The 239,686-nt window shown below is 38.8% G+C and overlaps 8 protein-coding genes across 19 annotated transcripts in view; 6 read left to right on the forward strand and 2 right to left on the reverse strand.

Annotated features, from left to right (window-relative positions):
- Positions 1-12,441, forward strand: part of eml2 (EMAP like 2) — a 21,781-nt gene extending 9,340 nt beyond the window's left edge. For 5 of the 6 annotated variants that reach the window (XM_053647228.1, XM_053647225.1, XM_053647226.1 and 2 more), the window contains 18 exons: positions 2,961-2,989; positions 5,146-5,275; positions 5,525-5,674; positions 6,389-6,458; positions 6,684-6,794; positions 6,947-7,042; positions 7,442-7,576; positions 7,688-7,787; positions 8,674-8,828; positions 9,472-9,597; positions 9,703-9,834; positions 10,090-10,157; positions 10,375-10,463; positions 10,664-10,761; positions 10,857-10,944; positions 11,038-11,133; positions 11,486-11,616; positions 11,711-12,441. In XM_053647228.1, coding sequence (XP_053503203.1) covers positions 2,961-2,989; positions 5,146-5,275; positions 5,525-5,674; positions 6,389-6,458; positions 6,684-6,794; positions 6,947-7,042; positions 7,442-7,576; positions 7,688-7,787; positions 8,674-8,828; positions 9,472-9,597; positions 9,703-9,834; positions 10,090-10,157; positions 10,375-10,463; positions 10,664-10,761; positions 10,857-10,944; positions 11,038-11,133; positions 11,486-11,616; positions 11,711-11,836 — 1,930 coding nt within the window. In that variant the 3' untranslated portion in view covers positions 11,837-12,441. Of the gene's footprint in view, positions 1-525; positions 845-2,960; positions 2,990-5,145; positions 5,276-5,524; positions 5,675-6,388; positions 6,459-6,683; positions 6,795-6,946; positions 7,043-7,441; positions 7,577-7,687; positions 7,788-8,673; positions 8,829-9,471; positions 9,598-9,702; positions 9,835-10,089; positions 10,158-10,374; positions 10,464-10,663; positions 10,762-10,856; positions 10,945-11,037; positions 11,134-11,485; positions 11,617-11,710 lie in introns of those variants that run through there. The other variant, XM_053647231.1, reaches the window with a different exon arrangement.
- A 6,419-nt stretch (positions 12,442-18,860) lies between these two features.
- On the forward strand, positions 18,861-40,867 carry gpr4 (G protein-coupled receptor 4). Its single transcript, XM_053647487.1, has 2 exons — positions 18,861-19,042; positions 37,859-40,867. The coding sequence occupies exon 2, from the start codon at positions 38,292-38,294 to the stop codon at positions 39,468-39,470; it is 1,179 nt and encodes a 392-aa protein (XP_053503462.1). The 5' UTR covers positions 18,861-19,042; positions 37,859-38,291; the 3' UTR covers positions 39,471-40,867.
- A 7,251-nt stretch (positions 40,868-48,118) lies between these two features.
- polr1g (RNA polymerase I subunit G) lies at positions 48,119-53,794 on the forward strand. Its single transcript, XM_053647758.1, has 3 exons — positions 48,119-48,311; positions 48,445-48,574; positions 51,058-53,794. The coding sequence occupies exons 1-3, from the start codon at positions 48,263-48,265 to the stop codon at positions 51,743-51,745; spliced, it is 867 nt and encodes a 288-aa protein (XP_053503733.1). The 5' UTR covers positions 48,119-48,262; the 3' UTR covers positions 51,746-53,794.
- Positions 53,795-58,870: 5,076 nt separating this feature from the next.
- nova2 (NOVA alternative splicing regulator 2) lies at positions 58,871-111,577 on the reverse strand. Of its 2 annotated transcripts, XM_053646837.1 has the most exons (5): positions 111,369-111,577; positions 104,161-104,304; positions 82,513-82,679; positions 71,867-72,883; positions 58,871-60,801 (listed from the first exon to the last, which is right to left on the reverse strand). In XM_053646837.1, the coding sequence occupies exons 1-5, from the start codon at positions 111,523-111,525 to the stop codon at positions 60,700-60,702; spliced, it is 1,587 nt and encodes a 528-aa protein (XP_053502812.1). In that variant the 5' UTR covers positions 111,526-111,577; the 3' UTR covers positions 58,871-60,699. The 2 variants fall into 2 exon arrangements, with proteins under 2 accessions (XP_053502812.1, XP_053502813.1); XM_053646838.1 differs by lacking the exon at positions 58,871-60,801 and having other exon boundaries at positions 70,547-72,883.
- Positions 111,578-119,251: 7,674 nt separating this feature from the next.
- blmh (bleomycin hydrolase) lies at positions 119,252-146,627 on the forward strand. Its single transcript, XM_053646897.1, has 12 exons — positions 119,252-119,406; positions 123,618-123,815; positions 124,376-124,485; positions 125,652-125,793; positions 126,575-126,663; positions 128,087-128,179; positions 139,048-139,203; positions 139,301-139,459; positions 139,814-139,881; positions 140,031-140,148; positions 141,082-141,151; positions 146,351-146,627. The coding sequence occupies exons 1-12, from the start codon at positions 119,397-119,399 to the stop codon at positions 146,497-146,499; spliced, it is 1,362 nt and encodes a 453-aa protein (XP_053502872.1). The 5' UTR covers positions 119,252-119,396; the 3' UTR covers positions 146,500-146,627.
- Positions 146,628-146,664: 37 nt separating this feature from the next.
- On the forward strand, positions 146,665-165,051 carry slc6a4a (solute carrier family 6 member 4a). Of its 4 annotated transcripts, XM_053646894.1 has the most exons (15): positions 150,751-151,007; positions 153,401-153,499; positions 155,772-156,324; positions 157,065-157,199; positions 157,822-158,044; positions 158,600-158,738; positions 158,969-159,103; positions 159,227-159,330; positions 159,628-159,755; positions 159,967-160,079; positions 160,544-160,675; positions 160,836-160,935; positions 161,031-161,131; positions 162,150-162,317; positions 164,487-165,051. In XM_053646894.1, exons 3-15 carry the CDS (start codon positions 155,955-155,957, stop codon positions 164,565-164,567), a joined length of 1,929 nt encoding a protein of 642 aa, XP_053502869.1. In that variant the 5' UTR covers positions 150,751-151,007; positions 153,401-153,499; positions 155,772-155,954; the 3' UTR covers positions 164,568-165,051. The 4 variants fall into 4 exon arrangements, with proteins under 4 accessions (XP_053502871.1, XP_053502870.1, XP_053502869.1 ...); XM_053646896.1 differs by lacking the exons at positions 150,751-151,007; positions 153,401-153,499 and adding an exon at positions 146,665-147,053; XM_053646895.1 differs by lacking the exons at positions 150,751-151,007; positions 153,401-153,499 and adding an exon at positions 146,665-147,053 and having other exon boundaries at positions 155,775-156,324.
- Positions 165,052-176,382: 11,331 nt separating this feature from the next.
- ssh2a (slingshot protein phosphatase 2a) lies at positions 176,383-204,998 on the forward strand. 3 transcript variants are annotated; one of them, XM_053646626.1, is made up of 15 exons: positions 176,383-176,796; positions 180,043-180,086; positions 195,913-196,025; positions 196,439-196,503; positions 196,601-196,722; positions 196,820-196,888; positions 196,972-197,037; positions 197,186-197,380; positions 199,195-199,288; positions 199,485-199,613; positions 199,717-199,763; positions 199,860-200,006; positions 200,135-200,335; positions 201,601-202,456; positions 203,411-204,998. In XM_053646626.1, the coding sequence occupies exons 1-15, from the start codon at positions 176,734-176,736 to the stop codon at positions 204,560-204,562; spliced, it is 3,363 nt and encodes a 1,120-aa protein (XP_053502601.1). In that variant the 5' UTR covers positions 176,383-176,733; the 3' UTR covers positions 204,563-204,998. The 3 variants fall into 3 exon arrangements, with proteins under 3 accessions (XP_053502601.1, XP_053502600.1, XP_053502602.1); XM_053646625.1 differs by lacking the exons at positions 176,383-176,796; positions 180,043-180,086 and adding an exon at positions 188,933-190,808; XM_053646627.1 differs by lacking the exons at positions 176,383-176,796; positions 180,043-180,086 and adding an exon at positions 188,933-190,808 and having other exon boundaries at positions 203,546-204,998.
- Positions 204,999-209,970: 4,972 nt separating this feature from the next.
- Positions 209,971-237,376, reverse strand: ankrd13b (ankyrin repeat domain 13B). The gene is made up of 15 exons (XM_053646628.1): positions 236,788-237,376; positions 228,461-228,596; positions 227,704-227,828; positions 223,915-223,960; positions 219,139-219,282; positions 218,755-218,968; positions 216,698-216,764; positions 216,430-216,511; positions 216,244-216,308; positions 215,858-215,994; positions 215,418-215,575; positions 212,770-212,946; positions 212,370-212,533; positions 211,733-211,809; positions 209,971-210,214 (listed from the first exon to the last, which is right to left on the reverse strand). Exons 1-15 carry the CDS (start codon positions 236,893-236,895, stop codon positions 210,019-210,021), a joined length of 1,896 nt encoding a protein of 631 aa, XP_053502603.1. The 5' UTR covers positions 236,896-237,376; the 3' UTR covers positions 209,971-210,018.
- Positions 237,377-239,686: the final 2,310 nt, after the last annotated feature.

Raw genomic sequence — 239,686 nt, forward strand, 5'->3', positions numbered from 1 at the left:
TAGCTGTGACAAGAAGATTGCATACTCTTTTTTATATACAGTGCTATAAAAAGTACTTTTTGAAGTACTATATTGTTCTGTAGAAGTATGTTATACTTTTGTCAGAAAGGTAGTATCAAATATAGAAGGATATTTGTTACATTAATGTTAGCAAAATAAAACTGATGATAAAATTATAGTGCTGCATAAATTAACTTTGTTGGCTTTAGTATTATAATACTGACATATCTTCTTACACTTGTCTTCTCACAAGCTGTAACTTAATTATGCGTTTTAAACGTGTATCCTGGATACACTGGGGCAAGTTGTTTGGCTAAATCAGGATTAGTTACACAGTTTCTTATTATAAACATGTTTGCAGTCATTGTTCTGGTTTTATTTCACTTAGTTCCATGGTGGGGGGAAAAACAATGGTTTGGCTCTTGGTACCAGAAACCACAGGCAGTTGATCAAATTTCACAAGGTGTGTATGAGATAGGCAGCTAAAGAGTTAACTCTCACTAAACCAATACGCCAGGACACCTGCACATTGTTTGAGCAGTGAATAATCCAGCTGGATCATAGGGAAGCTCTGTGCAATCGTTTTTTGCCTGGCCAGCACCCTCTTTGAGAGTTACTCCCACCAACACAAAGTTCAGCATAGCACTGCACCGAATTAACAGAGGGTGTGTTTATGGGCGGTCATTCAGAAAGAGGAAGTGCACTGCTATTGGCTGGATAGAGTCATAGCCCAACACGGTTTAAGTTGTCTCACACCAGGAACTTGTCTGTTGCCCGTTGGTTTTCACGGTCCTGTTATCCGCATTACCACTCAAAAGAAAATTACTATGAAGAAATCATCCAGGTAAGCATTTTTTTTCTGTTTTGGTTTTGACATTTTCAAGGATTTCAACTTTACATTCTCTCCAAATTTTGGCAGATTTAGCAGATACACAAGCCAAAGTGGAGTGTTTTAATTTTGGTACTGTCTGTTAACATGGCTTAAAGTTATTGGAACATTACTGAAGTTACTGTTATTGGAAAGTGACTTAAATATACCCTTAAAATAAAAAGAAGCTGTACAAAGTCCATTGAACATTTTGAAAGAGTTACTCTTGCAGACTAACAGTGGCATAAATAAAAATGGCTTCATAATTCCTTGACCGTGTATTTGAGGGAGCCAATCTTTTAATATCTAGTTGTTATTCAGACACGGCTGTACGTCCTACAGTAACACGTTAAAACCAGGGATTGAACTGTTTGATTTTTCAGTTCATCTCTGAGTAAAGATGTGAGACTAAATATTAAGAGTGGCTTCCTCAAATTCACAGTTAGATAATTGTGCAGCCATTTTTGTTTATCTTCAGTCTGGAGCCACATATTCGCTTTGATTACCAGTTGACCTCTTTCCTCTGCTATATAAAAGTAGAACATTATGGGTTAAGATATGTTTTTAAGGCATTAAGCAAACTGTATATTGGCTATGAATGTGATATGTACGTACCAGTGAGTTACAGCTTTTAGTCTTGCTTCAGAAACCCAATGTTTTGTTTGTATTTGTAGGTAAATAAAATATTCCTAACATTTTTAGAAAACATTTTAGGAAATGCAGTGTTGAAGTTTCCACTTTGGTTCTAAAAGTCCTGCTTGTGGTTGTAAAGAGACTTCTGATGTAAACACACTTAATGATGTGAGTCACTGGGGGGAAAAAACCTCTGCATGTTACCATCTGGTATTATTTGTTTATTTGTAACGTCAGGCACATGCAGAAACCTTGTTGCATGCAATACACTGTGTGCAGTTCCTTCAGTGAACTGCTAGTATTGCATTCTGTGCAGATTGATCCTTCCCCACCCCCACATATCCACATGCATTAAGCATATTGATTTCCTCCAACACACCCAAGCTGATGGGAATTCTGCCAGAACAAATAAACCTCAAAATGGCTGAATAGAATCCTGCTCGCATCTTCTCTTTCAATGTTTTTGTGTCAGTAGCTTATCCCTGTTGGTTGATTAAAGTCAGTTTTTCTCTTTTATCTTCTTTGTACTGCAGACCACCTCTGTTCACTTAGGAAGCATATATGTCTCACATTTAATATTTTTAAAAAACTTTTCTTTCAATTTTACTCTATATTCAGATGGATTTACTTTACTGTATTGTAAGAGCGACGTTTTAGTCAGCAGCATGTCAAAATTGCTTGGGAAGAATACTGGCTTCAGGGCTGCCTGATTTGATTAAAGCCCTGCCTTAATTAAAGGTTTCCATGGAGTCCTAGACAGAATGGGCCTGCATTTAGAAAGGGCTGTAGTAAATCTACATTGTAAGACACTGCCAATAGCCACAGTCTACTTTATTTGCTGATTTCTTAAAATATATCTTAAATTTTTTAATGCATAATTTTATACTAAATACTTTATAGTTCTTCTAAAACTGAAAACAGTGGCTTCAAGTTCTTTTGCTGACTGCTGCTGTGGCTTGATTTTGATGCTAGCTGTTAGAAGTAGCCTGGCAATCAAACCAGCATTTAACTGCAGTTTTACTGACAAGGGGGAACAGACACTGGGACATTGCTTGTGAAGATGACTTCCTCTACACACGCACGCACAACCACACACTCACAACCACACACGCACACAGAGAGAAGCATGTTGGTACAGCAAGTATGGCCAGGGGTTCAATCCTACATACATTACCTTTTAAAAATAAGCAAAAAAAAAGAAGCTGTACAAAAACTTTCATATATTGATAATGATATGGGCTGTATGTATATTTTCTTTGTGTGTAATCAGCTGCTCACCACATCAGTGCATTAATGGTTACTAGTGGCTTAACAATAAAGTATGAGCTTAATAAAATATTCACGCTCCACATTTAATGATATTTAATGAAGCTGCTAGTAAGAAGTTGAATATACAATAAAATATCATTCATGATGTATAGCTAGCTAATGTTTTTTTTTTGCTTTTGTTGTCTTTCAGTAAATCCAAAGAGTGCACCCTCAATGCTGGTAAGTCTACAACCAGTAGGACTTTAATTCCACTTTGATGCTATACACTAGAAGTTGTCAGACTGGTTCTAGCCCCTACCGCTTTCATATATTGACACTGCTCTGTGAAACCACCACACAAATAATAGTGAGAATCAGATGCAGCTGCTTAACTAGCAGACAGTTATATGATGTTCAGTCAGCAAAGTAAGAAAAAAGGATTGTAGATGTCCTGTAATTAGGTGTGTGTGTGTGATATATACACATACACACACATTATATATAATGTGTGTGTATATATGTGTGTGTGTGTGTGTGTGTGTATAAAATAATATAATATATATATATACACACAGTATCTCACAAAAGTGAGTACATCCCTCACATTTTTGTAAATATTTGATTATACCTTTTCATGTGACAACACTGAAGAAATGACACTTTGCTACAGTATAGTGAGTGTACAGCTTGTGTAACAGTGTAAATTTGCTGTCCCATCAAAATAACTCAACACACAGCCATTAATGTCTAAACCGCTGGCGACAAAAGTGAGTACAACCCTAAGTGAAAATGTCCAAATTGGGCCCAATTAGCCATTTCCCCTCCCCGGTGTCATGTGACTTGTCAGTGTTACAAGGTCTCAGGTGTGAGTGGGGAGCAGGTGTGTTAAATTTGGTGTCATCGCTCTCACACTCCCTCATACTGGTCACTGGAAGTTCAACATGGCACTTCATGGCAAAGAACTCTGAGGATCTGAAAAAAAGAATTGTTGCTCTACATAAAGATGGTCTAGGCTATAAGAAGATTGCCAAGACACTGAGCTGCAGCACGGTGGCCAAGACCATACAGCAGTTTAACAGGACAGGTTCCACTCAGAACAGGCCTAGCCATGGTCGACCAAAGAAGTTGAGTGCACGTGCTCAGCGTCATATCCAGAGGTTGTCTTTTGGGAAATAGACGTATGAGTGCTGCCAGCATTGCTGCAGAGGTTGAAGGGGTGGGGGGGTCAGCCTGTCAGTGCTCAGACCATATGCCGCACACTGCATCAAATTGGTCTGCATGGCTGTCGTCCCAGAAGGAAGCCTCTTCTAAAGATGATGCACGAGAAAGCCCGCAATCAGTTTGCTGAAGACAAGCAGACTAAGAACGTGATAAGATAAACTTATTTGGGTTCAGATGGTGTCAAGCGTGTGTGGTGGCAACCAGGTGAGGAGTACAAAGACAAGTGTGTCTTGCCTACAGTCAAGCATGGTGATGTGAGTGTCATGTTCTGGGGCTGCATGAGTGCTGCCGGCGCTGGGGAGGTACAGTTAATTGAGGGAACCATGAATGCCAACGTGTACTGTGACATACTGAAGCAAAGCATGATCCCAGCATGTATTCCAGCAGGATAATGACCCCAAACACACCTCCAAGATGACCACTGCCTTGCTAAAGAAGCTGAGGGTGAAGGTGATGGACTGGCCAAGCATGTCTCCAGACCTAAACCCTATTGAGCATCTGTGGAGCATCCTCAAACGGAAGGTGGAGGAGCACAAGGTCTCGTACATCCACCAGCTCCGTGATGTCGTCATGGAGGAGTGGAAGAGTACTCCAGTGGCAACCTGTGAAGCTCTGGTGAACTCCATGCCCAAGAGGGTTAAGGCAGTGCTGGAAAATAATGGTGACCACACAAAATATTGACACTTTGGGCCCAATTTGGACATTTTCACTTAGGGGTGTACTCACTTTTGTTGCCAGTGGTTTAGACATTAATGGCTGTGTGTTGAGTTATTTTGACTGGACAGCAAATTTACACTGTTACACAAGCTGTACACTCGCTACTTTACATTATAGCAAAGTGTCATTTCTTCAGTGTTGTCACATGAAAAGATATAATCAAATATTTGCAAAAATGTGAGGGGTGTACTCACTTTTGTGAGATACTGTGTGTGTGTGTGTGTGTGTGTGTATGTATGTATGTGTATGTATGTGTGTATGTATGTATGTATGTATGTTATATAATATAATATACAATATGTCGTTAGCCAATTACAGTAAATTCTAATGAAATGAAAATGCTATAAAGAATTTTATATATTAAGGCCTACAGCAGTAGTCTACATAAATGTAAATGATTAAAGGAAAAAAAAAGTTAATCTGTTCACTTGAGCAGTTCTTTGCTCTCTATTGAACAGAGGATGGGTACGTGAGGATGTTCCTGCGTGGCCGGCCAGTTACCATGCACATTCCTGACCAGTTGAGAGAGAGCTACAGCCTTGACCAAAAGGCAGCACTGACAGACCGCAAGCTTAAACTTCAGTGGGTGTATCCTTGATATGTGGCTCATTACTTGTTACATATTAATATGCTGCCAAGTGTGCATAATGTAACTTCTTTTTTTTTTTTTTTTTTTTTTTTTTTTTTTAGGGTATTTTCAGCCTTTTTTATGCTCATCCTTTTTATTATATTTTTCAAATCGGCCACATTGATTAAACATCATTTTAGAAATGTTTTAATGCATGTAGTGTTCCTATGGTACACTTTTCATTTATGTTCCTTAATACAGTCTGTCAGTTATGGCTACAGGGGCAGAGACTGCCGCTGTAACCTCTACTTGTTGCCCACGGGAGAGATTGTCTACTTCAATGCTTCCGTTGTTGTGCTGTATAATGTGGAGGAGCAGCAGCAGAGACACTACCTGGGCCACAACGATGATGTAAAATGGTAAATATCTACAATAAATGCAGAGATTGGCCTTCATTGTACCAAAGGATACACTAAATATGTTTGATCATGGAACAGTTTTGTCAGTAAATCGCAATCTGTTACCAAACAAATCCACCTTCCATAGCCCATCCAAATTAACTGCTGCTGTTATCGCTGACAGTGCTGATATCTTGATCAAAATTGTAGATCATGTAAGCTCCACTTTTTAATCTACTTTTATCCATATACATGGAGGAAGGAAGTGAAAATGCCTTCGGATATAATTTGCATCCAAATGAGCCCTGTGCATTTTTCCCTTTTACTCATGACATCTTTCAGTAGGCTCCTATCTGTCAGATAAGTTAAATCAAACAATATCAGTGCTGTATTCAAATGGGCTTAGACAGAACATATGACTTCTATAATAAATATGTCTGTTGTACCTAGCAAAGTTGATAGCATTTATTTAATGCAAATGAGGTGGATATCTTGCTTTTTATTTATTTACTTCCTTTTTTTGTAGTTTAGATGTTTGAATCAAATTCAAAACTGTGCACATTTTAAGTATATTATGGATATCTCTCACTATTTTTATGTCCTTGAGCATTGATTGTTAGTGGGTTTGTCTCAAAGTTGAATGTTATAGCACATGCTTTTATCCTCCTGGAGATGGAGCTATATATATTAACAGCCTGTCTCCTGTCTGTGACCAACTCAATGTTCTCTTTGTAGCTTGGCCATCCATCCTGACATGGTCACCATAGCAACAGGACAAGTTGCTGGAACAGAGAAAGATGGCAAAGTAAGTTTTTTTTTTTTTTTTTTTTTTTTTTTTTTTTTTTTTTTTTTCCCCCCCCCAGAATTGTGGTGAGTAGGCTCATTGAAGGAACCATTTTCCTACTTACTGAAGAAAAATAAAACTTTAAGCCATGTTTAAATAAATTACACATCAATGCTTAATACAAATCTGTGTAAAATTTAGGTATGTGTATGCCACTAACTAGTTTTTCTTACTTTCTCTGATAAGCTGTTAGCTCCTCATGTTCGTGTCTGGGACTCTGTTAGTCTGAACACACTACATGTGATCGGGTCTGGTGTATTTGACCGTGCTGTCACCTGTGTGGCCTTCTCCAAATCAGTATGTTGAATTTACACTAGTTTTTCCCAGCTGTAAATCACTGTTTTAAATATGAATTGAATCATACATGTAAAGGTGCATTACAGATTGCGATTAGTAATTTGTTTATAAGTGCAAATGTGAATGAATTATGTATCTCTCTACAACCCCAGAATGGTGGTGCCCATCTGTGTGCAGTTGATGATGCAAATGACCACATCCTATCTGTGTGGGACTGGCAGAAAGAAAAGCAAATTGCCGAAGTGAAGGTGAGATGAGGATGATAAACTACAATGATGAGCATAGAGAACAATAAACCATCGCTTATTTAAAAATTCAAATCATACTGGTTTGACATTATGAAGTAAAAATGGGGGCACATGAGCTGTAATAAGTTGGCATAACTGTGAAATAATAAATATAAAGTGGAGGCTAATTTCCTGCACTAGGTCCTATGGATTGTAGTGATCATGGGGGAGCCATGTCATGCTTATTTGAGTAGAAACCAGTGCATGATGGCTGTTTGGCCTGTTTTATCTATGTAAACCAAATTTGATTTTAATTATGAGCCTGCATTTAGAAGGGAAAGGCCTTTAAAAATGATCAGTCTCCTGAATGGAAGCTCAAAATTGCCACAATGCATCCAGTGTTTGCTCTTTATGGTTCAGTGCTCAAATGATTCTGTGCTGGGAGCAGTCTTCCATCCCATGGAGGCCAACCTGATTGTCACCTGTGGGAAGTCTCATATCAATTTTTGGACTATAGAGGGGAGCACTCTAACTAAGCGCCAGGGACTGTTTGAGGTTTGTGAACTTCTCCGTATTTGATCGATATTACGGTTTCCTATCCTGTGTATGTTGCATCTGTTTTTAAGGAATTTCCATTAATTGACTTATTGATATATTTTTTTTCAGAAACATGAGAAACCCAAGTATGTGCTGTGTGTAACCTTTGCTGAAAATGGTGATGCAATAACAGGGGACTCCAGTGGAAACATCTATACTTGGGCTAAAGGTTGGGAAACCATTTTTGCATGCCAAAGGAATTTCTAACCCTGGCTTTAGTTGTGTTTGTTTGTTTATTTATTTATTTATATATATATATTTTTTCTCTTTTTTTAAATAAATGAAGCGCAGTGCACGTCCTTCAAAATGCTGTATGAAAAAACAAATAGAGTATTGTCAGTATTCTACAGTATTATTGAGAGAGACATCAAACAAAGTAAATACTAGGGGTGAATAATAAAACTTTAAACATCAAACAATGCAAACTGACATTCCGCATTAAAGTTCAATACATAAGTCACTACACATGGGTCATTGAAGTTCAAAATAAACTGTTAAAGTTACAGTGCAGGAGGGATAGAAGAACTCATAGCTTAGATGTCTCCTTTGGGCTGCAGGTACCAAAAGGCAGTGATGTGAAGAGGTGTTGGCTAAGATGTGTGTTTCCTTAGATCCTCTCACAATGTTTGGTGTAGTTTTAGGTGATGTTCATGATAACCCACCTCCTTCTGAAATACTTTGTAGTTTGATACTGTATAGTAGCCTGTAACGGTAGTGGTCAAACTGGACAATTGAAGATTAAAAAAAAAAAGTCTTAGATGAAGCTGTGTGTATTGTAGCCTCAGATTCCTGTTGTTGGTTAACAGGAGAGGAATCATTTTGTCCCTATATAATAGTTAGTGATCCTCTCAGTGGTAGATCTACTTTATCCGCCCCCCATTTAGGAGGTAAGCTTCTCTGTATGTTGGATCATGATCTTGAAAGAGAATGACCACGAAGTATTTCAGTTTATGCAAAAACAGGGCATATGCAAATCGTATTTGAATAACAAATACTGTTGGTGGAGAAGCTGCTTCTTCATGATCTTTCATTTGATGGTGGATTTTGACGGACAGGTGGTAATAGAATCAGCCAGGTGGTGGCAGGAGCTCATGAAGGCGGGATCTTCTCCCTATGTGTGCTGAAGGATGGCACACTGGTGTCAGGAGGAGGGAAGGATCGCAAGGTGGTGCTGTGGGATCATGAATACCACAAACAGAATGAGATGGTGGTAAGGCAAACTTAATGTGTATAGTTTATATCCAAAAGCCTCCATGTCCCAGAACTTCTTCGCTTAAATAATCATAGCTGTAGTCCTAAAATAGTTTAAATAAATAAATAAAGACAAATGTACTCCAGCTATTATTGTACATATATATATCTTATTTATAATAAGCAATCCCAAAATTTTGAGGAAAAACACCCAAAAGTGGCTGGAGAAGTAGTGAGTCCCAACTTTTTTGAGACGTGTTGCGGCCATCAAATTCAAAATTACTTTATTTTTCCTTAAAATGGTACATTTCCTAAGTTTAAATATTTGATATGTTTTCTATGTTCTATTGTGAATAAGGGTTTGATATTGGCAATCATTGCATTCTGTTTTTATTTACATTTTACACAGCATCCCAACTTTTTTGTAATTGGAGTTGTGCTACTTACGTCCTAAAGTATTCAATTTAACTTGAGCATGCATGCAAACCTTTTTTTTTGATTATTTCTTTTCCTCTCCATTTTTTCCTTCATGATATTTTAGATTCCATTTAGATTTTCATGAGCATGCATTCCATAATACACCTGGTTACTGTGGATATTCATTGGATTAGAGATTAAACTCATAAAAGACCGCAAAAGATGATATTTATGCTTTTATACAGGTTCCTGAGACTTTTGGGCCTGTTCGCACTTTGACTGAGGGAAAACAAGAGGAATTATTTGTGGGAACCACCAAAAATGCCATCCTGCAAGGCTCCTTCTCTGGTGCTCTCTCACCCATCGTTCAGGTTCAGTTGAAATATATACACAGAAGCAAATATTCGAATAATTGAGAAACATAGCATTATCCTTCCCCATACACTGTTTTCTGTATCTTAACGCTTGCCTGATAGGGTCACACAGATGAGTTGTGGGGACTGGACGTGCACCCCAGCACTAAACAGTTTGTGACATGTGGTCAAGACAAGCAGGTCTACCTGTGGGATGTTACCTCCCACCAACCTCTGTGGAACAAGACCATTGAGGTTTTATTCTTATACGAATAAATATATTCACTGAATCACTGCGATCTTTCCAGTACATCTGTGTTGTAGAGTAGATCTGTATTTGCTGGGCAGAAGAACTACTACAGTGTTTGTGATGCATGTGTATCTATATGAAAAGACATGATTCCTACTGGACCACTACCATGTGTTATCTTTGCATAAAGTGTATTGTCTCTGTTGCTGTTCCCTGCTATATTTATCATATCTTTGTTGTTGATGTCCCCTGACCTCCAGGACCCTGGTCGTTCTGCTGGCTTTCACTCTAGCGGCACTGTGCTTGCTGTGGGCACCATGACTGGAAGGTATGACTGCACATGAGGGTTTCATCATACAGCCAAAACAAGCACAATCATGAAGTGTTTCCTAAAAATTTTATATATATATATATATATATATATATATATATATATATATATATATATATATATATATATATATATAATAAATTTATTTATTTTTAAATAAACATCTGGTGTCAAAAGAGTCAGTATGAACAGTGTATCTTTGTTCATGCTATAGGTGGATGGTTTTGGACACTGAAACCAGGGATCTTATTTCTATGCACACAGATGGGAATGAAATCATCTCCACTGTCAAGTACTCTCCAGGTCTGCAATATTTAGTTAGTTAATAGTTAGCCCACACAACAATGAATGCTTAATACAGCATATGCATTGTGCATTGAATAAAAACAAAGCAATGAATATAAGCAAAGACCTCATACTGCATTTACACTGACAGTCAAAAGAATGTCTTCATGAGAAGGTCCAGTATGTTCTGTGTTCAAATCAAAGTTTCTCTCTCCTAGATGGAGCATACCTAGCTGTAGGATCTCATGATAACTTTATTTACATCTATGCTGTGACTGAGAATGGAAGAAAGTATAGTCGAGTTAGCAAATGCACCGTGAGTCATTATTTGAGTCATATTTGAAAAAATCCGCAGGATTCCTCCAGTTTTAATGCCAACCTGTACTCACTGCTGTATGTCTCTTCACTCAGGGGCATTCCAGCTATGTTACGCACCTAGACTGGTCCACCAACAGCCAATATATTGTCACAAACTCAGGAGATTATGAGATCTTATACTGTGAGTTGCTTTGTCAATCTGTGGTCTTCATATAGTAATACGTAATGTGGATTACATTTGATCTTCTACTTCTAATTAATCTCTGTCTAAAAGGGGAGGCCTCCAGTGGGAAACATATTACAAGCGCAGAGGTAGTACGCAACCTGGAATGGGCCACTTCGACTTGTGTGCTCGGATTCAGTGTGTTTGGTGAGTCAGATCACTCAATAATAAGACGTTATGATCCCCTTACATCAGTGGTTTCTCACATTTTTGGAAAACAGTATATACCAACTAGTAACTAAAATTAATTTTCTTATTGTTAGATTGCCTGTATTTGAAGAATTGCATGTTAACAAGGGTTAAAGTAGTTAGCTACTTTCCTATTCTTGTCTGGAGACTTTTCCTGAAAATTATTTAGAAGTGACCCTGTAAAACTGTCTTCATAAATGTATAATGTTGAGATTGCATTGTTAGGCCTTTTTTTTTAATTTAAAGAAACTGATTAATTTAAGACCCTTCCTGTATCATGAAAATATTTTCCTCTGTCTCATGTTGCTAGGCATCTGGCCAGACGGCGCTGATGGCACAGACATCAATGCTGTTTGCAGGTCAAATAACCGTGGTGTCCTGGCTTCGGGAGATGATTTCGGCAAAGTGCGTTTGTTCTCTAACCCCTGTTCTCAGCCAAGGGTAAGCTTCCTGCACTCATCTGTGCAAACACATTAACACGTGCTGTAGAAATGTAATTCGGTTTGTAAAATTTGCTTTCTTCCTTTGCTTTCAGGCACCTAGTCATGTATACGGTGGGCACAGCAGCCATGTAACCAATGTTGCCTTTCTCCATGATGACAGTCAGCTCATCTCTACTGGAGGGAAAGACACCAGCATTCTTCAGTGGGCACTTGTCTGATTATGCCTGTGCAACCCTGCTACTTATTTACTGTAGCTTCCTGCCCACCAGAGGGCAGCACTGCTGTGCCTACCCTGCATCCATAATGTCCTGTCAATCTTTAGTCTATTGTGTGTGTGGGGTGTGTGGGGTGTGTGGGGTGTGTGGGTGGGTGTGTAATGTTCACCTTAAGTGCTGGTCTGTGTCTGGGACCAGGTTTGGTTTCCTTTTCTTTTTTTTTTTTTTTTTTTTTCTTTTTTTTTCTTTTTTCTTTTTTTTTTTTTTTTAAAGCAACTACTTAAACAGGTAAAACTGGTGATAATATTCCAGGATCAGTCGTTCCCAGCAGCCCTTGGCCTAAACTGTATTGCGCACCCTGCTAATGCATGACTGAAGTGAGCTGTAGTGAAGCAGAAGAGGCATGACCTAACTGTTCAGCCATATATAAGCCTAGTAAGAAAGATTTGACCTCTTATAGAACCATTGTATATTATCCAGTTACTGAGTGGACGTGATTTGGAAACTACATGGTGATCAGTGGCAGTTAGTGCTTCATATTTATCTAGGAGTGAACCTAAGATGTGCTTTGCCTTCATTTTGTTAATAAAGTTTATACTGTACTCACATTACCTTACTTCTCTTAAAAAGTGACTTGTACATCTTTTGTAATCATCCTTCAGTTATTCAACTTTGTAATGCTGTTAGTAGAAACATTTTCAGGGATTTGAAGAGGAATGTGTAAGTGTAGTTTCCTCTATCAAATAGATGTATGGAAAACCTATTTCAAATGCAAAAAAAACCAAAAAAAAAAACAGTTTCAATAAAACTTTATGGCACAGTATGCAAGACACATTCTTTACATCCATAAATTTAAAGCTATAATCTATGATACAGATACTGTGCTATCTGTGTAACTTGGTCTCAGTCCACTTCTCCAGGACCATTGAGCAACATCTCTTATATTTACAGACAACATGTAAAGGCAGCCAGAATCATCATAAAGTAAGTCTGAACAACAAACATCCACCCTCAAATTTTCCAGTCAAATTTCCTTTCCTCCTGTTTTCATAAGGGTGCTCAAAATATTGTCCAAACAGGTGTGTATTCTGCTGGAATTTACAATAACAGACCTTATTACTTACACATTTTTGCATTTGCCACTCAAATCTTTTCAGTTATGTTCAATCAGAGAGCCATAAATAGGTTCATAAACTTCTCGGAGACTTGCAAAGGCTTCAGAATTCCCGTTTAACAAATGAGAAAGTTTGAAAATGTGAACATCTTCCTTTCTCTTGTTCTTTCACCTACACTCATTATTAAGTGGTTGCTAATGTGAGTGGGTACAAAATGTTATTGCTACAGGGGACAGAGGTGAGATTTCATCAAATTGCTTAATGGCTATTTTAGTGAGTATATTATACAATATGTATAGCTCATTCTTAGAACTCACCGGCATCTTCACTGTACTATAAAGGCCACAGCATTCATCTAGATCAAGAAACAATCTATACAAAGTGCTAAATAGCAGGTAGCTGCTGCAATGCTTTTAGTCTTCAAAGAAAAAAGCACATCTCCAATGATGGGTTGCTGAGCAACACTGCAGTGAATGTTGGTGTCTCGGAGCATCTGTGTGTGGGAACGCTAATCCTCTTTACAGTTTACAGACTGTAATCATGATACATGCTTTTTTTGGGGAAATAAACATTTTATATCTTTTTACAACAAAAATTTTAGAAATGAGATAGGATAGATGGTGCTTCCTAAACAGCTCCGTGGATCGGCCACTTTGTAAAGTGTTTAGAGCAAGATAAAAGGAAAACCTAATCTTAAAAATAGACCTGCTTTTAAACCACGCTACGGAAGAGCTGTAATAATTTTCCTGCCCAGCTTCCTTGCTTCGTCTGTTCGCTTCTCTTTGAAATCAAAATAGAATAAAGCTACAAACAGGCATGCACTTGGATATTCATTTTTGGTGATACATTGTTTTCATTTGCTCTTTGTGCATGTCTTTGTCTGAGATGAAATGGGGAGCAGCAAAGAAAGCAAATCTTTTTAAAAAAAAAAAACCTCTCCAGTTACCTTTCATGACAACATACCATTTTATTTTAGAATTATTTTCATGGGACACCAAATTCTTAAAACACTCAAATTTCTTGTGTGCTTCTCCTCTTGTATTGGGATTGCCCTGTGATTCAGTGGCAGTTGACATAAATGGAAAATAAAGCAATCATTTGTATAATGGACTCAAAGCAAAGTCCCCAGCCATGTTTCACTCGTCCACTGTAGTAAGCTCTATTTTGCTATAAAGATGGACCAAGATGGACCAAGATGTGCCTATGGGATGTGAGACATTAATTTCCTAGAGAAACATTTCTGGCAAATGGGTTGCAGTAGCTCTGAGTTAGTCATCAGTCAATTGTTAATTCAAAACCTAGGACCACCAGAGAGCCACTGTTGTTTAGATTGTGTCATCTCTAAATTATAGGTTAGATTGGATGAAAGTGTTTACCAATTTAATAATAATAAAAAAAGAAGCACAATGAAATTCTTTTTATTCACATATCCCAGATTGTTAGGAAGTTGTGGTCAGAGTGCAGGGTCAGCCATGATACAGCACCCATGGAGCAGAGAGGGTTAAGGTGGTATGCCCAACGGTAGCTTGGTGATGCTGCGGCTTGAACCCCTGACCTTCTGGTCAGCAACTCAGCACCTTAACCCACTTAAGCCATCACTGCCCCCAAGTGTAAATGTAAATGATTTTCCTATCTTTTGACTACCAAAAATGATGAGACGAAAATAGATTTGCCTTTTTTCTGTTTGCGTTGACCTCTGGATCAATCTTCTGGCAAAAAGGCAACTCTATCCCACCCTGGCATGTACATAAATTGTAAAGTCCTCCTCATATAAACATCTCAGGCACTTTATGGGACTGACATTGGTGCAGATAATGGCATAATTGGATTTTTCACTGACACTCTGGGGCAGAACACTGGTACTGATGGATATCACATTACCTGGGTTTATCAGGACTGAATTTCACTCTAAGGGGGTGAGTGAGTGCTGAGGATTCATTCCCAAATCAAGAATAAATTACCACATACGTAAAAAAAAAAAAAAAAGGAGAGTGGAACAGGAGCTGTCCACTGCAAAGCTGGTATGCCTTCCCTTTGTTTACCACAACTCTGGGTAAAATAGCAAATGGCAACAGAGAGTTGATATTTAAAAAATATTTTAAACTCATTCAGTTCTGGATAAATACTTTGGAATGTTTGGCATAGTGTAGATTCAGCCAATCTCTGATCGGTTAGTCTTGCTTAAATGTAATTTAATGTTTCCCTCAACCCTTTTCTGATCATTTGCTATTGAAATTTGAATAAGCATTCTCTGGAATATACACATATAAAAGATATAAGATAAATTGTTGTTATTATTGTTATCTAGAAGGAACAGTTGATTGTGCTAAAGGTGAATACTGAGCATGAGATGGCACTAGTGATGAGTCTGTGATTACCAGTGTGAACAGTAGGCTAACTCATCCCAGCCTGTCCCTCAATTTATCCCAGCCTGTGCCTCAATCAACCACAACCTCACTGTACAGCTCGGCTCAACCACACTAAAGCCAACCAGGATGGCCAGGAACCTTGGGGTGATTCTCGATGACAGCTTGACCTTTACAGACCACATCTCAACAACTGCACGGTCCTGTAGGCTCATCCTGTACAGCATCAAGAAAATCAGACCCTATCTCACCGAACAGGCTACACAGATACTAGTCCAGGCTCTTGTTATCTCAAAACTGCACTACTGCAACTCACTACCCTCGGGTCTCCCGGGCAGCTCCATCAAACCCCTTCAAATGATTCAAAATGCAGCAGCACGACTCGTCTTCAACCAGCCAAAGAGAACCCATGATATACCCCTCTTCATCTCCCTCCACTGGTTTCCTGTAACTGCCCGCATCAAATTCAAGGCCTTGATGCTCTCCTACAAGACCTTGCCTGGAACAGCACCACCTACCTCAACTCTCTCCTGAAGGCTTACGTTCCCTCATGCAATCTGCGATAAATTAGCGACTGACGCTTAGTAGTGCCTACTCAGCGTGGCTCAAGGTCCCTTTCAAGAACATTCAAACTAATTGTTCCTCAGTGGTGGAATGAACTTCCAACCTCAATCCGGACCGCACAATCTCTCACCATCTTCAAAAAACAGCTAAAGATCCACCTCTTCCGTGACCACCTAACCAACCCATTAAAAAAAAAATTATTACTCTGGCACTTACACCTCTACTCTGTGCACTTTGCTTCTTCTGGAACTCAATTAATGGATCTTATATGGTAGCACTGCTTGTATTGTTCTCTGCTTGATATATTGCTTTGCTTGTATTTTCTAATTTGTAAGTTGCTTTGGATAAAAGTGTCTGCTAAATGAATAAATGTAACTGCATTTTTAAAGGTTGAGCTGCTGCAGGACTTAACTAGAGGCCATGGGAACTTTTTTTGGTCGGTCACGTGGGTTGCGAGATGTTAAAGTTTTGAACTATTTATGACCAATAAATATTTTTGTAATGTTTAATTAATATTGTAGTATAATAACACCAAATTTGTGATATAAAAAATAAGGCTGATAGTTGATAAGCCTGGCTATTCTTATTATACATGGCAAGATATTTCACTGTATTGTATTCATGTCATAAATACTTCCTAACAAACATAAAAGTTCCTAACATATCCCCAATTCTAAGAAGGTCATAATATTATAATCCTTTTATTACTCCTGTTGCTTTGCATTAAAAGATATGGTGTAATCTTTTACTGATGTTTACTGAAAGAGATGCAGCAGTGCAATGAGAGGTTGGCATGATTTTATCTGACACTAATGGCCATTTAATCCCATGGGAGAATTATTTCACGACAGTTTTGTAAAACACTGACATAGGGGGATGGGACCATGTTGGTTCTTATAGTTACAAAGTGCTCTAAATGTGAGACTTGAATGCCAGGAAGAGGAAGAATTACAACCCAGTTTATGTGGATTTTGTGGATTTGGAGAAACCCTATGATTGCAGGAGTATGGGGTAGCTGGTTCAGGACTGCATAAGTATTCAGAAATCACATAATTAGTTGAATAATTAGTTGGATGTCCACCTGTGTGCAAAGTGTCACATGATCTCAATATAAATACACCTATTCCTAGAAATCCCCAGAGTTTGTTTGCTTTAAATATATCTTTGAACATTCTGCAGGGCATGATAACATAAATTAAAATATGGAAAGTATACGACACAATCACAGCTCTGCCTAGAGAGGGCTGTCCACCAAGACTTAGTGAAAGGGTAAGGTAGTCATTTGTCAGAGAAGAACCCAAAAGCAAGAATCTGAGGCTATCATGGGCACAGGCTCACCAAAACTGGACAGATGAAGATTAGACAAAAAAAAACCACCTGGTCTTTTTCCAGTCTTCAACTGTTCAGTTTTAGTCTGTGCCCATGATAGCTTCAGATTCTTGGTCTTAGCTTATTTAAATATTGATTGACTGAAGCCTCCAAGTAAATCTGTCTTGCATTACCTTAGATAAATACTTGCACATTAAACATAAGGCTGAACATGCTGGCCATCTGCTTGTTCATCTGTAAAGTAGTCTAATGTAGATATATTTGTGCTCTTTTTTTGTTAAGTGCATTCTGTATCATCTTCCTGATGATAAGAGGATATACTGGATATACAGTCCATACAGGGTTTTTTGTGATTGTTGCGGCCAAAAATTCTTGATTTTGCTGCGGCTTTTTAAAAAATGTGTGTTTTACTTGAATTGTCTAAATTGCAATTGCATGAAATTGTTTCACACGGTCTTTCGCAGTGATGTTTGTTGGTAAATGAGACCTTTTAGCTGTACTCATGTTCAACGCACGTGAATCGAAGAGGGCTTTAGCTGAATGTGCATTGTGATGATGTCACATGATGCGTCTTGGCCCAAATCTGCAGAAAACCTGTGGTAAAAAAATTGCAAGCTCATCCAAATATAAGTTTCCTTGATTTTGCGTTAATTTCTGTGATTGCAAAATTGCAGATTCCTGGATATACTGGTGGGTGAAATGGGTCATCCAAAATCTTCCTTGCCACACCAAGTGCATGTTGTGTGTTGTAAGCATATGAAGCCTAAATCAGCACTGATCTTTCCCCCCAGTGCATTTGACTTTGCTGAGCATATTCAAAATGTTCATGTTAGAGACTCTTCACAACACTGTATGCAGAAAGTAAGAACACTCAAAATAATAGTCTTTAAAAAAAAAAAAAGCACTAATATTGTTGTATCACTATTAAAATTAACCAGCATATGAATTTATTAGAGGTCACAGCAAGGTCACATGTCTGAAGTAGTTTTTCTTCAGTAGCTTCATTCATGTTTGAAGTATATTCTAAGGGCAGTTCTGGCATACAAATTAGTAACAAAGCACTAGACATATTGGTGGTGGAGGCATTCCCATCAGAGTTGCTGACAGCTAGTTCACTAGTTGTGCTTTAGTATACCTTGAATTAGCATAGATGAAAATGATGGCACATAAAATGTTTTTCAAAAATCCTTTACAAAACGTTTCTGTCAAATTATGCTTAAATTGCTGTGATTTGCAGTATTGTATTCACTACAAGTTGCGAAGCAAATTTGTTTTTCAATATTTTCAATATTTCAAATTTGTTTTTCAATTGTTTGGTACAGCCTACAGATTTTACAGTTTGCTAGCCACCATAAGATCAGTGCAACATTAGATGAGTGATCAGTTAAACAGCTGTTGGTGGGCAAGGTTTTTTGTATAAAAGTTAAGAAACGTTTATTTTCATTTTTTTAGGGTAAAGACTCTACAAAAAATGTCTAAAACCAAAAATAATAATAAACAATCACTAACGTAATTCCACACGTTTGAAACTTTTCTTTTTACTCTACCTTGCCTATTGGCTACATGTATAGAGTGAAGAGATGAGGAGGGAGACCGCACGCTTTGGCGCCATCATGTGAGGGCCATGATGCGCGCGCGAGGGAGGGAGGGAGGGACGACGTCACTGCTGTAGCTCTGTTTTGAACATCGCGTGCGCCACACTCGTTCTCTATTGCGCGCGCACGCGTTATCTCGCTGTCTTTCTTTGGGAAGTACAGAGGCACCGCGCTTAATGACAGGAAAACCAAGACTGTCCCACATATCCTCCCGAAACATCTATCGCAACATGAAAGAAAGTGAGTACTCAGTTTTATTTCCCAGTCTCCTTTCTCTTCAGACTTTGTTGGGGAGTGTTGAAGTTCAGAGCGTGGTTTTTAAGGCAGTCTGCAGTGAAATGCTTCCGCAGAAACACCTTCAGTCTCGTGCGGTGCGGTATAAAATACTAATAACGGTTTATACTAAAGTGTCCTGTCCTATTTTGTTGCACGCGTTCTAAACGTCATGTTTTAAACTGTTACCTCATGTAAAAGCTGTAACTTCATGTAGACTGTGATATGCTCCTCTCACTCACTGCTGATGTAGAAACATGACACATTCACACGGATACTCTTAAAACATTTTAAACACTCAAAGTCTTAAATACAAACATCCTCTCGACTTAAAATGCAATGTTCTGCAATGCAATGTTTGTTTTGTTGTTTCTTCAACCAGAATTCAACTTCTGAATGTATGTACAGGAGGATGTTACTACATTATGCACAATCTGATCACATCTTTGATTCCAAGCAAATCAAGATAATTAAGTATATTTCTGTCGTTGTTTCTTTATCATTTTATTGCAATTTTTTTTTTAAAGAAAAAAGAGAAATTTAGACTATTAAAGGCAGTGCACTGGAGTGAGATGATAACTATTAGAACAGGTAGTTGATGCTCCTTGTTAGCGAACACGTTATGTTAATGAAAGTCCAGACAGACCTCTTGATCTTTAATCTTTTAAGCAGAGAGTAAGCAATTGAAGCCTCCAGTTCAGATGTTCTGTCATGTAATGGATCGTTGACTTTTATTTTCATGACATCTTAGAAAATTGTCTCTGTGGTCCAGTGTGCTGGCTTGAACTTTTTGAGGAGAACAGCAATTTGAGTCAAGTCTGATTTACTACACATACCTGTCATGATCTCTCGCTTGGCTTTGTGAGAAAAGCCTTCAAGACGTTTAATCAATCCTTTGGAAGAAGCTGTAATTGCCCACTTGAGGATGGGAGATAAGAGTGAACATTAAAAGAGTGACGAGGAAAAGAGAGTAATGGCCTGGAGGACCAATGACATGTTTCAACCACTGCCACCCGCCTGCTTAATGACTGTGTTATGGCAAGCTAATGTCTGTTTTGTACACCAGGCTGTGTAAGGGAAACTCTTTACCGCAGCAGTATTGAGGCACTGTAAGGGATTTTTGTCAAACGTAACGGTAAGCTCACACCAGCTGATAATTTGTATTTTGATACATGAATGCACAGCCTGTTTTACTGCTCAGGGTACTCAGAAAGAATAATAATAATAATAATAATAAACAATCCTGAAATGTTGCTTTTCATTGCACTGTTATTGCCTAAATTAGGCCTCACTGATCTGGCGCCTATATTTATTACAGTTTGTTCCTTAAAGCGCTCAGTTTACTAATGACTCACATAACATTAACATAGATGACATGGAATAACATTTGATATCTAGTTCACACCACAGTAATATGTAAACACTACAGCCTCAGCAAAGCAGTTGTCGATTAGACAAATACAGCTGACATTCCAAATAGCTGGACAGGCAGCACACACTATAAATATTCCTCTCTTCTCTGTATTTTGTCTTGCTTAATACAATCACTCACAATTAATGATGTTAGAAGATAAAGCAGACTATTGTATTTCTCTCAATTTGCCTGTGTAACTCAACACCTTCTTTGCTGGAGCGTAATCTGTAATCTCTTCTGGGGCCCAGAAAAAGCTAAACCTTTTGTCATGATGGCATCTTTTGGAAAATGTGTAAAGAGCAGATTTAGTTTATTGCAGGTCACAATCAACTGGTCAGAATTTGTGGAAAACAGTCTACCATTATAAACTGTTGCTTGATTGGTTATTACAAAGTGTAAGGTTTCCTTCAGATTTTGATTTTGATTCAGAGTAGCTCTGGTACGAGAAGCACAGGAAATGCTGCACTTAAGAACAGGATTTCCTCGACAAGCAATTACAACAGGCAATGGTCTCTGCCCAGGTGTCAAAAAATACTTTCAGTCTGTGTGCTTAGACAGTTTAGTGTTTAGCTATCCTGCTCACTTAATAAAGTGTTTTGAAAGCCTTTTGTTTTCAGCTTTCTAAGAAAAGTTTATTCTATGTTGAAATATAAGAGCATTTGGATATCTGCTCTTTTCAAACTTGCACCTGTCCTGACATCTCTCACACTGACATGCTCAGTCTGTCCCTTCATCTCTCTCTCTCTCTCTCTCTCTCTCTCTGTCTGTCTGTGTCCCTCTCTCTCTCACACACGCACACATAATGTAAATGTCAACCATACAATGGCAAAGCCAAAATAGCTTTTTAAATGTTCACTGCTTTAATAGATTATTTTAAGAAATTGTGCCGGTTATAGTTTTTTTGATCTGTAATGAAAATATCAGATTTTTTTGTTTAAAACAACTATATTTGTGTTTATTCAAGCTTTACTCGTATGGTTTTCTGCAAACGTATTAAAAATTCACAGCATTTGCTGAAATTGTGTAAAAAGGAAACCCTGTCCATATGTGGTCATATTCACAGCTGTCATAAATTGTTCAATTAGTATAAAAGTAAGAAATTAATTTGCTAATTTGCAAGTCACATAAGAAGATATGCAAACTTTTTCATTGATGTCAAGCTTGTACAAGCTTGTACACTTCATAAGTATATGTGAATCACTTCCCAAACAGGAATTGCACATAACTGTATTGTTATCATTAAGCCTTGGGACAATTCCAGGACTTTGAATGTGTCATCTGGCCTCACAGTGATTCATATAAAATAAAAATTTCAATCCCCTCCAGCCCAACTCCAACAGTTTACTCACTAGTAACATTAAAGTTGCTTTAGGCAAAAGATTAGTCTTTTTTTTTTTCAAGATTAGGTCTCTAACCTTTAGGTAGATTAGACATTTGAATGATTCCTGGCCATTTTCACGTAACTCCGACCCCAGGATCTTCAGTAGTCTGTATAGTTTCTATAAAATGACTGACAGGAGGCGCATCCAAATACAAACCAGCATTCCAAATCATTTTCCAAATAGGTTTTTAGTACCTTTTGCTAGCCCCACAGCTTAATGCAAGGTTTATTATCATGTTCTACATATCTTCCATGGTTATTTGTACAACTGTGGAATAAAAACAAAATGATTATTGCACCTTTAACCATACAAATATGGGTCTGTTTATTCCTTTGTTAAAGCAGTGTGGTATGACTGGTTTTAAAATGTTCTTCTGAGAACTCCTCTTATATTTGATGGAGAAATAATAAAACTTCCTAAAAGGAGAACAGCAGAAAAGTGGGCCTTTTTGTGTTCACTTCTTTATTTTTCTGTGGTACGTTGACATTTGGATAGAATTCACCTATTATAGCCTGACCTTAACCTTCAATGAAACTTAACTCTAATCATGAACAAAACTATAAGGGGAAGCTTATTCTATACATTACTATAATCAAAGACACAGAAATTAGAACTTTATCTGCTTATCACAAGAAAATACACACACACACAAACAAAGACACAAATACACACATGCTAACATTATTATTGTACTATTATTGTATATTATAAGGTTACATCTTGACGAAAACCTTTCATAAGTTTCATGTGTTTCATTATGGCAATGTTTGACTCAGTGATATTGATCAGTGATATTGATCAGTGATATTGTGATCCTCTGTATCACACTGTGAATGACATTTCTGGACTATTTTTATTTCTCCTGAACATATGATGTCACCTCTTGCTTGAAATAATTTTTACCGTATGTGTCAGCACCTTGCTGTGTTTGTGACAGGAGACCGAGTGGCGTGACTGTGTGGTTCTCCAAATATGTATTCTAGAACTGAACTCCTGACATAACAGCGTGTCCCAGAAGTCCCCATACATAGGGGACTATGTTTGCCAGCACCAAGTTGGTTGTGCCTTCTTCAGTGGATGTTCGTGGACGTCCTCTTCTTGGTTGGTCCACAACACTTCCTGTCTTTTTGAATTTGTTAATAAGTTTGGCAACAGTGTCATGTGAAACGTGCTTGTTATGCACGTCCATTGCAACCTTGCGACAGCTTCCTGATCCAGCCATGAGAATGATTTCTATATGTTCTGATTTCAGTAGGCATTCTTACAGGCTATCTGAAAAATATATATAATATAAAATAAATACGAAAAATTTTGGAATACATTTTGCTAAAAATTGTTAATTTCCCCTATGTATGGAGACTTTTGGTATACCCTGTAGTTTGTCAGCTTTTCAAACTGGTAGCAAACATGTCTTGTTTCCTTCTTTGTGCACTCAGATCACTCACTCTACTGCACAGGTCTTCAGCATCCATTATAATGTTGAGACCTGTTCTGACCTCAGTGTATAGCTAAAGGGCTTGGCGTTAATGCCTATATACAGATAACAAGTGCTCATCTGCATTAAGCCTTGCCACTATAGCTACGGATTTGCATAGAAAATGCAGCGCTTTTATTGAAATCATTAATTCTCCCAGCAGGACGCTAGCCCTGGGCTTTGTAGACACTCTGCCGCCTCACCAATGAAGCATGAAACAAGCAGCCACATAAGTCAGTATTAAATATCTGACTTGTGTTAATGCCAAGAGACTGCGACAGGTTCTGGTCCTCTTGCAGTGAGTACCATCTGAACAGAGAGGACCAAGCACATACATTTTTTGTGCCAGCCTCACTTGACACCTTAAGCCTATAAAATCTGAACCAAACTCAGTTTTATTTTCCATATGTTACACAGACAAGGAATTTGTCTTGGTGGGTTTAAATGTAACACACTACACAGACAACAATTTAGCATTTGCAACTCCTTAAGGAGAATAAGGAATTGAACAAACATTAAACAAATAGGATAAATAATATTTTCTAACTGGGGAGAGTAATGTAATAGAGTTTAAAAGGAATTCTGTACAGTGGTGCTTGAAAGTTTAGAATTTTCTATATTTCTGTACAAATATGACCTAAAACATCTTCAGATTTTAAAATTAAGTCATTAAAGTAGACAATGAGATCCCAATTAACCAAACAAGACAAAAATATTATACTTGGTCATTTATTTATTGAGGAAAATGATCCAATATTACATATCTGTGAGTGGCAAAAGTATGTGGACCTTTGCTTTCAGTATCTGGTGTGACCCCCTTGTGCAGCAATAACTGCAACTAAACGTTTCTTGTAACTGCTTGGAGGTATTTTTTCATTGACTTGACCATTCCAAAACATTAACATTATTCTTCTTTAACCATTCTTTGATAGAACGACTTGTGTGCGTAGGGTGTTTGTCTTGCTGCATGACCCACTTTCTCTTGAGATTCAGTTCATGGACAGACATTTTCCTTTAGAATTCACTGGTATAATTCAGAATTCATTGTTCCATCATTGATGGCAAGTTGTCCAGGCCCAAACCCTGATACTACCACCACCATGTTTCATAGATGGAATAAGGACCTTATGCTGAAATGCAGTGTTTTCCTTTATCCAAACATAACACTTCTCATTTAAATCAAAAACTCTATTTTGGCCTCATCTATCCACAAAACATTTTTCCAATAGCCTTCTAGCTTATACACGTGATCTTTAGCAAACTGCAGACAGGCAGCAATGTTCTTTTTGGAGAGCAGTGCCTTTCTCCATGCAACCCTGCCATGCACACCATTGTTGTTCAGTGTTTTGCTGATGGTGGACTCATAAACATTAACATTAGCCAATGTGAGAGAGGAGTTTAGTTGCTTAGAAGCTACCCTGGGTTCCTTTGGGACCTTGTGGACTATTACATGTCTTGCTCTTGGAGTGATCCTTGTTGGTCCCCACTCCTGGGGAGGGTAACAATGGTTTTAAATTTCCTCCATTTGCACACAATCTGTCTGACTGTGGATTGGTGGAGTCCAAACTCTTTAAGATGGTTCTGTAACCTTTTCCAGTCTGATGAACATCAACAACTCTTTTTCTGAGGTCCTCAGAAATCTCTGTTGTCCGTGCCCTGATACACTTCCACAAACGTGTGTTGTGAAGATCAGACTTTGCTAGAGCCCTGTTCTTTAAGTAAAATAGGGAGCTCACTCACACATGATTATCATCCCATTGATTGAAAACACCTAAATACACCTTCAAATTAAACTGCTAATCCTAGAGGTTCACATACTTTTGCCACCCACATATGTGTAATATTGGGTCATTTTCCTCAATAAATGAATTACCAAGTATAATATTTTTGTCTCATTTGTTTAATTGTGTTCTCTTTCTCTACTTTTAGGACTTGTGTGAAAATCTGAAGATGTTTTAGGTCATATTTATGCAGAAATCTAGAAAATTCTAAACTTTCAAGCACCACTGTATATAAAGTTTGGCAGCTTGTCAATGACCATGGTCATCTTTTATATGCTATAATAAAGATTTCTAGATTTCTGTCTGAAAACAAGATGTCGCTTGAATGTCTGTACAGTTGTCTTGTAAACATATCTAAGTTTACAAGACATCTAAGTTCACCCTGCAGTGGGTTTACTTTTGGACACAGATATATTGCACTGTTCATTTGTGCATCATGAATTGTATGATGTTTAAATCTCCAGACCTGTGTACAGTGCAGAAGATAAAAGTTAAGGGCATCAAATGTTACTAGGTTAAAAGTTGCACATTGAGCAATTTCATAGACCATTTTAAACGCAGCTCAGCATAAGAATTTGCACAGTGTAGCACATAAAAGAGCTTGCATAATACTTGCTAAATTAAAATCTTTTAGTCTGTGTTATTTGGTTCTTCTTTTTCAGTAGCTCTTTTCTAATTTGTTAAGTGAGTACTGAAATCATTTACTGTGGGGGATTACTGTATACCATCACATGATTTGCTCTAAGAATAAAGTGTTTAGTTATAGTGAAATTGGACCCTTATTGTTATGTAGTGAATGTTCATACAGATAAAACCTTCACTATAATAATACAGCTCTGTTCCTCGTGGCCCAGTTTCAACATATTTGTGCCACAAGGCCTATAAATAATGCAAGGTGATACAAGGTGAAATCATTGTTAGGGTACTGTTGAGCTACTTGCACATGCATGTTGAGTAGGTTCCAGCCCAATTGAATTAGTTCCCTTCCAGTTGCTTAATATTATCATTTAAAAGCTTCTGCTCTTTGAGCAGATCAGTATCTGCATTAGCTTATTGGCAATAATGACAATTTGGACAAGTGAAAACACTCTACCATCCCCAGAACATAGTCAACACATTATATTAAAAGCAGTTGTGTATGTCCACTGGAGAATTATGGTAGTATTTGTCAAAGTTGTTGATGCAGCTATTATCTGTTTTGTTATGTGCTGAGTAACTGCACAGTAATTATGGTGCAAGAGCACTTCAGTTTGGTTTGGGATTACATTTGTGTTCTGTGACTATTTTTAAAACTCAGTTTTAACTGCACATCTCAGAATGAAGTTAATATATATTTGTGTAATAGAGCCCACACATTTTAAACCAGTAATGGGTAATGACTTACAATATGATTATGACTAGTATTACTAGCAGTAGTATGGGTGGTGTAAATAAAAAAAAATCTTTCCCTTTGTGACTTGCTTGACAAGACTGTGCCGTTATACAAAATCATCCACGCCTGGGTGGTATGACATGGCCTGACATGAAGCCAAAATGGATTCTTTTCATATAACAGCATGGCCCAAAGTATGTTATTCCTCTTATACCAGAGTGATTCAGCAACAATTAAAATGCTTAATTTATTAATGATTGACACGTCATGCTTTTTAATGATTTATAGTTACTTGAACATTTAATGTGGAATGTCTGCGAGGCAAGCTTAGTTCCTGTTATCCCTTATGTTATGGCACCTATAAACAGTTTTTTTCGTCGCCAGCCTTTCTTTTTTCTGTCCTCTTGAAGTTAATGATGACAAAAAAATGCAGCTTGTCATGCAACTGAGAAACCGGAAAGCTCATACTTCTCTGTCCTGAAGACTCTCTTTTGTGTCAGGAAACGTACTGACTGTTCCAAAGCGCTGACACGCAAAACTCCTTTGTTAAATGTAACTAAATGTCTCCTAACAGATAGCTTTTCAAAATCATTGATTATACACTTTTCATTTTAAACAACACAGCATTTTTTAAAAATCCATTTATTATAACCCTTAGGATTTTGTGGAGCTATACAAGTTCCTGTGCATGAGCTGTTCCTATAGGAATAATAATATAATAACATAATAACATGTGCTGTTGTGGAAAATTAATCAACATCTTCTGATTTGAGACTTGCTTCTAATGTGTCAGTTATGTTGTGGAATAACTTTTTTTACCTTACACAGGTAAATTTGTATTACAGTCAATCCTACTTCATTCTATAATGTTTCAAAATATGACAGGTATTTTTTCCTCAGAAATGTAATGGTAAAAGTGGAGCATTAATAGGTAGGTAAGATAATATAAATAAGAATAGGTTCTTGCTGAAAGGTTTTTGATAGAAAGGAAATTAGATGTGCTTGATGAGATTATTGAGGAGACCTTTCTATAAGGTCTGTGTCATGGAAATTGATCATGAAATGAGATGAGATGTATGGAATTGTTAAGGCCATCTATGATTTGACTGTTCTGTACTTCTACACTGGTGCTGATAGACTGACAGCCAAGTGAGATGCATACCTGTGATTATTATTACCCTGTCATGACCTGCTCTCAACACAGTGCAATAACAGTTATATGGAGAGGGACAGTCTTAAAATAGTCAACCAGACAATCAGAAAGTCATAGTCAAAAAAGTGTCTGAAAATGTCAAAATTACATGATTGACCGAAGAAATTAAGCCCATAATGCAAGCCTGAACTGAAACTAACTGCAGTAGAGCATTACCAAGACAGATATTCAGCATTTGGAGATGTCTTTGTGTTAAAATGATGCTTATATTCAGGTAGCTTATGTTTATTAATTATTTCATTATCTTACTAATTATTCACTTATTAGGGCAGGTAGTGTTGCCGTGTGTCCTGAGTTGGTTCGGGTTACTGTCTGTGTGGAGTTTCACATGTTCTTCTGAAGTCCACATGGCATTCCTCCATGTTCTATGGTTTCCTCCCATCTCTCAAAAACATGGCATGGCTGTTGTGACCTTAAAGTATGATACATCCATCCATCCATTTTCTATACTGCTAATCCTACACATGGTCATGGGGGAGCCTGGAGCTTATCCCAGTGAACTCCGGGCACAACTGGGGGAGGAAACCGGAGTACCCAGAGGAAACCCCCAAAACATGGGGTGAACATGCAAACTCCACACACAGGGTGGAGGTGGGATTCGAACCCCCAACACTACACTGCTGATAAATAAAAAGTCCAGTGTGAGCTTTATCTGATGGTGCTAATGTAAGCTGTTTTTCATGGGACAGTAGCTGCATAGGCTCATATACTTATCGGACTGTAACACTGCTCATGCTGAAATCCGATTAAAATTCCTGTCATAATTTGGGGGAGATGGATATATTACAGGTGCATCTGAAAAAATTAGAATATTGTGGAAAAGTTCGTTTTTTCCTCTAATTTAATTAAAAAAGTGGCTGACATAACCTGAGGCCCTTTAATGCTATGAAGCTGTTTTATAACTAGAATGCAAAAACTGAATGAAATATGTAGACTACCGGACCTGTTGCCTGAATTCCTGGGTGTTAGTAACTGGCTTTCTAAGTAATAGTGTCATTTGAATCAGATATATTTTGACTTTGTTTAATAGGTCATGTTCATGCAAATTATATTAAAAACATTTTCTCAAATGCAAATATAATGATAATTTTGGCCTGCCATTCTTGTCTGAGACGATCCCTTTTTTGCAGCTAGTTTCCTGGACATTCAGAGGGGAAGCTCTGAATGTATATTATGACGGTACATGAATACCAAACAAAAGTTTTTCTAGTATCTATATTTTTCTATTTTACACACATAAACAAGAAAAGTCTGAAGCACATTTTCACTCCTGAAAACTATACTCAGATGCAGATGGTCTGTTGGCTTTCTTAATACTGATTCTGCCCAGTGTACAGTGTGTTCCAGTAGCACAAATTACATGCAGATTGCACAGATCTTCAGATACTGTTTGCTAAAAATTCTGTACGTTGTCATTTGAACAAACTCTTTCTGATCGTAATATAATTCCAACAATATTGTGCTTTAGTTAATCACGTACATCTACTCAGCTTAAATCTAAAATGTCACACATATCACTGTTATTAAAAAATCCATGTTTTTTGACAGAATATTTGAAAACGTAATCTTGATCCTTGGCTCGTCCCTGTAGATCGTGAGTTAGCCTGTTATTGGTGTGCATGTGTTATAGAGAATACTTAAGTTTGTCCTTTTGTCCTTCATCTGTAAGCTATACATGAAAATAAACCTCAGATGACTTTCTTGCTGAAGGCCTGCCAGGCTGGGCAATAGTATTCCTGCACTAACGTATGAGGTTTGATAACGCCTAATGAACAAATGAATAATCAAGGGCTTTATTTAGACTGATCTCCTTGTTGATCTTTTTCCCCATCTCACTCTCTCTCTCTCTCTCTCTCTCTCTCTTTCTCTCTCTCTTTCTCTCTCTCTCTCTCACACTTACTCCCACTCCCTCCTCAGATGGAAGAGGAGAAGTCGATCTTTCAGCTCTCGTTGATTAAAAAGCCGGCTGTGTGTTTACTGTTGTGAGGCTGATGTGCGAACATGGGGTCTTTCCCACCAGGCTGAGGAACACAGGCTCAGAGGGCAGCGAGCATGCTGTGTCGTCAGGAAGTGGCATGTTTACGTTCATCATTTAGCATGTCTGAATGGGATGATCTACAGGGATGCCTGTCACAAACACAAAGTTGCTGATGGTCTAACACAATCCATCTGCCAGAATCTGAGCAAAATGTGTAATGGTTCAGTTGAACTATGTAAGAGACACTTTCAAATGGCTTCTGTAGGCCACTATAGATATTTCTGATATTGTAGTGCCATTCGGTTACATGGGTTTTTTTTCTCCACACAATATGAATAAAGCTTGTAATTGGATCAGTATAAGATAAAGTAATCATTATAGATGCGGTGATTAGTGAGTCCTATCTCTGTGTTGTTTTTTGCTGCAATCACTTTGTTTAATGATGATACATACAGGGCGCTTTATTCACAGTAGATCATAAGAATTAATTAGCAAGGCTGACATTTCTAATTCATGCAACATGACCTTTATCTGATTTAAATGAATTGATCGGAACTGTTCTTGGTAAATATGGTGTGTAAACATGCAACAATGTTGTTTGTTATCAGCAATATAGCTCAGTATGTCTCAATAATGGCTGCATTTTTTGATGAGCTTGATAAGTATGTGAGGAGTGCATGATCTTTTATTGAATCTTTTTTCTCAGCACCTAATTCCAGGCTTATTTTAAAGTTTATAGTAAGCAAATCGCTTTCACTGTAGACACTGTGGACTCTTTAATGGGTTGGTCTTTTAAAAGGTCCATAGTCCATTGTTTAATCCTACAAGTGAACTTGGTTGTTAAATCTGGAACTGGGTTATTAAAGCTGCCCCATGCTGTTAAATGCCAGTTTAAAAAAATTTACAGTAACTGTTTTACATACAGTGGATATAAAACGTCTACACACCCCGTATACAAATAAAGTGAAAAACAATAAAGGGGAAAATAAGAAAACTGAAAAACTTACATTAACCTAGCTGCATAAGTGTGCATACCTAACTAATACTTTGTTGAAGCATCTTTTGATTTTATTTCACTACTCTTACTTTTTGGTTAAGAGCCTATCAGCATGGAACATCTTGACCTGGCAATATTTTCCCAGTGTTTCTTGTAAAAACATCATCAAATTGTAAGGGCATCTCTTATGGGTCCGTGGTAGCTCAGTGGTTAAGATGTTGGGCCTCTGAGCTGAAGGTCGTGAGTTCAAATCCCAGCACTGCCCAGTTGCTACTTATGGGCCCTTGAGCAAGGCCCTTAAACCTCAAATGTTCAGTTGTGTAGATGAGATAAATGTAAGTTGCTCTGGAGAAGGATGTTGGTCTCAGATCTGGGCTCAGGCTAGGCCTTTTATAAACATTGATTTTCTTTTGGTTAAGCCATTTCTTCGTTGATTTGGATGTATGCTTTGGGTCATTGTTGTGCTGAATGGTTAAATTCCTTTTTCATCTTCAGCTTACTAGCAGATACCTGAATGTTTTGCACTAAAATCGATTGGTATTTGTAGACATTCATGATTCCTTCCACCTTGATAAACCTGCCTGAAAATATGAGAGATTGTTGTCACATGCAGAGAGTAATCAGTACTTGTCAGATTTTCCTGCAGCTCCCTGGTAAGATTTTGTCTTGTATTTTTGTAAATTTTGGTGGGATGTCCTGTGCTTGGTAATGTCATTTTGGTGCTCCATTTTCTCTAATCAGAATAATTTCATTGATGAAAGCTGTAGGATAATTATTTTTTAACATGAGATTGAAAGTGATTGGTTTGGTCTGAACACAGCCACATCCCCAATTGTAAAAGCATGTGCACACTTATGCAACCAGGTTACTATAATTTTTTTTTAAAAAAATTCTATTTTTCCCTAAAATGTTTCTGACTGTTTTGCACTTCATTTTTATACATTGTAATTTCACACTGAGGGTGGAAAAAGACCTGACATGATTAATCTTTTGTTGTTTTTTTTACTTCACAAAAACCTGCCATCTTAACAGGGGTGTGTAGACTTGTCATATCTATTGTACATAATTTTCACCGATCTGAGTCAAACCTTGGCATTGGTAGGCTGTGAATTTCAAGATAAATAAAAAATGTCAAAAATCACAGACTCCCTGTCTATGCCTTACAGATCCCACTTTGAGAACCTCTTTGCTAGACCATACACAGACATTTTCTCATTGCCTGTCAGCAAATACACAAAATCTCATTTGCTCGGTATTAAGTACTTCGCATAAAACTCACTAATATCTGGTGTTCTGTGAATATAGTGTTCAAAAAAGGTTTTTTTTTCACTGAAATTCAGGGCATAGAGGTGCGTGCACATGGAAATGTGAAGAGCCAATCAGATTACAACCTTGAGCAGATGCTATGCGTTACGTGTGAAGAGCGTCTGAGGCTGACATTACACCAAGCCAAGCTGTGCCTTCCATATTTCAGACACTTATATATTTCAGGATTTAAAAAAATAGCTATTTGCATGTAAAGTTTGAGTCATTCACATATTAATTTGCAGTTTAAATAAGATTACATTCACATTACCAGTTTGAAGTGACACAAATCCAAATGTTCTGTGTTAATGTAATACAGATCTGAATTTTTTCTGGATCTGGTCTTTTCAAATCAGACCTGGACTGTTGTTGTAGTTGGTCCTTGTTTGATTAAATGTCCAGTATGTAACCATGAGACACGAATGAGAAAGGTCTGATCAGAATTCATGTGGCATTTAGCCCAACATATAATATATGCACACATCACTGTTGTTGTTATCATCCAGTGTCTGCAATCAGTGAAAGGATGTGGAAATTTAGTTAATTACTTAATATTTGGAGAATCACTTTAAGCAGAATTGGAAGGAACCTATAGAAATCGAATAATGTAGTGAAACAGTTGACCAAGAAATCAACATGTCCATACATGGTGTTTCGGGGACAGGTGCATTCATATTGAAGACAGCTTTGGGTCACATTGAGTTACAAATGTTAACTGTCAAGATAGACCGATCTAATCTGAGTGAAAATCTGATAATATAGAACAAAAGGGTGGACATGCATAGAAAATAAAACTGAGAGATGGAACAGTGTATGGTAAGTCAATGGAAATGCATTGTGCGTGTGCTGGCTGTAAGATTCAGCAGAGCCTTTGTCTTAAGAGGTAAGCTAATCCTTTTTGGCAGCCTAGCAAACTGTGTTCTGGACAACATTTGTCAAGTTTGTAGGGCAGCTCCATATTTGTATCAATGTCCATAATCATTACTCATTTATCCCATACAGACAAGTGAGTATGTCTTTCAGAAGGCTACAGTGCTCACGCAGAGGATTCTTTGAATGCTTTGAGTATGTCTTGGGTTATTTTAAGTGCATCTTCACCAGTAGGTTGTGAATGAAGTAGGTACATGAAGTGTATCCATTCATTTTGGTCATGCAATGAGGGGAAATAGGTATTTGGACAATTTTGATTATTATACTTCCAGTGCAAATACATTTATCCTTCAAATTTACACAATACCTTTTCATTTTGTACTTATAAATATGAACAAAAAAGTATGTATTCATAGGCATAAATAATTTGATAGGGAAAAAGTATTGGAAAACCACAAATTAAATTGTGCCCTATTTCTCTTGGCAAATTAGCTTCAGTTGCCCAAGGTTACAAGGGTCTCTCTGATAGGCTTACAGTTTCAAAATCCTCCATAAATGTTTGAACGGGATTAAAGTCAGGAGATTGGCTCGGCCATGCAGTGCCTTCTTGAGTACGTTTCGCTGTATGTTTTCAGTTATGTTCTTCTTGAAACGTGCATTTTCTCCCCAGATTCAGTTTATTACCCGATGAGATTAAATTCTCCTGTAATCTGTCCTGGTACATTGCTCCATTCACGTTTTACGGTTCTGCTTTGTCTAAGTGCTTTTAGATGTGTGTCTCTGTGCTTCTTTTTTTAGCAGAGGGGTGTAGAAATGGAGGTGATTGTGGTGCAGTTAATTGCTTATTGTTCTCTGTGTAACTGTTGTTCCTGCTGTTTCAGGTCATCCTGCAACTCTTTTTGAGTGGCTATTGGCTTCTCTCTTACCTTCCATATCATTAGTCTGGGAGCACATTGTAAAGTCTTCTGTGGCCTACCTTCCCTGGCACAGTTAGTTGTGGGTTCATAAACTTTCCACATGCATATTATCAAACCAGTTGTACTGACAGGGTTATGTAAGGTCTTTGTAGTTTTTTTCCATTCGAGTGTTATTTAATAATGTTAGACACCTAAGAACTTTAGAAAGCTCCTTCACCTTCAGCCTGAATGTTATTTGCTACATGAAATCTTCTCAGTCAATGGCAACATCTTTTATAATGACACAAGTATTTTTGTTTTGTTTTGTTTGAAAGCACTTATATCCAGAACTTTATTTATATCTAGATTTATTTTTATGTAAACTTTACATGTGCAAATTTAAAGAATATATACACTGGAAGTATATATATTAAAAAGTGTCCAAACACTTATTTCCCTTCACTCTATATATTGGACTCTTGTTTGATCTCTGCCCTGTGTCAGTCTGTCTTTGTTTGCAATTCCAAGCATATTATGCTGCTGTGATCAGTTACTCCATTTTTGATGTGACTGTCAGGGTCCCTGTACAGTAGAGTTTGTTGCTGCAATGAGTGTCCTTCCTTGATGTTTTGCAGATTACCTACTGTTGAATGTCAGAAAAATTAGGAGCAAGTTAAATTAAATCTGAATCCAAGTAGCAATGAAAATTTTATTTCAGTATACATCAATATCTGTAGAGCACAACATATTTCAAAGGCAAACTCAGATGTAATGATTTAATGCAATGTGATCGTTACTGGCTCGGCACATACTGTATCTTTGATTATTTATGTCCAGTTGATTGTGAATTGTTACATACCCTTAAGACAAAATGAAGAAGACAAAGATACTAGAGTTATGCAGTATCAGAAAGGCAAAAAGATATTCATGGGGAAATGTTAATAGAAAAAAACCATGAACAGCAGGAACACTGAAGCTAACTCTGGTTTGTTAACAGAAGGTGCAGGACAGTCTTTATTTTGTTTTTGATTTAATTTAAACAATACTTGATATCAGTGATATCAGTTACAAAGCTCACATCTCATTTTCTGATTGTGGTATAATCATTCTCTAAAAACTTATATACCCACTCTTTGCGTTTAGAAATGCTCCTCACCTTTTTTGTATCGTCTGAACAGCTTTGGGATTCCCTCAGTGGTGCTATTCACCCTCCCCATTTTCCATGCCAGGTTGCTTCACCAGTCATTGCTAAGTCTGCTTGTGTCTCTTGTAACTCTGCCAGATGTCATACACGGCCTTCTTCAAATGAGGTCTGGAGTACAAGCCAGTCATGGTATTTTTTTGTTTGTTTGTTTGTTTTGTAGATAAATTACAAACATTTGCACTCAACTGTACTGTTCTCATCTGAAGGAATGTGTGAAGTGGGATACATTGTGTTGAACCTGTGTTTGCTATACTGATTAGAACCAGAGAGCTTTTCAGCAGTGATTGATTTGCGCATCCTCAAATTATACAAGCAATGATAATATCAAAGATTGAAAATGCACACAAACTGCATTTTACATTTTGGGTCTAAGGTTTTGTTCTGGGTCTGAGATTTTTTCGTCATTTGTTAAATGAAAACGCAATATTGTTGTTGGTTTTTTAAATCAAAAACCTACAGCATTAAACAGACAAGTTTAAAAAAACTTGTCATTTTTGTGTTTGCTGTTCTTGTTTGTCTGTATGTGCTGTAGTACTGTCAGGAGATGCCAAACTAGAATAATTAATAACAAGAATTAATAAGTCAGTCCTCAGCTGGTTTATTGGATCATTGAATATAAAAGAAATTCTTTTGACCAATCTTCTGTTTGTCCTAGTTTGAGTGGCATCTGGCATAAAAGCTTCTTAAGGACACATTGATACCAGGAAGCTAAGTCTTATTGCACATAGTGCTCACAAAGCAAAAGCTAACCTGTTGGTTTTGCTATTTTTGATATTACTGTTGATAAAATGGTTGCTGATAAGGTCTGCTGTTCGTCACATGACCATATTCCAACATTGTAATCTATAACATATAAGTAGTGCCTACTCAGCATGGCTCAAGGTCCCTTTCCAGAACCTTCAAACTAACTGTTCCTCAGTGGTGGAATGAAATTCCAACCTCAATCCGGACCACAGAATCTGTCACTATTAAAAAAAAAACAGCTAAAGATCCACCTCTTCCGTGAGCACTTAACTAACCCCTAAAATGCCAACCCACATTATTAAAAAAAAAAACCAACAACTTACTCTGGCTCTTACATCTCTACGTATGTGCACTTTGCTTCTCTAGAACTCAATTATAAATCTTGTATTGTAGCATTACTTGTATTGTTCTCTGCTTGCTATATCGCTTTCTTGGATTTCCTCATTTGTAAGTTGCTTTGTATAAAAGCATCTGCTAAATGAATAAATGTCAATGTAAATAACAGGCCTTTTCGGTGGAGCTGACTAAGAGAATGTGAACTTCTGTTGGTCATTTCATAATAATACACAGAATTTTAGTCAATGAAAAGCTAAACATGGTTTGTTGGTGATAACCAATCTTGTTTATGTGCATCTTTAAGATTAGTGAAAAATATGGATCATTATTTTGAAAATCATCCCTCCCCTCCACTGTAAGTCCTATATTTACACATTTACTATAAGTCGTAGTCTCTATATTTCGTGATAATTAATTAATACCACATTCTGAGCAGGGAAACAGTATACTGTTTAAAATGTTGTGGGCTGTTCTAAATCCCAAGTTTGACTAAATTTAAATCAAATGTAAAATATAAAACTCTGTTCTCATGGATATATAAAAATGTTAGCACATTTGCCTTGCACCACCAGGGTTGGGGATTCGATTCCCACCTCCGCCCTGTGTGCGCAGAGTTTGCATGTTCTCCCTGTGATTCGGGGTTTCCTCCGGGTACTCTAGTTTCCTCCCCCAGTCCAAAGACATGCGTTGTAGGCCGATCAGCTTTTCCAAATTGTCAATAGTGTGTGAGTGTGTGCACGATTGTGGAGTGGATTGGCACCCTGTCCAGGGTGTCCCCACCTCGTGCCCTGAGTCCCCTGGAATAGAGTCCAGGCTCCCTGCGACCCTGTGTCAGATAACTGGTACAGAAGATGGATGGATGGATGGTTTGTGTCAACAGATTCTCTCTTTCCTGGAAATCTTTCATTGTTTTGAGAAAGCTATGTAAACAGTATCATCAATATTACCAATTCCTTATCACACAATTATGTTAAAACAGTTATTGTTATAAACAAGTAGCATAATTAATCCTTGATTGTAAGCTTTAATTGAATTTTGGGAAATAGTCCAGTCTTTGTACTGAATATTTGCTATATTTGCATGAGTGATTAATGAATCGTCTCTGTCTCAGGCTTTTGTTAGTGAGTGTGTATGCACAAAAGGATGAGCCTGAGCTGGTTCTTGCATGCCATGTTTAACATTTGTTAATCTCCACAATTCATTTTATCACCTTTGCTCCACCATTGGTCATTTGAGCTTATGTCCCTAGGAAGATAATATAAACTGTCCCATGCAAACAGAGAACTTGACTTCCCTCCACATAGCATTGTTACAACACTGTACTTCAATAGCAACACTTCTGTCAACATTGCTTCTTATCTCTGGCAGTGCACAATGGCTAAAAGTGTTAGTGATAGTCCAGTACTAACGGGAAGAGGAAAATAATGTATTTGAAACATTATGTAGCTTTATATGTAAGATTGCTCTAAATACTCTAAATAAGAGTATTTTCAGCCTTTGACCATGTGGTCATCTTTATAGTGACTTTCATAAATATTAATAACTTACATAAAAGCTCCAAATCCACTGCTATCCCGCACTTGATAAAATGGATAATGAAGATAAATGAATTAAGTTTAGACACTAAATAGTGAGTGTTATGGGTTAATAATTATTATATCTGAGTTTAGTTTATATTGTCCGTCATACATTCTGCTATACTGCCATCAGGCTGATCCAGTTAAACCTAAACGTGACAGAAAGTGCATTTTGCCCTAATATTTTACCATTTGATTTTCAACCCTAACTTATCCAAACCTTTTCTTTTTGTTTTGCAGATGGTCACAGCTGATGGGGCCAAAGAAAATAAATCAGAAAGCAGTGTTCAGTGAAAGAAGAGAAGGAGACCATGCTATGAAGTCCAGCTGTTACGGGCCGCTGCAGGAGCACACCCTTTTTATGACCCATTTGAGCTCATCTTTCTTGTTCAATGATTAATAGCATTTCCAATGTTTAATACCATTGAGGCTGGTGATTCCAGAATTATTGTACGTTCGCTTTGGTCTCCTTTCAAAAATATTTATAACAAAGGTTTAACGGCCCGCCATGAAGTGTGATAGAGATGTGAAACCTTAAGCTCAACATGCTTGAGCATCATGGGCACAGGATTTGTGTTTGTGCCTCAATCACAAGCTGAAGATCTATGAAGAAGAACATTAAGGAATGTATCACAGAACTTCCTGTAGATTTGGATTGTAATGTTTTCTTTTCATGACAAAATATGACTTGATTTTGGACCTTAGACAGCGCAACTATATCTTGATTATGATATCAAGTCTCATAAAAGGTGAAGAGATGTGTAACGTCTCAGCTTCCTGTAATGTTGATTCAAACATCGATCAGTTCTTTCAGCCAGTACTATACATTATTGTTATCATCCTTGGCTTCCCAACAAACTGTATGGCTCTGTGGGCTGCCTACCTGCAGGTGAAGCAAAAAAATGAGCTGGGTATCTATTTGATCAACCTTTCTGTGGCTGACCTCCTTTATATAGCCACATTGCCACTTTGGATTGATTATTTCCTCCAACACGATAACTGGATCCATGGGCCAGGGGCTTGCAAGCTGTTCGGCTTCATTTTCTATACCAATATATATGTCAGCATTGCTTTCCTCTGCTGCATTTCTGTGGATCGTTATTTGGCAGTGGCTCATCCACTCAAGTTTGCCAAAGTGCGTCGGGTCAAAACAGCTGTTTTGGTCAGTGCCATAGTCTGGATTATGGAAGTTGTGGCCAACTCGGCACCACTCTTTCACGATGAACTGTTTGCAGCACGCTTCAACCGTACCTTCTGCTTTGAGAAGTATCCTATGCAAGACTGGGTGGCAGGGATGAACCTCTACCGCATCTTTCTGGGCTTCTTGGCTCCCTGGTGCTGCATGTTAGGAGCATACAAAGGAATCCTGAAAGCAGTGCGTGGCAATGTTTCCACTGAGCAGCAAGAGAAAGCTAAGATCAAGAGGCTAGCTCTTAGCCTCATCCTCATAGTGCTTCTTTGTTTTGGACCCTATCATATGCTCCTGCTGTGGCGCAGTGTGCTCTTTCTCATCAACCCCTGTGACTGTCGGGTGGAAGAGTATTTATTTACTGCCTACCACGTAGCCCTCGCTCTCACTAGCCTCAACTGTGTGGCAGATCCAATCCTCTACTGTTTTGTGAATGAAGGAGCTCGCAGCGATGTGAGCCGTGCCCTAGCCACCCTCATGGCAGCCTTTCACCGAGGACAAACCACAGACATGTTAATGGGGGGTTCCATCACTGTAGAAACACCCCTGGCCAGCAACAAACCAGATCTCTACGGAGAGGTCAAAACAAATTCCTATAAAAGTGAAATTGAAACTTTGAAAGAGGAGTGTCTTCAAATGACCAAACTTAGTGTTAAAAAGTGAAGCGATGCAGTATGTATGTAGGCATATGTATGTCAAGAGATCTTCAGGGACCCTGAGCCTCAAGTTTCCTTACAGTTTATGTCAACAATGTTGGCGTTTAAGTAAATTGTTAGTGTAAAACCCAGCTCTTTGAATGTTATACCACATGCCTTGTTTATTAACGTTTGGAAATTGTAATTTACAAATGACAAAGAGTTCCCTTCCAAAAATTATTTAACACCTTACTTACCCCTGCTAACTTATCAATTATAAACACATTCCTTTATTTATAGCTCATGCCACCTTGAAGCTCAAAGAAAGATCATGGCAGAGCTTTAGCTGTAACAAGTGTAAAACTTTTTGCAGTAAATTATTACTTCTTCCACGGTTAGACACAAGTTTTTAAGCATTAATTATATTTTTGAAACAGTTTATACTGCAAACACTAAAATGGTAGTGGCCTTTTGTGAGAAAAAAAGTGATTTATTGTTTCAGACAAAATGCAATTATCTTGAGATGATTCCATCTTAATCTTATCAATGAAATACACTGTAGTATATTCTTAAATCTGAAATTAGAAAATGGAGTCTCATGAAGATATGAATTCATGTTTTCTACCATTTATTCTTTGCTTTGAGACACAACATTTTAGTTTTTGAGTACTCATGTTACATATACACTATACCATTGCTTTGAAAGCATGTAAATTATATTTATTTAATTTAAAACTACTAATTTAACAATTGTTTCAGTTGTTCAGGTCCTTAGAATCCCCGTCAGTCTGAGAATCATGTGTATATGGTTAGAGTTATAATAAACCTTACAGTTTTAAAATGCAAATGATATATGAATATTATATAACATATTATATTTAATCATATATCTCTTCAAATGTTCCTTTTACAAAGTTCCGACCTATCAAACTTTTTGCTCTTTGAGTTTTTTTTTTTTCCTAATAATTTTAATGAGGTAAAACAGCATTCCAGAGAGGAGAATAAAATGTATGATCTATATACAGTATGACTGTCACAAGTACCTACATGTAATGCATCAGATGAGTCTTATTCGTTCTCGAGCTAAAAATGGTATTTATTGTGGATAAAGTTATAGTGAAAATAATATTTTAAGTTTTAATGAACAGTGGCAAAGCACTGCTTAACTGATGTTAAAAATTGGGATCAAGGTTTTGAATGTCAAGCTGTTTAGAGGGATTTTTTATTTTATTTTTAATTTTTTTTCCAGAAAAAAAGAACGTGTTTGAAGTTTGCAGTAACTGTTTTGAAAACGTGAATATTCCAAAAGCTAAAGCACCTGAGGAAATCAAGAAGTGTTATATTACCAAGGCTGGAGTATGTTAGACATTTGATGTTAATCTACATGTTATGTAGATGTTAAAATACATGTGTCACTCAGTTGTCTATTGTTTGTCTATTTTCAGTGACCCACAGACATTGGTAATGATAATGCATCCAAATAACAGACTTTGCACATGTTTACATTCCTGTTCAGATGAATTCTTGGAACTTTCCACCATAAATCATGAATGTCTTTTAAATCTTAGAGGTTTGCAACTGAACTGGGGGTGCCTGTTATGCCAAAATGGAATAAATTATGTCAGTTCAATCATTTCTTAGTTTGGTTTTGGCTTGACCTTATATGAAAAGGGCAAATAAGAGAGATGGTGCCATAAAGCACTGTGTATGTAGTGTGTTTTTCATATTTAAATGGTGGAAGTTCAGTTAAAATCCATAGCAAAATCCCCAGATTTGAATAAACACCTACAGAGTTGATATACTTGAGCAGGAAACAAATACGATCTATGAGAGTAAATACAACACTGGAACTTTTCCTGTGTACTATAGATTATAAATAGCTGCTAATGGGAACATTATGTCTTTATTTTCTGTCTCCTTATTTAAGGTTTTTAAGCTTGTGCACTCAGAGCAAAATCCCCAGTGCTGAAATAACACCTAGAGTGTTTATTTAACACTTTCAGTGTTCATTTGTGTACATTTGGACATATATCAGCACTGAAGGTGTTAACTCAACACTGGGGATTTTGCTGCAGCACGTCAGAATGGCTCACATCATTATGTGGTATTGATCTGTGCTGATCTTGAGGTGTCACCCTGAAGTAGTGTTTATCTGATCACCATTCTCCATGACACTTCTTCAATTTTCACTATTCATAGCAGTTCAGCCAGATCCAGGCTCTTAATCCATACACTGTGACTCCTGATCCATGTTTTCTTTGACATGGAGATGAGGAAGGTGGCCACCACTTCCCAATATAGTACATGGTAGTGTCAGATGTTAGTCACGGAGGACCACAGCACTGCAGGCTTTACCATTGTATCTCATTTAACACACCTGATTCAACACACCTAATGACCAAGGATTCGTGGGCTGAATTTAGTGTGTTAGAAGAAATAAATACTTATCTGTGAAGAGCTGTGGTCATTAGGGACATTCATGTATATGAATAAGTCATGCTAGTGACTGTAAGGGTTTATCATTAACTTTCTGCTCTAAAAATTTACAAATCGCATGTGTGATTTGCATAGGTTTTTTTTATTAACAACCTTTTCTTAGTTCGTCATGAAAATGTGTCTAATAATACATCATATTTTTTATCACTGAGCCATAAGTCTTAATATCTGACATAAACAAAAGCCAGTACTAACCAAGATACACCCACGGTGGTTAATCATTAAATGAGATTTACAGAAAGTTGCTACAGCCACCCTAGAATTACCTCTAATTTTACTAAAAGAGAGAAAGCTACGTTTACAGCTACATTTACATTTAAAGCTAGAGTCACATTTCCAAGAGCTTAATGTTTCCATTCCTCAATACATTTAGAGCTGTAGTCCTAAATCTTCCTAACTGAAGTTTTACTGATGGATTCTGGATTTGAAAATGCATCCAATTATAAAAATATATAATGGTAGAGTGATTATTAACTTGTATGCTGTTTATTATGATGATCTAAACTACACAAGTCTGTTTTTGGTTTCAGTGGTTTAAATGAATGATGCACTTAGCCAAAGAAAGGTATATAAATCATCCTGACATTTACTCTGGTCTGTTTATATACTCATATAATTCAGATAATACAGGGTATCCATGTGATTTTTTCCCCCACAATGCAACAGTCAACAGGATGGATCATTTTCCCACATCATTATAAGAAGAAAACAAAAGGAATAAAAACAGTTGATTATATTTTTGAGTTGGACAAGACTGTATGACATAGACGTGCTTATACACACAGCTGTTATGACTCATGTCCTTCTCACTGTATTTGTAATAATGCTGTAATCCGGAGAAAATTAATCACAGTGAAAATGTTTTCTTTTCCTTGTTTTGCTTCACAAGTCAAGAACCATAAATAGTCTCAGTGCATGCTGAACAATAGCTTAGGTGGTGTTTTGGGAAGCTATGCTGTTACTGTGGTAGACCTTCAGCCTGGATGTGATTGGCTAAACTTGGTCAGCGCTTCCTGTGGAACGATCAGTTTGGTAGCAACATACCACTTTCAGTAAGGAAGTGAAAATGAGCTAGCTAATATACACACACAATAACATATGAATATATATTAAGTAAGTTAAGTGAGGTGAAGCACTATGCAAGTGACAAGTGTATCTTTTATATTTGTGCTGTAGACACTGAATATAAATAAATATACTACTGAATATAAATAATATCCTAAATAATATACTACACATGCATACTCGGAATAAAATGGCAGCAGCACCTTGCAAACCTATTTGTACAAATCAGTAATTATAAAAAATAGTCGTTTATTTTATTTATTTATTTATTTGCAAAATATGTGTAATAATGTAGTTAGAAATATTTAATCCTAAAACAATTACGTTCTTCCCCACTATTTACCTACCCCACAATATAGAGGTAAAGGTTAGCCCATGCCATAAACTATACAACAAACTCGTATACTCACTGGCCATATTAATAGAAAAACCTGTACACCTGCTTGTTCTAAAACTTAAAATTTAAAAATCAAAAATTTTAAATGACATTTTATTTGTATAGTGCTTTTAACACTGACCATTGTCACAAACCAGCTTTAAAGAAATATATAAACATAATTAAATTATACATTTTAATTACAATTGATAAATGTAGCCCTAATATCCAATCAGCCAATCACGTGGCAGCAACGCATTGCATAAAATCATGCAGATACAGGCCAAGAGCTTCAGTTAATGTTCACATCAAACTTCAGTATGGGGAAAAATGTGATCTCAGTGACTTTGACAGTTACAGTGACATATGGTTGTTGGTATCAGACAGGCTGTATTTTTTTTCTTTTTTTCCATTCTGTCCAGAAGGACAGGATATCTTGGCAGATCTGAGCGCAGTGTGTGACATTGTTGAGACAAACATGAGAGACAGGAGACTCCCCTTTATTTCCATTTGATCTTATTTCTCTCTGGAAAAACTTAACAAGATACTTCCTATGAAAATCTTCTCTTTGGCATGGTTATATGGCTGTGTTTACATGCATTAACATACAGTAGCATAGAAAAATGAGAGGAATTGTTGGGGTTCGACACAATCCATTTACTTCTGAGGATTAAGATGGCACCCTAAGAAGATAATCTTTTTCATGGGAAAACATTTTTTGAACTAAAAAGTTCTTATGTTGGAAGTTTGTTATTATACTAGCATTATTAACGGCTTCCTGCTGATATCAGGGATCGTCTGGCTTCCTGCTGGTGTCTGCTGGAGGGCCAGTGTGAGACTTTAGGTCATTGAAATGCTGTGCTCCCGGCTGACTGGCCTTATGTAGGCCTAGTGTGACGAGGGATATCGTTGAATTTCCCATGTTCCTATTTCCTTTTGTGAATAATCTCAGAGTGCTCCGACACTCATGATGAGGCCTCATGCAAGATGAGCGCATACAACAGATTGGGCCAAACTAAGAACAGCCCTTTTATAACATCAATATGTCACATGTCCACGATGGATTAATGGTTAGCACGCTTGCCTCGCACCTCCAGGGCTGGGGGGTCGATTCCCGACTCCACCTTCTGCGTGTGGAGTTTGCATGTTCTCCCTGTGCTTCTGGGGGTTCCAACAAGTACTCCAGTTTCCTCCCCCAGTCCAGAGACTTCCGTTAGGCTGAATGGTGTTTCCAAATTGTCTGTATTATCTGAATGTGTGTGTGATTGTGCCCTGTGATGGGATGGCTGTGCCTTGTGCCCCGAGCTCCCTGGGATAGACTCCAGACTCCCCTCAACCCTGTGCAGGATACGCAGTGCAGAAAATGGATGTGTTTAACATTGTTATATTGCATATAACAGTTTCTAACAAGTCTCCCCCCACATTGAATTGTTCATGAATGTACACAAAATGTAAGCTGCTGAACAATATATATCAACTACTCATATATACATATGGATTTTTAAAAATGAACCATAAGCAATTTTTTCAACTTTAAACTTATCTGTAAATTGTAAACTTACAATCGGAAATACTAGATATATTTTACTATATTGAAAATATTAGCACTTGCTATAATGTCATTGTTTTGCAGTGCAGAAGCTCTTTTATCAGTTTATCAGGTACAACTATAGTGCATGCTGGAGATTCACTTTACAGGCATACAATTACTGACTGTTACATGGATGCACAATTTGTCAGACCGCATTCATTAGCTATAGTCTCTGATTGTACAGCTGCAGTCTTTGAAGAATTTTTTTTTTTTTTTTAAATCTAGAACCCTTAACAGGTATTTGTCACGAGAGGTAGGTGAAGACAGGTGCAAATGCAGTTTGAAGTTTTATTAAAGATGCTGGCAAACAAATCCAAAACAGTTTAAAAAAAATATGCTCCAAAAAACAGGCAAAAGGTCAGATGATCAACAAACATCAATACTGGGAAAAATCCAAAATTACAAACTCAAAGTAGAGCAAAGTCAAAACTAGATTAACAACACACAAAAATAAAGGCTTGGCAAATTCAGAAAAGATACAGTACACTAAGCATTACTTTGCAGTGTGAGTGTTGAACTGGAGTCCTTTGGTGCTTCTCAATACCCAAATTGATGCTTCCTCGTTTCCTCGCTTGCAAAATTCCATCACATCATCAAAGGACTTTTTGTTTGAGATTGTGGCAGATATAAAGGAGCAGGGGAATTTATACGTGCGTCAGGTTTTTTGGCAAGAAACACTTCTGCATAGGATACACCTGTGTGTCCGAGCTCCTCTGGAAGTTTCCTCGTTCCTCATTCAATTAGAGGATTGATATGTCCTTCAAGACGGTTGATGTCGATCAATTTCCGGGTCACGGGCTGGAGGACGGAGGAGCGAGGAAACAAGGAAGCATCAATTTCAGTATTGAGAAGCACCCAAGATATACTGTGCGGAGGTGATTGTGTTCAGTTGTGTGTGATTAGTAATCAGGAGACTGTGAGAGCACCAAAGTCCATAGTTGTTTGACAGCATTGACCTGACCACTCGCTCAGAAAGTTTGACCAATGCCACTTGTTCCCACAGTTATTATGTTTCCCAAATTATAAACAAACACATATAACCACAGCAACACTAACAAGGATAAAGCTTTTACTGAAGATGGTCCCATGGGATCCCAGTCCTGATGAACTTCTCAAACTCACTGTTTCAGTATTTAAAAGGACTCATCCAGAGAGAAGCCTCTAAGCAATGAACTGTTAAAGGGTACTTTCCCCCCAAGCTTGTTAAATAAAAAGATTCCATGTACACAGCTGACTATTCAGCTATTCATACTGAAGTATTATTATTAGTAGTAAGTAAATTAGTATGAATCATACTGTAATGACAGTAAATTGTATAAGAAAACGTAGTTTTAAGAGTAATGAATGTAATTGTGGAGTCACCAACAGGCCCATGGGAGTTTCAAGAGCTAAAAATCCTAACACTGCTCCTGTGCCTGCCACACTTATACTATCACCACACACACTAACACAATAGTGTCACTGATGTGCTGAGAATAATCTACCATTCAAATAATATCTGGTTAGCAGTTGCCCTATTGTGTCAGTAGATGGAGGCTGACGATTCATGCACCACATGGGCTACAGTTAGTAACTGTATTCTGATCTCGTGAACTTTAAAACTGCCTGCAGCTTCAGGGTAGTGCTACAAAACAGTTTACAGAGATAAATTCATATGAACAAAGCGTAGTACATTTATTTACCTAAAACACCAAGACAAATAAAATTTCAGATCCACCATGACCCTAACCAGAATAAAATCAGTTGAATGAATGAATGAATGAAACAATCTATATGTTATTTTACAATAATCTATATTATAGATTGTTTCATTCATTCTATTATGTTAAACATAGAAAACATTTTATTATCTATTGCTTAGACTGCTTACAGTTTACAAACAAATTTTTAAATAAACTGGAATACTTTTTTTTTTAAATAGAAAGAAATGTAATCATTTCCCTCATAATATTTGGTCAATTTGACTTGAACTTGAACTTTCATTTATCATTTGTTACCCTTCACATATGACCTACTTCCTCCTTCTGCAGAAATACTTGACACTGCCTGGAGGAAGCATCTGTAGTTGTGAACATGATCGTGACAAGAGGGGCAAGTTTTAGGGAGGTCCAGTCAAATATGCTGCATGGTGAGCTTTCCCACAGTGTCAAACCAGCCAGGAACTTGGGAAAATAAACACTGTGGAGTAATACACATGTTGCAGCAGAGTGATGTCTCTCCCTTTCTGCTATTTTACCAACCTGTGTCTGATCTTCCTTTGCAGTGACATCTAATTGGTTATATTCACAATAAATAAATCTAATGTGTGTATGGACATTACTGAGACATCACTGCCTAGATATTTCCTTTCCTGCAGCTCTTAGGAAGTAGTATAGTCATACTAGCTACGAACTGTAATATATAAACATTTAGAGGAATATCCATACATCCATTTTCTATACTGCCTATCCTTCAGTGTCACAGGGAACCTGGAACCTATCCCAGGGAGGGTCAGGCACAAGGTGGGGTACACCCTGGACAGAGTACCAATCCATCCCACTCACATACACATTAACACACCCATTCAAACACTACAGACACTTCGGACATGCCAATCAGCCTACCATGCATGTCTTTGGACAGGTGAGGAAATCGGAGTACCCAGAGGAAACCCCCGCAGCACAGGGAGAACATGCAAACTCCACACACACAGGAATCAAACCCTCAACCCGGGAGGTGTGAGGCGAACATGCTAACCACTAAGCCACCATACACCCATAATAATAAAAATAATATAATAATAATAATAAGAAGAAGAAGAAGAAGAACGGTGATTATTATTATTATTATTATTATTATTATTATTATTATTATTATTATTATTATTGATTACAAATAATATATGTGAAGGCCCCAACTGTCTAAAAAAATAGGTTTTCTGTATAGAAGCCTAAAACAAACCTTCATTAGTGCTCCCTCTAGTGGAGAAGATAGAAAATAAATAAAACACATACATGAAAAAAATAGCAAAGTTAACAAACAATGGTAATATATAATGCTTAAAAGCCATCAAATAAGAATTATTCAAACATATTAAATTAAAATTCAAGCAAAGCAAATAACCACTATTATACTTTTGTGTGTTTTTACTCGATTAGTTAGAGCACTGAGTGCTTCCGGTTCAAAGGTTGTTGTTCACGCCATGTGCTTCTTATACCTCGATGTTGTTACTTTTATGTCCAATTCAGTGAAGTGACAGATTATACCTTTCCTCTTTTTTCCTAATATATTGTAAGTGTACTGTAGATTCAGTATGTCGCATAACATATCTTCGTCCAGTGGACGGGAAAAGGATAATGGAGGTAAGTACTAGTCAGCCATCTGTCTTATAGTGTTTACCTTTAAGGATATTTCTTATTTAAAATCAGTACAGTGTTCAGTACTGAGTACAGTAAAAGGTTGCTGTCAGTGGTTTTCAGTCGCACTTCGTTGCAGTTTCTAGATTCGCGTGTCCTGCAGACTTTGTGCCTCTTCAGTACAGCTGCAGTGAGAAGTGTGTGTTGGAGAGAGGAGAAAACACGGAGCTGTGGCTCATTAAAGCTCCAGCTCGCTTCAACCCCAGCAGGTGAGGAAAGCAGACAGTATGCTTAAAATACACCAATGTAACTTTCTCCTCATGTCCTCTAGATAAGGAGTTCTCACACTGCATTCAGGGGATCTGTTTAAGGATGTTTAACTATTCAAATATTAAGCTCATTATTTGACTGTGTGCAGTGATATTTTGGCTATTTATTGGAGACATAGGGCATTCATGGATCTTTCAATTCACAGAACCAATTTTAAACTACTCATTAAAATTGCTGTTAAGCATTATTGACCTTTATTTATAGGCGTACACGTTTTTTAGTTGAAGTAATTGAAGTATGGCTAATAACTTTAAGAGCTCAGTTATGAATATAACAACATTGATGGTTGGTGATGATTTCCACCACTGTAACTGTAAGATTTTTTTTATTAAGGGAGGACCCGCTGGCTGTGCTCATTGAACCCCTGGGAGGCCCCAGAACCCTGTTTGAGAACCGTGGCTCTAGATGTACAGGTGCATCTCAAAAAATGTGAATATCGTGGAAAAGTTATCTTTTTTTGTGTAATTTCATTCAAAAAGTGGAACTTCCATATATTCTATATATTATTTTAAGCCTTTTTTGTTTTAATCTTGATGATTATGACTTACAGCTCATAAATAAAAAATCCAGTATCTCAAAATATTAGCGTAAAGAATTTATAATACAGAAATGTCGACATTCTGAAAAGTATGTTGATTTATGCACTCAGTACTTGGTCGGGGCTTTTATCCTTTTGCACGAGTTACTGCATCAATGTGACGTGGCATGGAGGCAATCAGTGACACTCTGTGGCACTGCTGAGGTGTTCTGGATGCCCAGGTTTCTTTGACAGCGGCCTTCAGCTCGTCTGTATTGTTGGGTCTGGTGTTTCTCATAGATTCTCTATGGGGTTCAGGCCAGGCGAGTTGGCTGGCAAATCAAGCACAGTAATACCATGCTCAGCAAACCGATTACTAGTAGTTTTGGCACTGTGGGCAGGTGCCAAGTCCTGCTGGAAAAGGAAATCAGCATCTCCATAAAGCTTGTCAGCAGATGGAAGCATGAAGTGCTCTAAAATCTCCTGGTAGATGCTGCATGGACTCTCGACTTGAGAAAACACAGTGGACCAACACCAGCAGATGACATGGCACCCCAAATCCTCACTGACTGTGGAAGCTTCACACTGGACTTCAAGCAACTTGGATTCTGTGCCTATCCACTCTTCCTCCAGACTCTGGGACCTTGATTTCCAAACGAAATGCAGCATTTACTTTCGTCTTCCCCATGATTGTGGTTGTGTGTACTGAACCAGACTGAGAGCTTAAAGGCTCAGGAAACCTTTGCAGGATTAGATCTCTTCTCAGGTCGACATTTCTATATTATAAATTCTTTATTCTAATATTTTGAGATACTGGACTTTTGATTTCCATGAGCTGCAAGCCGTAATCAAGATTAAAACAAAAAAAGGTTTGAAAGATTTCACTTTGTGTGTAATGAAACTAGAATATATGAAAGTTCCACTATTTTAATTAAATTACCGAAAATTTTTTACTTTTCGACGATATTTCACCATACATTTTTTTTTTAGATGCATCTGTATGGTGTTGTATATCATGATACTTGAAGAAGTTTTCAAGATGACATGTATTATGAAATATTTAGTATTTTGTAAGATTGCTAAAAATATTGTGGCTCATACTGAAATATATATATATATATATATATATATATATATATATATATATATATATATATATATATATATATATATATATAATATAAGCAAGCAAATTCTATTAGGAAATAGTGTTCTTAATAGTCATTTCAGTAAAGCATCTTTTACATTTAAATTTTTTTTTTCTTTTTCCCAAATTATGTGCAATTTTGTTCCACAGTGCTTATGCAAAACATGTATTTTTGCAGAATGCATCTTTTGATTTCTTCAGTCAAAGATGTGTCAAGCAAGTTTGTGTCCTTTCGGGGATGGGAATCTTTTTTTTTTTGTGTGTGTGTTTTTTGGATGGAAGATTTTGTGATTCTTCTTTATGTAGGTAAAGGATTGAGAGTGCAAGTAGCCAGAACAACATTCTGCCGTATTAACTGTATTGCTGTTCTAATGGCATATTACTGATATTTTGCTGCATTAACCAACGCAGTTCTAATGTCATGTTATCTGATCTTTTAAAACTCAGATAATATGCCATTGGAACTGCATTGGTAAGACATTCTCTTACGTCTGTCGTATCTTAAGCCCTTTTATTGTTAGTGTAATGGTTTGTGTTATGTATGTGCATGTTTTAAATTGCTACTGATGCAATTCAGCAACTGGACTACTAGAACAAATGTATCTTGAGTAAACAAGTACAGGGAATTGTAAATTATTGTCCATCATACATATGCTACAGATGCTGTAGAGAGGTTGAATATCTGGAATGAAAAAGGTTGCAGTTGATTGCTGTCTAAATGAATGCTTTTAAATGAGTTTGCTCTGTTTCCTTTTCAGTCTGGCAGATTTGAAAGTGTCCTTATCAGGCCTGGAGATGATCCAGTCTACTGATGCATCTCCTCAGGTCTACAGTGTTCTCTCAAGCTGCTCAGGCCCTACTGACCTCCATCTTTTCACCTCTAGTGATAAGCAAAACGCATGTCCCAGTGTTTCTGGCTTTGCTGGAATCCTCAATATCAGTGAAAGTTATGGGGACTGCAGTGCTAATCAGAGCCCTATTCCCATCCCAGCAGCCCCTGCTCCGTGCTTCCCACCCGGCCTGAAGCAGCGCTTCCAGCCCTTCGGCAGCTCTACACCTGCTCGCATGTTTCAGAGCACCACCTCGACCTCTCTTTTGCCACTACAGAAAGCAGAGCTGGAGTCTGAGGAGACTGAAGTCCAGAGTAAAAAGAAGAAGAAAAAGAAGAAAGAGAAGCACAGTAGACAGGAGCCCATGGCCCACATTAAGAAGGAAGAAATATATTATGAGTGTTGTGAGCTGCAAGTCCTGGAGCCAGTGGAGGAAGATGGGACAGCAGAGAGAAAGAAGAAAAAGAAGATTAAAAAAGAAAAGGAGTCACAGGATGAGTTTGCCATTGATGACAGTTTGATAACCAAAGAGGAACCAATGGACACGTCATATGGTGATCGTGAGAGCCCTGTGAAAAAGAAAAAGAAGAAGAAGAAGAAGGAACAAGATGAGTAAACATTCATTAAAGGTCATTATACACTCTATTAGGAACACACTTTTCCAGTCTTCAACTATCCAGTGTTTGTGAAACTGTCCCCACTGCAGCCTCAGCTTTCTGTTCTTGGCTGACAGAAGTGGAACCCGACGTGCTTTTCTGCTGTTGTAGCCCATCTGTCTCTAGGTTAGACGTGTTGTGCATTCTGAGATGCTTTCCTGCTCACCACATTTGTACAGAGTGGTTATGAGTGACTCTAGCCTTTCTATCAGCTCAAACCAGTCTAGCCATTCTCTGCTGACCTCTCTCATCAACAAAGTGTTTCCGTTTGCAGACCTGCCGCTTACTAGGATACTGTTTTTTGTTTTTTTTTTCTTTTTCCTTTATTGCGCCATTCTGTGCAATATTGTGAACATTACCCGAATCTGCTGGCCCGTATCTGCATGATATTCTGCACTGCACTACTGACACACGATTGGCTGATTAGATAATTGCATGAGTGAGTAGGTGTACGGGTGTTCCAAAAAAGTGCTTTAGTGAATGTTTATTTTGATGGTAACTATGGTGATTTTTAAACTTTTATGTCAGAAAAGTTGACTACAACAGTTAGTCATGTTACAACAAACTGTAGGCTGAAACACATAAATGAATTTATTGCATCCTTTTTGGCAAGGTGGCATAAACAAATACTGAAATGTCATGCAGAAGACAACATTTTTAATCGTAAATCATATTTTGCTAAAACGTTACTTGTTGAATTCAGTTGATCACAAATGTTTGCATACCCTTAAGACAAATTTGTGATCTTTTTTTTCCCTATATAGGAACTTCAGATTATATTACATAATACATGGCTTCGTTTGTTTGTTTTTTAACACAAAGATCCCACACTGTAGCTTTATGATATTAATAATAAAAAAATTACTATCAGTGCACTGTGATGTACAGTACAGTTCAAGGTGCTTTATTGCTGGACAAAACCACTTGGGTGGAATTTGGTTTCATACAGATCTGTGTAGGTGCAAATCATCAGTAAAATGAGGAACAGCACAAAACACATACAAAAAACATAATAAATTGCAAATATTACAATCTAAAAAATTTAGACTAAATATTCTTTATAATGTATATTCATTAATTCAAACTGTTCTTTAATAATGTATTTAACTACTGTATATCTTTATAACTAGCTCCAAACCTTTTTATTTCCTCTGAACAGCGTTTGTAATCTCTCAGATGTAATATTCACCCTTTCCACCTCCACCACCCACCCACGTTCTTCTACTAACTCTGATCTAACTGTGCTAGGTTGCTTGGCCAATCTTCACCCATCCTTTTTTTATTTTATTTTAATGTCCACTACATGTCCTACACTGTGTTTTTTGAATCAGGGTGAAACATCCAGCTTAGTGTGACCAGCTGCTAAACCACAATCTGAGCTGGACAAACTCGTAGACCATCTCTGCCAGCTGGTAAGTGCTGGTGGGAAGGAATCAGTTTCTGAATTACTGCTGCTATTATTACATTGTGCTAAACCTGTAAATTAAATCCCAGTTCAACATGTCATATTAGGCTATAATAATGCAATATCGAAAAAAAAGTACTTATTTCATGTAAATTCTCACATAACTAATATGTCCAGCTAACTGTTAATGATTACATGTCGCATCATATATCGAGAGGATTTTAATTGCATTTAGTATATTTATTGACACAACTTTGTTATTTAGCCGATTATGTAAGAGTGCTCATAGCAGCAGTCAAGGAAAGAGAAGGAACTGATGTGCAATATTGGATGATATGCTACATAACATCATTTGCTGATGTGGGAAGTAGCAGAGAGTCACAACCTTGATCTCCGGTGGTGCTGCATTAGTAGATAAGTTCACAGCTTCCCTCAATCACTCCACAATCACTGCAATACCCACGCATTCGTGACAAAACCATTTTAAAAGTTCATCGTCATTATTGTCAACACATTAACTAAATTGCCCCATTAAATGTCAACAGCGAGGAGCATGTCTTAGTGCTTTAGGAGGCCTTTAGGCCAGTGGTTTACAAACTTTTCACAGTCAGGGACCTCTTTTTATATATATATATATATATATATATATATATATATATATATATATATATATATATATATATATATTTATATATTTATATATATATATTTATATATATATTTATATATATATATATATATATATTTTTTTATATATATATATATATATATATATATAAATGCACAGACATCACAGTCACAACCCATGTGTGCAATAATATTCTGCCTATATATTGTATAATAGAGATTTTTATTCCTGTGTGACAGAACACATTGGGTCCAAGTTGACATTATTTAGATGCTGGCTTGTTTTTTAGTTATTAAGGTTTTGAACTAATTCAAGTGAAGTGACAGGCTATTATCTATTATAACTATATTTTAAATACAAAACTGGTCATGTGTTGTAAAAAAAAAAAAAAAAAAAAAAAAAGAATAAAAAAAAACACAAACTCACTGGCTCTGATTCCCAGACCCCTGGACCCCAGTTTGAGAAGCATTTAGCACATAAAAGCATTGTGAATTACTCTCAAACTGGAAATTAGGGTAAACATTTAAACTTATTTGCTGAAGCGTTTCTCATAAATCTCCCAGTTAGTAGCTACATTTACTCTTATTTTTTGTATGTGATTATAGCCCCAGTTCTTATGACAAATAATAGGGTCATAGCAAAACATCTTTTCAGTAAGGAATTCTGGTACTCCTGCAATTCAAGTTTTTTCCCCTGTATTTTGTAGATTATTGTAAAACAGAGGTACATCTACTAGAAACCATGGGGAATACGTTTGCACACAGGTCCATGTGAAAATCGCAGCCCACTGATGTGTGATATTGATCCAACATGCTCTCACGGTTGTAAATAGGCCATTTTTTTTGGCGGGGGGACATTTTAGGATAAGTTTCTAAGGTTAGGAGATGTATTCACCCACTACATTTTCTCATTACTTCATTCGTACGGTATCGTGGTATCTCTCTAGCTGGTTGGAATAACTACAGCTTGTGCAGGAGGTCAGGTTGTATTAGCAGGGATGGTGAGATGGCGCTGCAGTTGTGCAGTGCTCAGTGTGAGCGATAGGTGGCGATGTTGCTCACTTGCACAGCTTCCACCACTGGCGCTATACACTGGAGGATTTCTGAGTTCTGCACTGAGGTATGGCCATGTTTTCTAATGAGCATCGAGCATCTGATGCCTGCCGAGTTGAAACCTTCTCTAGTTATTCAAGCACAGCGGAATCAATTTCAGCACAACATAAATTTCAGCTCCATTCTTTCTTACTTTTCTGAGTGCACATGCAGATACTGTCTTGAAAAATGACCTGTAGTATGAACATCATCTCATGCTCACCTCTACATATCACAAGCTGAATTCTGAAGGAACTTTTAGAGCCAACTTCATTTGTTGTGCATATAGTAAAATTGTTGGTTGTCAGTATCTTTCCTAATCCTTTTGTCTTCTGACTGTATACCTGAAAACAATGGAAATGTTCAGTGTGGTACTGTTCTAAACAATTACACTCATTCTTATAGTATATTGCACATGTTTCCTTGTATTACTGTCATGTGCTGTCCTCATAGTATTCACTCATGTGGTGGCTGCTTTGGACACATACAGTACACACGTATGTCAGCGACTGTGGTTGAATGATGGAACAGGATGACCTGGACACCATGTGCGCACTGAGGCAACAGGATGCAGGGTTTATTCACCTCTGTTACTCTCCTGCCCAGCATTATGGATGTGATAAGTATTTTTATTTTTTTTTATTGTGTGGTGCCGCTGTACCATCAGTGTGATGAGATGCTGGAACAACGCTTACTGCCTGGCAGATAAATAATTGAATGCAGTCTGAAGTTTGGGAGCGACGTGTCCAGACTGCAGAGCAGACTCGAGCCCCTGCACCCCAACTGATGCAAACGATAATGTTTGGAGGGGTGTGTGTGTGTGTGTGTGTGATACATTTCTAATTTGTGCAGCGTCCATTCTCTCTCTCTCTCTCTCTCTCTCTCTCTCTCTCTCTCTCTCTCTCTCTCTCTCCTCCACCCCCTCTCTTTCACTGCAGCAATCTTTCCTTGCTGTATGCTGTAATGCTCTCACTCTTTCATTTCTCTCTCTCTCTCTCCTCTCTGTCTCTCTGTCTCTCTCTCTCTCTCCGGCCTGCGGCATTCAGGGGGGTGGATGGTGTGTTACCATGGCAACGCAGACTTGCCAAGGACCATGGAGTCGCATTCACCGATATGAGAAAGCGTTCCCTCATTAAAACATAAAAGAAACCACTTATTGTTTTTATTGTGAGCAAAGCAGCATTCTCACACGACCTTCCTTTTATGTTTCTACTCTTTATGGGATTATACGGTACATAATATGTTTGTGTAACTATATGAAGATGTGTGGAATGTGTGTGACTGCGTTTTTGTCAGATAAAACCTGAGAGTTTCCGTCATGTGGTATGGAGGCACTTTGGAGTGACGCACCAGTTGCTTAACTGTGTACTAATGGTTTGACTTCCTGTTTACTAGTTGCTGCATAATTTGAGCGAGGATAACAAACCTTTATTTATTCAGATTTCATACATGTCACATGTTTTGTGTGTTTCCTCCCAGCTAATTTCAACCAGAAATGAAGACTCTGTGACACACACATTGCAGATCACAGAGCTAAATTATGTTCTAGTTGAAGTGTGTGTGTGTTTGTGTGTCTCTGATGCTACTGTTGCTATGCGCTTACAGACAAGTCAATTCCAACATATGCTATGAAAGCGGCCCCTTTTCTGCTAGTTTCCATGACAACCGCAATGCCATATTTGCCCCATTGTTCCTTTGCCCACCTTTTTGTGTGTGACTTGAGGCTGAAGCTGTGCAGGGACGCTGTCTCTTATTCATCATCTTGCTCCGGTCACAAAGAATGCTCAAATATTACATTTTATTGTTGAAATTGAAATAGCAGCAAAGATTTGTAACACTCGGAGATTATACGAATTGTCTGAAATAAATTAAATCTGAAATACCAGTATGAATATCAACAGTTTAAATGAGCGCTTTAGTCATGGGCTGGAGGCATTTTTCAAAAAAAGCTGAAGTGTAATATAATGTAGAGTTGTCAGATGTATTAGCATATTTGTTGTTGTCAACATGCTTTGTGTTGTAAAATCATAAAATTTGCACAGTTCAGTTGGTGTGAAATGCTACGGGTGGGGTTGCTCTTAGAAAAAAGGTCCAATCTAGGACCCTTAATACTTCTCCCATTGTCTCTCTCATATAAATTTCTAATGAGATCTGGTTCCTTGATGTACCACTGTTTACAAAGGAGATTTTTATTTGTGAACAGAACGAAGAATCATGTTTCACAAAATCATTGTAAAATTAAGATCATCTTAACTGAAAGGAAGAGTGTGGCAGAGTGAGATGTTCACTCTATCATCTAATGATTCTTACTTCTGCAATGCTTTTAGGAACCTCAAAACATCCTAGACTGACTTTTGGTCATTTCTTTGTCTTGGTACTTGGGATGATGACACCAAGTCCACGTCTGGTTTTAATATAGCTACGTAACATGTTTGTGCTCCACATCCAGGCACTTCTCCAACAGTAAGCCTTCTAGCAGAGGCTCGTTTTGTTGGAGATCAGGGTTCAGTATGGTGGAGAAGAACTGCATGACCCATCGAGGTGGACCAACTCTGATTCTGCCAGGCCTGCTGTGTGCCATCTGCGTAAGGGTCACTCTCTCTCTATCTCTCTCTCACACACACACACACACACACACACACACACCTCTCCCTTTCGTCTCTCTCTGTTGCAGTGATGATGTCTTCATGTCCTTTTCATACTCTTGGGTGGACTAGATAATCGCTGAAGAGCTGGCAGAAAATGGGTCATTAAAAAAAAGTGCTTTTTATATCCTCCCTGTAACACTGTTGGATTTAACCTTCAGGTGTTAGTGGTTGCTAAAATTGTGGTGGAAAAGGGATGTAGGCTAATTAGATGTGGCACTGCTTCTTTTTGATTGAATAGAATTTCAATATATTCTTAATGAAGAGACTGGTTTAGAATCCAAGTCACATACTTGCAACATGTTAAAGCAACCTGATACTAAAATCACATCATATTAGGAGCAATTTTAAGGAGATTTTCATGTTGTCATTTTTGTGACTATCCATCAGATTTCATAAGATTTTATTATTTCATTTATTCAGAATAAATAGTTGCAATCAAACATCAAGGATATACAGTCATCGTGATTGCTTACATGCAACTGACTAGTGGACTATCAATGATTTGTGTAGCACTAGTACTGTTGACACACACATACACACACACACACAAACATTTTTTCAGATAATCTGGCTCCTTATTTCTGCACTGGGAGGATCTAGTAAGGGTCGTCTCTTCCCTCAGGACATCACACCCTACAAACTCTTCCTTCTATGGTCTTTCAAAAGGCTATGGTGGCGTTCCTCAGAAAGGTCATAACATGTCGGGAGTTTCTCCTGTGGTGCTACTAAAAAGATAGATGCCTCCCGTCAGTATTAAAGCAGTCCTCTCTGAGTCTCAGTACAGCAGCTGGGCAGTCGCTGGACGATGAGCGGGCAGGCGTGTTCTGCCTGAGAGCAGTCTGAATAGCCCACTGAGAGAGTCAAATCCCTCTCAAGTGCTTATCATTTGTAGGGTTATGAAGCTGTTGCTGGGCTGTTGAAGATTCCTATTAAATATGAGGCTATTTAGGGACTGAGTGCAGTCCTTGAGCTTGTTGATGTCTATATTCTGGTCTTCTGAATTAGCCCCTGATTGTTCCCATCCTCAGGATCAGCCCTGTGCACAGTTTCAGTATTAAGAAAAATAGTTCATAAGTGCAATTTATATGTATTTAATTATTGATTAATAACTATAAATTACTATTAAATATGTAGTTTTAGGTATTCTACATTTTCATCAGTTTACCATCTTATGTTGCCCTTTTTTTAACTCAGGTTTATGATTTTATGGTTAACTATATTATTTCATAGTTATATATTTAAAAAAAAATTATATAATGCTATTATTATTATTATTATTATTATTATTAGGATTAGGGGGGAAGGGGCAAAAACCTTCTTCCACTTATTTTTCTTCTTCTTCTTCTTCCGCTCTTGAGTCTGTGGCAGCCAGTAGAACGCTTGCGGGAAAGTTATAAAAATTTGGCACACAGATAGAGAACAGTCTGATGTGTTAAATTTGGAGTCTCTAACTCAATCCCTCTAGCGCCACTAACTGTCCAAAGTTGCACTCATGTTTATGTTAATAACTTTTGATCCGTGAGTCCTAGAAACAAAATTCCTTTGCTCAAGATGATTCAATTGCACCAAATGACGTCATTTTCCGTCATGAAAAATTTCCTGCCATTTTGAATTTTCTGAAAAACCTGAAACTTTTTCAAACTCTTCTAGGCCATTTGTCTGATTTGCATGAAATTTGCCTGCATCATCTAGAGATACTTACGACCAAAAATTATTCACAGAGTTTTGATAAACCATAGTGTTTTCGAATGACGTTTCAATGAATTCAACTAAGAGCATGCCAAAAGGGACATGAAGGTATATCTCTGTAATGCTGTAGCGTATTTATACCAAACTTATTATTTGTCAGAGGCATCATGATTTGAGGGTGTCTGCTCAGTTTATTTTTAGTTATTTTTAAAATATTGTTTTCTTATGATTGAAAATGTACTTTTTTAAAATCTCCTCATACACTGTTCATCGGATTCTAACGAAAAAATGTCACACAGCTTCTTTTGCTGCTCATGGTGCCGATAATTGGCTCGACCCTGGTATTGCTTTATTATTATTATTATTATTATTATTATTATTATAACAGTGCTTTATCTTACAAGCAGCAAACAAAATACAGATAAAGGGGGAGAATTTTTACTTTAGTTTTGGGAACAAAACTGGTGATGAAGGAGAGGAGAAGATTCTCAGCACAGTCACAGTGAGTCCTACTAGCACACAGTCTTTTCACACATTTCTATCACTGATCATAATTCTGCAGTGTAACTTGCTCACACAACATACTGGTGTACAAGCAGGACAGGAAGGGAAATTACAGATGGTGAATCTTCTTTGTCACTGTGATTCTAATTACAGCTTCATGCACCTACGCTTAAATCATTAATGTAAATCATTAATGTGGAAATAAAATGACATAATTTCCCAAGAAGTGCTTAATTTCTGACAGGATGCTGTAAAAATTTATTTATTAAAGCATATGCTCAAGAACAGAAAAAAAAAACAACTGCAGTAATGCAGAACATATCAGTACCATAAAATTGATAAAAAGAAATCACTGTACACGCTACAGTGTTTTAAAATCACAGTTTTGCATTGCAATTTCTAAATGTCCTTAATTTATTTCTTTATGTACATAGCATAAAACGTTCTTAAATTTTTTAAAAGTTGATTTTTTTTTTTTTACTCTGAATAAACACAAGTATAATTTGTCAGCTTCATTTGTTAGAAATATTACAACAGCAAGAAACCCCCAAACATATAAAACTATTACAACCACTTTCAGTGTTGACCTGTTATTAATGAAACTGGAGCATTGTTTCAGATCAGCTTAATGATTATTGATAAACAGCTATTTTGGTCATTTAGAAACAAATAGCGATATTCCTCAGTGTTGTGTTTGAAAACTGTAAATTTATAGAATCTAGATCACTTGTTAAACAAATGCTTGTCAAACAGTGGCATGTGTTGAAATTAGATGAAATGAGAAATCTGGGCCATTCAGGATCTCCTTACTTGTATATGCTGTGAGTGCGCCAGACCAGCTGCTCATCCATGGCACAAAGTTCACTTTGGTTGTTTAGATGTAGAGCTTGAGAAATGATCTAGACTGCATACCAACAATTATTGATGACTATTTAATAGTAAAAACATGTTACTCATAGTGATGAATCTTTGCTGGGAATGATGCTTGGAATCTTGGAAGCCGGGGGCCTTTTCTTTTCGCAGTTGTAGATTTAGGACAGTGTTTAAATTGCTAAAAAAAAACAAGTATTATTCAAGCACAGCAGTTCAATGAAATGTGTATAATTGCTGAGAGTAGTCAGTATTCTACAGTAGCTTCGATCACAGTTTTATTGGTACCGCTTGAGATAAAGACATCTTCATGCTGAGATGCCATACTATATTTTCCTTTAATAATCCTGTTGTTGCATTTTTAAAACTGTAGCTTGTGAAGCCTTCACTCTTATTGCTAACCAAGTAATCAAGGCTCTGTCCACGTTTATAGATAGACCATCAGTAACCAGTGCCTGATTTTAATCTCATCATACATAGTGTCAGTTAAAGCACTTAGTGATCTTTTAGTGATCGGCAAACCAGGTGGGCTACGAACGAACTTATTTAGTTGCATATACTGTAAAATGCTAGGAATGAAACGCATCCATGCACCTTTTTGGTCAATATGACAAGTTCAAAAAGTTGAGAGTTCTCAAGTTTAAAATGCCTTAACGAATTGTTCCTGTATTCATTTTCAGGTATTTTTGTATTTATTTAAGTGCATTTGTTTGAACGTTTCTTTGCTATTGCACATACCTACAAACATATTTGTAAGAAATAACACTCCAAGTTAAACTTGTGGATGATTTTAAAACAAATTCCATAATCCAAAAAGTATCCATGTAGTAACATATTTTTGAAAAATTATCTGTCTGTTTTGGAGTGCTAAAAATTTTTGTTTCATAACAAAACAGGGCTGTTTTATTACTACATTTATTTATCTTTGAAAAGTACAGATTTCTTTTTAACTAACACCTGGGTGATGAGGTTTACTGAGGGAAGCAAGAGGTGGAAAAAGAGCTTCTGTGAAAATGCTCTATCTTAAAATGCTGGATTAGAGACAGGAGATCTTTGTACATGTTCCACAGGCCTGATTTCCAGCACTGGGGATTTATGAAGGCTGAGAGCATAATCATGTCCCCTCTCACACCACCTCAGAGGGGAGGGCAGTGGGAAAGCTAGGTATGCTGTGCAACAGCTGGGCCCAGACGCTCTCAGATGAAGAATGAGAAGGAAGGGAAAGGCCGAGTAGGAGAAAGGAAATCAGTATAGCCTCAGGCTGGAAAAAGGTGCACAATTAGTAAGATTAGCTACATCGGAAACAATGGAGCACAAACTTGCCTCCATTTAGCTCTCTAATCTCAGCAGATAGATACTTAGAAATAACTTATTATTCTACATGATTGTAGATCATGTCGTCACATGACGTCTGACGTCACATGATTATAGATCCTTTCGAATTGTTATATACCTTGTAACATTTACTAGATGTACCATTTTGAATTGTTCTCTTTTACGACTTCTGAAAGTGCTGTAGGAATGCATCCTAACTTCCCAAGAATGTTATTTAATAATCAAACCACCTCTATATAGCGGGTAGAATAGACTTCAACCTATTATAACCTTTAAGAGCCCTTCTCTGAACACTGGAGGTACTTCTTTACTTCATGATTAGTTTTGTGAGACAGATTTTACATCATGCTGTGAATTTCCCTGGAGTCTCCACTGCAGATCAGTGTGTCAGAAACCAACATGAGGACATGGGTTAAGGTCACTGAGCGATGGCTATCAGAGCGATCAAACTGCATGTTGCCTTGGGAGACATGTCAGGGAAGTGATGGTGGCTTTTACTGACAGGATGGATTGGTGGACAAGAAGTGCGAGTGGATGGAAATGAGCAGGAAAACCACGTTATTGTTATTGCACAATATTTACCTTCTCAAATTTAATCCAAGTACTTTGTACATATTTGACCCAGAAATTAGGGAACCGAGCAGTTAGTAATGAGTATAGTGAAGGTAGTTTAGGAAGCAAACTGGCACAACATGCATCTGAACATTAGTCTCTCTCAAATCTCATGTGCATTATGTTACCTTAATCTCTTATATATTACAACCCAACATAGTCCTCAATCCTTTCGTCCATTCATAAAGACTGATTTCTTTGCTCTACAAAATGCTGATGCTAATTATCCAAGCTATACATTTTTTTTGTGCTCCCCACATCTATCCTCATTTCTCTCCATCTATTCCCACACTACCACATTTAAGGTCATATGGATTTTCTCATAAATTAACTTACCTCTCGTTCGGTTTTAGTACAGGACCGATAGTCCCTTATGCATCCTAGCTTAACAATCTATTCATGTTTCCCTGATAATAATATTATATTGTTTATTTTCACCTTCACCATGTACAAATACTGTATGAACAAAAGCTGCACAGTAACAATCACATTTTCTGATGTTCATCCAGTACCTTTCTTCAAATTAGGTGACAAACACTGACACCAATGGATTTTATTATTAGCAACTAAATGTAGCTCTAACTTTACACCGTAGCATCCATTCTAACATTTCAAAAACTTGACATTGCAAAAAACTAGAAACATGCAATGTTTTAAAGATGTGTCATTATCACATTACTCCATGTCACAAAGGAATAATCATTTAAAATGAAGTCATTTTGGATTTTTTTTTTCATTAGTAAAGAACTGCTTTTAATTTCTACACATTCTTTCAACAGCGTTGGTCTCGGTAAGGTTGTAAACATTACAGCATTTTGCTTTGCTCCTTTAGATGGGTGCATATCATTCTTATCATTCAAAGAATTGATACGCAAGCATTCTTTGGGCTCCTTAGAAAGCATGAGGGAGAGTTGGATTGTGATTCTGTCAAATCACAAAATAAGGTAGATCAAAGTAGACACCCTGAGAATCACTGCTCTGGATTTGACTTTCTTTTTTTGTAAATTACTTTTTCTTTTCCTTTTTTTTCTTCTTTTTTTTATTGTCAGGTTGGACCTGGCCCCGGCAGCCGATAAAGGATGGTGGCGAATTATGAGGGGAGGGAGGTTGACTGGCAACCACCTCCTCATGGGAACAGTGTTAAGGTGGATTTGGTCGAGTAATATGTTATCGATGAGAACATCACATGGTGTGAAGTGTGTGGCAGGGAATGACTTGGAGGGGAGAAGGTAGTGGTGGAGAGTGGTCGGGAAACGGGAGGTTATGGACGATCAAAATCAACTAGGCTCACAGGATGGGTTTCAGCTATAACATCAGCAGGTTCCATTGGTAAATGGAAACCCTACAGATTTTAGCTTTTGTGAACAGACAGAACATCCATCCATCCATCCAAGCCTGTCAGTCTCATCCATTCTCTCTCTCTCTCTCTCTCTCTCTCTCTCTCTCACACACACACACACACACACACAGTCATGCATCATGGTCCCTCCAAGACCGAGCACATGGTTTCAGGCACAAACTTGCAATGTGTTACTTGATGAGTTTGAGTGTAGTGGGAGGTGAAGAATAAGACAACAGAAGACAGGTGATGCTAAAATGAACATTTATAATGACTGTTGTTGCTGTCGGAAAAAATAAAACCTTAAAAAACGACTTAATATATATTAGCACTAAATTGCTGACTTCACTGGTAATCTACAAGTCAAGAAACACAACTCACTATTTTTACAAACACAATGCTACAATTACATTAAATATTCAATACTTTTCTTTAAGTCAGTTAATGAATGGTGTTAAAATAAACCACTAAAATACTAAAAACAAAACAGTAATTCATCTTTCCAGTCATTCCCCTTTTTTTTTTCTAGGTGTTGTCATTTATTAATAATGTAGTTTGAAAATAAATAAGTTCATGAAGGGTTATCAGAAAAGAAAGCTGGCAGCATAGAAACATTAGATGTGGAGCACGAAGCTCAGTTGTGACTCATGGAAATGGTCAATCTTTCATCCCTGCAGGGAAACAGGACACATGAAAACTCATGCTCCTATCAAACACATCTAATGGACACAGTTTACACTCGACACAGCTGATATGTACAGCTAGTATCAATTCAAACGTGAACCCTGGTCATTCACTGTAGAGTAACCGTTAGTAGCACAAAACATGTTGACTATGAGTTTTAAACGCAAGAAATGTTTTTGATATGGACTGATGTGAACAGTACTCGTTATGAGCTTGATATGCAAAGCAGTTTTCCTAGATGATAAACCACAAACTAGCTAGATGTGATACATGAGTGAAGCTTGAATCTTAGCAAGAATGTGACAGATAAATGGAAAAATCTGTAATTAAATTATTAAATGCACTCTTCCAAAGCAGCTGATATTATTAATGATTTGAAAGCGGTAATAAAATAATTTTTGCATATGCGTACATTTTTGAAATCTTTTCATTATTCTATGTAAACTGTCCCCTTTATAATGAGAATTATGGATGTTGCTTTATAGCATGCTTCATTAATCTCAAACTAATTTCTCTTTATGCCTATCCTATGCCACTTAAAGCGCTCCACAATACCGATTTTATGCTGCCAGCCCCATTCTGTTGAACGCTCTTCTGGTTACAGTTCAACAAATTCTGACAAAAATATTTACAATGAAAAGAGAAAATTAAGTTGTGGAGAAGCAATTGGGATCTTTTTTTTTTTTTTTTTAGATTTTTTTTGTTTTGTTTTTCTTTTGCTTTTATTCTTTATCTCTGAGAATTGTCCCCAGTGATGAGTTTAACAAAAAAAAAAAGAAAGAAAGAAATCCAATCATATCAACTATAATTGCACAGTCTCTAAAAGGTTTGGAGATGGAATGGAGATTTTAAGTCCAAACAGCTGATGAACACAGAAGGGAAGGAAGAAGGTCAATAAAGTTCATGAGGGGTGAAAAGTTCAAAGTTCAGAAGACAGAAGATGGCTGCGCAGCTGACGTTTACACTCCTCAGCTTTTTTTTCTGAGCATGTTTCTATGTTAAAGAAAAAAAGCTGTCATCGAAATGAATTTTTTGTTTGTTTGTTTTAATGTTTCCCATCGAAAAAACTCAAATGGAGAGACTTGGGGGTGAGGAGAGTGACAAGAGCTCCCAACATTATGGCACACAATCAGTGATGTCCTGGAGGTTGAAGAGATGGCAGAGAATTAGGAAAAGCAGTTTATGAGAGGTAGCCAGCCTTTTACCGTTTATTCCAGATCTCGCTTTTTACTGGTTGCATTTTTTTTTGGGGGGGGGGGAGGGGGTAATGTTGAGGCGTCATGACTGACATCATGTTATGGAGTAACATGCTGGCTTCATGGGTGCGTCCGATGGATGTCCAACATACAAGAGAACTCAAAACGTTTGGAATGGTACTGTTGTCATTTGGCACTCAGGAGAAAGTCTGGGAGGGTGTGAGGGAGAGGTTCAGCAGAAGTGTGGGTAGTGGTTGGAAAAAGGGGGGCAGTGAAAAGTGCAAAAGGGGGAAAGGGAGAGTAAACAGGATACATATGAATGACATTTTTGTTATACTTGGTCTAGGTTAGAGAGTGTCATACAAACAAAAACAGGTAAATTAAAAAGAGAGAAAAGAACAGTGATATGACAAATGTGTTCTAACGTTGCTGGTGCTTTGATGGTTACAAGCGTAAGAGTGACCCCAGGGTTTGTTTAGAGGGTCAGGTGGGGCCAGATTGGAGTTGGAAAAGTGCAATGCTCTAGCAATATGCCCGCATTAAAAGCAATGACCTTCTCAACATCGCATAAACCATAAATTTGCATTAAACTGTACTGCATGTGACAAAGCCGCCAAACTTAGTAACATGAGACAAAACATGAGCCTCATTTGTGCAAGAGCACCGACAGAGAAGTGCCACAACATGTTCACACATAAAGCTGCTCAAAGCATGTAGACAAAGAAAAGCCTCAGTCATACTCTTCAAAATGTCTTAATCAAAGTATGGCTGGATGCAGTGCAATGATTTGGTCAAATTATATATATATATATATATATATATATATATATATATATATATATATATATATATATATATATATATATGGACTTAATAGAGAAGTTTTGCACTCTTTGGAACATTTCTTTTTTTTTTGTTCAATTATTTAAAAAATCAATAAAGTGCATCTCCAATTTCTGTAAATTTGCGTAAGCTAGCTTGCTCGGATCATTGGAAAATTTTATATATTGCCAAACATATTTTTATGTTTGGCATTCTCTTTGTGGCACCTTGACAATAAACTCAAAATGCTCATATTGTATCATTTTACTAATGGAGATAGCCAGAGTTTAGCGGCTAGTCAGTTATATAAAACATTCACTTAGCAGAATAGCTTTTGGGGTTTGAAAGTCACAAAATCTGAACAGCAGAGACAGAGGGCTCAGGTGATACGTTTTCACAACTCATTCACTGTCATTTAGAATTTGGGCGAAAAAAAGGTTTGTAAAGTGCGTATCATCAAAATCATGGGTTTGAGCATAATGTGAGTTATAATGTGGCAAAAATATAAGAAAGCACTGGGCGTAATGTAGCCTAAAAGATGTTAGTATTGGCACACAATATACAAAAACACATCATGCTTTAAAAGTCATGATTGAAAGTGATATGCAAAGTTATGCAGTGGTGAGTACATTCAAGGACAAGACCTCAGTTTTAGTGAGAAAGAAAACAATAGTTTTAAACCCAATTTTAATTAGGTTGCTTTTGCTATCTTAAAAATCACAACCCCATCTGGACATTTTTTTTTTTCACTTAAAATATTGTTATACTTCAAAATTGCAAACAAAAAGAAATGCACAATGATTATGTATGAATGATTTCTGCAGATGGACAACAAAACTTCTCAGTTTAGTCTTCGCAGAACTAAAAGACAGGTCATGGTGTGTAAAATAAAACTCCAATGCTCTTAGTGTTGGCATGCAAAGATTTGTTCTCAAAATGAACGCACATTGCCCAATGTTTTCTCTTTTTTTGTATGATTTTCATTTCTTGTTTTTTTTTTTTAAATCCACACCTTACTTTTTGATATCATGCAATATAGACGTGCAAAAAAAGATAACATCTATTTTCACAAAATACATTTTCAGAACTAGAAAAGGCTGTATTAACAATGCTAATAACGTATTAAACTCATGCTAGCCTAAGTCTACGGCAGTCTTCTAGCCCCAGTGATGTAGCATTAATGGCCATATGGCACTATATGCATTTGTCAGGTGAGCAAGATGATTCCCTCAACACCCTTTCCTCTTGTATTAGTTCATGAGGGGCCCGAAAACCTTTTAACTTAATAACACTAACATCTATTTTGTTCCTACTAGTTTTAAAAACGGCCACTTTGCTAGTTATACCTTAACTGTGGTTTGTTTGGCACTTTTCACATTTTTTTTTTTTTACTTATAAAAGTAAGTCTGCTTGTAGCTAATGGTGTTTAAATCACACATTTACAGTTGCTGAATCTGTAATGATCTATTTTGGCACGTTCATGTATTCTGTTTAATATAGCAATTATCTTATCATTTAGCATTTATTACACCTCTTAGGACTAGCACACCTCGCTAAACGACTGACCAGATATGTTTATCTTAAATTTTAGTACGTCACTTATTCAATAGCAGCATCTTCACAACTTAAAAAATATTAAATATGCAAACCTACTCAACACCTAGGTAAATCGAAAGCTCCTACACAGACAGAATAAAAGACGAGACAGGACGACATGCTACTACGTATATTGCTTCCAGTACTGATCACATTTTATCTAGTTCCCCAGTTACTAACAACAGAAAAATGCAGATGCCCCCTCCCCCCTCCCCCCATAATATGCATTTTAAGTACTGAAATAAAGGAAAACAAAACACAAACAGGAAGCTGCTCCTAGGCACACTATGATGGCACCTGTTCTTAGTGTTCACATTAAAATTTCACAGTAATATCTTGCTTTTCTTAATGTTACTAAACAAATTTCTCTGTAACTAATGAATCCTCCTTATCCTCTTTTTTCCTGCAGAAAAAAAAAAGTCAGTGTCTGTGTAAGTGCGCTTGTGGGTGCATGTGTGTTTTGTGTGGTGTTCATGATGTGTGACATGAGTCTGGTGTGTTTGTACGCATGTATATAATTCTATGTGTGTGATGCATATGCACTCTAAAATGCGGAGGCACTCCAGTTTTCTCAACTTTCGCCGCTCTTTACTGGAAAATATGGCAGCCACAAATCATCATTGCCTTCAGTCATTTGGAAAACACATTGATGCTACTGTCTGCTGCAGCCGCTAACATAATTAGTAACTAGTGTCGTTAGTGTGTTTAACAAGATGCGAAACTATTTCCTTGTCAGCTGAAGCCATAGCTTCTCCTAAAGGCTTTATGCTAACTGCGTTTACCCCTAATCAGTAAAACCAACATGTCTTCCTACCACGGCGCTACACACAGTCTTTTTTTCAAAGCGTGGACCTGCATTGGAGTCTAGGGCAAGCATTTCCTCTCTACACAGCAACACCTAGGTCACATCTTCTCTTCAGTCGAGTCATTGTTTTGTGAAAGGGCAAGCAAACATGCACTTTAGCACCAGACATTGCCACCCATGGAGAGATGTGAGAGAAGGGGGTCTCTGGGTTGATGTGTCAAAATGGGAGGTGCACGGAAGTAAAGAGGGGTTGAGAAGAGGTGAGAAAAGGTTGATGGTGTTAGATGGGAATAAAGAAGTCTCCTTACCAATCGGTTCAGATTTACTCTCCCTGGCGTTCCAAATTGAGAAATTGAGAGGAAGACAATTATATATTTAGTCAGTGAAGAGAGAGCACACTGCTGTCTAGATTCTGCTCTGGGTCTCATATTTTTTGTTCTGCTTCTTTTTGTTCCTCCAGGCAATTGGTAAACGTGATCGGTCATTTTGAAATGTTTGAAAATCTCCTTTCAGATGAACTTCAATTACATTTTTTGGAATGAAACCACAACGACCATGGGTCATTTAAGCTCGACGTGGAATTTTCTTCCCATCATCAACATTAAATATGGGAGCAGGCACCATGAATGCTTGTGGTAGTTTAGAGGAAGGCTGGGAACTGTAAGTCTGATATAGTAGCAATATGATACCCAAAGAAACTGGTTCTTCATCATTAGTTAGATGTTTTCTGTGTGTAGCAAACCAGTCTGTCCTAAGCTATTTTCTTCTGACACCCTACACTTCTTGAAAAATTCCACCTTCTGATATGCTTTTTTGTTTGTTTGTTTTTTCTGACATAGAACCTTGATTTCTGGGCCTTCAAGCATGGCCTCCACACTTCACAGTGCATTAAGACGAAATTCAGTGTATTCTAAAAACAAAACTATGCATGTCTATTTAGCAGCACATAGGTAGTTCTGATGAGTACAGAGAGATTTTATAACTTCAAAAGACTTTCCAAAACTAATTGTACCCGCTGTATAGGACATGGATAGCTAATAACTCAACCCATAATCAAGTTGAACAAATCAGAAGACTGAAAATATGTTGTTGTTTTTTTTGTTTTTTAATATCCTTGCCACCATGAAATCGTAGTCATTAATAGGGCAATGGCTTAATAAATAGCATCTCTGTGCTCATCAGAACTAAAGTTTTGTTCATGTTTGTAGTTGTTCAGTAGTATTTGTCCACAGAGAGATATATTTCTGTTTGATATATGATACATCTACACAATTTGTCCATAGCCAGTGACAACTGACTTGAGCAGATGTCGTCACTTAGCTCGCTGAAATTAAATATATAATTGCACCACATTTTCTAATCAAGAAAAGAGGACATTTTTGAATATTCTATAGGATTTCAAGACATAAGGGATTTGATCTCATGATAAGTTTGTTCTTGTAATCAGTACACTCCCTTGAACTTGTGCAATATCCTACCCTTTATATATATATATATATATATATATATATATATATATATATATATAATATTATATTTGACGTGTATATATATGAATTGTCTAGTTTCACTGATTTGTCTACCCTTTAGTCAGATGTAGTTCCCTTTTTAATGTATGTGCCTATGTGAGTGTGTGTGCATGTGTGTGTTCCATGTATTAATTTTAACGTACAGTACATTATACCTGCTCCTATTCTCTCTGATGGTGCCGACGGTGCAGTTGTCACTGGACTTTAAATAAGACATATATTACACTGTGACATACTATTCAATTCACTTAAATAAAAAACTAAATCCAAAATATTGTCTTTACATTCATGTCAACCTGAATTCACAGATTAATAAAAAAATTTTTTTTTAAACACCTCAGTCCTTATGGGTGAAATTATATTAATAAATAATATCAATGGTGAGGATTTTTGTAATAAGAGTAGAACTACTACTACTACTAATAATAGTATTTAGATTAATACCAGACGCATATCACCAAATTGTCTGTTTGCTCTGGTACTAACTTGACCCAAGTAGGTGCATTATGCTTGGCCTGTGTCCCCAACCAGATCTACTAACTTCCCTTCTGCTAGCTAAATCTGTAATAGCATTGCATGGCATGCACCTGGTTTAAAGAGAACTCCAGGTTTTTAGCTAGTAGCTAGAAGGAGAGACCCTAATCAGCCTCCCCTCTCTCCCCCAATCCCAGCCTGCTTTGCAGGGATTGGGCTGGTTGGGACCTATGAGGACTTGGACAATGGGTAAGGTGGCATAGCGTACCACTGACCACATAGGGGAATCTGCCCTAAGTCTAAAACCCAAGCACTTGTTTACTGTCTCATCAGGCCCACATGTAAGGACAAAGGGGTAGGCAATTAAACTGAGGAGTTAAAAAAAAATAATAATCTTGTCAGCTAGGAAGGGACTGGCAATGGGTACAGGGCTGATTCCAGGTACGCTTAAGTCCAACTGCTTCACCCTGTTCTCCCCCAACCTTACCACCTGCTGGGAGCTGCAGCAAGCATGCCAGTCTGAAATACTATTCACCACTGTCCAGAAAAAAAAATAAACTCAAAAAAAGAAAAACTGAAAAAAGCTAAACCAAATTTTCAACCAATAAAAAATCCTGAAAGATGAAAACTTAAGAAATAAACCCATATATACATTTTACATGTTTTTTCTTGGTTTTCATATTTTTACTCATTCCTTTTCTTGCAAGGTGAACTATTTTCCTTCTTTTTTTTAATACTGAAATATGCACGTAGCACGTAGTAGATGATTTCCTTCGAAAATTTTGCCCTCCTTTTTCTTTCTCTGTATCTTTCCATCCATCCCCCACTCCTTCTTTCTCTCTGTTTTAGCCCACCTTCTGCGGATTGGTGGCCCTCACACCCTGCTCATATGTGATTCGCTGGCTGATGAGATACTGGGCTGCCTGTGTTGCAGCAGGTGATCCCGTGATGGTGACTTTTCGGTTCCTAGTGCCAGGAACAAACTCTCCCTTTTTCGAGATCTGGATTCGGGCTCCCGTCAGTTCCTGGTACTCCACGAGCGTCTTGCCACCTTTGCCCAAGATAGCTCCCACCAAGTTCTCAGGTACGGCGATCTCCACTACATCCTTTGCACCCTCAGCCAGCTTCTCGGTGGCCAATAATGAACTCGCTACTAGTGGGGAAGCTGCGCTCAGGTACCCATTGGTAGCCCCGGTGGCAGCGGCCAGTGAGCCCAGTGTAAATCCTCCCAGGCCGGTGGCAGGGTGGCCGGCACTGGTGGAAGCGTCGTTGGCATAGGAGGCCAGCAGGTTGGCCGCTGCAGCAGCAGCAGGGTTTGCACTGGCTGCCACAGCTGCTAGGACCCCTGAGGCAGCAGCTGGATTGAGCCCCAGACCCAGGGAATTGGTGTTATATCCGTAGCTAGCCAATGTGTTAAGAGCTGACGTGATGGCCAGGAGGTCATTTCCTGAGAAGCTGGACATGGCAGCAGCAGGAAAGGCACCCACCCCTGCCAGACTGGCCTGCCCCAAGAGGCTGGAGGCTGTGGCGGCAGCCGCAGCAGCTGCAGCGGGCATCACCTCTGCTGAGTTAGCATACGGTGAACCTGTTGGGTTGGAGTTGGCCACAGGGCCTGTGACATTGGAGTAGCTGATGTTAAGGCAGCTGCTGCTCTGTGGATCCTCCTGGATTTTCTGTACTATTATCTCCACAGCCTTGCGGTTCTGCTCAGGTTCCCCACTGATGGTTACAACACGCTCTTGCAGATTGATACCCTCTGGTTTTTGTGAGAGCTGCACCCATGCTCCTGACTGCTCCATAACTGCCTTCACCGTAGCACCACCTTTACCGATGATCAGCCCTGCTGTGCTGTTGGGTACAATCAGCTTGGCCTGGAGAACACAAGCACAGAAAGAAGAGCAGAGAGGAACATCAACACACTGATCACGTGATTAACTTCAGCTACACCAAACCAGTGTATTGAATTGACAATAAGATAAACACCATTTCTTCTCTGATACTTATCCTTTTGAATTTAATCTAGTGATTGATTATGTTCAACTGTGTGGGACTATGTTGGCCTGACACTCTTTGGCTCATGTCTGTACTGATGAATTGCCTGTCTAAAAAACTGACAGAGGAAGTATAAACATTGGTTGCCATGGCGTTGTGAGTTTGAAATGCAATGTTTAATGTTCATTTGGGTACACAAAGTTCTCTCTGCATATTGATCTTATTAAAACAGGGTTCATTCTGCTAGAGAAAAACATTCAGGCATTTTTAATCACTTAGGAAATGATGTCAGAAATGGTGAAACGGTTATGGCTATGTTTGTGCTCATGTTGGAAGAGCTACAAGCAGAATTCCCTATTATGTAGCAGATGTCCCCTACCATCATTTTCAAACAGTCCCCTTAGCATGAGATACAGTTCAATGAGGACAAACATACATATAGAAAAGGTGGTAGTTACATTAGGCAAAGAACAGAGAAGGAAAAAGACATATGAAATGCCTTTAGGTTCACAAAACACATTGTGCTATTTAGGTTTTTACAGAAAAGAGAACCTAACGAGTTTTACATTAAAATCCTTAAAACGAAACTAAGATTATTACATGGCATAAAAAGTATTAAGTGAGTGAGTGAGCCAGGCATGTGGGTTTTTTGTCCTCATGCTTTCTGCACTGTGAATCACTGGGTAAAAAGAGGCTCCTCGTGAAAAGCATCGACTCCCAGGGGTCAGTGTTTCCATGGCAACTCGACTCCAGCATTCAAGGGGCGACTGAAAGGGAGTCGGAACAGTGCATAGCAACCAATCACCCTTTTCTACACATGGAAACAGACACACCACACCTGCGCACACATAAACACCATTAAAACGCGTTCTGCTTCATTTAAGAAATATTTCTGGAGACACAGGCATACACACTTACAATGTAATACTTAAGTGTTACATCATGGTCCCAAACACTCAAAAAAAAAATGCCTCTTCTATTGTTTTGAGGATGTAGAAGAAGATGGAGGGTGTGTTTACTCGTTAATTTATTCACAACCAGAATCTGTTTAAGTAATGCCTATGCTTTTAATACAAACCTATGGGCTTTAAGCTTAAATTTGTATAGAACATATATGACGTATAACATATAGAATAGACTAACCACCCATACAAAGATGGTTTGTACGTCTGCCAGTTAATTAGTTCCATTTCATACAATAAAACCACCAGGTTGATTTACACAATTCTGAATTCAGCGTATTTGCACACCGTCATAATGACAGATAGAGAGAGGAAAATACTTAAAAAACAGATGGGAGGAGCAGGCTAACAGACCTGAGAAGGAGGAATATGTGTGTGTGTGTGTGTGTGTGTGTGTGTGTGTGTGTGTGTGTGTATCTGTGTGAACAAAGTGAATAGTAAAAGAGTGAGGAAAAAGGGGTGGTGATTGGCTCAGTCTTGCACTTGTTTCTTTTGTTTCGTTCCCTTTTCACTTTATGCACCATGCTGCAGTACGCTGCCTGCAGACGCGGCACTCCAGAGACTGCTGCGCTCCACTGCCACGGCTTTATCTAAAGTACATTTACATAGAAATTGAAGGCAGGAGCTAACAGTCAATTTCTCACCTTAAATGAAAAAGCAGAATTGTGTTAAATTGGTGGAATGTGCTTTTTTTAAGTATTTTTTTAACAAATACAATTTTTTTATGCAATAGAAATCGAGTCACATTGTGCAAGGCATGAAAGCCACTTTTACCCATGAGCACTGTTAAAATATATTGTACACATTTATTGTACAATAGTCACGTACCAAACATGACGTACTTACATAGTCCTGTTACATTTGTCATTCTTATATATTACATATATGAAAATTTGCTAACAAACTGCCAGTAAAAGAGAAAAAGTGAACCAGTGAATCTGTGAAAAGGAGAATTTGATTATACTTTTATTTTATAGCTTGATGCATCAATTATTTAAACTTTTTTTTTTAATACTAACACTATTTAACGAGGAGGGAAAAATTTACATTTTACACTTGAAATGAAATTTCAGCATCAAATCATCTGCTTCCAATTAAAGTTTGTAACTGTTCTAAAAAAATCTTTTTAAGATGTTTTCAAAAAAAGATCACGGTACTGGCGAGATCTCAGAAAAGTGTACTGTGACAATGATATTTACCAGCCCTATTTCATTTTTTAAAATCGCATTTCGCATTTAATGAAAGGTTGGCTCACGGGTTAACGCAAGCTGATTGTGCTGAAAGAATCGAGCACAAAGCTGAGAAAAATCTCCCGACCCTCCCTCCTGTTATATTAAAGTGAGGGAGGGGGGAAAAAAAATCAGGGAACGGATAAGAAATAGACAGCATGAAAGAGACTGAGGGAAGAGGGAGGGTGTGTGAGTGTGTGAGACAAAAAGAAAGAGAGCATGTATGTGTATGTTTGAAAATGAGCAAGATCTGCTCCTGGAACTCCATCCATATGGAACCTTTAATGAACTGTGAGCATGTGTGGCGTTTGCAGGGGGTTGTGGGTAATGGGCAATAAAATGCAGCTCAGTCGTAAAGGATCTGTGCATTTCTAAGTGCTATTTCAAAGCCACACTTTTTTTTGCTACATCTCTGCCTCGCAAAATAAATTAAATGAGTGCAGAGCCTGAGCCCAGCACAAATTCAACAAAGGAAAAGCCTTCTTTCTGCTGAGCTTTCGCTGAAGCTGCAAATGAGCCCCCCTGAGCCTGTACAATGGCACATCTAAAGACGCTATCCAACAGGCCACATTGACACATGCAGCATTGTGTACAAACCCTCTGGAAACACTTCACACCACTGCTCAAGTAAGCACAAGACCTAAATGTGCATCTATTTTCTAATAGCATTGTGACGAAACCTGAATCCCTCTCTGAGCTCTCTCTGAAACACACAGTGGGATGAGAATTTGGACAGGGCCTTTAAGGGCCTGCCCAACCCTCCAAGGAAAACAGCAACTGTTCCCCTCCACCACACACACACACACACACACACTGTCTGTCTCTGTATCCCAGAGTGATGTGTGACTCCACAACTGAAGCTGTTTGCACTTTGAAGTCTTAAGCGCTTGACTCTAGGATAATCGCCTGTCTCCTGATCCCAGGCTTAATCGCCCATCCCTGTGCTGCATCTGTGTGCCCTGACCACTGGCATTAATGCAGAAAAAAGCACAACATAACCTGCAGCTGGTTAAAAATAACACCTTGTCCTTTTTCTCACCTTCTCATTGAAGGTTGGTCGAAGCTGCACTTCTCCAGTAAGGGTCCAGAACCACATTCACAGTCCTCATGCTTTTGGGTCGAAAAAGATGCAAATAGCTGCTGACTTTCGCTGTCGTTTTTTATTCAGAATGAAGTGAGGAGTTTGCTCTAGCCTGGAGGATTACTCTCGCCTGTCATTTCCATCCCTCCTCCTGTCACACTAAGCTTTTTGTTTAACCTTTTCTTTCCTTTCACATCAACCTCTGTTTAGATGCCACACGTGAAGAGGAGCAGAGGGGGGAAATTATTGGACCATAAATATTATACATTAAGAGGACGTGATTAGGACCCGCTGAGTCACCTGATCATCCTGCATTATTCAGTTATGTGCTGGAAATGTATCATGGTTAAATGAAACCTAAATTATCATATCCCTTTCATACCTCCAGCAGATCTCTGTCATCAAAGGTCCAAAAATAGTTTGGCCTATAATAACTCCAAATCAAGAGCAAATCCACCTCCTGCCACACCCACAATGGCTCACATTCTGTTCTCTAGGGGTGCGCAGTCTGATCTAAAAACAATATTGCATTATTAAATCTCTGGAATTATCACAGTGTATTCCTGGCTTGACACAAACTGTGCTGACTCTATACAAGATTAAAGCTAGTTTATGAATTTAATTTGATTTTATTTAAGTTTACTCATTGATGAATTGCTTATTGACAGTAAAAGGTTCTCTTTTCAAGTCAGTTCCAAGTGAAATGAGTGCAATATCACAGCCAACAGATACGAGAGACTGACTTAATAAATAATAATTTCTCTTTAGCCATGATAGGCATGATAATTTATGCAATGTATGACTTGTTCTTTATTTATTATTAGAAGCCTATAATAAAAGACATTAAAAGAATTGAATATAGAACAGTTACTTGCACCACACTTACTGAATTCAGTAGAAATAGAATAATAATAAAAATCTGACAAACTAATGCATCACTTGTGCTTGAAAGGAGATGAACAAAAGACTGAAAATACAGAGACAGATTGGTTCAGATTGGTAATACAATACCAGTCAAAGGTTTGGACACACCTACTGTCTGTTGTTGATATGAAATATGAAAACTATGAAATAACACACGTTGACCCATGTAATGACCAAAAAGTTCAATTATATATTTAATCAATATTTCATCTAAGGATTTAAAGAACCCTTAATCAAGCTTTGCATATATCTGCCATTCTCACCTGGCTTTTGCAACAACGTATGCAAGTTTCCTCACGTTCTTCTAAATAAAAAGGTGGGATATAAAAAAATTTTCTTCTGTAAATGAATTCACATATTTATTTGTGAATATATTCATATTCTCAATACAAACTTTCTTTCAGATTAAAATATCTTTACAATCCAGAAAAACATGGATTCATTCATGTGTCAAACCTTTGACTGGTGCTGCATTTGTTACTAAAGTTCAAATGAATGATTTATCGACTGAACAAGCTTCAGGGAACTAAAAGTTGGTATTAGTAAAACTATATTTACCAAAATATAAACGTAAATAACTTTCTTGAAGTAGTACGTTATCACACAATCTGTTCCATGCAGACATCCACACTACAAAACACATAAAAGGCATTCTTTATACATGTATCTTTTATAAGAGTTTGATTTATTATTCATTTTTCTAGCATTTTGGACAGCTCGCATCGTACATTCATCAAAGAATTCTGCAACTTGCCTCTCCAGGGGTCAGAGATGATCAGAAGGTGTGATGAGACAGAATGTATATGCAACTCTGACACTGATTAATGAGACATGCAGATTCCTAGGCACTGCTGTATCACGGTTGTTCTAATGTCTACATACACAGTGTGGCCCAGAACTAACAGAATTAAAAGATTTCATATTTAAGCAGAAAAAAATGATCAGCAATGTTTGTGCAGTATATAATATTTAGTTCAAAACAAAACAGATGTAATAGAGACAAGCTGTTTGTTTGAAAATGTTTGCTTATTTCGGTTTTCTTTGGTGCAAACTGTCCTGAAAAAATAAGTAAGGAATAAATAACTAATGAAAGAAATTAATAATAATAATAATAATAATAATAATAATAATAATTATTATTATTATTATTATTATTATACAGTATATAGTATATATTCAACATATTGATACAGCCATAATGACTAAAGCCTCCCACGAATTACAAAAATGGAAATATTTGAATATTCAATTTTCAGTATTATGTTTTATTTTTATGTATTATGTTTATATTTTTAGTATAAACTATTTTCCCATCATAGAGTAAAATACTGTTAGTTGAAACATGCATAAAATTATCAGGCTGACAGCAGCGTCAATCAGAGCCACATGAGCGCTTTCTACAAATGCATCGCCAACTCTTTCCCCAAAACGACCTACATCTAACTCCACACACACAAACACACACACATAGACTCTGACAGCCAACTTGTAATTCCTTCCTCCAAGAAGAGATCTGAGCCCAACATTTGGGGGATGCACTTCCTTGTCTGACAACCAGTGTTGTGTAACGCTTTCCCTCTGCTCTGGCTACTCTCCAAATTGGATCGATACTTGACAGAAAAATAGAGTGACCTTTTTTGCAGTGGGTTGATGGATTTGAAGGTTAAAAATGGAATAAATTATTTCTGGCTACCTTCAGCCACAGCAATCTCCACCGCACACACACCCCTGCCTCCCCATGGACCAGACAGGGAAAAGGATAGGCGGGTAGTGTCAGACACAAGTTGCTTTTTTTTCATTTCCAACGTTATAGCAATTTCCCTGATGTCGCTTTTAATTTAGCAGACGAGTATGGCACACTGCTGTTTTTATGTGTGTGTGTGTGTGTGTGTGTGTGTGTGTGTGTGTGTGTGTGTTCGCTCCAATGAGAACTCTTATTAGATTCAAGATGCAAGATAATTAAATAGGCTAGTGTTTGGTGGAATCTAGAGGGAAATGGTGGTTTAAGTAGCAAATAGCAACACCACTGAAGTCAATCCCCAACCATCAGTATCAATCCAATGTTGAGACATTAATACAGTGGGGATTATGTATATTTCTGATATATATAACATTTATTAAAATGACCATACTGGCCTGTTCTTGTTACAATCACTACACTTTTTAGTATTTCAAATTGAAATACAAATTCAATGTACTGATATTTAAGGTGTTCTGAAACTGATGTCTGATTAGATATTCATGCTATAAGATATATAGTAATAGAACTTCTCCCTCCTGAAAACATTCACAAACTGTTCAAATCATGCCATAGGTCCTTGAGCATTGAATATTATTGCATTTCTTAAAACTAAACGAGTTTTAAGAAGAAATTGTCCTGTCTTGTGAGAAAAAATAAGAATTTTCCACAAATGCTCCCCCAGGGAGTGCAATCAGAACTGACTTAGAAGCATGGAGACTCCTGATTTCCTGTGCATTTATAGGCCACTTCCTGTAGGGAGCAGGCGACAACAGGATGTGGGAAGCAGGTGTTGCATTAGTGAGGAAGAGGTCAAAGGAAACTCGGCCTCCACCAAGGAACCACTGGCGGGTGAGAGTAAATGGCAGAGGGAAAATGGGAGTAGAACTCTGGGCTGCATTTAAATTGTCATGAATGCAGCCGATTTCCTTTCCTTAAAATCGCTTCCTTTACCTTGTCTGAAAACGACATTCAAAGAAAACAGGAGAAGAGATTGTCCACTTTCATTTGCAAACTGAAATATGTATTAGACTGGGGGGGGGAAATGATGACTTCAAAAGCCTTCTCTATTCTATTCAACAATGTTTACAGACTTTTATAAAGTATGAAAAGGTAATAAATTAACAGACATCGACAAACTTCTAAAACAGGTATCACAAAGATTTATCCCATGTTTCATAATATAAACAAACCATGTGACTCAAAATCCTCTTGTATATTGTAAAAGGTTGTGTCCTATGCATATATACAATTATCACTGAAAACATCACTGACAGGTCTTGGGTCTAAAGTGTTCACATTGTGCAAATGTTCAATTTTATATGTTTAAACTTTCTAAGTACTTACATGAAAAGCTTATTATGGGAGCATTATTAATGAGTTCAGTGTGTAATATCACAAAATCAGCTCAGGCTCAACAGCTTTATCCTGGTCCAGTAAGCCACTAATTCGAACTTTTAACCACAGAACCTGCATGCTAAGTTAACCTAGCTGATGTAAGTTAGGAAAAAATAGTAATCAGAATAATGATATATGTTTGACTGTTAAATAAATTGCTGAGAATATGACACTGCAAACTGAGCGTCAGATACAGAAATCCGACTTGTTTTTTACCCGAGACAAATGTGAGGTACTTCAGGAGCAACTACGTAGCAGCCCTGCTAACTTAACTAATGTCAGTGATTAACAAAATTGTATATTTTGACAGTCTTTGGTTTATTTGGACAGGTTTAGCTATAAATTGCTGAGAATGTGGAAATATACGTTGAGGCTCACATACTGAAATCCATTGTGTCTACCTGTGAGAACTGCTAGCTAGTTTAGTGGCAATTAGCTAGCAGGCTAGAGAATTCGAAGTGATATGAAAGCATTTCCAAACTGCAGAATAAAGTATATTTATATATTGTCACATTTTGATTTAGTGAGAATAATGAGAGAAAATGTGCAGCAATGCTCATATGTTTATCTTTTTTTTTTTTTTTTTTTTACATTTTTCAATAATGTTAAACATTCCATCTTAAATAAAGTAATACTGACACTTTGCTGTGTCTTAAATGCATCAGTAACCTTTTAGTATGATTTTGATGATCATCAGATTATGATCACCAAAATGATTTAGCATTTAGGAAATATCATGATCTGTCATGTGTCATATCACATCCATAGTATGTTCGCACTGTGCATGCTGTTGTGTTGGCACGAGGAGGCGGTCCTGTCACAGTATTAGCTTTAAATGAAGTTTGGTGTTAGCTGTCCTCATGCCCTACCACCATTTGGCTGCAAGATTAGTGGCTGTCGATCCTTTCAGGAGGCTGGCAGCTGTTGTTTAACATGGCTTCACATCTTATCTTACATCCCTCGGTCAGTGTGCCCCCTGGGGCCTGCAGTAATGAGACACATGCCACGACAGCCGTGCTTCTGACAATATGTGCAGAAAAAAAGGTAACACAGAAACTGGATCAAACAGCGTTATTGTTGCTGGTCCACCCCCACCGTCTGGCAGTCAAAGCACCAGTTTGCAAATGTGTTCAGTATTATTTATCACAGTAATGCCCATTTGATCGTTTATCCTATCATATAAATCAATGGTAGCAACATTGTGTAATGCTGTGCATGGTTATATTATGAAGCTGTAAAACCGAATGTGCATACAAATACACGGTGTGCCCTCTTATGGCTGCTGTGTGGCTGTGTGAGGAGAAGAAGAGACAGTAGAGTCGCCATCGCACCAGTGCAGAGGTTTGTTGCCTGTCTGATAACTCCTGTAAATGATACGCATTAATAAATAGAACGACAACTACGCAGAAACAGACAGCCTACATCCCCCCGCCCTCCCTTTTCACCCATGAATCCAGGTTATGGCTCTGCAGAGACTGCAACACAAGTATAAAAAACACAGCGGTGTTAGCGAGGCGCTCAGGAGAGAATTACGGTTGTGGGAATAAGCATATCGCTGTTTTAAATTATGCATAAATAGTGACCCTGCTCTCTTTCGCCTGAGGTCAGTTTCATAAAGAGAAAGAGAAATAAGCAAGTGCAATCAGTGCTGAAAACAATGCAGTGGTCTACAGGATCGATGGTGCATAATCGAGAAGTTGACTAGTGGTAATAATTGCTTAAACAGCTGGAACACAATCAATGATGTGTATAATCGAGCCATGCGATCGCAATCTTTGTGCATTTGTTTGTAATACAAAAGGCCATTCTGACCGGTTCATTTTATAACTGAGTACATCAAGCTTTACAATGTGAGTTAATGCGATCAAAATGTCGCTCCTGATTTTCTTCCATGTGTTTACGAGATGATTACAAGACTTTATTGGCAGATGTTAGCAGGTCTATGGTCATCCCAATTAGAACTTCTAAATCAAATACATCTGAATCCTGAAATGAGCACAAGGAAACTTTATTCAGGATAACATGCTACACGATGCCTAATAGCTTCAAGGTTTTTTTTTATTTTGAGGCTGTCTATCCTGTGCTGCACTGAGCTCTTCTGAGATGCAAAAGAAACAGGAAGAGGAAGTGTCAGTGTCATGGGCAGGGAGCATGACCTGAGGATGCAACGCCTCACCTGTTTGATGCGGTCTGGGTTGACCGTGGTCTGTGGCTGAAGTATGCTGACTGGCTCTGTTTTGGCGGCGCTCTGAGGCATCTCCCGGACCTTCTCGGCTATGAAATCATGGACACTGTTAAGGGCCTCCACAGTGCCCTGGATCAGACACACTCGCTCAGTCGTTCCTGCCAAAGACAGAGAATGAGGGATGCATTTTTTAATTAAACCAATTAATGACACAGAATTCCATCCAATCTGTAAAAAAAAAAAAAAAAAGAAAGCAAAAAAAAAAAGATAGTCATGGGAAATTTTCTATGGAAATTACATTATGGCTCCTAATACTTTCAGTCCTCCAATTCCAAAGTTTCACAACTCGTCCAGAGTTGCTATTACACTGCAATAAAATGTATCCTGCCATGAATTATCATTCAGTAAGCCTGTTAGTCAGCAATAACAGGAATACTTTCCAAATGGCAACGATTTACTGGTGTTCAGCATGTTCTTGGTCTTAATGGCTTTTGGAGTTGTATGCACAGTGATGTAGCGTATTTTCAATTACTACACGCTTTCACAATCAACCTTAGCAGAGAAATCTACTTAAGGTTACACGTCATGAATTTTCCCATATTTGTGGCATAACCAGCATAGGACAGGTTATCAAATAGGCTTAGAAAAAGAAATCTATTGTCTGGCACTGTGCAAATCCAGGCACGCAATTAGATATGATTTATAGTTCCCTGTTAGTGACTAAATATCTAGAGTTAAGACATGTGCACATGTACATACTATGTATCGGTGTACATGCACACTAGACTTCTGAAAGCAGCTGCATTAACAGTGCTACTATTTTAGGCAGTCACAGATGGTCTTCCATTAGATAGATGCCCAAGTTTCCAAGTTTAATTAATTCTGGTCTGATATCAGCTCTCAACATGTTTTAATGGTCAGCAGGAGTGTGTCACCAGTGGAATGCAAACAGTGTACATGCCTTGTTTCAGTGAAAACTCCAGGCCTCTGGTTGCATTTCAAAATGAAGGGTTTACATGAGAGGATAACGAAGTGTCACCCATGCTTCAAAAGCAGCCAAGGATGTGGGCGTTAGATTCCAAAAACACAACAATGAACACTAAAGACATGAGTGTGTGTGTGATATCTTGAGAGAGAGAGAGAGAGAGAGAGAGAGAGAGAGAGAGAGAGAGTGAATTAGAGTGAGGGACAAAAACCCATAAACTAATCCTCAGCCAGAAACTCTCTAGGCCTCTGGGAGGGTGGGATGCAAATGGGCCCTTATCAGCACTGTGCAGTTAGGGCTTCCGACTTCCTCTAGCCTACCATTGTTTTTTTTGTTTTTTTGCAGTGAATGTGATTGGGTCGGGGTCCCACCTTGCTAGATGGTGCACTACTATAAATAAACCCAACTGAAGGAATATCACACTCATGGTTCATGTTCATAAAAAAAGAGAAAAGAAAGCTTTGCTAAGCCCCTGACAGCTGGTGGCCCAAGAGTAATCTGGGACAGACCAATCAGGGAGGCAGATTACTGAAGCAGAGACCACTATTGTTTTGACAGCAAGTTGAGAAGGGGTATGCTGGAAAGTGACACCATGTCAGAAACAGCCATAGACACATCACAGCCAAACACAGCGAAACTTCTTAGTTTGTTAAACGTTAACATAAATGTGCTATCATAGTTAGCATGTTTATATTCTATTTAATGTTGATGTGTTGACAGCCTGATATAAAAGGACTTGGCAGGCTGGGTGAGTGTGTTAGATGGCACTGAGGGGCATGAGAAGGTCAGCGGGGATCTTCCATCTCTACAGAAGTGCCACATTGTGGCAAAGATTGGATTTCTATTCCACACAGTGCACTATTGCACTATGAATTGTGGGAAAAGCCCTGTCTCTACAGTTATCCATCCATATTGCTGAATCTATCAGCAATGTGCTCTGGACAGTGTGCAAAAGCCATCCAGATGGATCTCAGCTGTAAAATTTGAATACAGATACAAGTCCTGTGGGTGACAGTGTGGACTTTTGGCTCAGCTTTGTACTCCCCATTCATCAAGATGTACCTTCCAGGAGTAGAGACAGTCCAACATATTCATCTACAACCCCATCTGATATACATCAGCATGTGTGGAACTCTCACATAAGGAAATATCATCTGCTTCAGGCACAGTATGAAAAAAGGCCTAGAAAAAGGTATTGACCAGTTCATGGGTTTTATACAGTCAGCTAGGGAATGCCACCGTGGCTGTATGGTAAATTGTTTTAGTGGATTTGTTAATTGAGTGAGTCATACATTCCTATCTTGCAGGGTCTATGTGGACCGCCACTTCACTATTCCTGCAACTGGGAACATTTTATAACAAATATTGTTAGAATAACTGAACACTCATTATAATTAATCAAAATTCTAAAGTGTTCTTGACAAAATGAGATGCATCTTAGAGGACTGAGATACAGCAGGCCAAAGAGCTTGTGAATCATTATGATATTGGATATTTATTGCACCCATTTAAGGTGGGGCCAGTGACTGTTAAGTACATACAATTAATATTGTAATAGTTGAGGAAGTTCTCCTTAAATTCACATAGCTCTCAATAAAATATCACCATAGATGGAAAAACCCTGGTCTCTGTACTGCCATGGGCTCTGTAAATGGAGGGGGTGGGGGGACTAATGATGTGGACCACTAACATTCAACCAGGGAGGACATGAAGGTATCTCTGAGGTTTTTGAATGGCAAAACAACAAAATGTCTGCCTTATTGACTGGATATTGCGAGCTTGAATCCCGACAAAGACCATGTCCCGACCAAGACCATGTCACGGACACCCATGAGCTCATGTAAAAGGAAACATGTTCAGTTGCCCTGAGAGGTTGCATCAGCAGTAGTTCAGAAAGCTGAAGTGGATAACATCATGTGTCTCCAAGGATGGCCATACTGGCCTTCACAATCGGTAGCAGTGATACTAACTAATAAGTGAGAAATTGGTACTGCTAAGTTGGCAGAAAATGGTGTAAAATCGAAATGAATATAAGGTAATCATGTTACCTGTAAAACTGAAATGCCCCTTGTATTGACATTCATGCATTCTAACCTAGGCATGTGTTTTAGAAGCAGACTTTTGGAGGGAACACTAAGGGTATGGCTGAATTCATTAGAATTTTTTTTAGTTTAAAAACAGCTAACTTCAGCTCAATTTCATAAAAATCACTGACTATAACTTTACAGGGCACTATTCATGCAGCATGCTAGGACTCGGAGAATGAGAATATTCAAATGGAAACAGGACAGTCAAGAATCACTGTAGTACTTCTAGATGAGATGAGATCAATTAGTCATAATAAATTCCCACAGTGACTCATTGGCTCTGTTGCTAACACCATGCTCTCCTTTGCACAGTGTGCTCCTAAAAGTCTGTCCTTAGAGACAGAAGACAACTGTCATTCGAAAAGTGCTGATCACTACACATCCCAATTCAGTGGAGGAAGCAGGAAGATGGATCGATCAGTGGCTTGACAGGGCACTGAAACCACAGATATAACCACAGAAAACTCAATAACCAATTACACTGCCATGTGCAGCATAACAGATGAGAGCAACTGTTGGAACCAAGGGAAGAGCTGTCTGTATCTGAAGATACACAGTCAATGGTGTGTCCAGGAAACATGATACGTAATCGCCTCCTTCAGCGTCTTCCAACTGAGGCCCACAGGCCCTATGGAGCATAGGACCCTGCCCTTGGACAAGTTTGCAGATGTTTCCTGGCTTTGCATTCGAATCAGACATGAGAAAGTTGCAGGAGGTACTGTGAAAGAGGAGGGGCCTGAAAAAAACAACAACCAATTACCCTTCCCCTTGTATGTTCCTGTCTGCCCAACACAAGCCAGTTGATTGTAGTTACTAACCAGATGGGTCCTGTAAGAGACGGCCACTGAAAACAGGGACGTGCATGTGTGATGCAGTTTGGTTGTTTTGGAGGGGGGAGGTCGGGGCGGTCCAGGCCCTATGACATAGCTCCATCACCACGGCAACTGGCAAACCCCCTGAAAATATTGTGGGGCAGCTGCAGATGATGTAATGTGTTATTATTCAAAGTAGAGAGGCAGCATGCAAGGCAGTGACAGCGAGGCAGCATTGCATGTGCTTATGTCATTATGTTAAAGAAGTTTGCAAATGGTTTCCACGCAAATCACTTTATGTCTTTGAAACTGATCATGTAGTTAATGTGTCAGTTGACTTTTGTGCTCCCCTGTGAATGCAAACGCTTCAGCTGACTAGACTGGACTGCAGACTTTCATTTAGGAGAGAGGAAAAAGGATTCTCTGAACTTTACTTTGTTCCTGTGTTCGTTTGTGCAGCACAGCTTTTCCTGCCCCATGCAACAGACAAGGAGAACGGTGCAGGAAGGATAAGAAAGTCTCCAAAGAATAACAAAAGCCTTGGAAGAAAGGGTGAATTCCTATTCAGTGATGTCAGTTTTATTGAGAGTTTCATGTCCCTACCTCCCCATGACTTCTCTCTTCAGTTTAACCTAATCCTGAACCCCCCACAACAGCTTGCCCCCCTCCCACACACAACCTACATGTCGACATGGGGCCCATGGTAGGAAACAGCTGGAGAATCATAACTGTGTAACTGCCTTCATCTTCACTCACAAGCATGCTCTTTCTCTCATCCATTCAAAACCTGACTTCACACTCTGCTGGGAGGTTTGAAGATAGACAGAGCAAGGTCAGAAGGAGACAAGAATGCCATGAAAAGTACAACAAAAAATATTAAGAGATTCATGTAATGGTTAAAATACGTGTAATGGTTAAAAAGACCAAAAAAAAAAAAAAAACAAGAAAAAGAAAAATCTTTTCGTAAAAAAAAGAAAGGAAAGGGGTCTTTCCACTGCCTCACACATGCTTCATTATATGGCCAGTTATCCTGGTAGCCTGGTCCATACATGGCACTTTCAAAAATAACAGTCATAAAATATACAATCTGAATTTACTACTAAAGTGTGAGCGAACACATGGCACGTGAGGGACGTTTCCCCTCATGTAACCGTGTAAATTTGGGAGTGTTTAGGTGACTCATTGCCTGATGAGGAAGTGACTTAAAAAGTGCCGAGACCAGATGGGAGTGTTTTGCACATTTAAGAAGGAGGGAGTCTAGGAAGTAAATCTGCTGCTATGGTGGATGTCAAAGTCATACAGGGTTTCTCTTTTCTGTTCAACTTGTGTACCTTTTGTGCACATTACAACCAGACAGTGCCGTAGAGCATAGTATGGTTGTAATATAATAAAGAACTTGCTGTACCTGGGTTGAGTGTCTGTGTCCATTTCTAATGCATAATTCTCTGCAGGTTGTGGGGTGGTGGCATGACTGCAGGCATTGCTATGCCGACTGTAAATAAATCTGGACTATTCTGCACATACGTGAATTTGACAGTAGACTGTTACTCAACTGCAGCAAAAAAACCTATTTAGCCATATTAAGGATAATGCATTAATTTAAAAATTCTTTCGTTTAGTTTAGTTTAGAAATGCTTCTTAACTTGTGACTTGGATTTACATAGTTAGTGTTTTTGCAGATTTTTGCAGGTTTTCTTTCTGGACGTCAATGTTACCTCTACAGCCATTAAAGTCCCTATTATTTCCCATGTGTCACTAGTGTTAGCAGTAAACACAAACAGTAGCAGTAACAACAACAACAGAACTTAGTACTTAATAGAAATGCTATCAGACACTGCTGAAAATTGGCATGCTGTACTGGGCTTTTTCTTTTCTTTTCTCAAATGATGACTGTGGACCAAATATCTCTTCAGAAAGAAGGGGAGCCAAATTCAGCATGAGTACTGCTTTATGGTACGGCAAACTTGGCTAAGGAAATAACGACATAATGCTGGATCACTGGTTTGTACTGTCCAGTGGGAAGAGCTATCATTTATTTCAGAATAGCTCCAGAGAATGTTTGATAGAGAGTACGCTGAATATTTTGAATATCAGTTGTGTATTAATGTTCACATGTGCTATATCTGTCACGAGTCGCGAGGGAGCAGAGATAGGACGGGTGCAAGTGCCGGATGAACAGTTGTTTATTAGAAAGAGAGACAGGCAGACAAATCCAAAACGTGATCCAAAACGTAATCCACAAACATGCAAGAGGTCAGGCGATTGGCAAACAGGCATACATGGGGCAAGGCAGGAATCTAGGTCGATAAACAAAACAAGAAACGAACTATGACGAGGGACTGGAAGCGGATAATCCAGTGCGAACTAACTCTAAACATGGACCGTGACTATGAATACGCTACGAACTAAACTAACTCTAAAGTATTAATCTTCCGCCCTGTGTGCTGGGAGGCGCACGGTATATATGCGGACATAATCAGCGTCTAAACTGCTAGCAGCTGAGAGCAATACAGACCCACGTTAAATCCCAGCCAATGACAGAACAGGGAGGAGACATGACAGAAACATAAACAAAACACACGTGTCCAGATGTCACTACGGTCAACAACGGGAAAGCAGGTGCTCGCGCATTCGCGCTTAGAGCGCGCTGCTTCAAGGGGGAATCGTGACAGAACCCCCCCCCCCCCCCAAAGGCACTCCTCCCGGAGTGCCATGAGTCATCCCATTTAATTGGCGGACCCGGCCCCCTGGACTGAATGTCCCAGGCAAAGTCAGGAGACTGTTCTTGGCGGCGCAGTGAAGCGGAGCGACGTCCTTAGTGTAGCAGGGTAACAGAGCACTGTACTCGGCAGAGCAGGGAAGCAGGGCGACGTCCTTGTCGGAGCATGAAAGCGGAGCGACGTCCCCAGCTGAACTGAAAGGCAGAGCGAAGTCCCCTGTAAGGCCAGGGAGAGGAGCGTGGGTCTCCGTGCGGCCAGGGAGAGGAGCGTGGGTCTCCGTGCGGCCAGGGAGAGGAGCGTGGGTCTCCTCGAAGCAGAAGGGGGGAACGATATTTGCCATGGAGCAGGAATGCTGAGCGACGACCTCAGCTGAACAGGAAGACTGAGCGACGTCCACAGCTGAACAGGGAGGCTGAGAGACGACCTCAGCTGAACAGGGAGGCTGAGCGATGTCCACAGCTGAACAGGGAGGCTGAGCGACGTCCTCAGCTGAACAGGGAGGCTGAGCGACGACCTCAGCTGAACAGGGAGGCTGAGGCTCTGAGGTCACCAGGTGAACCTTGGGCATGGGCGGAGCTTGGGTGGCCGTGTCAGTAGACTCGGGCATGAGCAGAACTTGGCGGTGCGTGTCAGCAGACTGTGGCGTGAGCAGAACTTGGCTGTGCGTGTCAGCAGACTGTGGCGTGAGCAGAACTTGGCTGTGCGTGTCAGCAGACTGGGGCGTGAGCAGAGCTTGGCTGGGCGTGTCAGCAGACTGGGGCGTGAGCAGAGCTTGGTCAACTGAATCAGCAGGCTTGAACGTAAGCTCAGGGACGTGAGACTTGACTTGGACCTCAGGGACGTGAGGCTTGACTCGGACCTCAGGGACGTGAGGCTTGACTTGGACCTCAGGGACGTGAGGCTTGACTTGGACCTCAGGGACGTGAGGCTGGACTTGGACCTCAGGGACGTGAGGCTGGGCTTGGACCTCAGGGACGTGAGGCTTGGCTTGGACCTCAGGGACGTGAGGCTGGACTTGGACTTGGACCTTAGGGACTTAAGACTTGACTGGGACTTGGACCTTAGGGACTTAAGACTTGACTTGGATTTCAGGGACTGGAGACTTGACCTGGATCTCAGGGCCTGGAGGCTTGACCTGGATCTCAGGGACTGGAGGCTTGACTTGGATCTCAGGGACTGGAGGCTTGACTTGGATCTCAGGGACTGGAGGCTTGACTTGGATCTCAGGGACTGGAGGCTTGACTTGGATCTCAGGGACTTGAGAGTTGACTTGGATCTCAGGGACTTGAGACTTGACTTGGATCTCAGGGACTTGAGACTTGACTTGGATTTCAGAGTTGAGCTCTGCATGAAGTTGCCTGTAGTAGTAGGTAAATGGCAGGGCAGGTTCGCCTGCCAGACTTACCCCCCTGAGAAGTTGTTCTAGCTCGTCCTTCGCCTCCGGACTCCCGAATCGCACCATGAATTCCCCCACAAACTGTTCTACACTGTCCAGGTTCCTACAGTGCTTATCCAGTTTGAGCTGCACACATTGACGGGCCGGTCCAAAGAACCGGGACCACATGAATCGGTGCCATTGCTTCTCCTCTGGCTTAGGGTCTAACGGGCTGGCGAAATAGTATTGACAGTCTACCAGAAAATATTCAGGAGCACCGAAAAATCCGTCAAATGGATCAGGAAGCTCCATAAATGTCCATTGTGGGAAGTGGACGGAGTCCATAGCGGGGACGGTTGGCGTTGACTTCCGGGTTCTGCGTCTCCTCCGTTCTCCTGCTGCATCCATGTTTTGGCGGAAGATTCTGTCACGAATCATGACGGAGCAGAGATAGGACGGATGCAAGTGCCGGATGAACAGTTGTTTATTAGAAAGAGAGACAGGCAGACAAATCCAAAACGTGATCCAAAACGTAATCCACAAACATGCAAGAGGTCAGACGATTGGCAAACAGGCATACACGGGGCAAGGCAGGAATCTAGGTCGATAAACAAAACAAGAAACGAACTATGACAAGGGACTGGAAGCGGATAATCCAGCGCGAACTAACTCTAAACATGGACCGTGACTATGACTATGATCCAAACTAAACTAACTCTAAACATGGACCGTGACTATGAATACGCTACGAACTAAACTAACTCTAAAGTATTAATCATCCGCCCTGTGTGCTGGGAGGCGCGCGGTATATATGCGGACATAATCAGCGTCTAAACTGCTAGCAGCTGAGAGCAATACAGACCTACGTGAAATCCCAGCCAATGACAGAACAGGGAGGAGACATGACAGAAACATAAACAAAACACACGTGTCCAGATGTCACTACGGTCAACAACGGGAAAGCAGGTGCTCGCGCATTCGCGCTTAGAGTGCGCTGCTTCAAGGGGGAATCGTGACAATATCATGGAACGTAACTTTATTCATCAATTAATTATTTATTAAACTTTTTTTAAAGCACTACATACCAGTCCAGCATGAGACCTGAACCCCTATGAGCACATTTGCAACATTCAATATATCTGCAATGTCATCCATGAGATGTGTACTAATAAATATTTATATGTAAATATTAATAAGTCCCTGATTTATGACTATAATATATAATAATAATAATAATAATAATAATAATAACAACGACAATACTACTACTACTACTACTACTAATAATAATAATAATGTATAAATGGAACCTTCACTGCTACTTTGCAGTATTACATAGATAAGTTGTAAAATCCATAGATGCTTTAGTTTTCACTCCTTGTTAGACAGAGTGTTATTTCATAGCCAATAAACTTACATGTACTTGCAGGTTTACTTGCCCATATTTAGTTACCATAACCAATAAAAAAAATGTAGCCTACTGATTTTTTAGGGTTACAACTGAACACTTATCTGAGTATGGTGCACTGGGAATGACGAGGAACTGGGAATCTACAAATGCATGAACACACACGTTTGTTTTATGGACAACGAACGTACATTCCCTGGCCTATTTGCGTTCTCTGAAGATCTGTATGATAAATGCAGCTGGTGTGAATTCCTGGTCAGCACAGCTGATTCCGACAGTGACTGATGTCCTATCTGGCATTAGGCTGAGGAACAGAAGGAGGAGGAGCCATTGTCTGCTTCACTGTACTCCAGTACCCCATCCTAATCCACAGCGACCTAATTAAGATCCCTCCCTGCTCTGTATGAATAATGAAGCAGTCTGCCCAAGTTGTGGAGTGACAGAAAAGTGTGTGCGTGTGTGTGCAGGACGAAGGAAGGAACATGCTGAGACTCTCTCTTCACACTGCCTGTCTCCACAGCTGGGCTCCTCCTCCAGGGCCTTTAGATCCCTGCTAACACAGATCACACTCTGCACTTGTCTACTTCAACCTGGACCGATCTGGAAAAATACATCACTGTTTCCTCCGCAGGTGAATCAAGAAGCTTCTAAAATACATTTTTTTTTTTTAGAAAGAGAGAACATTGCTGTCTTATAAGCAGTAATTGGTGTCTAGTACAAAAACACACACATTTCCATTCAACAGCTATTATAATGTCGTCTTATGTTTCCTAAGTAAGGATTTCTGCAACCAGCAGTGCATGCAATTTGTTCCAAGAAGCCTATACTCATAATTTAGGCTGCCCAATTTGTACAAAATCTGAGGTAATTAGTATCCAAGTAGAGAGAGAGAGAGAGAGAGAGAGAGAGAGAGTCCAATAAATACTTTCTGCTAATAAAATTTTGCGTTTAGAGCACCAGTTAAAAGAAAAATCAGTGTCAAAAGCAGACCTACTGAAGAACATCTGGTAACCTACTTTGCTTATTTCTTCATAATGTACAATTAGGCCTTCAACTGGGAAAACCACCATTGTACCTTACTCAGAGCACCATATTTGGGACTCCTTTTCCTAATAATTATGCAGTTGCTAATTGCTTCCAAAAACAGCTACACTGCTAACATGATGCATGTGATGAGATTTCCTTTCAAAGCAATGAGATGAGCCATGCATTTGCTGATCATATAGACAGTAAAAAAAAAAAAAAGAGGAAATCTTTGTTTGTATTGTGATGGTAATGGATGGTGCACTGATTTGCACTTTTGAAATGGAAATGACTTCTCTCCTGGGTGAGTACAAGGCTAACATTCCTGCTTGTGTACATGATAAGATCCCTGCAGTGAAAGTATAGAAGGGGTGGGGGGAAGTACCACTATTCCCTCCCTTCTGCTGGATCTTGATGCTTTTCCCTCGCTGTCCTCAGCTTGTTGAGTGCATTTCCCAATGGTGGTGTTGGGTTCCACACAAGTGCTCCGAACCCAACACACACCTGTCCCTCCTCACCCACAGTCTGTCAAAGTTGTCTAAACACTGCCTGTCTGGGGGACAGCCAAACTCAATCATTGGCATGAGCTCTTCTACCTCCAAAGCAGGCTACATAACGGGGCCACTCTCTTCATGTGGAGTCCAGCATTTCGCGTTCTCTCTCCATCTCGGATCCGGACTTGCAGTGAGTCATACACACAAGGCTGGGAAAGGGAGCCAGACTGGCAGACAGAGCCAGTACAAAGCTCTGGCTCTTTATCACAACCTTCCAGCACCTCTAAACCCTGAGCCAGGTTTCCATTTACAGTCTGCTCTTTCATCAGCAAAGTCACTACTCCACGTGGTCTCCCTCTGTCTTCTCCTCCTGGATCAGTCCACTCTCAGTCCTGAAATCAACAGATGTGGTCCTTGGACCATTGGGACTGAGATCCTTGTGACTGACATGTGCGTGAGCCCTGAGGTTGCTCATTTTTGAGACCTGCATTACTCACCCCAGCTTTGCCTTCAACAGTGACCTTATCCATGGTGACTGGAGAATGCTTGCCGTTTTACATCATACACACAATCTGTTCCTTATTTTGTACAGCTGGAATTTCAGTGAGGCAATGAGGTTGTGGAGACAAGCAAGCACGACCAGAAGCCCAGGCTAAAGAGTCTCAGCCCTGTCCTGCTATTGGACTGAATATTGAGCGTGCAATAGTGCCTTATTACATGCATGAGAACCAAGCTCTTCCATGAACAGCATGCACACTGTATCAGTGCCTGGACCTACGCTGTGTAATGTGCTACTGGATAGTAGGACCTCAGCTGGGATGTAGGTGCAGTCATTATCCAGCCACAAAGAGCCGGAGGGCACCATCAGGGTGAAAGGTCTGTGCATTCACAGACAAAAACTGCAGAGATGCACAATACTTAACATTTGGACCACGCTCCCTCAGGCTGAGCTAGGAAAATGTATAGAAAAAAACCCTCATCAGCTCTGCCTGTCAAGAGCAGTTTTATTTACCGGCACTTGCCAAAATGCATACATTATCATCCTGGCTCTGAGCAGGAAGTGACAGGCTCAGGAGTTACAGCACTCCACTCGGAATGAGGAGCATCCCCATTAGTGACTGAACACAAGTGTTTCTTTCCTAACTCAGAGCATGAGTGTAGGAGTCTTTTCACAAGTGAAATTTGGCCTTTCTCCTCTTTCCTGAGATTTGGCATTGAGTACACTGAGCAAGCCAGACAGCAGAAGAAGACGGTAGCTTTTAGTGACAAAAGCGCTTCTGAAAAGCCAGCTTCTCCGGCTGCACCTGCCCTGTGTGGGAGAGGGAGGTGAATCTGTGGGTAAAGAGGACTGAAAGCTCCGATTGTGATGCCAGAGATGCACGTGTGGCCTGCTATCTTCATCTTCTGCAGCACTGGCTACAAAATCAGGAATAACAGCGGTCATTATCTAGTTGAGATGAGCATCCTAAACTAAAAGGCACCAGTATTTGTCTATATTTGTCTTTGTGCTCAACTTTATTGTTCACATGCTTGCATTTTGCTCTAAGAACCCTAGTTTGGCTGTGTTTGCTGGACATTTTCTGGGGGGCATTTGAATGAATCTGGTGAAGGCTGGGTAAGAAAATAGCAATTAGCAATCAGCAAAATAGCAATTAGCTGTCTCCTTTGTGTCTACAGCTTCACGTGTCTGAAAGGGCAGAGCCATATACTCTCATTAGAACAAAAGACGTGTAGGGATGTTGCTATGCTGTTATTCAATATGAACAAACATTTTAAGCCCAGGGCAAATATTTACTGTACATATACAGGGAATATGCACTCAGAAGTAGGAGAATGGGCTTTAAAGGCATCAAATCACAAGCCTGAAACGTCTGAACAAGCTTCATACTTATTACATCCTATGCTTAAGCTGCTTTGCTTATTTTTCCTCCTTTGCCTCTCCAGAAAAAACATATCAGTAAGACAAAAAGATGAAATGTCGATGGGCATTAACCCTCTCTAGTTCTCATGTAAGTGAAGTCCTGCTATCCTGACATGAACAACAGCTGTGTTACCCACTCTTGCTGCCACCCTTCACACTCACACCACCTCCAAGTCCAGAACTGGAGACAAAAAAGAAAAAAGAAAAATACAACATCCCTGGCAATTCTTATCCAAGGAATTGGTTTTTCATCAAAGCTGTTTCAGCAGTACAAGTCATTTCTTTCTCAGGCTTATACATAACCATATATAAACACAGACAACATTGACATTATTGTGGGGTCAAAGATAATTAGCATTAGCTGATGTGTTGCAATTAAGTGAAGCGCACAGCCTGCATGTTGAAGGTGACGTTCCGACAGCTGACAGCTTTCTCGCCCGAAAGAGAAATGAATCATTAGAGACTGATGGGCTAGAGGTAGGATATGGGGGATGTTTGTGGTTGTGGGCGTGGGTGTGTAAGAGAAAGGCACAGAGCGAGTGCGAGACAAGAGGGAGAGAGAGTTACGGGGTCATTGAGTGGGGATTAGAGAAATGAAGAGGGGGGTGAGAATGAGGAGCAGGAGGCAGCTGCGGAACTCAGTCTCTTTTAGGGAGCTCTGGGGGCACAGAGGGGGAGCTTTGTCCCTTATGCTAGGAGGCTGGGTCTGCTCCAAAAGAAACCCACCGCTTGCCCTCAATGCACCTCTTTGTCGCAACTCACCATGTTGGGTTTTAAAAAGAAAGGTGGCCCCCTGCAAGACACAATGCAGCTGTCCATTGTCCTGGACTGAAGTAGGAGGCTTTTCTCATTAAAAAACCCCTGAATGCCTCTAAACATGCTCTAAACCAAGATATAGCTATGAAATGATTATATATTCACAAACACATCATGCAATGGGAATGACTGCTACAGTACCCGAAAGAGCCTGAGTGTCACTGGAGTGAATGCGCAATCAGAGAAGGGCGCATGAGACCCCTGCATCCTGTGATTGCTAAGCAAGCACAGGCCAAAAAGGCCTGGCAAGCAGATGGCTTGATTAGCATAGCTGTATTTGATTTTCATCAAAGCTTGCAGTCATGTAATTATTCTGCCTTCAAAGAATAATGTCCGCGTAAAGGCCGCTGTTGTATGACCTGTCACACTGTGCCTAAAGCTTTCACATTGAAGCTTCTGTAATAGGTAGCTTTTTAGTAAAAAGCTATAATACTCTTGTGGCATGTTGGACAACTGATTTACAAATGTTAAACAAATAACACAAATGTTCGATATGCATTCAGCATGTGCCAATATAAAATTTCATATCATGCTAAATACCTTTACATAAACCTATATCACAGTTTACTTCTTAATATATTCAAGATGCATAATCAAAATGCTACTTATTGCTTATTACTCAGATTGCCAAAAAAACTTAAGATTGCCACTCTTGTGTAGTGGGTAGGAGTATGTTATAGTCTCCAGTGAGATAGATACAAGGAATGTTGTGATTAAATTTCTCCAAATTGAGGCATTTTTCCCTAGAAATGGGATCTGGTATTTTGATGTGTCCTCAATATTTTATGTGCCAAATATTATATATCATATAACCTTTTATCACTGCATGCTTCATATATAAATATATATGATATGAGAATATTTACATAATAGTTTAAAATACAGCGAGACATCCATTGCAGGCTCTTTACTCTCGTCCATATTTCAAAATGGAGGCAGCCCTGCTGCTCTATGAATGGCTTTGAAATAACAGGGCCTCTCTACGTGATCAGACTTCAGAATCACATATCCATCCTGAAGCCGAGTGACGCAGCCACACGCCTCTCTCCTCTCCAGACCAAGAGGACAGGAGAGAGATGGTGGACTTCTTGGGCGATCAGGATAGAAGGGGACCTCTCGCCTCTGGAGACGTCAGTTTAGTTCGCATCTCCGAGGCAACTGTGTGTGCATGCAAACAAAGCGCTTTTTGTGTGGGGGAAGGAGGGGCGTGTAAAGAAGGGCATGTAAAGAAGGGCCCCCACTCTGCAGCAAAAAAACCATGATGAGCCCACTTTTATAAGATCAGCCTCAGCACGTTATTATAGGATTGCCAGTCACTTCAGTCACCTCAGAGACAAATCCATTGTAGATTGTTGGCATGAATGTGAAGAACTAACTAGTGTTTGTCTTATAGATGCTTAAAAATTAATTTACTCAAATAGAATGTCCATGTTTCTGAGTAATATTTTCTCACCTGGATACCTAAAGCTGAATACAAATAGCATGATTCATTTGTACATTTAAATAGTAACAGTACTACATATAGAATTTACGAACTTTAGTGAATAATGTTTCAGTCATTCCTGCTACATAAACGATATAAAAAGAAGCAGAATAATAAAATGATACAAATTAATTAAACAGATCACCAAAATCACCACAGTTAATAAAGGACAAAATGAACCTAGAAAACATGGGTCATTTAATCAGCATCTTTTATTACAGCCAAGTTGCATTTAAACACATTTCACTAGGAACTATTGTATGTGATGGATAGTACATATGACAGCACTGGTGTGTGTTAGACTCATCAACAAGCACTTTTTAGTGAAAAGTAAACACATAATTTCCTAAATGTCAAGTCTCTGCTATCCTGAACATAGAGGGGGTTCGGACAGATTTACTGATGAGCTCATCAGAAACCGCAGAGAAAGAGAGAGGTGGGTGGCTTTCTCCTCTAGATGTAGTCACTCATGTCTGCTCAAATAGAGAGACGTAAATGTAACAGCTGACCTAGTCACATAACAACATAACAGAACTTTCTGTATCCCTTAACATGATTTTATATAATATCTTTTTGTTTTATTGAGCGTGCCATGTAGATAGCATGCTATGTAGTATGTAGTAATTACATGTATACATTCAAATTTTATTTTTCCTTGTGGAATCCCAACAGCAGGTTATTACTCTCACTTTCCATTGCTCACTCTCTCTGCGCCTGTCTGTCTCTCTTGCAGTCTCACACTCAGACACACACCTCCGAGGGCAGACGGGATTGCCCCTCCCCCAGTCTCGAGGACCTGTGCTGTCAGTAATGTCAAAGGCTCTATTGTCATTAAAAGTGGCCTTGCAATCTTTATTGTCCTGCACGGTTCAGGCCAATCATTGACCAATGAAACGACTGGATATTCAATCACTTCTGTCCTCCGTCTGTTATTCTTTCTTTCTCTCCCTACCTCTGCATCTTTGTCACAACAGACACAATAGACAGTCATGGGCAGTTCAGAAACTGATCCGTGATAAAAAACACTATATTAATTAATTAAAACCGAATTCCTCCTGGTATGTACAGGGTATGTTCATTTCAAACATTCACATGCGCGCTGGAATAGGATGATGTCTAAAACACGTGGCTCTTCGGTAACAATATGAACATAGCGCAGCTGGGCCAAACCATTGTCATGCATGCCACAAAGGAGGGATTGAGGCTCTCCTATTTTTTAACCTCCACACATAAAACTGACCCATAATCCAAGACCTCCTGCTGACTGTATCTCTCCATCCTCCCCCCTAAAGCAGGGCACAGGCGACATTATTCTGAGCCTCTCTGCATGTTATCTTTTGATGCCTGATCTAATGATGCCACCCTGTTTCATACCTAAGACCAGATAAGACAGGATTCATAAAATATCTGATCTATCTCATTACAAGTGAAACTAATTAGAGAAGCTAAATATTGCATTGTAGCTAAGGAAATTGGAAAGGCATCTACTACACAACAAAAATTAGAGAGGACCTAATGTTTTTCTTTCCTTAGATTTATTATGTGTTCGGAAAGTCAGTACAGAAGATGATTGTTAATATTGCAGGCGAAGGTCACCCTGTCAGCTGAGGATTCATTTGAAAGGAACTGTGGCGTGTGCTGCACCAAGGACGACAAGGACTGTGGTGTGAATTATCAAAATGACTTAGGCAGGGGACCAGCTGGATAAATGGGTAAGAGTGATGAAAAACCAAAGGAAAGACACAGGGAGTATATTGCTCTCTCTCTCTCTTGCTCTCTCTCTCTTTCTCTAGTGCATTTAGCCACAATCTCATTTCAAGAAGCAAGTGCTTTAGGACAGATCAATACTATTTGTATTGTGCGTGCATAAGGGAGGGTTTGAGCTGGTGGGCGAGAGTGTGGGAGGAGGCATTGCTCTAACTTTCCACAATTGATCCACTGTCTAAAATCTGCACCAATGTATTTATGGCAAGTCCCATCGTGGCTTTTCATTTTAATCGACTGAAAGGCTTTACATTTGGGCTGAAAAAGGACAGCACCCTTGAGACCTCAGGAGACAACAAAGTGGAGAAGAGACAGATGCAATGACCTTAACTAAGGACAGTGCATGCCATGTTAAGTCTGCGGTTCCACATTCATGCGAAGAGCTCTGGGTACACCACAAAACAAAACATCCTTCTTCAACAAGAATAATCCAGCAGTTTGAGAGGTGAGGGTGCTAGGACAGTATGACAGTCTTCATAATCACTGTCAGTATCTTGTCTCTAAAAAGAGTCTAATCTGCACCACTCTGTGTAAGGACTAGCTGAACATGGGGGTCTCAGGCACTGACTGGCACTGAGGGCATCACTGAGGCAGCGGCCAGCCTGTATAACGTCACATGGAAAAGAAAACAAAGCCACGGGAGACCAAGGGAATCTCGTTTATCCTCTAGACACTCGGCCAGGCCCCAGATGCTCCCTGACAAGCCTTCTCAGACAATGCGGCTTTTACACACTTGAATAACAATAACGCCAAGTGAATCAGACGCCTCTATATATGACAATATTTTTGGGAATTTCCGACAAAACTGATTATCAAGGCTCAAATGAGTTTCAATTGCTCCAATGAAAAATATGGCAAGCAATGTAAATGGTCTCATCATATTTTGAGTGTAAAATCTCATTAGCTGAGCTTTATTAGGCCTAATTTGGTTTGGCGTAGCTTAATATACTTGTTTAAGCACAAATCCCAAACTCCAAACTAAGGCTTTTCTACAGCGTATAGGGATTTAAGCATCTTCTTAGCCGATTCAGTCCGCTCTAGTCAGTGTTAATTATCCTACTAGTTACTGCAAGAACGATCCTTTTTAGAAACTGATAACATCTAATAATGATGATTCAGATCATTGTGCTGTCACGGATTAAATGACAGACAAAAGAGCCTCGAATCTCAGCAGTGTGCAAAAAGCTAAAAGCTAAACAACATCAAATGAACTAGGAACATTTCTGGGTAAAGCAGAGAAACAGAAAGGAAAAATACAGGCATCTATTATCCAGGCCAGATATGTAACGTTGTGGCTTTTCATCTTTCAGTCAAAAAGCTTTAGACCTAAGAAGATTACAGGAGAGAAATCAACAATGTCGATAATGCATGGGGGAGGGATGAGTGTGTGTGTGTGTGTATGCATGTGCATGAAGGGGGTGTGAGCGGTTGCCTGAGAATTAGCTACTGAAAACCACAATCATTGTGCAGGATTAAGACAAAGCTTTAATATCGCACCCTGCTCTGCTCTAAGGCACAGGAGCTGAATGCAGGATCAGTTGCCTGGATAGCCTAAAATAAAAATCAACCACTGCTCAGCACAGGATGAGGCTCAATTAATCTTCAAGAAATGTATGATGCAACATACATTTAATTTATTTCAGGCCATGTGTGTCAGTGGTTTTGATCAACACCCACTTTTGCATAACACTATCACATAAGAAAATGCTTAGTAATATATGCCAGTGTTCTGACCTAGATCAGCATATGGGTTGTAACATTACTGTGACAAGTACAATATTAAGTGTGTTGTATTTGTATTGTTATTGCTTTGTATTGTTGTTTAGTTCCAAAATGAAACCGCAAAACCGCTCAACAAAACTACAAGCCAAAAAAGTTTGGCTTGGGAGCTTAAATTTATATACCTGCTTTCACCAATGATTCCAGCAGCATCAGTGATAATAATGCTTGCAGACAACCACTGCATGTAGCTTGTGCTTTAGAGTTGCTGTGTGAGCTCAAGAATGACAGAAAGTGGAAAAAAACAAGCAAACTCAATGTACTAACCAATGCGAGCAATGGCCCAACAAATCCGAGATACTGCTGACAGATAAGAGCTCTCGCAGCCAGTGGTCTGGAAATGATTTGGGTGTCTGATAGGTGGTGCCTTTCTAAATTTACTGAATTAAATAAATCAAAGAAAATAAAAGCTGAGAACAAGTGTCTTGGAGGAATTTCTGTTATGTTACATAACTAGGAGGAATGAGGACTAGGAGGAATGGCGCCATGCTAGTACACACTATCATCACATAGTCTAAGAGCTAGTCAACTCCCACTCTGACCTGATATCAGTGGCAAAAGCAGCACACACCTGGGTATCCAGCATGAGTGAGGATCACTTCATTTTCCTGCCTCCCACACACTCACTCCTTCACTCACTGACTCATAATACTCACTCATTCGCCCACCTCGCTCTGTGTTTCCACGGATAAAAATCATGAGATTTTGTTGTCATAGAGTGCTGTAATTAAATACATTAATATTCAGACCAAGACTTTTTGGTACCTCATAATTTCTTTATTCTATTTCAATACTAATCTTTCTTAAATTGTATATGACATATTGTATATGGTTATACAGTATATTATAATAATTATTGTTTGCATCAAAAATATTAGAAAACAGTTCAGAATGGGGGGTTGCTTTACCATTTTACCATTGTACATTTTACTTACATGTTCAAGTGAAATGTCACATGAATTTCACATTAAATGTGAAAGCCTAATTAAATAAATATATTAGTAACTGATTAGTCAATTAATAACTGTGCATTTTATTTATGTCAACAAAATACACATAAAGAGATAATACCTCATAAATTGCTGTTCATTGTATTCTTGTATTCTTCATTAAACATGTTTAAACAAAAATAAATCATGCCAAGTACCATGAGAATTAAACTGAATTACACTTTATATATATATATATTTATTTATTTAAACATACATTACCAAAGAAATTAAGTGGTGTGTGAACAGGTAATTCAGGTAATTCAGGTAAAAACATATATATATACACATACATATATAATTATTATTATATACGATTCCATGCCCCTATATAATGTTTATATGAAATTGAAATTTGTATAGTGAAGTAAAATGTGAAAAAATACACACACACACACACACACACAAAAACACACACACACACACACACACACACACACACACACAAGGACTCAAATACATTTTCAGAAACAGTAGTTAATCAGTGGTTATTATTATTTAATAACACTAAATAAAGTAACAATAACCTAATGTTAATGCTCCCAGATAACTGCTGTATTCACTAGTTACTATATGCACCTATTAGTGTTTAATTAATGTCTAGCCTAATATGTGAACTCCTATAGTGCAGTGTTACCAAATTTGATTGTTGTAATGCTATGTTTATAAATTGTATATTGGCTATATGACATTGCTACTTTTTGGCCTCTGTAAGTTCAGGATGCATACTCTACAGGCAGAAAGTCACTGAAAATTATTAGTGTTGCTTCCTAGTAAACCTTATACAACCCTATATTCGGAGTGAAGGCATCTAATAAATCTTTTCTCCTGCAATAATGAATGCTGGCCAGTTGCGGACCAATACTGCTGTAGCCAGCTAATTGCCTCTGAATTAAATGCTGCTAGGGCACTTAGCCAAGATGAAGTAAGAAGAGAGTCTTTGGTGAAGGATAGTGGCCCTTCCGTTGAGAGGTTTCAAATCTGCCTGAATCAGGAATGCCGGACACTGCTCCTAAGCAAAAAAGCCTCCCCTCTACTCACAGCAGGTGGATCTTTTGATTTGTATCCAAGGAAAAGCTCATGCTCATTTCCATACAGATGCCCCCTTTACTGCAGAGGAAGCCCCCCCACTCCTCCGTCCTCCACCCCCCGCCACAACACAACACTCCATTCCAACAAACCAACACAGCACCATCACATCCATCTCTTTTGGAAAATGCTTCCCTATGCATCTCAATTTATCTCTCGATCTATCGTCCTGTAATTAATTAGCCATTTAAGCAGCGCCACTCTAAACACTGGAACAGCGCTCAATGATAACAAAGCCAGTGAAAGAGCATACAGCTTTTTGTAGGGAGGTGTCTTGGATCTGGCATATGCTATGTTCTTGTTGGTGTCTCAGGGAGAAAAGGACAGAGGTGCCCTGTTGGTCACAGCAACCATGGCAGGACAAGTGAGTAGCACAATGTTCTTTTAAGAAGGAGCCCAAAAGCCCCCCGCTACTCCTCACTTCCTTTTAGAAATATGCCTGATACCAATCCAAAACTGTATCTATTCATCGCATAAAAAGAACAGCGATATCCACTGATTATAATAACTGCTATACCAGGGTCCCAGGAATAAAAGATCACAACCTACATTCTGCAACTTTGTTCTCCTTCTTTACTACAGTCTGCATCCTTGCTTGTCTTGATCTGCCACGCTGTGCAACCTGAGCCTCGATAAAGGCCATGTGTGGTGGCTGCATGCCAAAGATTACGTCTTTCTCATATGATTTTCATTGAGGATGAAGCTGAGTGCCTCTTGAGAAGACCGCATTGTATCCTTTAGTTAAAATAACATTTATACATACAACAAAAACCATAGCCAAGAGGGTGATGACAGTGTGCTTTACCTAATATGCCACTACGTGTGGATGCTGAAATGGGAGACTGAAACTTTAAATGTATACTGATGGTGGACTGATACATTTGGGAGACTCACCTGGGTAGAAGTCTTTGGACTTGGACAGCTTGATGGTGGCACCTGTCTCTTTCTGGAGCTGTACAATGGTCTGGCCTCCCTTGCCAATAATAGAGCCTGCAGCATAGCTGGGAATCAGCACCTTCAAGAAGTACTCGCCTTCCTCTGCAAAAAAGAAAAAAACAAAATAAGGCTATGGAATCTGATTAGAACATTAAGTGGGATGCATGCCAAGTAATTTCTCTTCCATCACACATGTGATCATATATTGGTCTGGCAACTCATTTGGAAAAAAATCAGAACACAGGATCTTACTTTACTGAATACTTTCAGAAAAAAAACAACAGATGCTAGTTTCTACATATAGGATTTTCATTTAAAACCTTCACCTTATTATTCAGTTATTTAACATTAAGGGGTCTGGGGATTTTTCACCCATATAAAATGTAAATAAATCAGCTACAGAATTTAGAGGCATTAAAAAAACAAATTGTGAAGATAATTCATATGGCTGGTGGGTTCAACAACAGTGGCTCCACTAGTGTTCTGCCCAAAGTATAGTTATACTAGAACCAGTAGCTAGAACCAGCTAGCTAACTAGCCTGTAAATGTAACGGCCCAAATCATCCAACATAGCATAGTTAAATATTAAGACAATCTCTCAATATATAAAATAAATAGTATCTACTTTAACATAAGTTTAACATAAACTCCAGATACAACCAAAGCAACTTTCTGCATAAATCTCAGAAATTAAAATAAAATGTCCAAAAATGGGACTGTAAAGAACAATGGCAGCTTTCACAAAGGGGAAGGTTTTTGTATTTTTTTTTTATTTATTTAAACCTGGCCTTGTTTTTGGCACCAAACATCTCAAATGAAGTTTATACAAATCTGAACAAGCAGAAATTCTTGATTTGTTCAATTTCCTACAATTAAAATCTTAGACTGGGTTACAAAAGCTAACCCTGCCCTGCCAACAGCTAACCATGCTTAACTGTAATCTGGTCAGTTTCACACAAATGTAGCTGTGTTAATGTGCAAAACATTGGATCATGTTGGACCAAACAGCAATTCCTTACGCATTTATTTACACAGTATTTATTATTTATAATTCACAGCATGGAAAGAGCTTGGAGGCAAGTAGAGTCTTTACAGTCAGCGAGCAATTGTAAATAATATAAACTGTGAGAAATGAGGACATACAGTCCTTAAAAAGACTGCTACTGATGTGTGTAAGGCTTCTTATTCAGGTCAGTGGAGTCACTGTGTGCACATATTCAGTGCTCTGACTTTAATATGACATTGTATTCACCCACGAGGACACGCCTAATATCCAACCGCTATTAATCCATGCCGGCTCCCACAAGATGGGTGCATTAGATTGGACTGGAGTTCTGGAAAAGTTATTTATCTTTTGCAGTCATTCTTTGGGCAAGCTAAGCTACATAAGCTACCGGGCAAATACTGCTGCCAAAAAATAATAGTAGATAGTAAAAGTAAAATTAATTAACACGCACCACTGAAGAAACAGTGCGACATGCATGGTGTACTCGCATTTGTGAAAAAAAGGTCGCAAACGTATTATTGCCTAAGCATCACTGGCACCAGAAAGAGCCAGGTGGGACTATGTCAGTCTGATAAAAAAAAAGATGCTCAGACTCAGGAAGGTCAACAGCATGAATAGCTTGGGATGTAAGTGCGAATGGTGCTTGGATTAACATTAATAATTGGGTCGGTTTAACAGTCTCTTAATTATCTAATTGTCTTGTGGTAATCCTTTTAGCATCGCCAGGATGTCTACAGTATCAATATGTGTGAGAAGCTTACTCTGTGCAGATCTTAGATTAAAAAACAAACACACACGTTACTGTTTTGGGATTTAACCGAATCTAATCATAAGAACCGAATCTAATCTAAGCATTTCATCTGCAAAGATGAAAAAGAATGACGACAACTTAAATTAGACTTTTGCAATTCATAAGATCAAATTGCAGATCATAAGGACGATATTTGTTTCCCTGACCTGAGCCCCAGCATTGTTTCGAGATACCATGGCCTGACTCTACCCATAAATTAGCACAAGTACTTTTTTTTTTTTTTTGCAATGACCCAGATTTCCCAGAACTGAGATTGCCCTCTTTTTTATTTGGATGTATCTAAATTTAATCATCCCTAATTAATATGGCAGGTTTAATAAATAATGTGTATTCTGCATACTTAAGTGTTTTTGCCTCAGAAATATCTAACAAAGAAGACTATACCACATGCTTGGTTTACTCCTAATCTACTATGATTGAACATACTGATTTCCAACTTCATACTGACTATAGCTTGAAGATATGCTAAGAAACAAGGAATCACTATCTAACAAAACTAGAGCTAAAATGTAAACCAATACACCACATCATGCTGTTTTAAACTATTTCAAATGTCAGATTCTAATGATCCAAAACTCAACAACCAACTATAATTTAAAGCCTTTGTTTTTGTTTTTTTAATGTACATATTGATGAACCATTAAAATGATCTCATGGGAGTAGATATTAGAGAGACAAAGACCTGTCTCTCACATCTAATCAGTTGTTCTCATCTTATCTGCGCGGAAATGAATCTGGAAATATACTCTGAAAACAAATTCGTCTTAAAAATGGTCAGTGCTGTCATGGCCCAACAGTTTGCTCTTCTAACTCTAACCACTTGCTCTACTACAGAATTATACTGTACAATGCCTCACATTGCAAGCACTGAAATGTTTATTTCGATCTCAATTTCATTATCTTCTTATTGTAAAATCAACCAAGGTAAGAATTCATAATGCTTTTCTTAGTCAGTGTTTTAACAGGTGCTTTAGACCAAATGCAGCGGGCTGCTGGAAACAGAAGCCGGAGCACAGCACACTGCAGGTCAAAACAGAATGCCAGATCCCTCTCTGCTAAAACACTCAGACCAGCATTCCGCATCTCAGGATTTCCCTGGGTATTCCCAGGTAGTGTTTAATTTCTGGCAAATACAGAAAACCATTGGTCTGGATCTGTGTTGCTGCAGGCACTCCCTATTCTAAACCAACATCAGAGGGCAATGACTCTGCAGGCCAAGTTTTAACAGGAACAACGTTATTTCCTCTCACTTGTCTGCACAACCCAGCCTGGAAAATCTCATCATATTTCCTCCAGCTATAGTGTAACTGCAAGAAATGTTTCCAATCCAGCACTCCTATCTTGTGTTATAGAAAGAACACAAGATCATGAATGAGAACACTGCTGTAAATGATTGCACTTTTACTGACTGTGTATACACATATTTTTTTTAAAAAAGTGGATCACAATATACACCAAATGGGTATCAGGTAGAAACTGTCATGCATAAACAAAGTCACTGGTTGCTAGGAGGTCCAGAGAGACGGGACGCCCAGAATAGGTAGCATCAGCCTGGGGATTGAAGGTTCAAATCCTGGGATCTTGTGTCAGGAGCCGTGTGGGTCAACAAGCCAGGCTATGGCTAGAGAGCAATAGGGGCAAATATAGTTCCCATAAGCTGGATAACACATGATGACGACAAACCCTGGCTGCTATTACATACAGTATGTCATTCATATGTGTTATAACAACTGCTTGCGACATGTGTTACAATGTTATAAAATCATGAGGAATTAAGCCTTCGCATATTGATGCAAAGTCGCAGGATTTTGTAACAGGGCTGTCTCATAAACTGCCGGAGGTAAATATACACCAATATATTAGGCATTGCTCATTCTTTTAGCATAGAGTAAAGCAAGCATAAGGCGACTGTTTCTTTTCTGGCAGGAAGAATAGCCATAAAGACAGGACCGAATCTTATCCTTTTTTCGAGTCGCTCTTTTCATTGTTCTCATTCATATTCATCGAGCGCCCCATGCTCCATTCCGCTGCAGACAGGCAGAGCGAAACGGGTCTCTCCTCCAATCCCGTGCTGCCCTCTCAACAGTACGGCCCACCCAATGTCCCCCGCCCTTGCAGACATTTTTTTTTTTTATCTTTGACGCAGTGCTTTCAAATAAAGAGGAGGAGAAGAACAGCGCCCCCTTTACGTTAAAATCGTTCGGAGATCAATAGACAGACACGGCAGTGGTTTGGAAGGTAATCAATGGCCGCCACCGATGGAGAGATGGAAAAGGATGAGCGAGGACCAGAGCAGGAATTGGTAACGATGCAGAAGGTGCCGTAAGATAAGCTGTAAAAAAAAGAGCTAAATGTATGGTTTCCAAAACTGATAACTGCAGCAGCCATACCGCATGGTTAATCGTGGGGGGGGCTGGCCACAACGCAGCTGTATTAGGATCGCTGTACAGCTCTGTCAGTTGTGTTTGAATGGAGTGGGCCAGAGCGAGGAAACAGCTATTTGTCCTCCATGTAAACGTCTTAGGGGGTTGCTGAAAATCTTCAAACCCAGCTGGCAAATCATGTTTATGTAAGATCTCTTTTTGAGAGAGCTCCACGGCCTACTCTTTTACTAGCAGGAGACATCCCGTCCTTTCTTAAATGATGAGAAAGATGTAAGCTAGTACTTGAGTATGTGAAGTCAGAGGGAGCAGCACTGATGTATAAATCAATACCATGAAAAATGTCCCTTATAGACCATCTAACAATGCATTTCCTGTGTCAGGAGCTCTACCTTTCTTCCATCTTCCTAAGTGTCTCTCTCTGACAGGAACAGACACACACACACACACACACACACACACACACACACACACTTCCTCTGTCCCATTTTCCATAAGAGGGTCACTGTCCCCTCATGCTACTTCCCAAGGACACCTGCACCCCCTACAACAGTGTACAAGACATCTCCTGTGCCAGTGCTTTCATTTACGAAATCAACACATTCTACCTTATATATGGTGTTAGAGCTCAGGGCACAGCTTGTGGAAACTTATCTTCTGGCAAACAAATGACTCTCTGTTTTCTGCCAACTTTCTCTCACTATGCGTAAAAGGTTTTTACAGGCAACATATAAAATATAACACTAATTCACTATTTTCTGTAGGGAACCATGGGTTATTATTATTATTATTATTATTCTTATCAATATTTTGCCACAACACTATATTTCCATAGAACATGATACATATATAGAGAGATCCATTTTTATATTGGATATATTTTATAATGGAATTTTATAATAGTAAGAATTTTAAAAACAGCTAAAAGCACATAAGAAGTAATAACTTTAAGTAATAACCTATTTAATTTATTTGTAGTGAATACATTACATAACACTAAATTAAATAACATTACATTACAAATACATGAATTTCAAATGAGAGTACTATGCCGTGCTGTTACAAGAGCATGTCATTACTGGACACTAAAAAAGAAGCAGGTACCATTCTGTGTATAGCTGTATTATACAATAACAATGTACAATCCCTGATTAAATATGTTCAGTATTAAATTGTATAAACAGTACACACACTCTAAATAAGCACTTAAGCACTTAACTAAACCAAAACATGTATTTTCCTCAATTCTAAATCATGCTATATATCCTTGACCTTTTTGGTTCTGCCTTTCCTGAATTACTGTAACACTTGCAGTGCACAGAAATCCAAATGTATCATAAATGTTTGCATTGTTGAAAGATGGGAAATTGTAATATAAGAGATGTGTATAAGGCAAATTAATTTAACAATAGGGTCTGTTATTTACGTTTGTCTGGTACCAGGCAATCTAAAGTTACACAGTTGTAATATTTCCATTGATATCTTCATTCTACTGTTGTATTATCTAATCAGTATTAAATATGTTCATTTGACATAGTATTTTTGTTTCAGTATAATTAATTCCGTAACTATCAAATTATTAACTTCCTTTTTATTATTTTTTTATTTTTATTTTAAAAAAGCCTATATTAAGGATTTCTTGATATCCCCGATATCCTAATGTATAGACACATCTTATTGTGTATATCAGTAAATAATAATGTATACATCAGCTTGTTCTCATGTACATAACAACCTACCCCAATGTAAGCAATTGATTCTCCTCTTTAGTGGGATTTCAGTGGTGAGGTATTCTGAAGGATTATATGACTGTGCTGAACATTAAATAGATAATCCTTCTTACTGCTGCTGCCTTGCTCTTACCATCCTAACAGCCATTTCATTTGGCCAAATGGATGGTGTTTGTGTATAATTCCTCCCACGGGTGCAGCATGGGCTTTTTCCCCTCATTGCCAGTGCAGAAAACATTGATTTCTTCACATGTAAACATCAGGCAAGAGAACTAGGTGCAACAATGATTGCAGGGTTAGTGAGGAGTAAAAATGACTATGCTGTACTATGAATTAATCGTCTAGGCCTATGTAGTGATGGCGAGCGGAACTGGAAATGTCTGCACACACTGAGCGCGAGGCTGACACGTTAACGGGGTTGCCATGCCAATGGTTACGTCCAACACCGCAAATGGCCTACCACATACTATACCACCGCATCATAGCATGTCACATGATTATTACATGATAATTTAACATTCTGTAGTGTAATATTTTGACATACTGCTTTTTTTTAACATGGGGAAGTGTGTAGTTTGGCTGTAGGGACAATCCTGGTTGTTACCCCTCTGTTTTGTAATTATAGGCTATACTATAGACTACGCAATCATTTGTTGATATATTAATGATAATCATCACTTTGGCACAGTGGTTGGTCAAAAACATTATATCTAGCCTATAAGTCAAACATCCTGGAGCACAACATCGGTAAATAGGAAGCACAGGTTTATAAATGCAAGGTCATCTGCGGTGATGCCAAGGAGGATGCGCTGGTCGTTTCTCATTGTTCTTATAGCTTCAAAGGCATTCATTCGTTTCCTACCACTACTCAATACGCACATTCAGGTCGCTTATATATATATATATATACGCACACACAGTCCATGTGAAAGTGTGTTTGTTGATGCCTTTCCTTCACCCCCAGGCTTTACACTGCACAAACATCAAAGGCCGCTGTTATTAGAAAATGGACGCACTATGTTGTTATAGCCCATATTATCCGGGTAATATTTTTCATTGATTCAATCTCACAACACTGACGTTTTGAACGCATCCTTGAGATGGTGCGCGGATGATTATTATGTAAAAAAGCGGTTAATGAACCTGCCACTCGGCCACGGCTCTAAGCACGACGCGGTTAAAGCGGTGTGTAGCAGGGAAGGCCCGCTGCTTGTTTGTTTGTTGTCTTGTTGTCTTACCCCCCGTGTTGGTACGCTTGGTGCTGCTCGCCTCGGTCGGCGTCTCCAGCGGTCTCTTGCGGGAGTCCGGCGGGTCCGACTCCATGTGCGGTTGCTGATTGTGGTGGTGCGGATTGGAAAAAATGCCGTTTTGCTGCACTGCCCCTCCGGCCATCATTTTCTCACGGACGCCGATACTCCGCCGCGCTTCTCCGTCGCACGAAGCGTGTCGAAACCGGTCCTGTCCGCCAAAATCTCAGACTGGGATGAAATAAAATAAAAAAGCAGAGGTTTGAGCTGCGGGTGCGCCGATGTGAATCGTGTGCTTGGTTACAGATGCGCTGTAAGCTCGTGGAAACGCAGGCTGGTAGAGCGCACTGAGCCCTGCCTGCCTGCCTGCCTGCGGAACGATGCGCGACTGAACAAGGATTCACATTAACATTCAGGGAGCAGGTTGTTGTTCTGTTGATGAGGTTGTCCGGTGGAAACGGCGGATTCTTATTCCCTTTTATAACTTATCAAGCTTTGTCTTCTGTAACAGTGCTCTCCGCATGGATTGGAGAAAAGGATGCTTAGTCCCCAAAAATAGATTAGACAAGAAATGTGTCGAATAAATAATGAGAAAGGAAAGGAGGCAAAACAAAAAACGCTGCGTCTGAAGCGCTCCTTAGCTCTTGCATGAACGTAGCCTCGAGTGCTTTGGGGTTAGGAAGCCTATGTCAGTAAAGTCCGGAGAAGAGGAGGAGGAGAAGGAGGAGGAGGATGCGGTGTGTGCGGATACGGGCTTTGACGGAGATGCGTGCTTTTTTTCCGGATCGTGTGACTAAAAGATGCTGTGGTCTCGCGCTCACAGCATCTCTGAGCCTGCGTTGGTGAGCCGAGGGTCTCGTGACGTCACACCGCTCGCTGTCAAACGCGAACGCAAAGACCCGCCTCCGGGGATCTGCGATTGGAGGGTTTCGTTTTTGTCTGGCGAATAAGGTAAGGCGTAGGATAATAAGGAAGGAGGGGCGGGACAAGAGCGCGAGCGACGCTTTGAGGGCATGGGCATTAAAATTCCAGCACCACGACGCTTACTCTTCAACCAGTGCGATATAAGATTACAGTGGCGATCATGCTGGCAATAAATTTAGCAGTAAACGGATGAATAACCAAAACATAAATCTGCAGTGCTACTGCAAAATAGGCTGCTCACTAAAAGGGGAAGTCCTAGAATTAGCTAACTAGCTGACAGGGAATTAAAAACAGGATATCAAGACCCTTTTCCTTCCTAACGGAGTAATTACAAGAAATAACAAAGCGTTTTCATAGCCATAAATCAACTGTTTTAAAGGAGTAACCATTTGTTTGAGCACCTGCTCGTAATAAGGGCCAGCTGTTTAAAACCGAATTCAAATGGACTAAACTTTCCAGAGGTGTTTCAAGACAAACATTCTTGTTAAAATGTTGTTGCAGTTGATATACCGTATAATTATATAATTGTAGTATATTCACATACCATTTTTGCAAAAAACAACAACAACAACAACCCCCATAATCGTTCCAGTTTTGTATAACAAGGCATATAGATTTCCTTTTCATCAGTCTATCCAAGATTAGTTAACTTGACAAAATGTAATTATGTAATTTATAGAAATTACAGAAGTACTGTCATATATTAATGATAATATTATATCTGATAAAAAATCAACTTAATATTACAGCTGACATAGGAACTGTATTCACAATTTAGAAATGCTTTTACTTAATCCAAAATAGCTACACAGCATTTTATCTGACACTTATTATATCACATCTACTGTTATTATTATTAGTAGTAGTCCTAGTAGTTGTACTAGTATTGTTAGTGGTGTTATTATTACTAACCAGTATTTCTCTTCAAATAAACTGCTCTGAACATTAACTGCAAGCTGAGCACTGTCACATACTTTTCACAAGTATTCTACACACACACACACACACACACACACACACACACACACATTCATCCTTGTGTCTACACTTGTACAGTGGATGTAAAGAGGCTCGCATAGCTCTCTAGAATCTCAACAAGGTGACATTGCATCTGGCCATCTTCCACAATTTCACACTACTGGGAAAAAGTCAGTTCAGTGCCAATATATTTGGATGTAGTCTATCCCATTTAAAAACTGCTATGGGGAGGCTTTGCTGATGGCTTTGCCTATATTCCAAAATGAATTCTAAATCTGCAAATCATGAGTTCTTTCAGTATGAAACAATTATCAATCCAGGCTAATCAATCCATGTTTCTACAGAAGTGCGGGTAGAAGAGCTGATCATTCTGTAAAATCTCAGGTCTGGAGATCTCAGACTGGAAAACTTGAAAATGCACTGGTGTTAGCTTGCACACATGCATACCATAGACTCTCATTAAAGAGAGTAGCATGATATATAATAGAAGTCTAATGTCATAATAAGAAACATATGTTAATAAATATTTGAGACAGCTCTCAAGCTGTTGAAATCTTTATGATGTGAATATACACTACCAGTCAAAATTTTGAACATACAAAAATATACTTGAAATACTTAATTGTTGTTGAATGAATGAATGAATGAATGAATTGTTAGTGGTAGTGTATAACAAAATATTTTTCATAACAATCATGGAAGATGTGTTAAATAAGCAATTCAAAGAAATCAAGACGCAGCACTCTTGGTATGTATGTCATACATACCAAGAGCATTATATCTTTAGGATTAATAGAGCCACAGTAAAATCTAAATTGCCAGAAGGGAGTGCATTAGTTGTTTTTTTTTCTTTCCTTTTGCTGTGTAAATAATTGCAGAAACACTCCACACAACACCACATTAAAATGCTACTAGCTCTAGTCATTGTTGTCACTCTTGGTGACAGTCTATATATAACAACTGCATAACTGTTCCCTGTTTTAAGAAGTTTCTGGTTAATTATAGAAACTCTGCTGCCTGATGCCCAGGGCATTACTTACACCTGCCCCCACTTTCTTTCTCTAATACAATCATTATTTCATGCAGCCATATCACAATGTTACTCTTTACTTGCAGCCCTCGGCAGCTAAGAAGACACAGATGTTACACGTGTAATCATTTATTAATGAACACACAGGCCGCTCTTTTTAGCTTGTGAAAGATGCTGTAAAGTTCCAGCTTACATGGAGCATAGCATAAAATTTTCTGACCATGGAAAAACACTGCAAGGGAAGTGCCATAAATTTTATTCTTTTCTTTTCCCTATTCAGGTTATTTTATTACAGAATTTATTTTCAATTCATTTTATATAAAAAAATATAAACAATTAAACTGTTGTTCTGACAAAGCAGACTTTTTTAAACTGTGTTTCTTTACTAGTTTTTGTATTTCTGTTATCTGCGAATTTAGTTTTTACCACTACTATAACGATGCACCTTCCCTCAGGATCAATAAATTATGTATGTATGTATGTATGTATGTATGTATCTATCTATCTATCTATCTAAATAACTCTAGTCTGTTATGCACTAGCTGTATCTCCTATACACAATATCTGAGCTTCTCAGTAAACCATGGTACTCATCTGTTAATTCTAGACAGATGGCTGCGAGTGAAAGCCTCCATTCCTGCAATATGGATTTATGAGCTTTCATGCATACTGAAGTCCCCCCCTCCCTTTCTCTGTCACATTGGTGAAAGGAGAAAAGCTGGCGTGATATCTAGTCAGTGATGACTTTCTATGCACAAACCCATCCCCCATGCTGCAGACATTGTTTGCAGAGGGGACCCCATCTGCCCCCTCCTTCAGAAAAGCACCACCACTATTGTTAATGTGGCCCGTGGAGAGAACAGGGGGAGCTGGATGGATTAGGCAACATCTGGCATTAAATTCTAGGTTTATTTATTAGTAACAGCAATGCAGCCTGCAGTTTAAGAGACACACGGGTTACCTGAAAATGTCTCCATAATAAACAGGCTTTGTTTTGAATAATTATCAGGTTGTTGTTGTAATAAAAAATAACAGTCACAAAACCACAATAGGCATCACCCCAGGAATCCCCATTTCTGCCAAAACCACAATAGTGACTAGAGGATGATGGAGGTGTCAAGTATGCATTTATTACACTACTCTCTGAATAATTATAGCTTTGTAGGCTTGCTTATTCTTATAGCTTATAGCTTATAGGAATGCTTGTTACAATTCGATACCATACCATTCATTGTGAAGAATGAGTTATGCTAACCAGATTTTAGAAAGGAAAAATAAAAAAGAGATTACTGCATCACAAGACTTTCAGCTCCCAGCACTGGACTTACAAATAAAAGTCTCCATCTTGAGGCTGAATGTTGCAAACAAAGAATGGTAACCCAGATCCATATTCTCCATTAGAGGGCACTCCTGGCACAACCAAATGGAAGAAAGTAAAATATACAGTTTTCCAAAACATGTCCCAGAAAATATATCCCCTAGGACTGTAACCCCATGCAACACATATTTTCCAAATGCATTCCAAATGCAATGTCAAGGAAGTGGTTCTTACAGTATTCACAAACAAGAACCCTCGTCCACTCCACAGCTCCTCACACACCTCAGTCAGGTAATTAAGGACTTGGACCAGAGAACTGAACTGGGAATATCTATAACAGGCTAATAAAATATATATACACACATATATACAAACCTATGTAAACATATATCAACCTAACATGCTGAATAGATCTTATTTACACAATATCATAAGATGTATATAATACATCTAACATTTCATTTAGTTGTACACTCCTAAAATATAAATTATAAAACATAAATACAGAACACATGCACTGCTCGGTTCTGCGCATGACCGCTGTCTCTTGCGTTAAAAAGCACTTCCATGATTATTATCTTTTCACTGCCACAAGAGGGCAGTCACACACTGTGTAATTATGATTCTTACTAAACTGTTAATGAATACTCTTAATATTGTAACTCTCATTTAACCTGGCATGGGGTGCCAGAATCAAAAGCTGGGCCTTGTTTTTGATTCAATGCCTTCTGTACGGTTTTCTTTACGCACTTAGATCACATCCGACACACGCATACAGCTTATTTTTGTAATTAATAACGGACTCAAAAAGAGAGCAGTCTCATTTTTGTATTTCACATACATTTCTTGATATCTGTGTTTGCAAATACATATTGTAGAAATTGCAACAATTTAACATTTTATGCCCACAAGAAGACTTTGCAAAGTATCACTATCGATATCAGGATACTAGTCTTGGTATCATCTTCATATTATATTGAAAAGAAAATCAGTGGTGTTATCCGTTCCTGCCTAAAAGATGTTGATCTTTTGCTGTTGCAGCCCATTTGCTTCAGGGTTCAATATGTACATTATGAGATGCTTTTCTGCTCATCATGGTGGTAAAGAGTTGTATAGGTACTGTAGAATTCCATATTGAATGAGTCTGGTTACTTTTTCTTCAACAAGGTGTTTCTGCCCACAGAAATGATCCTCACTGGATTTTTCTTTTCTTTTTTTTTTTTGCTCACACCACTCTAGATACTGTTTCAATAACCATGCCAAGGTCAACGTCACTGAGATCACATTTTCCCCTAATATGGTGTTTGATTGTACATTAACTGAAGGTTTTAATGTATAAATGCATGGGTTTATGCATTGTGCTGCTGCCACATGACTGCCTGACTGACTAATTATTGCATGAATGATCAAGGGGAACTGGTGTTCCTATTAAAGTAGCCAATAAGTGTATCTGAAGAAGATACATATAAATCTGAAGAAGACTGTAGGGAGTAACTGCAATGTACTTATGTAATTAATGCAGATGTTGTTAAAAGTTAAGTAAAGTACCCAAAGCACAACAAACCTGCAGTGGATATAAAAAAGTCTACACACCCCTATAAAAATTGCAGGTTTTTATGATGTGAAAAATAAACCAAGATCAATCATGACAGATATTTTTTTTCCATTTTGAATGTGATTGTAGCAATCAAAAAAAAATAATTGAAAAACCCCTTAAATATTTACTTTGTTGAAGCACCTTTTGCTTGTAATTCAGTCTTTTTGTAAGTCTGCTTAGCACATCTTTTGCAATTTTATTTATACGTCTTTTGCCAATTTTATTCCACTCTTCCTTGCAGAAATGCTCCAGATCTATCAAATTTTGTGGGGATCTCCTGTGCACAATCCTCTTTCCACAGGTTTTCAATAGGATTTAGATCTGAACACTGATTGGGCCATTCCAAAATGGTGATTTTCTTCTGGAGTCATTCCTTTGTTGATATGGATTTGTACTTCATGCTTGAAGGTAAAAACTTTTCAGCTGTCTAACAGAGCTCCAGTCCCAGCTGAAGAGAAGCAACTCCATAGCACGATGCTGCCACAAACATGCTTCACAGTGTGTATGGTGTCTTGTTTTTGCGGCAATCATATCTTTTAGAGTTATGCCCAAAAAGATCCACCTTGGTCTCCTCAGATCACAATACATTTTGTCACAAGGTTTGGGGTAGTTGTATGTTTGTTTTGGCAAAATTTTGTTTTGCGTAGATGTTTCTTTTTTCATGAGAAAGGGCTTCCTTCTAGCTACTCTACCCTATAGCCCAAATATGTGAACAATACTAGAGATGGTTGTCATGTGCAGGGAATGACCAGTACTTGTCAGATATTCTTGCAGCTCCTTTAATGTTGCCACAGGTCTCTTGGCAACCTCCCTGATAAGATTTCATCTTGTTCTTTCATCAATTTTGGAGGTATGTCCTGTTCTGGGTTGTGGTGCCCCATAATATCAACTTCTTGATTATGACCTTCTCTATGTTCTATGGTACATCTAATGTTTTGCAAAATATACGCCTTTCCAGATCAATACATTTTAACAGTGAGATCCAAGAAGATGTCACGATCCTACAGACACAGCTGATCTTTATTTGGGGTTAATTAGAATCACATTACTGGTGACAGGTGTATAATAATTAGGTCAAATAACTGTAGTATAATTACTTCTGAAGATGAGTAATTGATATTTGAATATCACTGCTTCCTTCTGAGCACAGTCACATCCACTATTATAAAAGGGTGTGCATACTTATACAACCAGGTGATGGTAAGTTATTTCTTAGATGCTATTTAACAGTGGTGTGTAGACTGTTTATATCCATTGTATATTATAGCCCTTTGCACCATGAGCAGAATGAAGAATTTCAGCTTTCCTCTTGTGAGACACTTCTACAGTGATGGACGTAGCATTAATGATATCTGTTTTCATGGCTGGCTTTTGTTATGGGAGCATGGACTAAGAAAACATAATGAGCAAGAGCTTATGTACACTTCCAGAAATTTGGCACCGCATGGAATGAATGTCATGCTTGCTTAATTTTTGCTTTATATATGGTATATGTTGTGTTGTGTTGTGTTGTGTTGTGTTGTATTGTGTTGTATTCTATTGTGTTGTGCTGTATTGTATTGTGTTGTATTGCATTGTATTGTGTTGTATTCTATTGTGTTGTGCTGTATTGTGTTGTGTTGTATTTATTGTATTGTGTTGTATTGTATTGTATTGTGTTGTGTTGTGTTGTTTTGTACTGTGTGAAAATCCTGCCTTCTTAAGTGGGCCCCTGGTGACTTGGCGACTACTGAAATTGCTTATAGAAGTATTGTCCATATTTGTGTGTGAAATGATTCACCAAAACGTTTTTCATGTTGTCTGAACATGTTCTCTTTTTTTCTTTCTTTCATTGGTTCTGTATGTGTTTAAACTCCCAGTGAGACGTTGTTCATTAAAAGTAGTCCAAGCAAAACAAACACTAGAAGCGAAAAAGATGTTAGCAAGAAAAATATATCAGCACCCACATTTTAGAGACGATATTTAGCCATAAGTAATAAACATAATTCTGTTAAAAAATTACCTGCACATCTGTACGTAGGAGCCAGATGGTAGGAGTCCCTGACTGGAAGTCAATTTGCATTTCCTGTTTCCGGGATTCCGCGCTCGCTGACTGGCTGCCTGTCGGCGAATAAATTAAACAAAGGCGAAGAAAAACCCGCATAACCGGTAAAGAGTCTCCTACGAGCAAATATGGACCCTGGTATGTATGCATTGATATTTCATAAAAACTGCCTTATATGCTCTGTAAGGAGACTCTCTTCAGCTAGACAGACTTGTTTAGTAATGGGCAAGTCTGTAATAGTTAGCATAGCCGGCTAGCCTTTAAGCTAGTACAACCCAGTAGATAAAGCAGGGCTTAAAAATGTGAAATGTCGTTAGCTAACTATCTCAGTGTATACACTATTTTTTAATGATATAAATGATCTATTATTTCATTTCTGTAAATACATAGAGGACCCAATATGGAGGACAGGCTGTAAGTTTCGTTTCAAATGTATTAGCGAGGAAAACTTGAAGGAATGAATTAGTGTTGTTTCAGGCAGCGGTTTTAAAAAACAACAACATTCTCTTTCAGACTCTAATCTCTGCTGCTCACAACAACAACAACAACTTATCCACACATATATATGTGTGTAATTGATACCATTCAAACTCAGACAGTAATATACTGTGATGTTTATTCTCAGTTAGGAGCCATTAATACACATAATACTGAGCATAAAGGGCATATGAGGCTGTGAAGCTCTGCTGTGTTAAAAGTAAAAAGTTGCAAGTCACGGTTAACCTTTGGCCTTTTTTCCTTAGAAAAGCAATATGACCGTTGATTCCCGTTCCTGCTTTCAGTCAGCAATTTGTTAATGATTTTTATTATTAATAATAATAATTATGTTAATAATAATACAAATATTATAAAGAATAAATACATTTTTATTTATAAGTGTCTTTGAAGGTACCTAAGGACGTTACAGATACATCAAAGAACATACCACCATGTAATACTACTACTACTACTACTACTATTACTACTACTACTATTATTACTATTACTACTACTAATACTACTATTACTACTACTAATATTATTACTATTACTACTACTAATACTACTATCACTACTACTACTAATACTACTATTACTACTACTACTACTACTATTACTACTAGTAATATTATTACTATTACTACTATTACTAATATTACTACTAATACTACTACTACTACTATTACTATTAGTACTATTACTACTACTAATACTACTACTACTATTACTATCACTACTATTACTATTACTAATATTACTACTATTACTACTACTAATACTACTACTACTATTACTACTACTATTACTACTACTGCTACTACTAATATTACTACTATTACTACTACTAATAATAATAATCATAATAATAACAACAATAATAACAACAATAATAATAAATATAGCTGCAAGCAGCAATTATTGCAGTTAAAGCACTTTAGGGCCTGTGTAAAAAGATATTATAATATTGTGCAATCCTATAATCACATAAATCAGAGAAAAAGCAAGATAATTTTTAGAAATATCGGCTTTCATTAAAATTGTCTAATAGCTGCTGAATACCCGATTGGGCAATGTCGGCCATGTTTTTCATAATTACTGATAATGGGACTCCATAGAATCTTTCTGCACTGGTTTGGTTCCAATCGGATGAACGACCTAGGACTAGTTCACAAAAGTAGGTTTTGCAAAAATATCCAATATGGCCGAAAAATTGTCATGGCGGAACTGAAATCAGAAATTTACGTTTTGTTTGTCTTGACCCAAGGATTCCAACAACATAAGACATTTGAGTCTGTGACAAAATGTTCAAAAGTTATGGCCATTTTTGTACAATTATTTGTTTTGAATGCAGTGGCGCCACCGAGTGGCCGATCGGGATGAGACTTTACGCTGTTGTAGACAGGAGGAGTACTACCATCCCTTTCAAGTCTCTAGGCCTTATGGTTTGGGGTGCACGATCAGTTATAGGGCTGATAATAATAATAATAATAACTAGGTTTTTAAAATAATCTCAAATAGATAACGAACGACTTGATTGACAGCACTGGTCCTAGAGGCAAAGTTGTTCTTAATGAGGAGATCTAACATATGAGACAAAGAACATGTGTATGTCTGAAATGGATAATATACAATCTTTTACACCATTTATTCAGCCATTTTCATGTTTTATTTTACTATTGTAGCGCCACCAAGTGGACAAACTCTGTAATTTTGTCAAGTGACCTCAGACCTTACATAAGTATACCAAGTTTGGTGAAAATATCTCATGCCTTTTAAGAGTTATTACTACATAACTAATGTGACCAAGTCCACTACCATTACTTTTGGCATGCCGGCGACACGTAAAATCGACAGTTCGAAAAGAAACTTTTTTTTGCTAATTATTTACAAATAGACTCCACAGAATCTTGTAGCACTTGTTTCGTTGATATTGAGTAAAAAACCTACGACTAGTTTGAAATATTTACAGAACGGTTTGACGGACAACAATGGTTCTTAGGGCAAAGTTGTTTAAAATGAGAAGAGCTAACATTTGATATATATTACTTGTGTTTTTGGAAAACACTGCGTTATTTACAAACTTTAACACCTTAAAAAATCATGATAGCGCCATCTAGTGGCCGATTATTTTAAAACCTTACACAACCCTCTTAGACCAAGAGTCAAATAGGTCCACCAAGTTTCGCTCCGATCGACCATTGTTAACCTTGTCTAATAGCTGCTGAAAGCTGATTGGCCGATGGCGGCCATGTTTTTCAACATACTTGAATGTCCTCCAAGACAATTATGGCACCTGAAACAAAGACACTGCAAATTTTACAATTACAATAGGGTTTCAGACCTTCAGACCTGAACCCCTAATAATAATAACAACCACAATCATAATAAAATGAAAATAAAGGTAAACAAATAACATAAAAATCAAACTAAAGGAACGAGAACAGCATGTTTACATAACTGTGAGATGAAACAGATAACTAAACAGTACAAGGAACAATAAATACTTGCATATGAGTCATTGGGTGAGTGGAAAAACAAGGTAGAGGAGTTTATTTTAAGTCCTGTTTAAAAAGAAAACAGAAAGTTCAAGCATGGAGATGAATACAACGGATGTTCCATACTTTTGGGATGGTCACAATAAAAGCCCTGTCTCCTGTGATGCAAAGCTGAGAGAAAGGGACAGAAAGCAGATATAATAAGAAGCCTGAGAAATCCTATGTATATGATAAACCCTCACACTGCCTTACTAAATATTATGTCAAAATAGCTTCATTGGTTTCTACGTCGCTCAATAGGTCATTTATTTGTTGTTGTTACCGTGGCATGTTTGTCATCTAGAACCCGTGAGGTATTTTGGTTTTATTTTTACATCAGCACTATTTTCGGTGTCCCTTCAGCTTTAATTTGATCATTTTATTGTGATATATAAGCACTGAACCGCTATGCATGATTAAGCAATTTTACAGTGGCTCTTCAGATACAAAGGCAGCATAACAGCACCATATATTTTTTAATCATTGTAGACAAACTGATTGGGTACCTGGTACTGGAGTGACATTGGTGCGAAAGGCTAAACTGATATTATGTCTTTTGGTGATTTTGACAAAAATCACTACAGCTGTTTGATCATGTGAATGTTTCGATTCATTGAAAAACATGTGTCCATGATGCTTACAGCACATAAAACATGCACTGTTTGATAAGCACGCTCGGTTTTATATTATAAGCAGTGATCTCGGCACAGCAATGGTCATTATTGTGATAATGATCATTAATACAGATGCACAGATGCAATTCTTTTTTTTTCATTTCTAATACCGAGATCAGGACTGGTGTTTCATTAATGGTTTGTTCTCACCTCACAACTTTCGTTCCTGGGATAAGCCTCAGATCCACGGTGACACTGACCAAGTTAAAATGGTTATTGAAAGTTGAATAAATGAATGAAAGAGTGAATGAATGAATACTGAGATCGAAGCAGTGAATATCTGTCAGTAGCTCGTACTGATCCACTATGGACAGTTCACTTCAATTATAATTAAAATAAGATATAAAGGTGTTTCTGTGAGAATATATTTTGTGTCATTATTTCCTCCAAAGTAATGGTGTGCTTAAGATCGACATATTTATCCTAACTAAGCTGTTTTGATGAATCAAGACACTTACATGTACAGACAACTAGAATACACTTTGTCGTAATACTTCAGCGAATACACTGCCTTCCCAGTACTTCTTTATATGTTCATCTCTGATATCTATAGTCGGTGCATTATTGTTCAGGTTCTCAGGTTTACAGAAGGCTTATGCAATTAAAGGTGCTCTGTCCTCTAAATGGACATTGAATACATTTTCATTGTGTCTATCCACAGGCCTGAGTGGGGAGAAAGTATCTGGTTTTATTAAGCGTCTGCGTAGCGAGCCTCGATATCTGCTGGCCCAAAATGTGTCGACCTGCATTGACCCTCTAGAAGTGTGCCTGCACAGGCAGACAGTCCAAGACACAGTGCATATCTTCCAGCATGCCATCCCCGCCGAGGGCAAGCCTGTCACCAACCAGAAGAACTCAGGTAACCGAGCCCAAAGCAACATCACAGAACTGTACTGAGAGCTAGGCCATGACCAGCCAGGAAAAATTATTTTCCAACTCACTATAATACTGTTACGCACTATTAGAATTATTTATTTATTTTACTATACTTTTATTACAAAGAGAAGTAGTAATATGATCCTGTTCATATTCTTACAACCTAACTGGTCCTACAGTTGGCCTCTTATTGTATTTCTGTTTGATTCAATTTTAGATGTATAGTGCTTTTAACGTTATCACAAATCAGTTATACAGAAATCCAGTGGCCTCATTTATAAAGATAAGTGTAAAACAATCTTACTATGTGGATGTATTGTTGTTTCCAGAAAGTAGCTACAAGCTGTTTGTAAACTGTCCGTTTGCACGAGAAAATGTTTCTAAATCTTTTCTATGGCATTTCTCTGCACGTCATACTGTGTATGGTTGTGTATGTTACCAATAAAATTTGAACTTGAGATCGATACGTGATCAACTTTTTATAAATGACACTCCTGGTATAGACCCTAAATGAGCAAAGGAATTCTTTTTTATTTCTGTTAGGGAGATGTTGGATCTTCTCGTGCCTCAATGTCATGCGGCTTCCTTTTATGAAGAAGTATAATATAGAAGAGTTTGAGTTCAGTCAGTCCTATCTCTTTTTCTGGGATAAGGTAAGTCCACCATACTGTACTTTACTGGAAGGTTTACGGTTCTGTCATTTGCATTTGTACTGTAGAACTTTAACCTGAATAGAGTTAACCTGGAAGAGTACTATTACTTAATATTTCTATTACAAGCACTTCTGTTTCTATTACTGTTGTTCAAATCATTACTAATGTTGTTCATCACAGTTGCATTCAGTCAAAAGTCAATTTCATCTTTGGTGTATCTGCATAATCGAATGATATATTTGAATACATGAATATTTATAGCACGTATAATAAGCAGAGTATACAAAATAACAGCAAAAATCTAATTGTCTAATGTTACTAATCGAAATCCAGTAACTTCATACTAACATATAGGTTCAGTGTGAACATGTAATGAATCAGAGGCACAGACATGGAGCTTGTTTTAGCAAATTTACATACAAGAAGAACCAGGAAGCTCTGAACTGGATATGAAATTTTGGACAGGTGGACTGTGCAATTTGAGGTTATTACATAATTTCACATCAACACTTAAACACACACCAGACATGATTTTGTTCATTTCGGTGTGATTTATTTCTTTCAGTGTTTTGTTTATATGCACTTTTTTTGCTCTAGATGGAAACCTAACTATATTTATGCATTAAGCTTTAATTAAATCAAATCTGATCATTAATTTTGACTTATCTGAGTACTGAAAAAATACAAACCTGGCTATACACGTAAGTTCACATAACTACCTACAGGTGTGGTTGGAAAACGGTTCTGTTTTCTACACGATTTGGACATTAAACTCTGAAACAGTTTACTTCTCTCATTGCCTCATTGCTACAAACTGCATATGTGTTTCATGTAAAATAGATGTATATAAGAGTAAATTGTGGCATGTTCATATGACCGTGAACATGAGCTTGTATCAACACAACTAATGCTGATTTGTCAGTTGCTCTCAAATCATGACATGTTTTGATGACTGGATGTTGTATGACTGTTTTCTGAATAAGACACAGTTGGTCAGACATCATTGTGACCAACTAACTTTGAATGACTTTACTAAAAGTTTTTCCTCCGTTTTATGACAGCACTGTCCCATGGTCTTTCTCCCTAACCCTAACCCTTTCTTTCACCCTTTCTCTCTTCCTCTCTCTCTCTCTCTCTCTCTCACTCTTGTTGTCTGTGTTTCTCAGGTGGAACGCTGCTATTACTTCTTGCACAGCTGTGTGGAGACGGCCCAGAGGAATGAGCCAGTAGATGGCAGATTGGTCCAGTTTCTGCTCTCAAATCCCACCAATGATGGTGGACAGTGGGATATGCTGGTTAACCTTATTGGTCAGTTTGCATCACAAATATCCAGTCCCAAGTCTTTGTGTGTGTGTTTTTTATATTGTTCACTGAAACATGTTGCTACAAATTATATTCTTTTTAACAGTAATTCTGCATTGAAGCTTAGTCATACTTACTGGGTTTTGGGCATTATGGCGGTTAATCTATTGACAAGAGATGGAAGCGGATATTTAGAATAAATGATGTAGGGAATAAAAAGTTTCAGTGCTAGTTGTATTTAAACATAAACATCGCTGGAGAGGACTCTCATGCACTGTTTGGAACAATGAAAAAGCAAACATTTTCTCAATTTAACTGACTGACAAAAATATCATCACACATCACTATAATAAATTGATTACTGAAGGTGAATGAATGAACATTAAAACTTTCCATTACACTCTTTACGTACACTGAAGAAAAACAGCAATACACTTTGATGTTTTCTCTTTTTATTTCACCTTTTGCATGGCCATAGGTGAACACCAAAAAAAAGGCAAATGAGTCTGTGTTTCTGACATTTCAGAAATTAGTTTTAAAATTGTGAAACATTTTAATTGAAACCAGCTATTGACTTCATTCATGTCAGTGAATCATAAGGTTGCCAATTTGTTGCTGTCATATTCTCTAGGAATTGGCCAAATTTCTAATCTGTGTCTACATACTAAATTAGGAATGCAACATTTCTTTAAAATAAATGTGAAAATCTGTGAATGGACCCAATTGGTAAATGGAGTAGGGCAATACTTGAACAATATAGAATGATATTAATATTTGTCTTTTCCAGAAAAATATGGTGTTATCCCAAAGAAGTGCTTTCCTGAGTCTCACAGCTCTGAGGCCTCTCGAAGAATGAATGATGTCCTCAATCACAAGGTATACTGCTGTATATTTCCCACGTTTAGGTTGACATTTACGGATTGAGGATTTACTGGCCAGGCAGCTACATCTAGAGAGCACAGAACATTGTCCAACTGATTTGTCTAACTTATTTAATATTCTTTAAGCATGAATTTACACTAAAGTTTAATTCCAAGTGGTCTCTTCCATGTAAACGAATTGCTCCTGTATCAGCCTGTGTGTCAGTACTAGATCTCAGAGAGAAACCTGGCCATGATGCAAACTGCAAATGTGACTAGGCTTGTGTTCAGTTCACTTGTGTGCAGCGTTAACTTGACCTATAATAAGGAGTGGAAATTAATCAACTGCATGTGCTCTTGTTACAGTACCTGAGTACATAGTTCATTGTATTGTTGTTGGTTTTTTTTAGTAAAATTAAAATCAGTGCTTGAGTTTTTTTAATAAATAAAATATTCAACTGCATTTATTTTTGATCACTCTTGCACAGTAAAAATAATAATGCCTGTAATAATAAGCCTGCACGCCAGTTAAAAATGGTATGTTCAGTTTATAAATAATTCAAGTTTGAGACACAATTAGTTAACATTAGATGCGTCACTTTATTAGTCAAGTACTTTTTCACCAGATAAATCATTTATTCTTATATAAGTAATTTTATTAATGACTGCTGAATTATTACTACTACTAGCATTCAGTATGTTTTATACTCTTTCCACCACTGGCTATATACCATACTATAATGACTGTGAAGAAATATACCTCTGTTATTATAGTATAAATATGATTAACCAAAGGCTATGAGGCGCAAAGTCCACCTCTAGATTCCAATTGACACACCCAAATGATAGACATGAATTAAGCTGGAGTGCTGTTGTAGTGAATACAATATTCTGTATACCACCACTACAAGTGTGTTATTGCTTTTATACAACAGTTCTATACTCAAGAAGTTAACATTAAGTAACTGATACACTCAAATATTTTGTTTATTTTCTCAGTCAATGAAAATAGTCACCAAAATAGCCACAGCTGGATTGAGTGCTACATGTTGCCATGCAATGCACAGACTCACTGACAGTACAGTAACGGTTTCACTGTAATGAAGATGGCTAGAATTGGAAATTTATGTAGCAAACACAGACAAGTGGTGTGATACAAACAGTGAAACTGTTATATATATCAGCATGCTTGGAACATCATTTGTCCAATCAAGTCAGTGGACCAGAACAAACTGTTATATAAATTCCTTTTGCATGCTCACTACCTAGTATTATGCAATTCTGAAATGGCTATTGTTAATATTTCTCAGTGCATATTCTAGTCTAAAAATATGTAATTATTTCCTTTCAACTAATGTTAAGGAAATATTTCAGTTTTAGAGGTGCACTTTGCATTTTAATATTTGCATTTTAATATTTTTCTTTTCTTTTCTTTTAAGCTGAGAGAGTATTGTCTTAGGTTGAGGAACATGGTGGCCAGCAATGCCACCAAAGCAGAACTGACTGAAGCCATGGACACCATGATTGAGGAGGTCAGTGGGTTTGTTGAATGTACTAAACAATCTAAACAAATAAGGGAAGAAACCACTACGTCCTGCAGTCGGATGAGGGCGCCATAACACTAAACATGCCTGGTCACAGCCACAGTGTGCCTGATAGTTCAGAGACAAGGCTTTGGTCCTCTGTGGTTATTAGAACATTGCAGACAATAGTTCATAAATATGAAGAGGTGGTTCCAGGTTTATCAGCCAAGATTTCCTCCCTTTGCATACAATACTTTAGTGATGCTGTAATAGCACCATCAAATTTCACTTTTATGCTATATTACATGGCCTTAAAAATCTTAATTTGTCCAAAAACAACCTTTTACAAATTAATGATCTTAATAACTTTGATATGTATCAAATTGTCTTAGAATAATATAGCTTTAGGATAAATGACATGTTTAATGGTTCATAATAAATAGCATAACACATTAATTCTATAGTTTATGGATCTGGACATTGGGAATTAGCACACAAGCAATCTGTATAATCAAAATATTTATTATTACCAATTTATTACAAATCTTCCACTGCACATTTCCTGTGTTGGCTGTATATATGGTAAAATAGGCATAATGTAGTTTTAGTAGATGTCTGCTGTTTTTTCTTTTTTACTTTTCTTAAAATAAAACCTTATATTTTGACAGATATGATGACATTTCAGATATAAATCTAGCAAGCACGAAATCCTTGGAAAAGTATTCAACCCTCTTAAAAGTGATCAAATCCATCTGGATTACGAATGACACTTACACAGATTGTACCTGCCAGTATTTTTTTTATTGCAAACCAATATTTTCTTAAAGTAAATTTTATAAATGTCAAAATTCATTATTGGTCAGCAGACATCTTTAAAAAAAAATAAGAAAGAAAAATTCTGCTTGCATAAGTATTCAACCCCTTCATACTAGTACTTGGTAGAGCCACCTTTTACTGCTATAACAGCTTTAGGTCTGTTGGGTTAAATTCCTACCAGCTTTGCACACTGTTCGGGAGTGATTTTCTCCCATTCTTCCTGACAGATTTTCTTCAGGTTGGTTCTCACATTGTTTGCTGACTGCAATTTTCAAACAGATTCAAAAAGTGGACTTTCAAATCCCACCAAAAAGTGGGATTCAAATCTGGACTTTGACTTTAACCACTTGAGTTTCTTTGGCCTAGTATTTGGGACAATTTGTCTTGCTGAAAGATAAAGTTTCTCCTAAGCTTTAGATTCTGAGGATGAAAACTGTCTCCAGAGCATTATGCTGCCACCACCATAAGGGTTTGTGAACCCTTTCGAATTTTCTACATTTCTACATAAATATGATTTAACACATCATCCGTCATCCTAAAAGTACATAAAGAGAACCCACATAAACAAATGATACAAAAATATTAGATTTTCTCATTTATTTATTGAGGAAAATTATTCAATATTACATATCTGTGAGTGGCAAAAGTATGTGAACCTTTGCTTTCAGTATCTGGCGTGACTCCCTTAATTGTAACTAAATGTTTCTTGTAACTGTTGATCAGTCCTGCACTTTGGCTTGGAGGAATTTTAGCCCATTCCTCACTACAAAACAGCTTCAACTCTGGGATGTTAGTGGGTTTCCTCACATGAACTGCTTGCTTCAGGTCTTTCCACAACATTTCTATTGGATAAGGTGAGGACTTTGACTTGGTCATTCCAAAACATTACCTTTATTCTTCTTTAACCATTCTTTGGTAGAATGACTTGTGTGCTTAGGGTCGTTGTCTTGCTGCATGACCCATGTTCTCTTGAGATTCAGTTCATGAACAGATATCCTGAAATTTTCCTGTAGAATTCGCTGGTATACGTCAAAATTCATTGTTCCATCGATGATGGCAAGCCGCCCAGGCCCAGATGCAGCAAAACAGGCCCAAACCATGCATACCAGTATGTTGCACAGATGGGATAAGGTTCTTATGCTACAATGCACTGTTTTCCTTTCTCCAAACATAACCCTTCTCATTTAAACCTAAAATTCTATTTTGGTCTCATCCGTACACAAAACATTTTTCCAATAGCCTTCTGGCTTGTCCATGTGATCTTTAGCAAACTGCAGATGGGCAGCAATGTTCTTTTTGGAGAGCAGTGCCTTTCTCCTTGCAACCCTGCCATGCACACCATTGTTCAGTGTTCTCCTGATGTTGGACTCATAAACATTAACATTAGCCAATGTGAGAGAGGCCTTTAGTTGCTTAGAAGTCACCCTGGGTTCCTTTGTGACCTTGTGGACATGTCTTGCTCTTGGAGTGATCCTTGTTGGTCCCCACTCCTGGGGAGGATAACAATGGTCTTAAATTTCCTCCATTTGCACACAATCTGTCTAACTGTGCATTGGTGGAGTCCAAACTCTTTAGAGATGGTTTTGTAACCTTTTCCAGCCTGATGAACATCAACAACTCTTTTTTGTGAGGTCCTCAGAAATCTCTGATGTTTGTGCCATAATACACTTCCAAAAACATGTGTTGTGAAGATCAGACTCTAATAGATCCCTGCTCTTTAAATAAAACAGGATGCTCACTCACACTTGAATGTCATGCCATTGATTTAAAACACCTGACTCTAATTTCACCTTCAAATTAAACTGCTAATGCTAGAGGTTCCTATACTTTTGCCACTCACAGATATGTAATATTAGATAATTTTCCTCACTAAATAAATGACCAAGTATGATATTTTTTTATCTCATTTGTTTAATTGGGTTCTCTTTATCTACTTTTAGGACTTGTGTGAAAATCTGCCGATGTTTTAAATCATATTTATGTAGAAATGTAGAAAATTCTAAAGAGTTCACAAACCCTTATGGTGGTGTATGGTGGTGGCAGCATCATGCTCTGGAGACACGTTTCATCCTCAGAACCTGGGGCTTCAAAATCTGATGTTGTTTTAGGTCATATTTATGCAGATATATAGAAAATTCTAACTTTCAATCACCACTCTATTTCACTGCAGTGGTGCTTAGAAACTTGCCCAAAAACAGTATCTCGATTTTGAGTATCTTCACTGGGTCACTCTCATGCTTTTATGTTGCTCTTCTTGAACAATGATTTCTTTGTACCCACCTCAGTTATACAGAGGACTATCGGTTGGTTGGTTGGCCATAGGGATGTGACTGTGAGGAAATTTTCCCACCAGTTAATCGATGTGTGACAACACCGGTCATATCGGTATCACGGGGGGGGTTATGACGATTTAAAAGTCATAAGCGACTTTTAAATCGCTTATGAATGCCCGTGCGGTCGTGCACAATTTATTTTTCTTTCGCTTTCGAATTAGCGTCAATTCCAGGGCAGTAATTGCTTGAATGGTGGGTTCATTGTTATTCTTAATGAAAAGCACAACAACAACAAAACAGTACAATAACAAACTCGCTTACATTAAACAAAGAACTTTTGAAACCAAATCTTCTGCCATTGTCTTGTCAGTCAGCTTGCTTCACTCTCGTTACGTGCTAAATGAAATCTGATCTGTGCTGACTTATTCAGCTCATGCTGAATTGAGCAGACATGTTCAGTTTTTAATTGTAGCATCCGTTCTCTAACTGAACTAAATGATCGTTATTACTATAAAAAGCAATATGACAGTGGGGCGGTGCCGGAGTGGGCAAGTGATGTAACGAACACCGTGTAACACCGGGAACACCGACTATTGCGGTAAGCATAGTTGGCCACTGTAGTCTGTAACTCAGTGACTGTTGGCCTCACCGTGGCTTCTCTCACCAGCCTCAGTCTTGTTTTCTGCTTTTTTGAGTTTTGAGGGAAGGCCTTGTCTAGGTAGTGCTTAAGTGGTGTGATGCAGCTTCCACTTTACACACTGTTCCTAAGATATAAAATTCTATTATGTTAAATTTAACTTCCTTAGAATGCTCCTTAGCCTTCGCTTCCACTCCTTTACTTCAGACAGACAGTGTCTACAGTGACAGTTCAATTGAGGTGGTTGTTGTTGTTCAGAAAATGGGAGCTTTAATATTTCACAGGTGAAAGCCAATTATAAGTCCAAATATAACTATAAGTCCCTTGTGTCCTTGTTAAGACAGTATCTTTCATCTGGAGCTTCTGTAACCTGCGGGGTTGAACACCTCTGCAAGCATGATTTTTCAGATTTTGATTTTCTTTGAAATACTTACTGACCAATAATTAATTCTGACTTCACTGAAAATTCACTGTAAGAGAACATGAGTTATAAAACATGAGCAATAGAAATACTAACAGGACGAATATGTGTATTTAACATTATGTTGTTCAGACAAATCTGATCAAATCCAGGGGGGTGAATACTTTTGCTTAATACTTAAAGTGAATGGAGAATAGAAAATACTCTCGCTGTTTAAAATCTGTGCCTGTAAACAACCATGAAGCACATTGTATTGCACATTTATTAAAAACTTTTTTAACACACTTTTATGATGATCTCTGTGTACAGTAAGATGGTGCAATTCTGTATTTAAAAGACAATTTTAATAGTGTTTCTGTATCACCATTTCTAATGTGGTTTTAAATTACATTCAAAATGGCACCGGAAAGTCACACATTAATAGAACAGTGATGCTATAATATTATCTGGACTAATAAATCATGGATTCAGTAGTCCACACTCTTTCTCATCCATATGGCTACTTTATTGCCACACACAGTTTTAACAAGACTAGCCCACACCAGCCCACACTTAGGACTTCAGTTATCCAGTCATGATTATCATGCAATGTTTCTCAAAAAAAAATTAAAAGCTGTAAGTCATCTGTTATATGACTTATGTTTGGATTTTATAGCTGTGATATTGCTGTGTAAGTGTGTGAATGAGAGAGAAAATGAACCCGCACACCTCCATGGCTTGATGACAGAATGTTCCACAAACAAGACTTATCTTTCAGCGTCTGACACTGTGAAAAGGCAGTCTCACTGGCAGTATTATTATTATTACACCTGCACTGTTTGTGCAGAGCAAAGATGTCACACAGTCATGAGCAGCATCCCTTTGACAAACTTGGTAGAGCTGCTGCTATATTGAGATGCCTCTCACAAATAAAGTAAGCAGTGTTTTAACAGTACTTTGTCTACCAGCACTCCTCCTACCTGTGTCACGAGTATCCGATTATACTAGACTGTGTCACCTGGCCTATTTGTTCTTGACATGTTCCTATTTGTTGATTAGGTGATTGTTTGTCCACCTGGTGTGGGTTAGTATTGTTTAGCTGGTGTGCCCATAAAAGACCATTTGGAGCATGTGTGAAAGCGTGGGATCTGACTGATGAAAGATGCTGTCTTGGTTTGTTATGGTCTTGTGGCTGGAAATGCCACACATGAGAGCAAGCACAGGGTTGTATGATGAAAATAAGACTGGATCACTTGTTTACTGACCAAAAGCTTTCATAAGTTTTGTAGTCTTAGCGTCTTCATCCAGGCTTTGTGTTTTTTGTCATTCCACTAGGGCTGAACAATAACGTCTAAACTGATTATTTTTCATAATAATTTAATTATTGTCATTGTCATTTATTTAGCAAGTGACTATCATGATTAAATATTGATTGTTAATGATTGATTATTCAGCATGTTTAGGACTAAAATTGTTTGTTGTTTTAAACTTACAGGAAACTGATATTTCTTTCATACATGTGGATAAGCCATTGTTCCTTAGATGTATTAAATCCAAATAAGACTACTCTTAAGTCACATTAACTGAGTGTATCTTTTAAAAATGTAAATTAGACTAAGAGCAAATATGTAAATCTATCTCACCACAGAATGCAACCAAACCATTAAAATCTTTATGAAGAGTGCATAATGTAATACACAACAGTCAGTAAATCCTGGTTTCAAATGTTTTCCAGTTAGCTTTAGCTAAACTTACTAGTATTACAGTCGGTTTGAATTAATTTGCAAGTTAAAATGATAAAAATAATTCCTATGATGCAAAATGCATAAAATACTTTGCAGCCATATATTACAGTATATCTGTGCGATGGATATTTTATCCAGCAGTGTTTGGCTTTGTTTGAATTTGAAATAAAAATGACATCGTACACACATGCTGAAATTGCTAAAAGCCTGGTTGCTCTTTTGTAAACTGCAACTGTCTGCTTTCCCCAGTGTGTCTATTTACACATGTGAGTGTGTGTGTGAGATTACATGCAGATCAAAGCTGGTCAGCTCTGGTCCAGTTGAAATAATGTTTGTCAGACCTGGTTGCAGAGTTATGGGTTGATGTTGCACAGACTCCATGTGAGGAGCCTGAAAGGAAAGCTAAGTTCTTACTCAACATTACCCAACACAATTGTCTACCTGCTTCTCTGTACCATTTTTCCCCTGATACCTTCTATGCTGATATCCTTCAATCTGCACCTAGTTTTATCCAAATAGAAAACCACAGGAATCATTCATATGTATAATTTCACACATGCATTGATTACTTGATATTTTTCATGGAAAGGTCTATTTTGTCTGCTTCTGAGAGGAATTATTCAAACACTCAAACAACCATATTGGTCATCTAACAGTTGATTTAGAGGTATTTTCCATTCTCTGTGTTTTTTCACTTGTTTTTAAAGGACTTGAAATGAATATGTTCAGTTTGTTGGCCAGCATCCGTGGCAGGTCATTGTAATTAGATTTTGTGAAATTGTATGGACTTATGCCAGCCATGAAAAATAGGCTCATATGCTCTAAAATGTCCTAATTGGGCTGCATTTTTAATGTTCTGTTTACAGCATGAAATAAAAAATTCCAACAAGTCCATTTCTCACCCCTGTAGGCCTATCCTAATGCCATGTATCATCTGACAATGCTGTAAATCAGTTTGATTGTATGTTCAAATCACCCCTATAATGAGTGGAATGCACAACTCTTTAGAGGATTATTAACACATGGTATTGCATTGCATTGTACGCTGTTGGCCTATTTGCTTCCATCCAACTGAAGACATGTTTGGGCGGCAGAAGCAAACATACAAATGTGCGTGTAAGAGTGCCTGCAGTCGTTGAGGGAACAGAGAAGTATGACCTGAGAGATGGACCAGTATTTTCTGCACAATGTGAAATGGCTATAAAATCTGTACTGTAAGCTGTGAAAGCACACCACTCTCTGGTTTCCCCAACTAGGCCCCTTCGCTCCATGGGCATTGGGTTGATGATCAAGATGTTGCTTGAACTTGCAACATAATCATCATCAAAGCTGCTGACTGAAAAAGCTGGAAAGCTCAGATCTTCCGAGAATTTGTTTAAAGTCCTGTGCATTCCAGTGGTGGCCACCATGTAAAAACGGTGGGTGAAACACTCCAGTTATGCCTCTCCAGGAAGCAAACACCACTGTTGCTCTCCAAAAAAAGATACTATTTTTGTGAACAACTTCCAAATGCCACAATTAGCCCATAGTTAATGACTGCCTCAACAGGAGGAGAGACACTTGGACAGCCAGATATAGCCCCAGTTGAGTTTCGTAAGCACACATGAGTGCCCTCCTTCAATTAAAAATGGTGCACATTCAGGCCCCAGGCCACACGCTTAAGGTGTATTGGTCCCATCAAAAATAAGGGGCCTAAAACCCGATGTTAGCTGTGTGCACACTTTCTGCGCAGTTTAGGTTGTTGACCCATGCAGCTCTGGTACACATTGTGTGTCCAGGCAGTTCACATCTATCGATCTGAAGGACACATACTTTCACATTTGTATTTCTCCGCCAGAAATTATCTCAAGTTCTCATTTCAAGACCATATCTATGAAAATTTGCTTCAGCGTCCCATGGCCTTGTGTGGACATTCCAGTTCGGGAAATGGTCACGTCCTAGGCCTTGTTTTGAGGAATTATTTACTGAGGGTATTTGCACTGCAGAAAGTTGGTCATTGCTACACATTTTTCAAAGGTTTTATTAACTTGACGTGACTAAACCTCCCTTTAGTGCAGTGTGTCCTTACTGTAAGCTTGCAAACTTTCACACTTGGCATCAGTTTTTGGCCCTGTTTACACTAGTGACGTTAAATGGCGTTTTAAAATGAAAACGATCCTCGTTCACACTGGCGTTTCCGCTGTGTTTCAGAAACGATCTACGTCCAAACTACACGACTGAAAAATGCACGTCACATGATCATTCATACACACTGGGCATGTGTGTACAAGTGTAAACAGGAAGTTGGTTGCTACTCACCGGCAGGCACAACAATGAGCATGATGGCGAGGAAAAGCAAGGACGTCTTTTTTTAAACATCGGGTTTATTACTTTATAGTCATTCTATATTCCTTGTCATGTTTTTTCTTTATGAATATGGATCGAGGCTAGCATGTATGCTAGTGTGTACAAATCAAACTCAATACAAATTCAAATAATTCACTTTATTTGTAACATTAGGTCACATAAGCAGTCATACACTCGCTATGAAATAAACAATAAGGGATATTGTTTCTTTTTAATGTAGGCTGTTTTTTGCTGCTCTTAATGTGGGCTTATGGGTCAAGAAACCTCACTCGTTTCCCCTCGGTTTCATTGTCTGCTGTCCACTCTCCTTTTGTCTAACCCAAAACCGTTGTTCCGTGTAGGGCTTACGCCACTTGAAATTAGATTTGTAGCAGATTGCTCTAATCATAGTTCACCACTTGCGCATGTAGGCAGCTGCAGTATTATAAAATACAGAATTTAACTGCACAATGGCTGCTAAGAATGGCAACAAAGCCAGCAACGCTGGCGGTTCAGTCTCCGTGTTGTTGTGTATATGATCAAGGTAGCGTAATGGTCATATGGTAGGGGCTTGACTAATCAGGGAAGGATACGCAATGATCCAGAAGATCCCATCAGGCTGCGAATGTGGGCGAAGCCACGCCTTCGTTTTCAAAAGTCTTCGTTTTGGTCTGTTTACACTGAAACGCGAGACCGGAGTTTTCAAACTAAAACGGGGTCTTCTGCGTTTCCAAAAGTGTCCGTTTTCGAGGGTTGAAAATGCTGGAGTAGTGTAGACGACAGGCGTAACCGTAGCAAAAGTTATGCGTTTTAAAACGAAAACGCACTAGTGTTAACGGGGCCTTTGAGATGAGCTTTCCAGCTCTTCCCATAGTGACATACTGAAAACAAGTGCTTGAAAGAGAATTTTAGGTCACGACTGTATCCCCAGTTCTCTTATTATGAGGCTGGAGGATGTACCGTCTCCGTGGCGTAATCCTCACATTTGCCAACCAGGACAGCATGAGCGGTCATAACCTAAATATTACATTTTTGGTCCTACAAACAAATTCTGCTGCCTGTGGATTGTGCAGAAGGTGCTTGTGATCTCAGATAAAGCAGTAACTTGGACATGCTGGAAAGAAAAGCAGAAACTTGTGTGGCCTTGTCTGCCTGTGATCTTCCTCACGCCACCCACTTCGATTCTGTTTCTTCAAGCTCATCCTCTACAATGCTTCTTATTGTTGTGTCAGGAGGTAGTCACACCTTTAAATTAACCTGAACAGTTTCTAAAAACAATACACACAAACACTTGCCACTCTTGTTGGACAGACATAAATCTTGATCTCATAGCCAGAGGCTTAGCTTGCAATTTCACAAACATTAATTTTTATCTTTTTTTGTTGTTAATATTAGCCAAGTTAGCAGCACATAAACAGTAGGCTGTGTAGCCACCTCTGTGGTTAAATTAAACAGGAGACTTTTGATTTCATGGAGAGCTGCAATGTGGAATGGGGCATCTGTACTAAGCGATAAATGAGAACTTGTACAGTGGGCCTGATGAGCGGAAAAGCTTCTGGTAGGATGGCTAAATGAGATTTAGCGCTTCATGAGACATTAGTAAAGGATTCACTACAGACTTTGTGGAATCATCTTCCTTACCACTCAAGAGCCTCTCTGCTTTTCCTGCAGTATTATGACCACTCGGCCACAGGCAGGTGTTTCAATATTGACTCAGTGACTATGTTCTGATGTCAGTCAGGCCTCTGCCATTGTTCTGTACAAGAGCACATTTCAACGGGCAGGGAAATGGAAGAAGTCCGGGTGCCAGTGTTGTATTTGGATGGAGCCAGACATTTATCTAATCTGACAAGGAAGAGCAAGGGTGTGAGGAGGGGACCATGAGGTTGTTTGTGTACTTGGAGCATCTGGGTCCAACATTGGGTCAATAGTGAGAAAAAAGGGATGGGCACTGCTAGCATTTACCCTTCACCCAAGGGGACTGGACAGTGAAAACAAACTGAGAAACGTAATGGCTCACTTTATGGGAGAGGGCTGGAGTTTGAGGAATAGACATACAAGATGGGGTTCTTGTGAAAATGTCTCCATCTTTCTATTTCTGTCTTTTGAAAGCAGTGGGCTTGAATGGCCATGGCAAAGCTGACCCAGTGTCATTTCTTTTAGTTCTATTTTTCCATGTATTATGAGCATGGACTTCAGAAACAAAAATGACAGTTGGTGTAAAACATAAGGTGAAGGATATGCAGACGCATGCAAACCAACCTTTTAGCGCATGCTTGTGATCGTCACTGACGCACTCATACTCTCACATACCCTATTATGGATGAGTTATGCTCTGCTGTGAGGAAATAGACTATCAGTACATATAGTTCATGGCTTAGGCAGGGGAGGGAAGGAAATGCCAGAGATAACTGTTGGAGGCTGAATTACAAAAACAGTACTGAGAGAAACACAGGCGGCTTGAGACCAACTTGGAGAGTTGTAGCTATGATTTATATATTCCCAATCTGGCTCAAAAAGCACTTGTTAATGAACTCATGTTTTTCATTAGGATATCTGAGCGGGAAAAACATAAAATTCTGGAGAGTAATAGATGCAAGGACTGAAGATACAAATTCCAGATCTACAATGCACCATCTGAACTATATTTCAGACTCCTCTATTGTGTTTTTTGGGTGCAGGTTTTTCGAGTTGTTAGTGTGTGTTTGGGAAGTCCTCCGGACACTATCTGTTGGGAGTACAGGGACAAGGAGAAGACCTTCCACCGCATAGGGCCTTTGACCCCTAGGGAATTTTACATACAGCATGTCAAGCCTCTGTATAACCTTCAGGACAAGGTACAACCCTGAACAAGCTCCATTAAACATCCTTCCACATTTTGTTACTATCAGTAGTGTGAATTATTGGCTGTGATACCCCTTCTATTCTTTTCAGGTGTGCCTTGTGAATGACCCCAGGCCTCAGAATCCCTTTGGGAAGTTGTACAGCGTGGAATACTTGGGAAACATGGTGGCCGGACGCCGCACACGTTATAATAATCAACCCATTGAGCTCCTGAAGAGAGCTGCTGCTGATTCAATCAAGGAAGGAGAGGTACTGTGCATTCTCTCAATAACCTGTACTGCAACTGAGTATTGCTCCTGATTCAGATGATTCTTGGGATGAATAGTCAAACATTTATTATAACTTTACTTAGTTTAGGGAAATTGATAAGGAAAATCAAATGGCTATTTGATGATCCTGGCTTTAAACCAAGCAAAAATACCTGGACATTAGAGTGGGACCGCTGCACGATAAGACACACGTATAAACTGCCAAAAACACTGCCAGTGTTAACTATTAGACACCAACAGTATTTACTCCATGAGAATTTGTCCCCAGGTTAAATCTAATTGATGACCTCAGGTTTAAAGCAAAATAATTGTGTTCTCTTTTGATTTCTGGCAGGCTGTGTGGTTTGGCTGTGATGTAGGAAAGCATTTCCATGGCAAACTGGGCATCAATGACATGAATGTGTGAGTGTCATCAGTATTCCTGTTTATGAATGTGAGAAATGAGTGTGACTGTGAGAAAGTGTGTGTGGTATGACATCATAGGCTTATAAAAATTTCAAGTTACAGCTTCCTGAGGTGACTAGTGTTTTGTTTTGTATTTCGGTACATAGGTTTAACCACGAGCTGGTGTTCGGTGTATCAGTAAAGAACCTAAATAAGGCGGAGCGGCTGATCTTTGGCGATTCCCTGATGACCCATGCCATGGTGCTTACTGCAGTTACTGAAAAGGTATTGAACATACAAGGAACAACTTGAAGGGACTTCAGACAAAATTGACAACATGGCAAGGGAATGGAATACCGGCTTTAATGCCCAGGTGGTGACCAAGGTAGCATTATTCCTGTACCCTATAATATATATAAATGACACAAAATAAGAGACGCTACAAAATTACAGCACGATGAAATGGGGTGACTAGTAAAATGGAGTAATGCTACCCGGTGGGATAAAACCCTGCATATTTTAGTTAAGAGCCCTTTGCTCCTCTCTCTGTCTCTCTCTGTCCCCCTCTCTCTCTCTCTATCTCTTTCCCTCTCTCTCTCGCATGCTCTCACTCGCTTTCTGTCTTCTTCAGCATTTCCTTTCTATCCACTCTGTTTACCATTCTTTTAATCTCCAGTACTTGAAATTACTGTCAATTTCCCCTATAAATGACGACAGCTGTTTCCAGAGTTTCCACTCTCTCTCACTAATAGCTGGGTAAGGGTTGTGTTCCACAATTGCGCTCACAAAGGAGGCAAGTTTTGCTCTGGAAAAGCCTAAAGGAAAGAGTACTGTGAACCAGAGGGGCCTTATGCTCCAAGGTCCAGCATGAGCTAAGGGAGTTTTTGACAGTGAAATATATGATCCTCATAATGCTGTTCTTGCTAATAAATTGCTAATGTAGAACTAGAGCCAGGATAGTCACACAGCCCTTGGGACATTTTTGGTTACTTTATGATGTTCATTAACAACATTATACAATACAATCTACAATTTCAGTGTTTTCTGAGATTGCTTGTGCATTACTGGGACATTTGATCTAATTCGTATGTGTTGAATAATTTCTTGGATATAATTATTAGTAGAGTTCATACTTTTTAACATGAACTTGATTAAATATTGTAGGGTAATTTTTTTTTGTTGTTGTTTTTTAACCCTCCTCTCTTTCTCTCTTTTTAGGAAGAGAAGCAGGGATGCTACAAGAAGTGGAGAGTGGAGAATTCATGGGGTGATGATCGTGGGAATAAGGGTAAGGTTTCTCAGAGTGTAGTTAGTAAGCCTCGCACGCTACTCTGTATTATATACTCTGAAGATATTTTTATTTCCAGATGGGCTAATTTAATTTGCAAAAGGATTACATCCCAGAGCTCTCTTCCTTTTCTTTTTTTATGAGTTCATAATTGACTCTTGGCCGAGGAAATCTGTCTCATATGTGATTTATGTTTGATCCTGGAGCCATGACTCACTCTTCCAAGACACTCACTAGATTGTTGCCCTTGTACCCCTATTGTAGAACTCTAAGCACAATGTTAGTTTCTGTAACTTTCATGCCTCCATGAGTATCAAAAAGTATATATTTTTGCCATTACGTACTGCACATATACATTATAGTACTATATCTAAAAAGTAAAAAAAAAAAAAATAACAAAGTGTTATCTTAGTGGTACAGTTTACTTATATTTGTATACTATTGATATTTTGCTGTACTGGCTAAATTAGATTTTCTATACATTTTGTGCATGTTTTTGACCCCAGGTTACCCTCCATTTAGTCATATTGTCCCAATCATTATTTATTGAAAAGAATTGCAGTGTTCAAAATAATTAGTCACATTCTAATTACATGTGGGATTTTTTCATACAAAAAAATTCAATCATACTTGCATATAGGACTATTTTGTATTAAAAAACAAAACCAAAAAAATGCATATGCATTCACACTCACTTTCTCTTAATTTAATAAGCCCTGCATTCTTGCCCAGATTATGAAAGTTTTTTTATAGCTCAGTCATGCTTTGCAGATCTTTTGCCTTCAGACTCAATCATCATCTGTTTAAAAGTTCAAAGTTTGCTGAACCTTCATAGAATAATCTTCCATTATACTATAAACTCCTATGAATGCTGAAAATTTCTCCAGTTTAAAGTGCAGTAATGAGGTATTTCAAATGAATCATGGCTGTACATGAGTACATTTCCATTTGAATAAATCATGCCATTTTTGTGGCTTTGAAGCAATATTTGCTTGACAGAAGGGAGACATTGTTCAAGTCAAGTCAAGTGGTTTTGTTGGCCTTGGGAGAGAGAAAAATGTATGCTTGAGGTTAGATGGTCAGCGGCCCTCAAATTTGTCCTAACAGTCATTCCCCTCCAGAGATTAGACTGTAATGAGATATACTAAAGAGGGAGAATGGAGGAAAAAAAAACACATCCATCATTGATTATTTTAGCTTTTTGTGCTTTTAGGTGTTAAGCCAAATACGAAAAGCGGGAATATTGCTGACAGATTTTGACAATGTTTATAGTGCTATAAAGAGCTCAGTGGTAGTTGCAGAGGCTTCTACATTTTTTCCTTATTAATGGGGAATGATGAATATATATTTAAGTGTTCTTTCATTCCAGGTCATGGCCCATATGAACCATGTTATAGCTTTGTGTAATATTACTACAATATGTGCCGTTCAACAAAAGAGAAGAAACTGCAAGCCAGTTTGTGTGATCAACTTGCACATTTTGCTAGTTCCTGACAGATTTAGATAGGCTACTTAAGCAGATCTGTTATCCATTCCTCTGCAGTCATGCAGGAAAGATGGAAAGCAAGGTGGAATAGAGTGTAGCAGTGTGGAATAGAAATACACAGACATCCAGAGTGGCTGAAAACAGAACGCACACACAGAAATTAGGGAATTGTTTCCAACATCTACACGAGTTCTGTGTGATTAGTCACGTAAAATAAAAACGCACGTCTACTGCGTGGCAAGAACAGTTTCTCAGGGTGAAGTGTTTGTGTATGCGTGCGTGGCTGAAATGCTGCTGCTTTCTAATTCATCAGCATCAAGTGCCACCTCCTATTTTTGTCAAACTTCAACACTTTGATAATAATAATAATCTGAAGTTAACGCCTACTGTACATCATTACATGCTTGTGTGAATATGTCTAAGTGCTGTCTGGTGGCTTATCAGATAAGGGGAAGGGAAGATGTGTGAAAAGAAGTGTGGTAGATTGCGGATTTCTGAGGGAGAGGCTCCTTCCCTCTCAGCAAAACAATTGGGAAGGTGCTGATTGAGAGAAAAGGGATCACTGAGCTTTTGAACAGAACAACCACTTTTAACATTTGGCAACAAAAATGCAGTTCCTTGAAAATAATCAGCTTGTGTGTGAATCCCACAGAATTTTGTAAATATTAAAATTTTTAAGGGACCAGACGTAATTGGACAATTGGCTGCTTGGTTGTACCATTGCCAGATGTATCATTGTGTTAAGCTCTGCCAGATGTATCATTGTGTTAATCCTCTTATTATTATATCACTTGGCAGATAAAAGGTCTAGAGTTGAATTCAAGTGTGGCATTTGCATTTGGGATCTGTAATTATCGATATGAAGTCCAAAGAGCTGTGACTTCAAGTGAAGAAAGCCATCATTAGTCTGAAAAATCAAATCAAACCCATCAGAGGTCTGAAAAATCAAAACAAACACATCAGAGGGATAGCAAAAACAGTAGGTATTTGTCACATTCTTAAAAAGAAAATAATACACTGGTGAGCTCAGGAACACCAGAAAGCCCAGAAGGTCACAAACGGTTGGTGGATGACTGAATTCATTCCCTTGTGAAGAAAATCGACTTCACAACAGATTAAGAACACCCTTCAGAAGGCGTATCTGTGTCAACAATCAAGAGAAGACCTCACCAGAGTAAACACAGAGGATTTACCACAACATTGGTAAACAAAAGTGGAAGATCAGATTGGAGTTTGCCAAAAACAAAGCCCATGCAATTCTGGAAGAACATCCTGTGGACATATGAGACAGTGATCAACATGTACCAGAATGATGGGAAGAGAAATTTATGGAGAAGGAAAGGAACTGCTCATGATCTGAAGCATGTCGCCTCATCGTATGCCATGGGCATGTATGGGTGCCAATGGAACTGGCGCCCTTGTATTTATTGATGATATACCTGCCGACAAAAGTAGCAGGATGAATTCTAGAATGTATAGGGTTATAGTTTCTCCTTAGTTTCGCATATAAAAAGTGCTGCACTTCCTACACTATTCACCCAATTTGGGTGTGAATATACATTTACTCATTATTTCATTTCATCTTCTATATAATGTGTTAGATAGCTACAATACCATGTCCAACTGTTTATGGACTGTACATACAACATCAAAACATGTTCATATTTTTATGATGATATGCTCAAATGGCATAGAGATTCTTTAATTAAAGTGTGCTTTTGAATAGGGATGTGTTATCGAGAAATACTGAGAGTCCATGGCTTTACTATAATCAGTATGTGGATCTGGGACAAGCCACTGAATTGATCACAAATCACTTGCAAGATAGGGGTAGTTAGCATGGCTATAGATGAATGCACACCAAGTGTTTACAGGAAACTATCCATGTTTGGAAAGGTATCTGAACGACTTTTGGGTGAGCTCAATCCTGTGAATACTGAAGGTCAGGGAAGATGGAATCTTAATCTGAGACAGTACTTCTAAAAGACACACTCCTGTATTCATGTACATTCATAGGATCTCCCCCAGCATTCCAAGGCTGCAAAGCACTCCATGACAAAAGCACTCCATGCCCAGTTAGTATTGGAACTTTTTTGCTGCAATAAATAATATTATCATTTAAAAACTGTATTTTGTGTTTACTCAGGTTGACTTTGTTTTATCTTAGATTGTGTTTGCTTGTATTTTTCTCATTTGTAAGTCGCTTTGGATAAAAGTGTCTGCTAAGTGAATAAATGTAAATGTAAATGTGTTTTAATTTCTGAAACAATTTAGTATGAGATATACACAAAAACAGAAGTAAAAAAACTTGTGCCTTAATGCATAAATATTATATTAAAAAAAGCCTTTGCACGACTACAGTTTGCCAATGAGCATATAGGCAAAGACCAGACCTTTTGGAATAATGTGCTCTGGACAAATGAATCAAAGATAAAGCTGTTTGGCCGACATCAGACATGTTTGACGCAGACCAAAGACAGCTATTCAGGAGAAGCACCTCATACCAACTGTGAAGCATGGTGGTAGAAATGTTATGGTTTGGGGTTGCTTCACTGTCTCAGTGACTGGACAGCTTGCATTCATTGATTCAGCTGAGTTCTGCATCATATCAAAGAATGCTTGAAGATAATGTGAGACCATCTGTCCGAAAGTTGAAGTTGAACCGAAAGTGGACCTTTCAACAGGATAATGATCCTAAGCACACTAGCAAATCCACCAAGGAATGACTCAAAAAGAAGAAATGGAGGGTTATGGAATGGCCTAGTCAAAGCCCAGATTTGAATCCCAAAATGAAATATTGTGGGGGATTTGAAACAGGCAGTACATGCAAGAAAACACCCAAACATCTTGCAACTGAAAGAATATTTCATGGAAGAGTGGTCAAAAATTCCAGCAGGCATGGTGGATAATTATGCAAAATGCTGACAAGAAGTTATTTCTGCTAAAGGGGCAATACTACCTTCGGAGGCCAAGGGTGTACTTACTTTTTCCAAAGAGGAATATCACATCTATCTATATTTCTGTTGAATAAATGATTTAAAAATAAATCATTTGTTTAAGTATATCAGCTTCATTAATAGGCACTGTTTCAAAGAGGATCCTATGTTTGCTTGTCCAAATATGCCAAAAAAGCCAACCATTTCCATGGGGTGTATTTATTTTTTCACATGACTGTACATTTTAATGAAAGAATCTCCAGCTGTAGTGGACACTTAAGAACTCCACCTGCTATAACTTGCTTGGTCTGCTTTAAATTGTGTGCACATTAGAGCATAGCACAAATTAGCGAAATTGTGGTCAAGATTTTATTAACCGAGAACTCAAAATACGACATTGAGGCCATGAAATGCACACACTTGCAGTTTAGTATCTTATACCAAGATCTTTGCACCATTGCTTTAACCAGAAGCATGTTTTATTTGTGTGTAGATTTATTAAGTCCACTTTTTAATACACAGGTGTAGCAAGAAGTCTACAGGTTTATGGATGTTATTAAAACCTGAGCATGCTGTTTTCAATCCCCTAGTCTCCTCTTCTCTCTCTCTCTCTCTGTCTCTCTCTCACTCTCTCTCTCTTTCTCTCTCTCTCTCTCTCTGTTATTCTCTCTCTCTCTCTCTCTCACTCTCTCTCTCTCTCATTCTCTCTCTCTCTTGTTTGCTCTCTCTACTTTTTCTGTATCTGTACCTAATCCTAGCTTTGTATTTTTTCTCCAGGTTATCTGATCATGACGGACGAGTGGTTTTCAGAATACGTCTATGAAGTGGTGGTGGATAAGAGGTTTGTCTCCTCTGAGGTGCTGGAGGTCTTGCAGCAGGATCCGGTTATTCTCCCTGCCTGGGATCCAATGGGAGCACTGGCATAATAATGGATACTGAGCATGTCCAATCTGACCTCAGCCAGGTCTTTTTGACTCCACCTTTCTTGATGGTTTTTCCAAAAGAGCCTGTTCTAGATTAAAAAAATAATAATAAAATACTTTTTTTTCCTTTTTATTACTGGACGTCATTTGTTATCTCATTTCATTGGAATAATCCTTCTCATTAAAGCCAGATGTAGCAATGTGATGAATTGGATAATGCTCCAATGATGAAACAATCACTGCTAATTAATATGGAACAGCGTATAAAAGTAAGGCATATGTACCTGGGTTGGTGGATTGAGCATCTTTCCATAAAACATTCAGTGGAAAGCTGTAAATCATTAATTCGGACCTGTTTTAAAGTTTACAACGAAGCCTTCTGGCATAAATGTGTACTGCAGAACAATAGAAGCCATCTACCATCTACAAGAGTATAATCATGATGATTTGTATTATTTTTGTTTTGCTGCATGTGTTAGGGATGATCAGACTAAAGGGTGAAGGAGTAGTCTGGCGCAGAAAGGAAATTCTGCTGTGAAGGCCTTTCATCCACGAAGGTAATGCACTGATTTGTAGTGGAACAGTGTAACTATAAGCTGAAGGTATAGTTTTATTTTACTGCCAGGAGTGGTAGATCATTCCTACTTTCCTCACTGTACTGTTCAAAATCTGGAGCGTATGAAGATGTCACAGATCTCTACTGATCACATATGTCAGGGATCCAACATGTCCTGGGGAAATTTGCTGGGCATTTATAGTCTAGGTCATGGAAACACCTGGAAGATAAATAAAATGTCCTGGAACTACAACCCCAATTCTAAAAAAAGGTGGGACACTGTGTAAAATGTAAATAAAAACAGAATGTAATGATTTGCAAATCTCATAAACCCTTATGTTATTCACAATAGAACATAGAAAACATATCAAATTGTTTAAACTGAGGAAATGCACCATTTTAAGGAATAAATAAGGTCATTTTGAATTTGATGGCTGCAACACGTCTCAAAAAAGTTGGGACAGGGCAACAAAAGGCTGGAAAAGTAAGTGTTACTAAATCTGTATTGCATGCCCATGATCTCCAGGCCCTGAGGCGGCACTGCATTAAAAACAGGCATGATTCTGTAATGGAAATCGCTGCATGGGCTCAGAAACACCTCCACGTTTCAGCACTCTTGGAACACTGCTTGTCCAATCACATTAGTAGACTAGAACTAACTGTTGTACATAAAAATACACAGTATATAACATCCTATTATTCAGTCTACTTAAATGTATTTATATAATTTTTATTTTATCCAAAGAGTCCTGTTGAGATCTCTTTGCAAGGAGACCTTGCCAAGATGCCTCATTCTGATCCAATATGGATTTTTATGGGCTTAGGTGTCAGACTGTTCCTGTTTTTGTGGAATTCTTGAACTCCGAACTTCTACTTGGTGTCACATTTAATTGTTTTAGAACTGTTAAACAAAATTTAATATAAGAAAATCTAAGAGATGATTGCCACCTGGTCCTGTCTGAAAAAGCAGTTGCCCCCCTTAACACTTAAATTACTCAATAAACTAGGTTCAGTTAATAATAGGATAATTAGGTTCAGTTAGACTAGACACATGCAGGCAAGATTACTGCTAGCCATGTTGAATCTAAACATCTCTTAAATAGAACATTTACAGCAATGTGAAGTAAGCTAAAAGGTCTCAACAAGCAGCGAACTGTGCTGTGATATTTTTTTTTAATACAGAAGAAATGGAAGAGAAAGTTATTGAAATATATAATTCTGAAAAGGGTTACAAAGCCATTCCTAAGGCTCTGGGATGCTAGTGAACCACAGTGAGAGCCAAATTGGAACAGTGGTGAATTCTTTCATAAGCTTACTAAAATTCCTCCAAGAGCACACTGACAACTCATATAGGAAGTAACAAAAAGTGACCTCAGATGAGATCAGCATTCATGATTCCACCATTAGAAAGAGACTGGGGACTGATGATTTGAAACTGGAACTCTGTGGAAGACATCGTTACCATGGGGTGGCTGTGGCTCAGGTGGTAGAATGGCTTGTCCACTAATCGTAGGGTTGGTGGTTTGATTCTCGGCCCACGTGACTCCACATGCTGAAGTGTCCTTGGATAAAAGTGCTATATAAGTGCAGACCATTTGCCATTTAGTTACCATGACGTCTGGCTTAAGCTGACACAATATTCCACAGTATGAACATCACACCAACAGTCAAACATGGTGGTGGTAGTGTGATGGTGTGTGAATGCTTATCCTCTTTGGGGCCTGGGCAACTTGCCTTATTTGACAGGACCATGAATTCTCCTCTCTAACACAAAATCGTGAAGTAATCAGTCTGTAATCTGAAGCTCAAGCACGGTTGGGTTATGCAGCAATATAACGATTCAAAGAGCAAGTCCACCTCTGAATGTCTGAGACAAACAAAATTAAGCTTTTGAACTCAATTGAGATGCTGTGGCAGGACCTTAAATGGGCACTTCATGCTCAAAAGCCATGCAGTGTAGCTGAAGTAAAGCAATTCTGCAAAGAAGAGTGGGCCAAATTCCTTCACAGTGATATAAAAGACTGATCTCCAGTTATCTGAAGCAATTGATTGGAGTTGACACAAGCAGTTATTAATTTTAGAGGGAAATGACTTTGCTGATACTTTTCATATGGTTGATATATGAAAGTATGTGCACGCCTGACCATCACAACCAGATGTGCTTGTTAAACATCTGTGTCCAAAACTATGGGCATTAATATGAATTTGGACAACTAATAAATAATACTTATAATAATAATAAAACTAATAATAATACATTTTTCATGAGGATCGTTTAGTATGATAAATATGCAAAAAGCAGTTTCCTAGTAATTTACTAGTGACGCTTGTGCATGTGTGGCTGCACAGTATGTGATTCTGACCAATAGGGGTCACTAAAGGTCAAATACTTGATTAATGTTAAGCATATCAGCTGATGTGAGTCTCAGATGACCTGTGAGCAAGTCATGTATATAAGTTGTGTAAAGTCCTAGAAAATTATTTCCTAAACCTGGGGGAATCTTGCTGTTGAATGTGGCTATGTGATATTCCATAGCTCTGGAGTAAATGTCCTCAAATCCTTGTTAATCTGGGATCTGTAACAGTCCTTTTTCATTTTTTCCTAAATAATCAAATATTATGGGTTAATTCTTATCCAAGAAAAGTTTATTCTCCAGATACAATAGCAACTACAGTGGATCTGTAAGAATTCAAAAAAATAAATTCCTATTTAAGAATATAGCCACCAATAAACATTTTATGAACCATGTACTAAAGTGTGCTAAATCTTTTACAGAATTCCCTGGTTCATATTTGGATGCTTGATTCAGCCTGATGGGACTCACACAAAACAAGACATCCATACAGCTAACCTTAACCCTAGATTTATATTCAATAAAACGTTCACATCTTCATAAGAAATGACATTATTATTATTCTGTTTTGCATGGAAGTAAAATTCCTGTTTGGCAATTTGTGGTAGATAATTTGTGTGCTATTTGGCCTGATGGGGAGATGTACTGCTGTGAGAGGTAGTTGGGCCCCATGCATCAGGCCAAAAGGGAAGCTTTACAGGGGTCTTAAGAAGTGTATTGGTTGCTGGCAACACCTTAATGACCTTGTCCCATCCGAGAGCTTCCAAGAACTCTTACTCTATACAGTGCTTTTTCCAAAAAGCACTTTGACCAGACTTTTCACACTAGTCTCTCTCTCTCTATGCAGGTTTTCTACATTTTCAGTTCAGCCACTTATTAAGAAATTTAGCAAAAACTCAAGTGACGTTGATTCAAGAGTCTGGTTCCATTCTCCAAATCCACCCTGCTTTAATGAACTCTTCACCTATTTTAGATGTTGGCTAGACTGTTCCTCCTCCCTCCTCTCTCCCTCCCTGCACTCCATTCTCTCAGCTTGTTGAGGATTAACCTAGTAGCATAGGCAGATTGGAAAGGCAAGCTTCCCATGTGGTGTGTTTGTGTGATTATGTGTATATGTGTTTGTTAGCTCAAGAATCTCCTGCACTGTGAAGTGTGAGGAAAAAGCCATAACGTGTGTGTGTGTGTGTGTGTGTGTGTGTAAGAGGTAACAGTTATGTCCGTCTGTCATGTAATACTTTTTTGCGACTAGCTTTTTTTTTTTGCAGATCCTAAGAGCATCTATTAAGTTTAGCTCTGACATCATCCACCACACAATCCCTTGGCTGCAGTTAATGACTAAAGCTAAAGATAATTACATGGTAATCAGCAAGATAGACGTCTGAAGGAGAATTTTTTATCAGTGTGCTCGAGACTCAGGGAAAAAATCGCTTTCCGGAATTAGACGCGATGCAACTTTGCTTCAGCATACCTTTTCTTGGTGCCTTACAGCTTATGTGTAAAGTTGGGTTTTCAGAGTGAGCTGAGCAGAGTGCCTCTCCAGTTTAGCCTTGAAGGGATGCTGAAAGCACTGTGAAGGGATTTACCATGGACTGGTTTCTCAGGTAGTATAAAAGTTCTCTCAATACAACTTTGAACACTGTAGTTCTTGAACCAAATATACTAGTATTTGCAAACTTATAATGTAACACAAAATGCTGCTCAATGCCACTGTGGCTGTTATAGCACCAGGTTTTGGAAAGGTTGCTATCACTCTTTTGCCATGTCCATGGAATATCAGTGTATTGTACAAAACAAAACAAGAGCGCTCAGATAAATTTATGCTTAGCGCCAGGATGGGAAGTAAAGATTAATAAAAATATGGAGGTTAAGTCAGGGTTAGGAAAAGGCAGGAGACAAAGCAAGAATGAGAAGAACAAAAAACAGGATGAAAGGAACATCTAAAAAAAAAAAAACAACCCAGATGTCTCTGCCAGTTTCTCTATATCACTGTCATTTTCTATTCTGTTAGCCCTCAGGACTCTCCTCCTCCATCTTTCCTTCTCCTTTCCTTGATCCCTCACGTCTTTGATCTGTACCCCCTACCCCTGTAGACAGACGCTGAAAAACGCACCAACATGTTTCAAAGGTCAGAGTTTGTTGGTCATGCCAACATATGCTCCTGGTGTCTGGAGAAACCACAATCGTTGGCATAACACCCAATTACTGCACATTTCATTCATACCTCTTATAAACTCAGAAATTAACAGAACACAGATGACATTTTTCCTCCATACTATTATTGGCTGTGACCTAAACTCAGTGAAAAAGATATGATATATTGCTATTGCATAGTAAAAAAAGATGATTAAATATGTCTAATTTATCCATCTCATTTATCTTGTTCTATGTTCATAACAAGATTGCCAGCACACCGTGTTACCATAAAACGTAAGTTCTAAAATATGTCTTCGTGCTCCTCTATGAGGGGAAAAACTCCGTGGCAAGGAGTCAGACTGCTGTCTGTGGCATGGGAGTTCATTACTGTTCTCTTTTGTATGGCTTAAGATAGTGATCAGTGCCGTGTGGCTGCTAGTTGAAAAACAATGCGGTGACAGGTTTTATCTGCATCGGAGGATATAAGTATATGTAAACTTCACCTCCCAAAATGACAGCATTGATTTTGATAAGGGAAAAGGGAAAATATGTTGCAAGAGCAAGGCTCTGTAATTATTTAGTATCGTGCCGGAGTTTCTTTACTTCTGGGTGTGTTTTGTAAGAGTGAAGGGTGTTAACTTCCTTACTGATAAAACATCATTTTTCTCTGCTGACATTTTTTTTCTCTTTTGGACTGCAGATAATGCAGTGTTATACACATGTGAAAACAATATCATGCGTACAACTGATATCCATATGATACTTTGTGCAAGCTTTCTTTGATTCCTTTTCTAACACATGAAGTGTTGTTATTACGCTCAGTGCTGATCGAAATAGTTCTGAGTGTAAAATGGACATGAAGTAATCAAGAATTACACCTTGAACATTTACATTGTACATGTTTTCCATGCATGTTCTTTTAGTTACAGAGATAAGACATATAGAACAGAGTTTATTCATACATACTGTATATTTTTAATTACACAATGTGCAGAATTACATGGAATTAAGTTATAGTGTGTAATATTAATCTGAAGTATACCTAGTTGTGCAGATATTGTCCAAATAAAATAATTGTATTAATTATCCTGTCAATTTAGAGATGAAAAACGGCCAGCTCCTTGTCTTAATCCTTCAACCAATATAAACTGGAGGGAATACAAAAGAACAATTTCAGTAGGATTATTAAAATCTGGGTCAGGCCTGATTTAATACATGCCAGAGTAACAGATGGGAATTCATGTACCTTGCCCTTAAATTCCATTTTTTTTCCTGAGGATTTAAGTGAAGTAAAGTTTTGGGGTTTTTTTATATATGGTCACAGTGTGTGTTTCATAATACTATATCACACTGAAATTCCTGATGTCCCTGTTACAAATGTGAACTTCCCGTAAAAGGATTTTATGTGGTAGATTAGCTAATTTCCTTAGTGGTACTCTAGTATTTCTGTAGTACTGTCACAGTCTCGTAAAGGATGTTTATTGAATCTGTTTCATTTTGCATGCTCACTCTATCTAGCCATCTATGAGTTTGCACAACAAACTCATCAGAGCATTTACCCCCTTTACACGTAACTCACATTATCAGGAAAATTAAGATGTGTTTCAGCGTTGTGCGGCTGTGTGTAGTTCATTGTAATAACGAACTATGGAGAGGAAGTAAAAGGAGAGTCCAGAGTACATCACCTGAGGGCACACCACCACATTTACACAACAGGAATAGAGCCGAGGGAGAAAGAGTGAAGGATCAATAAGGCTGGCGACCACAGTAAATGTGTATATAAGGAAAGGAGAGAGAGAGAGTGAGTGTGTGTGTGTGTGTGTGTGTGTGTGTGTGTGTGTGTGTGTGTGTGTGTGCGCAGGAGTGTTAGGGAGGTGTGTCTTATGCACTTGGCTCCCAGGGTCGGTGAGCACCAGCCCAGCGCACACAGACCCCCACAGAACCACTCCACTGCTTCACGGTAGGGTTTTACTGCGCATGCTGTGTACAGGAACATGTTTGCAAAAAAATATTGTGTGGCAGGTCTTTACTTGTGTGTGTTTGCATGCTTCTCTGTGTGTTGTACGATACATCTTGATACGCTCTATGAACTGAAATTGCTGATGGATGTGTTTATGGTAACTTTGTGCAAAGTGATTAATGATGTGAGAATGTTGATGGTTAACTTTTGCAGAAATATGAAGCAGGTCAGAATGATTTTTTTTTTAATCAGCATTTGAACGTTGAGGAAACTGTAGCAAAGTCCATGATGTGATGATGTACAACGTGATCTGTAGGTTATAATAATACTACGGGCATGCATATCCAATGCATGTTTAATATTTGTGTGTTCTTTTTATTCTTCTACCAGTTATATTTAAAGCAAAATAAAAAATTGAGAAACAATTGCAAAAAAACCAAACAAATATTCTGCTGAACAAACTGGTGATTATTTTTAAATATGTGGGGAATTTAGAGGAGTCCTATCTAGAGTTTAGTTATGTCTCTTTATATCCAATTACCCAACTGATTTGTGTGAATTCTTAAAGAAAAGAAGAAAAAAAAAGCAATCAGTACCTCAGGGTATTAAAAACTTGGCAACTAATGATAAAATGATAGCATCTTAATTATAGTTGACATCAGACTTTTTTGGGGTTCAACAATTTAGACTCCTGATAGCAAGAACAGCAATAACCAGAACAGAACATGGTCCAACTGGATCCAATAAAGTCAATTAAAATCACGCCTCTTGAATATATGAGGATGAAATGAGGACTGTTCTATTATCCGAGCTAAAATCAGTTGGAAAAAATGCAGATTAAACAGATTTTTTTCAGGCTGGAACTATTAGAACAGTTCTAAGTGGTTCCTATTTATTTCTCCCAGGGTTGCCATGTGTAAACATATTGTAGTCATATTTAAACATAAGTCTAGCTTTCCCCCAGAAGAGGAAGAAGTTTTCATTTTCCACTGGTTTCATTTAGCACTTTTTAAACACCAGTTAAAGTTTCTCATTTAAATCTATCGAGCCCTGATGTCCTATTGTGCTACTTTGGGACTTTGTGTTAAGGAAAATCGTATTTATTGTATTAAACTTTAATAATGGTAGCCGTGTGTGAAAATCAAACTCTGTGCCGATTGTTTCTGTGTAACACTTTCCACCTTCACCACACTGGATATGACCATTAAAAAAAGAATTAATAGGAAATTTAGGTGGAGATGTTTTGGTTGTACACAATTAATGATTAGGAATGGCTAATAAAATTGTAGAGCCGAAGGAACATTGGAAACCTGCTTCCACTGGAAACTTTATAAAATGCACGTGTGGGCAAACCGCTGTGCCAAATGGTTTAGATGTTTTAAAAGGCTATTCTTTTGTAAGAGAATATTGTTTAAGGTTGATAGCATTATTATGGTTATTTGGATTAATTCCTTTCTTTCTGGCAAAGACAGTGAAAGATCGGGACACAATACCGTCCTCCCTCTTGCAAAAATAAATGAATTAATTAATTAATAAAGAACAGGCAAGAGGATGTTCGTTGCTCCATTGTTGCTTTGCAAAAACTGCTTTAACTGATTATTGAGGGTTTCTTTTATATAACTACATTAAAATATGTGGTTTCTGAACAAAGAAATACAAGCAAATATTTTTTTTAATTAGTAATGCTTACAAATGACCCTTGGTGTATTGAAATTTGGTTTCTCAATTTCTTTCTTAATTTCCCCTCAAGCTGTTTTGAAATCTTGACACCACTTGATTTCCCATTATTACAAATAATTATTTATTTTTGCTGTAAAAACAGCGGGAAAGCACTGATGTCATGTCTTTAAAGTTTATTTGTCCAGCATAATTTCAGCTGAGGTAGGCATTCTTGCTCATATTTCACAACTTCGTTTCTCAAGTTTTCATTTCCTAATTTCTCTGATGATGTTTGTGTTTGTTTCATATAAAGGCAAAGACCAGACATTTCACATGTCTCACATGTTAATTACAGCAACACCATCAATGTCAAGAGAAAATAAAATAAATAAATGTGTTCTGGCAACCCCCTTGGGCGTCATGTTTTTAACCCCATGTTTCAGGGTCTGTATACATCTGCATGGTTCATATTTGTTGTAATTTGTTTGTTTAAATTATTTGACTCACATCAGTCAAATAATTCATCTGGACTGGACTGGATTGTGTGTGTTTTCCATGTCACCAGTGTGGATTTTCTGACGTGACCTATAAAAATCTGTTCTCTTTTTCGCAGCAGGGGTTAATTGGAGCTTGTTAAAGTGGACTAAACAATCAGGTCCATTGCTGCCATCTCTATATTCTCCTGATCTGCCAGTCCATCTTTTCTTCTCCATCGTCTTAGTCCCCTCATGGGCGCCATATCAGCCAGTGCTAGAAAACTTTCATCAGAGCCAATCCCAGCATCTCACCCTTGACCATGGAGATGAAACAGGCAGTGATGATGAACCAAGAGGACCAAGACGAGAAGGACAAATCTGAAGAAAATGGCAGGCTGGTGGATGGCAGCATTGCTGAGAAAGGGCAGAAACTAGTCTCGGGGCCCACACAGGTTTCAAACGGGTACCCCAGCACATCGGCTCAGAGCCCAAGGGAAGGCACCGGGGCTATAGCGGACAAGACAAGTGCTCCTGGGGCATTCAGGACGCTTGTGGTCCAGCAGACCAGTCTGGATCCACCCAGAGAGACATGGAGCAAGAAGGTGGATTTCCTCCTGTCAGTCATCGGCTACGCAGTGGACCTGGGCAACGTGTGGCGCTTCCCATACATCTGCTACCAGAATGGAGGAGGTGAGTTTATGGGCAGAAGACAGAGCAAAACATTTACACCACATGACAGTAAGCAGGCACAATTTCACGCATGACATTCTGCCTGATGTAACCTAGAATACGACTGAAACCATACATGATCAATTCGATTCTACGTGCTTTCGAGAGAACAAATAGACAGTGTGTTATTTTATAGGGAACTCCGCTGTTCTTTCTCCTCTTTATACTCGACTGCTCACGTTCTCACACCAAACAGGATTCAGCCTCCTTCCTTTGAATTTGAAATAATAAAATCTTTGTAATTTCCTGTTCTACCGTGCAAGATGGGAGGGCGAGTGAGAGATAGAGCAGCTAGGGACACACTTGCTACTTCCAACACTAATTGTGGCTTTCATGAGAAGGACTTCAATCTCTTATTGTTTAATAACCTGCCTCGCAGCTACTAAATCAACTGCTATCTTTGCACTGATGTCAAAAGCACACAAATAAAGCTTTAATCAAACAGGGAGGCTTGTCTGAACTGGTGCTGCCTTTCTCTACCACTCTTTACTTTGGCAGAGTGAAACATACATACTTTTCACAATTTTTTGTTGTTGTTTCTCAATAACCATCTCTTTGATGTTTTTGTTTTTTTAAACACCTTTTGGTATGAATGAATGTGATGAAGGTTGAGGGTTTTCATTAGAATTTCAGACAATTCAAGTATTTATCACACGTTAAAACCTGTTGAAAAAGTATTCCTATCAAAACTATTTGTCCAGGAGCGTTCCTGTTGCCCTACCTGCTGATGGCGGTGTTTGGCGGGGTTCCTCTGTTCTACATGGAGCTGGCGCTTGGGCAATTCCATCGCAGTGGCTGCATATCCATCTGGAAACACATTTGCCCCATCTTCAAGGGTAAGACTTCCCTCTCTTTCACAGCTCTCACTTCTGAGTAGGCATGTCCAAATAATATTGGTCTATAATATACTCCTGTGTATTCAACACACTCAATATTGATATTGTGGGCACTTCAGTATATCATTCCTCTGCTTACATGTTTGAGGCGGCTTTTGAGAATCCTTTCCACGTAAAATACTGATAAAAATAAGTGCGAGAATTTTCTAGTACAATATAAGGCTAGTTTCATGCACGCTGATAAGAAGGATAAGGAATTAGCATGATATGAAAATTTAATTTCAGAACCTTCCTACATTTATGAGTAGAAAAGCAGTCTAAGTTGCTCCATGCCTTCCATCTAACTGGTGCTAGATGGAAGGCATATGAGTGACGAGACTGATAATGCACTCTTTCGTGACTCGATCCCAATTTCTCTCTAGTGCCTGTGTGCCGCTTTGTTGATAGCTGTTGTACTGTCTGTTATGGAAATTGTCACATTTCCTTTGCAAAATGCCAGCTTCTATAGAACTGTGGTTTTACAGAAATGTCCTAAATGTCATCAGCCCGTCTCTTTCTGAAGTGGAAGATGCTTGAAGCAGAGTGAAGCCGATGAACTTCTTTTACTGCATCTCTTTTGTAGGTATTGGCTTTGCCATCTGCATTATTGCCCTGTACATTGCCTTCTACTACAACACCATCATGGCCTGGGCTCTGTATTACCTGTTGTCCTCCTTCAGCACAACGCTTCCATGGACGACATGCAAAAACTCCTGGAACACAGCCAACTGCAAGCAGTATCTGTCCACTGACAGCAACGTCACCTGGACCAATGAATCCACCTCGCCTGCCGAGGAGTTCTATACGTAAGTGCATGTAAGTGCCAGGAGCATACAGAGGAGGCCAGAGAGTCAGCGAGGGAGGATTAGCATGAAGGAAAAACCCCAATTCCTCAGTAACAGCAGAAAGTTTCATATAGATTATGAGGATGTAGGCATACATATGAGCAGCCCCTCACACTAGAAGCGCATATGTCAGTGTCTTTTGTAGATCTAAACCACTGGTTAGCTTCACTTTATTCTGAGGTTTTAGGGGAGATTTGCAGGCTTTGCTGAGATTTAGGCTTATTACACACTGGGAGCCAACAAGCTTTTCTTGGTATATCAGCAGGAATTTCCTGTTTTCCATATAAATGTGTTTCCCTTTGACCAGTTGTAAATTCTCACTCACCACCCTTTTTCTCAGCACCCCTATTCACCTTCAGTTTCCACTCTTTTATAATTCTGCTATTAAAAATGTTCCTTTTATGTCCCCTCAACAATGCATGCAGCTTCTCTATTCTATCTACACTTACACCCCCCTCTCTCTCTCTCTCTTGTTCTCTCTCTCTGTCTCTCACTCTCTCTCTGTCAATGTTTCAGACGGAAGGTGTTGCAGGTGCACCTGTCCCCAGGTCTTCATCAACTGGGTGCGGTGAGCTGGCAGCTGGCCCTCTGTCTGCTCTTCATCTTCACCATCGTCTACTTCAGCATCTGGAAGGGGGTTAAGACTTCCGGCAAGGTGAGGAGAAGAAAAAGCAGTATATTTTTAAGGAAATATGTAGATTTAAACCTCATGGGGCTTCGAAGTGGTGCAACAGTCTAGGAGTTTACAACCCTATCACTGGGAGATCACAAGTTTGAATCTCAGCTACAGCTTTCTTGGGCTGGGAGTCCAGTAATAACCATGGACAGGAGGACCCAGAACTCATATCATAAGCTAGCTAACTTACTTGTGCTTTTCTCTGGTAGGTAGTATGGGTGACAGCGACCCTTCCATATGTGGTTCTGTTGATCTTACTGGTGCGAGGCGCCACTCTGCCCGGCGCATGGAGAGGCGTTGTCTTCTACCTGAAGCCTGACTGGGAGAAGCTCCTGAGCACTACGGTGAAAAGAATAAACAAACTAACAGCAAGCTTGATCCTTAGTGAGATGTTTTGTATTGTGATATTCTATTTAATGTCCACCTTTTACATGATACAAATTTCTCTCCTTCTCTTTGTTTGTTAGGTTTGGATTGATGCAGCAGCCCAGATCTTCTTTTCTCTTGGTCCAGGTTTTGGTGTGCTCCTGGCCTTTGCCAGCTACAACCCCTTTCACAACAACTGTTACAAGTACAAGGCTATATGATTTCAAATATGAAACATATGATCTTATCTGTTCTTGGTTGTTTCTCAAAACTCACCTCTAACCAGAATGGCTTCGGTCAATATTAAATACTGTTTGAGCTATATAACTAAAAAAAAAAAATCAAAATATGACTATTACAATATTAAATATAAACAGGTTTGTTATTTGTAAATCATTTACACTTTCTTATAAAATGTGTACATGAATTAATTACACATGAAGTAACTCGTTAAATAACTAAAAATGCAGAATTCTGTAAATAGTTTCTATTTGTGTTTTAGAGATGCGTTGGTGACGAGCTCAGTGAACTGTCTGACCAGCTTCATGTCAGGCTTTGTGATCTTCACCGTACTGGGATACATGGCTGAGATGCGGAAGGAGGGGGTGGAGACAGTAGCAAAGGATGCTGGTGAGAAGCAGAAGCTTTATTTGTAGCACCATCTTAAATGTATGTCAGTTCCCTTACATACAGTATGACTGTAAAATGGAGCTAACTTTTACTTTCTATAAAACATGCTAAAGAGATATGTTGATACAGTATGTGTGTTAAGAGTACACAGAAGCTTATTGAGGCTGTACTTTCTACTGAAGCTCTTCATCAAATTTGCCTTTCGTTGTAGGTCCCAGTCTACTTTTCATCGTCTACGCGGAGGCCATCGCCAACATGCCTGCTAGCACTTTCCTTGCTATTATCTTCTTCCTCATGATCATCATGCTGGGATTAGATAGCACGGTGAGTCTCTCTGTCCCACTAGTTAATTAGCCCAGCTACTGGGAACCTATCTTAATGATAGCATGTGGAGCTCTAAGCAGGTTTTTACTAAGCATTTAGCTTATCAGCTAAGAGCACAACATTTTGGCTGACACAGTATTCTCTGCCAATTGCTGTACTTAGGCTGTTGGTCACTCTGCTGTCCCTGGTTTGCCCTTTTAAATGCCTCTTTCCTAAAGGATCATATTAAACCACTCATACAGTTTCTGTGGTAAACAGCCACAATGAATGACAGCATGTGCTTATCACGATGCACTAATGAGATTATCGGTGGGTCTGGTCTTTGTTCCTGCTCAACGCTTGGCTTTGTCAGAATGCACTGAGCTGTGAGTGTGTATTTGTTACAGTTATAGTTAACGCCAGTGTCTGCATTGTGTAACCAGTGGCACCCACTTTATTAGCACCATTTATGTCTCCACCTGCAGTTTGCTGGGCTGGAAGGAGTGATCACCGCCATGTTGGACGAGTTTCCCCACCTGTTGGCCCGCAGGAGAGAGTGGTTTGTGCTAGGTCTGGTGTGTGTCTGCTACCTGGGAGCTCTGTCCACACTTACCTATGTGAGTCCCCTCACATTCCACTGTGCATTGAAATAACAATGAGACTGTATTCTGTAACCATAGCAAATGACAAAGTATTGATTATTTGAATTTCTTTATTATTGTTTAAAAATGTATCAGTGTGGAAATAAGTGCTGTTACCAGTGTGATGTTGATATAGGGAGGGGCGTTTGTGGTGAAACTGTTTGAAGAATACGCAACAGGCCCTGCTGTCATCACTGTAGTCTTCCTTGAAGTCATTGCTGTTTCCTGGTTTTATGGTAAATACCTGAACTTCATCAGAGTCACCTAGGGAATCTTCTGTTTTTCTGTAGTATATTATGTGGCCTCATTTTGTGTCTGTGTGTGTATTGAGGGACGACACGTTTCTGCAATGACGTGCACCTGATGCTTGGCTTCTCCCCCGGACTGTTCTGGAGGGTGTGTTGGGTGGCCATCTGCCCCTGCTTCCTACTGGTCAGTCCAGCCACAAATGAAACAAGCCCAAAACATACTCGCATAACCATATACTTTAGTCTCTTTGACATGGTAACACCAGGGATATTTAGGGTCTTTTCACACTTGCCTTGAATATTCAAATCCATACCAAGGATTGAGTCTTACCTTGTTTGGGGGAGGTGACATCATTATCATCACATATTGGGGAAAATGAGGGAGAACAGGTACATCTGTTTATTGTTCTTATCAATGTTTTTAAGTAGTTGGTTCTTTGTGTTTACTTGACAACGGTTCAGCTAAAACTTTTCAGTCAAAGCTACTATCTTTTATACAACACTAATTTATGAGTTTTAATGTTTTCTACACTCCATATATCTAGAAGCCATTATATCTAATCTGCACCCACAATATACATCTTCCTGCCATTGTTGAAGCTGAAACAGGACATTACTTGACAAGTTCAAACAAGCAAGCTATTCAAAGTTCAGCCCTATGTGCTGATTACATGGTACAGTTTGCACCTGAGTTCATTTGGTTTCAGAGATCGATTCCCTGAACTTCACACGGGTTCAAAAGCTGCTTTTAGTCTCAACCAAACAGCATCAGGTTTGGAAAAAAAAAGTATGAAAGTGCCCACTATTGCATCATGATGAAAAAGACACAACAGATAGAATGGTGCTAAGTAATATTAGATTTAATCAACTAAGACATAGGGGTGTAGCCATCAAGTTGCTGCTCCACCTGACCTCAAATCACATCTCTAAGAGGCCATTTACACATTGAAATTCAGGTAGAATTGAATTATAATATCTAGCTCGTATTGATTGAAAATATTGTAGCATTCTATTCTGTATTACATATTTTGAGTATTAGGAGCAACTGTGGAGCCAACACAGTAATGTCAAATCAGGTACTTTGCAAATGCAACTTTTCCCCTTAATAATTACCTAATTGTCCTATAAATCAGTGATGAACATACCACTAAACTTCCCATCTAACAGGAAGCTTATTTGTTCCATGTGTAATTTGTTTATAGTTCATCATTGGAAGTTTCCTGGCCTTTCCTCCTGAGGTGAGGCTGTTTAACTACCTGTACCCATTCTGGACCACTGTACTGGGCTACTGCATCGGTGTCTCCTCTTTCATCTGTGTGCCTTCCTACATGGTCTACCACCTGCTCACCACCAAAGGGACCTTCAAACAGGTACGCCAGCAACAGAAACAACAGCACTTAAACCCATCTGTCATTATGCAGTAGCGCACATGTGACAAAGAGGAGATGCAGGTAAATTAGATAAACACACTCTCATAAGACTGTGACTCACATTATCCATTTAGTCTGCACGAGACGTGACGAGAGATGCAAGCACGGTCCAGATGCCGCTGCCGTCCTGCTTCTCGTCCGGCTGCTTTTGATAGAGCTGTCAGTCGGGACGATTTCTGCGTGTTTGCATATGCCTTAAATACACAATGGTGCTGAAAGGGTGTGTCAGATAGGATGTGTGTTTAGTATTAGAGCTGTTAACTGGTGGTAAAGACACACGTCCGTGGTGTAAGTGAGGTCAGTTGGTGTGTAGCATCCACCTGGGTAATGCGACGGTAGCCATAGTGCAGTTAGGGGGCCATGATAGAAACCCTGAGGACAACGGGGTATACCCCTACCCTTTTACGATAAGTGTCCTGAGATTTTTAACATCTCATCCAAAATATCGTGTACCTAACACTGGGGCATTAGGTCTCACACAAACCACAGGGTGAGCTCCCCCTGCTGGCCTCACTAATATCACTACCAGCAGCAACCTTAGTTTTCCCCCAGGAGGTCTCCCATCCTGGTACTGGCCAGGCTAAATCCTGTTTAGTTTCAGTGGGAAACCAGGTGAGAAGGGCAGGGAGATATGCTCTGATACTCAGAGTGCATGTTCATTTCCAACACACTTGGTTTTAAAGTTTTGAGGGTTTGAGGTTTTCATTAACTGGTTCAGATGTGCTCTAGGTGTTAGTAATTTCCAAAATCATACCCTATTCACCATATTGTGCATTATTTGGGAAATTAAATAAATGAAACTTTAATGATGAATATCCAGGTCCCACCACATGCCCTACCTAGTACAGTATACCCATAATACACTGTAAAGGCACCATTTCAGACACATCAGTAGTCTACACACTCACTAACTGATTATTGTTGCAAGGAATATGGGTGTTTATTAAGCTCTCATTTGGCTGGCTGAAACTTACTTTGGGATAAAAATAAAGCAGAGAACGTAGTTTGAAAGGACTTCTTCTTTTCCTCTAACTCTAATGAAATAATGGAGTTTAACAGTCAGAGCTGTTTGACATTTATTGTTCATGGGCACAGTAAATCAGTGCTCAATATTCCTTTAGCTATTTTATACATAATGATTTACCAGACTAAGAAAACACAATGCACTTGTCATCATCACATGTGGAGGAAAAAAAAAGTGTACATCATGGAGACCCTCACACTTTTCTCCTGAAATTCCAAAAGCAGTGCAGCTAAGCTGAGACCAGTGAGAGAAAACGCTTAGAGCATGGATAGAGTTCTGTCAGAGCATTACAAATTATTTCTTGCGAACTATAGAATTTCTAGATAAATTAAGTCAGTTTGTTATGGTGGAAGGAGCTCTTTGGCTAGTTGTTCTTAATTGATTTTTTAATTTCCTAATTGGGTTTTTCTAGCCAAACCATATATGTTTAAAAGATGCCTTTTTAAAATAATTCACAATGTTGCCATATCCAACGTGTCATTTTAGGCTTCAATTATTTCTGGCCTGGAATTTAGAGTAGCTCTTCCCCAACAGGAAGAAAATAACTCACAACTCACAGTAGTTTAAGCAGAGGGTGTGAGGTCGATTGGAGTGTGTGGAAGGCTTATTAGTGTTTTTTCTTGAAATTGCATTTTGCCTCACAGGCAGCAGGGGACTCCAAACTACTGCACTGAATTGTCTGTCTGGCAGACTGCATCGGACATGACGTCCATATACTGTACATGCCAGGTGTAGCATATACATTTCATAACCAAATTCATTAATTAGGAATTTTTCTAACTGTTTTCTGATTTCTGATCATCCCTTCATTCATTTACTTATGACTCTAAAGCCTGTAGTCTAAAGCAGGGGCAGTGGTACATCATTGGTTAAGATGTTGGACTACTGATCAGAAAGTCATGAGTTCAAATCCCAAGCAGCCTCTGCTGGGCCCTTGAGTAAGGCCCTTACCCTCAACTGCTCAGTTCTATAAAAATACAATAAACTGTAAGTCACTCCGGGATAAGAGTGTCTCCCAAATGCCATAAATGCAAATGGAAACATAGTCCACAGTATGTATTGCTCACTCATTCTCTTCTCCTCAGCGTCTGATGAAGAGCATCACCCCTGAGCCTGCAAACATTGAAGGCCTGCACAGAGATATCATCATCACCAACGCGGTGTGATTGGAGACCCTTCGCCCTCTGCTGGACATGTAGCACAAGTGGGGATTTCAGCCCTCCTTCATATCCCAGATTTGCCAAAGGCATCTCCATCCAGAACATGCGATGGCTGGACTCTTGCATCCAGCAATCTAGCTGCTCTATTTCCCATCATTACTAAATGTGGCAGCGTTCAATGTACACGTGAGATAGCATCTGCCATAAAGATATATCTATTGGGTATTCGAGTCAGGAGTCTAGTAGCACAAATGTCTTTTTGGTTTTTGTCACCATTTTGTGATTTGTTATATTGTTTCAAACAAATGTACTAGAAGTACTAAAGAAATCACAAATGGGCAGTGTACATAGTATACGCATGTCTCACTCTGTTTAGCACTTTCAGATCAAATATGACATCTGAATGCATAGATCCCCCACCAACTAACAGTTTTGTTTTATATGCATTTGACATTTCAGGTAGCTTTTACATATTTTATATATATATATATATATATATATATATATATATATATATATATATATATATATATATATATATATATATATATATATATATAATCTTTATGAAGCCAAATATAATTGGATATGACTTTTATTCCTGTTAAATTTACTTCACAGCTCCTTATGGTTTGGGGGTTTGAACTCCTCAGACAGAGAAAAAGCAAGCAAGGTTTGTTTTGTTACACATGTGTGTATGTGTGAGTGTTTGGGTGTAGGTGCGCAAATATCTATTCATCACACTTCTTTGGAATCATCATTGTGGAGAGTGTCACTGCTCACAGTTGTCAAATTTATCAAAACCACAAAATACACATAATGTGACTACAGCATCCTACACGTAACATCAACTTACTTTGGACCGTTTGTGTAATTGCAGTGATGTAATGCATCTTTCTCTGCCTCCCTCATGAAATTGGAAACCAACTGCCAACACAGTGACTCTTTCTTTTCCATGTTATATGTGAATAACAAAGTAGCAGAAACCAAATACTAGTGTGCTTGTTACAAATGGTTCAACTTTAACCCTAAAGACCTGGTTTTCTTGGGGGGAAAAACTAGTAATAACTGAAAGTACAAGTATGTACCTGTCTGTTTTGTGAGTGTTGCTATTTGTGTTTTTGTCATGTGACAACCTGTCAAGCTCTTTGAGAGGACATATACGGGTGTGATGTTCGTTAGTTTTCAAAGTGTGTGAGCTTTAAGTAAATGTAGAAAAGCCAAAAGCCATGGTTCGATCTGTTAGTGTGTGCGCACGCATGCATGCAGACATGAATGTATTCTTTGTATTTAGTGTGTGCCTCAAAATAGTGATGCCTCTTCCTCCTCCCTATCTTGTTCATGTCTTTACAATTTACTCTCTAGCAAAGTAAAAATCTCCTGTACTTTATCGATGTATGTCTACATGACTGTTATATGAATACATATAGAATAAAGAAATATATGAATTATATATGAATTATTAGAGAAATAAAAGTATATGTATTAATAATGTGCTTTATTTAATGCTTGAGAATATTTTCAAAATACACAATATATATCATTCCACAAGGGTTAATGTTGTCACCCAGAAGAACATTGTTTCTTCCTCATATTGTTTCAGGGAGTTTTTCCTTGCCACTGCCACCGCTAACTTGCTTATTAGAGATCTAAATCTATATACAGATTTCTATAAAGAACCTTTTCTAAAAGGATAACCTTCTATTGTAGGGTTTAAACGGATAAAAGCATTTACCGTGTTGTTTGACAAAATAAAAAACAACTATAAACTTCAAATATATTTTAGTTTAATGTCTATAATGTCTACAGTGATGTCACGGTGGTCCCGGGTTTGATCCTGAGCTCAGGGTACTGCCTGAGTTTCGCATGTTGTAAATGTATCTGTGCGAGTTGCCTGTGGGTTCTCCAGTTTTCCTCTCATCTCCCAAAAACATGGTGATAGGTGGACTGGCTGTGTTAAATCACCCTAAGTGTGTACAAATCGCACCTTGAGATAGACTAGAGTCCCATCCAGGGTGTATTCCCACCTCATGCCCAGTGTTCCTGGCATACAGTTGTGCTCATAAATTTGCACACCCCTTGTAGATTTAATAATTAAAAAATTAGATGCAAAATGTTAATAATTTTTAAAAAAATAAGAGGGCTCATTAAAATTGCATTTTATTTTTTTATTTAGTACTGGACTATATGTAAACATCTGTTATGTGAAATATCTTCTTCAGGGCAGTACTAAATAAAAAATAAAATGCAATGTTTATGGTCCCTCCTATTTTTTTTCAATTATTAACATTTTGCATATTCTGCAAGGGGTGTGTAAATTTATGAGCACAACTGTAGCCTCCAGATGCACCATGACCCTGACCGGATACGGCGGTTACTGACAATTAATGAATTAGTTAATGTCTACAATATTTTAGTTATGCTTACAAATAAATGATTTAGCGTAAAGGGAAAGTTCCTCTTTAATGAGAATATTATGTTGGTTTTGTTATATAAAAATCACTGATACTCTTAACATGGTAGTTTGGAAAAGTCTATTGTGATGTGCTTTATCCTGATACAGATATCACATTATTATAGCAATAATTATGCATATTCTATAAAACTGTTAATTACATATCAATGGTCCCTTTAAAAATATATTTGAAAACTTTACAAGCAAATAACAAACAAACAAATTCCAACTCCAAGGAAACTCCGATCTAAACCTTTGGAGTGACTCATGTCTTAACATTTATGCCAAATCTGTTTTATTTATTTGGCAGAATTTCTTACACAGGTGTTAACTAAAAGAAATGATTGCTTGCTGTTTTCAGCAGTAAAACAAGACCTTAATTATGAGATATTTCCTAATGAATTCTCCTCCGAATTAAGAAGTGCTATTCATTCCAATTTTATTAGTCAAAGTAACCATTATCTCACCAAGATTTTATTTAATTTCTTCACCATGAACTAATAACAGAGTTTAACTACAGCTCATGAACTCTCCTAAGACTGCTTTTGAGAATGTTTTTGTCTATTCTTTTTAGGAGGTTCTGTCTCCTCTTTGTCCTCACTCCATCCATTTAGATCTGAGTACTCACTAATGACCTTTCTGAATTGACACCTTGTTGGTATGAAGGGGCTTGTGTACTTAGGAGAACCTCAGGGTTGTCACTGGGCGTTTAATGCTACCAGTAGAGCCATCCTTGGTGAACAGATCTGAGTAGAGAGGTCAGACAAAGGACGATCCTAGGCAAGCACTTGGACACTGGATCACCTCATAAACCAGTTGAGCTCAGTCTGAAATGACGATGTGTGGGCTTACCATCTGCAAGATGAAGGGTGAAGGTCAGGTGCAGTGCCAGTTGGGCAGCAGGCATGACATGGACAGTCTTAGATGGACTAGACCTTTGACTAGATATTGTCTACCTTGTGTCTACACACAGTAAGGGTTCCAGTACCAAATATGAGGATGGGGTAGTCTCTCTCCTACTTCAGGGTTCCCACAGGAGGCCTCAGTCAGGTGTGTCTGGATACTCACCAGTCCCAGGAGAAGGTCCTGGAAGTTGGAGTTTTCCCTAGTGGACAAGAAGGTTGCCTCTATACCATTTTGAATATCAGGATGGAAAACTCAGACTGCTGTTTGTGTGCATCAATTTCATGGTGGGAATGATAGAGATATTTGGAGAGGTGTAATTGGAACACCCTCCTAGAGCTGAACCTGAGACCTGAGTAGTGAAATGTTGTTAGACTTTTGTACGATCCCCAGATTATTAATAATGAACACTTTATTCAAACACAAGGTTGCTAGTACGTTTACTTTCTATAAGAGTACCGTGTGTCAAAGGTCAATGATCAGTTTTGTTATTGCATCATTAGACTTGTGGCTAATGTTTTGGAACTTACGTAAAGACAGGCTCAAAGCTATCGACTGGTCGTCACTTGGTGGTGAGTTGTGATTTGTTGCACAGGGCACTGGCCAAGCCATCTGGGTTGTTTGGGTGTGTCTGCTGGAAGTTTCTGTGAGGGATAAATGAAGCTGTGACTAGAAGGCTGTTGGTGCCTGATATGGCTGCAACCCTAGAATGCAGTGGTGGACCCCTGTGGTGAGGTATGCTGTCAAATTGAAGAAGGAGGCCTTCGGATTAATGCTCACAAAGAGGTCTGGTGATTCATTTGAGATAGGAGAGGATTCACTCGATAGTAGGGCCAGAAGTTCTGCAGAAGCAAAGATTTGGGCATGAGGTTGGGGGGAGTTTGAAGAGTGCATGGAAAAAGACTTTTGGGTTTCCTCAGAGAAATTCTAGCAAACTGTTCAATGCCTAAGGAAGAGGATATGAGACCGTTTCACAAGGAATGTTGAGCAATGTTACTGAGTGATGGAAGGAGCACTTTGAGAAAGTCCATAACCCAGCGGACATGCCCTCCTTTAAAGAGGCAGTGCCAGAAATATCTGGTGTTTTGGAGTCTATCTCTGTGGCTAAAGTTACTATGCTGGTTAGAAATCTTCATCACAGCAAGGCCGCAGGAGATGGATGAGATTCAGCCCGAGGGGTTGAAGGCTCTGGAGGTATTTAACAGGCCCCTTCAATGTTTTACTCTCTATGCATGTGTTATCAAGTGGATGTGAGATATAGTATATTAAGTAATATCTTTCTTTTTTTTTTTTTTTTACAGATCAGAGAATTCTAGTCTTACAGGAAGGAGAAGATTATATGTTATTACCAAGAATATTCCTCCTTAAGTACTCATATCTACTCCCTTTTCTTAGAATGTGCTTATCAGTTTCTTTTTCCTTTTCTTTTTTTTTAAATGGCCAAAATGTGCGATCTGCCAAGGTGCTGTTCTATATTTCATAATTGTGCAAATGATGTTACTATCAGTAAATTACACAAAGCAAATGAGATAACCCTTGTGAGTAAAACTGATTAATCACACTCCTGTTTTTCGTGACAGACAAGCTATGATGGTGAGACGAATTCGAGAAATGGCCATCTATATTGTCATCAGGGCTTAATCCATCCACCTACTCTGCGCCCCCAGCCTTAGCAAACACTTCACATTGTTCATTCTTACACATGGAATACATACAGGATACATGCAGTTTTGAGTTACAGTAACAACAGGCTATATGACGACTTCCCAAAAGCCATGGTTCGATCTGTTAGTGTGTGCGCACGCATGCATGCAGACATGAATGTATTCTATGTATTTAGTGTGTGCCTCAAAATAGTGATGCCTCTTCCTCCTCCCTATCTTTTTCATGTCTTTACAATTTACTCTCTAGCAAAGTAAAAATCTCCTGTACTTTATCGATGTATGTCTACATGACTGTTATATGAATACATATAGAATAAAGAAATATATGAATTATATATGAATTATTAGAGAAATAAAAGTATATGTATTAATAATGTGCTTTATTTAATGCTTGAGAATATTTTAAAATACACAATATATATCATTCCACAACGGTTAATGTTGTCACCCAGAAGAATATTGTTTCTTTCTCATATTGTTTCAGGGAGTTTTTCCTTGCCACTGCCACCGCTAACTTGCTTATTAGAGATCTAAATCTATATACAGATTTCTGTCTAGAGGTTCTATAAAGAACCTTTTCTAAAAGGATAACCCTCTATTGTAGGGTTTAAACGGATAAAAGCATTTACCGTGTTGTTTGACAAAATAAAAAACAACTATAAACTTCAAATATATTTTAGTTTAATGTCTATAATGTCTACAGTGATGTCACGGTGGTCCCGGGTTTGATCCTGAGCTCAGGGTACTGCCTGAGTTTCGCATGTTGTAAATGTATCTGTGCGAGTTGCCTGTGGGTTCTCCAGTTTTCCTCTCATCTCCCAAAAACATGGTGATAGGTGGACTGGCTGTGTTAAATCGCCCTAAGTGTGTACAAATCATACCTTGAGATAGACTAGAGTCCCATCCAGGGTGTATTCCCACCTCATGCCCAGTGTTCCTGGCATACAGTTGTGCTCATAAATTTGCATACCCCTTGCAGAATCTGCAAAATATTAACATTTTGCAGATTCTGCAAGGGGTATGCAAATTTAATAATTAAAAAAAAATAAGATGCCAAATGTTAATAATTTTTAAATAAATAAATAAACAAATAAGAGGGATCATTAAAATTGCATTTTGTTTTGTTTTTTTTATTTAGTACTGGACTATATGTAAACATCTGTTATGTGAAATAGCTTCTTCAGGGCAGTACTAAATAAAAAATAAAATGCAATGTTTATGGTCCCTCCTATTTTTTTTTCAATTATTAACATTTTGCATATTCTGCAAGGGGTGTGTAAATTTATGAGCACAACTGTAGCCTCCAGATGCACCATGACCCTGACCAGATACGGCGGTTACTGACAATTAATGAATTAGTTAATGTCTACAATATTTTAGTTATGTTTACAAATAAATGATTTAGCGTAAAGGGAAAGTTCCTCTTTAATGAGAATATTATGTTGGTTTTGTTATATAAAAATCACTGATACTCTTAACATGGTATTTTGGAAAAGCATATTGTGATGTGCTTTATCCTGATACAGATATCACATTATTATAGCAATAATTATGCATATTCTATAAAACTGTTAATTACATATCAATGGTCCCTTTAAAAATATATTTGAAAACTTTACAAGCAAATAACAAACAAACAAATTCCAACTCCAAGGAAACTCCGATCTAAACCTTTGGAGTGACTCATGTCTTAACATTTATGCCACATCTGTTTTATTTATTTGGCAGAATTTCTTACACAGGTGTTAACTAAAAGAAATGATTGCTTGCTGTTTTCAGCAGTAAAACAAGACATTAATTATGAGATATTTCCTAATGAATTCTCCTCCGAATTAAGAAGTGCTATTCATTCCAATTTTATTAGTCAAAGTAACCATTATCTCACCAAGATTTTATTTAATTTCTTCACCATGAACTAATAACAGAGTTTAACTACAGCTCATGAACTCTCCTAAGACTGCTTTTGAGAATGTTTTTGTCTATTCTTTTTAGGAGGTTCTGTCTCCTCTTTGTCCTCACTCCATCCATTTAGATTAGTACTCACTAATGACCTTCCACAGTAGTTATCAACAGTAATTATCCTAATGGTTTAGCCTCCTAAGTATAGCTTCCTACTCTAGTAATATTACAATCAGTAAAACTCAGAAAACATGCAACAGGAGTAAAAACTCAACAATAGATGCATGCAATTGATAAGGATTGAAGTCGAGGTGTTGGTAATGCAGCCTCCTGCCTCGCGCTGTGCTTTCCATTGAGGCAATTTCCTATGAGCCTTGCTCTTCTGATGATGGGAGCCTCCTATTTTTCTGCCTGTTTTATCTTACCAGAGGATCTATATTAAACACCCTGGTACACCTCCCTGATGCCGCCATCTCCCCATTCCTGTCTTTACCTATCTCTTCCCATATGGATGCGGCATACAAAATGATTTCTCTCTCTTTTTTTCTTAAATTTCCACCAACTTGTTTGCTCAATAATACAGGAAATAAAATCATACAATGCCTCACACAATTGGCCTCAAAACATGTAGCCTTTGACCGATATTATCTTTAGCATAATCAGCCCATGCCAAAATGCCCATTATACTTACTGAGTCTCATCTCTGGCTACATGTCAATGTGATTTTAAATGTACTCCATTATAGGCATTATAGGACATCTATATGGCATCTAAATGATTTATGAATGTATCCTTTTGCAGGCATTTCCATTTCACACATTTTGTTTACTTTACCTGTGTTTGAGTCTGGCATTTTCCTCCTTTCTACACTTCTCTGTCACTCACTCTGCTTAGACGAGTCCTGCGTCCTCCTGATCGCATTGATACGTCAGCTCATGGAAGCAGGAAATGAAACTTTCATTCCTCCCTTCACTCGGTGGCCTTTATCAGAGCAATCTGGGTCTCTCCATGCCAGCCTGCTGCTTAATAAACTCATTTTGAACCCTGAGAATACATGCTTATCTTCACACAAGCACAAACACACTCTCACACATGGACACCTACACCCCTCCTCCTTCAACACTTCATTGAATGTTAACGTGCAAATTAATTCCAAAGTAGTCACATAAAATCTCTTAAGGTTTAAACTGCTGAGTGGGGCACAGAAATAGAAAAAATGGATTATGGGGGGGGGGGGGGGGTCATCTAGGTGGATAGTGGACTAAAATGTACATTTAGGCCTACCATCCTCGCTCTTCATAATTTAATTTAATTCAAAAAATGGATCTTTCATATATTCTAGATTAATTACACATAAAGTGAAATATTTCAAGCCTTTTTTTGTTTTAATCTTGATGATTACGGCTTGCAGCTCATGGAAATAAAAAATGATTTGATTTCTTTGATTTCTATTAGCTGTAAGCCATACTCATCAAGATTAAAACAAAAAAAGGCTTAAAATATTTCACTTTATGTTTAATGAATCTAGAATAGATGAAAGTTCCACCTTTTGAATTAAATTACGGAAAAAATTTACTTTTCCACGATATTCAAATTTTTTGAGATGTACCTGTGTATCCCAAAATGCCTAAAGCATCGGTCGTTTGTTCTCAGTTCTAGTGTCACTGCTGCCATCTATCTGCTACAAGTAGAATTATATAATGGACTCTGTTGTAAACAATTTAAAACAAACTAGAAAGATTCAGTATAACTTTCTCTCAGGGTCGTTTCTAGGCATAGATGAACTAGGCGGTCGTGTGGGCACTAGCAGCTTGGGGGCCCTAGCAGCTTGGGAGCCCAAAGCCCTTGTCTGACTCACCCACCCACGAGAAAGATAATTCCAGGGGCGTAACCTGGTCTGGGCTTTCAGGGCTGTAGCCCTGAAGAGTTTTATTTTAAATCTTTCATCAGGTAACGCTTTATGATTGCATGCCATTATCTGGTATCCCTGGTGATAGTGAGCGCTGCTGTTAGGAAGAGTGACAGATGTAGAGGGCCAGGAACGTTTATGATTACCCCTGGAGGGAGGGGGGAGGGGGGGGGGCACCAATAGGAATCTCGCCTACGGCGCCCTGCCCTGCTTTCTCTCATTCCAAAAGCTCAATTTAAAGATGAAAGAGAAACTCACTTCACGCTAAGGAGGAACTTGTCAGATGAGATTATTCTCAATTTACTTATTTAAATATTAAAGACAAATTTTCACAGCGTTCTTTGCTCATATTTACCAAGGGTGCCAATATTAGTGGAGGGCACTGTAATTTTTAAAAACCTTTTTCTAAGAGTATTTAATATTTTACATTTTTTAATCTGTTTTTATTTATTTATTTATTTATTTCACTTTGTTTTGGACTTGCTAGGGGTAAGATTTACACTTGGGTGCACAGTGGTTAGCACGTTCACTTCTCTATCAGAAGATCCTGAAAGAGAAAGACATGACATGGCAGTGCTGAATTGTATGACACTGTACTAAATGCCCCAATTCTCTTCTCCCTAAACAATGACCAGAATTTTTTTTCAATCTAAATTTTGTGTATATTTAAACATTTGTCTTTGTTGATTTATGAAACAAATCTATATGCCAAATAGATTTGGGGTTTAAACAGAAATAAATTATAGTTTTAAATCAGCAGTTATTTGTTTATTTATTTATTTATTGTGATTATAGTGTTTGTCTGACCACTGAAACGAGCCGTAATAATGTCTTAATAAACTCTATTACTCGTGTAGTTACTGTAATGACCAGTAGAGGTGACTAGAGATCTTTACACTTTCCTCAGCTCACTGAGCATATTTGAGCTTTTCATTAATCCTGTCTGTGTTTTGCATGCTATGTACTCTATTACTTTATTACTACTCATCTACATTATTGTTTCATTAGCACATTTTGTTGCAAAAGGCATCACAACTTATGAACAAGTGTAAATGTAGAGCCAGAAATAATATCTAATAATATTTAAACTACTGCATAAAAACTATATTAAATTACTGTGAATTATTTCATAGACTAAACCAGATTTAGTCACCTGTTGCTATTATAATAACCCCCACTCTTCTGGGAAGACTTTCCACTAGATTTTTGAGTGTGACTGGTAATTTCCTCATTCAGCCACAAGAACATTAGTGTGGTCAGGCACTCATGTTGGGTAAGGAGGTCTGGGGTGCAGTCAGTGTTCCAAATTCATTACAGAGGTGTTCAGTGGGGTTGATTTCAGGGCTCTGTGCAGGCTGATTGAGTCCTTCCACTCTGACCTTGGCAAACCATGTCTTCATGGAGACTGCGTTGTGCACGGGGACATTGTTATGCTGGAACAGGTTTGGCCCTTTAGTTCCAGTGAAGGGAAATTGTAATGTTTCAGCATACAACGACATTCTATGCAATTGTGTGCTTCCAGCTTTGTGGCAACCGTTTGTGGAAGACACAGGTATCAGTATACTTTTGGTTATATGGTGTAGGTTATATTGTAGGCATATAAGATGTTGTCATGGACATTTTGACATACAAACTTACTGACGGATCAAATTTTGACATTAAATTCTGCATTAAAATGCTCATCATTTTCATTATCAGTAAACAAAGTGAAGTGGAAATACATCCTGGATGTGATACTAGTCCTTTGCATGGCAAACACACACACACACACACACACACACACACACACACACACACACACACATACACACACTTAGGGAAGCAATTTATAGTCACCAATCCATGTTAAATATACACTCTCTCCAGTCTTAATTACTTGTCAGTGAATAGGACTTTAATAGGAACATTTCCTTGTTCCAGAATAATCCTGAGTCAAGCTTTAATTGAAAGTTGTGATTAGTCTTGTTGCCTTTTAAAGCGTTATAGTATCTTTATCCACTGTAATCTTGGCTAATCTAGTACTCAGTCCTTTAGTCTGTCTGCTAAATCAGCCACAATGAGACAGGGATATAGATACTAAAAGACAAACATACAATATAGCATCAGTGCATGGGATTACATATGATTAAGATACACTCATTTCTAATAAACAAGACAATCTTCACTATTCAGAGAACAAAATACCTGAATACAGTGAACGATTGATGGTGCATTTTATATTTTCTCTGTATTTCATCTAATATAGTAATATTATTGCTGTATGGGCCCAAAATTGCCTTCAGGCTTTAAAGGTTCATTAAAGGCTCCAGGTTCCCCACGACCCTGAAGGATAAGTGATATAGAAAATGGATGGATGGGTGTGTGTGTGTGTTTTATATATATATATATATATATATATATATATATATATATATATATATATATATATATATATATATATATATATAAAAGAAAAAAGAACAAATACAGTAGAAGTATTTTATTGTAATAATTTTTAGCATTAGTAAGTTCTCTCTTGTCTGACACCAAATAATCAGCTCTGATATGTGGGATTCATACTGCCTGGGTTTGCTGTTGCAGTGACCACAGTTGTGTTACATTGTAATAACGGGTTCTAAATGGAGGTTAATTTACATATACAATTTCAGTAAGTTTGTATATATTCTTCTGGTTTGCAGTTAATACATAGATGCAGGAACAAAGGTATATTTATTCTTAGTTATCAGATTTGCTATGTAATTGTGTATGTAATTTCTAGCTATATATAACAGTTATTATTTATATATTATTGTGTTATAAGATTGCATTTTATATGGATTTTATATATATATAAAAATTTTATTTAACAGTGTATTTTGTAATCAGATACCGCATTATAAGTATACTGTATCTATACTAATATGTAACATATTTATGTATCATTATATTATAAGATTGTATAATTATAGTTTTCTTATAAAACAATTATTATATCAATGGTAAATTATATGTAATGCTAAAAGTATATCTGGGTTATTATATGACATGTTTATGTATTATTACATTATATGCTTGTATATTTAGTTTCAGTTTTTATTATGATATACCATTACAAGTATATCTATTCTATTATGCAACATTATTCGGAACGTCTCTGATGTGTATCATACAGACAGCAGGTGAGCGGTGACAGCGGCCTGGCCGTAGTGAGCATGCGCATCAACGCCACACTTGCGCGTAGCAGTGGGCGCGACCTCGTGCGTGCACAAGTACGTTTTCCTTCATATTTGCGTTTAAATGATGTCGGTTTGTCCGCTGTGTTCAATCTTTCCTGTTCTTAAAGCCTCACTTCCTGGAGCCTGAATGGCGCTGGTCACCGTGCAGCGGTCCCCTACTCCCAGCACCACCTCCAGTCCGTGTATTTCGGTAAGTTAGTAGTTATTTCCGAATTCAGTCATTCTGAAATCGTTAGGGAGGTATTCCCGCGTCTGCGCATGCGTTAACTAGCATGGTTAGCGTCTCACATAACTTAGCTAAGCTCACTTACTGTATAGCTACCAAGGTTTAGTTGTGCTGTGTTTAAGCAGAAACTCCTGTCCATAAGAACGGGCTGCCATTGTGTCGTGTTTTTATCAGCGTGTTTACATTAGAACTAAACGGAAGCAGCTGAGTTTGGGTTACTCGGGGGTTAGCTAGTCTGCTAACAGTAGCCGGTACGCCCTTCTCAGCAGTGTCAGCTAGCTTTGTTCACAAGCAGTTATACTGATGATTTCTGTGCAGAAATGAATGGACTTACTAACTCATTTTTATAAGCTTTCCTCTGAATAAAGGAGTTTAATTTTTGCTTTAACTTGTACAGTGAATGATTTTATTGTTGATAACTAAGTTACAGTTAGGTTTCCCTACTTGTACTAAACACTGGTGCTTTTCTTACTGCTCCTCCATAGCAGACTCTATGGATGTCCTGATCCTAGATTTCTATTATTTAATACCATGAAGTTATTAAAAGCTCTGAGTGTTGGCCGATACTTTATACAGATCTGATAGTGACAGACCTGAGTCTCTGCAATCTTTGCCCAGAGGTGTGATGGTAACAGAATGTTTTCAACCAGAGCAAAAGAACCCGTGTCACACCTCTCTTCATCTCCCTCCACTGGCTTCCTGTAGGCACCTGTATCAAATTCAAGGCCTTGATGCTCACATCCAAGACCTTGTCTGGAACAGCACCGCCCTACCTCAACACTCCTTGAGGTTTACGTTCACTGCTTTTCGGTTGACGACCAATGCTTAATAGAGCCTACTCAGCTTGGCTCAAGGTCCCTTTCCAGATCCTTCAAACTAACTGTCCCTCAGTGGTGGAATGAACTTCCAACCTCAATCCGGACCACAGAATCTGTCACTATCTTCAAAAAACAGATAAAGATCCACCTCTTCCATGAGCACTTAACTAACCCCTAAAATGCCAACCCCACATTATTAAATTATTATTATTATTTTTTTACTTACTCTTTCTCTTACACCTCGTTGCTTCTCTAGAGCTCAATTATAAATATTGCTTTATAGCACTACTTGTATTGTTCTCTGCTTAATATATCACTTTGCTTGTATTTCCTCATTTGTAAGTCACTTTGGATAAAAGCGTCTGCTAAATGAATAAATATAAATATAAAATGTATTAACCATAAAACAAGTGACTTGGATTGGAAAATATAATTTCTAATCTTATACCAGTCCATGGTTTCAGGTAAATATTGTGTCAATACTGAAACTCAGTATCAGACCGGTAAATAGTATGGTTAAAAAAAAAATTAATAGAAGATTAGATGAATTTGATTTTACTTTTACTGTAAGAATGGGGTAACCGTGATGATATGAGAGAACATTGCTGAAAAATGTTCTGTATGCTGGAACCCACATGTCAGCTTGCGTTATATCACGGTGGTGATCACTAACCCTGGAGATCTGTCCTCATGCTGGATTCAGTGTAAAGAGCTGATCTCGCTAATCAACTAGATTGATTATCTTGACCAGTAGTGTTATTGTGATGAGGGGGTTGATGTCATGTATAGTAATTGCATATGTGAATGCTTTCCCTGCTCCCAGAACACATGAATTAATTCATCAGTTCATGTACAAAGGCTTCCTGGGTGTGATGGAGCAGAAGATCTGAGGTGATGTGTGTGTGTGTGTGTGTGTGTGTGTGTGTGTGTGTGTGTGTGTGTGTGTGTGTGTATAGGTTAGGCAAACTCCAAAAACGAGCTTCAGTCCAACAGATAAAATGAAGTTGCCCATCATGTGACTCCATGTGACGCTCTTGTGAGATGCCTCAACTTCTTATTAAAGAAGGAACTTGGTGAACCTTTGTGGTTCAAAAAAATTAAACAAAAAAAATTAGCTCAAAAGGGAAATCATGAAGAAAACATTAGGTTAGGTCTGAGTGAGCTGGGATTAGCAAGGGAATATTCAAGAAGTTTGTACAGAGAATTTGCATAAATTCAGTAAGTGAAGTAGAAAATAAAAAAATAAATAAAACACATCAGATCAAATGAATAATTTAAATAATAAGTCAACATAAGCTGAAATTCAAAATCCCAGTGCACAGTGACTCGGTGGTTAGCACCGGGGTTGGGGGTTCGAATCCCGCCTCTTCCCTGCATGTGCAGAGTTTGCATGTTCTCCCCATGCTTCGGGGGTTTCCTCTGGGTACTCCAGTTTCCTCCTCCAGTCCAAAGACATGCGTTCTAGGCTGATTGGAATTTCCAAAATATACGTAGTGTGTGAATGTGTGTGTGAGCGTGTGTGTGATTGTCCCCTGTGATGGGTTGGCACCTCGTCCAGGGTATCCCCTGCCTTGTTCCCCGAGTTCTCCAGGCTCGCCCACGTCCCTGTGTAGGATAAGTGTTATGGAAAATGGGTGGATGGTGATATAGTGAGTGTGTATTCCGTGACTAGGTGTGTTTCGATAATATATTGATATGATAATATTATTATCAATAATTTGATGATTTATTGATGCTATTTCTTTTTCAGAGTATTCACACAGTAGCTGATGGAAACACAAAGTTTTTCCACCTTTTCAGAAGTCTGTGCGGTGCCTTTGTTTCTTGTACGTGTCACACTGCAGGATTGGCAGAGTAATCGCTGAGAGAAAGCACTAGGAGTGTTAGGATTATCAGAGCAGACTGTGGATTACTGTCAGGGTGGGGTGGGGGGGCTTGGTTTTGCACTGTATTACACTGTCTAAAGAGGTTCTATTTGAACTACCCCTGGCTGTGGTTGGTTGGGTATAGGTACAAAGTGCAGTAAAGAGATGAAGAAGTCCAGGATATAGGAGTGCACTTATGGGAATAAGTAGCTTTCAGTGGTACTGTCTGTGAAGCTAAACAGGATTGGATGATGGGAGAGAGTCAGGGAAAGGGAGCTTGTTACCAGAAAATATATTAATGGTCAGTTACTAATTGCCACCTATTCCAGTGACTTCAGAGTTTCCCATAGGCCTGAATTAATCCAAACAGGAGGACTGGGAGGATGGTGGAAGATTGATCAGGGTTAATTTAAAAGATTTTTTAAATGTGACAATATACAAAAAATATGTATGTATGTATAGGTTGAATGTGTGAACATGTTGAATCTTGGTATGTGTTCTTACTTTTTTACATGCTCTATTTACAGGAGGCTGGTAGTGGAGAGGATGACCGGCATTCTCATCCCAGAAGGTAAGGCCATGTTTTTTCAATCCCATCTTCCTGCTAAGCCAAAACAAACACCAATAGCACTTTTCTTCTGGATAGCATGTTACAGCAAAGTACTGTTATTAATCCAAATACAGAATTACCCATACCCTTGTCTAATGCCTTTGTCCAATAGTTTTCTGACCATCGTCAGGTGGTGATTATTGATGGGCATGCAAATTATTTGAGGACTGGAATATATGGATGTTCACAGATATTCAAATACCTAGTTAGCCAGAGGTGCCAGTCATTGAAGTTATTGTTTGGGTGTTTGATATCACTTTTTCCGATTACTCTACTCTTTCTTACATGAAGTTCAGAACTAAAACATTTTGTGAGCAGGCTGTGGTTAACATGAAAATAAATGTAACAGCCTTAATTTTATTATAAACACGTGGATTACTCAGGAAGCTGTATTACGCTCCGCTCTGTACTGTGATCTGTAGTCCAGCATTGAAGGTAACTTGTACAGGTTAAAGGCTGTTACATCAGCATACAAGCTGCGTAAGTGCCTTACCTTTACCTTCACTTTAAAGATCTTTGTGTCAGTGAATTCTCGCATCTTATAATGTGTACTGATGTTTTATTCAGAACATCCTTATTGATCCTTCGTCTGTGCGAGTGCAGTACTTTCAGTAGCCACAGTGAGGTGTCTTCTTATCATCGAATCACCGTAAGCTGAGACTATAGCGGGTTCATCATGGCTTCATTGATACTACCTACATACAGTATACTCTAGTTCCAGTTCTGTAGTTGGAGGATTTAATTGAACTAACCTGAAAAATGCGCAAAACAACAAAGGCACTGTTCTCTGTGGCACACAAGTGCAATGCAATGGGTGGATGGTGCACTTTTCCAAATGCCTTGTGTATATGCAACAATTGCTTGCGGAGATGAGCAGCCATTGTCCTAAAATGTACTAAATGTGCTTGTGTGGTTTTTGATGACTACACAGTCTCATGAATCCACTCCAAACATTTGCCCATGATATTACTAATAGATCTCTGTAAAATGATATCGTAACAAATTCACATTTATTCTATTTAATTATTTCTATTTAATTCTATTTATCAATAATGAGGTGTTTAAGTTCATTATGCATTTCATCTTGTTTAATCATAACCATTTCTTGATAACGTTCTCCTTATAGTCTAACTAGAGAAACTGTTGTTGGAGGCATCATACACCACTAAGTAGTGCTTTTAAATTGTGGGGGTTTGATGTTGGCATAGTGGAGTACAGCTCTTAGACAATGGACTCAGTGGTAATAATAATAAACTTTGCTTCGATTTGGTTTCGAGTCTAAAAAAATCTAAAATCATGAAGTATATTTAATAAAATAAGGATACCCCCAAAGTACCAAGAATTATGAATAGAGCATGTTAAACGAGTATTTAAAACCTATATTGAGCTCAAAACTAGTGTCTGTCTAAGAGGGTCAGATCTATATAAACTCGCTTCTGACTCTATCTAAGTTCAGTTGTTACATAACACTGTAACCAGTGACTGTTATGAATGTGGATAAATATGGCTTCATTTGCATTTTTATCAAATATTTGATTCCAGTGAGCTGTTTGTGTTTATGAGACCATAGTACGTCAATGTAGACGTCAAACATGGCCTTCCTAATGTTCCCTTTATTGTTCTAACAGGTACAGCTACAGTATTATGTTTTGACATGTATATCTTTTTTTTTATACGTACATCTATAGGGTGAAAAGTTCAATTCTGGAATTTTTATAATTTCTTTAAAGACAGAACTCTATGGTTCTAAGGATGCAGAATTAGTCAGTAGATGGTCCTCTTTCAATTAGCTGCAAAAAGTCAACCAAGGAGGATATTTTCTGCTTCAATTTCCTGAAAGTGTTTGGCAAATGTTGTAATTTTATTCATGACCGGACTGACTGGCTGGTCACTATTGGAGATTTGTTACGCAGTGCTACCAGGCCCGCTTGCCAAGAGGTGGGAAGGTTCGGGAAGGGCTTACAGGACGTAAGGTTTTTGTGCAGTAATATCCAACACAGAACGTGAACTCTCCCGTCAGCTCATACAGTGAGCCCCATAACTTGGCTTTATACTACATCTGCACATGTGGACTCAATTACATGAAGTATTAGGTAATTCTGTCATGAGGTTGATATTTCCTTATTATTTGGTTCTATCCGAGAATCTTTGTAGTCTTATTTGCCTCCTTGTTCTGGACATCTAGCCCCCATGCATCCACTCAACTCCCCTCTGATTAGCCTATATAAAAGCTAGCCAAAACTAACAAGAGATCAAACTGTACATGATACAATGTATGTGTGCACACATGCTGTAGTTGCATGTGAAATGGGTGTGTGTGAAAATTGTGGTTGGGATTATTAGAGCAGTCATGCCTGCTGGTTTGATACCTGAATTTTTGTGTGCTGTCCTCATAGAAGTCCTGTAGCCAGTGGAAAGCACTGCAAAATCTCAATGCAGAAAAAAGAAAGAGGATTTGTGTACTGCAGACAGCTCTCTTATTATTTCATCTATTTTAATGAGTTACTTATGAAGGAATGATGCGGCAGTTGTTCAAGAAGGCTTCTACTAAAGAGAAAGCTTTTAAATTAGTGATGGAATGTTGTTTACGTTCAACAAGCCTACTCCTTGGCAGGTTTGGCTTTACACTATAGTTGTGTTGGCAGCGAGTTTTCTCTTATTTTCTCAAGTGTGGTTATTCTCCCTGAAGTACAGTACACGTGATGTTCAGCTTATCCTGGCAGATCAGGTATCAGACATTAAGACCAAACATCCTGGCGCTACACTCATAATAATGGGTCCTATCAATTCCTGCGATTTTAAATGTGAACATTTAAAATACCAACAGATCAGGTGCCTGGGACAGGAGAACATTTCAGATCACTTTTGTTGCACGATTAAATGGCAATGCTATTTCCTTCCTTATGTTCTTATTGGCAACATGGGCCATTTAACAAACCATATGCTGCCCACATACAGACAACAGCAAAATAAAGGCAAGCCAACCAGTTTTACAATTAAACAACAAACACTTGAAGCAGTGGAGATTCAAACTGACAGTGAATCACTGCTTTCTGCCTGCAGCTCAGTGGACTTTTAACCTGACATTGTCTGCTCATATATCTCCACCTGTGAACACAATTACCTACCTATCTAACCAAACAACCGGCTCACACAGAGCGGAACAGAGAGGAGTATGGTGCTGCCAAACAGAAATATTATAAAGCGATAAGGCTAATGAAAGCCCAGTATAATAATAATAATAATAATAATAATAATAATAATAATAATTATTATTATTATTATAGCTTTAGCTTTTCTAACTCCTCTGCAGAGTGGGGGTGGAAATCTTTGCTTGCCTCATGATTCAGGTTGCAATTCAATTCTAAAAAGATTCTCACTGCATCTCAATTACTATTTTCAACACGTGGATTCTTTTCTCCTCAGCAATAGAAATAATGCTACTGAAGCTGCCAGTCATGACTAATATAATAAGCAGTCACAGGTACATGGGAGTCTGTGGCATCCATGGACGTCCATGAACAACTGATTAAGGGCTTGAATCCTTAGCAATAAATGTTGCGACAGTTTTAGTCCTCCTGTTGGTTTTGTTTCCAAAGTATTTAATCTTGGCATAACACGTCTTGCAAATTGCAAAGGTTTTGTTAAGGGTTTTTTTTTTTTTTTTTGCGCTTTTGGTGTTTTTTTTTTTTTAACAACCAGTCTCATAAAACCCAAAAGTCTTGAAAATTTGTTGAGAATTGATTCTTAAATCAATGCACATTCTTTCAAGAAAGTATCATGGTGCATTATACAAACAATCATTTCCCCCCACCCCTAAATTTGAGTTAATTAAAACACAACACAGGATCACAAAAAGGACCATAAAACACACCATCCCCCAAAGTTGCTTACCAGCTTAAAACAGCCTTAAAAGACAAAAAGCCTTAACCCCTGTTTGCACCAATTGCACTCTCACCTCTATTCATGAAGCAATTGCTGAAGTTTCTGACTGTAACAAGGCCCATTATCAACCACCAGTCCTCATAATTGGGTAGCCAGAAAAGCTAGAACACAAGAAGAGCTGTGGCATTACTCCGCTTCATCAATTTAAACCATGCTATAGCCATACACACAGTATTGGCAATGCATTAAATCCTCATCTGCAAGAAAAGCAGAATAGTCCGTGGCCCTAACATGAGTGGCCATGAAAGGCTTTTAGTTTTGCTGCTTGATGTTTATGCCCAACATGTTTATAACATGCTACTGTTTCCAGAATAAACCTGAGTGTCCCCTCTGTCTCTGCACAGTTCAGGATCCTCTGTTGTCCCAAAATGGATCCACATCACACTGTCTCAGCTGAGCATATCCCTCTATTTCATTGGTGACGTCCTGGTGGACAGGAGGCATTTATATCTATCGACATCTATTTAACTATCTCTCCATCAGCACTGAGGTACCACAGGGATGTGCTCTCACTTCTTTTACTCACATTACACCAGTCACTGCATTTCCATCAACTCAGCTTTCAAACTGATCAAAAGCTTGCCAGCAAACCCAACTCTTTTCATCAATGACAAATCAGTGTACAGTAGAGAAGTAGCACCTGGTTACATGATGCTCAGAAAAAAACACCTGGTGCTCAACAAAAGGAAGACATGAGTTATATGATGATACCTTACTTAAATAGAGAAACGTGTCAGGAAAAATTGGATAGGAAATCAAATCCAATCTGACATTGATCCTGCATTTCAGGACAACATCCATCCAATATTTATACTCTAATAAATCAGAGCATCCATGTTTATTTCATGTGTTCGTCAAAGTGGATCAACACAAGCTAAATGGCTGTTTACTTTGTAGTAATGTGCCTTCTGCTTAAATTTAATATTCAAATATCCAGAAGAGAAGAATGACCAGATAATCAGTTAACCGTTAGGAGAGGGAAGGAAAAATGTTTCTTTCTTTAATTTGCAGCACAATCAAGTATCATTTGTATCTGCAATTAAACTTTACTCCTAAAGCATTTTGTTGTGCTTCATAGCTCATTTTTGTTTCTTATTCAATCTGTAAACAAGTTTGGAAAGGTATGATTGTAGCTCATTGTGTACAGTTAATGGTGTGATATTCCAGAGAAGAGCCTTTCATATTATTTCTAATCCATTGCTGTTTTTCTTTTATGAAATAATTGTGTCCGCTTAGGTTTTCTTATCCATTAAGTATTTAGGCCATTATATGGAAGAATATTTTGAAGCCAAACTAACGGATAGATGCAGCCATTGGAATACTGACATAGTGAACAACTCAATATCTCAGCCTGTAACAATGTACACTATGACACTGGTTAAAATACAAATTTATTGAAAGTTATAACTGCCCCAGGATGCAGGAGTCAAAATCCCATTTGATTAGCAAACTTTGTGATCACTGTGATCGTGCACATTGGCATATTATGAATATGAAGCAGAGGATTCAAAACGCAGAAATGAATGCTCCGTGTGAGAGCAGCAGCTGATTTGAAATGAAAGGCAGAACAGTTTGGGTGCATCACGAATGCATTGTTGCTTCAGATGTAAACTGGGATTCATTTAAAAGCCAGAGGTAGCTGTTTTGTGTGCATTAATGCTTAACAATTTTAATGGAGTTGTATTGGTTGTATTATCTTTCTTTCTTCCCACGAGTGTTCTGACCGCCTGCTCCTGCCCACATCCCGATACACATCTCTACCTTACACATCACAACAGTGCTGTTCTCACCAAAATATGATCAGATATGGCTTTTGTTTGTCAAGTTTTCTCACCGACTCCATGTGCGTGTAGGACATAATAAATACCCAAATGAAGACTTCCATATTAAAAGGCTGGTTTTTAAAATGATTAACCAGATATTCAAATACTCCTCCACACCATTGATTTGTATACCTTGTGAATAAAGGGATTCAGATAATAAGTCACCATAACAGTGTTTTGCTTCATAAAGTGGAATTTCAAAGTAACTATGAGCTGAATATTGACTTGCTTACTGAGGCATTCAGAAAGAGACTCTAAAACAAGAAGAAGGACAGGGATTGATATGGGCATAAAATAAAATTGCATTTACCCTTGTTTATATTTTTGACCTCTTCATGCCTTAAAAATAAAAACACAAACTGGCTTGATAACCTGGAAAAAGACGAGATTCTTATTACAGTTTGTCTACTGTGGTCATTTAAAAAAACTCATTGTTGAGCGCTCTCACATCATTCCAGGCTGAAGAAAATGAGAAGCAGTGATCGATCGAACTGGAAGAGAAATTGAGACAGGGTTTAAAAACAATGAGGTCAAATGGAAATGGAGGTGTTTTCAATTGACATGCAGCCTACATTTACTATGTGTAGCTGAGCAAGTTCTTCAGGATCTGTGTATAGATCCTTTTAGTGCTGACGTCACAGTTATTTCACGGCGTTAACCGGAGGCAAAACAAAGGGAAACCTGGAGGCATGAAGGTGAGAGTGAGGTTAAGCTACTCGTTCTCTTGGGGCTGGGCATGACCGAGAGTGCAAGCTAGTTCATGCCTGAGTTTTTCGTTTCACCCAGTTCTTACACCTGGCAGGCACTTCTCACAGGCTCTCATTATCAAACCTAGTACTGAGCATTCACGTCCGCCCTAGTGCTAGTCTCTCTTTGTATTTATCGTGATGCTTTCATAGGTGTCTATATAAGAAATATCTATTTTGTATAGATCTTTTCAAATGACTTTCATGATTAGCTCTTCTAACATTGTGACACTATGGTTGTATGCATTACTGTTTTTCTATGTAACTCTTTAAAGTAGACAACACATTTCCTGCTCCAAGTTTAGGAAACAGCTGGCCCCTCAGAGCAGGATGGCCATGCGTTGGGGGGATTTTGGGGCGTATCCAGAATCTAGGAAACACGCATGACCTTTTGCTGGCCTTGCATGCTATCGCAAAGTTGTTGCACAACATGGATCAGAGATTCTGTAAACATCATATGACCACAGCATTGCTCGGATTATGAATCCAAGGAAGAGAAAGGTCTTACTGGAAAATACCTGATATAAACACAAACAGACTTACACAACCCATGTGTTGCTTTATGTGTGAGAACTGGCCAGTGTATCAGCAGGTCTTGTGTAAAAGACCTCTGAGGAATGGAGCACCTTGTCCTGGGTATGTTTACACCTCCTGGTTGTGATGGAAGATTGTAGCTGCCTGCTATCACGTGGTTGTAATGCTTGTTATTTGGTATACTGTGCTGCTCTACACTGGTCGATGCAAGAGTGACCAAGCTCCGAGCCAACTTGAGACAAAAGAGGATCACCTCCAGTGAAAAGATGACATCTGATGAATGACATGGCTGCCTGGAGAGGACAGTAATCTGTATTCTTTAATCAACCAATCAATAAACTCAGTGTTACAGAAAAATGCCTATTATTACATTAAATAGCATATCAATATACTTTGCCACTCACCAGTATGTATAATGGTGTATTATTTTGCCATACTGTTTAGTGTTGTAGGATGTGGTTTTGGACGCAACCATCCCAACTAGCCTATCTAACACTATTTTTACTTCATCAGGAATCTGGTGTAAACAATCTGCTTTGAAATTAAAAACTCCTGCACTGATTTGCTAGTCTGAACAGCCGATTAAAGAACTCTCTCATAACAGCATCTTCAAACCACTCAGTGCTTGTCAGTGTCTGTTTATTGCCAAATTATAGTGTAGGACAAACTCCAAAAAAAACTACGTGTGAGGCGATGCTCAGCAGATATCCGGTAGCCGACCTGGTGTGGTAGCGCCATAACAGCTTTGGACCAGTGGTTCGTTGTATAAAGCCTCCCTTGCTTGGAGGCTCTGTTGAGATGCTCATTCTTCTTCAGCCCTGACTGATTGTTAACTACACTTCTCAACCCATCTGGGAAATAAATTAATTAAGATGTCTGCTCATTATTAAGCAGGAGATCATCTTGGGCCTTCCCCTCAGATATTATTAGTCACAGCTACTGTTACAGAGTTGACAGTAGGGAGATAAATGTTAGGGGATTAAGTGTCAAATGAGGCTGGTTGGAATTATGAAAGGCTGTTTTATCTACAAAAAGCTTAGGTGTGGAATCAGGCTTTGTAATTAAAGAAAAGCTGAGCAGGCATAAACATCAATTCAGTTCAAATGGTTTTTAGTTACATAAACTAGTGGTCATGTTGTAAATTGGTTTATCTTAGCCTAACCAAGATACAACTCTTCTCTTTTTCCATCTTAGTTTTATTAGCATTTGCTATTATTTTCAGCTAACTTTAAAACAGATTAACTGAGTGATTATTTTTTATTATTTTGACCTGTTTACGAACTATCTACTTCCATACAGACAGCTGATCTCGCCTACCTGCCAGACCTGGTCTGCAGGTAATAGTTTCTATGAAAGCGGCTTTGCATGAATAACAGTTGGCCTTGTGAACTTGTGCTGGTGATGTAGACCAGTGGTAGATTTTGTCCCTCACAGAGTTAAATGTTTACGTTTTGTGGTTTAACTTGTGGACAGCTTTTTATTAAAATTATTATTAAAAGATTTTTCTATATACTTTATTTGAATTTTGTACATCCAGACACATCTTGGTTTGAATTCTACATTCATCATTATAATCGTGATTTTACCTTTGCATACAAGAAGACTATATAAGTGAATTGTCATGTTTCTAACTTTTCCCCAAACAGTTCACTACAAAAAAGTAAATGAGCAAATGGTGGCACATGAGTTCTCAGGAGTGCGTTGTTTCATTCTTGCTAATTTTCTGACCAGTAATTTGTTGTTACGACCATTAAAAGCTAAAAATTTTTGCCATTTTTGGCTTGGCCTATTTATTTATTTTTTGCCCAGGAGTGTACATCATGTAGTGGCAGTATGTACCTGTATCCAGGATTCATTGTCTCTCTCTACCATCCTGCCCTCCTTTTAACTCCTGTTCAGAAAGTATACCATTGCCTAAGGATAACTAAAATATTACAAAAGGTGTTCTGGCTTAAATCTACTGACAATACATTTGAATTAAAAAGTTATCACTTGTGAAAGGGAAACCGAACAGGTGCATTAGCTGAACTATTAATCATCTGGGGCTGAGCCCAAATTCTTCTCCAAGAAAAAACTTTTTAAAATGTGCTCCTAAACAGACTGTTTCCATGCAATTATTTTTTCTTGCATGTGAGGGCTAATTGCTTAAAAATGTGAAAATTGGACAAAAAGTTGGATTTATCATAAAACATGCCTCAGGAGTTCTCACGGTTTGCAGGACTACCAGACCAATAAAATATGAAACCTTTTGGCTATCTAACACATGGCTAGGCTAGTTTGGTGTCGCTAGCCAGAGGGAGGCACAACTAACCTATCATTGTATGGGTTTAGCTGTTACAGTGCCATGCGGAGTAATTTAGCTGCCTTTATGCTCTGCTCATACCATGTTCATGTAACTTGGAACTCTTATAGACATTGACACATCTTGTTTTCTTGCTCAGCATGAGAGGATTTTAGTGTTTCAGATTCAACTCATTTACTGGTTTAAAAAAAACCCTGTACATCCATTTTTCCCTCACTCTGACTGTGTGAGCTAGTGTTTGACAGAATTGAGATCTGTCAGCCAATAAGACACGAGTATTTCCATGTATTTTCCTGTAAACCCTGTCTGATTGGTCTCGCAACTGTTCACTAAAGATACAACATTACAACACCGCCATTTTCTATTACTGACGTGACAAACTGCTCCAAGTGGAGAATCATTGACACTGAAGATGAATGAAACTTGAATGAAACCATTGTTTTCTCAGTGTGTACTGAGGAGTATTGCCAAAGCCCAGTAACACATCTCTGCAGTGAAAAAACAACTGATTTTTTTTTTTATTATTTAGTTATTCATTTATTTTTGTTCACAATAAATTAGAGGCAGTGAAGAGGGATGCTTTAAAACTATTTATAGCCTTACTCGCTTGTCCATAGATAGCAGCCATTTGATATGTGCACTTGTAGTTTGAGATTAGAAAGCACTATGTATGTTTAGCGACTTGGTCGTTACTGAAATGTCGCTTGTATACGAGACCTCAGATGGGGCCCCGCCTCGCACACATGTCACAAACCCTCCTCCTCCTCAGACTCCGCCCACTCCTCCTCTTCAGACTCCTGACTCTTCTGAAGCGTTTCAGACCGCTCCAGCTCACTGAGTTTACTCTCATCACCTCTGGAAATACGCTTAGTTTTAAACAAGTTTATTTCATTTAAACTTCTTTAGTGCCTTGGGAAATAACTCTTCCCTGCGGTTTTACCTCTTCGACATCATTTATCGTGGCTCACTTTTAATACGCGTTAATCAGCTTTGAATGCTCATAGGTTCATGTAGTTTAGACTTGTATCTCCCGGAGCGCGCGCTGTACCGCTTATCTACTTTTCTTTGCCTTGTGTGGAGACTGTCATGCCAGTGCAAGAGTGAGGCTGTGAGGAGGATATCCCGTCAGTGTGTGTGTGTGTGTGTGTGTGTGTGTGTGTGTGTGTGTGTGTGTGTGTGTGTGTGTGTGTGTGTGAGCGGCCATGACCCCGAGAGGAAACCGTCCTGTACCGGAGAGCTCTGCTGCGGCTGCCGTGTGCTCGCGCTGCGCCGCTAAAATCATGCCTTACTTCAGGGACAACGCAGTGGCTTCACACAACCAGATCAACCAGCTGTAAGTTCATCTCAGTCCGTTCTGTCTGTTAATCAGCGTAGATCTCAAGCTCAGTGGCAGCGTGCTTTACACCGGTGTCGGCGGAACAGAGGGTTTAGTCACGGAAAGGAAGAAATGAGCGCGTCAGTGCCGGGACACGGCCTGGACACGCACCTCCTGACAGTGAATGAGTAACAGGAGGAGAACTGCTTGTGAAATCTGGAGATTCACCTACCTGGTCTGGTTTGGGGAAATCACAGGAGTTTCGTTCTTCTGAATATTTTTGTCAAGCTAGTTTGCTATTGGTTTAGTTACTGGCTGATTTTGGCTTGTCGTTGTTCTTGTGCTCAGCGTTTGAATTCTTATCCCAGTTTCCCCCCAGATTGATCACAGAAGTTTCAACATCTGAACAGATCATGATTAACAGTATGTCCAGTTTATAACCAGGAGCTTAGAGAAATGTCAGGATGTCAACATATACGTGAGTGTAGAGAGCCGCAAAACAATTCAAAATAATTTCTTCACAGCTTGGAAGGAAGTTGGCGCAGGCTCGGCCTGGTCCTGTACTTGTGGTGAAGCTTTAAGATTGCTCATGAGCCCAACAGCGGCAGCTTGGCATTGCTGAGATTTGAACTCTCAGCCTACTGCTCAGAGGCCTAGAGTCTTAAGACCAAAGTATACTTCACTTTTTACGCGTACGCTAGGAAGAGCGTACTGTACGCTTGACACAAACTTCATCATCAGCAGAGTATGCGCATACTGTAGCGCGCCACCAGGTTTTTCTAACCGCGCATACTTTGTACACACAGGTCACACGTGCGCATTGAATTCCTTTGCACTGTTTTGTTGTTCCACACGGTGGCAACAGTGACCCGGGGCCATTGATTCCCAAGGTAATCGAAGAAGGAAAAAAACCCCGGATATAAACCGTTTCTTATTATAATATTTCTTCTTCCTCTAGTAACAACAAGTGAAGCAACATGTCTTTCTCCTCCACTGTTCTTCGAGTTGTTGTGATTCTTCTTTGTTGACGTTCTTCACACCAGAAGATCTGCTTTACTGCTCTGTACTGACTCTTGTAGGCCAGGAGGGGTAGTGCAAGTCGTAATGCTCCCGCGTCGACTGCCTGTGTACGCGAACATGTCAAATGGTGTATACTTTGAAAGACTATGTCTATGTGTAAAAAAGAAAACAAAAAAAAAAACAAAGTATACTTTGGGCTTTAACCACTGAGGATTTCATTTATTGTACATACACTATATACAGGGTGTCCCAAAAGTCTCCATATACACGGGACTATGTATGCCAGCACCATGTCAGTTGTGTCTTCGTGGACGCCCAGTTCTCGGTTGGTCCACGGCAATCCAATTTTTTAAAACTTGTTAATAATTTCACAACAGTTTCATGTTCTTGCCATGTTTCCTGTTTATGTCCATCGCAACCTTTGTGACGGTATCCCGATCCAGCCATGAGAATGATTTCAGTTCATTCCTCTTTGTCAAATTCATTGTTTAAGGCTATCTGAAAAAATATATAATATAAACCAAGTATAAGTACTTGTGCTTCATTTTAGACAGAATTCCCCTCCAGTCAACTTCTGAATCTGAACACGTATTTCCAAAAAGTTTTTCTGATGATGATGAATAGCTCATTGCTTACTTTAGGTGCGGGATGTCCGAGAGGAAGCCTGAAAGACTGTGGCTGAACAATCATCTGACTAAGGTCAACATGCTTATGTGTTGTTCCTGGTGTGATGTCATCGATGGTGGTTATGTTATTAGTAATAGGCCAGCTTGAATAAAACGCAAAGCGCTTTGCTAGATACTACTTTAACATTTGTGTTATTTGACTACGCTTCAATTCATCATGCAGTCAGCAACATTTAAAAAAATACACTCCGGTTGACTGAACATAAATAGATTTGTTTACTGCTCTGTGAATCACTTTTTAACACATCCATGTATTTCAGTACGCGTCAGATGTAGAGATTTTTGGGTTGTATTTCTGATAAAGATGTGCTGGCCAAAGAGGATGCTTCCCTGTTGCTACGGTGCTGCTAGGTATCAGCCATTTAAATACACAGACACACAAACTAGCTCAAGTGCGCTATAGTCTAGACCAGATGTAGATGTTTTGATCTTTAGGGATCTTTGGTTCGAGTTTATTTTTGCTTCTCCTCAGTTGTCAAGCAGTCCAAACAGACTCGATAGCACTTATCAAGGACATTCTGAAGCCAAGCTGGGCCCATGTTTTCTGATCTTATTTTTGATTATGTGTGGTGTGTAGGTACATACAGACTATAAATAGGTGTGTTTGAGTGTGTGCCAGCAGGATGTTAATGTGTAACTAGTAATTGCAGTATTTTTCCTAACCGGGAACTTCTCTGTGGAAACTTGAATTCAGAAGCATGTTGGCTTGACCTTCCTGTTTCTTTCACTCTTGTGCACAAACACAGACATGAATACGAGTGTGGCAAGCTTAAGGGTGTGTGCTGTGCTGGCAGGCAGATTGGGAAGTTTGAACTGTGTGATGTGCAACATAGTTGAAGTTTTGTTACTTCCTTTCCACATAATAAGTGGGCCATTAAAACTGTTTACTCAGCTAAGACTGGACTACAAATTGAGACACGTTAACAAGGTTGTTACATGTTTATCTACTTAATACGTCCAGTAAAGTGAACCGGTTTTCTGCCTGAATTGTCCTTTTTTGAGAACTTTTTGTCTTTGCCATTTCCTTCTGTGTTCTTTGTGATTACTCATGATGTGCTCTTCCTGTTACTCTGAAAGGTTGGTGTGCCTTAAATTGGGTGACCTAAGGACTACTGTTGTAATAATAAAGACTCGGGCATTTCCCATTTTTATTGTGTGTGTGTGTGTGTGTGTGTGTGTGTGTGTGTGTGCAATTTCAACACACACTACTCTTCGACTTTACAGAATACAGTAATGATTTATAATCTCACTATCTATTGTCACCCAGAAGATGATGGGTTCACTTTTGAGTATGTCCTCACAGGGAGTTGTTTCCTTGTCACATTTATGTGGGGGAAAGAAATGGTGCATTAAACATGGTGTTTAAAAATTATCCACATACAATGTGAAAAAATGCACATTGTGGAGGGGGGAAAAAAAGAGAATATGAACACACGGCACAGTAAGGCTTATCATAAAGATCTCTAACAAAACAATACAAAAGGTCATATTTAGGTAGTGTTCATTAAATGTACGAGTGGTTTGCTACACAGCAAACTTTTATTTTGTCAAACAGGGAACCAGATACCAAACATACCAGTTAGTAAATTTGGCCCTTGTGAAATGATAGGGATATAATAATATATTGTGATCCTGATACCATGGTTATTTTGAACTATTTTAAATTATGATATAAAATTTTGCGCATGCTACCCACTACTACAATACTGTCTAGTTCTCCCTCTCTCTCTTGCTCTCTCTTGCTCTCTCTCAAGGCCTTTGGTTAGGCCAAGACCTGGTCCTATATTTATCTCCTCCCTCGTGGGGAGTGTGACTAATAAGGGCAGGGACTAGTGGAGGTCAGGGATCTCTCTGCCTGTGTGCTTTGGCCCCTTACATAGTGGTGGCTGTGTCTGTGCCCTAACAAGTCCTACCCGGTGTGGGATGCCAGACGATGGCCCTCCCCCCACCATACCTCTCTTTCACACTCATCCTCCCTCATAAGCCTCATCGGGACGAGTGCAGGCAGGCCGGCTATTTCCTCTGTCTGACCCAGCAGCTTCCTCTTTTCCTTTTTTTTCCTCACTCCGAGTACGTGTGCGTGCGTGCATGTGTGTATGCCCTTACGAGTTTGCCTCTGTAAAATGTCAGTGACTGGAATTGGTGTGCACCCTCAATGCCCTCTCTGCACAGATATCGAGCTCTGCAGATGAAACTCACTGACCCTGTAAAGGCAGTCATGCACCGGGGCACATTCTTCACTCCTGAATGGAAAATATTCCTGTACTAAATACAGCCTGTGTGCAGAGTTTTCTAATAGTAGCTGACCACTTTCTTGCTTATTAGCGTGTTTGCAGGACAACATTGCAACATTTACACTAACATGCTTGTGTATAACATTCTTGTTTGGCCCTGAATGTTATACAGTAAATTCCAAAACTGTAGATGTCTATCAATAGCTTACGTTCCTATGCTGAGCCATTTCAACTATATTTAGCTGCGCAAATCACTAGCTACTGCATGGACCCTGATCCTGCACTATAGGCTGAGGGTTGGCTTGCTTTAAAAATAAAATGCGTTCTTAAGGATCATGCATATTTTATATACATAATCTCTTTCTCTCTCGCTCCCTCTCCGATAGTATGCGTGCTGTGTAAGAGCGCTCAGCCTGTCATCAAGTCAGGCATCATTAGAGACTGAAAACAGGGAAGTGAGAGACTGTTAATAATGATAGTGGGGAAACTGGTACAAAGAGGAGACAGAGAGAGGAAACAGCTGAGACCGAGACAGGGATGTGTGAGTTATGGGAAGTAAGCTCGGTGTTTGTCCCCCCTCCCCCCCCCGAAAATGTCGGCAGAATCTTTTTTGTCACCGGCTCCTGCGAGGGCCGTTCCTTTTCCACCCACTGTAATTGCAATCCTTTTGAAGTGGTCGGAGTGCTTTTACTCACCGGTGAGGACTTTCTGCAGAGTCAGCAGTCTGCTGGTGAGAGTCAGACAGTGCTAGTGTTTGTAACTGGAGACTGCTGTGGTAGAGGTGGGGCTGAAGCCAGGACAAGTTCCTTAATGGTAGCTGTTGTAGGTCCTATTTATGTTCCCCTACTCTTGTTATTGAGGTCTGCATAGATACCAGATTCACACCGAGCGTGGCTGTAAACCATGCTTTCTGTCTGTCTTTGTCTGCCTGCATGTCTGTTACTGGTCTTATGATCTCAGCTGAAGTGTCGTATAGAAGGGTTAAAGCTATTAAATGCATCCCTGTTGCTGAGCCCTGCAGATTGTTCTCTTGGCGAGGGGTAAAGCTGTACAACAGTCCCACTGAGACAGGCCGAAACCAAACTTAACACACACAGGAGCAGTGCTTGTTGCAGATAGCCTTTTGAATGCTACTGATCAGCTGTGTAGTCTTAATGATTTCTTTCTCTTTGTGTCTTTCAGTATTAGTGAGAATTTCCTAACAGTCAAAGGAGCTGCCCTCTTCTTACCCTGTGGAAATGGCTCCTCACCCTCGTCAGTGCCCCGCATCACACAGCGGCGCAACAAGCACACAGGTACACTGTTCAAACACACACTTGATCAGGATGGCAGCATTTATAATGTCTTTAAAAGGGTTCTTTTGGTTTGGTAATGTGATGGATTCACTTTATTCGCAGTCTTCACTGCTAACGTTATCTAGCTGACAGCATTTCTGAAAGGCAGGCTCATCAACGTTCATAAGATGTATATAACTACAATAATCAGTTTTAAGTCCGCACTCAGTGAAACGTTCAGCTTTAGTCTGATACCCGACAGTGACGACCAACAAAGCATCCCTTGATATGTTTTTGTTTGTAGCTGTCAGCTGTTGCCCTAATAACCGGAGTGCCGCAAGTCCTGCACATTTGAACATTTTAACAGGAAGGGCTGTTTAGTGTAATCTGAAATGTAGTGGAAATAAACGGATGTCTTGTTTTTTGTTTTTTAGGTGACCTCCAGCAACACCTGCAAACCATGTTTACTCTACTGCGGCCAGAGGACACCATCCGGCTGGTAGCCACCTTTTCCCATTTCTGTTTGCTAAAAAAAAAGATGCACTGGCTTTGCATAAAATCTGATTGCATAAACTCTCCATCACTCTGTGTTTCAGGCGGTGCGGTTGGAGAGCGCCTACCCTCAATGTACACGGTATATGGTGGTGGTGTCCACCATTGGAAGGCAGGACACTGAGGAGAGTGTAGTCCTTGGCATGGACTTCACCAACCCTGACCGGTCCGTCTTTCTCACCCAATCACCTGTACACCATTATTTTCCCATGAGTGCTCTGGGCTGGGTTGTAAGCTTATGTTTCATTGTGTGTGTCCTGCAGCAATCAATGTACAGTTGGTCTGGTCCTACCTCTGTGGAGTGACACTCTGATTCACTTGGACGGAGATGGGTAAGAGAGGACACACCCAGCATTTCCTCTCTTTTCATAATAGTTTCAGATCCTTGTACTAACTTTGACGTGTTTCTCAACAGAGGCTTCAGTGTGTCCACTGCCAACAGAGTCCATATCTTCAAACCCGTGTCCGTCCAGGCCATGTGGTGAGCACTGCCAGGCCCTCATGTTACTTTATTTCTTCCTCTCTGTCATTCCTTCTGTTTGTCCCTGATTGTTAGTCTGCTTGATTTGTTTGGGGTTTTTTTTCTGTCTTTCTCAGACCTTTTTTGTGCATCACTTCCCTTTTTGCAGGTCAGCACTGCAGTCCTTACACAAAGCATGTGAGGTAGCCCGGTGCCATAATTACTACCCAGGAAGCCTCTTTTTGACGTGGGTTACTTATTACCAAACCCATATGTCCTCTGAGCAGCACTGCATCAACGAGTGGAATGCCATGCAGGACGTGCAGTCCTATCGATCTGACTCACCTGTGCTGTTCACTGACTTGTGAGTGTCCACACACACACACACACACACACACACACACATCTGCAGTTCTGTTTAGTTTTTTTGTAATTACTTTTGTAAAGTATTTGTGGTTTTAATGTGTAGTACAGCTTGGTTTTGCTTAGCTTTTTATAATAAATATTGTCTTTTTGGGTTTGGAGGACAGGCTGAAATCTCAGAGCAGTTCTGTTGCTTTAGATGTAGTTTTTCTTATTCAGTTTCAGCTTGTATTTTATCTTGGCTTACAATAATTTTATTTTCCTTATTTTAGTTTTTGTTACCTATATAAACCCTGACACACACACAGCTCTTTCAAAGAAAGTGATGTGTCTTTTAAAGGTACTCAGATGCATGTTGATGTTGTTGCGGTGAAGCAGGAATAACTGGCATTTCTTGACTGTATACCAAACATTATCCCATCCACCCCCCCCCCCCCCCCCCCCCCCCCCGGAAATATGGGTTTGTGACGCTTCACGCACTGTGGATATGTTCCCAGAATATATAAACAAGTCCATCTTGGAGTAGTCTTGCATCAGAGCAGCAACATGCATCCAACAAGATCTCATGGTCATCATTTTGCAATCTTATGACCATCCTATGCACTGCCACCTGTTTAAGCCAAAAGGTGGCGAACAAAACAAGGTTCATTAAAAGTCAGCCAATAGAACGATGTTCTCTAGGAGGTGGCTGAGATATATATTTATGAAGGGGGACTTTCCCACTCTTGGAGGTTTTCCCATGTGCATGTGTTTTTATCTTTTAACCCACGCAGACTTTGCCCAGGGCTTTATTTAGCTCCTCTTGGAATTGGCTAGATTTGCAGTTGGAAAAAGTTTGAGATGGATAGGTAGACATGCATGCAGATAGATGGAAACAGGTGCTCAGAAAAGAGCCAAATAAGAGCACATGCAATGTATTTCTGTGGCTGTAGCTGTCTAGACACTTGTCATTGATTAATTAAGTGACATGATTTGGAAGGAGGTCAAAAGGTGTTTTGTTTTTCCAGAGAGACTGGCTGATTTGGTTCTGCTGAAGCTGTTTTACCCATATTAAACTGTTTATAGCTACAACTTCTATAAGGTGGCAAAAAATAAATAAATCTTCTAGACAAGCAACGTGAGGCCTGATATTCAGTGGACCATCACCTTCCATTAACACTTTATTCTAAGAAGATTAGCTGTACATTTCCATCACTTGCATGTGCTACTTTGTGATTTTAATTTTGTGATCTGAATCAGGCATGTCTGTGAAAATGGCAGACCAATTTATTTACTTTTATGATCAAATCTGCATTGGTCTGATCTTTTTTTTTGTGTTGCTTGGATCGAATTCTCTGATTTTGCAAACAGATGCTGTCTCTTGCATTGGAAAGGTTTTCTGACTGCCTCTACTTGCCATATATAGTCACCTAGTACACATGTCCATATCAAACACTTCCTGTTTACGTGTATCATGAATCACCTTGAATTCACATTGCAGGCTGATTTTAAAAGGGCTATTATAATGACATGTATAAATTTACTTTATATTCACATATACCACACTATCAAGCAATTTTGAATTTCCTAGAAATAATGGAATGGAATAAAAAAAAAATGTTTTCCCGAAATAAACTAAGCACACAGCTAGATATTAAGATACTTATCTAGTTAGTAATTGGCACTCTAACAGTCACTGATTGCCTAGGTATAAAATGTATGCTTTATAGTTTCCCAGCTGAACCTGAATGTTTGCTTGAAATTAGATTCACTTGCTTGATGACACACAAACTTCCTTTCAAAGCTGAGTTGCATTGTTCTGTGTTGTGTGAACAGGCCAACAGAGAGAGAGCGCACAGAAAGGCTGATCAAGACTCGTCTGAGAGAGATCATGATGCAGAAGGACCTGGAGAATGTAACCTCTAAGGAGGTACACATCTGCCAGCTGTAAATGGCTTAAGGCCAATACTTACATCAGGAGGGAAAAAACCCTTTTGGTCAAATAAACTCCTATGCATTTATACATTAAATGATGTAGGCAGGCTCGAAGCTGTATTGATCTAGTGGTGTTTGGTTGGTCTGTGCTAATGTGTTCTTGTTCTCTGTTAATATTTTGTTACTCTCAGATTCGCTCAGAGCTTGAGATGCAGATGGTGTGTAACCTACGGGAATTCAAAGAGTTCATTGATAACGAGATGATAGTCATCCTGGGCCAGATGGACAGCCCCACAGAAATATTTGACCATGTGTACCTGGTGAGACTTTCCATATTCTCATCCTGGCAGCCGTACAGCACCCGATTATTTTATAAGTCCAGGTTGCACTACATCTTGAAATGTTTTGTTCTCTTGAATACAGGGTTCGGAGTGGAACGCGTCCAATTTGGATGAGCTCCAAAGCAGTGGGTAAGTGCTATCGTTTTGACCATCTGTCTTAATCAATACATCCGGTCTGTTTTATGAACTCGCTGTTAATTTTATCCCTGACCCTGTACTCCACAGGGTTCGTTACATTCTGAATGTCACACGGGAGATTGATAACTTCTTCCCTGGCCTGTTTGAGTACCACAACATCCGTGTGTACGATGAAGAGGCCACTAACCTCTTGGAGTACTGGAATGATACCTACAAGTTCATCTCTAAAGCCAAGTAAATGTTTTTTTTTTTTTTTTTAATAAAGACTACAGAAGATCATTTTAACTTTTATCGAATACAAGTGCCTCCATCTCAGTACTTAAAACAAAAGAAAAGACATGCTGTTTTTGGTTAACGTGCAGAAAAGCCGGGGTGAAATGTCTGGTGCATTGTAAGATGGGTGTGAGCCGCTCTGCCTCCACTGTGATTGCGTATGCAATGAAGGAGTACGGCTGGGATCTGGACCGAGCCTATGAGCATGTAAAAGAGAGGCGTGCTGTCACCAAACCCAACCCCTCCTTCATGAAGCAGCTGGAGGAGTATCAGGGCATTCTTCTGGCCAGGTACTAATAAAGAAATAACTAAATAATAATATATACACTACCGGTCAAAAGTTTGGAGACACCTGACTGAAATGCTTCTCTTGATGTTCAAAATCTTTTGTTCTGAATGTCTTTTGATTTAAATGTTTGAAATCGGTGTCGTAGGCAAAAATATAATTGTGCCAACATATTAATTTCTTCCATTAAATAAAACTAACATTTTATTTACAAAAATATATTTTTTAAAGGGATGACTTGGAGCGAAAGATTCCGAAAAGCAGCCAGTAAGAGTCCAGCGTAGGTGTGAACTCCTTTAATACTTTTTAAAAAGCATCTCAGGGGGATTCACCAAGAACTCGGTTGAGAAAATGCCAAGAATACATTTCTGGAAATTCTAGGCAAAAAGGGGGTCTACTTTGAAGATGCTAAAATACTCAATTATTTTTGATTTATTTTGGATTTTTTTTTATCACAACATAATTCCCATAGTTCCATTTGTGTTACTCCAGAGTTTTGCTGACTTTATTATTCTAAAATGTGGAGGGGGGAAAAAGAATAAAAATAAACAATGAGTGTGTCTACACTTTTGACCGGTTGGGTATATACATGCACGCATTCATTTTTATTTATTTTGGACAGGTGTTCATGAAACAGAATGAACTGTGTTGTGCTTTTTACCTCAAGCGTCTGTTTGCTAGTGTTTTGTGGTAAGCTTTTAATAGCAAATGCAACATGAACAAGAGAAAAACTAATTTCTACAAGTATCAACTCTTTTAGACCCTGTATGAGCACATATGTACTATAAAATGAGCTGATAGATTAACATGGTGGAACTGAGAAATATGTTACATACAAAGAGCAGCATCTAGCACTCTGTATTTCTCATTTTCACATGCGCAGCCTAATGAGTTATCCAGCCCTGAGAACAACAGTACACAAAACCAACCAGTCTTTGATATTTAGGTTTTGATTATGGATTTGCTGCCGTAGTGTACCGCTTCAGAATACTGAGCTTATTGCGTATGAATGACGTGGGCTTTGTGAAGGAGTATCTGCTTGGTCACATTCCTTAGCTGAGTGTCTTTGTGATGCTTTGCTGTCATGTGTGTTTATGCTCTTTGAAGTTCTCTCTATTTTTTTTTTTTTGTGGACAGACAAAGGTCATAAGCATCAATGCCTCACCCTTTGCTTATTCTATTACATACATACTTTTTCTCCAGTGACATTTATGACTTTGTTAGACTGCTGGTCTCAAATCTTAACCCTGTGCCTCTCCCCATCTCCAGCAAACAGAGGCATAATAAGTTGTGGCGATCTCACTCAGACAGTGATCTAACCGAGCAGCAGGAACTTGTGTGTAAGAGCGCACCTACGCTGGGCCGTTCTGACCCACACAACCAGCAACACAAGCCCAATGGCACGTGCTCTGTAAATAACGGGCCCCAGACAATCAACAGCTCACAGCCTGGAACAGAAAACACCCACACCGAGACATCTACACACCCTACCAGTCAGAAAAACTCAGAGCGGCCATGCGAGGACCCCTTGCTCCCAACTCTCCCGCGTGCATGTGCAGCCACTGTAGTGCCTGAGCCCAAAATGGCAGAAAGCCGCTGTCTCAAAGTGGCAGTGACGGAGCCCGTCGCTCGCCCTCAGCCTCCACCTTCCCTTCATGCCCTTCCTCGCTCCCCATCTACCTCTTTCCATGGAAACAAGTCAACAGCTGTGCCTGAGCCAAAAATAAACTCTGATAAGCTGCCCCTGGATGTACCCGATTCTTCTGGGACCCCGAACATAGCATTGTGCTTGGATACTGTGAGTAGTCTTACTGAAACAGGAGCCGATTTAGCATCTTCAAGGACTCCCATGGCTATTAGTCCTTGTGAAGTTCCTCTTGAGTCGAGCTGTTCCACTAGCAGTAGGTCAGAGAGCTGCAGTAGCGGTGCGACAGATCAGAGGACGGGCAGCTCTACCAGCCTCACCACAGATAGCATTGACTTCTTCAGTGCTAGAGAGAAGTTCCTGGGCTTGTCTCGGGATGACCAGACCAACTCACTTCATGAAGCAGTGACGCCCCGCACGGCTCAATCCCAAAGCCCCAGCCTATGCCTGGAGGAATCGAACCCAGCGGCAACCAAGGAGGTGAAAGCATCATCACACACAGCACACAGACAGATTGTGTTGGTTTGCTAAATTTGATCTGCGATATTTTCAACGGTTTATGATAAATCACGTTAAAAGGAATACTTGAGCGTTAACCTAACCTACTGTGTCTGTAGCATATGTATATATGTATGTGCAAGTACAGTGGACAAGTATTTCATTTTTCTCTGTGCTTAGGAAATAAACGATAGCCCATTGACTTGAACCTCACTTATTATGAAATCCTGAACTCTATTTGTCGGAATTTTGTGAAATAAAATTTTAAAATGCATGACAACAGAATGCAAATTCATGACTGCAGTGGTTACACTGATAAAAAATGGGTGGATAACGGACGAGACATGAATGGTTTATCAAGTGCTGCTGATATTTTACAACTTCTAAATACTGGAAAATACATTAAAAAGTAAATTCATTTAGACTGTCTTTGAGTAAAATATTCATGAAGGTCTTCTCCAAAATGTACTGTTTAAAACAGCTCAACAGCTGCTCTCAGGCTCCCATTCAAATTTTGTTTAACCCTCCTATTAGGTTATGGGTCAATATGACCCATTTCCACATTTGAGATTTCTGGTTAATCTCTCTTTTTCTCTTTAAAATGTTTTTACGTTCCTCATTTAGGGTCATGAACTTGTATGCAAATATTTCTTATGGCTTGTCTTGGACTGTGGAATTTAAACAGTGGAAGTCATTTTGACCCACAACATAATGGATGTAAACCAACCCCCCCCCCCAAATAATGGAAGGGTTAAACAGGTTTTTTGGGGGTTTTCCAGTACAGGGAAAGTATGGAAAGCTCTGTATATAGAATTATGGCATTCAATATCCTATTAATGTGGAGTAATTGAAACTATCCTGTTTTCTTCGATTAAGTGAAGTGCAGTAGAAACACTTTAATATCTCTCTCTTTCTCTATATCTCTCTCTCTCTCAGGATTCCTCCTCTTATTCAGAAAGCTCCTGTGAAACTGAAGCCCCTCCCCCAGCAGAACCTGACCTCATTCTCAGTGATAACAGCGTATCGGTGCGACACATTGTGTCTGAACTGGAGTCTGTTTCTTCCCCACAGCCTCCATCTCACATCCCTGAGCAACCCACACTCCAGGAGCAGCATGTGGAGAAAGAGGTAGAACAGAAACCGGAGAGACCTTCACTTCCTCCTTCCACCTCCACTCCTCCATGTGAGCAGCCAGACCGGGAGATCCCCCGCTCTCACCCTTCTCCTCCTCACTCGGCAGGCACGGACAATGCAGACTCTCAGCAGCTTTCTTCTCCACCAGGAGGCACTGATTCGATCAAGACAGAAGCAGAAGAGCACGATGGAGAGGAGGCAAGACCACTGGACGATGATGACTCTGGTATAATCCCAGACCCATCTACCTGCACGGTGGCTGTGTGCTCAAGTCTGGATCCCAGCTCCTCCTCGTCTTCCCTGCTGTGGCTGGAAAGTGATGCTGAGGATGTGACGACAAAGCCACACGACTTGCACAAGATCCAGGAGACACTGCGGGAGCTGCAGGCCTTCCTGTACGAGGCTGGAGGGACGGAGGCACGCTTCAACTACCGCCCGCAGCTGGAGAACACGCACGGCTCCATGGAATCACAGCCTCGGACACCGGCCATGTGGCAGAAAGCCATGGAGATGGAGGCGCGGATCAGGCAGGCTGGTCTCACTCCACCCTCATTTATGAAACGCTCAGCCTCGCTGGCCAAACTTGACCAGCTTGAACTGTCCACGCACGACCTGAATGACTGGGACTTCCGATCCGAGCTGCCTTCGTCTCCCTCCTCCTCGTCCTCTTCACGTTCGCTCTCCAGTAGCCATGATGAGGTCCATAAGAAGCAGCGCGTTCTACCTCAGACCCTCTCAGAGGCCAACAGAACTGAAAGCTCCTTCCACACTTCATTTTCCTGCCCGCAGCACAAGCAAGGCAGCAGCACGGGACAGCCCACAGACACCTCGGCCCTGCCCACTGTCTCTGTGTGCACATGGCAGCAGCAGCACACAAAGCCACACCCTACACGCCGGCCACGCAAAGCAGTGGACAAGAAAAAGACAATTACTGTACTGTACAATACCATGTGACCCGTAATGAACCGTCACGGCAGGGATATGTGTGCCATAGAGGTGCTCTGTTATTAACTTTTGGATTCATGAGATCCATCTGTAAGCTAAACCTATGAGTGTATGCTACTGTATTTGATATGTAATATGACTGTATGCAAAAATCTGCCCCTTTCAAATATTACTGCAAATAAAGGGGCTTGTTTCTCAAAACATGCACTTTACTAACTTGTTTTTATTTGTAATATTATTATTGTTTTTCTCCTTTTTTAAATTTGGTTTTATTCCAGGATTTCTGTGGGGTTTTTTTTTTGTTTGTTTTTTTTGCACTGATTATGAAAAGTAGCCTATCTGTGTGTATGTAGCTGTGTGTGTTGATTGGAAAATGGAGGCAATATAAAAAATTTTTTTAAATCCTGTGGCTATTAAATAAATAAACATACACTTTTTTATTTTATTTTTTTTTAAAGCTGTGTTAATTATTTCCCCACACACTAAACTTGTACACTTTCAGTGACTGTGTTAAGCACATGGGGTCTTGAGAGGTGTAATGCCGGTTTTCTTGTAGCATGTTGCCCAGCGCCGCTTTGTGGACAGAAGTGAAACAGCGGATGATGTAATACTCTTGCGTTTAGCAGTGACTGATGTGTTTAGCTCTGCTTTAGTATTGGCCTTGCAGCACTGCAAACACTCTACAAGTCTAGTTCTGTCTGTGTGTTTAAGTACAGCATTGAGTACTAGAGGGTTTTACTCAGGGGTGGCTTTATAATGGTGGAATAGGATTCAGTCTTAAAATCTTTTGAGTAGAATTGGGGCATTTTGTGATCTCTTCTGAGTTGAAGAGGCTTTAACGAGACACTTTGGTGTTGCCAGGTATACAGTTTCCTGCATTGGACTGCTTTTGCACTTTTACCAAAGTATGTGTGAGTCAACAAACTAATCTGGTCACATGAGGGGTCTTCTCTCATAGGCACCTCCTGTTCTCTCTCACTGTTAACTGTGTATACATTATGGTCTGTATCGGTGAACTGGGACATCTGTTCAGCACATCTGTAATAATACTACAACACAAGAGGAGTAGGAGGACTACATAACTAATTATACTTTTCTACTGGTCTTATTACGAACCATTAGACTGGTTTTGAATAGGCATTGGGTGCAGTTCTGGTAAACCTGACCTTAGCCAATGTAAAAAGTATTTTCAGTTGAAAACCTAAATCTAAAATTGATAAATAGGTAAACGTGATCTTGTCTGGGTGTGGTTTTATTTACTTAGGAAAGTGATTACATATCATCTATAATGATTTATGCAGTACCAACTTGAAGTGTAGCTAATCCTCTGGTTAATATTCACTCCATTAGTGGCAGCATAACATCATAGGCTGATTAATATAACATATTACAGTATAATATAAAATGCACAACATAAAGTCATTAAAATGTTCATGCAGTTAAGTAAATTTGACAGTCTTACTGTGGCTCTAGCATATCCTGCATTCAATCACTTTATCCTAGTCAGGGTCACAGTGGCTCTGGAGCCTATCCTGAGAATACAACCTGGATCATTACAGAGGACACACATTCCCCATTTACTCTGTTTGTATATGTATCATACTGTACTAGTTACTTTATTTAAATAGTAGTCTGGATTTTGTTCCCCCAGTTACATTTGTCTTGCGGCCTGGACTTAAGTACCTCTGATGATGTAAAATAATAATAATAATTTCTCTGGAGCTGAACCAACACTAACAGTTTTATTGCCTGGTTTGATTGGCTTAACTGCAGTGGTCACGAAATACAAAAAATGCCACAGGCATTGAATACATTTAAAGTTGTGGTTGTGTTTTAGGAGTGTATATATAGCAGACGCCAAGTTAAACAAGCACACTAATTCCAGCAGCATATAAAATAGCTTATTACCAGCTGAGAGCAGGAACAAGGAAACTTCGCTCAATTTATTATGTACATTTTATGCCACATATCAGTTATATCTTTAATAAAATTGGCTTTCATAAGACAGTTTTGAGAGTAATGGCGTTCTGTCTCTGATGGTCTTGCAACGCTCATGTATATTTATAATCCTGTGCACTGGGAACCTGATGCTCACACCTCTGTGCTGTTTAAAGCTTTACTTCACAGCTTTAGCTCAGATTTTTTGTTTTTCTCAGGTTGATTCACAGGCTGACTGAAGCTCTCTGTAGATGCTGAGATAGTTGGAGCAACTTGGCTTTCCCAAACTTCCCAAAATAGCATTTTTAGTGCTGTTGATGCTCTCACGCCTCTTCATGCTGTGACTGAAGGAGAGGCCATGGAGCATCTCACAGGCACAGTCATGGATTTAAAGCCTTATCCTGAGATGCTCTTACATACACTGAGAGAGCAAGTGATTAGTGGTTATTACTCTGAAACAACACATGTAAAGCTATAATGGCCGACTACAAGTTATACAGTCATTTTTGGTATCCATGAATACATCTAAAGGGAAAATGGTCTCCCTCCTGTTGGAGTAAAGAGACCTAATAAAGTTTATACTGCTAGACAAACTGCCTAAAAGACATTTATTTAATCAATCTACAATATATGGCCAAAAATATGTGGACACTTGACCATGACCCTGATATGTGGTTCTTCCCCAAACTGTTGCCACAAAGTTGGAAGCTCAGAATTGTCTAGAATGTTTTTGTATGTTGTAGTATTCACTGTTCCTTCCCTGGAACTAATGAGCCTCGCCAAAACCTTTTCCAGCATGACAGTGTCCCCGTGAAGGAAGCGAGGTCCATGAAGACGGTTTGCCAAAACTGGAGCGGAAGATCTCAAGTTTCCTTCAGCGAGCCCTGATCCCAACCCCACTGAGCACCTTCAGGATAAATTGGAACACAGACTTCACCCCAGGCCTCCTTACTGAACATCACTAATGTTCTTGTGGTTAAATGTACAAATCCCCACAGCCACGCTCCAAAATCTAGTGGAAAGCCTTCCCAGAAGAGTGAAGGTTATTGTAACCGTAAAGGGGAGGACTAAATCTGGAATGGAATGTTCAAAATGTTGCATCTTTTTGCCATATAGTGTACTCATATATACCAAAATAATATATAGAATTTAATTGATTTGAGCCATCATTCACTCCCAAATGTGGGCCACATCTTGAAAATTTTGCTGACTGGGCTAGCACCCAGCTAATGATTTTAAAATTATTCCATTTAATATTCAGTCTCTTTCCTGTGTTCTATGAACATTTGAAATGTAATATTTGTAAACATTCCTACAAAGTTCCTGAAACATTTCAAGTTCTAAGACCACCGTCACCTATATTTGTGTTAGCTTTTGTGAACATTGTGTCAACCATTTTTTACTCTGCTTTCAGAACATTGTAGGACTGTTATTTTCGGTGATATTACACCATAACCTTCTTAGAATCTATCAAACCTTCATGTTTGGTTTCATGGCGTGACCGATATTTCCATGACTGGTCTTTTGGTTTTATGCTGCAGTTTCCTATTCTCATGATATCCACAGAATCACATACTGACTGGAGGTTATCGGAAAGAAATGACGAAAAAGACCAGCTGAATTTTTCCAATATATATCGTGTCTAATACATGACACTCTCTGAATGCTCAAAGGAAGAATACGGTCCACTAGGAGAAGTGAATATTCACTAACTTAAATATAAATAATGTTCTAAATCAAAATTTTTACTTTGACTCATTAACATCAGATGCTGCTTTTTCATTAATGGCATCCAGATAAGATTGTCCACTCGGTATGAAATTTTCTCTTTTATTCAATCCTTCTTGAGGTTACAAATTTCAGCAGCGTTGTTGTAGTGAGTTCTATCATCACATCATACAGATACCATAGCGACACTCCACTTTCATATCAGGTGCAAATAAAAAACAGTGGAATATGTTGGTTTAATATTACTGATAACCACATTTAGCATTTCTATACAACCGAATCCTTATAATCACTTCTCTCTTAATATGCTTAATTGTATTCATAACTCTGCACATATATATTTCTATATTTATATATACATGTTCCCTCTGTTGTTCTGTGCTGCTGGTCAGTCCTTTGGTCATTTCTTGACTGGCTATAATCACCAAGCCCAACTGCTCTGTGCTAAATTGTGCTTAAAAGGAATCTTGTGTCAGTATTATTCGCAATTATTATACAATTGTTGCCAGTCGCTTAGACCCAGATTGTCAGAACAAGGAGAAAAACTCTGATTAGAGATTCTCCATTCGAGATATAATATTTGTTGTCCAGTATGAGACTGCATCTGGATCAGAGAAACTAGCCCTTGCTGTGTTCTCCCTGCATTGGCGCACCTGATTGGACCTTCTTGCCCACAGTTGGTACAGTGATTGGATGAATCAGGAGCTCCAGTGCCATGTGAGGGTGAAGGATTCTAGAGACTTCTGAAGGCCTGGGTCAGGAAGCACTGCATGGAAGCCAGAAAAGAAACTGAAAAGTGTAGGGAGCTTAGTTGTTGAATCCAACAGAAAATAACATACTATAGATTTTTACATGGACATGACATTACAATAGCACCATATTGAGTATAAAACATACATTATAATATATGTTTTCTGATCTGTTTAAAATTGTGTTTATGACACAAAGTATAAATATTGCAGTGAGGATCTAATTTATTATTGAGTACACTTCTGCTTAACCTAATTACCGACCTGAAAAAGACCAGAAAGCTCTCACTGATTTCATACGATATTATTCACACTTCTCAGTCACCACGAAATTGCAGTCCCGTATTTTCCTATTAAAAACGTTCTCTTGCTCATTGAAATAAATAAAATGAAGCTGCGCAGGCATGAGGTGACAAAACGGACAAAAAAGACATGCTGTTTCCATCGTGCATTTTGAGTAGTTGCCAACAATCTAACTTAGCCTTTATGTGAGGCAGACATTCTATACATGTACACGTTTCATTAACGGACACCTCTTAGGATAAGGAGCGTCCTTATGCGTCTTATAAGAGTGCAACTGAATTTTGTGCAAATGAAAACCAAACCTAATTTATCCAAATTCCATTAAAAAAAACTATGCAATAGAGTTTTGTAAACCTCTCTCCCTGGGTACTCAGTGGGAGGACTTGAGACTTAGTCTGAGTGGCACTCTAGGAACTCTGGGTAATAAATGGCTTTCTGGGAGACGCTGAGATCCCTGACATAGCTGTGAGCTCTGTTGAATTGCCTGAAAAGAAATGAAAGCACAGGTTTTGCTGAATAGTTCTACACGAGTCTGATGTCTGTGAGTTGAGTAGCTTGTGGTTGTAAACTTGTAAAAAGTGGACAGAGACAGATCTCTGTGATTGTTGGACTGTTGGATCCTTTAGCTTGAAATAGGCTGCTGGAGAAGGAGAGGCTGAACATGGGGGAGGAGAGAATTGCAGTTCTCAATAGACTATTGCTGCACATGCTCCCCTGCCCCTTGATTTTTTCTTGCTCAGATTCCTGTCACTTCTCCATGAGTGACAGCTGTATGATGCGCTGAAGCTCTTCTTCCTCTTGTCTCTGCCGTCGCTCTGCCTCTTCCTGTTCGCGTGCTGACAGCTCCATTGCCAGACGTAGCTGCTCATCATAGCTGCGTGGTGGCTCACTGGTTGGTGTGCTGCCAGAGCTGGACTCAGGGCTGGTCTTGTGCTGTGGAGTTCTGATAGAGAAAGATGACAGAGAGAGGACGTGACTATGATATCTGCAAACTGAGCCAAGAGGCTAACTGTGCATTCAAGTCCTCATGGAAAATTTGTATTTACGAGTTGCGAAGTCGTAATCAGGTGCGCTCAAGTCACTTTGGTCGAAGCATGACGGCGGTGTACCTTCTCTTGACTGACTACAAAAAAATACAGTAAGGTTTTTTTTTTAACTCTTCTTCTAAAAAATGAAGAAAAAAAATGCGCATCAGACGTGTTTTGCTTCTTTGTGTTTTGAATCAATTTATGAAGCCACTGTAAACTTTATGTTACATATTATATCGTAATGTTACAATGCTTTTGTATTTTGCGCAGGAAATTGGCTTGTTTTATTGTAAATAAAAAAGCCTGACAATAACTTGCTGTATATACTGTACCAAGCACATAATAACCGAAATCAGCTTCTGACACAAGTAAGCATTCAATTTCAACAAATTTACCATCAACTACAGACAACATCCATTGATTCCATCATGTTTTCTTACTGACACGCCCCCAACTCGGAAACTCTGAGCTCAAAGAAAATCCTGCTCCTAATTACGACATTGTGGTGGCAATCATGTGCGTTCAACTCATAAATACGATCTTTGCGACATGACTTGAACACACCATAACAATAAATAAACTGCTATTTAGCATTAGGAGACAAACGCAGTCTAACAATGAATGTGGGAAATCTTGTTTTTTTGGGAAAAATTGGTTTGAATCAGATGCAGCAGTAATGGACTGCACAGACATGAGAAGTGTTTTGGGTTGTATTGAGCAATCTGGAAAATGTTTTCTCGTTAAAGAAGCAATTTGTCAAATTTTAGGGCATTCTGATTCATGCAAAGTGCAACCAAAACATCCACAATCCTTCTCCATCCCCCAAACTGAACCCAGTTATTATGTATGTCTTGTGAGTTGCCTTTTTAGGAAAAGGGTAGAGCTGAGCACCATCTGGGACCAATGCAATGAAGAATTTAACTGGATTCATTGCATGGCAATATTATCACATTTAAAACTGGCATTTTAATACAAAGTTCATGCTTTAGGACTCTGAAATTGTGTGTGAATTTGTAAACCTATTTCAGTGATGCCAGTGAGTGGTGCGAATGGTACAGTACAGTTAATGTATCAGACTGGGGGAAATGGATCAGTGGTTAAGGCTTTGAGATTGGAAGTCCATGAGTTCAAATCTTAGCACTGCCAAATTGCTCAGTTCTATCTTGTCTCAATTGTAAGTCTCTAGATGTAAGCATTCACCATATCAGAAAGTTCTGTAGGGCCGAAGCACTGAAGAATATAGCATTCTACCCCATTTAAAACACTCATTAGCTAAAGATCATGACTTTTATGGCTGGAATTTGGTGTGCTAGAAGGTGAAAACCCCAAATCTCTGTAGGGCTGCCACCTCTAAGCTACAGTATATTAGGTGGTGGAAAAAGACTGAGTGGTGGTTTTGAGACTACAGGGATGACGAGATACTGACTGCAGACCTTTCCAGGCGGCTGGGGTCACATGACAGGGGATGAGTTCCTGGCTTACTGTTTGTCAGAGCCTCCCAAATCGTCACCTACAGAGAGCATAGTTAGTTTGGAAACATGCATCAGGGTACATTTGTGTCTTAGTATGTTTGCATGTACAAAATGATCTGATGAAAAACAATCAGTTTTGGGTAATAATTCAATTCAGGTGTTTACAAGTGCTTGTGTAATCTGATAACAGGCAAACACTGGAGCTACATGAGTCAGTGAATAACTTGGATTTTTTTTTTTTTTTTTGTCTAAATATGTGATATACAATCACTTTACAACCTGTAAACCTGAAGATAGGATGTCAGGGTAAAATACTGATATGCTGAATAACCAAACTATTGCATTAAAATCCAGGTGTCTCATCACTTTCTTGAAATGTCTTGAAATATGACAGAGGCTTTAATCCAATATATCATCGTATGACGTTTACATGTCCACCGGAATAATCTGGTCCTTCACAAATCAGGTTATAGTGTGTATGTAAACACACAGGGTTATGATAAACAAATGGATCTCTTATAAGAGAAGCACTCAACACTCAACACCCTGTGTTTATATAATATATATATATTCGTGTTTGTGTGTGTATATTTCTTACCTGGTCATACTCAGAGCCTGCCTCCAGTAGACTCTGCTGAATGGCGAACTGTAATAGGTCATCCTCCTCCTCACGCATACTCTCTCTCTGGTTCCCTCCAAGGATGCTGTAACCTCGTGGTGCCTCAAACACAGATGCTGGAATTTCACCTCCATGGCATGAGTCTAAGGTACACACACACACACACACACACACAGCATATCGGGTAGTGTATCACTGTTACCTCTGGGACTGTGGTGAACTACCTGAATCAGAATAAAGGATTTTGTTTGAGGCAGTTGAGCGAAAGATGGAATAAACATCTATTCATTCAGTTCAGATTGCTGTAATAGGTGTATCTGAATTGTTTAAGATGCTTTGTTGCTTGTGCTTGCTGAGTGAGGAACAGGCCGGTTCTCACTAGTCGAGCTGGAGCTTGACACGCTGGACGAGTCACTGCCGGGAGACGGTGTCTCTGTCCTGGAGCTGTCCTTCTGTCCATCCACACTTGCCTCTGTTCTGCTCACTCCCCCCTCCTCACAGCCGTTCAGGTTTCCAAAGGTGATGCGTGCATTCAAGATGTGATATATGGGGATCTCTGAAGCGAGTGAAATGAGTGATGCAAATTAATATGCAGTAGAATATTAAATGAGCAGTTTATAGTTTTTAGAGCCGTCTAAAAGTTTCAATTAGAATGAAAGAAAGTATTGAGCCTTCCTTGACCCCCACACCCAGCCCACACCCTCTGTTGAAACTACTGCTGCATTTCCAACCTACGAAACCCCCAAACCAATGACAATGCCCACACAACTACTCCGGAATTCATACTCGGGAGTTTGGGACAGTCTTCTCAACCCCAAGTTCAGCAAGTGACATCAAATCAACATGGCTGCTCACAGCATCAACGATAAACAAAGCAGCACTTCTTACACCGTATACACAGTGCCCTCCACTAATATTGGCACCCTCGTAAATATGAGGAAAGAAGGCTGTGAACAATTGTCTTTATTGTTTAACCTTTTGATCTTTTGCAAACAAAACACAGGTTTATCCAAAAACAAATCTTTGTTAGAAATAGGTGTGCAACAATTATTGGCACCCCTATGAATTCATATGAGAAAAATATATTTGAAGTATATTCCCATTGATATTTTACATTTTTTTAGTACATCTGGTTGACTAGGAACAGGAAATTGTTCAACCATGACTTCCTGTTTCACAGGGGTATAAATATGAGGTAACACGTAGGCCAAATTCCTTTAGTCATTCATAAAAATGTGTAAGACCAAGGAATATAGCTGTGATGTGCGGCAAAAAGTTGTTGAGCTTCACAAAATAGGAAGTGTCTATAAGAAAATAGCAAAAGCATTGAAAGTGCCCATTTCCACCATCAGGGCAACAATTAAGACGTTCCAATCAACTGGAAATGTTATGAATCAACCTGGAACTGGACGTTTGTCTATATTGTCTCAATGCACTGTGAAGAGGATGGTTCGAGTGGCCCAAAAATCTCCAAGGATCACAGCTGGAGAATTGCAGAAGTTAGTTGCGTCCTGGGGTCAGAAAGTCTCCAAAACTACATTCTGAAGCCACCTACATCACCACAAGTTGTTTGGAAGAGTTTCAAGAAAAAAGCCTCTACTCTCATTCAAAAACAAACTCAAGCATCTTCAGTTTGCCAGACACTACTGGAACTTCAAATGGGATCGGTTCTATGGTCAGATGAAACCAAAATAGAGCTTTTTGTCAATAAACACCAGAGGTGGTTTTGGCGCACACAGAGAGGTAGCCATATGGAAAAGTACCTCATGCCCACGGTTAAATATGGTAGTGGCTCTTTAATGTTTTGGGGCTGTTTTTCTGCCAGAGGACCTGGACATTTTGTTATGATACATGTCATCATGGACTCTATCAAATATCAACAGATATTAAATGAAAACCTGACTGTCTCTGCCAGAAAGCTTAAAATGGGCCATGGTTGGATCTTCCAGCAGGACAATGATCCAAAACATACATCAAAACACAAAAAATGGTTTACTGACCACAAAATCAAGGTCCTGTCATGACCATCCCAGTCCCCTGACTTGAAACCCATAGAAAACCTGTGGGGTAAACTGAAAAGGAGAATCCACCAGCATGGACCTCGAAATTTGAAGGATCTAGAGAGATTCTGTATGGATGAATGGTCTCAGATCCCTTGCCATTTATTCTCCAACCTCATCAGGCATTATAGGAGACTCAGAGCTGTTATCTTGGCAAAGGGAAGTAACACAAAGTATTGACTAAAAGGGTGCCAATAATTGTTGCACACCTATATTTAACAAAAAAAAAAATTGATATCCATGAGAGCAGAGTATTTTTTTTTTGAACAAATGATCAAAAGGTTAAACAACAAAGACAATTTTCACTGTACTAGTATTTGCTTTAGATCAACCAACATACAGAAATATTTGCTTGTTAACACTGACCATAAGTTCGCTGTTTTGAGAAGGTAAATATACCGTATTTACAGACTCTGTCTCTCAATATTTACAACTACCTAATTAGGAAGTACGTTGAATGCAGCATATTTTATGTATATTTTGTGAGTCGCCTTTTAATTAACAAGGACAAAACCTAGCAACTTATATGAAGCCTGAATGAAGAAACTCGCCAGATCCATTGCATGGCATTATTGCAAATTATTTTTCTTGGAAAAAAGTTAGATTTAAAATGATGTGGTTATCACAGGTAAATGTACATTTAAAACATTCTCAAACATTACGAACTGCACCTTTATTGAGTTTGTATGTGTTTTTTTTCAGACAATAACTGAAATGTATCCAAGGAAACAAACCAATTAGTGAGCACTGACCAAATTCAGATAATTATGAAAAGACATATTTAAATACACAGTTCATTTGTTCATGGAGCGTGGTGTTGAAGAGCTATTATTCAATATCTAACATACACTCCCCAAAATATAAAAAAGTTATCATTCCTGCAGATTTTTTAGGTGCGCTTTCATGCTGCGACTCTCCCATTTATCCTGGAAAGTTAAATATGAAAATGATTCTTTTTTTTTTCTACCTATCTTGATGGGAAAGCCTGGAGGCAGACGCAGTGTGATGAAGTCTCTGAGCTTAGCAAACAGGGCATTAGAGATGGCCATGAGGTCTATAATGGGAGCCACCTGCTCAGCCAGGGACAGAGGATGAGATTCACACAGCCATAGCTTGGCTTTGAACCTGAGTGCACAGGACAAAGTTTAGTGAATCATTACATTTAGGGTTTATTTCACTACTCTGTTCTTAACATAGAAGCTAGAATCCACATGGCAGTAAAGATGTCTGTGCAAAAGAGGATCTTGTCTCAGTTTTTTTATTATACCAATAAGAAACTACTCATGTTTTAACATAGCTTTCCCTCTGACTAATTCCCTTTTTTATCATTACTGTCTTTCCCCAAACAGGCAGAGAATGATTTTGATCATAAAAAGCATGTGTGAGAAGTGTGAGATGTGTAAGTACCTTTGTGTTTTGGTAGTGAGATGGCAAGGCTGACCAATATCTCTATGGGGGTGATTCGGATTTGGATTAAAGTATTCCTCAGCTGTCATGGCTCTGCTGTTCATCACAGGGCATGACATCTGGGTCACCATTGTTTGCTGTAAATTCGAGCGCACACACAAATCCTACACAGACTTGAAAAGCATCCTTAATACAAGGCATGCACAAAGCATGGATATTCCCAGGCTCAGAAGTGTTATTAATACAAGACACAGAGAGTAACACACTAGTGTCATTAATTCCAGGCAAACACAATGGGTGGATGTTTCCTATATCATGTGGCTTAAGACTGATAATGAGATTCATTATTACCAACTAACTCAGTATTATCGGTAAAGTGCACTTACCCCATTGGTAGTTCCCATATGCTGCTCTGCAATGCCAAGGAAGGATTGCAGTGGTGTTTTACTACCTACAAGATAAGCAGAGCATAATTAAAAAAATAATAACTCAGGGCCTCACATGGAACTCTACACAGAGACCTTATGAAAATCAGAAGTCACTATTTTTTAAATTATTTAAAAAATGGATACCTTTGGGTTTGGATTTGTGCTGTTCAGTGAGGTGGTCGGTCCGTGTTCGAGTGATCAGCTCTACGTTGGAGGCGCAGTACACCTGAAAAATGCATGAAGCATTTAGCGATGCCTGTGCATTTACAGGCAGACTCATTTCCTCTGGGATCAAAGGTATTGATCTGAGGACATTTCTCAATGAAACTGTCTCTAGCTCCTCAAGCTATAAAACCACACTATGCAAGAAAGTATATATGTGTCCTGTGTGAGTAGGGCAGAAAAGCAGTACCTTGGATTCGTAGCCATTCACCACCTCTGTTTTCTCACTTCGCCAGCCGAGAATGCCTGTCTTGTTCCTGCAATCAGAGGGGTAGATGTTTTAACACTGAGGATCTGCAGAGGTGAGTCTACATGCTCTCCATAGAGCACATACATTTCATGTTACCATACATTTCTTTTGGCAAGTCAATTAGGGCATCTACTTTGTTCACATCAGAGGTCATTTTAAAACAATTGATTAGACACAGATTTATTTTAGCTTTAATTCACTATAACAGAATTCCAATGGGTCAAAGGTTTACATATATCAAGTTAACTCTCTCTTTAAACAGTCTGAAAGATATGGCCAATTACCATAATTAGGAGTTAATTTAGTGTGTGCCTCTGGCTGTAAAAGGGCCTACCTTTAGATCCAGTGCTTTTTTGAATTTGATACCATGGGAAAATCCAAGAAACTCAGCCAAGAAATCAAAATTTGGACCAAACAGGAAGTCCAGTACCTCTTTAAGAGCAATTTCTAAACAATTGAAGGTACCAAAAGCATCTGCACAAACAACAGTATGCAAATCTAAAAATCTTGGGACACCATCATTAAGGAAAGAGGCACAAATTAAGTCTTAGTGATGAACGAACTTTGGTGCGAAATGTTCAACTGAATGCAAAGACAACAACAAAGGAACATCAGGTACCAAATATGTGCATATGCCATATGTTAGAGAGTGCTACCTCACCATGGCCTGAAAGGTTGTCGTTTCAAGGAAGAAGCCCCTACTCCAAAACAGACTACAGTTTGCATCCTCCTGGAGTAGTTTTCTCTGGTGAAATGCAACAAAAATGTTGACTGTTCAGCCATAAAGTTCAGTTCTATGTATGGAGGGAAAAAAATTGGCTTTCAATCTGAATTTCAACCCTGGGGTGTGTCAGCATCATGTTGTGTGGGTGTTTTGCTGGAAAAGGGACTGGTGCATTCCAGAAAATAGATGACATCATGAAGAAGGAGGATTATCTATAAATACTGAAGCAAAACATTTCTGATGTCAGCCAGAAAGTTAAACCATGGTCACAACTGGGTCTTCTGGGAGGACAGTGGTCCTATGCATACCTCCAAAGTTGTAACAAAATTAAAACAGCAAAGTAAAAGTATTGGAGTTGTCATCACAAAGCCCTGACTCTTGAATCCTCTAGATTCGAGTGTGTCTGATAAAGGAGGCTAACAAACCAACAGAGTATTGTGTGAAGCTTGTGGAAGGCTACCCCAAGCATTTGATTCAAGTTTCAGGGAAATGTCACCAAACACTATCAAAGAGTAAGTAAACTTCTGATCCACTGAAAATCTGAAATATTAAATTAAAGCTGAAATACATACCCGACCAGTCAAATGTTTAGACACACTCATTCTTTATTTTTATTATTTTTCCCCCACATTTTACAATAATAATAAACTCATCAAAACTCTGGAGTAACACAAATGGAACTATGGGAATTATGCTGTGATAAAAAAAAAAAATCCAAAATAAATCAAAATAATTTCATATATTAGCATCTTCAATGTAGACACCCTTTTTGCCTAGAATTTCCAGAAATGAATTCTTGGCATTTTCTCAACCAATTTCTCGAGGAATGACCCTGAGACCCTTTTTAAACAGTATTAAAGGAGTTCCCACCTACTTATTGGCTTTTTATTTATATTTATATTATATATATATATATATATATTCAAACATTTACTCATACACCTTCAGATCAAAAGATTTTTAAGCTCAAAAGAAACATTTCAGTCAAGTGTCTCCAAACTTTTGACCAGTAGTGTATGTCTCTTATCTTTTTGTTTTTAATGACCCCTCATGGAAATAAAGTAGATACCCTAATTGACTTTACACAGGAAATGTATGGTAACATGAAATGTGTGGAGTTGTGAATATGTGAGTTTGAATGTCTTTACCCTAGGTGTATGTAAACTTTTGGCCTCAACTGTGTATATCACATTTGAACTTCCTTCACCCTGGTTGTTAAGTGTATCTTTGAAGGGTGTTTTTGTAATAATGGTTACCATTATTCATGGCTCACCTTTCAAAAGCGATGTTCTTGGTGTCTAGCTGTGTTGTGACCACTGGGGCAGAGAGCCGTGCAGCTACCTGCTCATCACTGGGCTGCAGAATCCCCAACAGACTGAGAGCATTACTTTGAGGACGAGAGGAGGGAGAGGATGGGAAACATGGTAGTGTCTCACAGAACACCAGCTGTCTGTCATGGTCCACCTCCATCACCATGGCGCTGGAGTCTGAATTACATGTAGAACGGGAGGAGTCAAAAGGAATCAATAAGAGACCACAGGAGCTACCTAACCATTCAGTTTGAATATATGGGTAGGTGACTCTATCCTAGACATAAAATGGTATTAAAACAGAAAAAAATGAGAGGATGTGGATGTAAAAAAAACCTCCCTTTCACCTTGTCCTTTGAAGATGAAGCTGCGGTTTCCTCGCTGCCAAGTCATCTGCTCAAATCCTATAAGTGTTGTGTCCACTCGAAGGCACTGGCCACTTTTCCACACTCGATATGTGTCACTTGGACAGATTCGAGACACCAGTGGCACTGAAACAAAGAGAAATGTGAAGTCAGTGTACAAACCTTATATAAAAGGTGAATCGTTAATCTACTAACCTAAATTCATAGATATAAAATTCAACTGAGCTTGTGAACCTCTTTTGCAAGGCAGACATGTTATGTACACATAACCTCGATTAGAAGGACCACCAAGAACATCTACACTAATGAAGACATCAATTGCATCATGCTTTGCAAGAACAGATTTTGGTAAACAGGTCAAGTTTTACCATAGTTATTATGTAAGGAATAAAAAACACTTTGTTTTATTATAGAAATATAATTTCCTTCAGGGTGGTAACTCTGCCTTATGTTGGGCCACATCATATAACCCCATTGTTGATTATTATCCTATAACAGCAAGCCCTGATGTGTTTTATTACACTTATATCATGGCAATTTGTTAATAACAATAATAAATTACATTTAATGTTGTGGAATGTCTGGGAGACAAGTTCGTTTCTGTTACCACTTATGTTATAGCAGCTACAGTGCCTCCAGGTGGACTGAAATCTTCAGTTTTTCAATTGGATTTAAGTCTGGGCTTTGACTTGGCCGTATGCTTTGGATGTAAATTTTCACCCTCGATACAGATTTCTGGCTGACTGGAACAGGTACTCCTCAAGAATTTGCTTGTATTTGGCTCTATCCATGATGCCCTTGATGGCAACATGACTTCCAGCCCTCCTGCTGAAAAGCAACCCTGCAGCATATTTCCATGTGTTATGTTTGGTCTGTGCCAAAAATAACACATTGTTTTTTAGACCAAATGACTCAAAATCTTTTTCCAAAAGCGCACAGATTTTGTCACATGCCTTCTAGTGAAATCAAGGAGTGGCTTTTAACCTTTCTTCTATAGAGGCCGGATCTGTGAAGAGCTTATGATATTGTTGATGTCTAATAGAATCTCCTGTTTCAGCCAGTGAGCTCTGTGAGTCATTCAGTGCTATAGCTGCCCTCTTGGACAATACTATGACAATTGTCCTTCATGCCTGAACACTCAGTTTGGAAAGACAGCCTGATCTGGGTAGTGTCTAGGTTGTGACATATTTATTCCACTTTGTTATAATGTATTTCACAGTGTATTTCACAGCACAGAAATCTTTGTTGATCTTTTTATGACTTTCTCCAGCTTCTTTCATCCTAATAACTTCATCTGGAAGCTTCATAGGCAGGGCCTTGGTCTTAATGACAGCAAGACTGATCTGCTCTGCCGTTTTAGCTGTGAGTCCTTACAAAGTTAGTGATATTTATTGTGCAAGAATACATTTGGACACAGGTGGATTTGAAATTAACACAGGTGTACCTTGTTTAACATATTTAGTGCGAGTGCTCGAAAAATTAAATACTAGTCCTGATTTAGTCTGTTAAAAGAAAAGGGGTGAATAGTTATCAATTAAGCAGTTTTTATTTATTTTATTTTTTTTAAATAATTTTGAGGACATTAATTTGTCATTAATTTGATTTTATTTCTGTAGAGAGTCACTTTTCTATTATAAGCACAATTCTGTTATACTTAAATTTGCGCAAAAATAGAAATAAAAATACTTACTAGGGGTGATTACTTTCTTGAAGTTAATAATAAAAAAAAAACCCACATTGTCTTGTTAGCGAGAAACAGGAAAGCACGCTAATATACACCTGTGATTTTAATTACAGCCCTCACTATTGTCAGAGCTGCTGTTACAGAAAAACACAAAAATAACATTTCTAATTTCTAATAATTGGCAGCAGTGAATGAAAGCATGTTATACAATTGTAGAAATAGTTAAGAGAGGAGATGAATCAATAATATTTATGACCACGAAATGAAAACCGTTTAATCGACTGGTTCTGAGTAACCCATTCGGATCAATCCATTTTCACTAATGACTTCATAAGGTACAATGATATTATTATAGAGCTGTTTGTTACTTATGGCCCTTATTAAGGCCCCTGGCAACAATCTGTAGGCAAGCAATGTAAGACTATTATGTTTTAATAGATTCAGGGGTGTGACACCATCAATTCAAGCTTTTCAGCTGTGCAGAATAAAGTACATGCATAGTTGTAGGCTAGTCCCATGCTCAAGAAAAAAACATACCTTAAAATAGACTTTGATTTTGATTTAGATTTTGGATATTTAAAAATAAACATTAAATTCCCACTGCTGTTCCGGTGTAATCATGGATTGGCCTCCAGGGATAGTGGCTACCTTGGTGTTGTGTCTTGTACTGTACTAATTTCAGTGTGTGGCTTGACTGTCTGTCTTGTCTGTGGGTGTGACTCTTGCCACATTTAACAATCTGACTGCCCAACTAGTGAGAGATTTGCTTCTCAAACAGTATAAAATCAAGACATTTTCAACATTTACCCCTGCTCTCATCATCTGCTTTGTGCCGCTCTTGCTCCCACAATCCTTGGCACATTTTCACCTGTCTTCATAGAAAATTAAAGGTATCCCAGATTTTAAAAAAGCATCTCGTTGAGAATGAACCAAATTAAATGCTGGATTTAACACTGTAAACCATAACACTCATCTCCAAACTCTCAACTATTGCCATTACTGATGCTGCTCTTGCTTGCTTTGTATCATATATACTACTATACTACTTTATTGTACATCTCTTGACACTGTAACAGAAGGCGTTCCTCAGAGACTGGTCCTCTGCCTTCTTTTCCATTTACATTATTGTCATATTTATTATGCATACGTGTGTGAATATCAAAGCTATTATTAGTCTGCATTTGCTATTTGACACTGGAGCACTTCTTCAGAACATGATCAGAATGCTGTGCCAGGCTGAAAATGCTCTGAAAATACAAGAACAAAGTGTGCAAACAGCCAACAAGCCTTAAATGTTCATATTAACTAATTTGGGCTTTTGTAAAAAGACCCAGAAGGTCCAGAAGGAACTCAAGATCAATAATCAAAGAGGAAGAACAAAGGAAAGAAAGCTGGGTGTATTAGGCAAATCTTCTGTAAACTGGTGTATTTCATTGGAAAAAGCACCAGAACACAAGCAGAGCAACATCAAATATATCATCCAGTGCAGTCAGGAAGGTACAGATTTGTATATCAGTGATGTAAAATAATCGCTGGTTAATAACTGCTAACAGATTAGTGTGTATATATATATATATATATATATATATATATATATATATATATATATATATATATATATATATGTAATGTATGTATATAAGTTGAAAAATGATATGAAATCGTTATATTGGACAAGCAGGTCAGTAAAGATGGATTACCTCAGTATTCCTGGATTTAAAAAAAGAAAGACAGAAATAGAGACTGTGAGAGTGAGAGACAGAAAGTGACAGAGGCAGGTGGCACAAAGCCCTGTCTCCACTTCAAAGTCTTTGAACAAGAATCTTCACTAACACTCTCTGACACAAAATGTCCTTCTGAAAGAGAATCAATCTAACTGTAACATCCTTCACAATGATCCTAGATTGTCCCAGCTAACACACTATTTAGCATCAATGTCATCTCCTATTGGTACTGTAGGGCCTTAACTTGCAACATGGTGACTGTTAAATTCTGGTCATTTGATTACCATTGCTCTCATTTCTAAATTACTACCGATGTTGTTATGTTGTCTGACAGTGTTCTGATAACAACTCCAAGCTGCAACCGCTCTTTATGTCAAATGGCCATTGTTCATTAGATAGTGTTCTCTGCGTGACAGTCTGGGAAAAACATTTGCATGATCAAACTGCTATATATAGTTCTGGAAAATACAGCTTGTCCTGAAATGAAATATGTTTCCCTTTTACATGCATCTCAATCACATATTAAGGTATAGCATATTTAAAGTCTGATTACCCCAAAGGTTTAAAGGGAGAAAATCACATTTGAAGATTTCTACCTGTACATTTATAACCTAAAAGAAAAACATTACTGTCGAATTTTAAAGAATAAGTTTACTATGTGAAATGAGTTTCTGTCTTATCATCTTAGGTAAAGGTCACTTGCAGCATTCAACACGATTTTTAAAACTTTGTCCACTGCCATCTGTTCAGGAGGTTAAAATGAAACATGAAACCTTCTTTGTTTTGACTGTACACTAATCTGTTATATTTTTTGAGCTTAAGTAAATTACATATAATAAATTCACACTGCTAGCTAGCTAACTTAAGTTATTACTGTCTTTCATGTGGGAAAATATTGGTATTAGCAACTGCTGGTTTATAAAGCAAACAGTTTTTGGCAAATGAGGGCTACAGCATATACAGGCTCCTGCAAATCCACCCATATATATGAGATTAACTACTGATTACCACAAGACAACTACGTAAAGTGTGTGCCAGAACATGAGTAGTACGTGAGTCATAATGCTGCAAAGCTACGTTGCCATGATGTATCGAGGACTTTCCCTTTTCCGGTTCTCTCTATGTAATTGGTCAGGATACTATAACGAAACTTTGGTCATCAGGATATGTTGTGTCTGCATAATAACAATGGAATTCGGTTAGCTGAGAGAGTTATTACTGATTCAATTATTTTTATTTTAGAATCAATTGAAATATCTTTGTAGTTATATGATGTCATTATAGGAAACCTCTTAAGCGTTAATAACCAAGTGGGTGTAATTAATGTTGTGTTAAAACTGCTTTACATACCCCAGCTTGTAAACTCCCATTTCATCTCCACGTAAAAGTCTTGCGCCTGAGAGAGAGATGAGGAGGAGAAAAAGATGAGTGGAGAAAAGACAGAAGGTCAGTCTGGGGTCAGGAGTCTACCTGCTCAACAGGATTTTTAGACAGATAATATGCTTAGTCCCTGACCTACTGAACCTGTATGAGAATGTATTTATTGATAGAGATTTCAAAGCACTTACATTTACATTTACATTTATTCATTTAGCAGACGCTTTTATCCAAAGTGACTTACAAAAGACTTACTTCTGTAAGTCACTCTGATTAACTCACATGTAAATGTAGTCTCTATGTGTGACAGGCCGTGTAAGAAAGAACAGAGCATACAGCAGAAAAGGGGGACATCAATGCATTTCTTGTGTTAGTTCATTCATCAGAAACAAATTTCTAATAATAATAATAATAATAATAATAATAATAATAATTCCTTTTCTAGACACTCAAAGGGCTTTACATAGTATGGGGGGGGGTCTCCTCAACCACCACCAGTGTGTGGCATCCACCTGGATGATGCGTCGGCAGCCATAGTGCACCAAAATGCCCACCACACACCAGCTATTAGTGGAGAAGAGAGTGATGTAGCCAATTCAGAGATGGGGATTATTAGGGGGCCAAAACAGAGAAGGGCCAATGGGGGAACTTCGCCAGGACACCGTGGTTATACCCCTACTCTTTTACGATAAATGTCCTGGGATTTTTAATGACCACAGAGAGTCAGGACCTCGGTTTAACGTCTCATCCGAAATACGGTGCTGTTTATACAGTATAGTGTCCCCGTCACTATACTGGGGCATTAGGCCCTACACAGACCACAGAGTGAGCACCACCTGCTGGCTTCAGGTCACTTCCAGGTGAACTCCAGTGAGAAATTAAGTAGGGATGCACCGAAATGAAAATTCCTGACCAAAGCCGAAACTGAATATAATGAAAAACTTGGCCGGAGGCTGAATACCGAACACGTTTTTTCACGTTTTTTGCATTTATTTTGCCATTTTTTTCACCATTGCATAAATTAAATAGTCAAAATGTGCTTTTTACTATTTTGTCTTGCTTTTCAAAGAAAAAAATCAATTACAAAAACTACAATTTCAAAATATTTATTTAACACTGAACATTTTTTTTTTCATTCCAGCAGGCATAGGCTACCAACAAGGCACAATATAACTTTAAATAAATAAATTAGTATAATAAAAATAATTTTTATGTGGTCATCTTTGAGCCCCCCTTGAATAGCCTGTTAGGCCTACAACTGACTGCTGAAAGAATGTAACACTCTGTAGCCTACAACAAAAACATGCATTAAAAAGTGCATTGACGAGAGTGCAAAAAATGGTTCTATTCGGCTGATTATATTGGGGATATATACTGCTCGCATCCCTGTACACCTCGCGGAGTATTATAGTAGATATAGTATAGTTAGATACGTTGTTAATGTTATGTTCCCTTAAATAAATACGTCTTTACCTGCTTCTGTACTGTACTCCCTTAGGTCTTGCGATGTGACAGAATACTCCGGAACAGAAACAAAACAAACGCATGTGTCCACAGTAAACAATGTCACGGTTGTCAACATCCGAAGAGCATGCACTCGTGCACGTAGCTCGTGCATGGTGCGCCCCCTCATCGCTCCGAGTGCGCTGCCGGAAGTGGAGGTCGTGAAATTCGCGCATCTCACTCTGGTTGCTAGGCTATTTGGCACGTCATCAAACACGTCATTGTTCGGTCAAATTTATTCTGCCTTTTCACTTAGTCAGCCAAACACCGAAAGTGCTTTTTTTGCTATTTTCGGCAGAATAATTTCGGTTGCCAAACATTTGGTGAATCCCTAAAATTAAGTGAATTTCAGTTAGTGCTCAGGGACAGAAAGAGGAAGGCAGAATATTTAACCCAGTTATCAAGCGTTATCAGAGATTAGTTTGTGGGCCAGAAACCAAGCCAGTGCCTGTGTGGATATATACTGTGTACTTACATCTCCAATATGTGATGATGTATTTGTCTCTGTAAGTGTTCATTTCTCTGCCTGTATCAATTCTTCATGAATGTGTTTGTGTGTGAAAATTAGCATTCTGGGAAGTTATAATGCAAAACAGAGCTTTTTTTGTAGAATGCTTTCATCAATTCAATGGTATTTGTAACTTAAGCATTAAACCTGTATAGTTCATCCTTTCAGGCATGAAACTACTTATACAGAAAGAGAAGTTACAATAATCCTCACAAACACAAACACAAACACAGAAGTGTTTCAGATTCCTGACTGCACATAAAACCTTGTGAAAAGCATAAACAGATTGCTTCTTATTGTATTACTCCAGTGTTTGAAAGTGTGATGAAACATAAGAACAATTTTGGCAAGACTTTTTACAGTTCAGTGCAATGGTTGTAATGTTGCATTCTTGTCAGAATAAAGACTTAATTTCTTGTTATTTATTGTTGGCTTACATAGCTGAGTAGAAGTGTCCAAGATGTTTTCTTTTTCAGTAACAACTAGATTACCATCTTGAAGGACAAACACCTGTCTTTAAGTCCCAAAAACTCAGTCATTAGAAAATGAGGACTGAAAAAGCAGATCACATTTTCTTTTCTTTGTTGTTGACTGCAATACGATATAACATAAAAGCTAGAGACAATTTAGAATGATGATATGATATGATGATATATAAACGATTTGCAGCTTAGAAAATAGCACTTGATCCAGCACATCCCTTTTTTTTTGCATGATGAGATAGAAATATACAGCGGTCAGCAACAGAAAGCGTAAACGCTCAGATAGCTTAGGCTATCTTAGCTATCTTACCTGCACTGGCGGTTAATTGTGTGTTAATGTGTTAATGTGGCCGGGACATGCTAAATTGAGGTCATGAAATTCTAATGTGTGTTCATGATGTAGGGTATTTCATCATGCTTTTAATTCCCTGTTTTCTCTTGATGAAGACACAAGAAAGCGACTTTTTGTTATGTGGAGATCACAAGACAATTACGTCGTGATCATGAGAAAACAAGAAAGAAAGAAATAATAATACATGGCCTCTTAGGGCTTCCGTACTGTTTTGAATTGTCAAATGAGTAAAACAATGAAAATGTTTTTGTTAATTCGGTGTTGTCTCCTGTAAAGAAAATGTGCCGATGGGTTCAAGGACAAGCTGACCAAGCATTCATCTGCTTTGCTAACCGTTCATTTAGTTCACAATTTTATCAATATAAAATTCTGTCCTTAAGATAAACAATGTCTCAGTTTATTATGCTGTCTCATATGAATTTCAGGATGACATATTGTGATTACGAATAAAACTGTCAGACAGTGTTGCTGCTTTTTGCTTGAGCTGATTTCGAGGTCAGAATCGCATGTAACAGAGATGTCTCTGCAGGTCTGAATAGTGTTATGTGCCATTTCAGTATTAACCCCTCATTCACACATAAACTACAGATGCAGTGGATCGATATTCAGTTAAAATATGGGGGACTGATTTTAGGTTGATTTTAAGCTGACAGTCCTTTTTTGTGTTCTTTTGTCAGTCAGCCAGTCACGTTCACAGAGTCTCTGCTCTATACATACAAGCGCTAAAGTTAAACCTTTAAGATTATACTTTTCTAAACACACTTGGATACAAATTTTAGATTTGCAATATTTGCAAATATTTGCAAATATACCTGCATTTCATAAGCATTAAGAAGTCGTATACATTTTGATGGTTCTCTCTTGGGCTGTGTTCTGGCTTTAGATGTGCTGTTTTGTTTCTGCCATTAAAAGCTGACCTGCTGCAGTCTTTCTAGTAGTCTGGGGATCCCTGCCAGTCTCTTAACGGTGCGCTGGTAGTCTCTGTGGCACAAGACCAGCCGCACCAACTCAGCATCACGCAAGCTGATGGCTTCCTGCAAAACTGTGGTGGACAGAAAGAGAAGAAGAGAGAGAGATATACAACTATGCAAACATATTCAGTATTTAAATACAGGTGAGATACCATATTAATTGATTATCACGTTTGATTTATAATATAGAATATGAAAAGAGAGAGAGAGAGAGAGAGAGCAATGTAAGAGGATTTTTTTTTTACTGCAGTCATAAAGGGAAATAACAAGAAATAACGTCTCATATAAAGCTGAACATCGTTTTATGGTCTCTCTTCCCAGCTATCTTGCTTGCATTCTCATTGTGTACCACCCTTCATGCTTTTTTGTTTCTGAAAGAATCTTTGTGTTCATACTCACAATATTAACATTAATGGTCTAATCTCCATCATAAATAATGTGATAATTGGGGGGAAACATTAGATTTACACACCATACCAGATGTCTTTACATGTTCTTAAGTAATGTAATAATGTGAATGTATGCAGTCACGTTACACCCTGACAATAAATCCACCATAGAGTTTGCTTTAGAAAAAAAGGTTTGGAATATAATTCAGTATCAGATATCATAGTATGCGATTTACACGGCCACTACTGAACTGCTGAAATTGTATTATTAGTACTTATAAACACACTCTGTGTTTGCAGTGTTGCTGTGCTACCTGTCCAGCCGTTGCCGTTCTCTTTGCTGACGTCAGCACCATAGTGCAGTAGCACTCGAGCGCACTCCAGGTGGGTGAGGGTCACAGCCAGATGCAGAGGAGTGCGACCCCGTGGGTCTAGCACCTCCAAGTCCACCTGAGAAAACCAGAAGGTGAGAGAAAGAAAGCAAAACAGTGCCTCACTTCCTTCTTAGGCACGTGCACAGCTGGGAAATGGAAAGAGACGGTTGAGGTGAAACAATGCGATGGCGAGAGAAGTGACAAGCGATAATTAAACCATCGCACTTGAAGCTAAAATCATAAGAAAAATGAGAAGATTCATAATAAATGCTAGAACAGTTCAAAAGCAAACCTGTACCTTTCTGGCCCTTGACTGCCACTGGGGCTAGGAAAGAGCTGACGTTATGCTTTATAAGGAGAATATATCTCAGAGCTTATCAGTGAAAATGCTGTTATTTATGCATGCTGTATATCCTGGTTGATCACATTTGATGAGCTGGCAATCTGCCTGGGATTCTGTCCACACACATTAATTTTACTGTCAGGAAGAAAGGTCGTAAGCACTACTAAAGGCAGGGCTGGGCCGGCGTGATAATGAGGATATGCAGATTTTAGCTGTGCCTTACGAATGGTTTATTTCGAGCAAGCTTACAGTAAATGAGTCACATAATGGTAGTTTTATGCACATGCCTCAGACAGGCACATTATAATGGAAACATATTACTGCCTGAGGGCTTGCTGTCTGCTGGGAGAGCTGTTCTGTTTCCTTACAGTTGCGCCAGCAGCCTAAGTGCTTTATTACAACCACATACAGTGTGTGTGTGTGTGTGTGTGTGTGTGTGTGTGTGTGTGTGTTGTTTCTTAGTTCTTTAGATTGTCTCTGTATTACAAATGTTTACATGACTGCCTGCATGTACAGCCAGTCGCCTTTCCTGTATAATGTGAGTCTGATTACTGTCATCTCTTACCTCATGCTCTGTAGCATTTTTGTCTTTATTAACAGATTCACCATGTTTATGTGTGTGTGCGTGTGTGCTGTAGATACAGTCCACCCATCTGTAATGTTGTTCTGCATAGGAAACCTACTCCCATGTGTGCATGCAAGCTCCCTAAGCCCCGTTCCCTGCACTGCAATTAGCCAGTTCCCTCGTTAACACCAGCAGCGTGTTCATGAGCAACAACTGGGGCATGAGTGGCTCCCCAAGGAGCCGAAAAAACATCATCTCCTTCACAATGGAAAAGGGAGGACAGGAAAGGTGGGGACACAGAGGGAGTGGAGGGGCATTGCTATGGTAACAGACGAAGGAGTGTGACACGACGGGATGGTGTGATGGAAGGAAGCAGAGTGAGACCCAGGGATAGAGGGATAGAGAAAGAGAGAGAGAGAGAATGATGGGAGCACAATTGGGATTTTAAAGTAAATGATGGCTTTTCTGTCAGTCCGATGGGAAGCCCAGCGCAGCTCAGCTCAGATAGCCCTGAGGCTAATACAAGAGAGAAGACAACAGCTGAACACTCAAGGGAGAGTGAGAAATAAAGAGTGAGGGGGAGATATGTATGAAATTCCTTCTTATGAAGGGGTACAGAGTGATATTTAACAAGAAGACAGAACAAGCATAATTAGTTGTCAGTGGCCTCTCATTGACCTGCTCTTTGCCATTTATCCACCCAGTCTAGTGCATATGCACATTTCTGCTCGCCCACTTCCTCCACACAAACTGAACTACTGTTGGATCGTGCGCAAAAAAAGGCCTTTCTTGTGACTCAGTAGGCAGTGACAAATATTACTTTTCTTACCAAAGCAAATGGATCCAGATCGTGTGCAAAGTCGGTCATTGCCTTATTATACCCAGTTCATAGTAGCAAATATGTAATTATCAATAGAAAATATATGCTTACACTGCGCTAATTTACCATTCACTAACTTATACTATGATTTTTTTTTTTGTAAATAAGTAACCGCTCCCTAATTATCCTATATTTCCCTATGTCACATGAGTAATAGTGTGTTCCTGGAAAAGGAGGAAGGCCCTGGTGTAAGAGAGTGGTTGAATTTTACAGCAGATAAACTAAATAAATTCAGAAATTATTAGATCGTATTCATGAAATCAAATATTTTATTTATTTAACCATACACTCTTTAAAAAGATTAGCTTTATTAAAAGGATTAAATGTGGAACCTGTTCTTAAAGGGAAACTTTTTACTGTAGTGTTCTACAGAGACACTTTAAGGGTTCCCTCATACAGTCAAACCAAAATACTTTTTAGGATATTAGACTTAGAAGCCTTGCATAAAACAATATAAATAAATATCCGCCTTGTATCACCCACCTTACAGCTGTAGGTAAAAACTAATTTATTTCATTTATTTGTTCATTTCTTTATTCATTTACGTTTTCCACCGTATGTTCTGCATTCATCTTATATCGCTTTTTCTACCTTACCTCACTATATCAATCTGTTTTCTCTCTCATTTCTGAAAAACTGATCAGAACATTGTTTAAAAAAAAATATTAACAATACTTCCGGCATGTCGTATAAACATTATGGTGATAATCGTGCTGTACAGAGTGGATCATTTGACTGTTCACACACAAACCCCCCTCGAACACACGGAGAGCTATATAAAATGGTAGTTAGTCCCTAGGGTTTCAGGATATTATGTCATCTAGGGTCTTCCCTCACATTTTAGTGCCTGCGCTCCCCATCCCAAATTTTTTCTTCCTTCTTCTCTCCCGGGTGTAGCTGCATTATTGATAGTCATCTCTGGCGGAGCATCTGCTCCTGCGTTCTCTGTGCCTTTGCTAATGTTTTCTGGCAGCTACTTAAACCTGCATCAATCTTTTATTGGGAGCCCAAATTGTGTATGTGGAATGTAGGCAAAGGTACACTCTGTGTGTGTGTGTGTGTGTGTGTGTGTGTGTGTGTGTGTGTACAGACGTCTGCAGTTGTGTGTCCGTGGGGGGACAAGATGCAAAATGCAGTGCGTGGTGAAATAACCTAGTTATGAAACATCCTCTGTGTGGGCAAAACATATGAAGGTGTGCACAAATGCCACCAATCAGTAAAAACCGAGCACAAATGAACACAAACAATGCTGTCTGATGGTCCTTTTAGCAAGTATACTCTCATCTAACACCAGTCATAAGAGAGAAATCAGACAAGCAGAATAGAGAATGTGGAGCTTTTGAGGAAAAGTGCTCCTGATTACTTCAAATTTCAACCAACACAGTGTCAGTGACTCAGACACTGTGGATGGGAGAGAGAGAAGAGAGAGAGAAGAGATAAAGAGAGAGAGTAAGAGAGAGAGAGATTGGGGTATCCTTTTTCCTGAGTACTAGCTGTGTGGCTGGGGTGATGCACAGCAAGCTGACACACATCACTTGTTCTGACAGAGCCATTACTGATGAGCCAGGCTGAGGAAACACATTTTTAGTGTAGACGGCAAACAAGAGAGAAACTGTGTGCAGAAGCTAATAACTTCCTTATAAAATGTCACACACATTAGATTCTCAGCCCACATACTCTGTCTGTACTACTGGAGCAAATATTCATTAATAACACAGAATCTCTAACACAGAACCTCTAACACAGAATCTCTGATATTAATGAATATTTGCTCCAGCAGTACAGACACAGAATTTATAACACAGAATCTCCCTCTTCTTTTTGGTGGGGGCTTCGTGAGCTTTGATTTATTTGTGGAAAATGTAGTCATACTTGCTCTGACGTAGACAGAATGGATGCTTAGTCAGCAATTGCATACTTTAACATGGCCTTAAATATGAACAATACCAACCTCATATCACACCTAAACATTGTCAGCTTTATTTTTCATCACTACACTTTAGCTCCCTTACTTCTATACAGCACCCTAAAACAAAGGCTTTTCCTTTCAGAAAGGGCTACATGAATACTATAGAAGCCTTTTAGGACGCGTAACCATTTAAAGATTCCTTGAAGAGTCCTTTTCCCCCATGTCATGGTCGTTGTGGTCATGGTAAATGCAGACATTGGAATGAAAACTTGCAGTGGTGACGGGTATTTGGACGACCCAGGGTTATTTAAACTTACCTACAGTCTAATCCCTTCACGGTTCAATATTCTATGAACAATACTTCATTAGAGAAGGGTTCTTAAGGTTTACAAATTTCACAATTAAAAGGAATCGGTGAGGCCAATCTTTTGTCTGACTAGACACTCCTTAAGGCCAGTTTGAAGTCTACACCCTTCATGAGAAAAAAAGCCTCCACACGTTCCAGGAGAATGCAGAGGAGCATCAGCACAACCTAGCTGTTGTTTTGCATATTCAAATGACAATAGTGGAACTTGTTTATTAGTAACATGATGAATTACCCATAAGGAAATGGCATGCATCATGTAGATTCCTGACAGACTTCTATGTGCTTTTCCAAAGCCTGCCACTGTTATACCATGAGTAAATCCTGTCCAGAACCCGTAACGAAATCAGACATGATCCTCAAAGTATCTTCCATTTCCTCATTTCCAGTTCAGCATCCCACACGATCATAACATTCTGTGGTCTCGTCTGTGCAGACATCTGTTCAATCTTTTAGCCATGTCAGTTGCTGTCCCATCTCATGCTTCCCCGTCTGTTAAAAGCCTTCAAATAAGTTAACTACATCTCAGGCTACTCCCACCCAAGCATCATCCTTGTCCCTGGTGACAGCATTCTGCAATTAGTGTTGGGTTTCATGGTGTAGGAGACAGGCTGGAGAGACTGAGGACTGAGAGAAAGAGTTGCCAACAGAATAAACTAAACATGGATAGAAATATAAGTCATCCATGCTGTTAGAACTACATGTGAGCAAGGATATTTGTTACCAATGCAAATACAGTACCCTCCATTAATATTGGCACCCTTAAATAAACATGAGCAAAGAAGGATGTGAAAAATAGTCTTTATTGTTTCACCTTTTGATCTTTTGTTCAAAGAATTCACAAAAATACTCTGATCTCATGGATATCAAACAATTGCAAACACAACACAGGTTTATAAAAAAATAATATCTTTGTTAAATATAGGTGTGCAACAATTATTGGCACCCCTATGTATTTATATGGGATAACTACATTTGATGTATATTCCCATGGATATTTTACATTTTTTAGTGCACCTGGGTGACTAGGAACAGGAAATTGTTCAACCATGACTTCCTGTTTCACAGGCGTATAAAAATGAGGTAACACATAGGCCAAATTTCCATAGTCATTCATAACAATTGGTAAGACCAAAGAATTTAGCTGTGATGTGCAGCAAATGGTTGTTGAGCTTCACAAAATGGGAAGTGGCTATAAGAAAATAGCACAAGCACTGAAAATGCCCATTTCCACCATCAAGGTTAATAATTAAGAAGTTCTAGACAACTGGAAATGTTATGAATCAATCTGGAAGAGTGTGTCTACATTGTCAATACTGTCACTGTGAAGAGGATGGTTCGAGTGGCCCAAAAATCGCGAAGGATCACAGCTGGAGAATTGCAGAAGTTAGTTGTGTCTTGGGGTCAGAAAGTCTCCAAAACTACAATCTGAAGCCACCTATATCACCACAAGTTGTTTGGAAGGGTTTCAAGAAGAAAGACTCTACTCTCATCCAAAAACAAATTCAAGCGTCTTCAGTTTGCCAGACACTACTGGAACTTCAAATGGGACCGGGTTCTATGGTCAGTTGAAACCAAAATAGAGCTTTTTGTCAATAAACACCAGAGTTGGTTTTGGCGCACACAGAGAGGTAGCCATATGGAAAAGTTCCTCATGCCCATGGTTAAATATGGTGGTGGGTCTTTAATGTTTTGGGGCTGTTTTTCTGCCAGAGGACCTGGACATTTTGTTAGGATACATGGCATCATGGACTATCAAATATCAACAGATATTAAATGAAAACCTGACTGCCTCTGCCAGAAAGCTTAAAATGGGCCGTGGTTGGATCTTCCAGCAGGACAATGACCAAAACATACATCAAAATCAACACAACAATGGTTTACTGACCACAAAATCAAGGTCCTGCCATGGCCATCCCAGTCCCCTGTCTTGAAACCCATAGAAAACCTGTGGGGTGAACTGAAGAGGAGAGTCCACCAGCATGGACCTTGAAATTTGAAGGCTCTGGAGAGATTCTGTATGGAGGAATGGTCTCAGATCCCTTGCCATGTATTCTCCAACCTCATCAGGCATTATAGGGGAAGACTCAGATTTTGGCAAAGGGAGGTAGCACAAAGTATTGACTAAAAAGGTGCCACTAATTGTTGCATACCTATATTTAAGATTTTTTTTTAAATAAACCTGTGTTGTGTTTGCAGTTGTTTGATACCCATGAGAGCAGAGTATTTTTGTGAATTTTTTAAAACAAAAGATCAAAAGGTTAAACAATAAAGTCAATTTTTCACAGTCTTCTTTGCTCATATTTACCAAGGTGCCAGTATTAGTGGAGGGCACTGTATTTAAGCAACGGCTGTTTCCAGCTAAACGGGATCCTATACGTGATATAGCCATTTCTCTCATTCACTTCTGCACACTTCTGCGTAAAAAGCTTTATTATTATTATTATTATTATTATTGTAGCTATGTTGTAGGCAATATACATAAGACATATTTATCTCTCTGTTGTGCCACTCCTATCAATTGTTGTTGTTGATGTTGTTATTTTTAAAGTCTGTACTTTTTTAAAAATCCATTCTCAATTTCCTTAATCTCCTCCAAACCGGCACCTATCTACTATGAGTCTGTGCTCCTTTTTTCTGCATGTTCAAAGCAAACTGCAAATTAAGCTCCTCAATTTGGCTATCTCACTGACTTTCTTTCCCTAGTCTCCAATTCAAGCTCTTTGCTATTGATGACCTCGCTCCTCCTTCATGGTAGCTCGAATTTTTCTGCTCTGTCTGTTCCAACACCCAACACCGATCACATGCTGGTGCCGCATTTTTACCTTTGTCATTGAAATGTTCCCTGTCTTTCCAAACTTGAGCATTGTAGTACCCTTCTCAACATTTACATACACACATGCCTGATCTTAGCTCACTGTCACTCTGAACCATGAACCTGCACTCTGTGCAAACCATGACCAGATTATGCTGTCACCAGTAAATCAGATAAAGCAGGGGTGCTTCATATGACAGCATTAATCTGTATGGTTAGTTTTGGATTTATCACTGAGGGCCAGGGATATAAAGCTGCATATGTTCAGTGACACATGCTGGAGCTCTGAATTTAAGCTTGTATGTATGTATGTATGTATGTATGCAGTGTACCAAGAAACTTAGCTCAGTAATCTAGAATTCTGTTTTACAGGTGGTGCTCATTAATGCATATTGGACACCTCAGTGTGCACCAACAGGCCACATTACAGCACATTAGAATTTGTAAAACAAAACAAAATATATAGCCTATGTTTTATTATATAGCAAATGTTGTCCAACATTTAATCAGATCATTTATAAATATCTACTATTCTCTTTCAGGGGGTATAGCTATATATCTGGCCATATGGTACAGCTGGTAAAAAAAAAAACTAAACAGAAAACATTTCTATGCTATAACCTGCTTGTATACATTATCATACTGTTGTGATCTCTATTGCTGCATTTATATCTAATTAAAGTGGCAATTCCATGCTAATGTCACATTAATGCGTGGATTTAATTGTATTAACATGTTGTAGCTATCTGATGTGCTCCTGACAAACACTCTCTAATGAAATCTTTTGAAGACTGACTGGAAAATGGAGAAGTATCATTCAAGAAGCCATTGTGCCTCCGCTAGTGCTAAACACACCCTCTCTCATTTACACCATTTTACCAGTGCGCTGTAAAGGGACACACTTGCTGAGGGGATAAAAAAAAAAAAAACCGCAATAAATATACCTTTCGCGATAGTAAGTTGAAGACAGGGAGGAGCAGTTCTCCGTGGACTTTAATCCATGTTTTAGGCGTGAAACAGCTGATAATTAACAAGTTAACGCTTCAAGGCTGAACCAGGTGTAACAGTGTAGAGTCGCGCGCGGGGGTTTAGCCTCTAAACACACATAAGACTCCATGCTAGCATTCGTTAAATAATACGAGTGACTTTTTGACAAAAAATAATATATATCATAAGGAGGTGTGTTAATTACCGTGGCACACCTTTCTGCTGTCAGACATGGCCCACTCAAACACACAGACACACAGACACACAATGCTACCGTACTAAAACAGTATACTCAATAGTATGTCACAATAATAACAAGGCCATGGTGACATTTTGCCTACTATTTAGTAGGCTTTAGTAGGATGCGGTTTTGGACACAGCCACAGAGACCGGAACCCTCTCACCTGCTCGCTCCCTAAGAGCTCTTTCTCCAACTGCCGGTGTTTGTTGTGCCAAACGAGATAATGGAGGCGGTATCGGCTCTTCTCTGGAGTTTTCTTGGCTGAAATCATCCTCGGAACATACTTCCTTACCGCTCTCTTCCCTTTTTTTATTTGTATTGATTTATGTATTTCTTCTTCTTCTTCTTCTTCTCTCTCTTTTTTTTTTTTTACCGTGAGCCTATTTAGTCAATATTAAAAGGGGCGCGTGCTGATTTATCGCTACGACGCCAGATGAGGGAATTTCTCTCCTCTGGCACATCCAGCATCCCTTCCTCATAGTAAAAGTCCGAGAGCTAAGACGGTTTAGGCTTTCTAGAGATAAGTATGATCTGCTGCCTCCCTCGTCTCTCACTCTGGTGTTCTCGCTTCCAGTCTGTTACTTTGCTCTAAAAAATCAACGCCTATGAGCGAGAGCTCTCAGCTGCTCCCCTTTCGGTGATCACGCGCTACACTGTGATGCTGTTCACTGCGCATTTAACGGCACGGTGCGCATCTAAAGATGTCAGGATACAAACCCCGTTCTTTATGTCTTAAGCATCAGGAATGTCTGGACGATATTTAAGGTAGAATTGAAGGTGTTGTTTTGAACGAATATAATTTGAGCAGTGTATTTTTTAATGTTTCCATACCCAAGATATATTTTTTTAAAGACATAAGGGAATATCTATCAGGGTTGCCAGGTCTGCTTAACAAAAGCAAATTGAAACCAGACAAAACGAAAATTTAAACCTCATCTAAAAATTCCATACGCTATGAAGCTTATGAAAAATCCAGCTTTGTCTGACCAACTGCCATTTATCAAAATGGTTTAGCGCATTGGACGGCACAGCGTCTTAGTGATTAGCACGTTTTCCTCGCACCTCCAGCGTTGGGAGTTTAATTCTCGCCTCCGCCCTGCGGGGGTTTCCGCCGGGTGCTTTGGTTTCCTCCCCCACTCTAAAGACATGCTTTTTTGTAGGCATCTCTAAATGATCCATAGCGTGTGAATGGGTGTGTAAGTATGCGTGTGATTGTGCCCTGCAGTGGGTTGGCACCCCATCCAGCATGTCCCGTGCCTTGTGCCCCGATTTCCCTGGGATAGGCTCCAGGCTCCCTGCGACCCTGTGTTTGATAAGCGGTACAGAAAATGGATGGATGGATAAATGGATGAATGGATGGATGGATGGATGGCAGACTGGTGCTGTGCAAAGGAAAAAGTTTCCTTGAATTACTAATGCTACATCATAGACACATTATTGGGAAGAAAATAACACAACAATAATACAATTAGAAAATCTCAAACATTTATTGATTAATTTAGTCAAGTAATAATTTAATTAAGTTAAGTAATAATTTACCAGCTGCGAAGATGGTCTAACAGTTTGACCAGCTCGGCTTGTGTTCTGGTAGCCGGTCAGACCAAGCTGGATTTTTCAGCAGAGGATCCAGCTGTATTTTATTATTTAAGCAAGTAACATTTGCCTACAATACAAAGTCTATATATAGTGTAAACTAAATAGGTCTTTCAACACAATCCTAAATGTAAATAACCAGCCATGATGTGAGTAGATCAATTCACTAATGCAGAGCATAAATACATTCACACATTAACAACATATACTTCTTGCTACATATGCATCTACTGTAGTTACATTGCCTTATTTGTACTGATACACCTGATAATTTTAGAAGCTGTAATCAAAAACACAGTACTTCTATTTACTGATTGCATTCAAAATATATCTTATTTATTTTAATTGCAGAAGATTAATATAAATAATCAAATGCATCCAAAACATCCAACCTTCAGCATCAACTGACAACAAAAAAATCAGCCTGCAGTGGTCCAATTCTGCAAGAAGACTGTGCAACCCACAAGTCTAATCTCAGTACCTTTACCCTCACAAAATTAGCAAATTACTAGCTATTACATATTGATTACCACACTATTACTAAATGGCAAGGGGCAGCTCTGCTACCAGTGGTGTGTGAGTGTGTGTGAATGGGTGAATGAGAACCAGTGTAAAGTGCTTTGTAGGACTGCTAAGGTTAAAAAAGCGCTATATAAGTGCAGAGCATTTACCATTTGCCACATTGACAATAAGGCAACCCTATGAGCTCAAACTGACTGATGAGTAGTCATCAGGAAATTCTTTATACATCAGAATGTTAAGACTTACATTTACTAACCTTGTGCACTATCTGACATGTTAGCACAAACTAGTAAGCTACTTAATTGCTGGTAAACTAGTTTGCTTTTGTATTACATAGACACAAGGGGGAATTATCTTAAGTCTTGGTTTGTATTGTCATATTATCAGCACTGGGCGCACGGTGGCTTAGTGGTTAGCACGTTTGCCTCACACCACCAGGCTCTGTGTGTGTGGAGTTTGCATGTTCTCCCCGTGCTGCGGGGGTTTCCTGCGGGTACTCCGGTTTCCTCCCCAGTCCAATGACAAGCATGGTAGGTTAATTGGCATGTCTAAAGTGTCCGTAGAGTATGAATGGGTGTGTGAGTATGTGTGATTGTGTACCCTGTGATGGATTGGCACCCTGTCCAGGGTGTACCCTGCCTTGTGCCCGATGCTCCCTGGGATAGGCTCCAGGTTCCCCGTGACCCTGAAAAGGAGTAAGCGGTATAGAGGATGGATGGATAGATGGATTATCAGCACTTTATATAAAAGTGAACATGATTTTTCTTGATAGCAAAATAACCTATAGCATACATGATCTTTGGTTAAAAATTTCATGTTGTTGTCTTCTAATAGTAAGTGACCATCATAGTTTAAAGCCACTGAGCCTATTTTGTGAAGTCACAAACTGAGTTCATAGATAGAGCCTCCAAGTCATTTAGACTGAAAAAGTCTCTGTTTCATGTGAA

Source organism: Ictalurus furcatus, chromosome 17 (assembly GCF_023375685.1).
Source record: "Ictalurus furcatus strain D&B chromosome 17, Billie_1.0, whole genome shotgun sequence".
NCBI lineage: Eukaryota > Metazoa > Chordata > Actinopteri > Siluriformes > Ictaluridae > Ictalurus > Ictalurus furcatus.

Coding starts and splice junctions, on each gene's coding strand:
- slc6a4a (XM_053646896.1), top strand. CDS start 155,955: ATGGAGATGAAACAGGCAGTGATGATGAACCAAGAGGACCAAGACGAG. Junction 157,200..157,821: donor CATTTGCCCCATCTTCAAGG/GTAAGACTTCCC, acceptor TCTCTTTTGTAG/GTATTGGCTTTGCCATCTGC. Junction 160,936..161,030: donor TGCTGTTTCCTGGTTTTATG/GTAAATACCTGA, acceptor GTGTGTATTGAG/GGACGACACGTTTCTGCAAT.
- ssh2a (XM_053646625.1), top strand. CDS start 190,678: ATGACCCCGAGAGGAAACCGTCCTGTACCGGAGAGCTCTGCTGCGGCT. Junction 196,026..196,438: donor GCGGCGCAACAAGCACACAG/GTACACTGTTCA, acceptor TTTGTTTTTTAG/GTGACCTCCAGCAACACCTG. Junction 200,007..200,134: donor AAGTTCATCTCTAAAGCCAA/GTAAATGTTTTT, acceptor GTTAACGTGCAG/AAAAGCCGGGGTGAAATGTC.
- ankrd13b (XM_053646628.1), bottom strand. CDS start 236,895: ATGATTTCAGCCAAGAAAACTCCAGAGAAGAGCCGATACCGCCTCCAT. Junction 227,829..228,460: donor GAACGGCAACGGCTGGACAG/GTAGCACAGCAA, acceptor TGTCCACCACAG/TTTTGCAGGAAGCCATCAGC. Junction 219,283..223,914: donor ATGGGAGTTTACAAGCTGGG/GTATGTAAAGCA, acceptor TCTTTGTTTCAG/TGCCACTGGTGTCTCGAATC.
- polr1g (XM_053647758.1), top strand. CDS start 48,263: ATGTCGCATAACATATCTTCGTCCAGTGGACGGGAAAAGGATAATGGA. Junction 48,312..48,444: donor ACGGGAAAAGGATAATGGAG/GTAAGTACTAGT, acceptor ACTTCGTTGCAG/TTTCTAGATTCGCGTGTCCT. Junction 48,575..51,057: donor GCTCGCTTCAACCCCAGCAG/GTGAGGAAAGCA, acceptor TTTCCTTTTCAG/TCTGGCAGATTTGAAAGTGT.
- blmh (XM_053646897.1), top strand. Junction 123,816..124,375: donor CACCAACCAGAAGAACTCAG/GTAACCGAGCCC, acceptor TATTTCTGTTAG/GGAGATGTTGGATCTTCTCG. Junction 125,794..126,574: donor TATGCTGGTTAACCTTATTG/GTCAGTTTGCAT, acceptor TGTCTTTTCCAG/AAAAATATGGTGTTATCCCA.
- gpr4 (XM_053647487.1), top strand. CDS start 38,292: ATGACAAAATATGACTTGATTTTGGACCTTAGACAGCGCAACTATATC.
- nova2 (XM_053646837.1), bottom strand. CDS start 111,525: ATGATGGCCGGAGGGGCAGTGCAGCAAAACGGCATTTTTTCCAATCCG. Junction 104,305..111,368: donor CAAGCGTACCAACACGGGGG/GTAAGACAACAA, acceptor TCTTTTTTGCAG/AGGAAGGCGAGTACTTCTTG. Junction 60,802..71,866: donor GGGCCACCAATCCGCAGAAG/GTGGGCTAAAAC, acceptor GTTTTTTTTTAG/CAATTTAAACACTGTCCTAA.